Source organism: Schistocerca piceifrons, chromosome 4 (genome assembly GCF_021461385.2).
Source record: "Schistocerca piceifrons isolate TAMUIC-IGC-003096 chromosome 4, iqSchPice1.1, whole genome shotgun sequence".
Taxonomy (NCBI): domain Eukaryota; kingdom Metazoa; phylum Arthropoda; class Insecta; order Orthoptera; family Acrididae; genus Schistocerca; species Schistocerca piceifrons.
In genome coordinates this window covers 51,379,722-51,668,079 of record NC_060141.1, presented here as the reverse complement: position 1 = coordinate 51,668,079, position 288,358 = coordinate 51,379,722, and the positions used below count along the sequence as shown (strand labels likewise).

Below are 288,358 nucleotides of genomic sequence, written 5' to 3'. Positions count from 1 at the left end.
AGCTCCACCACGTTCAATAATGCTTTTCGTGCAGCCACAGGACTTCGTTTTACGGCTCAAACTGTGCGCAATAGGCTGCATGATGCGCAACTTCACTCCCGACGTCCATGGCGAGGTCGATCTTTGCAACCACGACACCATGCAGCGCGGTACAGATGGACCCAACAACAAGCCGAATGGACCGTTCAGGATTGGCATCACATTCTCTTCACCAATGAGTGTTGCATATGCCTTCAACCAGACAATCGTCGCAGACGTGTTTGGAGGCAACCCGGTCAGGCTGAACGCCTTAGACATACTGTCCAGCGAGTGCAGAAGGTAGAAGTTCCCTGCTGTTTTGGGGTGACATTATGTAGCTCTGACGTTCGCCGCTGGTGGGCATGGAAGGCGCCGTAACGGCTGTACGATACGGGAATGCCATCCTCCGACCGATAGTGCAACCTTATCGGCAGCATATTGGCGAGGCATTCATCTTCATGGACAACAATTCGGGGCCCCATCGTCCACATCTTATGAATGACTTTCTACAGGACAACGACATCGCTCGACTAGAGTGGCCAGCATGTTCTCTCAACATGAACCCCATCGAACATGCCTGGGACAGATTGAAAAGGGCTGTTTATGGATGAGGTGACTCACCAACCACTCTGAGGGTTCTTTCTACGTCGAATCGCCGTTGAGATGTGGGACAATCTGGATCAACAGTGCCTTGATGAGCTTGTGGATAGTATGCCACGACGAATACAGGCATGCATCAGTGCAAGAGGACATGATACTGGGTATTAGAGGTACAGATGAGGACAACAATCTGGACCATCAATTCTGAAGGTCTCGTTGTATGGTGGTACAACATGCAATGTGTGGTTTTCATGAGCAATAAAAAGGGTGGAAATGATGTTTATGTTGACCTCTCTTCTGTACAGGTTCCGGACCTCTCGGAACCGAGGTGATGCAAAACTTTATTTGATGTGTGTACTTGAGATGCACTGCATAGCCGCCCCCCAAACCCCCTCCACTTGAGTACAATGCACAGAACGGTCGTAGAACCATGTGAAACTGCTAGAAACATCCTTTTTCGGATATTGTTCAACTCGCATCTCACATTGGCTGGAATACATGTTATGTCGCCTAAACGTTAACTCTTCCTGCGAATTTCTGCACTTTGGCGTTTTATAGAAGGTTCATATTGATAACACCAAGTCTTGCCATCTATGACAATGTTTACCAGAAAGGAACTGTCCACGTGCATTTCACACCAGTCACTGCAGGCATTCGCACCTCACTGGTTTTGTTAGGGAGTCAAGATGTGCCGGACAAACGGTGCACACACTTTTCTCTTTTTCCAAACATTCGTTCTGCAGAATGTCTTGAACTCTTGGCTTAGAGATATTGTTCCATTGGTACCCGCGACACACTGATTTGCACGTCCACTATTTGACACTGCCTGCTCACAACTGACTGGTCGAAACTCAAATCTACGGCTTACAGTTGTTAGTCCAAGCTGCCACCGTAGTTACTGTGCTGACGCCAGTAATACAAAAGAAATCAAATCATTTTCGGGAATTTATGTACGGCAGTCTACCTTTCTACAAGATTACGTTAACACAATGATTCTGTCTAACCCTTCCATTATCGGACATTTGAAACACTACCTACTGGAACTGGAACACATTAGATATTCGAGATGTGGAAATATACATAAACTCTGTGAAAGTAGATGAACTTCGTACATAATAAACAGCCCCAAATGCCGTTAGGATTCCGCGATAAATTAATTACAGAAGAGTGACAACAAATCCAATCTCAAGACCAACTTTGCAGATTGTTACGTAATTCATAAAAAAACAGACCGAATGCATAGAGAGTAGAAGATCGAAAAATTTACTCACTACGATAGACTAGAATTCCTTTGTTTCAGAATCTAATGTGACGCAGTATTTCAGTTAAATTTTTGTTGCACGCATCATAGTTTTGAGAAAACTTCAATTTTGCATGTAATTTTTGGGAGTTATTTGAAATCACACTAAACACACTTCCATGAGTAGATATCTGTGAATCACATGGAATATACACCTCCAGTTTCCAGTTTTGTTTAGACGCTAAACAAGATTAACTTTTATTGGAGGACACAATACACACAGTCCATAGTCACGTTGTTGGTTTTATAGGGGACTGCTTATTAAATTATGTGGTGACCTTCGTAGGCCGTTTTGATTACACTACGTATCAGACTGAATGTGCTGTTGCTCACAAAACAGGGTGCCCAAAGATAATACATGCACTGTAGTGCGAGCAAAAGGGTATATTTTGACTGATACTGAAAAAATTAATACATCCACATTAACACATTAATAGCCTCATGACTGCTCGTCAGAGGATAAGATTAATGCGAGTCAATGACAAGGACAAGCAAATTTCTTCACTATTTTGTACTTCAGGGGAAAAGTAGCTACACTTATTTTTAAATGTCACCCACGTTATCCTCTTACTGCAACGCCAGTTCGAATGAATGCTGGTTACTGGCAAAGATGGCTCTCAGTCTAAGAGGGATATTATTTAAAATTGTAATATATTTATTTATATTTGAGTCTATCCTTCAGCCAACAAAAATAGAGGCCATGCTGAGCTTGTTCGCTGTCTCTGTTGATTTAGTCGTCTATGGGATGTTCAGTTCTAATCTTCTTGTCTTCTTGCTTCTATGAGCGAGTGGGAAAAATAATTACCTGGCCGTGCGGCATGACAGCGTCTCAGAGCAAACAAAGAAAAAGTGTCTCTGAGACCGTAGAATAGAAGGAAACAAAAGACTCGGGTCACCGCGTTGCTGCACTCCGGCGCTGGGCAGTGTGCATTCTTCTGGATGTAGTGAAAAATATTGTTAGTTCTGTCTAAGACCTTCTCACTTCCTTCTATTCACTACACTCGGTAAATACAATACATAATGAACAAACACACAAAATGTCAGACTGAAGTTGTTTTGTACGACGTTAACCCAACGTATTTCCGTCGGTCTGTATCCAGTTTAAAAGCTTCTTTTACAATGTCATACTATTTGCTAGTTGTGGCGCACAGGTTACAGTGTCGGCAATTAACGTAATGGCCGAGCATTAGAGGCCGAGTCCTCTAGTTATCTTAAACACTTATGCTTCCGGTCTGAAATTACTGGTGCTAAGTAATCTTTATTGTTATCTAAGTAATCATTACCTTTATCTAATATGTCCTGGAGACGCATAGTATTCTCCTGAGTTTAGTACGTAACGAGCGCACTAATTAATTTTGAAATGAATTTGAATATATACAGGGTGACAATTATTGAACTAACAAGGGGAGGCCGCCAATTGTGAAATTCAGATTCGATTCATACTGCGCATAATAAAAGCTCATGGCCAGAGGTGTAATGTGGCAAAGCACCAAGATGCACTTCTCAGCCGTTGTCGAGAAAATCGACAGTTAAAAGAAACCGCTGCGGTGAAATACTCTCTACGATTCATGACTTTCTATAGCGTCGTGGCGCAGCGGTAAGCGCTCGGGTTCGTAATCCGAAGGTCGCCGGATCGAATCTCGCGCCATGCAATCTTTTTTATTATTAGTTTTTTGTAATTCAAATATATATATATATATATATAATTAATGAATTACTTATGCATGTTGGTGAAGGCGGATCGCTCTCCACTTGTACCGCCTCCATTTTTCCGTTTGTTTAACAGGGTGTACCAAAGCTCTCACGTCCGCACTGATTTTCGACGATGTTATAAGTTGCGCTAGGGACCGCATCTACCTTCTTTCGAAGTTAGCAGGCAACTACGCTGTTATGCGGCGGCTCGTTTCGGCCCATTCAACATCTGTCCTTCAAGTGTAACGAGCGAGTAACGGAGTTTATATTTCATACCTGCCACAGCAAATTTGTGTTCGTGGGGTCTCTGTTCTAATTCGAACGTTTGACTTACGCTATACGTATTCGTTTCGCAATATCGTTTCTACGTCTTCCGTTAACTATACGTGGTTAACATTATGAGGACAATTAATAACATTTGTGAAATACAACTTTGTTTGCGGAAAACATAATGATGTTCGAAGTCGCCAGTTTTTCCACGACAAACGACTTTCAACAACTTATTATATGCATAATTGTTGCAACAGATTGCCGGGAATTATATATATATATATATATATATATATATATATATATATATATATATATATGTGTGTGTGTGTGTGTGTGTGTGTGTGTGTGTGTGTGTGTGTGTGTGTGTACACACATTTGAATCACAAAAAACAAATACTAAAAAAAAGAGTGCATGGCGCGAGATTCGAGCCGGCGACCTTCGGATTACGAACCCGAGCGCTTACCGTTGCGCCACGACGCTGTAGAAAAGTGTCAATCGTAGAGAGTATTTCACCGCAGCGGTTTCTTTTAACTGTCGATTTTCTCGACAACGGCTGAGAAGTGCATCTCGCTGCTTTGCCACATTACACCTCTGGTCATGAGCTTTTATTATGCGCAGTATGAACCGAATCTGAATTTCACAATTGGCGGCCTCCCCTTGTAAGTTAAAAAAAAAAATTAAAAAAAAAGCATAAATTAGTCACTAACTACGGCGTACAAACACTTTATTCAACATGTAAACGCCACTGCAGATATTCGGATTTAGATTATGACATGTTCCACATGCCTACCATCATTGGCGATGATGTGGTGCAGAAGAATAGCGAAATTCTGCGTGACCCGCTGAAGTGTCGGAACATCGAAGCTGTCGATGACGTCTTGAATGGTTGTTTTCAGCTCAGCATTAGTTTTAGTGTTGTTGATGTACAGCTTCTCTTTAATATAGCTCCACAAAAAGAAGTCGCATGTGTTCAGATCCGGAGAATATGGTGGCCAATCGAGGCCCATGACAGTGGCCTCTGGGTAGCCTGGCGGGAGGATGTGGTCCCAAAGTGCTTCTCCAGGAAATCAGACACCCTCCGGCTTCGATGGGATCGAGCTCCGTTCTTGCCTGAATCACATCTTGTCAAAATCAGGGTCACTTTGGATAATGGGGATGAAACCATCTTCCAAAACCTTCACGTACCGTTTGGTAGTCACCGTGCTATAAAGGAATATCGCACGTATTATTCCGCAACTGGACACTGCACTGCACACCGCACACTCACCCATTGAGGTTGAAGAGACTTGCCGATCGCGAAATGCGGGTTCTCAGTCCCCCAAATGAGCCAATTTCGATGACGTACGCTTCCAAATGAAAGAGGGTTTCGTTGCTAAACCAAACTATACAGCGCATACTAATTCCCATCAGCCCTGCGGTCAACCATGCAGTATGAACGCCCCAACGCAAACCATTCAGAAGTAATGACGATTTTATTGCATATAGTTCAATAATGATCACCCTGTAACTGCCAGCCGCAAAAGAAAACTTGAAGATTACATTCGCCTAATAGAGGACGCATTTTACTATGAAGTTTTAAAAGATATATCACTTGCCAGGTGCTGTTATAAACATGCGATTACTGCGAGAGTAGCGGTATTTTTACTTTGGTTTGGAATACTACTATTCAGTACGATGACAACACCCGTCTCATCCTGTGGTGGTTGGCATTGGATAAACTTACTATTTACTGTAGGCCTTAAACTGAATTATCTGAAACTTCAAACCTAACACGCCTAGCACGTCCATCGAGCAACAAAATTAAATAGTATTTTAAGTTAGTAAATTTTTCATAGTATAATCATTTTCCTTTCTTCAGTAACTCAATAATGAGGATATGCAAATTAATCACGCAGCTATCTATGCATTTTATTACCTGAGAATGCCGGCCGGAGTGGCCGTGCGGTTCTAGGCGCTACAGTCTGGAACCGAGCGACCGCAACGGTCGCAGGTTCGAATCCTGCCTCCGGCATGGATGTGTGTGATGTCCTTAGGTTAGTTAGGTTTAATTAGTTCTAAGTTCTAGGCGACTGATGACCTCAGAAGTTAAGTCGCATAGTGCTCAGAGCCATTTGAACCACTTGAACCTTAGAATGCATTCTGAATTCACAATAATAAATTAAGCTTTCTCCATAAAATATTTTCGAAGATATGCTTATCGACTATATATATATATATATATATATATATATATATATATATATATATATATATATATATATATATATATATATATAACTTATCGACTCAAAAAGTTTTAATGCTGAAATATGGCCTAACCAAAATGTATCACAAAAGTGGTTCCTAAAATGGCGGTTTTTTCTTTTATAATTTCTAGTAGCTAGCGAGAAGAACGAAAATGACTGCAGCGATATCTGAACTACGCGGGCAAGTAGCTCTGGAAACTAAGGGGCCGGAATACACACGAGCGACGGATCGCAGCGATGCTTCGATTGGGCGACCAATCGTTTCATGGATCACACGTGTGTGGACATACCGAATAACTCAGTCGCTTATCGCATGGACATCCTACCTGGCAATCTGATGGGCCGCATGCAGTTCGTGCACGCAATGTGGCTGCCGGCTGATTAGCAGCGATCTGTGTAAATATGGCTGCGACTTGTTTCTTTGCTTACCTGGGTGGTTGTACAGCTTTGTTCCGTTTCCATTTGTCCACGTTGAGGAAAAGACCTTTAAGTTAGAAATAGCAGTTATTCAGGCACCACAAACCGTTCTAAGAAGTGGAGGCTGAAGGTGCCATTTATAGTAATAAGTAATAGAAAATAGCAGAAATGGATTCACAATTGCCAATATGATCAGACTCCTGTTGTACAATGTACTGGTGACAATGAAACTTTATTCCGAACTGGGACTCGAACACATATTTCCCGTCTTACATGAGTGATCGCCTTAACCACTGTTTTTTCCTACTTGACAGCACCACTTTTATACTACCATAAAAGAATGAACTATCCCTCTTCAGGCATTGTCGATAATTATTCCCAAAAACTCTCCCATGGCCATAGCATCCATGGTGCAGTACTTTTTTATATTTTATTTTAATTACATGATTATAATAGTAAACGTGTACAAATAAAAATACTATAAAACATGGCATCAGAAAAAATATAATTAAAAAGATAAACAAAAATATCATTCAAAAGATGAACAAAAATAACATTTGTGTATTATTATACTTGTTTTACATCAACTACAAGAATCTCTCTTCAACAATTGGAGCAACTGGATATTTATTGTACATCGCCATTGGCGTTTTCTATCTCCAACAATGCCGTCTAAAAATATTTACAGCAGGATCATTCTGCTTTGCAATTGTTCATGACTCAGCCAACTCTTCTCTCTCTCGCTGTTTACAGCTCAAGACTTCTGTCTTCAATGTGATGCTGTGTAGAATGTAAAACTGGGCCTGGCAATCCCCACTAGAGGAGGGTGGATTAACGAAAACATTGTGTAAATAATTTGCAAAGAGCGTAAGGTTCCTCGATGTGCGTTCGAGGACATTGTGAGCGTTTTGCAGGTACCACTAGAAATCAAGCTCCACATTCTCCCCTTCGCTGAAGACTTAGTCGATTGTCATTCCCTTGAACCACGCAAGTGCATGGTATTTAGCGGGGTAGATAATAGTCATCCGGACAGAGGAGTACTCGAGATTCAATCACGTCAAGTGTGACGCTGAGGTAACAAGCTAAGATTAGATTAGATTAGATTCAGTTTTCGTTACATAGACACAAAAAAATGTGATTATTCTCGTGGGTGTGGAACATGTCCGAAAGTATAACATAAAAACATAAAACATTTGAATACAATACTTACTACCCTGATCATTTGTCAGAAGATTGTCGAAACAGGTGATACAACGCGGTAAACTGGAACAGCTAATATTTTCAGAATTAACACGCTGTCAGAATGAAACGCTGTTATGCACTATTAATAAGTGTATCATACACGAAATACCTAATCTTCACTGTTGTGACCAAGTGCTGTCAAAACTGAAATCTAACAGATTTTTACTTCAGCTGGCTTAACAGTCTCTGTTGAGATATTCATCTATGGAGTAGAAGGAGTTGCCCATCAAAAAGTCTTTCAGACTCTGCTTAAAACGTGCTTTATCTGAAATCAAGTTTTCAGTGGTTGCTGGTAATTTATTGAAAATGTGTGTTCCTGAATATTGGACATCTTTTTGGTCCAAGGTAAGTGATATTAGGTCTTTATGTAGATTGTTCTCATTCCTAGTATTGATATTATGTATTGAGGTATTGGCTGGAAAGAGAGATGTATTACTTGCAACAAATTCCATTAAAGAATAAATATACTGAGAAGCAGTGGTTAGAATGAAAAGTTCCTTGAACAGGTTTCTACATGATGTTCTTGAATTTTCGCCACAAATGATTCTTATCACACGCTTTTGCACCCTGAAAACTTTTGCTCTGTTTCATGAGTTGGCACAGAACATGATTCCATACGACATAATAGAATGAAAGTAAGCAAAGTATGCAAGTTTTTTTTATATTTATATGTCATACATCTGACATCATTGTCACGCCAAATACAGACTTGTTTAGGCGCTTAAGCAATTCTATGGTATGCCCTTTCCAACTGAATTTATTATCGAGTTGTAATTCCAGAAATTTAACTTCTGTGTCAACCACCAAATCCCGGACGACGATACGTACATGAAGCGACGTTCATCGTTGTCCAGTAGGCTACACTTAGGGCACAGTGAGGAGTCCGTTCATCCAATAGCGTGGAAATGGTATCTTGTTGCACACTGGCAGCACCTCGCGCGCACGTTGGTTGGCAGTAAATGGTGGTGTATCGTTTTCCACACTGGTCTCCAGCTGACAGTTCGGTACTTGGTTTCTACCACGTTACGCGGAACTGCCCGCAGAAGGGCAGTGTCAAAATCGTTCGCCTTCGACGGGCTCATTGTCTAGATATTCGAATATTCGAGTCCACATAGCTGTATTCCAGAATATTGACCTTTGGGAGAGCTGTGTTGGTACGTAGCCACCAACACTGGCGGAATGTGAGAGATTGACATCGGGACCTGCAATAGACCACCTGTGAGGGAGGCGTGTTGACTGATCCATCGTTTCCGTATATTGTTCTTACAAAGGATAGCTGCCCATGCCTGGACTTTAACTAGTTCCAGCCCTCCATCACGCAGCAGCAGATTGAGTTTCACAACGTACTTTCAATTCGTGTCCTGTGGATAGGAAATAATCGAAGGCCGCCTGAGGTCTGTGACCCATAACTGCTGATAGGAGGTGGACCTGTGCCGTGTGGTTGAGTTTTGACGCCAAATAGAGGTCCAGGTATTCCACACATTGCGGCTGGTTCAAGTCCCACATCAGGTTCTGGCTGACCATCAAAAGTAATATCTGTAGTGAGGGTCGACAGTTTGCTGCGGCCATTCTGCGTGCATCCTTCGTAAACGTGGTTCACAGATATCTCCGTTCAGTAAGCGGCGACAGGTGGGTGACAGCGCCCAGCCCGAGGCTGCGCCCAGTATTCAATGCCCCCAACTTGTTGATGTTCAGAAAATTACCCACAGCCTGTCCACATCGCTCGATCCTATTTGGTACGCTGAGGCCTTCATCGGTGGAGTGAACCGTCAGTTGTAGGTCGTTGGCATATGCCCTATAGCGGAAGGTGGTGTCCCACAGGGTCATACCAGATAGCATGCGGTCGAGACACCCACGCTCTAGAGCGATGGCACAAACGTAGGTAGAAACGGGGCAACCTTGTCGTAGAGAACCGGTAACGGGTCTTGAGCCTACCATCTGTCTATTGACCTGGACCTGAAAACCAGCTTGCGCTAAAAGGCACCACTGGGTGCCTATCACTCTCAGTCGAAATTCCATACAGGTCATCATCTGTAGCAGGAGGTTTGGTGCACTCCATCGAAGGTCCGATAGAAATCGATGGAGACGATCGTCGCTCCCAGGCGTCACATTGGGGCAATCCCTATTAAGTCCCTGCAGTCCCTGGTGGCCGTTTGTATCTTGGCATCTCCCCCTTGCGACGTGTGTTCCAGGGCTAGGATCATCAGCAATGTCATCTTAATTCAGCCTCCCAGAAGCCTGGCGAAGAGGTTGTAGTTGGCGCAAAACGTTGTAAATGGCTCATTTGTCGCTGACCAATTGACCTGCCGCTGACTTGTGCACTAGTGTGAGAAATCCTTCGATTAAAGTAAGCGGTACAGTAGAATTCAGAGACATAAGTTCGTGGAACATTGTATCACAGCCGTGTGAAATCACGGAAGGTCCGGTAAAACTCGATTGGTAATCCATCGTGCCCTACAGGCTTATTGACCAAAGCATTGTACAAGGCGCTCCCACATCTTCGTATAGGTTCGTCCATTAATGCTGTCACTCTCGACTTGTCGATAGTGCGCAACACCTGCTGTAAAGCTTCTGCATTGCTGTCGTCATCTAAGGTTCTTTCCTAGTGAAAACGAGGAAAATGATCCTCTATGGCTTTCACTGTGGTTGCTTGGGTGATACAGGAGCGACCGTCTCGAGTAGTAAGGTGGGTAATTAACCGTCGGCGATGTGGGTGCATCACGATGTGGTGCGTGATGGGTAACTCTGAGACTGTTACGTCGCGTCGCCAAGAGAGGACTGCGGCGCCTTGATTCGGTGTAGTTGTTGTTGTCAGTCCGGCGATGGGGGTAAAGTGTCGACGTCCACGAACGCCGCGTAGTAACAGTCCAAGATCTGCCTGTGCCGCACGGCCATGTGCTTGCCAGACTGCATAGGTATCTTGCATATTGCCGGTTTGGCACAGAGGAGCCAACACGATAAAGTCTAGAGGTGTCCGGAGTGACGTTGTTCACGGTTTGGCCACGTTGCACCGACTTGGTGACAGCAGTCCGGGTCGTGGAGGTGAGTTACGTTCATGTTCCAGAAGCTGTTACAATGCCAGACTTGTTGGGGGAGGAGACGCATCGTGCAGATACAGGCATTATGATCAGAGAAGGCCAGAGGCCATCATTCGGCGGCCACCACACTCTGTGTAAGACATTGTGACACATATAAAGGATCCAGTCAGCTCGCCGAATGACTGGTAGAACGCATGTGTCCAGAGCTGTCGCTGTGTGCCTTTTCCCACGTGTCGCGCTAGTGACGATCGTACATCACCACACCCACTTCCAGGTAGGGAGTGTAGAGTGGGATTTGTTCTTTGAGATGAAGGACGCAATTAAAATCGCCGGTGAGGACGCTGTGTTCATACCGTCCTAGGAAAAGAGGGGCTATGTCCGAGGAGTAGAAGGTAGCCCGGTCACGACACTTGGCGGTGCTCGTCTTTGCATAAACATTAATGAATGAATTTTTTTCCTTCAGTTACCTAAAATAATTGTATTTGTTGTCATTATGTATTGTAGTGATCTCTTAGCAGCTATTATGTTATCCGTACATCCATACACAAAAAACTGCATAATACTCATGTGTACCACTTACAAATGGGTCAAATGCCTCTGGGCACTATGGGACTTAACATCTATGATCACCAGTCCCCTAGAACTTAGAAGTACTTAAACCTAACTAACCTAAGGACAGCACACAACACCCAGCCATCACGAGGCAGAGAAAATCCCTAACCCCGCCGGGAATCGAACCCGGGAACCCGGGCTACCACTTACACTGCTGAGTCAAACTATTATGACCACCTGCTTAATAGCCCTTTGATCTACACCTGCAAGGCAATAAGACAGCGATTCTGCGTGTCACGGATTTAACAAGTCTCTTGTGGGATTCCGAACGTATGTGGCACTAGGCGCCAACGCACAGGCCACGTAATTCCCGTAAATTACGTGCAGGTGGTTCGTGAGCTCGGTGCTGGCTTCCGATAGCATCCCAGGCGTGTTCCATATGGTTCACACCAGGAGAAATTGATGGCCAAGACAACTACCTAAGTTTACTATAATTTTTTTCGCGATTCTGATCTTCTGAAACGGACCGTTTTCCTGATGGTTGATGCCGTAGTTGTCTGAGAAGACATGAAGCACCAAGCAGTACAGATGTTCTCACTAATGGTCACGTAGTCCAGAATTGTCATGGTGACTTTGTATATCTCATCACCACAGGCCTCATGGAAGCCGAAGCTAATGCCCCCGCCTCCATGGCATACTACTGTCACCACCACCCTGTCCGTGAAGCGGTGCATGTTTTCCGAGCAGCTGTTCCACAAGGCGATGGAGTACACAGACACGACCATCGACCTGGAATAACAAAATACATATTTATTCAACGAGGTGACCACTTTCCGTTGACACACGGTATAATCTGGATAGCACGGCGCCCACTGCAATCGTAGTTAACGATCTCGTTGGGTAAACGTTAGAACACGTGAGGGTCGTCTGCTACGGAGTTCGATGTTCAACAATTTGCGCTGAATGCTGTGCGCCCAGACACTTGTGCTTGCAACAGCGTAGTACTGCTTCGTCAGATCTGTCACAGACCGCCGCCTATCCTGCGTTTCAGACTGGGTAAGCCTCCAACCTCCACAATGTGCGATGAGGCGCGGACGTCCATCTTGTCGCCTACTTGTGGTTTCACTGTCCTTCAACCACTTTCCATAGACGCTCACGGCAGTAGCAGCCATCTTCGCCGTTCCAGAGATGCTCGTTCTCGGGTGCCGGGCCACAACAATCTACCCTTTCTCAAAGTCGAGTATCCCAGTGGATTTTCCCAGTTGCATCACTTATTGTCGGTAGAATGATTCCCCATTCGCCTCTGCTCCTCCGCTTATGTATCTTGCTTACCGTGTTCAAATGTCTCTTAGCACTATTGGACTTAACATCCGAGGTCATCAGTCCCCTAGACTTAGAATTACCTAAACCTAAGGACATTACACACACCCATGCCCGAGGCAGGATTCGAACCTGCGATCGCGGCAGCCACGTGGTTCCAGACTGAAGCGCCTAGAACCGCTCGACCACAGAGGCCGGCTACTTACCGTGTCACATACCCGTAGCGTCGCCAGGCAGCATTCTTCCTTCGGATGGCAGTGGCCATAATGTTCTGGCTCATCAATGTAAGTATTAATAAGGTGCTGGCTGCACGGTGTGTAGCGGAAGAATAAATAAAAAAGTACACACAGACTGAAATTTCTCGTTTTGAGAAGACAAAAGGAGCGACCTGTTTTACTTGCTAAAAACATTGTAAAGCCAAGATCCCATAAATATTTCTATATTTATAACAGACAGTTTCGACAGACTTTGCTGACATCTTCAGCTGTTAAAAAAACTTTTTGTTATGAGACGTGTTCATTTTAAGTTGGACCTCACTCAATGAAACCAACTTGCTTTTGGGAAAAAAAAGTGTTGCGTTATTTACTGAACGCCCCCCATATCTTCGCCGTTAGTGAAATCTGTGTTTGAACTACAACGTTGTTTGAGTTGGAGCAAAAAATCTGTCAAACGGGTGACTTACCATCAGATTTGCCGAGGAACTTTATCGTCACATTACTATAGAAGACACGTGCGGATAAAAGTGAAAACTACTCTGATAAGTCTCGCATGACCATAAAAATAAGTATGAAAACGAAAGACATACTGGAGGAGGATCATTTAGAGTTCAGGAGGGTTAGAGGTACCAGAGGAGCAAATCTTACACAGCACTTGGTAATGTAAAAGCGCACTGAAGAAAAATCAAAATACCTTCCCAGCAGTCGTGGACGTAGAGATAACCTTCGACAGTGTAATAATTCCTAGAAATTTGAAGCTAAAGAGCTAAAACGGAGAATCTGGAACACCTACAAGTGGAACTGATAGAAATAGAAAGTAGGGAGATATCAACGAGTGTTGAGAATGGTGAAATGCAGAGTTGTGGCTTATCACCGCTATCACTCAGCTTTTATACAGATGAGACAATAAAGAGAATGAAAGAAAATTTCGGAACAAGAATAAAAGTTCAAAGTAAATGGGCATCATTGCTAAGGTTCGCAGACGATACATTACGATCTGAGGTAATGTAAGAGGACCTGTAGAAACAATTTCGGAAGTATCTACGAATGCATCCTCTCGCGGTGATATCCATTAATAAAATATTATCGGGTTTCAAGCTGCTTCAGATGGTTAACTGCCCAAGAGCTTTCGGCAGAGGTCTCCTCTGCAAGTCAACCACTTGACAATAACAGAGGAGATCTCTGCCGCCGGCCGCGGTGGTCTCGCGGTTCTAGACGCTCAGTCCGGAACAGCGCGACCGCTACGGTCGCAGGTTCGAATCCTGCCTCGGGCATGGATGTGTGTGATGTCCTTAGGTTAGTTAGGTTTACGTAGTTCTAAGTTCTAGGGGATTGATGACCACAGATAGTGCTCAGAGCCATTTGAGCCATTTTTGATCTCTGCCTAAAGCTCGTGGGCAGTTAACCGCTTGACGCAGCCTGAAACCCAAGAATATTTCATTAACTGATTTGGGAATATAGTTGAAAGATAAATATAGCAGAGGCAAAAACGAAGAAGCGCAGTACAAAGGAGAGCAGCTAGTTGCTCAGCATCAGAGCTGGGAACGACATGGTAACGGAAAACGAGAATAATTTCTCCTTTCTAGCAAGAAGGCTTAAGCATGATAGCCAAACCAATAAAGTCACCAGATGTAGAGAGGCAAAAGCGAAGAAAGCTTTCTCCAATGTAAGAACTCTGCTGATGAAGAACTGAAGAATGATTTCCTGAAAATATATGTCTGGAACACAGTAATATGGGCAAACGAAAGGTGGGCCTGCAGATATGAAAGAAGTAGTAATTGAGAGAATTGAAATGTGATGCTATCGAATAATGTTAAAAATTAAGTGGAGAAATACAGTGTGAAATAAAGAGGTACGAAAAAGAACATGTATGGACAGAAGAAGCGATAAGTCAGTGGGATATTTACTGTGGCAGCCACTAAAAGTTAACGCTGGTGATGGAAGCAGAAGTGAAGCGAGTGGAATATGAAAAGCAGATTATAAAGAAGATCGGTGCAAAACTTAGGAACAGATTAAAAGTTGAACACAAGAAAGTGAAAGATGGAGGACGCCATCAAACCAGTGGAAAGACTGACGGGTGAAATCTCAAAAAAAGGGTGTAAGTTTATTGGCTTAGGACAGATTGTAATTTAACTTTTAATATTTTCTACATCTCTAGAAAAAGCATGAAAAAAGTACATTGTCAGAATAGAAATTAGAACACCTTTTCAGAGGTTTCCAGTTCACCCTAGATTTATTGTTGAAACTATTTGCATGTAGTACATCAAATGTTTACATTTACAGATCAACAGCACAAGCGGTTCTGACATACCGGATATCGACCCATGCTGAAACGCCCGTGTAGCCTCCACAGGTGGCAATGTAGACCCTGACTCTGGCATGCAGTCGATTGTATAGATGGCGATTGCTGTCCAGGCATACTTTGTGCCACGTCTACTCGACCTTTTCACGTATTTCTGTAAGAGTTGTTGAGTGACAAGTCGCCACTTCTTGTCCCATCATACCCCACACGTGCTCTATTGGAGACAAGTCTGCAGATTTTGCTGGCCAGGGAAGTTGCACACGACCTGCAGAGTACGTAGTGTTTCTAGGGAAGTGTGTGGGTGTGCACTACCCTGTTGTAACAACACATCACCTTCCTGTTGCAAGACCATCGTCAGTTATTATGCTCTGCAAATAGCAAAACTCATCTACTACTTTAAGTTTCTCATTGACTAATCTAATTCCCTCAGCATCATCTTATTTAATTCGACTACATTCGATATCCTCGTTTTGCTTTTCTTGATGTTCATTTATATCCTCCTTTCAAGACTCCGTCCATTCCGTTCAGTTGCTCTTCCAGGTCCTTTGCAGTCACTGACAGAAATACAATGTCGTCGGCAGACATCAAAGATTTTCTTTCTTTCTTCTCCATCAATTTTAGCCGGCAGCGGTGGCCGTGCGGATCTAGGCGCTGCATTCCGGAACCGCGGGACTGCTACGGTCGCAGGTTCGAATCCTGCCTCGGGCATGGATGTGTGTGATGTCCTTAGGTTAGTTAGGTTTCAGTAGTTCTAAGTTCTAGGGGACTGATGACCCAAGATGTTAAGTCCCATAGTGCTCAGAGCCATTTGAACCATTTTTTTCCATCAATTTTAATTCCTACTCCACATGTGTTTTGTTTTTCCTTTACTGCTTGCTCAGTAGACAGGTTGAATAACATTGGAGATAGGCTACAACCCTGTCTCACTCCCATCTCAACCAATGCTTCCTCTTCGTGCCCCTCGACATTTCTAACTGCCATCTTGTTTCTGTACAAATTATAAATAGCCTTTCGCTCCCTGTATTTGACCCCTGCCACCTTCAGAGTTTGAAAGAAAGTGTTCCAGTCAACATTGTCAAAAGCTTTCTCTAAGACCACAAGTGCTAGAAATGTAGGTTTTCCTTTCCTTAATCTATCTTCTAAGGTAAGTCTTAGGGTCAGTATTGCCTCACGTGTTCGAGCATTTCTACGGAATCCTAACTGATCTTCCCCGAGGTCGGGTTCTACCAGTTTTCCCATTCGTCTGTAAAGAATTCGTATTGATATTTTGCAGCCGTGACTTATTAAACTGATAGTTTGGTAATTTTCACAACTGTTGTAACCTCCCCACAGGAACATTTAAAAAAATTGTAATGAACCAATGTGTAAACTCCCCACGGAAATAATAATAAAAAATGAATTTTTAAATATTGTAACCTCTGAACAAAATTTGGTTCCCATTCATTTTCTCTGTGCAAAAATGCATTCACATTTAATGTACCCACAAAATTCTTTTCTCATTTAATGTTAAGTTCGAAACAGAAAAATTCCTAAGCACCAAAAAAAATTAAAAAAATTCAGTAACCTGGTAAATTTTATGACGACAGCAGCGCTGCGTCTCGGCCCTGTATTCTGAATAAAAAAAGCAAAAATTCTTACCTCAATAAAAACTGCGAATATATCTGCTCTTACATAAAAAAATTTCGGCACAGCTCCATGCAATGCTGGCCTATGCTTTGTGATTCATGAAAGGAAAGATAATCAATTGAATAAAATCTTTAAATTGAAATGAATGCTTTAAAAAATTATATTATAAAAATTATTACTGGGGCATTTTTTAAAAGAAATTGAATGACAGTTGACATACATTATTAGATATGCGCAAGGCTGCTTCTTTACCTTCTACAATAATACTCATCCTCCAGAGTCCCGACCAGAACAGACTGCCGACACGCGCCGACCACCGCCGACTCACGCAGACTACTGTCGACTACTGCCGACTAGCGACAAACAACTAACTACATACTGCTCTCTGGTCAGAGACTCTCCTAAGTCTTGCCTGTTGCAGGCAGCGCATACATCGCATACCTCTTACACTGTCAACACTTGCTTTCTTTGGGATTGGAATTATTGTATTCTTCACGAAGTCTGAGAGCTTTCTGCTGTCTCATACATCTTGCTCACCAGATGGTTGAGTCTTGTCAGGGCAGGCTCTCCCAAGGCTATCTAATGGAATGTTGTCTACTCCCGGGGCCTTGTTTCCACTTAGGTCTTTCAGTGCTCTGTCAAACTCTTCACGCAGTATCATATCTCCCATTTCATCTTCATCTAGGTCCTCTTCCATTTCCACGATATCGCCGTCAAGTACATCGCCCCTGTATAGACCCTCTATATACTCCTTCCACCTTCCTGCTTTCCCTTCTTTGCTTAGAACTGGGTTTCCATCTGAGCTCTTCATATTCATACAGTGGTTCTCTTTTCTCCAAAGGTCTCGTTAATTTTCCTGTAGCCAGTACCTATCTTACCCCTAGTGAGATATGCCTCTACATCCTTACATTTGTCCTCTAGCCATCCCTGTTTAGCCATTTTGCACTTCCTGTCGATCTCATTTTTGAGACGTTTGTATTCCATTTTGCTTGCGTCATTTACTGCATTTTTTATTTTCTCCTTTCACCAATTAAATTCAATATCTCTTCTGTTACCCAAGGATTTCTACTAGCCCTCGCCTTTTTACCTACTTGATCCTCTGATGCCTTCACTATTTCATCTCACAAAGCTACCCATTCTTCTTCTACTGTATTTCTTTCCCCCACTCTTGTCAATCTTTCCCAAATGCTCTACCTGAAACTCTCTACAACATCTGGTTTAGTCAGTTTATCAAGGTCCCATCTCCTTAAAATCCCACCTTTTTGCAGTTTCTTCAGTTTTAATCTACAGTTCATAACCAATAGATTGCGGTCAGAGTCCACATCTGCCCCTGCTAATGTGTTTCAGTTTAAAACCTGGTTCCTAAATCTCTGTCTTACCATTGTATAATCTATCTGAGACCTTCCAATATCTCCAGGCTTCTTCCATGTATACAACCTTCTTTTATGATTCCTGAACCAAGTGTTAGCTATGATTAAGTCACGTTCTGTGCAAAATTCTACCAAGTGGCTTCCACTTTCATTCATTACTCCCATTCCATATTCACGTGCTACGTTTCCTTCTCTTCCTTTTCCTACTATCGAGTTCCAGTCACCCATGACTATTAAATTTTCGTATCCCTTCACTATCTGAATAATTTCTTTTATCTCATCATACATTCCATCAATCTCTTCATAATCTCCGGAGCTAGCTGGCATATAAACTTATACTACTGTGATAGGCGTGGGTTTCAGTTTCTATCTTGGCCACAATAATGCGTTCACTATGCTGTTTGCAGTAGCTTTCCCGCACTCCTATTTTTTTTTATTCATTATTAAACCTACTCCTGCATTACCCCTATTTGATTTTGTATTCGTAACCCTGTATTCACCTGACCAGAAGTCTTGTTCCTCCTGCCACCGAACTTCACTAATTCCCACTATATCAACCTTGACCTGTCCATCTCCCTTTCTAAAGTTTCTAACCTACCTGCCCTATTAAGGGATCTAACAATCCACGCTTAGACCTGTAGTTCGCCAGTTTTCTTTTCCCGATAACGACGTCCTCCTGAGTACCCCCCCCCCCCTCCTCCCCCCCTCCCGGAGATCCGAATGTGGGACTATTTTACCTCCGGAATATTTTACCCAAGAGGACGCCATCATCATTTAAGAATACAGTAAAGCTGCATGTCCTTGGGAAAAATTACAGCTGTAGTTTCCCCTTTCTTCCAGCCGTTCGCAGTACCAGCACAGCAAGACCGTTTTGGTTAGTGTTACAAGGCCAGATCAGTCAATCATCCAGACTGTTGCCCCTGCAACTACTGAAAAGGCTGCTACCCTTCTTCAGGAACCACACGTGTGTCTGGCCTCTCAACAGATACCCCTCCGTTGTGGTTGCATCTACTGTACGGCTGTCTGTATCGCTGAGGCACGCAAGCCTCCCCACCAACGGCAAGGTCCATGGTTCGTGGGAGGGAAAACGTCATGGTTCACCGCCTAAGACTACTGATAAAAATTTCTTTATTACACACTGTGTTCCGGTCCATAGCCATCATCAGGTATCAAATTATTTGCAACAGCTTAGAATGCGATTCAAAATCAGTGGCATCAAATAATATAAAATTCCATTGTTCAGATTAGAACAGAACGAGAGCGCCTCCTCTTGTAATATTGTAAGCTGACTGTTATCCCATTAGTGGCTGAATTTCTTATTTGTTAATTTCTTTACATATGTTGCTTTTACTTTGTTATATTGAAAAGAACCATTTAAAGTGAAAAAGCAGTTTTTCTAGCTTTAATATACTATACCATACCATGTATATAATGCTAAGCACTACTAATGGTAAGATCTACTAGTATATTTTTGCATTGAGTGAAACAAATTAAACGTAAGTGCAAATTACATGTCAAAAACAAAAACAACAAATTACTTGACGTGGTAATCAGGGAGACACTCAACATATAGACCTACATTACAGTTCTTGTGCTCGGTACATGCTGTCTTACAGTTCATTCCAACAAATCGTCTTCTTTAGAGTTCATGTATCGCAGTTAGGTGGTTCATTCGATCAAACCAGAGTTCATCTGCTACAGCACTGGAGTATGGAGTTCGTCTAGGTCCCTTCAATGACGTCACTTACCTTTTCGAAAACTTACATTTTTGCGGCAAGTGCCCAAGTATTATGTAGAGTGACATCCAATAAACAATAGAAAAGAGTCCAATACTACTTTCTGTAACGGATATTTATCCTCTATTGATGCACAACCAGATGCATTCGATCCGTTCCACCCATGTAGGGTGAGGGTAGCAAGTCGAGGACCGTCAACGTGTTTACCTGACTGCTGAGAACCTATTTTAGTATTAGTTACTGGTTTCACATCTGGTGCAGAAACAACAGAGTTGTTACGTCACTTACACAGAAAGAGACCACTTTCTTTTTGTATGGTAAAATGAATAGTACCTCTTTCATTTTTCTGTATTTCTGTATTTCCTTTTTGTAAAGAGGCGATTTGCGGGGATACGGTTTACTTTCACAGTTCCAGTGCCCCCATAATATTGTTCTCTAAGATAAATTAGAACAGTAATAGCATAATTTAATACCATGTAAAAGTTATTAAAGAGCTCTCATTAGTGCTTAGTGTGACTTTCATGTAATGCTAAAAATTAGCAAGTATCTCTGTGACATAAATAATGTTGCATGAATTTTAATAAATTACCTGTGGTTGTTGGTTTATTAATAAACTATTTACAGCTTTTGAACCCGAATAAAAATTATTTTAATAGTCCCACTTATTTTAAATCCAAGCTGTGATGAGATTCAGGCTGTAGAAGTCTTTTTTAAATTCATTTGCCAGTTGTTCCCAATAGTCCACAGCTTTTCACAACTACTAGTATTACAGGAGTGAAAGATGTTCAGCAATCCCTGAACAAACATAACTAGATAATAGAAATCCATTGTTGTTTAGACAAACAGTGAATCTACATTCCTGTTACGAGTAAGTACCATTAATGCAACGCTGGGCGCTAATGCGTTGACTGTTAATATAAAATGAAGCAGAGCAATGTGTGATACGTTTTTGCTACTGACAATTGTAACGTATATTACTACTTAACAACAGTGACAAAACGTGGATTTTATATTATTTGACGCCATTGATTTTATATCACCTTTTATGATGTCATAAGTATTTTATGATACCTCATGATAGTCTGTGGACTGAAACTAGAGGTATAAGAGAGAATTTTTTATCAGCAGCTCTTGGCGGTGAGTCATGGCATCGTTTATCTTTTTTCTTTTTTTAATACTTAAAATAGGTACCTAAAATTATTTTCTCCCATTTCTTAACAGTACTGCATGAAAGTAGTTGTAGTTGCTTGTCTATTAGTGTCACAATGCAAGCGTTTTCGAAATGCCAATAACTTTTTAAATACAAATTCCCTATAGAACATGTTTTAGCTATAACTTACCTTTTCATATTCAATGATGTGGTATGCATCGAAATAGATCAGAAACTTGTAAGGGAATTAGCACATAAAAATCTGTAATACAGCCTCAGTTACAGGGGAATAAGCAGCCTGCTAGCTTGTTGATGTACAGAATATCTAATAATAAATCAGTACTTAAATATACAGCTGTAAAACCGGCAGTATGTTTACAATGTGTAGCCGATATCTTTTTAGGCCAGTACGTCAATATTTTATATCAATATATGGATACTTTCCTTCGATATACCGTGGACTGATAATGATATTTTTTAAAGTAGCGATTTTGAAAAATATCAGCAGTCCCAGTGTATACGAGATCAAGTAGCTTCAGCTACGTTTCCATGCGCTCTGCCGATGCGGGCTGTTCCTGCCTCGTATCGTGAGCAGTCGTATCGCGCGTTGTATAGCATCGCTTATCGCCTCAACGTGAACTGCGTCTAATGGTTAACATTTTCAGTAGCTGACAACCTCCTCAAAGGAAACGATTTGTACCGGTCTAAAGCTTCCAATTTTGTTCTGATTGGTCCATTATTGACGAGATGTTTTGTTCACCCAATAGCTAATATTACACTGTCATTGATGATATCAATATACATAAAAAGAGCTTTTATAACTGCAGTGCGTCAGAAACCCTCTCTTATGGTGTTTTCATCACAACACATGTCTATCATTACAACAGAAATTATTTCCAAGTATTGTACTGTAGACCATGTACTCCCTATTCCTGTACGCAAATTCAGTGATTCTGTAACAAATTATGAAGTTCGTCGGAAAAGTCCATTTCCACCTTAAAGAGATTTGTTATTTTTCTTTCGTCAAATCGTACTTGTACATTTTTCTGCAACGTCACAAGATCCGTCCTCTACGAAGAAAATCACACGGACTGGATAGCGGGCGAGTTTATTATTTGTCATTACATCTTTCCATTTGGTTTTACCAAGGTTAATAGTAATGACTGGGAACCGCTGTAGAATTACTTCCTGCTGCGCCGTACCTCTCAGTCGTTCATTAACGCGCAGTGATACCGCGCAAAAGAGATGGAACAAGAGATACTTGTAGATGAGTATCTGTGCGCTCTTCCCCAGAATAAAATACTACAGGAAATCTTGGCACTTAAGAGTGACGCACAAAAACTTATCTAACGACTGCCACATAAAATTCAGAAGGAGCTTTTGCAGCAGTGAATTGTCACAATTTATTTCAAGCTTCATACTTAAAAAACGCGGCTGTTAGTTCCGCTTTAATAAAAAGTTCCCAATGTTAGCCCCACATCCGTTTTCGTAATAAGCTGGACGTAGGCCTTCTTTTGCCTGCACCGCGGATTTCTGTAAGTACAGTATACTGAAATAACTCGGTTGTTATCTGCGTCGTCTGTGAAATACAAGAGTACGACTTGTATTTTAGAACTTAGCGTTGAAAATTCATCTCAGATGCTGTGAATGTTAATAAACGAATACTGTGGTAACGGGAGACGTTAAAGTTAATAAAAAAGAAAGTTTCAGTTTATGACAATTCCAGTTTCATTTCTAAGACCCTGATACCAAAAAGGCCACGCGAAATCGGCAAACTACTAAGATATCCGATGCTTCATTGAACTGTTCAGCATCTCCAAACTAGAGCCATTCCTAATTCCTGAAGTAGCGCACTCTTCAGTCGATCTAATTGTGGCTCCGTTCAAACATTTCCAGTCCCCTCATCAAGGAAAGACTCACAGTGGCAAGGGTAACGAACCAGGCAGTCAGACTGCACCTGCTGGTGTGTCTTATCTAGTATTGGGCGGTATTGCTGTAGCACGTGGAAGTGTTAAGAAACTCTAACACTGTAACGCTTATTTATGCGTTTTCAGTAAAAAATATGATCTCAGAAGGATATTTTGTGGGTGAAACATTATTTAAACTAAAGCGAATGCTCTAAGGTTCGGCCCTTAGGTAGAGGTAATCAACCTTGTTTACCTACAGCCCACTTTTGTATCTCTGTTAGTACTACAAGTATCTAACTGGTTCCACAGTATCCCTGATCTATAAAATAGGGAACTTACCTCACTACACAAAATTTATAAAGCAGAATTGCAGCAAGTTAAACCATATAATTATAATTACCTACCAAATTCTGTGTCAAAATTTTTATGAAAACCCAATGAAATTATTTTTAAAGCCCCTACCGCCTGCCACGCACCATGAAAACTGGAACGCCCACTACTGCGTGTGGGAATCGTATTGAGCCTGCTAGGAGGAGACAAGTGCAACATCGAAACGAAACCATGTGAGTTGTACACAAAATACCTCTCGCCACGCACCGTAAAATGGCTTATGGATTACAGACGTAGAAGCAGACGTAGACCTAGACCTAGGGCAGTGCACAGTATAAAATGTTCTTTGCCTCACATAGCTGCGACGTCGTTAACCTCAAATAAACAATTAGCAAAGACTGGCAACAAAACAGTAATGAACAAATCCTGACAGACTAACATTAAATTCTTGATTTCAAAAGATAATGTTCAGATATACCACTCAAGAACGCTATTTACGTGAAATAAAATAATAATTACCATCCGAACAACCTACGGCTTATAGAGCGTGCAGGCTGAATTATTGAATATATTATGGTTAAGTGAAACGTAAAGGTAAACGATAAAGAAAGAGGTCACTTGTGATTTTATACGACGCTGAAGCACTGAGGAGGAAAAACCTTTTGGCGTTTGTCAGAACAAAATAGTAAGGGACACATAACGTGTATCTCGCCTACCTAAACTACCTAAACTAGGACGCAAGGACGCCCATAATGGGGGGCATGTGCGCCCCCCCCCTCCCCCCTCAATTCTCCTCCTAGCTCTCAGGCAAATTAAAAAATGTACTGTAGTCTGGGGTTTTTCTTCCAAGAAAACGATTTAAAAGTCGGTATTTCACAGGTTTTTAAGAGCGTCGGAACTGGAACATTGTTATGGCATAAGTCGCCATTCGTCTTCCAAAATATTAAAAATAATCTTTAGCCCAAGGTCCCCCCCCCCCCTCACTCCCCCTCCTACAAACGGTTGTATGGGCTTCCTTGCTGGCGAGGAAGTACTGAGTGGATCTGGGAACCTGACTCATTCCAAGAACCCGAAGATTGGCAGTAGTGTTTCGTAGCCGATTGCCCGTCATTAGCGAATACCGAGGGGATGCCATTTTACAGGTAGAAGCGATAGAGCAGTGGCACAATACGTACAATGAATTAGTAATGAAACCTTTTATTTATTTATTCTAACAATTATGGCTTCGGTGCGAAGTCGCAGCGATTTGTTCCACCGCTCTCAGAAACATATCACGTCACGGTCGAGTCACCAGCTGCAACACAATTCATCTGTAGCTTAAGAACCATCGAGAAAACGCTTTCGTTGAAAAGAAGAAAACTTCGGTTCCGTGAAAACTGCAAAGTCAAGATAACAACGAGACAATGAGCCGCGCGCCGATGCGCACTCCTCGATGTTTAATTCGAAAACATCTTGCTGCTGTCCCTAACCTCACACCATCGTTTGCAAAATCTTATTGCACGACTTGAGCTTTTACCCCTAAAAAAATGATTGTAGACCAAATATTCAATGACCATGACAACATTCAATCGCACTTCCTGTGAGATGGTCCTTAAAAACTGACAGATCGCATTTTCCTCATAACCACTGTGTCGAAAACCAGTCCCATGTGTAGCGCTAGGCGAAGAAAATAATATATTCGATAATAGTATGATTCAAATAATCAGCTGCGTGCCCTTGTCACTCCACGTGACACTGAAAGGTGCCGTAAAGCATATTGAGAAAAAATTCCCACATTTCAGTGAAGAGGATAGGGGATCTTTCACTACAAATTCCAGGTCAGTTGATGGAGTTGTTACAGAATTTCCTTCCATTATTGCACCGCCGTGTAATCTGACGCTAATGAGTACAGTTTAAACTCATACTGCCAGGACGTCCAGGATTTCAGGATGGCGGTTCGAAAGTTGTGAACAGTTATTTTTTTAGAGGAAAGCACGCAAAGAGTAAAGATCGAACCAAAATCTGAGTTGAAAACCTTGAGAACACACTGAGAACTGCTAACACTTCGATCGAACCAGATACTGATACATTATTTTCCGAAATTCAAAGTTAAGTGTCATATTAATTCTATGATTCGTGGTTATTTAGATACAAAATTAAATCTCTTATTTAAAACGTCAAATTAATTCCATCTTTTTTTAGAATAAAGAATCATAAATTAATAAATTCTTCAATGTATTAACTACGTACCATCGACAGCCCCCCCCCCCCCCCCCCCACGCTCTCGCATGTATTCTTTGCTCAGCGGTTACTGTTCATGTTAAGTATATTACGTGCGGCCCAAAAACACTCGTCTTCTCCCAGTGTGGCTAAAACGTTGGACACCCCTGCTCTACATCTACGTAAATCCTTCGTAAACTACTCTCCAGTGCGTGGTGGAGAGAACTTCGCACAAGTATTGGTGATTTTCTAACCTATTCCGTCCACGAATGGAACGGTGGAATTATTTCAGAAAAAAGTCATATTTCAGAGCCTGACTGTGTTGATGATAGACAAATGTTTATTAACTATGCGTTTCGATCGTCTGATCATCTTCATGTACCACAAACTTACAGAAGCCTATACGCCAATGTTCTTACAGTGGCGCCAAATGAAATAAAAAACATCGTGCATCACTGCTGTCAATAGTAACTATGCTCTTTTTCAGTCACAGGGGTTTACTTGTTGGGTGAGAGAGTCTCGATAAATGCGATCTAGAAAAGGGGCTAATCTAACAGAAATATCATCAGTGCCTGATGTCCCTTTCACTTGATGTGTTACCAACTGCTTTATATTGCCTGTGCTGTATATCAATCATTTCTTCGTGTGCACCGCGTTCAGACGCTGGTGAAATGGTAATCTCATGCCTAAACACATCTTTAAGTTTTTTTTTAAAAGCTTAGTGACTATGACCTTGATATGTTCGAAGAAACTTGCTGTTGTGTGATCATCGACAAAGGCTGTATAAAATGAATGTTAGCTTTAGACATGTGGATCTGATACATGGGTTCTATCACTTCGCCTAGTAACTGTTTAGATACCTTGCAGGCACAGTACTCTGCAGACCGGAATAACTAGTCAACTTGCGCGGCCTACACGTTAACCACGTCACAGTGGATTTCTTCTAGTATTTTTAAATGTGGAATTTAATATTTCGCATTTCTGTCTGTCGTCTTTAGGACAAAATTCAGACTGATCGACGACAGATTAAATCTAAAGTTTTGACTCGTCATTGCTTTTACATGCGACCAGAACTTTCTAGAACACGGTGAGCAGTGGCATGCAACTCGTACCACTCATTCGGCTGATGTATTTTCAGAAATGAACGAGCCTTCTTCTGATATTCATGGAGACCTTATATTACCGGCTGACTTTTACAATGAAAGTCCATTTGACGGGTACAGTTACTTCCATTACTACAAAGGTAAAAGTGATCGATTTAGTATATGCGCTATAGAGCCAGTAGACCCCCAAAAGACGTAAAATAATGTATGAGACAGATTGAGAATTACTGCAAGGTGGGTTCGGATACATATAGTGCCAGTGTCTGAAGACGGAACAGTCTGTCATGTGCAGTTAAGTGCAAAAAGTTTGTCATAACAGTAAAGAACGTAGTCCAAGCCAGTTGCATGTCAAGAGACACGTTGGCAAAATTGTTGCTGTTTCTGACTCGAAAAAATTGCAGTTCTAGTGATGTATATTAAAGCAACTATAAATGAACTGATAAATACAAGAGAAGAAGGATTTACGATGAAAATCAAAATGGACGTATTCTGTGTACAGCAATCATTTCTTCAAAAGGCAAGGCTACTCGCTCACCAGTAAATTCAGAGAGGATCAAAAGTGAGAACATTCCAGCCGCTGCCATGCAGTAACTTTTTTCAAAGATATAAAAGCTGTAGTGGTATAGTGGCCGCAGGTTTACATGAGGACCACCACCTCATTTCGAAATTGGCTCGGCGGCTGGATCGTACCTACTAAACCGTTGCAGCCACGTGTTACAGTCCAGTTCTTTACGGTATCAGACAGGCAGAATACAACGATAGGCTTCTAGTACTGCAAGCAAGTGAGCAACAGATCTAACAGCCTGATCTCTACCAAAGTTCGCTAACAGCATACCGGTATCAGGTCAAAGCACTGGTTGGGAGCGAAATTGACGTTACTCTTTGTAAAAAGAGTTGCAGTAACAAGAATTACCTCGTGAAAAATTTTAAGCAGCCTTGGTGCTATTGTACAATAAATTAACGATTCTGAAAACATAAATGACTGCAGTGCTAGTCTGGCGTCCTTAAAAGACAGTCGAACCACGGCGGTGAGGAGAAAGGGAATGAGACAGTATTTACTGCAAAAAATAAATACAGTACTACCGCCACTATAGACATTCCTTGCACTTTTGAGAACTCATAGTGATCTGCAAATTTCATATGACCTAATGTGTAGATGCTTTCTTTTTCCAATGGGTTTTGTTCAGGGCACCACTTCTGTACTAATATTTTGTGATGCAGGTTTAAAATCATTGCTAAGAAGATTCAGATCTATTGTTACGACAGATGGTTCTGATCTGCGCAGATTATGAATATACTCGTATTCCTATCAACCACACTCAGAGAGAAACCAAAAACAAAATGTAGAACTGAATGCTAAGCTCATAAAGTTTAACAATTAAAAATAGCTGCCAAAAGACCACTCACGTATTTTAACAGAAACACTGTTCATTTCAAGATATCCAGTTGCAAAACGAAAAAGTCAGTTTGCGCGTAATATGTATCTACGAGCAGACAATATTTGTTCACTTCAAGATATCCTGTTGCAAAACGAAAAAGTCAATTTGCGCGTAATATGTATCTACGAGTAGACAATATTTGCATGTACATATATAGGGTAAATTCGAACCCCACGGGCAAAATGTCGGCGGATGTTCAGAAATAAAACATTATCTGAGTATTTTTGTATAAAGAACCCATGGTCTCCAGTGACTTGTTACAGAATAATAGTATGATAGATTAGGTGCGTTACCACAGTTACCATTGTTACTGCGAACATTCCGTTACTACAGTGAAAAATCCACAAAACACAGAATAATGCAGCAAGTCTCAGGTAAGAAGGTACTGGTAATGTGGTTGTCGTTGTGGGAACAGCTCAGCATAGTGTCTTTGTGCTGCTCTCCCATACACGACGTGCATACCGGACAACTCTTGATCAGTTAACCTATCCATTCTGTTATGTATCTCTGTGAACGTACAATTAACATCACCAAGAAACAAAGCTGGTACAAAACTGAGCAGCACTGAACGCAAGACTGAGGGCGAAGAATGAAATGGCAACTGCTGTTGTCAGCTGTTGTTAAATGGAACTATTTTTGTTACAAACAAGACACACGCAGCATACAATCGTATTTTGGTTTACTGTGGAGATATTTTCAGTGTAATACACGTACAAAAACAGCATTAAGAAAGTTGATGAAATTGAATTACTTTCTGTGTACCACAGTTAACCTACATCAAAATACTCACCCGTTCCAAAATTTTGTGTATGCAGTTAGAGTTCACCTCGTAATACTGCAACGCGTAATTGCCTTGAACGCAGAAGATAGTTCGTACAAGCAGTTAGCGTATATCACTAGGTATCTTCGTGCTCTGTTGTCTGGTTCGTCACCAGAGATACAAACATAAATCTGTTGTTTTTTTTTCCTTGACGGATGAGAGATTGTGAATATCAAAATCAATGTTCAAATGTAATCTCAACCATCTGCAAACTTGAACGTGGTGTTAAGCCTACTTTTCAACATTGATAACCAGGGATGAGAAAGATTCGTGAAAATTAAGAAAAACGTTCTTAAAGAAAGATGTCAGCTGAAGCCACATTTAAATATTAGATACTTACCCCATTTCTCTCACGGGATAGAGCACAGGCTCAAAACGCTGGACGACAAATAAGAACCAAATGAAACTCAAAAGGAGCATAAAACTTAAATAATAATCGGCGTCAGGGTTGTTGAAATGCAGTGGAAAGTAACTGAAGGTTTTGAAATTTCCAGTCATAAATTCAGTAACACTACAGCCTAAACAGAGTCACAAAACTCGCTCATTTTCTAAAAACTATGTTACAAATCAATGTAAACGGTACTATTCGCAACATTCTGTATCGTATACAGTGTATAAGAGCAGCGCTCCAAGCGGACAAAAAGCTACAATTCCGAATACGATACCGAATATCGCGAAGAGTATCGCTTATAATGATTTGTAACATAGTTTTTAGAATAGGAGCGTATGTAGTGGCAAAAGAATCGACGCTGACTAAAAGAATGACACCACATTTGTCTTTCTTTAGTTTCGTAAAGTCGCTGGGACGTGTTAAACGGAACATGATAGGACAGCTTATTTGTGATTCTCTTGTAACATACAAATATCTACTGAAGAAAGCTTTTTTCTTCTAAGAAACATAACATGGCTAGTAAGCAGCAGCAGACATGACCATTTGAAGAAAGGCGTCGTAGATCCAAATAACGTGAAGTTTTCCTCATTGCACTTCCAGTGAAATCTGTGAAAATAGAACGAAGAAACTTACGTGGAATGGAATACCTACATCATTTAACATACCAAATAAACCACCACAGCTATAGCTGTAGGAAAAACCACACTGACGTGATAACAAAAACCGTTAAAAGCAATAACATTTTCCCTCTCCGCCTCCCTACCCCTCTCTCCACCACAGAAGAAACCAGCACGATTATTGTTGCTACGTAGATACAAAATGGAAGAGTCTAAAACACAATCATTTTTTAAGCAAAAGTAATTAGATTTACAAAAATCACAGTATATTAAAAAGTGGAGTCAAACGTAAGAATTTTGCAAATCGTTATACTCCAGACGAAATTGTTACGTGCCGAGGAAATTGGCTGTTATAATAAGAATAGACAAAAACAAAAATACGATATATGCGTTTCATACATGAATGTGTGTTTATGTTCTCTTGCTTTCAGCAGAGTAAGCTGCTGTTATGCTTATATTCGAAAGTACTTCTTCATGAAGAAATTGTTCCTTGTGACACTGAATCAGTGACATTCGGCTGTTTTTACTATTATTTCACGATCATTTATGTCTCTTGATAATTTGCTAATGATTGTAATGCAAAAATATAATAGCTATTACTTTCATTAACTAGAAAAATAACCAAAAAACAAGCATTAATTTGACGGCTGGCTTTCTCAACGCGAGGGGTCTTAGCTGTCAGTAACAGTTTTCACTGCGAAGTATGTCGCGACTGTGTGTTAAACCAGCGGTAGTCAACCTGAACGCTACAGCCCACTAACTGGGACTTCAAGCTTTCATGGTGGGCGATAGATGGTACATTTCCGTTGAGTTTTTGTTAAAAATTTTATGCAAAGTACTTGGTAACTAATTATTATTATATGCTTTAACTTGCTGTAACTCTGTTCATAAACATGTAAAAAGTTACTTCCCTACTTTATAAGTCACCTTTACTACGTGGGCAGTTAGAAATTTTCACTGCTAACAGAGATGCAAAAGTGGGCGGCATGTAAGGTCGACTACACTTGTGTTAGACTGTGGTAACCCTGAAACTGAGGGGTTTCCCTATATTAGTGCTACATTTCCCGATGAAGTATCAGTCATACCTGAAGTAATTAAAGGTAATGAAAGATTTGCCATCAGTACCTGGGGCTGTACCTTCACTGAACAGACAGACCACTTCATTATTGAGTATCATTTTTCATTAAAGATTGCGAAACAACGATGATGTATTATAAAATAAAAAGAAATGTGTTAGAAGCCAATGATCAACAGCTTTCCAAGTTAGAATCAATTTTCGCGATAGATCTGTGCAAACGGTGAACATTCTCGAACCATCTACTTCGATAGAGCAAAATGTGCTAGTGGGTTATAAAGTTGTTTCTCGCTCTGCAAGTAAAACAGATACAAAAAAGGGACACATTTTTCAAAAAGGAAAATAGTCCATTTTAAGATTTCCTATCGCAGGACAAACACGTCTGTTTGTGCATAAAATTCATAATTGTGCACTCGTCGGATTTTCAAGCTTTTATGGCTACAGTCTTTGATAAACGCAGCAAATAAGAACCGAATAGAATCTTATTTTCGGTTCGCTGCACAGTTGCAAATACAATGATAGTGAGTGTATCGTGAACCACTTTGCAAAAAAGTACTGAACTGTAGTATCAGTGCTACAGTACTAACACTTTACGTGTATCTTTTTGTTTTGTTTCAGTTATTTACTGCAGGAACAGTCTTTTAATAGCATCAGACTCCGAAAGGCTGCTACACTATGCCGATCATTAACGTTAAATGGTATGTGATTTGTAATAACGTCAGGTAATATGCGTCGAGTGTGCAGATCCTTTCATTCACAACTTGTAAATCAGAACGACGTTGTAACTTTTTATCTCTATGTTGCCAGCACAGTCTTAAGTAAATATATTGAAAAATCCGCCTCGCAACTGAGGCGGATTTTTCAATATATTAGCCTATCACAGTTGCTGACGGGGCTGCAATGTGCTGAAAATTCTTACACACTTTCAAGCACTTTTCAAAAGAGTGTACAGCATGTTGCAACATATATTTACAATTTACTTTCTCGGCACTTGAAGGCTGTTAATGGTGAACGGAACGACTTTGAAATTAAATAAGGCCTTTTCTCTTGCTAAACAACTTCTTTTCCCCACCAAAAATATTTTAGATTCACGTCATTATATTATGGAGATGTAGCTTGCTGAAATTAACTGTCTAACGTACTATATATTTTTAGATCTTCTTGTTGTAACTCGCTAAAAGTACTGGAAAAGTACGAAAAACTAGTCTCCTTGATCTGAGTTTTTCATGTTCTTCCCGAACTATTCCAGTCGAATTCGGAGACGGCTTCTCCGAATAGGTCGCGGCTGACATCTTCCCTTTTATTAGCCCAGGATTAAAATTTATAAAATGAATCAAAGTCTTCAGCTACATTTTTATTATTATTTCCACGCTAATCTTTTTCTCTAATTTCACAGTTCGGTAGCCTATTCACTCACTGCCTCAACCATAAAATAAATGAAATTAAATCATATAAGAAACGGATTACGCTCAAATTTTCGTTTGTTATTTTCGCTTCGCCTTTTCTCACTTCTGCTCCCTTCATGTGAAATCTTAGCTTCTTTATAATATTCGTCATTAAATTACACAGGTAGCAGTCATCGAATTTAGTCATTTGATTATGTCAAAAGATCACGAAGGTAATTATAACTGTATGTAAAAATTTTGTCTGGACTCTGGATTAACTTGTATCAGCAAACTCAAGTTTCTTGTGCTCTGCAATTGAAAGCGTCTTCGTTTTTATTCCAAGTAATTATTTATTATATTGAATTTCTCATCTTATAGTGATCTTAATAACAACGAAACTAGCGCTGTAAAATATTGTAAGTAATTCTATATTGACTATAGATGTGAGAAGTAGACAGACATGGGCTAAAAAAGACACTAACCTGAAACTGTGGACGAAGTTGCTGTACGTGTACCTCTGCAGAACAGCATCGTACGGAAGTGAAACGCGGATCATCGCAAACCCGTACAAGAAGAAACTGGAATCATTTGAAATGTGGTGCAATCGAAAAATGTAAAAAATTAAGTGAACAGGTAAAGAATGAAGTAAAAAAGTTCTAAAAAGTATAGTTGAGGAAAGATGTCAATTGGAGAACCTTACTAGGAGACAGGGCATATATGTAGTATTTGCTAAGGCACCCAAGAATTATTAACACGACGCTGAACTTTGTAGTAGTGGTAAAAACAAAGAAGGCTGGTGACTTGAAAAAAACGTAGTTGCGATCAAGTTGAAATATGATAAGATTATTGGGTTTGGTGTAATGGTTGCATTCCTCCGCCACGTTACTTAGCAAACGCAAATTCAGTTGTCTACAATAAAATGTCAGCGTGTACTGAGAATCCATTTTCCTACGTCCTGCACTGCTGATGTGATGAAGGTGTTTCTTCATCGGTACTTCTAGTTCAGTAACACTTTATCCAATACTGTCGCCCTAATTTCTGTGAAATCTGATATATGCTGGTCTTCAGTTTGTAGAAAAATGAGTTTCAGCTTTGTACCGTGCTGTTAGCATGTATTGCTTGGTAGTCATCGAATTTCAGCAACTGCGCTGTGTGAGCTACATCTACATCTACATGATTACTCTGCAGTTCACAGTTGCGTACGAGGCAGACGGTTAATAGAACCATCTTCTAGCTATTTCCCTACCGTTCCATACTCTAACAGCACACGGGAAAACGAACACCTAAATGTCTAAAATGCGTATTTGAACCATCAGCTGTTTTTATTTTCAACCCAAATTCTACCGGTTTCGGTCTTGAACAGTCTTCACGTATGAAGGGTTAAAATGGCTTAAGCCACCATATTGCATTAGTCATTACTTAAAATGTGTAGGGCATGCCATGAATTTAAATATATGAGACATGACTTTAAAAGTAAACATCCGAATGGTAAATGTACACAGAGCAGCCCGCTCTTTATACACATAGAGTCGGATGTTATCTATTTTCAAACCCCTCAGTGTCCGGAACTTCTGCAGAGCGACGTGTGCACAGTCATTATTCTTGTAATACAGCTTTAAAAGCAGAGCGCGATCCTGCATTGAGGCAGTCAGGGCGAACGTCACAGACGCGAAAGGAGGAAAAGCTGTGTACCTGTCGTGTTTATACTAACTGCAGTGTACTTCAGTGTGTCGTGAACATAACAGGTGTTTTCATCTACGTATTGTGACACATACACCGCCATGTACTGATCAACTTTCACACTAGTTTTTTTCTTCTGCCATAGGTTTTCCCCCTTCTCCGATAACATTCCGTTGCAATTTGACGTCATTCTGACCAGTGGTGTTATTTCTACAGCGTTTTGAAAGTTTAATTATAATCACCTTGTATTTTGCTGGCTTAATTTCCAGTAAGTTTTCAGGAGAACTCAAAAAAATAATCGATAAACACTAGAGTCTCTGACCTAAGGTCGTAAGGCTTCCTTTTAGCTCACTTCTTTAATTCTCTATACCATTTCCTCGCAGCATTTCAGAGCGCCTTGCTCTACTCTGTTAGTTCCTTATATAATTACTAACGAAAAAATTTTGTTGTCTGTAATTTAGTTTTTGTCTTATTAATTTTTACACTCTTTAAATTACGTAGTATCTCGTTCTATCGTTCAGTAGCTTTGCAGATATTACCACAATCCGATATTTAATCTTATTTGTATCCAAACGGTGAATTTTCTGACATGGTTTCATTATCAAAACTTGGTCTACTAAGTCCTCTCTATGACCCCTTGAGCCCTGTAAGAGAAATGATGAAACACGCGCTATATACCGTGATGTGCTGTCTATTCCTCCACAGAAAGACCTGACACTTGTGGAAATTACTAAGCAGGTTGAGCATTGCGTTTTTGCAATAGCGCGGCGCCTTATTATTACCGTATCGCACACTGTGATTGAGTTCATTATTAAATTACCGCAAACTCGGAACCATTATGATCCTTTTGAACGTGTAATGGTATCCAGTTTCAAATTCCGCGATCAGCTTATTATTTATCAAACTACTAAACTCCGCCCGACCAAGCCATGAAGGTTCACGGTATTATTTAGGTCCTTGTCAATTAGTCATGTAATACTGAGGTTTTTCAGTTTTCCCTATTGATCATTATTATTACAAGGTTTTCGCTAATTTAATTGTTGTATTTTACTTCATATGCATGTGAACCTTACAGTATTTTCATTGAAGCATAACGAGATTGCGAAACCAATTACACTACTGATGCTCATATCACTGAACCCTTATTCGATAGGGGGCTGATGACCATAGATGTTAAGTCCCATAGTGCTCAGAGCCATTTGAACCTTATTCGATTTTAATTTTATTATCACATCGTACCGGAACCTAGTAGCCTATTACTTCTAGAAATTTCAAAACCTCACTTCTGACGAATGTGTCTAGACCATTTGTCGAAATATTATGCAGAAATAAGTAATCAATCCAGGCGAACACCTGTAACATTGTCTTAATCGAACACGCCTGGAAAACTATCATCAGTTTCTAGTTATCAGTTTCTTGTTATCACTATAGGTGAAAATAGTATGAATAATAAAGATTGCATTCAAAAATGAATATTGGCTCTGCCTGCCTTATAACGATGGGAAACGCAAATATATAGCAAGCACCAGTTCCTAACACAAACAAAAAGAGCATATTCAATAGCTGTTTTAAATGAGCTTGCTAAAAGGATCCATTTGAACTGAGATCTGCAGCCGCGGAAGACGAATGTGGTTTCACTCTGTCTTTCTCATCGCGAGAAAGAAAATCTAATTTACACATTCTCTAATGTCAATAGCTAGATAGTGCACTATTCCAAACTTCACCGGATTTCATGTACTAAATATGAGACATATATGTGGATGAGAAACACAACAGTTATAAAGTATCTACCGTGACTGTCTCTTGAGGTCGAACTTCATTAAGTCTTCGTTTTTTCCAGGTAATTAATTCAGATATTACAAGCGACGAATTTGATAATGATTGTTTCAAAGATCAGATTCCTTTGTGCCATTTTTAGTATAACTTCTTTTATTATTTTCGGTGAGTTTTACGTCATCATTATAAAAAGTGGGTGACCATTCGTCAGGTCTTACTGTACTTCTGTCTTACCCCGAACTCTTACTACTGCCATCACTATGGAAAGCCCCTTGCAGTAAAAATACTAGTCCAAATCATGGTCTTATTATAGTGACATTTTCTTGAAATTTACAACTTTTTTCTGTTTTTCTGTATTTGTATTTTTCGATTCTATTTACAATTAAATGTAAACCGAAATTAAGAGTTTTGAACACTTTTATTAATTCTTTATACAATTCCATCAATATGGACACATGTGTCCATTCAATTTACCCATTTTGTATAAATCGATAAAAAATTACAATTTACTTTTTTATAAATTACACAAGAAGTATGTAATTCATTTAGAAACGCCAAATCCAATAACATTATTCCCTAATATTGGTAAATTATGAAGTTTCATACATAACAATTTTATAGTTTAGCAAAGTTTTTCCTTTCAGACATATTTCCACAGAAATGAACTTTATTATATAGTAATGAACAACTATTAGTTCGTCAAGTTTAAAAAGCTGATTGAAACATTACTTAACAAAAATTAGAGTTTCTTTAAAAGAAAGGCACTCGCAGATTGCTGCTTTAATTTGGGCGAATTCAGTTAGTTCAGATTTGTCCGTGAAAGCCAAATGTCTCGATTTCATTCATGGTTGGCACAGTATTTAAATCTGTCACAATACTCCACAGTAAAATCACTTTCAATAGGACCTTAAAATAGACGGTAGTCTGGAAACACATTGGCATCTGTAGACTCATTATCCAGTAGGAGCCACAGATGACAAAAATGTTTCCAACGAGCTCTTTATCTCATATTGCCCAAGAACGTGATTATTTTATTGTGAGTGACGTTGTATATTACGAAGCTTCAAAACCATCTGAACTGAATGTTGTCGGAGACAGAAAAAACTGCAGAAACAATAAATGATTAGGAAGTGTGGTGCAAGCCATGATTCCACAACCACAATTTAATTCAAAAGAACGAAACAATAACTTAAGATACGTGTCTAAAGACGCATCCACGTAGAGTCCGCGTGAGAACTTCAACATAAGGCTTAACATCCATTCCATGAGTTTGATGTTATTTCATCGGAGGGGTCCCGCTACGAACGTCGGTAGAAGGCTAGAAGAAACGTACCTAAGACATCTGCCGCTAGATGGCAGCACTGCTCAGTCAGCAAGTTCTGAAGCAGGAGACTGCTTTACCGGCCAAAGCACAAGCAAGTGGGCAGATAATTAGATGGTTGCATTGTAGAGAACTGAAAGTGCAAACTGCAAAACGCCGATAAATGTCCTGCCGCAGCTATCCAACGGAAAACGGGATGAGTCCTATTATGTGCCTTGGCATAAATAACATAGTTAAAAAGTAGCAGTTTACAATTATTCTTCCGGTGATTTAATTCGAGGCTACGATACTCATTCTTCGCAATGGATAAAGCGAAGCGATTTCATCCTCGTAGTCTCTACAGTAACGCTATGCCGACACTGAAGAATAGTCGTAGATCCCACTCTGTGAACCGTCCCCTGGAATTTTCGAAATGGTTTATAGCGAAGTATTTGGCAGCTTTCTTCAAGTGGCTACCCGTTGCTATTTTCCATAATTGCCGCTACACTTTGAAGACAGGATGACAGGTCTGCATCCAAAAATAGCTTCTCCTTCGTTGTCCTCTGTTAGTCTGATGTAGATCAAATACATTTTACCAGTATCATAATATATACCGTGTGAGTGTTCTGTAACTTGTGTGTGTTTATAGTAAATTAGCCTTACATCTAATTCTGTAGGATAGCCTCTGATATCACAATTATGTTTCCACTTTGTTATGTTTCAGTATCCTCACACGTCGAGCTATGGGAATTAATGGACGATTATGATTAAGAATCGATTAAGTCACCGTATCGTTATTTAAATGGACCGATTATGATATCGATTAATTGTATCCTAACAATAGATTCTTTCATTTATTGTTATATCTTTATTTTTGTTTCTATAAAACATTCCGATAAAATTATGTGTTTATGATAGAAAGGTTAGTTCTACAAAAAATAAAGAAAACTTCGAAAATGGACACAACAAAAAGGTTTGATTTTGGATGGAACTCGGATTGGAACATAGGCGGGCCGTGGACATAGGAAGAAAGACATTGCCACAGATTGGTGAGGGGATAAGAAAGGGGGAATGATTGCTTGTTTACGTCCAGTGCTGACAACTCCCGGGTTCATGCGTCTCGTACCGATCAGCAGCTGTGGTATAAATTACAACAGTAACAAAGTTTGGTTAAAGCACACCATAGAGGCGTTCATGTTCAAGCACGCTTGTTACATTTTCTTTTATTTCTGAATTAACACACACAATACAAGACTTCGCGACACTGCTTAAGAGTCACTATCATTAATAGATGAATTAAACAGGACACAGTCGACACGAAATGTCTCGACTTCTGCCGACGCAACACTATGAGTATTAGAGGACATTTGGACTTCTTTCGATGCACAGCAAGTCAACACTCCACAGGTTTTTAAACCAAGAATGAAAAATTCAAATAATGAATCTTAATACTTGTTTTGTAAATAAAACATCATTTTATTTACAGAAAAGTATTTCTATGCTTGATGCGCAGGATGGCCACGCAAACACACTTGTTAACGAATCTTAAGAATGGGATTAATCTCAAGAATGGAAGACTTCACCAGTCAAATGGAAGTAAAAACTAATCAATTAGGTAAAATTAAGCTACGTGAAATAAACGTCGGTACATGCAAAACCATATCTAGAGTAATCACGATTAATCGTTTTATTGCAATTAATCTTCAATTCCTACTATGGAGTGCTATATCTGGCAGACATGGTCTAACAACAGTAAAGTGCGAATCAACAAATACCCTTAACTCGCGAGGTGCCTTCTCTGTAACGTATACCATGTGGTGGGGTCTGTGGGACACCTATGTTTAAACCGAGATTTAAGGCAAAAATCGTTTGAAATTTTTAATTTACGCTATATAACATTTATTTTTACAGTCATTTAAGTGTTGTTTAAATGCTTCCAGTTTATTTTATTGTACTAAACAAAGCCTGCAGCATTTTACTATTTATCACACAAAAGCACATAATTTTGTGGGGGTCTTTCAAACAGTACACATAAATGGACTGTTAGAGCATTGAATTTTACATTTTGAAAAATTGTTCAATCTCTGTAGCAAATAAATTTCCAAATAAAACTAAATTCCAGGGTTTAAATTTGCGCATAAAAATTCCACCCGATAGGCACAAAAAGAAATCTGTTAAATTGACATTCATTGCTGGGAAGTACATTTTTCTTACCACCATTCACAACACATTCGATTTTAACAGACACTTTAAGTATTTCATTGAAGAAACGGACAGATCCCCATCACAACTTTTCTGAAGTTCTTCCTCTGAATGACACTCCTGTTCGATAGCAGAACTGTTGTCACTGGCTAGTGTAAAATCGTCGTCTTTTTCGTTTATTTCTTGATCTACATCAGTGACAGCTTCCGGTATAAACCGACTCGGGGTAAGTTAAATCTGACACATTCCTGGGTACACATTTTGAGCTATTTGAGCTATAAGGTACCGAACTATAGAAAACAGGAACGTAGTTAACGAGGCGCGCTCTAGGAGATTCCAACACCTATCAATAACACGTGTCAACAATACACACAGAAGGCGATAATGCAACCGACAACAAAACAACGTAGGCTTAGCAATTTAAGGAGGGTCGGGGGGTATAGAAGCATTCCACCACAACTGGCCTTGGAGAGCGAGTTCGAAAATTTTCCTGCGGTCTGAGAGACCACCTCGTGAGTTAATGGTTAATACGTGCGGCTATCGAGACATTATTGCGCCCGGGACTACGTGGCGTTTCCAACCATTTTATAGTTGCCGCAGGTATTGTGACGCTTCCGAACTATCAGTTTTGCACCGTGGTGTTTCCGACCAGAGCCATCTCCGGTGTTGGTTCAAAAATGATTCAAATGGCTCTGAGCACTATGAGACTTAACATCTCAGGTCATCAGCCCCCTAGAACTTACAACTACTTAAACCTAACTAACCTAAGGACATCACACACATCCATGCCCGAGGCAGGATTCGAACCTGCGACTGTAGCAGCCGCGCGGTTCCGGACTGAAGCGTCTAGAACCGCTCGGCTACCGCGGCCGGCTCTCCGGTATTGCGGCTTCTTTTGACAGTAAAAATAGTCGGTCAGAAGTACTACATTGACGTCACGGGTCGACAAGTCGACGGCAGGGAAGCCTACGACGCAGGCGTCTGGCGGTACAGTACAGCAAAATAGAGTGCGACTCTGTTTTCGGAAATGATTGGGTTTAGTGTGGAGTGGAATTTCAATAATTGTTCGCATACTGAGCGAAGTTCATAAATATACTCGATTGTGTTACGGTATTTACTACGAATAAATGCCAGGGTAAAACTGACTTCGACTTCAAAGAAAACAAATACGGCCCACGTGCGATCCTTATTTACAAAAGTCACAATTATAATGGTAAATGGAGCTGCGTTCTTTAATTGTGAAAGGAAATGAGTTAATGTGGCGCTATTCGGCTTGTAATGGAGATGGTAGCGTAATGGGACTAAAGCATGATAAATGTATTTTGATCCATTGGCGCTTTCGAAATCTCGTATGAATGTACTCGAATTTAACATTATTACCAGGACTTACTTAAAAGTAATGCCTCTGAATTTTTATGTGGAAATAAGTAATTCTTGTCCGATGTCCTACTAGACAAATAGAAGGCTGTTAAGGTTTGCAATGACTTCAGCATGTTTGCAAGTACAAGTAATGACCAAGATTAGGATTTTTTGATGAACACCTTTTTTATGGTAAATTAAAGCTCTACAGAACGATACCACAGTGCAAAATTCCGAAAAGACGCATTTTTCATGTCCCTTTTACTTCGTTTGGGATTTTTATTCCATTTTTCCTCCAACTAATTACCATACCTCTGTAAGTAAACGCGGGATTGAAAGCACACTTGCAACAATGGAAAATAATTGTGTATACTACAAATCCTCTTTCTCTATTCTGCAGATGCAGATAGCCTGCAACAATACAAGTACACTGAGTGTACTTCATTCTGCTCTTTTAATTTCACCAGGATCAATAGCCTGCTGTTCGTGGATATAACTTTTGTAACTAAACGGTTACATTACTAGATTTTACCACGCCGAAGGTGTCCAGTGCTCGATTTTTCTCTCCTGGCTCAGGAATTCCAATAAGATTCCTTAGAAACTAATGGAACCGATAGCCGTGTACTATTTGCGATCCTACAATTTAGTTAGACGAAAAACAACGGTATAGCATCAGACAGCACATTTCCGGCTCTTTGCATCAAGAGATCAAGACTCTTGAAAGTAACAAATCACCGCAACCTGTATAAGGAAATGCATTTGAACAGCGCTCTTAAATGGGTCAAAATTGGACGGAATTCAACAATGATTTATGTGCAACTCTTAAACAAGCAGAAACTCCACTCAGTATAGTGAGTCATCAATTCTTCAAGGAATTCCATCAAAAATATACAAAGATTTCAATGTCCGATGAGAGTATTGTAAGAAAAAGCTACATGGAGCCTGTTTACAAAGAAATAATACAAAGAATGAAGGAGGAAGTGCCTGTCTCCGATGTGGGAATTATTCTGGATGAAAACATACACTCTCTCGAACGATATGTTTTGAGCATTTTAGTTTTTCTCTTCGCAGAGGAAAAAGTCAAGCCTATGTTAAAAATGTGTGAGCTGTAGAAAGCCAATGCCAGTACAGTAATGCAATTAGGCATTGACTTATGTCAAAAACTGCGTCCTAGTGGTATCAGTTTCATAAGAATCTTTTGGTGGTTATGAACCAGTCTCAATACATGATTTCAGCTGTTAACCAATTAAAACTTTTGTGCCCTAAGATGAAGCATGTGACACGTTCGGTCTATGCCCAAATTTGAAGCGATAAGGAAAGAAAACGACCCCGAAAATCGATTCATATGTGCTCTTAATAATATTCTTATGAAAGCTCCGAGTCATATTCTTGTCTACAGCGAAATCACTGGCTCACTACTTGCAAAATCACCCGGTCATTGGGATCTTGGACTGAATGTACTGCTATGGTATGTTATAATTTTGACAAGATTAAAAAGTTTGTCCTTTCTTTGGATCCAGCCCACCAAGTGCAATTTCCAAGAGGCAGTAGTAAGTTCTGCTAAAGGAGAAAACACATAATTTGCACCCAGAACTATCTTTTGTCTATAGATACAGGAACACGACTGCAGCAACTGAACGGTTAGGCGAACAAAATCTTGAAAAGGTAAAATAATAGGATATTTTTACTTCCATGACGGAGCAGTTAAATGGCTTTACCAAAGACAAACTTGAAACTATTCTATTAGAAGAATCAGAACACTGACGACTTTGCCACATTGTAGAATTGCCATTTCGAGTAAATAAAAAGTTTGCCCCTCGGGTGTCAGTGGATGTTAAAAGCAGTGATAGCATCTACGAAGAGATTTTATCTTCTAATACCAACCGAATTTTTGTTAAAAATGTGGACATGCTCAATGTCTTGAAGTACAACAGCTTCATTCGTTTTTCTTCTTCTGATAGGTGATGAACTGATGTACTTGTTTGTATCTCAGTAAACTAAAATAAAAGAAAGAGAATTTGTTGAAGAAGTTGAGTAAATCAGAACTTTCTTGTCTCTTTTCCCTTCCTTTTTTCATCTGAAAAATCTAAAAATCCTAACCCTGGTAATAAACCTGAAATCCACCACCTGCAAAATGACAAGGAAAGCATTCCATTGCAGCAGATATTGAAAAATGAGAAATCGAAAAACCGTTAAATGTTGCTGTCTTACTTACGGTATTTCCTCTTTTGATACTAATTTACTACCACATGTAGTTCGATATGTAACTGAGGTTTGTCACAGGTAATATAAGTGGTCACAGCCTGACAAAAGCTTTCGACGGTGATATTTCCTAATCCAGTTACACAAAGTGTTGTGTTCATCTGTTTTCTCTTCTTTATTATTTTTTTTATATTTTTCTTTTTTTTAAAATTTGAATACATATGGCAATTAAAATTGTAAAATTCCTGATAAGAGATCGGAAGGAACATGAAACGAAAGAGATCCAGAAAACATATAATTTCCTAATGTAATACCCTCTGCATTGCCTGATTTAATATGATTACATTCCACTACCACTGACATTCATCTCACAGCTGCATTTCAAAACACTGTCCATTCCATTCAGCTGCTCCGCCAAGTCCTTTGCTGTCTGACAGAATTACGGTGTCATAGGCAAACCTAAAAGTTTTCATTTCTTCTCCCTGAGAGTTAATTCCTTCTCCAGTTTTTCTTTGGTTTCCTTTACTGTTTGCTAACTGTGCAAATTGAAGAACTTCGGGGATAGGCCACAAGCCTGTCTCACTCCTTCTAAACTACTACTTATCTTTCATGCCCCTCGACCCTCATAACTGCCGCCTGGTTTCTGTACAAGCTGTAAGTAGCCTTTCGCTCCCTGTACTTTAGACTGCTTCCATTAGAATTTCAAAGCGTGTATTCCAGTCAACATTGTCAAAGGCTTTTTCTAAGTCAACAAATGCTATAAATTTAGGTTTCCCTTTCCTTAACATGTCTCCTAAGATAAGTCGTAGGTTCAGTGTTGCCTCGCGTGTTCCTACATTTCTTCGGAATCCAAACTGATCTTGCCCGAGGTCGACTTCTACGAGTTTTTTCATTCTTCTACAAATGATTCATGTTAGAATTTTGTCCAAGAGGATGCCATCAGCGTTTAACGATTCAGTAGAGCCTCTTGCTCCCGGGAAAAATTACGGCTGTAGTTTCCTATTGCTTTCAGACTTCTAGATATCATATCCCAAGGGATGTTCGCTTCCGTTTTGCTAGTCCAGAACTTCCTGCTAATATAAGGGGCAGTCAAATGAAAATCAAACACGCGCTACAACGGGGCCATGGAATGGTTCCATTCAAAAGTAAAGACACACACGTTAAGACATTTTACCCCACTGAGAGACGGGACGATCAGGTCCTGCTTCGTAGAATGTGGTGGGCCGCTGACGGATCCGCAACTGCACATACTCTTGCGCTTCCTCGACCGATTGAAACCAACGTCCACGCATGCTTTTCTTCAGGTCGTCAAAGATGTGGCAATCACACGGTGAAAGATGCGGGCCTTACGGAAGATGTTGCAGTGTTTCCCGACCAGCCGCTGAAGCGTAGCCTCCGTCCGATTGGCGGTGTGGGGACGGACGTTTTCGTGCAACAGACTGATTCCGTGCGACAGCATTCTTGACCGTTTTGACTTTATGGCACGTAACATTTTCTGCAAAGTGTCTGCACAGCGCTGGACACTGATACCACAGACGAAAAACGAAAAATTTTTTTAAAAACTTTTTTTTCCTTTGATAGCTGATCTTTATAGATTTTTATGAGCTGAATCCAAATCTAGCCTTAGTTTTTTGTGTCACCCATAGTTTTCGAGCAATATGCTTTTTATCCTATGCTATACGGTAAATGGGGAAATTAATGAAATGCTTTGTTACAAAAAAAAAAAAAAAAAAAAAGGTTCAAATGGCTATGAGCACTATGGAACTTACCATCTGAGGTCATCAGTCCCCTACAACTTAGAACTACTTAAACCTAACCAACCTAAGGACATCACACACATCCATGCCCGAGGCAGGATTCGAACCTTCGACCATAGCGGTCGCGCGGTTTCAGACTGAAGCGCCTAGAACCCCTCGGCCACACCGGCCGGCTTGGTACAACATAAGCATGCTTAGTGTCTACAGTAAGCTACTTAAAACAATGACATGTGTTAATAGAGGTTTCACTTGTCAGCTGGAATTGGTTTGTATTTTGTTTCTCTTTTTTCTTTGAAGCTTCTTGTGTAGCTTTTTCTACGATGAGTCGCTTGCTGAACTTCTCGGTGAAGTGACCAACACTAATCCCCCATCATGTTGGTGTTTCAGCGGCCTTGGTAGCGTTTTTCCATCACTTTAATGTCCTGGTGAAAACGCTCTCCTTGCTCCCTACTAACATCTCCCATATTGTCCGGGAAGTCATCAAGGTGACTGTTCAAAAACTGAACTTTCAGGTTCATTAAACATCCTAAAGTTTTAAACTTCTTTAACATTGTAGCTATAATAGAAACATATTCTTGGTCTTTTTCATTTCCTAAGAACTTTGTAACGACTTGCTTGAATGATACTCTTGCTTCTTTCACATTTAAGGTCATTGTGGATTCGAAGTTAACATCAAACATCAATTTTCTAATTTCAGGTCCGACAAAGACGCCTTCTTTTAGTTTAGCTTCTGAAAGGTGTGGAAATTTTTGACAGAGATACTTAAAACATGGTCCATCTTTAGGCAAAGCCTTTACAAACTGTTTCATTAGGCCTAACTTTACGTGTAGAGGTGGTAGGAGTACGTTTTTTGAATCTACAAGGTTTCTGCACAGAATGTTCTTCTCACCAGGTTTAAAGACCCCTTCACAGGTCAGTTCTTTCTGTACCAGTGTTGATCCCTAGCCCTACTGTCCCATTCACACAAGAAACATGGAAATTTGGTAAAGCCACCACCTTGCTGACCAAGGAGCATGCATGTTACTTTTAGATCGCCACATATCATCCAACCATGAGCAAAATAGCCTAGTTTATTTTATACTATTTCTAGGTTTTTATAGCTTTATTTCATATGTACAGAATGCCCAACAGATATAGATGCATACACGTGTAATAAAACAGCCTTTACACTAGTTTTGGATGAATCAATAAACAGTCTCCAGTCTTCCTTTTTGTATTCAATACCAAACTCGTTCATCAGACCGGGAATGTCTGAGCAGTATAGTAAATTACCTTCTTGCTGAAAAAGCTTGGAAAATTGCTGCTCTCTCTTTCTATACCTGTATATGCTAGTTCCAACTGACAATAAGTTCTGTTCTTTTAATCTAGAGGCAAGCAATTCAGCTTTTTCTTTCGTTAAGTCCAAATCCCTAACAAAATCTTTAAGATCGGTCTGAGTAAACAATTTGGGCTATAGACTTTCTGTATTACAATGGAACTCATCATCTGTTTCATCTAAATCAGACTGTACATCAGAAAATACTTCTGTTGGAATAGAATTTAAATTATCTGGTGGTTCAGGAACCGGCAAATCGACACAATGCCCTACTGGTCGGATGGCGGACGAAAGTTTAGGGTTGCTTATCACCTTCTTGTTTTTCGAATTATGACCAGTAATATCAACATTGCAAAAGTAGCAATCATTGGAATGATTTCTTGGCTCCCTCCATATCATAGGAGCGGCATATCTAAAGACTTTTTTCTCTTTTTTGGACCATTTTCTCAGATCTTCAACACACACATAACATGACTTATGCGGCGCCCAAGATTTATCTTGATCACTAACTTTAGATCAAAAGTATGATAGATAAACCTTTTTCACAAAGTCTGTAATGTTTCTTTGGTGTTTTTTAATAACAAATTCAACAAAAATATAACAAAAACCGTCTGCAGAGTTCTTACAACCACAGTTAGACATTGTGCTGAGCACATGTACAGGAAATGGGAAAGTGAGGCTAGGTTGACAGTAAACAAAACACCATCAGCTAACACAAAAATAGAATCGACCTTTTTTTTCCAGCAAATGTTTTTCAGCAGTGTTACCAAAGTCATCTACATTCTCTACACCTCCTTTTTAAATTATTTTAACTATATAAAAGCTGTTAAATTCTTTAAAAATCGCTTAATGTAATAAATTTAACTGTAAAATGTGAAGAAATGGTAGGTGATACAGAGTTTTTTAAGTATCATGTTTGAATTTACCACCCCAAAAAACATAAGAATAAGGTATTTGCAGCAAAAAAGTTTCTCCATCCTTGGCGTATGCAGTAGTTCCATGCACGGGGAAATCGACCAGCAGAGAGCCTCTGAAGTTGAAGAATAAGGTTCCTCGTAAATCAGTGTATCTGTCACTGAAAACCGCATCAAAATCCCTACAGTAGTTCCTGGGATTAGCCCGTACAGATAGACACTGTGCCGGGGACTGTAATTTATATCTGTGTAGAAGGATTAGGGAAGAGAGCAGTAGTAGGTCTGCTACCAGCCTTCGCCCTTCCCCTCCCCACACGTCAGCAGCTCGTGGTCTAGTGGCTAGCGTTGCTGCCTCAGGATGACAGGGTCCCGGGTTCTTTTCCCGGCCGGGTTGGGGCTTTCCTCTGCCGGGGGATTGGGGATTTGTGTTGACCCCATCATTTCATGATCATCATCATTCGTGACAGTGGCTGGATTGGACTGTGTAAAAATTGGACTTTGTAAAAATTGGGACTTTGTACGGCGCTGATGGTTCAAATGGCTCTGAGCACTATGGGACTTAACATCTGAGGTTATCAGTCCCCTAGAACTTAGAACTACTTAAATCTAACTAACCTAAGGACATCACACACATACATGCCCGAGGCAGGATCTGAACCTACGACTGTAGCGGTCGCGCGGTTCCTGGCTGAAGCGCCCAGAACCGCTCGGCCACACCGGCCGGGCACGGGCGCTGATGACCGTGCAGTTGAGCGCCCCACAAACCAAACATCATCATCACCTCCCACACACTGTCCTTCCCCCCCCACCCCCACCCTCCACCCCGTGCGGTAAATAAAATTAACGTTGAAGAATAAACAATTACTTCGTCGTGCCAGATAGTACTACAACTCGCCATATGTTACGGTTACAGATTCAGAGTTGCTGCTGTGACCTGAGAAGATACAAGATTTACCTTTGGATCAATGACTGTTCAGACTCTTACGACCACGGCTTCACTTCGTAGGCTCTCTGGCAATCCGATTGGCTGTTAGTTTTTTTTTTTTTTTTTTTTTTTTTTTTTTTTTTTTTTTTTTTTGTTCAACAGAGCTCGGTCGTACAAGCATCTGATCTGCGTTGTTGGTTCTGTCATAGTTTTGTGATGTTCTAACAACGACTGATTGCTATAGCAAAGAGGAGCGATGTTTTTGGACACCATAATAATGTTGAAGAAACGTTTGATGAGCATAAGGGCAAAATCCCCCCCCCCCCCATGAACCATGGACCTTGCCGTTGGTGGGGAGGCTTGCGTGCCTTAGCGATACAGATAGCCGTACCGTAGGTGCAACCACAACGGAGGGGTATCTGTTGAGAGGCCAGACAAACGTGTGGTTCCTGAAGAGCGGCAGCAGCCTTTTCAGTAGTTGCAGGGGCAACAGTCTGGATGATTGACTGATCTGGCCTTGTAACAATAACCAAAACGGCCTTGCTGTTCTGGTACTGCGAACGGCTGAAAGCAAGGGGAAACTACAGCCGTAATTTTTCCCGAGGACATGCAGCTTTACTGTATGAGTAAATGAGGAGGTATTGAATAGGATTGGTGAGAAGAGAAGTTTGTGGCACAACTTGACTAGAAGAAGGGATCGGTTGGTAGGACATGTTTTGAGGCATCAAGGGATCACAAATTTAGCATTGGAGGGCAGCGTGGAGGGTAAAAATAGTAGTGGGAGACCAAGAGACGAATACACTAAGCAGATTCAGAAGGATGTAGGTTGCAGTAGGTACTGGGAGATGAAGAAGCTTGCACAGGATAGAGTAGCATGGAGAGCTGCATCAAACCAGTCTCAGGACTGAAGACCACAACAACAACAACAACAACAACAACGAGGGCAAAATAACACGCGTTCATGAAATTGTACAGTCGACAGCATTGAGTATTGTAGAGCCTTTTTAATCCGTTTTGGACAATCAGCTCGGGCCTCCTTACAAATTTTCATCGTGTCCTAAAGATATCGAACAGTTTCTCTACTACAGCTGTTTGAAATTTTGTTGCCTCGCATCCATGATTTATATACGAAATTGGAATTTTCCTCGCAGACGGGTACTAGTAGCTAAAATACAGCCACGTGTCTCCCCGAATATCCCTCTTGATTCCGTGAATCAGTGAGGTGTGCGGTTACGAGCTCGGTGATCTCATTGATTGCTGGTGAGTGTATTTCCATTGTCGTGTTTCCGGGAGTATGCGGTTTCACGATGATTGGCGGTGTATTCGCTGCGAAGGAGGAGACTGTTTTGAAGCTAACTGTGCAGAAAAAGATCTAAATGAGACGTTATAATTTTATTTACAATATTTCGAGAACTTGTGGATACCACCCCGTACTTTCACTCTCAGTAGGATAAAAGTCATTTTGAATGCTGCACGGCCACGCCATTGTATCCAGTCTTTATTTTCCATTGTGTTATTCAATACTAACTGTTACCGGCCGTGCGTTGCTTTGAAATAGAAAAGAAAGAAAAGAGAAAGCACACGTTTCTAGCATGTACGGGAATCGGATATACATCCTAATACCCTTTCTCTCGTCTCTGTTTATCTCCTCCTCCCCCTCTCTTTGTCCATCTCGTCCACCTTCCCCTTTTCTCTGTCCAAAACCTCCTCACCCCTCTCTCTGTTAATCTTCTTCTCCCATCTCTCGCTCCATCTCCTCCTGCCCCTCTCTATGTCTATCTCGTACTTTCCGCTTTCTTCGTCTACATCTACATACACTATGTGATCGAAAGTATCCGCACAACCCCAAAAACATACGTTTTTCATATTAGGTGCACTGAGCTGCCACCTACTGCCAGGTACTTGCGAGCTAACATCCCAAAGACGTTCGGGCTCACATGCGGTTCCCCTTCGTCGATGTGTCTTGGCTAAAACTCGTCTAGGGGTTGAACCGCACGCGTCGCATTACACGCCGTAAATTAGAGACTTGTGACCCTTTGGTTAAATTATCTGGCTGATGGCATGAATATAATATATAATAACAGTAATAATAATATCGGGAACTAAATTTACGACCCATAAATGATGTAGGCAACACAGTTGCTATTTTGTTAGAATAATTTTTATTCAGAAAGCAAACTAATAGCGAAAGTGGTTGTATTTACCGTTACATTCGAGCGCATATCCATTTGACACAGTTCGATTATTCACAGTCTCATTGCGAGTTACAAGTCCATCTCGTTAACTACGCGAAATGTTAGATTTCACACCAAGCACACGGCTGCTCACCGTTAGTCCCGCGATACGATACAACGCGAAATTTTCGAAGTCGTTTCACTTCCTAGCTAAAGACCGACCATCCGCTTACGCGTCTCCACCAGCACTGGCCCTTTTGGTGCCTCCAGCCGAACTGCACTCTTTGGTGTCTAGACCAGAGGTGTCCACTTTGGTGTCTCCAGCCGAACTGTCCCTCTGCCGGTCGCCGGCCGCGTTTTCCCGCGCGCCGAACATCGTCGCCCAACTGCCTATGACAGTTCCCTTTCCTGAAGCCGTCCATCTGATTGGCTACAGCTTATTCCACATTATTTTACATTTTAACATATTTAAATAATCAAAGCTTGACCAGTTTCACGTTCTAAATAAAGTAACAATAATATCCATTTCATAATAAACGCTAAATTCTTTTACATAAAACCAATACAATTTCCTTCTTAACTTTGAGTGTCATGGCCAGTAGCCATGCACCAATGTGCTTTCTGAGAAATAAACAACAAAAGTAACTACTATGCACTAGACTTTACAACAAATATTCTATTACCTAGTAATTCAGTAAGGTGTCATGTTGTCATCGTTCAGTCTATTTTGTGTGGAGGAAATGATGATCTGATGCTTAACTGAAAATACTGATAATTTAAATTTACTATATCTTTTAAATAAATAAAGTTACAGTGTTGATATTTACAATGTTTGTCATTTTAATGATACTCTTCTATATGAAATATCGATCGTTAAGTTCGACCGAAGTGTTCAGATTTTAGCATTCAGGTCTTTGTTATAAAACTTGTTAATTTCTCTTTAACAGTAAATCCTAAATTATTATAGATATGATCAATATTCAAGTTTTATTGGAATCACCATGAAAATTTATGGAGGATGGCAGATTAAAATTACTGTAGCTCCATTCCCTGCACTACTACAAAATGAAATAGTTTTCATAAATGTTTCTCTTTGTGGCCGATCTTAGGTCCGCCATATTTAACACTGCTATGTCTCCTCGGCCACAAAAGGCTTCTACTGGGTTTCCCTATGACGTAAGTTCTCGTCTGTCTCACTCGCACACTACAGCGCTTAGGCCTCAATAGACAATAGACGCCTGTGAGTTTCCCCATCTCGTTGTGAATCTGAGCCCTTTCTGGCATCCGGTCCTGGACGACAGGGTTCGTTGCACAATTCCTGAACGATTATTCTTTCGGCCATATATTTAAACGAGAGCGCAATGCTCGTTAACTCACATACTCCATATCAGCGACCTCTGTAGTCATTAGACATCGTGAGAGAGCAGAATAGGGCGCTTCGCGGAACTCACAGACTTCGAACGTGGTCAGGTGATTGGGTGTCACATGTATCATACGTCTGTACGCGACATTTCTACACCCTAAACATCCCTTGATCCACTGTTTCCTATATGAAAGTGAAGTGGAAACGTGAAGGGACACGTACAGCACAAAAGCTTACAGGTGGAACTCGTCTGTTGGCTGACAGAGATCGCCGACAGTTGAAGAGAGTCGTAATGTGTAATAGGCAGACATCTATACAGACCATCACACAGGAATTACAGACTGCATCAGCTCCACTGCAAGTACTATGACAGTTAGGCGGGAGGTGAGAAAACTTGAATTTCATGGTAGAGCGGCTGCTCATAAGCTACACATCACGCCGGTAAATGCCTAACGACGCCCTGCTTGGTGCAAGGAGCGTAAATATTGGAAGATTGAGCAGTGGAATAACGTTGTGTGGAGTGACGAATCACGCTACACAATACGGCGATCCGATGGCAGGGTGTGGGTATGGCGACTGCCCGGTGAACGTCATCTGCCAACGTGTGTAGTGCCAACAGAAAAATTCGGAGGCGGTTGTGTTATGGTGCGGTCGTGTTTTTCATGGAGGGGCTTGCAGTCCTTGTTGTTTTTCGTGACACTATCACAACACAGGCCTACATTGATGTTTTAAGCACCTTCTTGCTTCCCAGTGTTGAAGAGCAATTCGGGAATGGCAATTGCATCTTTCAACACGATTCAGCACCTGTTCATAATGCACAGCCTGTGACGGAGTGGTTACACGACAATAACATCCCTTAATCGACTGGTCTGCACGGAGTGCTGACCTGAGTCCTATAGAACACCTGTGGGATGTTTTGGAACGCCGACTTCGTGTCAGGCCCCACCGACCGACATTGATACCTCTCCTCAGTGCAGCATTCCGTGAAGAATGGGCTGCCATTCCCCAAGAAACCTTCCAGCACCTGATTGAACGTATGCCTGCGAGAGTGGAAGTGGTCGTCAAAGCTAGGGGTGGGCCAACACCGTATTGAATTCCAGCATTACCGAAGGAGGGCGCCACTAACGTGTAAGTCATTTTCAGCAAGGTGCCCGGATATTTTTGATCACATAGCGTATGTAATCCGCAAGCCATGTTACGGTGCATGGGGGAGTTTGCCCTGTACCACTATTAGTCTTTCCTTTTACCGTTCCACTCCCATACAGAGTGAGGGAAAAGCGTCTGTTTATATGCCTCAGTAGGAGCCCTAATTTCTCATATCTTATCATCATGCTCCCTACACGGAAATGCCGGTTCTCTAAATTTTCTCAATACTGTTCCTCGAAAAGCACGCCGCCTTCCCTCCGGGGATTCTCATTTGAGTTCCCGCAGCTTCTCCATAATACCTGCGTGTTGTACGAACCTACCGGTAACAAACCTAGCAGCCCGCCTCTAAATTGCTTCGATGTCGTCCTTCAGTCCGACCTGGCACGGATCCCAAGCACTCGAGCAGTTCACGTATACGGTCAAAAAGTTTTATGTCATCAGACTACCGGTTTCGGTCTATAACGAACATCTTCAAATCTGTTTTATAAAAACGTGTCCTAATATACTGGACCCGCAGTCGCATCGTCAAAAGTTAAACATAAAATCAGCGCCAGCATTTTACGATGCCGCTATAGCTCCAGTATATTGGGACATGTTTTTATTAAACAGATCTGAACATTGTCACTATAGACCGAAACCGGTAGTCTGATGACATATAAACATTTGTGACCATAGACGTGAAGTAAAGGAAATTTATTCCATTTTCGGGTCACTGTTCAATTCGCGACCATGTCGCAGCTTGTGAAACTCGAGCAGTTTTCAGAAATAGGTGGCACCTGCGTCCTATATGCAGTCTCCTTTGCAAATCAACCACGCTTTCCTAAAATTCTCCCAGTAAACCGAAGTCGACCGTTCGCCTTCCCTGCCACAGTCTTCACATGCTCATACCATTTCACATCGCTTTGCGACATTACGCTATTTATTTAAATGACGTGACAATGTCAAGCAAGGGATTACTAATGCTGCGTCCGAAAATTACGCATAGAAGCCACGGAACTACAGGAGGCTTTGTTGCACGCAATGCGCGGGCACTTAACCCCTGTACTGTTACCTTCGGAACAACTTCGGGAAGGATTACGGAAAGTTCAATCGGAAGTTGCCCGCATCCCTGGAGCTACTGACGACATTAACAGACGAACACTTATCTCTGTACTACAAAATGGCCACTGTTACCAGTACACGGACGGGTACCCTGCTGAGAATTCATATCATAATACCATTCACATGTAAGGACTGTAAATTTGAATGTTACATCTTGCATACGTATCCAGTGAACTGAAAAATTTTGCAGAATTATTACAAATGATTGAAGCAATTTCACAGCTCTACAATAACTTCATTATTTGAGATATTTTCACAATGCTTTGCACACACATATAAAAACTCAAAAAGTTTTTTTAGGCATTCACAAATGTTCGATATGTGCCCCTTTAGTGATTCGGCAGACATCAAGCCGATAATCAAGTTCCTCCCACACTCGGCGCAGCATGTCCCCATCAATGAGTTCGAAAGCATCGTTGATGCGAGCTCGCAGTTCTGGCACGTTTCTTGGTAGAAGAGGTTTAAACACTGAATCTTTCACATAACCCCACAGAAAGAAATCGCATGGGGTTAAGTCAGGAGAGCGTGGAGGCCATGACATGAATTGCTGATCATGATCTCCACCACGACCGATCCATCGGTTTTCCAATCTCCTGTTTAAGAAATGCCGAACATCATGATGGATGTGCGGTGGAGCACCATCCTGTTGAAAGATGAAGTCGGTGCTGTCGGTCTCCAGTTGTGGCATGAGCCAATTTTGCAGCATGTCCAGATACACGTGTCCTGTAACGTTTTTTTCGCAGAAGGAAAAGGGGCCGTAAACTTTAAACCGTGAGATTGCACAAAACACGTTAACTTTTGGTGAATTGCGAATTTGTTGCACGAATGCGTGAGGATTCTCTACCGCCCAGATTCGCACATTGTGTCTGTTCACTTCACCATTAAGAAAGAATGTTGCTTCATCACTGAAAACAAGTTTCGCACTGAACGCATCCTCTTCCATGAGCTGTTGCAACCGCGCCGAAAATTCAAAGGGTTTGACTTTGTCATCGGGTGTCAGGGCTTGTAGCAATTGTAAACGGTAAGGCTTCTGCTTTAGCCTTTTCCGTAATAGTTTCCAAACCGTCGGCTGTGGTACGTTTAGCTCCATGCTTGCTTTATTCGTCGACTTCCGCGGGCTACGCGTGAAACTTGCCCGCACGCGTTCAACCGTTTCTTCGCTCACTGCAGGCCGACCCGTTGATTTCCCCTTATAGAGGCATCCAGAAGCTTTAAACTGAGCATTCCATCGCCCATTGGAGTTAGCAGTTGGTGGATCTTTGTTGAACTTCGTCCTGAAGTGTCGTTGGACTGTTATGACCGACTGATGTGAGTGCATTTCAAGCACGACATACGCTTTCTCGGCTCCTGTCGCCATTTTGTCTCACTGCGCTCTCGAGCGCTCTGGCGGCAGAAACCTGAAGTGCGGCTTCAGCTGAACAAAAGTTTATGAGTTTTTCTACGTATCTGTAGTGTGTCGTGACCATATGTCAATGAATGGAGCTACAGTGAATTTATGAAATCGCTTCAATCGTTTGTAATAGCCCTGTATTTTTATCTTTGTCGTAGGATTAGTGCACTATCGGCTCAAAAGGAAGGTAGCCAAAATCGCACCCCTTCCAACCTTTAGCCTAAGGGTCCAGACAAAATTACTGAACAGTTGTGAGGCACTGCAGCAGAACATTGAGTAGTGTTTGTGAACAAAGGTTGGACTGAGGATAGAAGTGAATGAACACAGTGTAAATAGTGAATCAATCGCATTTTGTGGTGTTTGTGAAGTGAATTGTAGTTGGCCGGCTGGAGTGGCTGTGCGGTTCTAGGCCCTACAGTCTGGAGCCGAGCGACCGCAATGGTCGCAGGTTCGATACCTGCCCCGGGCATGGATGTGTGTGATGTCCTTAGGTTAGTTAGGTTTAATTTGTTCTAAGTTCTAGGCGACTGATGACCTCAGAAGTAAAGTCACATAGTGCTCAGAGCCATTTGAACCATTTGAGTTGTAGTTGTTTCGACTTTTTGGTTGAATTCGTGGACGAATAATTTTCATTCGAGGGAGGAATTGTAGAGGACAAGGGGTTATTTTTAGGAAATATGGTGCGAAATTGTGATTTAGGGTATTTCAGTGTGCGATGCACTAGCCTCACGGCAGACGGCGAATGAAGGCTGGCCAGCGCGTTATACAGGTGACACAGATTTGCAATGAGCGTCGGTATGTGTGTACCTGTGTGGCAGCTATCAACAGCCAGAATGCAGCATTAGCAGAATTACGCAGGCGCGGGCTGCGTGTGGCGCAGTTACGTTAGCCAACTCATCGAGAACGTTCTAATAAACACGCCGCCGCGTAACCGGCGGGCTCTGCAGCGGTCTGCACTATTTAAGGGCATCAGAGGTGAGCGTCGGCATCGGTTCGACCGATTGGGCGTTCGGTCGCTGTTACGTCGTCGTCATCAGTGACACTGTCCCCGAGGACTGGTCGGTGGAGGGCGTTGCCCGCTGCTGCACCGGCGACTCCCGGCATCGTCACGAGCCGCAGCGTCTGCAGCAGGCGAGCTAGGCTGGGCCTCGTGCTGCTAACCCCCTACCGCCTGCGCAGCCGCTGACCGAGCACGGCGTCGCATTCCCCGGGCTGTGCGCATCAGCACATCTCCACCACGACACGAGCGATGGGGCTGAGCTACCGGAAAATGTATTGGAAGAACCAACAATAAAGAGGAAGATTGCTAAAAACAGCCACCTTCTACCCAGCCACGCCCTACAACCCCGACCACGTCACCCGCTCCAGTCATCCTATTACATAACGTACAACATTCTCCCAAACTATTTGGAATCATTTTTGTAATGTTGTACAGAGTTTTTTGAGCAACTGATGTAATTTATTTGTTTGTTTACAGATCAGTGCCAATTTTTTTGTTGAATTTTCGAATGTTCAAAGAATATATTCGACATATTTCTATTTTTTTTGTAGCACAATTTACGCATTTCGTATTACCACTAGAATTTTATTTACAAGCTTTGCCCCATTGTAGTCTGCGGCGCATTACTTTGAACTTTGGCCACAGGCTTATCTACAAAGACAATTTGCTTGACATTTTTAACAAATTTCGTCTAAAAGTTGGTGCTGATATAATCTCGCAGCAAGCGACGATGGCCTGGGCACTCTCAAACTCTTGACAGTTACTCGTTTGAATATTCATAAGTTAATGATGGTGTGGGCATTATGTGGCATAGAACCGTAATAACACATTTTTAGTCAGAATGAAGATTTATCAGAGCGAATATAGAAATGGATGTCGAACATGGCATGAGAGTAAAATTCTTCAGGGTATCAGACTGCATCGTCATAATTTAAAATGCGCCAACGTTTCGGCCAGCGTTGCAGCTAGCCTTCATCAGGGCCTTACGTTAACTGCTAAATGAACACACTTGGTTCCTTAAATAGCTGCACGAGAAAACCGTGTCGTTACTTGATTGGCTGTAAAAGGAGGAGGAGGAGGAGGGGTGAAAGGTATGCTTTATTGGTGTTTCCTTTATTATCTGTCATTGGCTGAAATAGCTGTTTTCTATTGGTCTTTATATTAATCCACCCCATTGGAGGAGACGGACGAATAGCGAACAGGTGATGGCTGTGACGTCACACTGTTTCCATGCTGTCCAGAAGCCGGCTGCGGCGTGCCATTGCTTTGTGCCATAGCAGGGCTACGGAGCGGCGGCAGAGCCGTGGCGGCCCATGCAGACACGCGGAGAGCCGCAGTAGTGGTTGCGAGCACACAAAGCAATGGCACGCCGCAGCCGGCTTCTGGGCAGCATGGAAACAGTGTGACGTCACAGCCATCACCTGTTCGCTATTCGTCCGTCTCCTCCAATGGGGTGGATTAATATAAAGACCAATAGAAAACAGCTATTTCAGCCAATGACAGATAATAAAGGAAACACCAATAAAGCATACCTTTCACCCCTCCTCCTCCTCCTTTTACAGCCAATCAAGTAACGACACGGTTTTCTCGTGCAGCTATTTAAGGAACCAAGTGTGTTCATTTAGCAGTTAACATAAGGCCCTGATGAAGGCTAGCTGCAACGCTGGCCGAAACGTTGGCGCATTTTAAATTATGACGATGCGGTCTGATACCCTGAAGAATTTTATTGAAGAAGACAACGGCCGCGGAAGCCTACGCTTACATGGCGTGAGAGATCAAAGACTGGAGACAAAACCAAAGAGCATAATCAAAGAATTGTCGCTTCAAGTCAGAGACCCCACAACTGTCTAGCTCATTTAGTACTGTTTCAGCTATCCTATTTTTTTTCTTTTACCATTTTTAAGTTAGGCTATAGTGTCCCATGGCAGTATGTTTGACAACGTATTTCTGTAAAATTTTCATGTCAGATTCAATGTTAGGCCCATTTAGATACTCCAGTGCGTTCATTCTCTTCATCAAATGTTGCAGTTTTTCGTCAAGAACTTCCACCACCAAGCACAACGAAGTGTGCACGTTTACTATGTGGCATAATCATTTAGGGTGAGTTGTGAAATTTTGTTTTATTCAAATGTCTAACCTTTATGTGCTTGTAATACAGTGCATTTCCATTGTGTCCCCCCTACCCTCCACCCTTACACCCTTCATCTCCTTTCCCAAGGTGGCTTCCACCAACCCCCCTTCCATCCCAGATGATGACCTCTCTCCCTCCATTTATCCCTCCTATTAAACTTTAATCCTCACCTCCCTCTCCCTCCCACTGTCCTTTTCCTGGGCTCCCTCTTCCCACTTCCATCCTGTTCCTCCCTGCCTATCCTCTCTTTGACTCCCTTCTCTCCCCGAGTCCTTTTGCTTTCCCCTCCACTGCCTTTCCCACTCCTTCTTGTGTCTGCCCTGCCCCCTTTCTCTAGGTCCTCTTCCTCCATCAGCTCCCCTATTTTCCCCTTTTTCTTTTCCTCTCTTTCCCCCTTTTTTCCTCCTCATTGATCCAGGTCCTCCCCCCGCCCCCAACTGTTGCTGTGTCGTCTCTATAGTTCTGTTTTCAGTCAATGTTCAGTGTTGCGCATCCTCTGTCAGTGTTATGAACAGCCACCATACTGTCGCTAGTTATGTTTTTTATCTTTTGCAAACAGACACCAGACTGTCGCCATGTTTTTTTAATTGTGTGCATCTACTTACTGTGTGTCTTCATCTGCATCTTCAATGCCATGTTTTTATATTTTAAATTCAGCAACATTCTGCCATTTTACTGTTATTAACAAAGTCACCATTTTAATGCCTTTTTTATATTGTTTGTTATTTTACCATTATGTTGTTTCACTCTGCTCTCGGCTGTAGAGCAGTGTATTAAGCTGCTGTCAGCCCCTCCCCTCTGAGGGGGGGAGGGGAAATCGAAAATCAATAAAGAAAAAAGAAACGCTCGTCCACTTCCTTTTGAAGCCAATTACTGACGCCGTGGAGGCCATGTTCCTACTAAAACCATCTACCCCTACCATCCCACTCTCCCTCCGCCAGCTGTCCTACTCCTCCGTCAATCCCGCCGCCTCTATCTCTCCTTCCTGCCCACTCGTGACAGGGATACACTCCAATGCTACTGGCCAACACAGCGACACTTATGCAACCTTATGGCAGCAAATAAACACCGAGACTGGCGCCAGACCTGTACACGACTCAATGCCACCCTCCATATCAACTCCTCCAAATACTGGTCCACCTTCCATCGCATTACTAGTTCCCATTCTGCACCCCACTACCCCCTTCTCCATAACGACCGCCCCCTTCCTGACAACCTCAGTAAGGCCAACCATTTCACTTCCCATCTTTCCTAGGTCTTCTCCATCTCCCATGATCCCCACTTTCATTATTCTCTTTTCCCCACGATCATGGAATGAGCCGATACCTTGGTTGCTCCACTTGCTCCTAGCCTCCAGTACTTGGGGCAGTTGCCCCCCTCCGACATCAGCACTCTAATCTCAGCACAAGACATTAAACTTATTCTCCAGTCAAAATGGAATACAGCCCTGGTCATGACTGTGACACCTACCATCAACTTAGAGAAAGCCCCTTCTCCTTTTCGGTTTTCTTTACCAATCTCTATAATGTCATCCTCTCTACCAGCTTCTACCCCAACCTGTGGAAGACTTCCCACATCCTCTTATTCCTCAAACCCAACAAACCCCCATATGTTGCCTCTTCCTGTCGTCCCATCTGCCTCACCTCCATCTTCAGTACGGTCTTACAATCCATCTTCTCCCATGGTATCCATCAGCACCTTAATCAATGCTACCTCCTTCCCCTTACCCAGTGTGGCTTCCAACCCTCCTTCTCTGCTGAAGACCAACTCCTTAACCTCATCCACCTTCTCTCCCTCCGGCTTAACTCCCGTCACTCCGCCATTTTTGTTTCCCTCGACCTCCAAAATGCCTATGACCACATATGGCATCCCAGCCTCCTCTTTAAAGTCCCAGCCTACACCCTGCCAATCAATTTTGTCCATGTGGTCGCTTCCTTCCTCTCACGCCACCCTTCCTGTGTCACCCTCCTCGACATCAAATCTAGTGTCTATTACCCCACTATTGGTGTCCCCCAGGGCGCTGTCCTCTCACCTCTCCTCTATCTTGTGTACACCACCAATATGCCCAAACCACCCCTACCTGTCCACCTCCTCCAACATGCTGATGGCACCGCCTTCCTGGCTCTCTGTCCTACACTCTAACGGTCCCAACACACCCTCCAAACCCACACTGACCAGTTCACCACTTGGTGTAACCAGTAGTTACTTCATCTCAATCCTTCTCAAACCCAGGCAATCATCATAGGCCATACGACCCACACTTTCTGTCTCCACACTTTCTATTTCACCATTTATGGTCATCTCATCCAGCTCACCCCGCACCCTGACATTCCCTGGCTCACCATCGACTGTCACCTCGCCTAGACACCTCACCCGCTGACCATCCAACAGAAAGCCTATACCTGCCTCCACCTCCTGAAAATCCTGTCTGGCCGGACATGGGGATTGCATCCTTCCACCATCTTCCACACCTATAGATCCCTCATCCATAGAATCCTCTGTTATGCCAGCATTGCCCGGATCTCGGCCCCTCCCCCCACTTTTACAAGGCCCTCCAAATCCTCGAATGCCACATGCTCACCTTGCCTTCTTTATCTGTCTTCCTTCCCCCACACAACTCATGTATGACCTCATCCCATTCCTCCACCTCTTCCTTTCACTCCTCCATCTACAAATCATTTACACTATCCACAGGCTTGATCCGCCCAGCCCCTGGTTTCCTCCTTCCTCTCCATTGCCCGCACATTGCTGCGCCTCTATCGCTGTATCCCTCCCTCTCTCCTCCTCCACACCCTCCATCTCCTTCCTCACAGCAATTTCCAGCACCTCCATATCCTGGATGTTCATCTTCACTGTGACATCTACCTTTCCTTCCATCTGTAACCTGGCCTTTTCCCCCCTCCTGAGGGCCCCTTTTTTCCTCTCTACTTCTTCTCCCAGAGCGGATTTTCCTCCTTCCCTCCCTGAGTCCCTGCACCCCCTTCTCAGCTCTTTTCCTCTCCCATCCCTTTCTTTACCAGCCCTCCTTCGGCGTGTTCCCCACCTCATCCCCCTTTTTCTCCCCTCCTCCTCGCCTCCTTTTCCCCTTTCCTTTGTCTCTGCCCCCCTGGCAGATCCTCCCAGGTTTTTATTCGGTATGAGTGTGCTGCATTAGTGTTGTGTTTCAGTGCCGCTCTACAGTTTCATATAATGATGTGGTTTTAATTGTGTACTCGATGTGTTTATCGTCCATGACTGTTCCGTGCTATGCTGTCCGTCACATGGCTGTTTTAATCATTCTAAAACTTTTTATTCTCTGGCCTTACTTTGCCTGGTGCCTTCTAATCTAGTGTGTGTTTTTTGTGTAACATACTTATTTAGATTTTTGTCTCTGATTTACAGTCACCACTTTGTATGCTTTCTTTTGTTCTGTTCCACATTTTTTGTTTCTATATTCCGCCATGTTTTCTTCTTTATCTTGTTTCAAATGTCTTCCTGTCTATTTATGTCTCTTTGCTGAAGAGCACGCTTATGCTGCTGCCAGCCCAGCCCTGGTGGGGAATGGAAATTATAATAAAGGAAAAGAAATCGCTTGTCCACACACCCATGACCAGGACACACCAACCTCCACCGGTAATTACATTGAGACATCTGACACATGCTTACTGCGAAGAAACGCTGTGCCTGGCGACAGACATACACACAACTCAACGTCACACTCCCGATAAACTCTTCCAAGTATTAGTGTGCTTTCCACTGCCTTACTGGGAATCACTGTACCCCACAGTACCCTCTCCTCCTTGGTGACCATCCCTTTCCTGACAACCACTTTGCCTCACACCTATCTGATGTCTTTTCCACTCCAGATGATCACCAATTTGATTATTTCCTCTTCCCCGATGTCATCGAATGTACAGATACCTCCACTGCTCCACTTGATTCTAGCTTCCATTTCTTGGGCCACATGCTACCATCAGGACTTAACACTCCCATCACTACACAGGACATCAGCCTCACACTCCGCACTAAACACAACACTGCTCTGGCCACAACCACGTTCCCTACTGCCATGCCAAACACTGCCCTCCCTCCCTCCTTGCAATCCTTGCCACCCTCTACAACATAATCCTTACTACTGGCCCCGACCTCTGGAAAACCTCCCATACCCTGATGTTCTCCAGACCCAACTAGCCTCCATCTGATGCCTCTTCCTATCGCCCTATATGTCTCAACTTGGTGTTCAGCAAACTCTTGGAATCCATGATTACCCGGCACATCCATCACTACCTCCATCGACACCACCTACTCCCCAACACCCAATATAGCTTCCGACCTTCCTTCTCTGCCAATTACCAACTCCTATGCCTCACTCAACTCTTCTACCTCCAGCTTAACTCCCGTTGCTCTGCTATTTTTGTCTACCTAGACCTTGAAAACGCCTACAACCATGTATTGCATCCCAGTCTCCTGTTTAAACTCCAAACCTATGCCCTTCCTATCAGCTATGACTGTCTGATTGCCTCCTTCCTCTCCTGCCACCCCTCCTACGTCACAATCCATACCGCCAATTCCCACACCTTCTACCCCTCTGCAGGTGTGCCTCAGGGCTCTGTGCTCTACCCTCTCCTCTATCTCCTGTACATGGCAGATATGCCCCAACACCCCTCCCCCCCCCCCAACAGTCCACCCCCTGCAGTATGCTGATGACGCCGCCTTCCTTGCTCTTGCTTGTACCCTTCAACGGTCCCAACACCTTCTCCAGAATCATCTTGATCTTTTTGCCACATGGTGTAACCAATGGCTCTTCAAAATCAATCCTTCCAAGACCTAGGCAATCATCGTAGGTGGTACCAGTCGCTCCTTCTGGTTCCTTGATTTTTCCCTTACCATCTGAGCTACTCCTTTCCGCCTCTCCCCCATCCTCATCTACCTTGCACACACCATTGCCTGTCACCTCACCTGGATCCGATATCTCTGCTCTATCCAATCCAAAGCCCACAACTATGTCCATATCCTTAAACTCCTTTCTGGACAGACATGGGGTTGAACCCCTCTACCATCCTCCACATCTACAAATTCTTAATCCGTCCTATCCTCTGTTATGCCAGTTCCGCCTGGATATGTGCCCCCCCCCCCCCACCCCAAATTCTATAAATCACTCCAGATCCTCGAGCACCATGCACTCAACCCCTCCTACCGTAAAAGCCTCCCATCCCTCAAATGGATCCTCTATGACCTGATTCCTTTCCCCCATCTGCTCCTTTTCCTCGAACATCTGCACATCCTCTACAACTCCCACTGAGTTGATCCCCCTCATCCCCTGGTTGCTCCTCTCCTCTCCGCCCTTTGCTGCTCCTTCACTGTTGTGTCCCCCCTGCCCTCCACCTTTACACACTTCATCTCCTTTCCCAATGTGGCTTCCACCAATGCCCCCTCCCAGATGATGCCCTCTATCCCCCCTTTTATCCCTCCTACCACCTATGATCCTCACCTGCCCCTCCCTTCCTCTGTCCTTTTCCCAGGCTCCCTCTCCCTCCCTTCTGTTTTTTCTCCACTGACCCACTCCTTATCTCCATTCTCTCCCCCCGAGTCCTTTTCCTTTCCACTACACTATCTTCCCCACTCCTTTTTCGCGTCTGCCTGCTCCCCTCTTTTTCTGTGCCCTCTCCCTCCATTTGTTTCCCACTTCCCCCTCTCATCAGCCTGGACCCTTCCCCCCCCCCCCCCCATCCCATATGCTTTCAAACTATATAGTGCAGTGTCTTCCATGAGTGTTCAGTGGTGTACATCCCCTTTTTAAAGTGTTGCAAACAGAAACCAGACTGTCGCAATGTTTTTTAATTGTGCATGTCTATTTCCTCAGTGTTTGTAAGCAGCATCAGTGACCACTTTGTTTTTTATGTGTTCTTCAAAACTTTTTCGCCATGTACCAGTTTTAAACAGTCACCATCTTATCGCCTTGTTATTGTTATATCTTCTCCTGATGTTTTTTAACTTTATCTGTAGGCTGCAGAGCGGCGTATTACACTGCTGCCAGCCCGATCCCCCACTGGGGGGGGGGGGGGGAGGAATCGAAATACAATATAGAAAAAAAAGAACGCTTGTCCATGACTGTCACGTACTGCCGCCTCCGAGATTGTCCCCTTCTCCTTCCTGACTATCCTCGCTAATCTGTACAACAACATCCTCTCTACCGACTTTCTCTCCCCTCCTTCTCGCCTCCTTTTCCCTTCTCCCTTGTCCCCCACTCCTGGCAGATCCACGTTTTTATTCATCATTTAGTGTTGTGTTCGATGCCATTATACAGTGTCATCAGGTGATGTGGTTTTAATTGTGTGCTCGACATGTATATAGTCCATGATTGTTCGCGTGATTTTTTATGCTGTGGCAGACCTTTTAACTTGTGTTTGACTCCAGTGATTTTATGTGCGCAACAAATTGCCAGCTGTGGGTCTTTTAACTTTATGACGACATTTTAACTGTCCCCCTGTGCATGTCCCCATATTAGTGTATATTTTAACTCACATCATCTCCATTTACTGTTTTTCTTCTGTCCTTTTATTCCCCCATTTTTTTGTAAGCGTTCCCCTTTCATGTATTTTGAAAACCCGTTTGACTGAAGAGCGGTGGACTGTGCTGTGCTGTGCCCCATATGGGCAGGGGAATGAAATAACAATAAAGAAAAAAAAAACGCTTGTCCAGTCATGATAATTACGGGGAAGACATAATTTTATTAAAATGGAACATGTAACAGTTGCAGAAAAGGTAGATATGGTGTTTATTTACGGATATTGTGATCAAAATGGACAACAAACTTGTGCTATACATGTTGATCCTTATCCTGACAGACAGCATCCAAGTGTCCGGACCTTCCGTCACATAGTTAATGCATTTAAAGAAACCGGAAGTGTTCAGCCAAAGACGAAGAAGCAACCAAGTACTGCAACAAATGAAGAGGCCCAAATAAGTGTTTTAGCTGCAGCTGAGGCTAATCCGCACATCAGTAGCAGAGAAATTGAGCGGGAATCGGGAATTTCAAAAAACGTCCTTTTTGAGAACTCTACATCATCATACATTTCACCCTTACCAATTTCTATGCACCAGGAATTGCTTGGCGATGATTTTTGCCACTGGGCACAAAATAAATTACGAGACGATAACAGGTTTTTTTCAAGAGTTCTATTTAGTGACGAAGCGTCATTCACAAACAGAGGTAATGTAAACCGGCATAATATGAACTATTGGGCAACGGAAAATCCACGATGGCTGCGACAAGTGGAGCATCAGCGACAGTGGATGGTTAATGTATGCTATGAAATTATGGGGGACAGCTAATTGGCCTTTATTTTAGCGATGGCATTATAAATGATGAAATGAATGTCGATTTCTTAATTAATGCTTTACCGATTCCACTACAAGATGTTTCACTTCATGACTGAATGGCGATATACTTTCAACATGATGGATGTCCGGCACAAAGCAAGCGTGCAGTTGATGCGGTATTAAATAGAATATTGACAGGTGCATGGGTCGTAGAAGCACCATGGGCTGTACGTTCACCGGACTTACATTTCCGAACTTCTTTCTTTGGGAAAACTGAAGTGTATTTGCTATCGTGATCCACCGACAACGCCTCAAAACATGCGTCAGCACATTGTCAATGCATTTGCGACAATTACTGAAGGCGATCTACTCGCTGTTGAGAGGAATTTCGTTATGCGTATTGCCAAATGCATTGAAGCTGAAGGACATCATTTATTACATTAATGAGGTTATTACGGTTGCTCACGCAGTAAGAGCATGCCTTGCGTATAAGGTCACAAAAGTAAATGTATCACAGTGGAACAACAGAAATAAAGTCTAAACGTAGCTACTTTCTGTGTTCTAATTTAAAGAACCACATTGTCACCAACTGTGCATCTAAATGGGTAAATGGCATATTGTAAGGAGTGGTTCATGGTGTGGGTTCCTGTAGTCATGTCCTAGTTCATGAACCACGGGCAACGTATGAGTGGCCAAGTAAGTGGTCCCGACAGTCGGGATACCAGTTACTTTGGAATAAGGCTGGGCATCTCGGACATATTCTGAGTCGTGGTCACCTTTGTGCTCATACGGCAAAGACTACCAAATCCACCGGTTAGTCCCTCAGCCGCTAGGGGTAAAACCCAATGGGACTCGGGGCAAGTAAGGCTAGCAACCTGCTTCCCTGGTACTTTAAATATGATGCTGGCAACAATCAGAGCAAAATGCCTCGGACCTTTGGAGGTGACGGAGTCCCACCTCTAACTGACAAACCAGGGACTCCTAAGATACGACTTGGCAAACAAATGGTAATGAGATGGGGAGCTATTAATATCAATGGGGGCTACTCTTGGAAGAAGGTAGAGCTGGCAGAGGCTGCAAGTAAGATGGGGCTGGACGTTTTAGCTGTTAGTGACATTCGGGTAAGGGGTGAGAAAGAAGAAGAAGTGGGAGAATACAAGGACTACTTGTCAGGAGTCAAAGCAGTAATAGCACAATGGGGTGTAGGGCTTTACATCAGGAAAGAAATGGAACCCAGCGTAGTTGCAATAAGGTATGTAAACGAACGACTGATGTGGATAGATTTGACAGTGTCTAGCAAGAAAATTAGGATTGTGTCAGTATATTGGCATTGTGAAGGGACTGATCAAGATAAGATGGATAGTTTTTATCAGGCACTCAGTGATGTAGTTGTTAGAGTAAAGGACAAGGACAGTGTTCTGCTCATGGGTGATTTTAACGCCAGGATTGGAAATCGAACAGAAGGGTATGAAAAGGTTATGGGTAAATTTGGAAAGGATATGGAGGCCAACAGGAACGGGCAGCAACTTTTGGATTTCTGTGCCAGTATGGGCTTAGTAATCACAAACTCCTTTTTTAAACATAAGAACATTCACCGGTATACTTGGGAAAGCAGGGGAACCAGATCTGTCATTGACTATATAATAACAGATCAGGAATTCAGGAAGGCTGTGAGGGACACACGTGTATTCAGGGGATTCTTTGATGACACTGATCATTATTTAATCTGCAGTGAAATTGGGATTGCGAGGCCGAAAGTGCAGGAGGTCAGGTCCATATGTAGGAGGATAAGAGTGGAGAAACTTCAGGACAAGGAAATCAGGCACAAGTACATAACAGCGATCTCAGAAAGGTACCAGTTAGTTGAATGTAGCCAATTACAGTCATTGGAAAAGGAATGCACAAGGTACAGGGACACAGTACTAGAAGTGGCTAAAGAATGTCTTGGAACAGTAGTGTGTAAAAGTAGGAGGAAGCAAACAGCTTGGTGGAATGACACAGTCAAGGCAGCCTGTAAAAGGAAAAAGAAGGCGTATAAAAAATGGCTACATACTAGAACTCAGGTAGACAGAGAAAGTTATGTTGAAGAAAGAAACAAAGCCAAACAGATAATTGCAGCATCCAAGAAGAAATCTTGGGGAGACTTTGGAAACAGGTTGGAGACATTGGGTCAAGCTGCTGGAAAACCATTCTGGAGTGTAATTAGCAGTCTTCGAAAGGGAGGTAAGAAGGAAATGACAAGTATTTTGGACAGGTCAGGAAAACTGCTGGTGAATCCTGTGGATGCCTTGGGCAGATGGAGGGAATATTTTGAAGAGTTGCTCAATGTAGGTGAAAATACGATCAGTAATGTTTCAGATTTCGAGGTAGAATGGGATAGCAATGATGATGGAAATAGGATCACGTTTGAGGAAGTGGAGAAAATGATCAATAGATTGCAGTGCAATAAAGCAGCTGGGGTGGATGAAATTAAGTCGGAACTCATCAAGTACAGTGGAATGTCAGATCTTAAATGGCTACACAGGATAATTGAAATGGCCTGGGAATCGGGACAGGTTCCATCAGACTGGACAAAAGCAGTAATCACACCAATCTTTAAACATGGAAACAGAAAAGATTGTAACAACTACAGAGGTATCTCTTTAATCAGCGTTGTGGGTAAAATCTTCTCAGGTATTGTTGAAAGGAAAGTGCGAGTACTAGTTGAGGAGCAATTGGATGAAAATCAGTGTGGGTTTAGGCCTCTTAGAGGTTGTCAGGACCAGATCTTTAGCTTACGACAAGTAATGGAGAAGTGTTATGAGTGGAACAGGGAATTGTATCTATGCTTTATAGATCTAGAAAAGGCATATGACCGGGTTCCTAGGAGGAAGTTATTGTCTGTTCTACGAGATTATGGAATAGGAGGCAAACCTTTGCAAGCAATTAAAGGTCTTTACATGGATAGTCAGGCAGCAGTCAGAGTTGACGGTAAACTGAGTTCATGGTTCAGAGTAGTTTCAGGGGTAAGACAAGGCTGCAACCTGTCTCCACTGTTGTTGATATTATTTATGGATCATATGTTGAAAACAATAGACTGGCTGGGTGAGATTAAGATATGTGAACACAAAATAAGCAGTCTTGCATATGCGGATGACTTAGTTGTGATGGCAGATTCGATTGAAAGTTTGCAGAGTAATATTTCAGAGCTAGATCAGAAATGTAAGGACTATGGTATGAATATTAGCATCTCCAAAACGAAAGTAATGTCAGTGGGAAAGAAATATAAACGGATTGAGTGCCAAATAGGAGGAACAAAGTTAGAACAGGTGGACGGTGTCAAGTACTTAGGATGCATATTCTCACAGGATGGCAACATAGTGAAAGAACTTTTGTCCACGGCTAATGCAGTGAGCGCTCAGCTACGATCTACTCTCTTCTGCAAGAAGGAAGTCAGTACCAAGACTAAGTTATCTGTAGACCGTTCAATCTTTCGACCAACTTTGCTGTATGGGAGCGAAAGCTGGGTGGATTCAGGTTACCTTATCAATAAGGTTGAGGTTACGGATATGAAAGTAGCTAGGATGATTGCAGGTACTAGTAGATGGGAACAATGGCAGGAGGGTGTCCACAATGAGGAAATCAAAGAAAAACTGGGAATGAGCTCTATAGATGTAGCAGTCAGGGCGAACAGGCTTAGATGGTGGGGTCATGTTACACGCATGGGAGAAGCAAGGTTACCCAAGAGACTCATGGGTTCAGCAGTAGAGGGTAGGAGGAGTCGGGGCAGACCAAGGAGAAGGTACCTGGATTCGGTTAAGAATGATTTTGAAGTAATAGGTTTAACATCAGAAGAGGCACCAATGTTAGCACTGAATAGGGGATCATGGAGGAATTTTATAAGGGGGGCTATGCTCCAGACTGAACGCTGAAAGGCATAATCAGTCTTAAATGATGATGTAAGTGTTGGAATATTACAGCGCCATCCATCACAAAGCGAAACAAATGTTCCAAATCAAACATTCATATTTATTTACGTGCTATACGAATATGTAATAAAAATGGGGGTACCTATTTAAAAAATGCAGTTCCTTTCTATTTGACCTGTGGCAGCGCCATCTAGTGGGCCATCCATAGCACCAACTGTTTTTCCCCGTCACTCCCGAACAGATTTGTTGTTCTTATATTTCATTTGATGCTAATTTCGTGAGATATTTGGCCCGGTCACTATCAATGGACCACTCTATGTATATGATATATTTTACAGAAAGTTTCGTAATAGCAGAACTTTCCAGTGTGTAATGTGTGTTTACTTTCAGACATAGGCTGGAAGTTACGATATGATTTGTGGCTCGGGAAACATCCCAGTAGTTGCAACAAGAATTGCAGCAAATTCATTATGTACAATAAATAACATCGGATTCTGAGCTAATAATTGTGTTAAATGACTAAGAAAGAACTAGGATCTCTTAGAAAAGAAAAAGTCCAAAGAAAGTGGAAGAGAGCGGACGCAAACGTGCTATCTTTGATCTCCACAGCTCAAACACCGCGACGTTATTTATTACCTACACTACTATTTCGACTCAACAATCACTCCTTCAGCACACAATGAGTAAAGACTATATCTACAAATATGATTATTTCATATTTAACACATAAATTGGACCAAGAAGACGCGGATTTGATAGATCATCGTCGTGCCTTTGCATTGAAACGTATACGTTCGCAGCACAACAACAATCAACTAGAAAAATTCTTCGCCTACTCTTATGTAGTTTCCTGTCATTTTATTACAACAAATCGTAGTTGAAACGAAGCGTTTTCAAGGAATCCTCAGTCTGCTGACGCTTTGAAACAGCTTACATTCGTACGACTTATTCTAAGAGCAAGAAAACCCACCAAGTATGATGTTTAACGCCATAGAATATGGAAGCTCCTATGTTTTGTTTGTGACGTAAAACGATGTCATATCTCACTGGCAACGTTCCTCTCCACAAGGCAAAAATCAAATAAGGCGAGATTGTTTATTTCTCGCTCCGCAGCGTAATGGAACTCCCCCGTGGCACACAAGAAAGACAGACTTTCAGACTGCGACGTGCTCGTACGTCACACCACGTGACACTGCACGTCTTACGTGTGCCATGTTTCGCATGAGTTTCATAATTCTTGACTGCTCGCTCAAATGCATGAGTTTTCGATAGCACAAGACAAAGTTAAGACCTTTTTTGGATGTTGTTATTGTTGTGGTCTTCAGTCTGAAGACTCGTTTGATGCGGCTCTAACCTGTGCTACACTATCCTTTGCAACCCTTTGCATCTCCGAGTAACTACTGCAACCTACATCCTTCTCAGACTGCTTACTGTATTCATTTCTGACTCCCTCTACGATTGTTACCCCACACGCTTCCTTCCATTTCTAAATTGGTGATCACTTGATGTCTCAGAATGTGTCCTACCAACCGATTCCTTCTTCTAGTCAAGCTGTGCCATAGATTTCTTCTCTCCCCAATTCTGTTCAGTACCTACTCATTAGTTACGTGATCTATCAACCTAATCTTCAGCATTCTTCTGTAGCACCACATTTCAAAAGCTTCTTCACCAAATGTCTCTTCAATTTTCCTGTAGGCAGTATCTGTCTTTATCCGAGTGATATATGTTTCTACGTCCTTACATTCGTTCACTAGCCATTTCTGCTTAGCCATTTTTAAACGTTTCTATTCCCTACCTCCTGCTTCATTTACTGCACTTTTATGTTTTCTCATTTCATCAATTAAATTCAGTGTCTCCTGTGTTGGCCACGGATTTCTACTAGCTATTGTTTTTTTACATACTTGATCCTCTGTCGCCTTCACTATTTCGTCTCTCAAAACTGCCCATCCTTGTACTAATGTTTTCCTTTCCCCTGTCCTTCTTCCCTAATGCTCCCTCTGAAATTCTCAACAACGTCTGGTTCTTTCAAAAAAGATTCAAATGGCTCTGACCACCATGGGACTTAACATCTGAGGTCATCAGTCCCCTAGAACTTAGAACTACTTACACCTGACTGACCTAAGGACATCACACACATCCATGCCCGAGGCAGGATTCGAACCTGCGACCGTAGCAGTCGTGCGGTTCCAGACAGTAGCACGTAGAACCGCTCGGCCACTGGATCTTTCAGTTTATCCAGGTCCCATCTCCTTAAATTCCTACCTTTTTGCAGTTTCTTCGGTTTTTATCTACAGTTCATAACCAATAATTTGTGGCCAGAGTCCACATCTCCCTCTGGAAACGTCTTGCAATTTGAAATCTGTTTCCGAAATCTGTCTTACCATTATTATAATCAATCTGAAACCTTCATCTACAGGTCTCTTCCATGGATACAACCTTCTTTCATGGTTCTTAAACCAAATGTTGGCGTTGATTAAATTTTGTTCTGTGCGAAATTGTACCAGGCGGCTTCCTCTTTCATTCCGTTTCCCCAGTCCATATTCACCTACTATTTTTCCTTTTCTTCCTTTTCCTACTATCGCATTCCAGTACCACATGACATTACGTTTACGTCTATCTTAACTACCTGCATAATTTTTTTAACTCATCATACATTTCTCCAATTTCTTCATCATCTGTGCAGCTAGTTCGCAGATAAACATGTGCTGCTGTGGTGGGTATGGGCTTCGTGTCTATCTTGGTTACAATAATGTTTTCGCTGTGCTGTTCATAATAGCTTAAGTGCATTCCTATTTTCTTATTCATTATTAAGCCCACTCCTGCGTTACGCGTATTTGAATTTGTATTTGTTGCCCTATACTCACTTGACCACAAGTCCTGTTCCTCCTGTCACCAAACTTCACTAATTCCCACTATATCTAATCTATCCATTTCTCTTTTGAAATTTTCTAACGTACGTGCCCGATTAAGCGATCTGACATTCCATGCTCCGATCCGTAGAACGCCAGTTTAGTTTGTCTTGACAACGACATCCTACTGAATAGTCCCCGCCTAGCGGCTCGAATGGGGGAGTATTTTAGCTTCGGAATATTTTATCCAAGAGGACGCCATCATCATTTAACCATACATTAAAGCTGAATGTCCTTGGGAAAAATTACGGCTGTAGTTTCCCCTTGCTTTCAGTTGTTCGCAGTACAAGCAAAACAAGGCCATTTTGGTTGTTACAATGCCAGATCAGTTGATCAGACTGTTGCCCCTGCAACTACTGAAAAGGCTGCTGTCCCTCTTCAGGAACCACACATTTGTCTGGTCTCTCAATAGATACCGCTCCATTGTGGTTGCACGTACAGTACGGCTATCTGTGTAGCTGAGGCATGCAAGCTTCCCCACGAACGGCAAGGTCCACGGATCATAGGGGGTGGGGTCCTTAGTGGGTACATTTTCAATTATTCTGGGTGATCAAAAAGTCAGTATAAATTTGAAAACTTAATAAACCACTAAATAATGAAGATAGAGAGGTAAAAGTTGACACACATGCTTGGAATGACATGGGGTTTTATGCTTGGAATGACATGGGGTTTTATTAGAACAAAAAAAAGAAGAAAGACCCCATATTGCTAGACGCGTAAAAGATCTCTTGGGTGCGTCGTTTGGTGATGATCGTGTGCTCAGCCGCCACTTTCGTCATGCTTGGCCTCCCAGGTCCCCAGACCTGCCCGGGTTCCCGGGTTCGATTCCCGGCGGGGTCAGGGATTTTCTCTGCCTCGTGATGGCTGGGTGTTGTGTGCTGTCCTTAGGTTAGTTAGGCTTAAGTAGTTCTAAGTTCTAGGGGACTGATGACCATAGATGTTAAGTCCCATAGTGCTCAAAGCCATTTGAACCATTTTTTCCCCAGACCTCAGTGCGTCCGATTATTGGCTTTGGGGTTACCTGAAGTCGCAAGTGTATTGTGATCGACTAACATCTCTAGGGGTGCTGAAAGACAACATCCGACGCAAAGCCTCACCATAACTACGGACATGCTTTACAGTGCTGTTCACAACGTTATTCGTCGACTACAGCTATTGTTGAGGAATGATGATGGACATATTGAGCATTTCCTGTAAAGAACATCATCTTTACTTTGTCTTACTTTGTTATGCTAATTATTGCTATTCTGATCAGATGAAGCGCCATCTGTCGGACATTTTTTGAACTTTTGTATTTTTTGGTTCTAATAAAACCCCATGTCATTCCAAGCATGTGCGTCAATTTGTACCTCTCTATCTACATTATTCCGTGATTTATTCAGTTTTCAAATTTATACTGACTTTTTGATCACTCGGTATATTGATTTCCCATGGGCCCTGCATGGAGCCGAGCGTTCGCGAAGTGTGGCGGATAAGGCAACTAGTTTGACGTCACAAGTTCGTTGCGAGGCCTGTTTTTTTCCCGTGGGCTCCGAATTTCGCGCTGTGATGTCGCCAGCTCCTCGCTCGCGCGCGTTTTCGCGTCCCGTGAGAAGACGGCTTTATCACCAGTTAACGAGAGATAACTTTCACCTGCCATTTTCGAGCTTGGCCCAGCGACAGAGATCGCAGAGGGGAGCCACGCTGCTGACAAGTGCTCGGGACGGAAGGATGCGAGATCCGCGGTTGCGATACGGGCCAGCACCGCGACAGCCGTGTGTGCGCGGCTTTCTCCCGCGGGCCACGGAAGGATGCGCGGCGCTGCTTTCACCGCCAGCTTCCTCCACTTCCGCCGCCGCCGCGGTGTTCTCGGGAGCACGGCGCAGCGCCACAGAGTGGCAGGTTCTGCTGTCTGGCCGCGAAACAAATGCGTTTACCGTTCTGAGCGTGGCGAGGAAGATGTTTTGTGTGTTGTAGCACACGCTCCGGTGGCTTAGGCGCGTGTAACCGGAGGAGCACCCGTTACTTCCCATCTCCTTCTACAGCGCAATTCATTAAGCGGAAATACGAGCTTCTTTTAAAAAGTAGAAGTCTACAGTCACTCACCGACGTATTTTATGACAGGCTGTGCAGTTTTACAGACCATCCGTGCAGCCTCCCTGCTTCGATGTGGATTTTTTTTTCCTGATCGCAAATCCATTTTTTTTACCTCTGTTCAGCTCAATACGATCTTCCAGTCCCTCTATTTGCGCACTGATACTAGCACGCTACACATCTTATATTTAAGACAAACTACATGAAATTCTTCAGATCTAGCCGTGAAATGAGGCAACCAAAACACACAAGCACGAATCCGCTTTTGAACTTGGAGCGGGCGCCTGAGCTAGTTCCTGTGAATACCTGTCTGCAGGAGCTAAAGCGGTATCTACGTAAGGGATCTTTCAAACGTAAAGCAACATGCTTCACTAGTAGTTTCACAATGAATCTATGAAAAATTCAGTTATTTCTAATGAGAGTGTTAATTCGCAACAATTATAGCAGTTTTACAGCGTTTTTGCAACGCAAATACGCAGGCTCTCCCAACTGGCGCTATCACTTGCACATTGTACTCCACACACAACCATTATTATATTTTACTGAGTCTACTTTGTCACTTTGACCACTCAGTCGCCGGCCGAGGTGGCCGAGCGGTTCTAGGCGCTTGAGTCTGGAATCGCGCGACCGCTACGATCGCAGGTCCGAATCCCGCCGCGGGCATGGATGTGTGTAATGTCCTTAGGTTAGTTAAGTTTAAGTAGTTCTAAGTTCTAGAGGACTGATGACCTCAGATGTTAAGTCCCATAGTGCTCAGAGTCATTTGAACCAGTTTTTGAACCACTCAAATGGTTCAAATGGCTCTGAGCACTATGGGACTTAACATCTGAGTTCATCAGTCCCCTAGAAATTAGAACTACTTAAACCTAACTAACCCAAGGACATCACACACATCCATGCCCGAGGCAGGATTCGAACCTGCGACCGTAGCGGTCGCGCGGTTCCAGACTGAAGCGCCGAGAACCGCTTGGCCACACCGACCGGCTGAACCACTCAGTCAAGTCACCTATTTCCCTTCTGACTGCTCGATAAAAGTTCTTGAATCTCACTGCTCTTTTCATACCTACGAAACACTGTTTCACGAATTAAATTCTGCCCGATTTGGTCTGTTACGAGACCTAGTGATGAAGGATTCGTGTTTTATGTTCACAAAAACGACACATATTGCAAGCAGAAGAGTTCTGGATAAGTAAATTGAGTTATCTAAATGGTGATCTCAGCGCAAATATTTATTTCTGTATATTTATGCTGCGTTCGTCGAATAACATCGTGACTGTCATGAACAGATGTCACCGCCACTTCTTATTTGACAGGCCTTGCTAGACAAATGACAATGAACGTTTGGTTGCTGGAAAACCTGATAGTACGGGAGAGCACGAGCAAAACCTTTTTACTCATAACAGTACGGCCAAAACCATATAAAATTGATAGATTCGATTACCCTAAGCCAAAGATACTAATTTCAGATGTTTTTCACGTCACGCCTGAACTGACTACATTTTCAGTAATGCCAAATTTACCGAATTGTGTCATAGCAATACGCCTGATTTTTTTGAAATGTAGGTGAATGATTGAAAATACGAGAAATACGTTTTTCAGTCGCCTGTAGTGCGGCACGAACCTCATGAACCATTTCAAAAAATAAAAAATGAAAGCAAAGACAAAATTGTAGCAAAAGCCTGAGAATTTGTTGTACCTGTAGATTTGCGTCAGTTACCGCACATGAATAATTTTTCCGAAGAAAGCATAAGTATCTTCCCTCTTGAGATTGTTATGAAATTGTTAAAAATTGTTGCCTGTCGACAACAAAGCGTTACATCAAAAAACTGTTGCTCATATACAAAAAAAATTATATCAGACAAATTTAGTACAGCGCCTTACTAATCAGATAAATTTTCGATACTCAAAAACGATTACAAGATCGTATTAACGCGTATGAAAGTCTGTGTTGCAAGTCAATCAATAAGCTGCTTATCTTAAATTCTGATATTGGTAATAAAGACATCGAAACCATCGCGCTAAAGGATTTTTTTTAATTGCACAAAATGAATGTCGGATAAAGTTGGAAAAATTCGTTTTATTTAAAGAGAAAAAAAAGTGAAAGTCTTTAATCGCTGCCGCATTCAACAGCATTATCACCATCATCAAAATCACTCACCCTCTTACTACCAATTTCTTCAATGTGTACTCCAGCGAAAGAAATATTATTATTTTAAATCACTCATTTCTATATAAAGATCTTACAGTGAAATTCACGATATCTATACCTTTTATGTATGTTGATTCTCCGTCTAAAATAACGTCGCTCATTTCTGGTAGTTCGCTACCGGAGAGTCACGAAAAGTCATAACGTCCCTCGTTGTCATATTACCCGAAATCTGTGAGGCTTAAATCTGTAAAATTTTTTGTGTGAGCGTTGCTCCATACTTGCGAAATATATTTTAATGCTAATCCAGTTCTGTTTTACACGGTGGTAGATTGCAGGCCTAAAAATTAGGGAAATCCAGACCTAGAGCTGTGAAAGAATATTCACTTTTCTTTTTATATGTTTATGTAAAAATATTTAATCTAACCGAATCGAAAGCATTATTTTTTTCGTTGTGTAATCTGCACGTGAATTCTTCTAAGACGTTCAATACATTCCCTGTGTCTGAAACATATCTGCCTAACTCTGTGAAAGCGTCTTGGTGGCGTGTAGAATACTTCAGCATTATCAATAGCCTTTCCTTTATCCTGCAATGGAACATGGGGTTGGAATCGCATCCAGTGATAGCATGTAAAGCAGGTAAGGACTTTGCTAGAGCAGTCCATTTGTTTCATTCACACACGAAACATTAATATAACGGCCGGTAATTACCAACGCCAACATTAAACCAAATCGTTACGGAGCTTTTTAAAAATACCATATCCCCAAGCACGATAGAGTAAAGTGGGGCAAGATTGTGTACTTAAGGTTGAATTAGCGATATACTGAACGAAACTTCAAAAATGACAACCATATTTTAACTGACATTTCATCTAACATTTGCATATCATATAACAGAGTCGGGAAGTCACATGTACAATTTAAACTGGATTTTGCAGTTAGTAAAAAAAAAAGTAATGCAAATGCGTAGTCCTACCCGACTGTGGAGTAAGAATGCGTTGTTAGTGAGGTAAATCTGCGCATTATTATTAAATGAGAGAAACATATGTGTCACTCAGTTCTTCCTCTGTATTTAATTTATTGCATACGTAAACATAATACGACTTCTTTCTCAGCATACAAGAGTTACTGCTGGTACAATATTTGATTTAATGAACAATTCTGATGCCTGCGAACAAAAACAGACAAAAATATTCCAGTCGGAGGAAAAGCTGTTTAACGGAGATCACAAATGAAGTGTTGAGAAGCTTCATAACAAGAATAGTATTCATGCAAGCACTCCTCACACGTTAGACATTGAATCTAGTCATCTATTGGTGGATTATTATACTTCTCACTAGAGCCTGGACAGTGAAAAGTTTGTGGATTTTCCGCCGGAGTATTTAAGTTTTGCTTCGGTTTCTTTTTGTTTGCTTGATCTGAATCAAATACTCGTAACTTCCTCTCTGGTTTCTTTATTCCTTGTTCTGTTGATTGGGAAGTCAGTTGCTTTTTGAATGGGGTCCCAGGGACTATTTCCAACTTCTTCCCCTTCTTCTGTCTTTTTTGGCAATCTTTTCTTCTTGGTAAAAGAATTTTTTTTTGGAGGGCTTCGGGTGTGGGCATAGGTACTTGGTCCTGGTTGCGGTTCATTAGCAGACGTCTGTGAACTTTGGCTGTGGACAGATCCAGTTTCAACTGTGGATGCATCATTAAATGTGTCACTTTGGTCTGTAGCGCTCGAAGGCAAGTAATCTTCCTTGGTGAACATATGGCGATCGATCGGATAACTGCCTCATATCTCGAACTCCTTTGTTGCCTTCGTAATTGTGACTGTCCTTTGATAAACGTTTCCGGACATTTCAACAATAAATTCTTGCGTAATTACGTATCCAGGATGGTTAATGAGCCACTAGTGTCATTCTTGTCAATAAAAGTTCTTCGACGGCTTGAAAAAGCAGCGATCCAGTGGCTGCAGTATGTGGCTAGTGCATTAAGGAATGATAAGCACATGAATGTTATGGTCCATACTATAAAGGAGGACCTTGATTGTCCAAAATTAACAAGACTTCATTTTCGTCTGTAATCTGTGTATGTTCCTCAAAATGTTGTAGCCGTGTGTGATACATATCTGCGCTGATGTATCCAGTGTCCGAACACATCATTAGTGACCCAGGAGGAACACCATTCTTCAAACTCTCGTTCATCCTTTTCAGAGTAAATACTATTACTGGACGAATGTAACACCCCCACCTCCCATACAACATCCTACCGTTATTACCTGATCTCTTACTCCGGATGCAATGGTGCCTATGTGCTTCTTGTCGCATGTTGCAATCACTTTCGAAACATTATTAGGAACAGTTGTAATCCTCGATTCATCCACGTTAAATATGGCATGAAGTTCAAATGTGTACATCTCCATTACCGTCGAAATATTGTCAAAGAAGATGCTCATTTGCTGTTTGTCGAACCCCATCACAGATCCAAGGCAAATTTTCTGTGGCATCCAAAGGCCAAGGTTTCGTCTCTGCATCAAATTACAAGGCCAATCCTTTCCAGTTCTTAGTTTATTTGTGAAATTTTGTTTTTATATTATTCCTCTCTGAGTGGTCATGATCTAACCTTCTGAATTAATTCAGTATCATATCATAATATCTGTAGAAACATGTGCATGCTCGACGAGTTCCAGTTCCTGCTCATCATTAAAAGTTCTTCCGAATCTTCCCAGTTTGTTTACCCCTATAACCCTGAAAACTGTAGGGGTAGAAGTATTAATTTTGATCTTTAAGTAGGCAACATTCCCAGTATAAAAAACCTAGAGATAAAAGACTCTTCAAAGGGCCTTGCACTTCTTTAAGGCGATTTCTGAAGGCAGCTTCACTAACTAAAAACTCCCTTGCTTCTAGTCAATTAGTCTTCCCATTTTCAAACCCTCTTTTGTAGCTTCCAGCATTTATGGAGGGCATGGCTACCGTTCGGTTTTCCTTTTGTAGACGCTAAAATACAAAATAAATTGACTCTTTTAAGACTATTGTCGTTGTATAGTACCCACCTGTAATGCTCATAAACATATCTAGCTTCATACCAATGACAGAGCTGATAATTATTACTGGTGGGGTAAGATTACGCAACGCGCAGTTTCACCCCACTTGGGGCGCATAAACTTGTCCCGTACTGCGAGACTGCAGCTTTCATCTGCACATAGAAACGCTTTGTAGCTAAGTCGATGTGTTAATACATCACAAGACTGACAATACATCGTAGTACACAATGGAATACAGTTAAAATTCGTAATCCCATTATTACCAGAGTTGTAGCTTACTTCTGAAACACAAAATTTTATATGAAAATAACGTAGAACAGTTCTTAACGCAATGAGCAACCGCTAACACCAGGACAACAACCAAACTACGGCAACAAAAGGTCAACCACAAAGGCTATTTCGCGCCCTCAAGAGTAGCTAATTGCTAAATTATTAAAACTGAGATATAAGCGTTGCGTAGTCTTAACCGCCGCTCAGACATACCCAACTCTACTCTAGTTAAAATGTCAGTGTTGAATACTGAATAGATGCTCGACCTTGTTAACAAATTTATCAAACATAGTAAATAATCTTAATACCTGTCTCCTATGTTCTTGACAAGTTAGTTCTTAATAAACTGTTTAACAGTCCCATATTCAACCCATTGTTCATCGCACGTGTCGTGATTAATGTGGATAATTTGAGTCCTATTATTAATTACAAATCTGACTGGAGCTTCTCTAAGTTTTACATTTTTCAATTCTTTTGCGAAATCCGAAGGTCTGACTTCATGCGTTCGTGGGACGTGACCCGAGGGACATGAGATCAACAAGTAAATAGCAGTCTTCAACTCAGGACGCTAACAATCGCTGGAATGTTCTTTTCGTTTTTGAAGTATGGGTGGCATCTAAAATGTCCGAAATAAAACATTTTCGTAATAAAATGACAGAATCAATATACATTTTTAATACCAGGCGTATTGTTACAACACCATCAGCCGACTTTTTGTTTTCTTTAACGTACCAAAACTGGAACCCCGTGGAGCTGTGAAGTTTTTGACCTTTACTGCCCACCTAGACTGGTTCAGGGTCATCTACTCGAACGATTGTATACGGTGTTAGCCGTAAAACGATGAGACATGATGTTGGTCCATCAACTAGAGTTACGGCAATGACTATACGCTCACTTCGTCGATTTGGTTATCCGAAAGCGGACGTGGCACGTGGAGTTCATGACAAACGAATTAAAACTCAGCACAGCAAAGACAACACAGAAAGATAGTACACACGACATTGCGTGCCGGGCTGAGGTTGGTAGAAATCCGAAACTAACGAACGGAAACATTGAGATCCTGGTATGGGAACCATCAAACAATAGCTTCCCGAACATTGGCATCAGTTCTGAAGTGACGACCGGTCAGGTGGTTCTAAAACATTTCGAACAGATGAAAATCACTTGGTGAAAGATTCAGGGTGTATGGGGGAGAGGGGATGTTCCAACGCAGTCCATTGCAAAGGAGGGACCAAATCACAAGTAGACGAGATCATATGCGGTCGGGGGCACCGTTGTGTTACTACACAACTCCTTACGACAGCAGTCACGACAATTTCCTCCGAATCTTCTTCAATAGTTCCAGCGCGACACAATAACTGGCTCCATTCACTGTCTTTACAGGTTTGAGGAAATAAACCGGGAGAACATTCTGCGTATGCCAGACGACTGTAATTTTCGCGAACACCTTTGTTTTGAATCTCTGAACGGGGAGTGGACTGGGGGCACGCGGGGTATTTCCAGTAAGCTGATGCTTTCTCCGTATCAGGTGTCACATGGTGCACCCACATTTCACCTCTATGATGATAGAGTGTATGAATGAACCAGCTTCCGACGCTTACTGCTTTAAGTTCAAATGGTTCAAATGGCTCTGAGCACTATGGGACTTAACAGCTGTGGTCATCAGTCCCCTAGAACTTAGAACTACTTAAACCTAACTAACTTAAGGACATCACACACATCCATGCCCGAGGCAGGATTCGAACCTGCGACCGTAGCAGTCGCACGGTTCCGGACTGCGCGCCTAGAACCGCGAGACCACCGCGGCCGGCTACTGCTTTAAGTGCTGGAGAAACGAACTCCATTTGTTCCACTTCATTATGGTCTGAGAATTACCGCGGCACCCAGCATTAATACATCGTCCAGTAGTGTAGTGTGTTGTGCACTACATTGACAGTAGAGATGTTCAGTTCGAATGTACAATACTTCACATAGATACACTATAAACAAAAAACAAAAATAAAAAAAGGACTCATCACTAAGGAATTATCGGATTGGGACGGAAATCAGTAGATGTAATGTACAGGTACAGACAAACCAATGATTACAGTCTCAGAAAAATTGGATGATTTAATCGAGAGAAAGAGTTTCACAAATTGAGCAAGTCGATAATAGGTGGTCCACCTCTGGCCCTTATGCAAGCAGCTATTCGGCTTGGGACTGACTGATAGAGTTGTTGGATGTCCTGCTGAGGTATATCGTGTCAAATTCCAATTGGCGCATTAAATTTTCAAAATCCCTAGCTGGTTTGAGGATCCTGCCCATGATGATGCGGCCCGCCGATGTGGCCGAGCGGTTCTAGGCGCTTCAGTCTGGAACCGCGCGACCGCTACGGTCGCAGGTTCGAATCCTGCCTCGGGCATGGATGTGTGTGATGTCCTTAGGTTTAATTAGTTCTCAGTTCTAGGGGACTGATGACCTCAGATGTTAAGTCCCATATTGCTCAGAGCCATTTGAACCATTTGAACCTGCCCATGATGCTCCAAACACTGTAAACTGGTGAAAGTTGCGGTGGCCTTGTTGGCCAAGATAGTGTTTGGCAAGTACGATGACGAGCAGTAGACACTCTCACCTTGTGCAAGTGGGCACTATCTTACTCAAATGTAAACTCAGGATGGCTTGCCATGAAGGACAACAAAAGGGGATGCAGAATATCATCGACGTATCACTGTGCTGTACAGGTGCCGTGAATGACAATCAAAATGGCACTGCTATGAAATGAAATGACAATCCAGACCATCACTCCTGGTCGTCCCACAGTATGGTGGGCGACAGTCAGGTTGGCATCCCACTGCGGTCTGGGCGTCTCCAGGTACGTCTTCACTGGTCATCGGGACTCAGTTGGAAGCTGGACTCATCACTGAAGACAATTCTACTCCAGTCACTGAGCTTCCAGGCCGAATGTGCCCAACACCACTGCAAACAGTGTGCACAGGTCAATGGTAGTCGGCGCAAGGGGTGCCGGAGCTCAGTCCCCTTTCTGTAAGCGACCAGTCACTGAAGCACCAGTTGCACGTCGGATCGATGATGCACCAAGCATATCGTAACCGCTTGACATCTACGCCCGCCAACCCGAGAACAAGTAATGCACTCCGTGCATCGTTCTGTATCATTCTATGTCGTTAGTCGTAGGCTAGTTACAGTCCCCTGCATAGACTGGTGTTAAGACCACAGCACTGACGGCTGCATGTGGTGTGGTCCCGTGACCATCATGCATGGACTGCAGGTGCATGGCGTCGAATTGTGTTTTGTGATGAACCGCGATTCTGCGCTGCCCCGAATGATCATCGTCGGTGAGTGTGATGACGGTCTGAAAGGAAGTCCCATTCTACCAAAGTTTTGGAGTGGCAAGAGGTATTACACCTGATGTCGTGGTGTGAGCGGAGCCATTGGGTATGACTTCAGGTCATATCTGGTTGTGATCGAGGGAACTCAGTTGGTACAATGGTACATCACAGGCATCTTGCGTCCTCACGTGTTATCTTTCATACGACAGGATCGTGGTGCCATTTTTCAACAGGTCGATTCTTGTACAGAAATGGCAGGTATCTCTATGACGCGTCTGCGTGATTTTGAGGTACTCTGTAGCCAGCAAAATCCGCAGATCTTTTGTCGATGGAACATGTGTTGGTCCAGTTTATATGTCAACACTATCCCCGTGTCAGTACCCAAGATATCAAGCAAGACTTACAACAGTTACGTGGTGTGTGGTGTCAAATTCCAATTGGCGCATTAAATTTTCAAAATCCCTAGCTGATTCGAGGACCCTGCCCATGATGCAGCCTGCCGATGTGGCCGAGCGGTTCTAGGCGCTTCAGTCTGGAACCGCGCGACCACTACGGTCGCAGGTTCGAATCCTGCCTCGGGCATGGATGTGTGTGATGTCCTTAGGTTTAATTAGTTCTCAGTTCTAGGGGACCGATGACCTAAGATGTGAAGTCCCATAGTGCTCAGAGCCATTTGAACCATTTGAACCTGCCCATGATGCTCCAAGCATTGTAAACTGGTGAAAGTTGCGGCGGCCTTGTTGGCTTACCTCAGGACAGGTAATCCTAATCGGATCAGTGGATGTATCCAGGCCAGAGGGTGGTGCAAAGACAGACTGATGAGTGGGATCATACTGCCAAATTCTTTGTAAATTTGACTCGTTTTTTTTTTAATCAGTGGCCTAACATCACAGGCTCTCTCAGCCTCTTGAAGTTCATTTCATTTCCTCCTCCCCTTCTGGATCCCTCACAATTTTTTTTTTGGTCACGCAGTGTAATTTCTGGAACCAAAACAACTCCAGTTATCGTGATCTTACACTCGCTTTGTAAATTTGCACTAGTTGAGAATGAACTGCAACTTAGGACATCTTCTCTAAACGTCAAAATTTCATAATACTTTACACTTCAATCGCCGACTATGCAAAAGTATTCACTTTATATTTTGAAACTGTACCGTGTGAGGTGGACTCGCATTCGGGAGGACGATGGTTCGAATCCGTATCCACCCATCCAAATTGTGTTTGCCTTGATTTTCCTAGAACGCTTCAGGCAAATGCAGGGATGGTTCCTTTAGAAGAAAATGGTCGATTTCCTTCCCAATCCTTACCACAGTCCGGGTTTGTGCTCCGTCTCTAATGACCTCAATGTCGACTGGACGTTAAACACCTGGCGTGCGCCTGTAGCAATATTACGGTGCTTGCGGGAAATGGGAACGTGCTGCGCCGGCTGGTGTGGCCGAGCGGTTCTAGGCGCTTCAGTCTGGAACCGAGCGATCGCTACGGTCGCAGGTTCGAATCCTGCCTCGGTCATGGATGTGTGTGTGGTGTCCTTAGGTTAGTTAAGTAGTTCTAAGTTCCATAGTGCTCAGAGCCATTTGAACGTGCTGCGGGCGTAACATTATGTCACGCCAGTTACGGTGCTTTTTCGTGGTTTCGAATGTATATTTAAGGTTTCCGCAAAAGCCTGTCAGTTCTGCAGGCTCCGCAGTTTCTGCTGTGACCACTAGATGGTAGCAGCGTTATCACTGGAAAAATTGGTCGTTTTTAAAACATTTGTTATCTCTCTTGTTTCGTAGGATTTAGCTGACTTCCGAGCTCTCTGTTCTGTGCTTTTTGTGTGGTTTCATGTTGGTTTTGTGTTCAAAATGAGCAGTGAAGCGGAGAAACGTTTGGAAAAAAATAATTTACAATTTCCGTGACGTGTCTAGAGACGATGAAAAATAACTATCTGATGACTGTTTAGATTATACGTCATCTGAAAATATTAGTAATTATAGGCTTTTTTGAAGATGAGTTGTTGCATGTGTTTATCATATTATTTTCACAGAATGTGTTGTTATGAACGATTCTCCTACAGGTAGATCATGAAAGGAATCTGAACATATGACTCCAATGAGTGACATGTTAGAGAATGTATCTCTCCACGTTTCAAATTTTACACAGTGCATTCCAGTGTGAACGCTAAATCTTGGTTTGATCTGGTGTTTTATATGTTGCTCTAGATTTAAATTTTGTATGAAAGAACTCTAAACAGAAAGTTCACATGCTTGCTTATGTATTTAAATACTAGAGCTCATTTTCAATTTTTTGTGTGCTAATTACTATTAAATTCAAGTTTCATCTGTGTATCCAGATTTAACACTAGCGGTACCGAAATATTTGTATACGAAGAAAAAAGTCTGAAACGTCCCCTTAAAAAATTATGAATGACAGTGCTGGAGAAACTCTTACCTTATTTGATTTTCAAACAGCTGAGCAAAACTCAACGTACTCAAACAGTTTCCTCTTTACTTCTTCTGGTCATCACTAAACTGACACACAATAATTTTAGCGCAGCGCAGTCTGTCTTTCAATAATCTCTACAATAGAATCGCCATGACTAACAATAACCTATACCATTCATGAATCACTTACCTCACAAAAATCTTCGTTACTCGAACTACTGCAATACATCGAGCGCAAATACTGTTAGTGCCTTCAAATGAAGGCATTAACTACTGATAGGCATAGTTAGCAAATGAAAGATTTTGATAGAGAACAAACAATGTATTTACCTTAATAATGTTCAGAAGTCATCATATATACAGGGTGAGTCACCTAACGTTACCGCTGGATATATTTCGTAAACCACATCAAATATTGACGAATCGATTCCACAGACCGAACGTGAGGAGAGGGGCTAGTGTAATTGTTTAATACAAACCATACAAAAATGCACGGAAGTATGTTTTTTAAAACAAACCTACGTTTTTTTAAATGGAACCACGTTAGTTTTGTTAGCACATCTGAACATATAAACAAATACGTAATCAGTGCCGTTTGTTGCATTGTAAAATGTTAATTACATCCGGAGATATTGTAACCTAAAGTTGACGCTTGAAACCTCCGACGTTCAGTTGCGTGTTGTAACAAACACGGGCCACAGTCGGCGAGCAGCATCTGCAGGGACATGTTTACGATGACGACCGTGTTTACGAGTGTGGCTGTAGTGCACTGTTGTGGTTTGGTCTAGCTGTCACCGTGTCCGCATGTAGCGCTTGCTGCTATTGTTATTCTGCATTCGTCTCCGCACGCAGACCAACTGTAGTACACCGTGTTACGTCTGTGATAGTGTCGTGTTGTAGGAACCGTGACCATGGTGTATTCGAACTCTGAAAAGGCGGAGATGATACTCATCTATGGCGAGTGTCGACGAAATGCAGCTGAAGCCTGCAGGGTGTATGTAGAACGGTACCCGGACAGAGAGCATCCAACGTGCCACACATTGCAAAACATCTACCGCCAACTGTATGCAACAGGTATGGTCGTAGCACGCAAACGGGTCCGTAACAGGCCCGTCAGGGGAGAAGCGGGTGCAGTTGGTGTGTTAGCTGCTGTTGCCATGAACCCACACATGAGTACCCGGGACATTGCGAGAGCCGATGGATTGAGTCAAAGTAGTGTCATGCACATACTGCATTGTCACCGCTTTCACCCGTTTCATGTGTCGCTACATTAGCAATTACATGGTGATGACTTTAATCATCGAGTGCAATTCTGTCAATGGGCATTAACAGAGAATGCGTTGCAGTTCTATCTGTTTACCGATGAAGCGGGTTACACAATCCACGGGGCAGTGAATCTACGGAACATGCATTATGGTCCGTGGACAATCCTCGCTGGCTCAAGACAGGTAGAGCGACAGCGACCGTGGACTGTAAATGTATGTTGCGGAATCATTGGCGACCACCTCATTGGTCCTCACTTCATTGCAGGGGCCCAAACAGCTGCAACAAATATCGCTTTTCTACAGAATGATCTGCCAACGTTCCTCGAAAATGTCCCACTGGAAACGCGTCGACGTATGTGGTATCAGCATGTTGGTGCACCTGCACATTCCGCAATTAACACTAGGCTGACCCTTGACAGGATGTTCGACGGACGTTTCATAGGACGTGGAGGACGCATAAATTGGCCAGCCCGTTCTCCTGATCTTACACCTCTGGACTTCTTTCTGTGGGGTACGTTAAAGGAGAATGTGTACCGTGATGTGCCTACAACCCCAGAGGATATGAAACAACGTATTGTGGCAGCCTGCGGCGACATTACACCTGATGTACTGCGGCGTGTACGACATTCATTACGCCACAGATTGCAATTGTGTGCAGCAAATGATGGCCAACACATTGAACATCTATTGGCCTGACATGTCGGGACACACTCTATTCCACTCCGTAACTGAAAACGGAAAGCACGTGTGTACGTGTACCTCACCCCTCATGGTAATGTACATGTGCGTCAGTGAAAAAGACCAATAAAAAGGTGTTAGCATGTGGACGTAATGTGCTGTTCCAGTCTCTTCTGTACCTAAGGTCCATCACCGTTCCCTTTGGATCCCTACGTAATTCGGTGCTCTCCGATATACACAATCGAACAGCGGAGGAGTGGTACTCAAGCGTCAATTTTAGGTTACAATATCTCCGGATGTAATTAACATTTTATAATGCAACAAACGGCACTGATTACGTATTTGTTTATATGTTCAGATGTGCTAACAAAACTAACGTGGTTCCATTTAAAAAAACGTAGGTTTGTGTTAAAAAACATACATCCGTGCATTTTTTTATGGTTTGTATTAACCAATTACACTAGCCCCTCTCCTCACGTTCGGTCTGTGAAATCGAGAGTATTTGATGTGGTTTACGAAATATATCCAGCGGTAATGTTAGGCGACTCACCCTGTATATATATGTCAGTTCATGACATCCATCTTTATAAATTTCCTTTTTCTGGCGGACACACGTCCAGATAGTCCGCTTATAGTGACCTCTCGAAACTCTGGCATCTCTCTCTCCACATCCACCAATGCTGGCGGCTCACCTCCAACTGCACAACGCTACGCGCTATTCACATCAAACTGCACAACACTACACAAGCGAATATTCCAACAATGAGTCCAACCAGCCACAGACTGCACACAGCACAGCCAGTGATTTTCATACAAAGCGCTACGTGGCGTTACCAACATAAAAACCTAAACAGCCTACTTACTTCAATAAACCTAAAAACGTTTTGCGATACCAACTACATCTTTCTACACAAGAATTGTGGCTTATAGAAAACCACATATTTTAGCTAGTTCACAGGTAATGGCAGCTATCTACGAGACCAGAACTGTTAAGTGTTTACCCGAAATTAATTTGTGGAACTGTATTAAAAGAGCAACACACACACCTACCTCCATCTACGACGTCATTTGAAAGCTTCGACAGTTTCTTTTGTCTAGAAATAGAATTTAGGTCGTACGGGGTATACAGCCTTGAGAGCTCTTTTTACGTTACGCGTTGAACGATCCTCTAGGGTAACAACATGTGGATCTGAGTCGAGACTTACAGTTCCGCTTTCGTTGACTGCGCAGCGACACAGACAGGAACGAATTAGGGTCCTTATGAGACGGCGTAAATAGTGAAAATGCATGGCACCCGCCGAAAACTTGGCTGCGCATTGTGTTTGCGGCCACTTCCGTTCCGGTGTCGCGCGTGACGTGACAGCGGAGGCCATAAGTAGCCCTCGCCTGCGACGCCCGCGACAGTCTGCTGTCGGCGTGACGCGAGAGTGGCTCCTAACGTGGCAGCTTCAGCAACTACAGGTAATGTGGCCCCCAGAGTGTTAATTTTCGCATTGGTTTTTTTTTTTTCATAGAACTGTTGCACCGTTCTCTTGTAACGCTCGCCGAGGAGCTGCATCCCAGCCATATTGAAAACCGATTTAGTGGGATACCGAGAAAGTACTTTCAGTGCACTTTTAAAGTGCGGTTTTATACTGTCTGCGCTGTTCATAGTTTACATGTGTGGAGCCGCACATACCAGCAGCATACTCCAGTAGCTGCAACACCGTAGTTTTATAAAAAGTGAGTCCTAGGTAATGAGGTAGAGAAGACATGCAGTTAAGAAAGGGCAAAGTTCCCTCAGTCTTCCGAATGCTTTTGCTCTAATCTGGAAAACGTATTGGAGCCACATCTAGTCTCCTGTCCTACTTGACGCCAAGACAAGTAGAGGACCATTCGGCTGGTTACTTTTGTAAGTTTGTACTCTCTGTTTTCGAGGCTTTGTAGGAGAATCGCCATTTCCTTGTCCACTCAGCTAGGTTATCGGCAGCCTGTTACTGTCCTCGGCGCACCATGTCAGCCTTCATGCTGCGCGTGGACACAGCAGCATCGTCAGCACATAAGGCAAATTGCACCCTTTCGGTCTGAGGCAGGTGCGCCATGTCGTGTGTGTACGACAGCGGGCCGAGTACAGACCCCTGTGGAACGCCTGCGTTGACGAGACGACTAGTCGTAACGTCGCCATCGGCCCTTATGTGGAAACTTCTTCCTTGTGGGAAGACGTGTGGTACGAGGTCTCATTGTACAAGTAACTTGTATAAAAGGCCCTCGAGCAACAGGAATGAAAAGCTCGTGAAATACCAAGGAAGGTATCGGTGAAATACTCCCGACTTTCCATGATTGGGGTATTGTCTTCTATTAGGCGTAGGAGCAGTGATCTGGTGATGTCGGAAACCGAATTGGTCGTCTGAAACCGAATTGGTCGTCTGAGAGTAGCCCTTCCACGTCCTTGTGCCCCTGGAGACGTGTCAGATATATTCAGTTTTAACAGCACAGGAACGAGGCTTAACGGTAGGGAACTCTTTGGAAATCGTTAATCATTGTCAGGATTCGGCATTGTGAGCATCTCAGCGTGCTTCCACGCTGTGAGAAATTCTCCTGAACTGATTACTTACTCAGTTACTGCCAGACAGTCCGATGTTGCACACGTTCTGTGTCTTAGTAGGAGGTTAGTAAGTCAGAACCTCCTGAACTTTGTGTGCATGGAAGTTTAGTTGGTTCTTGACTTCTTGCAGTGCTATTGGTTCTGTGGTAACGTCTTCTGCTGGTTCAGGTAGGAATATTGATAGTCGCTAAACGACGATGTCGACAGTCTGCGGATCTATTGTGTCGGTCATCGGTGAAAAATTAATGGCGAAGGCGTCAGCCCGGGCGTTCGCTTTCGCATCAAGTTCACATATAGTGTCGTTGTCCTTTATATGGGGTGTGATTTCGCGTTTCTTTTCAATCAACAGTCACCTCGCTTTTCATGTCGTCGCATCTTCAAACAACAAGTTGGCAATTTTGTTTGTCCATGATTGAATTCTGGAGTCTTCCGAAGTAGCTTTTATGTCCATCCTCATCCCTACTTAGCAATTCCCTGATGTCCGGATTGCCGCTGAGCTGCCACTCTCCGAAGACGTTACTCTTCTCTTTGATGGCTTCAGCAGGTGGAGGACAGACGCTGCCCACGACTTGCGCTCTTCGTCAGCTGGTGCTTGAGTGGCGTCAAACAGCAGCAGCAGTATTGAGGCCACGAATGTGTTTCCAGCCAACGCTCTCGAATACTTCTTGTAATCTCATTGAATTTTGATTTCTGGAAAAATTTTTACTAGCCAAGATCTCATATAGGAAAATACAAGGCATCGTAGAAATGTTGTGACAAAAGTCGAAGCATTGTAGAAGCTGTCTTGAAGAACAAATCGAGGACAGGAACCCATGTCCAGAAACGTCATCCAGCAACGCTATGGGGCGTCGAATTTACAGGCACTGGCGCCTGCGACTAGGCAACACCTTCCGCAGCAAACGTGACTTTGTATACTGACGGACTGTAGGAATAACATCCTGCAATGTTATTCGTTATTCAGTGTTCGCAATTGATTGTCACAGTCGCCAGTGAAGAACTTAGAGCAAGCTGCTGTGTAGGCAGGCCTCTGTGAATGTGATGATTTGTTGCCTCAGCAGATAACGGTTTCGAACACCAGTTTCCATCTGCAGTTTATTTTTCTCCTGCCTACAGAAAAACATTGGTGATTTTAGAGTGTTCCAGGAGAAAAATTAACTACAGGTAGATACCCGTGTCCAAAACCACCATCCACTGAGGCAACAGAGCATCGCATTCATAGTTGTCAAGGCCCAGCAACTAGCTTCAACTTCTCGATCGACGATCATGGCAATCGGTCGTGATTACTGAATAACAAACAACATTGTGAGACGTCCCTTCAACAGCCCCTCAGTGTACTAAGTCACGTTTGCTGTCGAAGCGCCTATACTTAATGCAAGCGCCTATACTTAATGTTCTGTAGCGTCGTTGGATGGAATTTCTGGAGATGGGTTCCTGTCCTTGATTCTTCAAGACACCCTCTACAAACCCTCGATGTTTCTGGCAACATTTCTGGTACACTCTGCAAGTAACTAGTTTCGATTGTTTCCGGTCATCTTCAGGTCTGAAAGATATCGATATGGAGGGTTACAAGACGGAAACTGCATTCAGCAAAAACGGCATTTACAAAATGTCAGGTAACTATAACTTCTAGTTACGTATTTGTCTTTGTATAACAGTCACATACTAGTATGTATCAGATTGTCCATTTCTGTGTGGTATTTTTTGAAAGGTGGTATATTGCGACCGTAGTTAGGTACAAACATAGGCGTGTTACAGAATGCTGAGATAGCAACTAGCGACATTTATTTAACCTTTTCATCTTTTCTTCTCATTCTGCACTTATCATATTTGCTCAGTTGTCACCTGGTATCGTTTCCGTGTCTTCTCAGACTGTTAGGATATCTTTTCCCTATTTCTTTAAAGTTGTTCGTCTGACGTGGTAATCTCTGTGAATTCATTCTTTGTAGATGTACGGTACATTCCGTTTGTTTTATTTTTATTCAGTTTTTGTTTGAAACTCCAGATTTTCAACTCCTTTCGCATGCATTCATTTCTGATTTTAGCTACTCTTTTACATCCCTTCACTGCTCTAAGATACATTGCTTCCGTTCCTTGTATTTGATTTCCTTCACTTTTATTGAGTACGTACTATTCACTTCTATATAATGTGGCCGGAAATGCGACTGTTTTATAAAATTTCAGTCCTGTTTTTTTCCGTGTTTTATGCTTTAATGTACTATGAAAAGTGAACATTCTGTTATTGATTAAAAGGTGCTATAGTCGGGATGGTTGACATCCTGTAGTACTAATCATGATGATGATGTTTGGTTTGTGGGGCGCCCAACTTTGTGCTCATCAGCACCCGTACAAAATCCCAAACTTTACACAGTCCAATCTAGTCACTTTCACGGATGATTATGAAATGATGAGGACAACACAAACACCGAGTCCCCGGGCAGGGAAAATCCTCAACCCGGTCGGGAATCGAACCCGGTACCCCGTGATCCAGCGGTAGCAATTCTAGCCACTAGACCACCAACTGCGGACTACAGTACTAATGAAACGTGTGTAGTTTTATTGTGTAATGATGCGATCACACAGCCGGGAGGTAATTGCTAAAAAATAACAATAGCACTGTGCTATTGCTTAATTAATAGCATATTGTGCTGTTGATTTGTTACTTTTCGTCTCTTCGCGTCTACGAGTCCTTTAAGTGTTCGCTTCTTCGTGAACACTTTTGCGTTACCAGATGCTCGCTATGAGGCACAGTGTGTGGGAAATATCAGCGCTGTGTGAATGAGATAGAGTTTTGTTATTTTGTTCCCTGCACTGCCTTCTGTTAGCGATTAAGAAACGTTTGACAACCTATTCTACATTTTGTTGTTGAAAACTGTTAGTAATCTAGGTTCAAATGGCAAAGTCTGTCCACAGTGACCGAATGTTGTGGTATGGTGGTGTCATGCAACAAGAAAGTTAATTAGGGATATTGCAGAGGGACCAAATATTACGTGCTTTCTGAGCAGAAAATGAAATCTTCGTTGATTACGTTTTGTACTCACTTAACCAAGTGGTCGAACTGATGAGTGTATGGTGCCCTATATATGAAAGCATAGCGATATGTTGAGTATTTCTTTTATCTGCCTTCATAGAGTGAGAAATATTGTTTTTCAACAATACAATGAAATTGTCCACATTAAGAGGGCGCAAAAAATTCACTTGGTCCACATTGAGTGCTCCCTGCCGCCGTTGGATAAGCAGCTGCAGCAGCAAGTCGTATACCCCTAGCTCACTCATTTGTTACATAGTTTAATTCTTAATTTCTTTGCGTGTTTTTGGTACTTGCATTGTTTAATTCATAAATTTAGGGCGTATTATAGTATTTGAGAGTTGTAGCATCGCGTTTTAGTACCTGAATAGTCTAAAATCGCGTAGTCTCCTTCCGCCGCCGAGCAGTGTGTCAACAGTGCGCAAGTAGCAGCATTACTGCATTTACTAGGCAATCTTGTATTTTAATAACCGTTTAAATTTTGTGTCGATTTGTTTGCGCTCTCTGTAGATTACTTCAGACGTTCTTTGCACAACAGTTTTTAGCATGGATAGGGACTGCAACTGCTGTGTTCGGATGCAGGCTGAGTTGGCATCCCTTCGCTCCCAGCTTCAGGCAGTGTTGGCTTCGGTCACACAGCTTGAGGCTGTTGCCAGTGGGCATCACTGTGGGGGTCCGGATGGGGGTTTGTCGGGGACGGCCAGCTCGTCCCACGCATCCCCCGATCGGACTACGACTGTGGTTGCCCGGGATACTGCCCGCATTGAGGCTGATCCCTCACCTGTGGTAGAGTGGGAGGTCGTCTCAAGGTGTGGCAGGGGGCGAAAGACATTCCGGAGGGCTGAACTGAAGGCCTCTCCAGTTTGTCTGACGAACCGGTTTCAGGCTCTGTCTCAGGCTGATACCGATCTTCGGCCTGACATGGCTGCTTGTCCTGTTCCAGAGGTTGCCCCTCAGTCTGCAAGATCCGGGCGGTCGCAGAGGGTGGGCTTACTGGTAGTTGGGAGCTCCAACGTCAGGCGCGTAATGGGGCCCCTTAGGGATATGGCAGCAAGAGAGGGGAAGAAAACCAATGTGCACTCCGTGTGCATACCGGGGGGAGTCATTCCAGAAGTGGAAAGGGTCCTTCCGGATGCCATGAAGGGTATGGGGTGCACCCATCTGCAGGTGGTCGCTCATGTCGGCACCAATGATGTGTGTCGCTATGGATCCGAGGAAATCCTCTCTGGCTTCCGGCGGCTATCTGATTTGGTGAAGACTGCCAGTCTCGCTAGCAGCGGGATGAAAGCAGAGCTCACCATCTGCAGCATCGTCGACAGGACTGACTGCGGACCTTTGGTACAGAGCTTAGTGGAGGGTCTGAATCAGAGGCTGAGACGGTTCTGCGACCGTGTGGGCTGCAGATTCCTCGACTTGCGCCATAGGGTGGCGGGGTTTCGGGTTCCGCTGGATAGGTCAGGAGTCCACTACACGCAACAAGCGGCTACACGGGTAGCAGGGGTTGTGTGGCGTGGGCTGGGCGGTTTTTTAGGTTAGATGGCCTTGGGCAAGTACAGAAAGGGCAACAGCCTCAACGGGTGCGGGGCAAAGTCAGGACATGCGGGGACCAACCACCAATCGGTATTGTAATTGTAAACTGTCGAAGCTGCGTTGGCAAAGTACCGGAACTTAAAGCGCTGATAGAAAGCACCGAAGCTGAAATCGTTATAGGTACAGAAAGCTGGTTGAAGCCAGAGATAAATTCTGCCGAAATTTTTACAGAGGTACAGACGGTGTTTAGAAAGGATAGATCTGCATGCAACCGGTGGTGGAGTGTTCGTCGCTGTTAGTAGTAGTTTATCCTGTAGTGAAGTAGAAGTGGATAGTTCCTGTGAATTATTATGGGTGGAGGTTACACTCAACAACCGAGCTACGTTAATAATTGGCTCCTTTTGCCGACCTCCCGACTCAGCACCATTAGTGGCAGAACAACTGAGAGAAAATTTGGAATACATTTCACATAAATTTTCTCAGCATGTTATAGTCTTAGGTGGAGATTTCAATTTACCAGATATAGACTGGGGCACTCAGATGCTTAGGACGGGTGGCAGGGACAGAGCATCGAGTGACATTATACTGAGTGCACTATCCGAAAATTACCTCGAGCAATTAAACAAAGAACCGACTCGTGGTGATAACATCTTGGACCTACTGATAACAAACAGACCCCAACTTTTCGACTCTGTACGTGCAGAACAGGGAATCAGTGATCATAAGGCTGTTGCAGCATCCCTGAATATGGAAGTTAATAGGAATATAAAACAAGGGAGGAAGGTTTATCTGTTTAGCAAGATTAATAGAAGGCAGATTTCAGACTACCTAACAGATCAAAACGAAAATTTCTGTTCCGACACTGACAATGTTGAGTGTTTATGGAAAAAGTTCAAGGCAATCGTAAAATGCGTTTTAGACAGGTACGTGCCGAGTAAAACTGTGAGGGACGGGAAAAACCCACCGTGGTACAACAACAAAGTTAGGAAACTACTGCGAAAGCAAAGAGAGCTTCACTGCAAGTTTAAACACAGCCAAAACCTCTCAGACAAACAGAAGCTAAGCGATGTCAAAGTTAGCGTAAGGAGGGCTATGCGTGAAGCGTTCAGTGAATTCGAAAGTAAAATTCTATGTACCGACTTGACAGAAAATCCTAGGAAGTTATGGTCTTACGTTAAATCAGTAAGTGGCTCGAAACAGCATATCCAGACGCTCCGGGATGATGATGGCATTGAAACAGAGGATGACACGCGTAAAGCTGAAATACTAAACACCTTTTTCCAAAGCTGTTTCACAGAGGAAGACCGCACTGCAGTTCCTTCTCTAAATCCTCGCACAAACGAAAAAATGGCTGACATCGAAATAAGTGTCCAAGGAATAGAAAAGCAACTGGAATCACTCAACAGAGGAAAGTCCACTGGACCTGACGGGATACCAATTCGATTCTACACAGAGTACGCGAAAGAACTTGCCCCCCTTCTAACAGCCGTGTACCGCAAGTCTCTAGAGGAGCGGAAGGTTCCAAATGATTGGAAAAGAGCACAGGTAGCCCCAGTCTTCAAGAAGGGTCGTCGAGCAGATGCGCAAAACTATAGACCTGTATCTCTGACGTCGATCTGTTGTAGAATTTTAGAACATGTTTTTTGCTCGCGTATCATGTCATTTCTGGAAACCCAGAATCTACTATGTAGGAATCAACATGGATTCCGGAAACAGCGATCGTGTGAGACCCAACTCGCCTTATTTGTTCATGAGACCCAGAAAATATTAGATACAGGCTCCCAGGTAGATGCTATTTTTCTTGACTTCCGGAAGGCGTTCGATACAGTTCCGCACTGTCGCCTGATAAACAAAGCAAGAGCCTACGGAATATCAGACCAGCTGTGTGGCTGGATTGAAGAGTTTTTAGCAAACAGAACACAGCATGTTGTTATCAATGGAGAGACGTCTACAGACGTTAAAGTAACCTCTGGCGTGCCACAGGGGAGTGTTATGGGACCATTGCTTTTCACAATATATATAAATGACCTAGTAGATAGTGTCGGAAGTTCCATGCGGCTTTTCGCGGATGATGCTGTAGTATACAGAGAAGTTGCAGCATTAGAAAATTGTAGCGAAATGCAGGAAGATCTGCAGCGGATAGGCACTTGGTGCAGGGAGTGGCAACTGACCCTTAACATAGACAAATGTAATGAATTGCGAATACATAGAAAGAAGGATCCTTTATTGTATGATTATATGATAGCGGAACAAACACTGGTAGCAGTTACTTCTGTAAAATATCTGGGAGCATGCGTATGGAACGAATTGAAGTGGAATGATCATATAAAATTAATTATTGGTAAGGCGGGTACCAGGTTGAGATTCATTGGGAGAGTCCTTAGAAAATGTAGTCCATCAACAAAGGAGGTGGCTTACAAAACACTCGTTCGACCTATACTTGAGTATTGCTCATCAGTGTGGGATCCGTACCAGATCGGGTTGACGGAGGAGATATAGAGGATCCAAAGAAGAGCGGCCCGTTTCGTCACAGGGTTATTTGGTAACCGTGATAGCGTTACGGAGATGTTTAACAAACTCAAGTGGCAGACTCTGCAAGAGAGGCGCTCTGCATCGCGGTGTAGCTTGCTCGCCAGGTTTCGAGAGGGTGCGTTTCTGGATGAGGTATCGAATATATTGCTTCCCCCTACTTATACCTCCCGAGGAGACCACGAAAGCAAAATTAGAGAGATTAGAGCGCGCACGGAGGCTTTCAGACAGTCGTTCTTCCCGCGAACCATACGCGACTGGAACAGGAAAGGGAGGTAATGACAGTGGCACGTAAAGTGCCCTCCGCTACACACCGTTGGGTGGCTTGCGGAGTATAAATGTAGATGTAGATGTAGAGAGGGTAAGAAGTTTATAAGCAAACGTCCCATCGACATCAGAGTCATTACAGTTGGACTGGTCCGTAAAAAGCGTAATAATCTTTCATATTTTGTTATTAGGTTCCAGTGCGATGTGCCTTGTTATAGAGCATCACAACCCCATTCAATTTTGACCATGGCGTTACGTAAAGGCTAGTATGTAACCCCATACTAAATTTGACAACGACATGCAGAAGACGCTTTATAAAATGTAATATCCGACAGTGAACTTTTGATTCCGTAAATCGGAGAGGGCTCTATATTATAGCTGGTTCTTATCATCATTCCAGTAATGTCTTTCTCTTGTATTAAGCAATAACTTTGCTGTTATGACTGAAGTAAAGGCCATTTCAACCAGTTTACGAGCGAACATTGGAAAAGAAACTGCATAAATGCTGAGTCACAGGTAGCAAAAATATTTGGTAATCGTTTCTTAAACATAGTAGAATGTATAGGGACAAACAGTTCCAGGTAAAAATGACTGCAGCATGTTGAAAAAGCTACTCTCATAAACTTCAATATATAAGGACATCACCAACCTCTCCTTCTGAAATTAAGAAAATTAGACATTCGCTCAAAAATAAAGGCATTTTTCCGGAGAGACTGAAATATACCTTTGTGAAACCCCTATTTAAGTATGATGATAGGAGATATGTCAATAACTACCGACCTACTTCACTACTGACATTATTTTTTAAAATTTTTGAGAAGGTGATGTATTCTAGAAGTGTATCTCACCTTAGCAACAATAATATCCTCAGCAAATCACAGTTTGGGTTTTAGAAGGGCTGCTCTACTGAGAATGCCATTTACGTGTTAACTCGCCAGATTTACAAGCATTAAATAATAAAATATCACCGGTTGGCACTTTATGTGACCTATCAGCATTTGGCTGCGTAAATCACAGTGTTCTCTTAGATAAACTTAAGTTTTAAGGAATTTATGGTACCGCCAACCAGTGAATAATGTCGTATCGAATCAGAAAAAAGCAGAAAGTTGTAATTAATAATACAGCCAGTGTAGTCTGGAGACATTATTCTGACTGGAAAGAAATCACGTAGGGGGTTCCCCAGCACTCAATATTAGGTCCTCTGTTGTTCCTCATACATGTAAACGATTTTCCACCTAACATTCAACAAGCAGAATTAGTTCTCTTTGCAGATGAAACTAGTATTGTAATCAGTCCAAGCATATATACAGCAACAGAAGAAACAGTAAACAGTATCCTTAAAAGCACCATTGACTGGTTTGAAGCGAATAGTCTCACACTCAATTTTAAAAAGACACAACATATTTGAATTCATCATTTGTGTGCCCATAGTATCCGTAGTTGCTTCATAATTCTTGAGGGTATTATTGTAAGCGAGAAATCACCACTGATGATGCTTTACCTCAATAAAGTGAAACGCGTCTGGTGAAAAAAATCACTATTTTTATAGTTGCAACGACAGAAAAAAAATAACCTCAAGAACGACATTTTTAGTTCTACACATCTGTGGGTACTACTCCACAGATAAGTGTAACAATTGCTAAAGAAACAATAAACGAGGTGGAAACTTCAAAATTCTTAGGTGTCCATATTGATGAAAATTTAAACTTGAAGAAGGACATTTTAGAACTCCTACAACAACTTAGTTCAGCCATGTCTACACTTAGGATCGTTGCAGATCTTGGGGAAAGACTAATAAGTAAGTTGACATATTTTGCATATTTTCATTAAGTAATGTCATGGAATAATGGTCTGGTATAACTCATTTTTAAGAAAGAAAGTCTCCATTGCTCAAAAACGTGCAGTAAAAGTACGAGTAATATGTAGTGCTTACGCACGACCATGTTGCAGACATCTGTTTAAGGAGTTGGGCATTTTGACTACCACTTCACGGTATTTTAATTCCCTCGTGAAGTTTGTTGTAAATAACCCACTGAAGTTCAAAAGGAACAGTGATGTACACAATTACAATACCGGAAAGAAAAATGACATTCATAATTCCATATTAAGCTTGTCTTTGCTACAAAGCAGGGTGCGCAATGCTGCAACTAAGGTTTTTGATAACTTACCCAGTGATATACGAGGGCAGTTCAATAAGTAATGCAACACATTTTTTTTCTGAAACAGGGTTTTTTTATTCAGCATTGAAATACACCAGGTTATTCAATCTTTTAGCTACACAACACTATTTTTCAACGTAATCTCCATTCAATGCTACGGCCTTATGCCACCTTGAAATGAGGGCCTGTATGCCTGCACGGTACCATTCCACTGGTCGATGTCGGAGCCAACGCCTTACTGCATCAATAACTTCCTCATCATCCGCGTAGTGCCTTCCACGGATTGCGTCCTTCATTGGGCCAAACATATGGAAATCCGACGGTGCGAGATCGGGGCTGTAAGGTGCATGAGGAAGAGCAGTCCACTGAAGTTTTGTGAGCTCCTCTCAGGTGCGAAGACTTGTGTGAGGTCTTGCGTTGTCATGAAGAAGGAGAAGTTCGTTCAGATTTTTGTGCCTACGAACACGCTGAAGTCGTTTCTTCAATTTCTGAAGAGTAGCACAATACACTTCAGAGTTGATCGTTTGACCATGGGGAAGGACATCGAACAGAATAGCCCCTTCAGCGTCCCAGAAGACTGTAACCATGACTTTACCGGCTGAGGGTATGGCTTTAAACTTTTTCTTGGTAGGGGAGTGGGTGTGGCGCCACTCCATTGATTGCCGTTTTGTTTCAGGTTCGAAGTGATGAACCCATGTTTCATCGCCTGTAACAATCTTTGACAAGAAATTGTCACCCTCAGCCACATGACGAGCAAGCAATTCCGCACAGATGGTTCTCCTTTGCTCTTTATGGTGTTCGGTTAGACAACGAGGGACCCAGCGGGAACAAACCTTTGAATATCCCAACTGGTGAACAATTGTGACAGCACTACCAACAGAGATGTCAAGTTGAGCACTGAGTTGTTTGATGGTGATCCGTCGATCATCTCGAACGAGTGTGTTCGCACGCTCCGCCATTGCAGGAGTCACAGCTGTGCACGGCCGGCCCACACGCGGGAGATCAGACAGTCTTGCTTGACCTTGCGGCGATGATGACACACGCTTTGCCCAACGACTCACCGTGCTTTTGTCCACTGCCAGATCACCGTAGACATTCTGCAAGCGCCTATGAATATCTGAGATGCCCTAGTTTTCCGCCAAAAGAAACTCGATCACTGCCCGTTGTTTGCAACGCACATCCGTTACAGCTCCGTACAGCGCTGCCACCTGTCGGAAGTCAATGAAACTATACGAGACGAAGCGGGAATGTTTGAAAATATTCCACAAGAGATTTCCGGTTTTTTCAACCAAAATTGGCCGAGAAAAAAAAATGTGTTGCATTACTTATTGAACTGCCCTCGTAAAATGTACGATAGACAGAAAGGTAAAATTTGAAAACAAACGGAGGAAGTTTCTTGTTGACAACTCCTTCTAGTCAGTAGAAGAATTTCCGTTATTGTAATGTGTAAAACGTGATGGGTAGGAATTGCTAACTCATGCCTGTATATTTCAAAAAATAAAAAAATAAAAAAAGATATGGATGTTTAGCATGTAGCCATTAATATGCGATATGAATGTAAAATGACTCGTTCCACATCATTATGATTTATCATCCAAAATGATCAATGGAACAAACTTACTGAGTGACTGCCATTTGGAGTCGGGTACCTTGCGAAAAGCCAGTTATCAAAGCGTTACATAAAGCTGCATGTACTATGGATCAAACAGCGCAGAAACTAAACAGTAGGAGGCTTGCGGCGCGCAGCGTGGTCCGACGAGTGGTTTTTACCTCTTTTCCATATGACAGAAGGCGTCTAATGACCATACGGGCCGATGAGGCGCTTAAAGCGCAAAGTATCAAGGAGGTAGTTCATGCCTGAAGCGGTTCTGTTTTGGCGATGTTTTTCGTACGGTGATTTCGGTCCGCCCATTCAGGTTACCGTGACCGTGAACCAAGGATACTAACATCAACAATCTCATTAACCAAGAATTGCCGTTCGTTCAGTTCGTCATTATGAAACGCTGTGAGCACACCCAGGATGACATCAGCTGTGTTCATAGAGCATCTATAAGTTTCTATTTTGATGAGCGCTCTGGTACTCTATCACATCTCGGCTGTCGCGCTAAATTATCTTATCGTAATCCCATAGAATATGTCCGAGACTCTTTGGAACGGAGAGTGAACCGTAGCAATGAGCATCCCTGAAATATCATAGCTCTACGGGATTTATTTATTTATTTATTTATTTACACGTCAAGTTCCGTAGGACCAAATTGAGGAGCAAATCTCCAAGATAATGGAACCTGTCGGTACACGAAATTACAACGTAAAAATAATAACAGATAAAAATTAAATGTTTATGTACCTCAAAAAAGTCAAGCCGTAAGTTTAAGTAAGCGCAATCTAATACAACAAGTAACAGCTTAATGTTTCAAGGAACTCCTCGACGGAATAGGAGTGACCCATGAGGAAACTCTTCAGTTTCGATTTGAAAGCGCATGGATTACTGCTAAGATTTTTGTGGTAGCTTATTGAATTTGGATGCAGCAGTATACTGCACATCTTTCTGCACAAGGACTTTAGGTGGGCTCAGTTGCTGTCATGCTTTCGTATGAATCAGCTGCACAACGATTGGGAATCACGATATCCAGTTTTATGGCGCTGTACGATAAGCTCGTTGATTCGAAAAAAGAGCAAGGTGCCTGATGAAGGCAAAATGAGTTGCCGAAACTGGTTGCTTTGGAAATAAAATAAAATGTCTTACAGTCTATGACTGTTGGTAAAGTTTATTGAACTGAAAAATTTCTGCATAAGAGTTAAGGAAGTCCGATCCAATTGCACGTCTGATTTTTGCTGAGTATTAACTGAGTGAAAGCTGCTTATTCTTAGTAATAAGCTGATATTGTTAACAAGAAAAGACAGTAAAGAATATACGCTCCTGGAAATTGAAATAAGAACACCGTGAATTCATTGTCCCAGGAAGGGGAAACTTTGTTGACACATTCCTGGGGTCAGATACATCACATGATCACACTGACAGAACCACAGGCACATACACAGGCAACAGAGCATGCACAATGTCGGCACTAGTACAGTGTATATCCACCTTTCGCAGCAATGCAGGCTGCTATTCTCCCATGGAGACGATCGTAGAGATGCTGGATGTAGTCCTGTGGAACGGCTTGCCATGCCATTTCCACCTGGCGCCTCAGTTGGACCAGCGCTCGTGCTGGACGTGCAGACCGCGTGAGACGACGCTTCATCCAGTCCCAAACATGCTCAATGGGGGACAGATCCGGAGATCTTGCTGGCCAGGGTAGTTGACTTACACCTTCTAGAGCACGTTGGGTGGCACGGGATACATGCGGACGTGCATTGTCCTGTTGGAACAGCAAGTTCCCTTGCCGGTCTAGGAATGGTAGAACGATGGGTTCGATGACGGTTTGGATGTACCGTGCACTATTCAGTGTCCCCTCGACGATCACCAGTGGTGTACGGCCAGTGTAGGAGATCGCTCCCCACACCATGATGCCGGGTGTTGGCCCTGTGTGCCTCGGTCGTATGCAGTCCTGATTGTGGCGCTCACCTGCACGGCGCCAAACACGCATACGACCATCATTGGCACCAAGGCAGAAGCGACTCTCATCGCTGAAGACGACACGTCTCCATTCGTCCCTCCAATCACGCCTGCGCGACACCACTGGAGGCGGGCTGCACGATGTTGGGGTGTGAGCGGAAGACGGCCTAACGGTGTGCGGGACCGTAGCCCAGCTTCATGGAGACGGTTGCGAATGGTCCTCGCCGATACCCCAGGAGCAACAGTGTCCCTAATTTGCTGGGAAGTGGCGGTGCGGTCCCCTACGGCACTGCGTAGGATCCTACGGTCTTGGCTTGCATCCGTGCGTCGCTGCGGTCCGGTCCCAGGTCGACGGGCACGTGCACCTTCCGCCGACCACTGGCGACAACATCGATGTACTGTGGAGACCTCACGCCCCACGTGTTGAGCAATTCGGCGGTACGTCCACCCGGCCTCCCGCATGCCCACTATACGCCCTCGCTCAATGTCCGTCAACTGCACATACGGTTCACGTCCACGCTGTCGCGGCATGCTACCAGTGTTAAAGACTGCGATGGAGCTCCGTATGCCACGGCAAACTGGCTGACACTGACGGCGGCGGTGCACAAATGCTGCGCAGCTAGCGCCATTCGACGGCCAACACCGCGGTTCCTGGTGTGTCCGCTGTGCCGTGCGTGTGATCATTGCTTGTACAGCCCTCTCGCAGTGTCCGGAGCAAGTATGGTGGGTCTGACACACCGGTGTCAATGTGTTCTTTTTTCCATTTCCAGGAGTGTATATATAACAGGGTGTGTCAAAAAATGTATACACACTTTCTTTGAAGCGTCATAGAAAATTTATTTCCCGTTCTACAATGTTAAATTTCTGGAAATGGAAAGCTTAAAGCCCAATTGGAAAAATAAATGCACTTTGCAAATGTGATTAATGTTAAAATTGGTGGCCTTCAGCGTCAATACATTTCTGAGTACGAGTCACCACTGATTCCATACATTGTACCAAAGTGTCCAATGAGATTTCTGCACACACCACCTGAATCTCATTCCAAAGTGTGTCCAGGTTACGTGGTTTACGTTTGTACACATCATCTTTTACTGTGCCCCATAAGAAGAAATCCAGTGGCGTGAGGTCTGGAGAGCGTGCAGGAAACTCGATTGGTCCCCTGCATCTTATCCACTGGCCTGGCACATTATGATCCAAGTATGCTCGTACGTCCCTATGATAGTGCGGCGGGGCGCCATCTTGTTGGAAATAAAACTCATCATTACCGTATAATGCACGAATGGCAGGGAATATGGAGTCAGCAACCATTGTTAGGTACGTTTCTCCAGTAACGGTACCTTGAAAGTGGAAAGGCCCAATGAGTCCCCTTGCAGACAAACCACACCACACATTAATAACAGGCAAATTCACAGCCTTTTCAACTGTAATGTGAGGATTATCTTCACCCCAGTACACACAATTGTGCCTATTGCCAGTTCCATTGAGTTTGAATTGGGCTTCATCCGACCAAATTATGCTACCCATAAATCCCGGTTCACATCTCACCATCTCCTGAACCCATTCACAAAATTCTAACCTTCGATCTGGATCGTCGTCACTTAGCTGATATTGTTAACAAGAAAAGACAGTAAAGAATATATATATATAACAGGGTGTGTCTTGGAATGTACACACGATACTTACCTTTCTTTTGAATGCGTAGCACACTACTAGCACTTACATTACTCTCACGTGCCGCTTGCCTTGAAGATTTTTGAGGCGAACGCTGAAACAGTTCCAAGACCGCAGTTGTAGAATCATCACTTACAGCTGTACGAGGTCGCCCTGATCGACCTTTATGCACATCACACACTGTTCCATGAATTTCGAATTTGTCCCGTAGACGTATAATTGTTAACCTTGAAGGTGGTTCTGTACCATACTCACTTCTCCACTGTCTTCGAACAGCAGCTACATTCTCAAACTTCCAGTACCACTTAATTATCTGCTTCCGCGCTTCAAAGCTCGAACGCACATCCGCCATGTTGCAGTTACTTCCATGCCGCTGCTGCCACCTGTTGCAGAAACATAACATTACTTTCTCACAGATATTTAATCTTGTAGAACGGGAAATAAATTGTCGATGACAGTTCAAAGTGTGAATAAATAAATAAATAAATAAATAAATATAAATATATATATATATATATATATATATAGTGTCTCAAAAAAATTTATATATATATATATATATATATATATATACAGAGGCAAAATACCCAGACTAGTGAACAGGGGTCGACAAGCGTTCGCGAATTACCAACACTTATTGCCCGAACCGCCCGTTTCTGAGCCAAAAATATCCTTTTAGAATGGGAAGAGGTACCCCAAAATATAATACCATACGACATAAGCCAATGAAAATTAGCGAAGTAGACTAATTTTCGTGTTGAACGATCACTTACCTCAGATACATTGAGGTGAAAAAAGTCACGTTTACAGACGGCAGTAGTCTCGAGTACACAGAGTGTGAAAGGGCAGTGCATTGACGGAGATGTTGTTTCTACTTAGCTGGATAACGTGAGAATGTGTCCAACGTGATTATGGTCGCGCGACGGGAACTAAGACTTTGACCGCGGAATGGTGGTTGGAGCTGGAAGCATGGAACATCCAGTTTCGGAAAACGTCAGGGAATTCAATGGTACGAGATCCACAGTGTCAAGAGTGTGCCGGGAATACCAAATTTTAGACCGACGGCCTTCACTTAACGACTGAGGAAGAGGCGTTAGCGAAGAGTTGTCAGTGCTAACAGACAAGGAACACTGCACGGAATAACCACAGAAATAAATTTGTTACGTACGACGCTGGGATAATACGGCAAAGTTGACGTTAATGGACTATTATATAAGCGCGTGGTATCTGTTCTTCCGGACATGTGCGGAAACCGTTATGACGCGGTGTTACGTGACATAAGCGAGATGTCTTCTGAGAGGGCCCGCAGCAGGGAAGGGGAGAGGTGCGGTAATTAGTTTCATGTTATAAGGGCGATCGGACTTCATTATCTTCATCATTATGTCACAGAGTCCGACGGTGATTGTATACAGGGTGGTCCATTCATCGTGACTGGGCCAAATACCTCACGAAATAAGCGTCAAACGAAAAAACTACGAAGAACGAAACTTGTCTAGCTTGAAGAGGGAAACCAGATGGCGCTGTGGTTGGCCCGCTAGATGACGCTGCCATAGAACAAACGGATATGAACTGCGTTTTTTTTAAATAGGAACCACCAGTTTTTATTACATATTCGTGTAGTACGTAAATAAATATGAATGTTTTAGTTGGACCACTTTTTCGTTTTGTGATAGATGGCGCTGTAATAGTCACAAACATATGGCACACAATTTTAGACGAACAGTTGGTAACAGGTAGGTTTTTTAAATTAAAATGCAGAACGTAGGTACGTTTGAACATTTTATTTCGGTTGTTCCAATGTGATACATGTACCTTTGTGAACTTATTATTTCTGAGAACGCATGCTGTTACAGCGTGATTACCTGTAAATACCACATTAATGCAATAAATGCTCAAAATGATTTCCGTCATCCTCAATGCATTTGGCAATAGGTGCAACTACATTCCTGTCAACAGCGAGTAGTTCGCCTTCCGTAATGTACGCACATGCATTGACAATGCGCTGAGGCATGTTGGACGTCAGATCCGGTGAACGTACGGGCCATGGTATGGTGCTTCGATGATCAATCCACCTGTCATGAAGTATGCTATTCAATACCGCTTCAACCGCACGCAAGCTATGTGCCGGACATCCATCATGTTGGAAGTACATCGCCATTCTGTCATGCAGTGAAACATCTTGTAGTAACATCGATAGAACATTACGTAGAAAATCAGTATACATTTCACCATTTAGATTTGCTATCGATAAAATGGGGGCCAATTATCTTTCCTCCCATAATGCTGCACCATACATTAACCCGCCAAGTCCGCTGATGTTCCTCTTGTCGCAGCCATCGCGGATTTTCCGTTGCCCAATAGTGCATATTATCCCGGTTTACGTTACCGCTGTTGGTGAATGACGCTTCATCGCTAAATAGAACGCGTGCAAAAAATTTGTCATCGTCCCGTAATTTCTCTTGTGACCAGTGGCAGAACTGTACACGACGATCAAAGTCGTCGCCATGCAATTCCTGGTACATAGAAATATGGTACGGGTGCAATCGATGTTGATGTAGCATTCTCAACACCGACGTTTTTGAGATTCCCGATTCTCGCGCAATTTGTCTGCTACTGACGTGCGGATTAGCCGCGACAGCAGCTAAAACACCTACTTGGGCATCATCATTTGTTGTAGGTCGTGGTTGACGTTTCACATGTGGCTGAACACTTCCGGTTTCCTTAAATAACATAGCTATCCGACGAACGGTCCGGACACTTGGATGATGTCGCCCGGGATACCGAGCAGCATACATAGCACACGCCCGTTGGGCATTTGGATCACAATAGCCATACATCAACACGATGACCTTTTTCGCAACTGGTAAACGGTCCATTTTAACACGGGTAGTGTATCACGAAGTAAATACCGTCCGCACTGGCGGAATGTTACGTGATACTACATACTTACACGTTTGTGACTATTACAGTGCCATCTATCACAAAGCGCAAAAAGTGGTCCAACTAAAACATTAATATTTCTCTACGTACTACACGAATATGTAACAAAAATGGGAGTTCCTATTTTTAAAAACGCAATTGATACCCGTTTGACCTATGGCAAAGCCATCTACCGGGCCAACCATAGCGCCATCTGGTTTCCCCCTTCAAGCTAGACGAGTTTCGCTCTTTGTAGTTTTTTCGTTTGATGCTTATTTCGTGAGATATTTGGCCCGCTCACTATCAATAGACCACCATGTATGGTTCACTTAACAGAGGACGTAACAGGCTGTGATGATACAAAAAGCAAATATGTACACATGTTGTTGTGGTCTTCAGTCTAGAAACAGGTTTGATGTAGCTCTCCATTTTAATCTATCCTGTGCAAGCTTCTTCATCTCCCAGTAGCTACTGCAACCTACATCCTTCTGAATATGTTTGGTGTATTCATCTCTTGGTCTCCCTCTACGTTTTTTAGCCTCCGCGCTGCCCTCCAATACTAAATTGGTGAGCCCTTGATGCCTCAGAATATGTCCTACCAATCGATCCCTTCTTCTAGTCAAGTTGTGCCACAAATTTCTCTTCAAACCAATTCTATTCAGTACTTTCTTATTAGCTATGTGATCGACCCACCTGATCTTCAGCATCCTTCTGTAGCACCACATTTCGAAAGCTTCTATTCTCATTTTGTCTAAACTATTTGTCGTCCACGTTTCACTTCCATAGATGGCTACACTCCATACAAATACTTCAGAAGAGACTTCCTGACATTTAAATCTATACTCGATGTTAAAAAATTTCTCTATTTCAGAAATGCTTTCCTTGCCATTGCCAGTCTACATTTTATATCCTCTCTACTTCGACCATCATTAGTTATTTTGCTCTCCAAATAGCAAAACTCATTTACTACTTTAAGCGTCTCATTTTCTAATCTAATACCTTCAGCATCACCCGATGTAATTCGACTACATTCCATTATCCTCGATCTGCTTTTGTTTATGTTCATCTTATATCCTCCTTTCAAGACACTGTCCATTCCGTTCAGCTGCTCTTCCAGGTCCTTTGCTGTCTCTGACAGAATTACAATGTCATCGGCGAACCTCAAAGTTTTTATTTCTTCTCCATGGATTTTAATTCCTACTCCGAATTTTTCTTTTGTTTCTTTTACTGCTTACTCAATATACAGATTGGGGATCGGCTACAACCCTGTCTCACTCCCTTCCCAACCACTGCTTCCCTTTCATGTCCTTCGACTCTTATAACTGCCATCTGGTTTCTATACAAATTGTAAATTGCCTTTCGCTCCCTGTATTTTACCCGTTTCGGAAAACGTCAGGGAATTCAATGGTACGAGATCCACAGTGTCAAGAGTGTGCCGGGAATACCAAATTTTAGACCGACGGCCTTCACTTAACGACTGAGGAAGAGGCGTTAGCGAAGAGTTGTCAGTGCTAACAGACAAGGAACACTGCACGGAATAACCACAGAAATAAATTTGTTACGTACGACGCTGGGATAATACGGCAAAGTTGACGTTAATGGACTATTATATAAGCGCGTGGTATCTGTTCTTCCGGACATGTGCGGAAACCGTTATGACGCGGTGTTACGTGACATAAGCGAGATGTCTTCTGAGAGGGCCCGCAGCAGGGAAGGGGAGAGGTGCGGTAATTAGTTTCATGTTATAAGGGCGATCGGACTTCATTATCTTCATCATTATGTCACAGAGTCCGACGGTGATTGTATACAGGGTGGTCCATTCATCGTGACTGGGCCAAATACCTCACGAAATAAGCGTCAAACGAAAAAACTACGAAGAACGAAACTTGTCTAGCTTGAAGAGGGAAACCAGATGGCGCTGTGGTTGGCCCGCTAGATGACGCTGCCATAGAACAAACGGATATGAACTGCGTTTTTTTTAAATAGGAACCACCAGTTTTTATTACATATTCGTGTAGTACGTAAATAAATATGAATGTTTTAGTTGGACCACTTTTTCGTTTTGTGATAGATGGCGCTGTAATAGTCACAAACATATGGCACACAATTTTAGACGAACAGTTGGTAACAGGTAGGTTTTTTAAATTAAAATGCAGAACGTAGGTACGTTTGAACATTTTATTTCGGTTGTTCCAATGTGATACATGTACCTTTGTGAACTTATTATTTCTGAGAACGCATGCTGTTACAGCGTGATTACCTGTAAATACCACATTAATGCAATAAATGCTCAAAATGATTTCCGTCATCCTCAATGCATTTGGCAATAGGTGCAACTACATTCCTGTCAACAGCGAGTAGTTCGCCTTCCGTAATGTACGCACATGCATTGACAATGCGCTGAGGCATGTTGGACGTCAGATCCGGTGAACGTACGGGCCATGGTATGGTGCTTCGATGATCAATCCACCTGTCATGAAGTATGCTATTCAATACCGCTTCAACCGCACGCAAGCTATGTGCCGGACATCCATCATGTTGGAAGTACATCGCCATTCTGTCATGCAGTGAAACATCTTGTAGTAACATCGATAGAACATTACGTAGAAAATCAGTATACATTTCACCATTTAGATTTGCTATCGATAAAATGGGGGCCAATTATCTTTCCTCCCATAATGCTGCACCATACATTAACCCGCCAAGTCCGCTGATGTTCCTCTTGTCGCAGCCATCGCGGATTTTCCGTTGCCCAATAGTGCATATTATCCCGGTTTACGTTACCGCTGTTGGTGAATGACGCTTCATCGCTAAATAGAACGCGTGCAAAAAATTTGTCATCGTCCCGTAATTTCTCTTGTGACCAGTGGCAGAACTGTACACGACGATCAAAGTCGTCGCCATGCAATTCCTGGTACATAGAAATATGGTACGGGTGCAATCGATGTTGATGTAGCATTCTCAACACCGACGTTTTTGAGATTCCCGATTCTCGCGCAATTTGTCTGCTACTGACGTGCGGATTAGCCGCGACAGCAGCTAAAACACCTACTTGGGCATCATCATTTGTTGTAGGTCGTGGTTGACGTTTCACATGTGGCTGAACACTTCCGGTTTCCTTAAATAACATAGCTATCCGACGAACGGTCCGGACACTTGGATGATGTCGCCCGGGATACCGAGCAGCATACATAGCACACGCCCGTTGGGCATTTGGATCACAATAGCCATACATCAACACGATGACCTTTTTCGCAACTGGTAAACGGTCCATTTTAACACGGGTAGTGTATCACGAAGTAAATACCGTCCGCACTGGCGGAATGTTACGTGATACTACATACTTACACGTTTGTGACTATTACAGTGCCATCTATCACAAAGCGCAAAAAGTGGTCCAACTAAAACATTAATATTTCTCTACGTACTACACGAATATGTAACAAAAATGGGAGTTCCTATTTTTAAAAACGCAATTGATACCCGTTTGACCTATGGCAAAGCCATCTACCGGGCCAACCATAGCGCCATCTGGTTTCCCCCTTCAAGCTAGACGAGTTTCGCTCTTTGTAGTTTTTTCGTTTGATGCTTATTTCGTGAGATATTTGGCCCGCTCACTATCAATAGACCACCATGTATGGTTCACTTAACAGAGGACGTAACAGGCTGTGATGATACAAAAAGCAAATATGTACACATGTTGTTGTGGTCTTCAGTCTAGAAACAGGTTTGATGTAGCTCTCCATTTTAATCTATCCTGTGCAAGCTTCTTCATCTCCCAGTAGCTACTGCAACCTACATCCTTCTGAATATGTTTGGTGTATTCATCTCTTGGTCTCCCTCTACGTTTTTTAGCCTCCGCGCTGCCCTCCAATACTAAATTGGTGAGCCCTTGATGCCTCAGAATATGTCCTACCAATCGATCCCTTCTTCTAGTCAAGTTGTGCCACAAATTTCTCTTCAAACCAATTCTATTCAGTACTTTCTTATTAGCTATGTGATCGACCCACCTGATCTTCAGCATCCTTCTGTAGCACCACATTTCGAAAGCTTCTATTCTCATTTTGTCTAAACTATTTGTCGTCCACGTTTCACTTCCATAGATGGCTACACTCCATACAAATACTTCAGAAGAGACTTCCTGACATTTAAATCTATACTCGATGTTAAAAAATTTCTCTATTTCAGAAATGCTTTCCTTGCCATTGCCAGTCTACATTTTATATCCTCTCTACTTCGACCATCATTAGTTATTTTGCTCTCCAAATAGCAAAACTCATTTACTACTTTAAGCGTCTCATTTTCTAATCTAATACCTTCAGCATCACCCGATGTAATTCGACTACATTCCATTATCCTCGATCTGCTTTTGTTTATGTTCATCTTATATCCTCCTTTCAAGACACTGTCCATTCCGTTCAGCTGCTCTTCCAGGTCCTTTGCTGTCTCTGACAGAATTACAATGTCATCGGCGAACCTCAAAGTTTTTATTTCTTCTCCATGGATTTTAATTCCTACTCCGAATTTTTCTTTTGTTTCTTTTACTGCTTACTCAATATACAGATTGGGGATCGGCTACAACCCTGTCTCACTCCCTTCCCAACCACTGCTTCCCTTTCATGTCCTTCGACTCTTATAACTGCCATCTGGTTTCTATACAAATTGTAAATTGCCTTTCGCTCCCTGTATTTTACCCCTGCCACCTTCAGAATTTGAAAGAGAGTGTTCCAGTCAACATTGTCAAAAGCTTTCTCTAAGTTTACAAGTTCTAGAAACATAGGTTTGCCTTTCCTTAATCTTTCTTCTAAGATAAGTAGTAAGGTCAGTATTGCCTCACATGTTCCAACATTTCTACGGAATCCAAACTGATATTCCCCGAGGTTGGCTTCTACCAGTTTTTCCATTCGTCTGTAAAGAATTCGTGTTAGGATTTTGCAGCTGTGATTTATTAAACTGATAGTTCAGTAATTTTCACATCTGTCAACCCCTGCTTTCTTTGGGATTGGAATTATTGTATTCTTCTTGAAGTCTGAGGGAATTTCGCCTGTCTCATACATCTTGCTCAACAGATGGTAAAGCTTGGTCAGGACTGGCCCGCCCAAGACTGTCAGTAGTTCTAATGGAATGTTGTCTACTCCCGGGGCCTTGTTTCGACTCAGGTCTTTCAGTGCTCTGTCAAACTCTTCACGCAGTATCGTATCTCTCATTTCATCTTCGTCTATCTCCTCTTCCATTTCCGTAATATTGTCCTCAAGTACACTGCCCTTGTACAGGCCCTCTATATACTCCTTCCACCTGTCTGCTTTACCCTCTTTGCTTAGAACTGGGTTTCCATCTCAGCTCCTGATATTCATTCAAGTGGTTCTCTTTTCTCCAAAGGTCTCTTTAATTTTCCTGTAGGCAGTATCTATCTCACCCCTAGTGATACATGCCTCTACATCCTTACATTTGTCCTCTAGCCATGCCTGCTTAGCCATTTTGCGCTTCCTATCAATCTCTTGTTTGAGACGTTTGTATTCCTTTTTGCCTGCTTCATTTGCTGCATTTTTGTATTTTCTCCTTTCATCGATTAAATTCAGTATCTCGTAAGTTACCCAAGTATTACTATTGCCCCTCGTCTTTTTACCTACATGATCCTCTGCTGCCTTCACTATTCCATCTCTCGAGGCTACCCATTCTTCTTCTACTGTATTTCTTTCCCCCATTCTTGTCAATCGTTCCCTAATGCTCTCCCTGAAACTCTCTACAACCTCTGGTTCTGTCAGTTTATCCAGGTCCCATCTCCTTAACTTCCTACCTTTTTTCAGTTTCCTTAGCTTTAATCTACACTTCATAACCAATAGATTGTGGTCAGAGTCCACATCTGTCCCTGGAAATGCCTTACAATTTAAAACCTGGTTCCTAAATCTCTGTCTTATCATTAGATAATCTATCTGAAACCTGTCAGTGTCTCCAGGCTTCTTCCATGTATACAGTCTTCTTTTATGGTTCTTGAACCAAGTGTTAGCTATGATTAAGTTGTGCTCTGTGCAAAATTTTACCAGGCGGCTTCCTCTTTCATTCCTTACTCCCATTCCATATTCACCTACTACGTTTCCTTCTCTTCCTTTTCCTACTACCGAATTCCAGTCACCCATGACTATTAAATTTTCGTCTCCCTTCACTATCTGAATAATTTCTTTTATCTCATCCCACATTTCATGAATTTCTTCGTCATCAGCGGAGCTAGTCGGCATATAAACTTGTACTACTCTGGTAGGCAAGGGCATCGTACCTATCTTGGCCACAATAATGCGTTCACTATGCTGTTTGTAGTAACTTACCCGCATTCCTATTTTTTATTCATTATTAAACCTACTCCTGCATTACCCCTATTTGATTTTGTATTTATAACCCTGTATTCACCTGACCAGAAGTCTTGTTCCTCCTGCCACCGAACTTCACCAATTCCCACTGTATCTAACTTTAACCTATCCATTTCTAACCGACCTGCCCGATTAAGGAATCTGACGTTCCACGCTCCGACCCGTAGAACGCCAGTTTTCTTTCTCCTGATAACAACGTCCTCCTGAGTAGTCCCCGCCCGGAGATCCGAATGGGGGACTATTTTACCTCCGGAATGTTTTACCCAAGAGGACGCCATCATCATTTAACCATACAGCAAAGCTGCATGCCCTCGGGAAAAATTACGGCTGTAGTTTCCCCTTGCTTTCAGCTGTTCGCAGTACCAGCACAGCAAGGCCGTTTTGGTTAGTGTTACAAGACCAGATCAGTCAATCATCCAGACTGTTGCCCCTGAAACTACTGAAAGGGCTGCTGCCCCTCTTCAGGAACCACACGTTTGTCTGGCCTCTCAACAGATACCCCTCCGTTGTGGTTGCACCTACGGTACGTCTATCTGTATCGTTGAGGCACGCAAGCCTCCCCACCAACGGCGAGGTCCATGGTTCATGGGGGCGATGTACACATACACATACAAAATGATATGTGGCAAAATAAACATCAGTAACGTCTAATCATGAATATAAACAGCCAACCGTTTGCACAAATTAATGATAAGATACGTAAAAAAACCTTTTTTCTGTTCAATCGTTCATCGGGCTGTTGCAACACCTTTAGATCCTGAAAAACGTAGGATTGAAATGAATTCAATAACAACCATAGCAGTTAACAATGTTTATGAACCTTCGTCAGTGGATAGTATTTTCAAAGCAAAAACTAACAGCAGAGTCTCTACAGCATACAATAATGCTGATAACGACAGTGACGAAAGCAAAAAATTTACTCAGTTCCGTACTTATGGACCATTTACTACAGAGTTCGTCGTGTGCTAGAAAAAAAATAAGAATGAACAGTGCTTTTCCCGCTAATAACAGTTTGCTGAAAAGCTAATTTACAATTTGAAATGTTTGATTACACCTTTTTGTAATTCAGAGGTTTATACAGTAATCTGTGACACTTGTTCAGTTTATTACACATGACAGACTGAAACAGCCAGCAGCATCTGATATGAAGAGCATTTGTTTAGAAGAAAGGGCACCAACGTGCGTATTTGGTCCTTTCCGGATCATTCGCTTATTACAGGCCACAAACCGAAGTAGATGAAGTTACTGTCCTCCGTAAAGAAAAGAAAAGTTATAGACTTCTTGAAGAACTGGAAATTTTTAAGCTTATGTCCGTTAATGACGGTCTCATTCTCAATGAACAGCTATAACTGCGAAACGAAAATTTCTTTAACGGCTTCAAACCACTAGCAGCAACATTTTTAAATACTGTCGTTCTTTGGCTGAAGGTCTTTATACACAATTCTCAGATATAGTTTTCCTCCTCTTTTAATTGTTTTTACTGTACTCCATAGCTGTTAATCCTACTGTGTTAATTCTGTTCATTTTTGGCACTTTAATACTATCTGCAATGGACAGATGGCATGTATGAACTGCTGTTTCAATTTGCATCATTTCATTTATTACCTATCTTTATACTTCCGTTATTAAGCTTGGCCTCTTGTTATAGCTATTTTCATTTATAACATAACTGTCTTCGTTATATTTGCCGCTCTATACTGTTCGCGACTCATAGGTGGCAAGCACTGTGCAATTTCCACGTAGCTGTGAAATGAGTTGACAAACCTTTCACTCTGATGTCAATCCTAGCGGCTTGATATACTCGTGGTTTAAATGTTGGATTTACAAGATAAATTTTACTTATCTTACTTGAGTTCTCTATCTCATGTGGTTTTATTATCTCTCCATGCAATGTAAACCTATATAATACGTCTGTTGTTAATACTTAAGGTTTTTGAAATGTTCGTTATTCATCTACGTTAATTAAAAATTTTTGCGGGTAACTGAAACTCATTCTGATGAAGATACTATTAGTAGCTAGCGAAACAGCAATAAAATTTGTGTAACCGTATGGCTCCTTTTATCCCTCATTAAAACGTAAATATCGTAGCTGCACGTCAGCCATGTTCAAGATTGATCATTAAGATCATTAACTGTAATTCGCCTGACACATGCTGGTCTCTGAGCTCATCATGGTAATTAAAAGTTCGAAATTACATGAGTAAAGATCATAACCTGGCCAGTTTCAAGGAGAAATAGAATGTCAGATCTTGTGTGTTAGTGTAAATGTAGAGTACATTGTCTACGCGAGATATCGTCTGCTATTCATTAGACCCCATTTTTTTTCTTAATTTTTATACACGTAGCACTTAAACAGAAAAAGTTGGAGACGGTGGTAGCGTAACTGTTCCACCTTTATATTTACGGGGGAAGCCATATTTTAAACGCATGAGAAACAGATGGTTTTCGTGATTTTTTCGAAGCCTTCTATGGGCTGGCATAGATATTCAGATACCTCACTGAATGTCTCCCCAGCAGAGTTCAAGGCGTCGTAAAGGCAAAAGGTTGGCCCCTCCTACCCCTTACGTGTCCGGCAGGACTATTTTATCAGCCCAGACTACATTCTAAAATGTTAGCGAGTCTCACCGACTAGATACGGCTCTGACTGGCGAGACGTACGTAAGCATCCTGTCTGATCACCTGCGCGCATTCATGTCCATTGTGCATTCCGACGAACTTGGAAAATTCCAGCAGGACAATGCGACACCAAACACGTCCAGAATTGCTACAGAGTGGCTCCAGAGACACTTTTTAAACACTTCCGCTGGCCACCAAACTCCCCAGACATGAACATAATTGAGCATATCTGGGATGCTTTGCAACGTGCTGTTCAGAAGAGATCTCCACCCTCGTCGTACTCTTACGGATTTATGGAGGATTCATGGAGTCAGTTCCCTCCAGCACTACTTCAGACATTAGCCGAGTCCATGCCACGTCGTGTTGCGGCACTTTTGCATACTCGCGTGGGCCCTGTACGATATTAGGCAGCTGTGCCACTTTCTGTGGCTCTTCTATAGATCTTCGTAAATAAATATCTGACGCTACGTATCAGACTGATATAGAGTAGTTGTTGTTTCCACCCTGCTCTATGGCTGCGAAACTTGGACGCTGTATCGTCATGATCTTAAAGAAACTAGAACGCTTCAAACCAACTGAAGTTTAGACAGATTATGAACATCAAACGGGATGGCTTCATATCAAACGCAACTGCTCTTGACAAAGCAAAGTGTACAGCATTGAAGTGACCGTCGTTGGTCACCAGCTCAGGTGGACTGGTCATCTCCAGAAGATGAGTGCTCCTCTGGAGCGCTAAAAGGACCACTTGAAGAAGAACCTAAGGAGTGTAAACATCGATCCGAGTAATTAGGACGCCATAGGGGAAGATCGTAATCGCTGGTGCACTACTACTTCAGCTGCTGCTTTACAGTTTGGGCAGGATTGTCGTACACTGGAAAATGAGAGCCGTCAGATACACAAACTTCGTCAAGCTGATCCACCCTCTATTACTGTGTGTACCGAGCGAGACGGCGCAGTGGTTGCCTCACTGGACTCGTATTCAGGAGGACGACTATTCATATCCCCACCTGGCCATCCTTGTTTAGGTTTTCTGTGATTCCCCTGAATCGATCCAGGCATATTCCCGGATGGATCCTTTGAAAGGCCAAGGCCGAGTTCCTCCCCGCCTCCTTCCCCAATCCGACCTTGTGCTTCGTCTCCAATGACCTCGATGTTGATGGGATAGTAATCTTTCCTTTCCTTTTTTCCGTGTAGCCTATGTAGCCGCATGTATCATGCCAGGATTTGTTTACTAAGCCATCAAAGGCATGTCCATACCTGAACTGGGATGCAATAAAGGAAGTACAGGAGAAGAATGAAAACTCGGATACGAGTATCAGCCTACGAAAAATGGCTAGAGGCGGTGTTACACTACATTAGTTTGATATCTCTCCTGGGTACGGAATGGACAGTATCTTGAAAGGAGGATATAAGATGAAGATCAACAAAAGCAAAACTAGGATAATGGAATGTAGTCGAATTAAGTTCGGTGATGCTGAGGGAATTAGATTAGGAAATGAGACACTTAAAGCAGTAAAGGAGTTTTGCTATTTGGGGAGCTAAATAACTGAAAATCGTCGAAGTAGAGAGGATATAAAATGTAGACTGGCAATGACAAGGAAAGCGTTTCTGAAGAAGATAAATTTGTTAACATCGAGTGTAGATTTAAGTGTCAGGAAGTCGTTTCTGAAAGTATTTGTTTGTAGTGTAGCCATGTATGGAAGTGAAACGTGGACGATAAATAGTTTGGACAAGAAGAGAATAGAAGCTTTCGAAATGCGGTGCTACAGAAGAATGCTCAAGATTAGATGGGTAGACCACATAACTATTGAGGAGGTATTGAATAAAATTGCGGAGAAGAGGAGCTTGTGGCACAACTTGACTAGAAGAAGGGATCGGTTGGTAGGACATGTTCTGAGACATCGAGGGATCACCAATTTAGTATTGGAGGGCAGCGTGGAGGGTAAAAATCGTACGGGGAGACCAAGAGATGAATGCACTAAGCAGATTCAGAAGGATGTAGGCTGCAGTAGGTACTCGGAGATGAAGAAGCTTGCACAGGATAGAGTAGCATGGAGAGCTGCATCAAACCAGTCTCAGGACTGAAGACCACAACAACAACAACTCTCCTGGGTGACCAATTTTTCGTCCATTGTTCTTCTTTTTTGAGGTCCGGCATTGTGTCCATTTCAGGTCATGGTGCAAGTATAATACATTTCCACTCATTGTCAGAGATTTGCCACTGAGTGAGGTGGTTGAGAGATAAGACTGGCTCTCGTAAATAGTGGGACTTAAATCTCCTTTCGGCTATCCAAATTTGTGGTTTAATGGTTTATGTAAGTCACTTAATGTCTGAATGACATACTTCCTAAAGGTGACCACCGATAGTTGACTGCGGTCTCAGACAAGAATGGCAGCGTGCGACAAGGGTTTGCTTAAAATCAGCAGTTACAGTGATGCATCACTTCTAAAACTAATGATACGGTACTGCATCTGCTTTCGTCTAGACGAACATTAGTACTGCCTTTATATAGCCTCCAATTCCTTTTTCCATAGATACAAATCAGGAGAGACAATACATAACACTAGTATTGTCTTTATATAGCATCCATCTCTTTCTGCCATAGGTACAAATCAGAAGAGACAATACATCTTATCTACTAAAAAATTATATTTACCAATAACTGATACCAGTGAAAAGGAATTTTTCCATGCTAGGGTACACAGGTACGTAAATTCGGTTGAAAGAGTAATGATCTCTTGGGCTCTCATATGTTAGTGTTAACTAGAAAGTGTCACACCCTTTGCTAATGTCTTACATATTTTCATAGATTTTGTGGCGGACATTATCCTTCTTTGCGAAAAACGGCAAGTAAAATCTTCATTAGACCACCACTGACACTGGCACACAGCTTTGTGAACATACTTTCCAGTATTGATAAGACACTGATGGACATTTAAATGAGAGAGACCTCTCCCGTAGCTTTCTCTGTCACTAGCGCTTTGATGACAGTGCCACGGGAAACGCTGATAGGGTAACCGGAGCGCTCTCTCTTTAACGAAACACTCATTTCTGATTCAACTGATCTTCAGTGCACTTCGAGAAACTTCAAATCATTACCAGTTCCTAACCCCTGTTCTCTTGAAGCTGAACTAATACTTTAAAATGAGGGCAACCATGGCCGAAATTCTGCATGCTGAATAGAAAGTCTCGGGCTCTCACTGTTAAAGTCCTTAACTGAAAGGTCAGGACCTGTTTCGGATTCTTAAAATACATCATCAGATGATTTTGCGTTTTAAATCATTGTAGTATGTAGGAAAAACAGTTCGACCCAAGACCTATCGTTCATCGTCAGAGCAACAAAAATAAGTAACTCACCGTAAAGTTGAAATGATTGGGCTCGAAAAGCAACTTTAACCGTAGAACGTTCAGAAAGCTAACACGTAACACAGCCTGAGGGGAAGATACTTTTTCATACTAACGCTCTGTTGTAGGGAAGCAGCCTACTCACACTGTATAAAATTCACATTAGTCTTTCCATTGTGTGCCAGCCGCTGTAACTATCTCTGACGTCATCAAAGTTGCGCAATATTTTAAAAATCATGTAAATAACCTGAAACGTTTCTAGCATGTCAGGAGTAATACTAAATCAATATGTGTTGAATGTCAGTTCAGTAACTTCAACCATTTTCGAAATTTGGATGTTTTTCTGTAAAAATCATTGGCGCAACAGAAAAGAGCTAGAGACTTAAAAATTTATGTTTAGATTCCTTTTTCATAATAATTTAGTAGGAACAGTATTCTGGATCTCACAAATTAAAATTTTTGTTGAAATTCATAATTTTCTGGTTTTTGTCTTAAAAATTAAGGAAGCAAGATAAAGTAGGCGAATAAATAAGGCTAGGATGTTTAAATTTAAGTAGAAGGGAGATCCGCTATAATCATAAAGATGTGAGAAGTTTCAATTGAATAACTACAAAACTATAGCAATAGCGTATCTCCAAAGGGCAAGTTCAGAGCTCGTCTACTGCGTGTAGTGTAATTAAATTAATTCTCTCGCCCAAAATATTTTACTTAGCCACGTCAGACTTTTATTATGATTACTTACCTGTGTGCTGAATACACATTTAAATTGAGAGCTTCATCGGCCATCAGCAAAGGAAGCGATGATTTATTCTATAACTTAATGTGGTGCATTACTAGCCCAGCGGCTAGTCGGGAGATCAGATTTGATCAGGCGTTCCATTAGCCGTCCGCACCGCGGCTTTATATATAAGAACGCTGTGCAAGGAAGGAAGGCCCCAGTTCTCTCCAGAAGCTGAATAGCGCACCACCTGTGCCGGGAGTCGCGTCTCGTCGGTATCATTGCTATAAACAGCCTCGGATGCCGTATTAAGTTACTCGGGATACGCGTAACCATGAAATCATTTTCGAGTGAAGTGTTAATTCTGGGATGACTTTAATGATCTATCTTCAGTTTGCGTATGTCGTAGTTTAATGTGCCGCCGCGGGACAAACATTCTACCATTATTTAGCGTGGCGTTTGATGAACATTATCGTCAAATTATGGCGAGCATTCACTTAAACATTTAATTTGGACAGTTATAGTTGCATCAGCGCATTAGACTCTGAACTGCTCTGGTAGTTGAAATGTGTGGATTCCTTTTTTTTTGATCTGTGACTTTCAGAATATAGCAAACGTTTTTACAGGATCGTTTTTGATTATGAATCCCAGACAATCTCCTAATTCCTCAGAGCTATAAGCTGTCGCTATAAGTGTATTTCTCAGATGAAGTGGGCACTAGGAATTCTAATTACAGGCTTCACGTTTTGCTAATCACTTTCTGGTTGCCAATATTGTAGTTAGAGAGCCAGTGTCGAGAACGGCAAAAGACAGCATAAATAATAGGAACATTTATATAAACAATTAATTCCACCCGCCGCCCCACATATGGGTAAACGGCAGGGAAATACATCTTTTCTACATTACAAACCAAATATTATTAACAAGTATAAATTTCCAGCCGCCGCCCCACACTGTCTGTAACGACTTCGATATCGAAGAGATTCTGAAATCCCTCTACTTCTAATTTTTTTTTTTAAGTATGGCTGTAATTTCACGGATATCTGTACGTTTAACAACGATTTCTCGCCATCGTCTCTTACGAAGCTTTCTCTTCAGTCGGAATTTGACATAATGATAAACACATCTACGTTCCAGTGAGCAGTGGCGCAGTGTATCTTGACAATATTATTAATTGCTCATTAACGTGAGTGGACCTCATCATGTACCCAGCGATAAACTGTGTTTGTAATAAAAATTTGCAACATCGCTAGTTAATAAAACGAAACGTAGCGATTATTAATAAACTAGTCCAAAATTTTATCGCCGATGGATGATTGATTCCGAACTCAATGTTAATTGCGCATATTGTTTACATTTTGCAAATGTTCTCTTTCATTTCTGTTTGTGCCATTTTCCAATCGATAAGGAATTACGGTTAAAGGCTAAAATTAATAATTTTACCGTAACACGAACCTTTGTCTGTGACAAAAGGTTCCAAATCCGACAGTGATTGGTGCTGTCAGTGAGCGCAGATCCCTCTTAATCGTTTCCTGAGGAGACACAGCAAAGGGAAATTCGTACAGTGGACATTTGAAGTCGGGTTCCTCGAAGTGTGGAGGCAATAATGCAGATCTCGAACTGGAAAACCCTGAGGAAATCTATCTGGAAGAAGAGGCAAACTATAACTTGTGCGATGAGTTCGACCTTACAGTCGGGCAGCTAAAACCCAGGAAAACCACAGTAGTTGTTGATACGCCAGAATAACTCATCAAGTTTGCTGGAGAACGGCTACGTGAAGAACTTTTCCGTCTCATACAGATTATATACGAAACCGAGCTACCCCCAACAGACTTTAAAAAATGTATCACAATGCCAGTACCAAAGAAATCATCTGCAAATGGGTGTGAAGAGTACAGGACCTTCTGTTTGGCAACATACGCCGCAGTGATCACAGACGACCAGTTTGTATTTTGAAGAGGTGTAGGCGCACGAGAAGTGATACTCGGATTACGATTAATTCCTAAGAAGAGACTAAAGAAGGGTCAAGACACATATTGCCTTCACTGACTTAGAAAAACAATTTGATGTGCTGTACTGACGACAGTTTTTAAGATGCTGAGAGAGATTGGGATCAAGTATAAGGAGAAGAGTAATGCAGAGACTGTATACAGAAGAGGTGGCTTGATAACGTGTGGAGAACATCAAGAAGTTGCTGTCAAGCAGGTTGTACGCTAGGGTTGCTCTTTCTCTCCTGTATTGTTCAATGAATACATTCAGAGAGCAGTATATGAAGCTAGGGAGAAACAGAGAGCTAAAGAAGGAATTAAAATTTTGGCAATAAAATAGACAAGCTGTAATTTGCTGACATGTTCAGTGAAGATGCAGAACAATTAGAAGCGTTGCTGGCGCAGATGGAAACCACCCTCAGCTCTTCCCTATAACATGAAAATTAATGTAGGTAAAACAAAAATGATAGTGGTGAGTAGGCAATTGGCCAATGCTCACTGAAGGCAAGATTCTCATTCAAATCAGCAAAAAATAGGCAAAGGTTGGATTTTTTCTGAGACAATGAAACGACATACATAGGATCTGTTTGGAGGTTATGATTAATCATACTTTGAACTTTATTTTATATCCTTAATACAAGAAAAAAAAAACAAAAGGGTGCCCGTAATTATGGTTTGATCAAGGGCCTGTGAGTCTGAAGTACCCAGACTCTGTGCTACGTAGCCCCTCAGGAGTTACTTGAAATCAAAAACAGATAACATCAGTCGATACTGTATGAAATTTATGGGAGGTTATACCTGGTCACATTGTGGTGCTAACTTGAATTTTGAGTTCGATTGTTGAGTTCTTCTAACTCTTTATGACTCTGCAAAAAATAGTAAATATTAACAAATTTCATATATTATAGGTAGGTGTTTACTTCCCTGGGGTCAAAGGTAGAAGTTAATAGGTTGAACCACTTCCATTTTATGCTGCAGGCAGTCTGGAAACATAATTTTTCGCGAAAAACTTGTTATAGTTTAGGTACAACTTTTGTTAGTTCAATTTGCATAAAAGCTTCGTATTGTTATATACTTTTGATGTCGCTGAACGCAAATCTGAAGTTATATTTTCAAAATTCAAACTAGCGGATCCAAAATGGAGGAATAAAAAAAATTAGTTTGTGCAGTTTCCAACAAAATTGAGATACAAGGGTTTTCGCGATTGCTAAACACTAATTTGATGCTAGATTTTCAAAATTCAAAATGGTTAATCCAATATTGCGGCACAAAAATTACGCTTTAACCAATTTTGATCAAAATTTGAGTAAAAAACGTGTTTTCGTTAGTTACATTTAGTCTGCAGTTCTAGGACCCTATGTCAGCACTTTTTCTAGCTCTGCTGTTCCTGGGGAGCAAGTCCGTCGTTCTTCTTGGCGAGAAAAGTCGATCTGTCTGAGCTGGATGTCTGCGTTCGGTACCCTGCACATGTTTTTCGTCACCTTTTTGGGTTTGTCGTTAGTACAGCAATGATCTTAGTTTTCTTGTACATAGTTCGCAGATGAATGATTCTAAAATATTCACACTCAAATATCCCTTGCATGGGCTAGATTCACGAGTTAATAAAATACCCAGAAACAGAAAATAAAAGTTAAATAAATAAATACCAAAGGCTCTATTCTAACTCTGTAATTTATGTAGACGACATGGAATTATGCTGAACAATGTTTATTCAAGGAAGGACATCTCAAATAAACGCTAAGTGGTCCTACGGTATTCAGTCAAAATACGTATAGAAAATACCCTTATCGAATACAGTAAAGTTACAATGAGAGCGTTAGAGAATGGTAGTAAAATCCCCAAACTATGTACTCATCAAAGATACGAGAAGACTAAGTCCATTTCATAATAACAAAACACGAAATATTCTACAGCTCAAGACAGTTCAGAGTTCAGCATGATGATTTACAAATTAACACACGCGAGATGATGAGTAGAAACTTATATTCTGTCTATCCCCAGTTCCAGGAAAAGTTAGAATCCTATTCTGGACCACATTCAAAGCTCTCGAAATATAAAGTCCCTTCAAAACTGAGAGTACTGTAGCGGCTCGTTCCTTGACACAACTAAATATCACACGTTACCTCAGGCAGGTCTGTCTTCCGTCGGATTTCCGTATAAAGTCTCCTCAAAAGTCTCATAGTGGCTGTTCACCATCCAGAGTCTATCATAAACTCGATCAAATATCATCCAGTACCACAAGCAATTCTGCTTTCTCCCAGTACGAACATCCCAGTGTACCATACCGCTCCCTTGAGCTCTTCATTCGAAAAGTTCCAGTCTTCACTTTACTTCTGTAGTGTTCTGCTAATGTCTGCTTTTTCCATTGGCCGAAGCCCATCTCTACCAAAAATGCATTGTTCTTAAGTTCTACAGACACGATTTGACTCAACATGACTGCTTTCCAGACCAAACTAATGTATTAAAACAATATTTAAACAAAGAAATGCAATAAATATTCGGATCACTCACCGTAATTACAATTAAATGGTTGTTCATAAGTAAGCAAACTAGTCTTCTTGTCCATGTTTGCTCATGTTAAATGAGAACGAATTGTCGCTAAATATTTTTTTTTAAACATTTATTTGTGCTTTCTTGACAGAAGCGTCTTTTGGTTCTCTTTTCAATTGTGATGTCCGCTAACAACTGCGACTGACAACTTTTACATTAGCACAGTTTTTAATAGCATTTGCAATCATTTACATAAAGTTAGTAGCAAAACAGTGAACTGTTCATTAAACAACTACACACGTATGTTGAGATATGAGGTATTCATGCTGCATTCATGTACTGTGTAATTGTGGAGGATACAATATTCTGACAAAACTTTGGGTAGTAAAAAAGGTATAAAAGACACCATAAGCCAGTAAATAAAATAGATACAGACGAGTGGCTTTGTAGGATGATAGCTGTCATGCAATGCTATCATCTCAGATACTGTTTTTTCAAATCTCATGAATCAATTAAAAGTTGTTAATTCAAAGGTTCATTGTGAAAATATTTAGTCGCTGTGAAATATTTACTTCTGCTGCAGTTTTAAAGATATTGAAAATATTACTGTGTTATTAGATGCGCCTCATTTTTCTGAGATAGCAAATTTATTCCGCTTTGCTTTACTACTGGACTGTAAATTATTGTACACTACTGGCCATTAAAATTGCTACACCACGAAGATGACGTGCTACAGACGCGAAATTTAACCGACAGGAAGAAGATGCTGTGATATGCAAATGATTGGCTTTTCAGAGCATTCACACAAGGTTGGCGCCGGTCGCGACACCTACAACGTGCTGAAACGAGGGAAGTTTCCAACCGATTTCTCATACACAAACAGCAGTTGACCGGCGTTGCCTGGTGAAACGTTGTTGTGATGCCTCGTGTAAGGAGGAGAAATGCGTACCATCACGTTTCCGACTTTGATAAAGGTTGGATTGTAGCCTATCGCGATTGAGATTTATCTTATCCCGACATTGCTGCTCGCGTTGGTCGAGATCCAATGACTGTTAGCAAAATATGGAATCGGTGGGTTCAGGAGGGTAATACGAAACGCCGTGCTGGATCCCAACGGCCTCGTATCACTATCAGTCGAGATGACAAGCATCTTATCCGATTTGCTGTAACGGACCGTGCAGCCACGTGTCGATCCCTGAGTCAACATATGGGGACGTTTGCAAGACAACAACCATCTACACGAACAGTTCGACGACGTTTGCAGCAGCATGGACTATCAGCTCGGAGGCCGTGGCTGCGGTTACCCTTGACGCTGCATCACAGACAGGAGCGCCTGTGATGGTGTACTCAGCGACGAACCTGGGTGCACGAATGGCAAAACGTCATTTTTTCGGATGAATCCAGGTTCTGTTTACAGCATCATGACGGTCGCATCCGTGTTTGGCGTCATTGCGGTGAACGCACACTGGAAGCGTATATTCGTCATCGCCACACTGGCGTATCACCCGGCGTAATGGTATGGGGTGCCAATGGTTACACGTCTCGGTCACGTCTTGTTCGCATTGACGACACTTTGAACAGTGGACGTTACATTTCAGATGTGTTACGACCCGAAGCTCTACCGTTCATTCGATCCCTGCGAAACCCTGCAATTCAGCAGGATAATGCACGACCGCATGTTGCATGTCCTGTACGGGCCTATCTGGGTACAGAAAATGTTCGACTGCTGCCCTGGCCAGCGCATTCTCCAGATCTCTCACCAATTGAAAATGCCTGGTCAATAGTGGCCGAACAACTGGCTCGTCACAATACGCCAGTCACTACTCTTGATGAACAGTGGTATCGTGTTGAAGGTGCATGGGCAGTTGTACCTGTACACACCATCCAAGCTCTGTTTGACTCAATGCCCAGGCGAATCAAGGCCGTTATTATGGCCAGAGGTGGTTGTTCTGGGTACTGACTTCTCAGGATCTATGCACCCAAACTGCGTGAAAATGTAATGACATGTTAGTTCTAGTATAATATATTGTCCAATGAATACCCGTTTATCATCTTCATTTCTTCTTGGTGTAGCAATTTTAATGACCAGTAGTGTATATTCTCGAAGAGCTGTGAGAAGCCATATTTCAGCTTCTCTGACACTCCACCGTTTTAGATGCATCTCCTGCACAAAGACCATGCTAACAACAGCCGTCCAAGTTCTCGTTTCCAGCGACGCTGCTCACCTTTGTACCTAGACTCGTTCGTACAAGTCACCTAGCTGGTCCTTCCTCGGCGCACTCTGTCCGGGGACCTCTATCGTTCAGCCATACAACAAATTCGTCTTACCTCGTAGCCGATTAGCTCGCCTACGTGCGTGTAATGTTACACGTCTCCCAAAATGACAGCAGCCGATTTCGGAAGGCTGCAGGCATATGTTAATGGTTTGATGAACACTCAGGCACCCTATCGAATCTTGATTGGCCCGCTATATCACCTGGCTTTAATCCCACAGAAAATGTCCAGAACATTTTGCAACTATAGCTGAAACGTAGCAATCCACAGCCCAACGCCTAGGTAGTTCTATGGGATTTAATTGACAGCAATGGGGTTCAGCTGAATGTGGCACACCTGAAGAAATTTTTGGATTCTCCTCTTCGCCGAACTGAGGTCAATTTGAATGGCAGAGGCAGTGTTGCATAGCATTATCGTGTTATCTCGTGGAGGTCGCGAGTTACGCCCTCATAAGGCAAGTCATTATGATCCCCAGCCACCCTGACGTTGAACGCCGCCTAGTGGTGTTGCGGGCACGTGATCTGGTAACAAAAGTATACAAGCGGAGCAGACATGGATGGGTGACCACCCAACAAATATATGGTAAGAGCAGATTCTCATTACGCAGAACCTGTAACGAGTATCAGCTTGAAACGTCCCCTTAGAATAATTTATGAATTACTGCGCTGATAAATCCCTTACGTTATTTGATTGTCAAACAGCTGAGCAGAATTGAACGTACTCAGACATTTCACTCTTTATGTATTCTGATCATCACTAAACTGACACACAATATTTCTTTTAGCGCAACGCAATCTGACTCAATAACCCCTACAAAATAATGGCCCTTACTAACAATAACCTGTACGTTTCATGAATCACTTACCTCTCAAAGAACTTCGTTACTCAAACTACTGCAATACAGCGAGCGCTAATACTGCCAGCTGAATAAAAGATTCTAACTACTGAAGGTACATAGTTAGCAAATGAAAGATTTTAATACAGAACAAATAATGTATTTACCTTAATAGTGTTCAAAAGTCATCATACATATGTGAGTTAATGATATCCAATACTACAAATTTACTCTTTCTGATGGACACACGTCTAGATCGTCCGCCCCCAAAATTCTGCCATCTCTCTCCCCACATCCACCACTGCTGGCGGCTCACCTCCAACTGCACAACGCTACGTGCTGTTCACATCCAACTGCCCAACACTCCAATAGCGAGTATTTCAACAATGCCAACCAGCCACAGACTGGACACAGCACAGTCAGTGATTTTCATACAGAGCGCTACATGGCGTTACCAACATAAAAACCTAAACAGCCTACTTATATAGCTCCCATGCTCCCCACAAAAAATTTTACAAATTGTTTTGGGCAGTGCCCCATACAGATTTGAAAAAACTTTTCATAATTACAATAACAAAGATATCAAATGCACACACTTATTGATACACTGTTGGTCAAAAGCAAGAATTGTTCTCATAAAGACAGTCCTGATCATTTATCACAGTAGTATTTACAGTTGCCTGCCAGTGTGACCGAGCGGTTCTAGGCGCTTCAGCCTGAAACCGCGCGACCCCTACGGTCGCAGGTTCGAATCCTGCCCCGGGGCCGGCCGAAGTGGCCGTGCGGTTAAAGGCGCCGCAGTCTGGAACCGCAAGACCGCTACGGTCGCAGGTTCGAATCCTGCCTCGGGCATGGATGTGTGTGATGTCCTTAGGTTAGTTAGGTTTAAGTAGTTCTAAGTTCTAGGGGACTGATGATCTCAGATGTTAAGTCCCATAGTGCCCAGAGCAATTTGAGCCATTTTAATTACAGTTTTTTTTCACTAAGTCTGATTAGTAAAAGAAAATGCGCACAGAAGTAGTGGATTTCCATTCAGTCTTGAAGAAGTAGCGTTGTCCTTCCAACGGAAAGACAGTGCTAACTCTTGATATGTAGACAGGTAATAGGCCACAACAGAGCAAACCCGCAGCAGAGTCAGTCGAAGTTGAAGAATATTGGTAGGACCCACTGTAGTCCTGGTAGAAATTATGGTATTGGTGGGCCATCAAAGGTGCAGACCTACTGCAGTCCTTGTAGAAAAAATGGTATTGTTGGGTCACCAAATGTGCAGACCCACTCCAGTCCTTGTAGAGACGTACAGCAGCCATCTGTTGCGACTGTGCAGGTGCACAATCACCATCGAAGAGTCCTACGGACAATATAGCAAAGTCCATCAGCCACCACTTGTGCACTCTCACAGTTTTTGGAATTGTCGTTAGAACCAGAAATGCTGTTAACCAGTCCCTTACTGAATTATTAACACACATGCAAACACTAACAGTCCCAACTTCTCACATATTGTACATATACTATGACCAACAGAAATGTGTGCACTGAAATGAATACTTACAAGTTACTTAATTTGATGAACTGGTGTCCATTACAATTTTATAACATGAGAATACAATTACAAAGGTACAGAAAAATCATTAAAAAACATAATAATACAGATAACATTTGTAGTAATACAGGCTTTACAACAGAATAGAAATAAACATGTACATCAGTGTTACAGGAATTATGACATAAGTAAATAAATAAAATAATGAGAGTAGTTTTCGAAACATTATTTCACACATGAGCATTAAAACAGGACAGAATAAATAATGTCTAAACATCTTTGCAAAGTAAATAACACATTGTTAGAAAAATTCTACAACATAACTCTTATCAGATAAGCACATAAAGACAGGAAGAACACAAATACACAAGGGTACACAAACACATGGCGGAATAACACAAAAGGAAAGGGCAGGTTTTGTTTTACTGCAGTATTTTGCAAACAAAACTTTCTTTACTTCTTGGAGATCTCCCTTCGTTCATCATTATTCCCAAAAAGTCCTGTCTATACCTGCTCTCTGTATTCTATTCATATTCTCTTCCAAAATAATTATTCTTCATTGTACACTACCCTTTTTTTAAAAAAAAACTTTTTCCTATAACATCTCAATGCATTTCTTCCAATTCATCGCAACACATTCTCTTATATAGCTCATTCTCTTAAGCTAACTTATATCTACTGAGCTCAGACGCATAAACTAAGGGACGAGGCAATGCAGCAGCACAAAACAATTAACACAAACAGTAATGGTAAAAAAATGCAAATTGGCGGAGCAAGCAGCAGTATATCTAAATTAGCAAAGCAAATGCAACATTGCAACTAATATGAGGTGATGTGCAGCAACAAGAAAAATAAATCAGTAGTAAAACTGGCTTAAGAGAGTAATACAAAGTGAAGTTCAGTAGCACTATGCCTGGTAAACAGTAGCAGCAAATGCAATAACTTATACCTAAATGTGACATAGCTCAAGCAGAAAAAAAGTACACTAAAGACAACAATGCAGATAAGGGAAATGTCTATTCACATCTTTATGTCATTAAAGTGGGTTGGAATCTGAGCTAACTATTTGTAGTATCGTTCCCAGAACCGATCGCGGTCCTCTGCTTTGGAGCCGAGTGGGAGGCTTAAACCAGAGGCTCACACAATTCTGCGCAGATCCGGGGTGCAAATTTTTCGACCTCCGCTATCGGGTGGAGAAATGTAGGGTCCCCCTGAATAGGTTGATAGGTTGAATAGTTGATCGTCGGTAAAGCAGAGAGATTCATTGGTAGAATCGTAAGGAAATGCAATCCTAAAACAAAGGAAGTAGGTTACAGTACACTTGTTCGCCCACTGCTTGAATACTGCTCAGCAGTGTGGGATCCGTACCAGATAGGGTTGATAGAAGAGATAGCGAAGATCCAACGGAGAGCAGCGCGCTTCGTTACAGGATAATTTAGTAATCGCGAAAGCATTACAGAGATGATAGATAAACTCCAGTGGAAGACTCTGCAGGAGAGACGCTCAGTAGCTCGGCACGGGCTTTTGTTGAAGTTTCGAGAACACACCTTCACTGAGGAGTCAAGCAGCATATTGCTCTCTCCTATGTATATCTTGCAAAGAGACCATGAGGATAAAATGAGAGAGATGAGAGCCCACACAGAGGCATACCGACAATCCTTCTTTCCACGAACAATACGAGACTGAAATAGAAGGGAGAACCTTTAGAGGTACTCAAGGTACCCTCCGCCACACACCATCAGGTGGCTTGCGGAGTATGGATGTAGATGTAGATGTAGATGAAAAGAAAATTACGTATGCAGTTACTGTTATTAGTCCCTTCATATTGTTCTTTCCTTTCCAAGTGCTCCTTTTTTGAAGAATGTGGATTATAAATTATTATTTAATAGATCTGTTGACCGAAAGTGTTCACATTAGCAAATGCATTTAATTTTATTTTATACAACTAATGCTACAACACAGCTGGAAACCAGATATCAAATGGAATAAGCAACTATGTACAAAGCAAAGCATAAAAACACCATTCAATAGCCATGTGGCATTTCATAAGTCAGTAGAAATTCTCTCAACTCTCGTAGAAAGACACTTGTCATAATCAGGTGTGCAGATGTAAGAATATTTCCCATCAATTCATAAGCATTTCAGTAAGTAGCACAAAGTACGTGCTCCACAGTATAATCATATGTTTCCAAGTAATAGCGTGTCATAGTTGCGATGCTTTCTACAATGGAATGTCAATACCGAGGTTACGGCCATTTTTTCTCCACCTAATGGCTTTTTCTCCATGCGATTCGCGCAGCTGGGCGCCCATAACACATTGCGTCAAGGTCACTTAGCTTCCTTACCGAAATATTTAAGACAGCAGTTTGCGCTACAGTGACAGTCTCATATAAAAAAATTTCGCCGATCGAAAAATTGCGTTAAAATTGTGTAGAAACTAAATCCTATAAATATAACAGGGTCCAAAAAATTTTAGCCGGCATTGTGATACATTTACTCATGTACACACATTTCATGACTCTTAAAGTACGATTCTTGGTTTCCAACATCCTTTTTCACAAATCAGAGTACCCAACCACTACTCATTATTCCTTACTTCATTACATATATACATATTCGTCGACACTTCTTCAATATTTCATCATAATAAATATGTAGCATAATCAGATTCCTCATATAGCATCAGCTTATTGATCATAAACATACCTCAACAGCATAATACACATCGTCGTCGTAATAATAGCATCATAACACCTCAGTCAAATCTCAAAAACGTCGTAACCTTCTGCAATAATTTCAAAACCTAAAAAAAATTCTCTGCTGATTTCAATAGTGTCATCTTCCTCAAGCGTACTTCAGAAATCGTGATCCCATACCAAATACATCATTCAAAGCTCTCATAGTATCACAATGGTTCTGAAAAAATATGAACAGTTCACAAAGTAGAGACAAAATACAATTTCATGAGTGTGAAGTAATCCAACTGTGTAATTACGTAAACATCTGTCACGGACATAGTGAAAAAGAAAAAATGTTTGTCTCTCTCAGTTAAATGATCAGGTAGCTGTGTAATTTATGTGTTAGAGAAATATGGTACTGATGTGTAAAGTTGTATAAGCAAATACCATGTTAGATAGGGCTCCTTGTGCTTGCCACACACATGGTACCCAAAGTAAGCGTGTACCCCCCTGAGGATTAATGTAATTATACCCTCTGGTGTTACAGATTACAGCAATGGACTGAAATGTGTCGCAGAAAACCTTTGTATCTTTGCAGTTCAAAAATCTTTAAAAATAAATGTTTTAAGTACAAAATTATTCATTCAAATACGTGTACTGCAGCACTAAACTGTGCGCCTTGTTGTAAGATAATCTTTGTCATTACTTAAGCGTAAAAAAATGTGCTAAGTGTCGTAATTATCGTAGGCCATAAGCAAAGTTCTGTAGAAGTCAATGTACTTACCTCGTAATAAACAAAAGCGAAATGCTATGCGTATAGACATCGTAGTTATTACGTACAGTATCGTGATCAAGAAAGTACTATACTGTAACGTATTGTTGTGCTACGAGAAAGGCTGCCTCATTGTAGCTATACAACAAAAGTTACTACTAAAACATGTTTTACTTTCCAGAAGAATTCAGAAAAACTGTGCAGATATAAAACAGACACAGCGCAAAAGCAATAATATAAATTGTGTCACTCATTAGTAGCGTTGTGATATAATCGTGTAGCTGTCAAATAAACTAACCACTGTGTTATCTAGTATCTCTCAGGAAGTACTTTAAACCCAGAGTGTATTTTCAACTAAACGAAAATGTTGCATTAAAATCTCATTAGCAGTAGCGGTAAATGTTCTAAGTATGTCGTTACGTAATCGTGCAACTAACAAGCAAGAATATACACACATAAATAACATTGTGTCGTCTGTTCACTATAACAATGCATTCGTAATTACTGTCTAAATATGTTCCCTAGGTTCTAGACTGGATAGTTAACTTCAAAACATAGTTGCATGTTAACAGTTTCTAAGTGTGACAAAGGCGTTCTAGTAACGTGAAGTGAAAAATTTGATAGCAAAGACTAAGTTAAAAAGCAGATTATCTCTCAAGAAGCGGTTTTACGTGTGAAATGTGGTGCAATCCTTTACTCTTCCTAGTATGTGGAGTTTCAACTTCAACGCAATTATCATGTGCGATACGTCGGATTCTGTAAGGTCCTTTGTAAATCAGAAAGAATTTGTGACTCAAGTGTTTCTTCTTATATGACAATGAATGAGCTTTAATGAGATCTTTCTGACCAATATATAGTTTCTTTGCATTTGCTTTATCGTGTACTTTTCTCCTTTTGTCTGCAGCAGAATTTATGCTTTTAATAGCCAAATAAATTATGTCTTTGTGTCGAAATTTACCTGTATTCGGAAAAGGTACAAGCTCTCTGTTTCTGTTCGGTGGTTCTTCATTCTTCAGTACAAGAATAGGTGGTAAAGCAGTGGAGTTATGAGGCGTTTCATTCAGCACGTTTTGAAATAAGTGTAAATGTCTGTCCCAATGCTGATGCTTTCTGTGACAATGAAGTCTGTAAAGCTTATTGATTTCTTTCGTAATCCGTTCAGACAGGTTACAATGTGGTGAGTACAATGAAATAAAAACAGGTTTGATTTTATGATTGCGAAGCATGCGTGACCAAACAGCAGAACTGAATTGCGCTCCGTTATCTGAAATGACTTTACTAACGTGTCCAACTACACGTAAGAAATTTTTAACAAAGGCGTTGGATACAGACCGTCCAGTGGCTTTACGTAACGGTGTGAAAGAAACAAATTTTGAAGTAAGTTCAACAGCAACTAGAACGTACGAAAATCCATTCGATGTTCTGATAAGGGGTCCCAAGAGCTCAACAGCAGCAAATTCTTTTAATTTAGAAGGAATGATAGGAAACAACGGACCACGATGTGAGATGGTAGATGGTTTAGCTTTTTGACAAAGTCTACAAATAGACAAGACTCTTCGAATTCTCTTTTCCATATTGTTAAAATAACAAGTCGTCCGAAGAACATGATAACATTTTCGTGGACCAAAATGTGCGTAGCTGAAATGAATCTACCAAATGAGTTTATTAACAAAATCGTCAGGAATGCAAAGTACCCATAGCTTGTCATCAACAGTGCAGCGTTTGAACAGTATGTTGTTTCTAACCAGATAATAATGCCGAATCTGTGTGTGTGTCTTTTCATGCCATTTACTTTTGATGTCTTCCCAAATCGGAACTTTATCTTGTTCATGAGCAAAGTCCTTTAAAGATGTGGTGATGAAGTTTTCAAAGGCGACTTTCTGAATGTAAGGAATACTGAAATTTTTCTCGAGGTTGCCTTCTGTGTTACTTTTCTCAAGCCCAGCCGGTGCGCGAGACAGTGCGTCCCCAACAATATTCTCCTTGCCGGGAATGTAGACTATTGTGAAGTGGAATTCTTGCAGAAACAATGCCCAACGTTTTAACCTGTCATAATTTAATTTTGAAGTCATAAGAAACTGTAATACACGATGATCACTGTATACTTTTTAGTGCTTACAAGAAAGAAAGGAACGGAATTCGTTAAATGCCCAAACGATAGCTTAAGCTTCTAATTCAGTAACGGAATAATTTTTTTCAGATTTTGTTAGCACTCGGCTAGCAAAAGCAATGGTATTCTGAACAGTAGTGTCATTTTCTATGGCTTCTTGAAATAAACGGGTACCAAGACCGACTTTAGAAGAATCCGTGCTAAGGCAGAAATCTTGTGACAGATCTGGATGAGCTAGTATTGGCGCGGTAAGCAGCGATTCTTTCAAAGAATTGAATTCCAACTGTGTTTGTTCGTCCCAGTTCCAAACAGTATTTTTTTCCAGTGAGGGAACAAAGTTTTGGTGTAACTAGAATCTGCATATTCAGAAAACGATGGTAAAGACTTACGAGACCTAGAAAACTGCGGACTTGTTTTTCTTTCTTTTTTTTGTGTGTGTGTGGATGGAACTGGAATGGCTCTGATTGCTTCTAACTTTTCAGGATCCGGCTAAATGCCTTCAGAAGAAATAATACGTCCCAAAAACCTCACCTTTGACCTACCGAATTCAGACTTTCCCAAGTTAACTGTAATTCCAGATTCTGCAATAATAAAACTGTTGAGGATGCGATTATGTTGTTCCCATGAGGCTTCTGCTATTAAAATATCGTCCACATATAAGGTGATGTGACGTTTTAATAACTCAGGCAATATGGAATTTAGCCCGCGAATGAATGCTGCCGAAGAAATGTTCAAAACAAAAGGAGGTTTCCGAAATTGATATCAAACGCCGAAACAAAGAAAAGCTGTGTATTTTCTACATTCTGGATGAAGTTCGATCTGATAAAAGCTGGATCTGAGATCAATAGAAGACAACACTTTTACACCATTAGAATTTTGAAGTAGTTCTTCCAACGTTTGCGGCCTGTCTGTTTCAGGAATGATGATAGTATTGATTTGTCTCGAATCTAAGACAAGCCTGATCGATCCATTTTTCTTCTCAACAACATGTAATGGATTGTTGTATGAGCTTACTGCAGGCTCAATAATGCCCTCATCAAGCATAGATTGTATTTCGGTTCTAACACGGTCCCTATAATGTGCCGGAATTACGTATGGTCTAACACAAAATTTAGTACGCTCACGAACAAGAAATTGGTATTGATTGACTGTTGCTGTTTTGTGAGTAAAAACTGTGGAATGTGCTTGTAAAATCTCAAAAAGTCCTGCTTATCAGTGTCATTACAGTTCTCAATTGTTTGAATTTTATTCTCGTTAACTCATTAGCATCAAATACGGTGTCGATATCATCCCTGTCAGTACCTGCAGAGTGATTGTTAGTGTCTAGTTCCGTCAAAAATTCCGAACTGTTGTCTACCAGAAGGTAAAGCCGATTAATTTCCTCGTCATGGTTTGAGGGCCAATCTGCAAATTTCAAAGCTATTGTCTTACCTTCTGTCTTTAACCTTATTTTAGCATCGTGAAAGTTTAAGATTGCTTTGTATTCATTCACAAAGACTACTCCCAATATAATTTCCGTCGACAATAATGGAACAATAAGAAAGTTCATAGAGAAGCTGTGGCTTTGACAAAAGAATTCTAAGTTGGTTTATTGGCATACATCTACACTTTTTCCAAAAATTACACCTTGTAATTTAATCTTATGTAAAGGAAGTGTGGGGCAGTCGTTCGATTTGTTGCATTTGCTAAAAGCTGTCTCATTAATTACTGAAATGGGACTGGCAGAGTCAAGTACTGCCGTAAATTTTACGTCATTTACTGTGATATGAATTACAGGATAAACAATGTTGTTATGTTTTACGTCGTGTTCCTGGAGTAATATGTCCCTAATGTCTTCCATTTTTACGTAATTAGTAGCCACGGCAGCTACGTCGTCAGCTTCATAAGTACGTTTTGTGGCTGGCAGCGGTGTGAGTCATTGCCTACTGGCTCTTTGTTGGCGCGCGTCGTTATTGGGATTTGGAGGTCTAACTTCTACAAATCCACCTTGTCGAGAGGGCCCTGCCCTGTTTGAATCCCGCCAGTTCTGATGACACTCAGGTCTGTCGTTATGTCGGTAGTTTCCACAGTTTCTTTTTTGTCAGTCATGTGCTGGAGAATTTCTCCCAGAATCGTAACTGCTCGGTGGACTGTTGCGTCTCTAGTTATTCTGTCTCCCTTGATAATAATTATTTTGGTTCCCTTATTGTCTGTTTCTCTGATTGTCTCTGTGATTGTCATTGCCGTGGAGAGGTGATCTTTCCCTGTAATTATTAATACTCCGCCAACGGTTGTCATACGGGTGGTGTCTGTTTTGGTCACGATTTGCGTTGTAAGAATAGCCTTGTTGTGTCCAGTTATTATGTCTTTCATCGCGGAATTGTGAAAGATGTGACCTGTAATTGTTGTGTTCCTGTTTTCGCGTCCCTTGATTGTCAGTGTCAATTTCCAATTCTTGTAACAGTCCCTGAAAAGCTTCAGTGTCGTCTTTGCAACGTCCTGCCAAAATAATATGTCGTAAATGTTCAGGTAATTTGATTAAGCAAGTGCGGATGAGTTCTGAGGGGCTGTATGGGTTTGACAGGTACTCATTCTTGTGCAACATGTTTTCAAAGTATTTCACAAGACTAGAAAATTCAGATTGTTCGAAATGTTTCATCATTATGATGCTATGTTTTACTCGGTTTTGTGTAGCTTGAGACCAATATGCTGAGAGGAAGGCATGATAAAATTCTACTTCACTGTGACAATAGTGAATGGCCGTTCGCATTCTTACAGCTGGTTTGTTCTCTAAGTAGCCACACATAAATTCTAATCTGTGCTCCAATGACTAGTTGGGAGGAAGACAATGAGAGAATTGATGGAGCCACGCTTGTGGATGAATGTCGTTGCCAGAATTCTTAAATGTTTTGAATTTACGTGTAGTAATGAACAGCTTATAGTCAAAATCGTCGTGTCGGCGAATAGCATATCGGTCATTGTTACGTCGTGTCGGCGATTCCATCTCAAAATTCGGTGCGCCTTGCCAATTTCTTTCATAATTTCCGAAATGCCCTGTGTTATTATTTTGTGGCTTTTCCGTATTTCTAAGTTCCTCTTCCTGTGTTGGAGCGCGAGTCTCCTCTGAAATATGTAATTCTTGTATTACTTGTGCCAACTGATCTTTTACTTCCCGGATTTCTCTTTTGTGTTGCGTTCATACTCTTCTATGTCATTAAAGACTACCGGCCTTGTGTCATTCAGATTATCAAATGGCTCTGAGCACTATGCGACTTAAATTCTGAGGTCATCAGTCGCCCAGAACTTAGAACTAATTAAACCTAACTAACCTTAGGACATCACACACATCCATGCCCGAGGCATGATTCGAACCTGCGACCATAGCGGTCGCTCGGTTCCAGATTGTAGCGCCTAGAACCGCACGGCCACTCCGGCCGGCCTTCAGATTATCATCTACCTTCGTAGATAAATTATTTAGCTGATCCGAAAGTTCTAACACTTTCTCTGATAATGAACTAATTTCCTTCGTGTGTCTTTCTGAACCAATTTTCAGAGGATCTACTGTGTCCTTTAAGTTTTCCTGAGTTTTTGCAAGTTGCGTAACCGAATCGGTAGATGCAACTGAGTCAATTTTAGCCCGCAAGGTCTCGTGATTTTCATGAACAATAGTTTGCAGTTCTTTTATGACTGCATCGTGATTTGTAATGCATTTTCATGCCGCGAGAAAATAGGTTGAAAATGCTCACAAATTTGTGTTTTTACGTCATTACAGACTTTTTGACATTTCGATTCTATGTTATGTAACTCAGTAGTTAAATCTTCACGTGTTTGTTGAAGCGTTTCTTTAATTTGTCTCTGATTTTGTTCCATTTGTTGCTGTGACTGTTTTTGATTTTGTTTCATTGCGTCTAACTGTTGCTGTGTTTGTCTCTGGTGTTGTTCCATTGTGTCTAACTTTTGAAGCTTTTCTGACATGTGTTTCTGATTTTGTTCAAGCGTTGTGTCTAACTTTTGAAGCCTTTGCCCCATTTGTTACATTAACTGAAGTAACAATGCACTGATTTCTGAAACATGATCCTCAGTGCTATTCGGCAGTGCATTTGAACCGGCAATATTCGCATTTTGAAAAGTAGAAAATCTGTCATGACCTATTTGAGAAAACAGTGAGGACGCAAAATCTGAATCTACAGTATTTGCAAGATTGTGTTCTGTCATTTCGGATTCCTGAGGCGAGCTGTTGCCGACCAATCGATCGATAATGCTTCCCTTTTCACTAATTGTTTCACTGTCTACACCATTATTTGCTGCCCGCTCCATTTCCCTATGCACAGTTACCAAATTACTACTTTGAATGTCTGTTAATCCATTACACGGTTGTACTGATAAGCTACGCTCGTCGTCACTATCATTTCTCAATTTACTTTGGAGCCTAGTGTTACGTTTTCACACGCCATAATTATCACGTATTTCACACGATAACAAGACAAGCACAATTTGAAGAGTAAAAATAAGAAAACACATTAGCATAGCACTGAAAATAATATCTCGTTAATTGTAAGCGCAGCTGCGAAATATTTGGTGCAAATCAACATGCATGCCACAACTGTTTGACTGTACAACAATGAAAAACTACAACTACAAAGGAAATTCTCTACATAATTACGCACTAGCAATAAACAATGGAAACACTAATTACATAAACTACAAGAAAAAATCAGAAGATTCCAGTGAGGTATCCTCGGCTAAGGGTCGACATATGAAACGTACCCTTAGAAAAAATTGTGAATTACTGTGCTGATAAACCTCTTACGTTATTTGATTTTCAAACAGCCGAGCAGTACTGAACGTATTCAGACATTTCGCTCTTTACGTATTCTGATCATCACTAAACTGACACACGATAATTATTTTAGCGCAACCCAATCTGTCTTTCAATAACCCCTACAAAATAATGGCCCTTACTAACAATAATCTATACCTTTCATGAATCACTTACCTCATAAAAATCTTCGTTACTTAAACTACTGCAATACAGCGTGCGCCAATACTGCCAGATGAATAAAAGATTCAAACTACTGAAGGTACTAACTACTGATAGGCATAGTTAGCAAATGAAAGATTTTGATAGAGAACAAACAATGTATTTACCTTAATAATGTTCAAAAGTCATCATATATATGTGAGTTCGTGATATCCAATATTACAAATTTACTCTTTCTGATGGGCACACGTCCAGATCGTCCGCTGTCAAAATTCTGCCATCTCTCTCGCCACATCCACCACTGCTGGCGGCTCACCTCCAACTGCGCAACGCTACGCGCTGTTCACGTCCAACTGCCCAACACTACAATAGCGAGTATTTCAACAATGCCAACCAGCCACAGAGTGGACACAGCACAGTCAGTGATTTTTATACAGAGCGCTACGTGGCGTTACCAATATAAAAACCTAAACAGGCTACTTACAAGCTGTTACTGTTTTGAGCATCTACGGAAAGAGGTAGAATGACAGTGCAACTACCACTAGGGGCTAAATAGTTGGACGTCCACAACTCTTCAAGGACATAGGTCTCGGAGGCTTTTCTGCCGTGCTAAAGTAGGATATGTGGCATCTCTGTCGAAAGAGCACAATGCTGGTGCACGCACAAGTGTTTCGGAGCTCACCCTTCATTGTACACGGCGCTCTGGAACAGACCATCCCTATGTGTTCACATGTTGACCCAACGACATGGTCAGTTACGACTGCATCGGTCACGAGACCATCGGGATTCGACAGTCGATCAATTGAATCGTATTTTTGCTACAGTAGGTCGATGATAGTCTCCACAAACGCCGTCATCGAGGTGGACGGTGGTTTGAAACGTGCAGCGCGTCAAGGACACAGGTTGGTGGGAGCAATATTATGCTATGGGAGACATTTTCCAGAGCTTACATGAGACCTGTGGCAATAATCGATGACACGCTGACCATTCCGAGCCACCTGCACCCCTTTAAACTTGATGTCTTTCCCGACGGCGATGTCATATTTCAGCGTATAGCTCCGTGTCTCGGAGCCAGAACCGTCCTATAGTTGTTTGAGGAGTATTATACTGAACTCACGTTGATGTCTCGACGGCCTAATTCACCTGATGTAAATTCTATGGAACCCATCTGGGTCGCTACCGGGACCATCACCGTGTAGGCAAATCAGCGGCCCGTTATTTACGCGGTTTAAATGACATGTGCGTAGACATGTATTGCCAGATACCTTTACAAACCCACCAAGAAACTATCGGATCCTAATATGTGGAATCAGTGATGTATTTCGTTCGAAAGATGGACAAGCAAGCTATTAATCAGGTGGGCATAATACTTCGGCTCATCAGTGCATGGCTGGTGTACTTAGTTTTGTAAACAGGTTTAAGGGACTGTTAAAAAAAGAACAACGGTGGGTTTATTCTTCCGCCCTTGCCTAGCATACGTAGTCCTACGTGAGCAACGAACGAGATTTTCAAACCTTTCATCTAACTTCATTTTCCAGATGGATGCATTGTGGACGTTGTCAATGGTGCTCGCAGCATGCACTTTTCTGTGGAGGCCGGCACAGCAACAAGGAATTTTCGTGACATCTGGAGGCCTAAACCAACAGGTCAGTATATCAGTCCTCGGACTTTTTAAGTTTTCTGTGTAAAAATGTTTAAACTACATTCTGAAATGTCTAGAGTGGAATGGTGCTGTGGTAAATAAACTGCACCCGCATTCGGGAGGAGCGGTGTTCTGCTCTCCGTTTTGCAATGAAGTGGTTAAAGTAAACCACTTAAGGGGAATGCCACGGTGGTTGCTTTGAAAAGGTCGCCGCTGATTTCCTGCCCCGTTCACTCGCATTTCCATCTTGTACTCTGTTTCTAGTGACTTGATCATTTCAAACTGGGCCCCCTTCCACTGTGGCATTCGCTGTGTTCCACGGTGCATTATACACTGAAGAACCAAAGAAACTGGTACACCTGCCTACTATAGCGTAGGGCTTCCGTGAACACGCAGAGATACCGCAACACGACGAGGCGTGTACCCGACTAATGTCTGAAGTAGTGCTGGAGGGAATTGACACCATGAATCCTGCAGGACTGTCCATAAACCCGTAAGAGTCCGAGGGTATAGAGATCTCTTCCAAACAGCACATTGCAAGGCATCCCAGATATGCCTTGGCCAGTGGAAGTGTTTAAACTCAGAAGAACCCTTAAGCAACTCTGTAGCAATTCTGGACGTGTGGGGTGTCGCGTTGGCCCGCTGGAATTGCCCAAGTCCGTGGGAATGCGCAATGGACATGAATGGATGCAGGTGTTCAGACAGGATGCTTTGGTACGTGTCACCTGTCAGAGTCGTATCTAGACGTATCAGGGGTCCCATATCACATCAACTGCACACGCTCCACCCCATTACAGAGCCTCCACCTGCTTGAACAGTATCGGGACAACAGAAAGCATTTTGTGCTCTACTTTTTCCGCAGTGCGGGTCAGTAATAATTGTTCAGCGTGCCTTTCGTATTGGGATTGGTGTGGGTCCTCCTACAGTACATAGCATTAGACGATGGCATGAACAATTCCGAGAAACAAGTTATTCGTATAAAATCAAATCGCCGGGCCGTCCTCTAGTGTCTGACACAGCCGTCGAACACATCCGCCATAGTTTCACAAGGAGTCCGCAGAAATCCGTTCGCCATGCAGGTCGACAGCTCAACGTGTCCCGGATGTCTGTCTGGTGGATGTTGCGCCGACACTTACACACGAAACCATACACAGTTCAGCTACTGCAAGCTCTTCGTGAAGGTGACAAACAAAAACGTGTGGAGTACTGTGATTTTGTTCTTGGCAAGATGGAAGATGAGGGTTTTCTCCCACGATTAGTGTTCAGTGACGAAGCAACATTCTATTCAAATGCAAAGGTGAACCTTCATAATGAGAGAATATGAGGTACGGAACAATCACATGAAGTTGTACGACATAAGAGGGACTCTCCAAAATTTAATGTGTTTCGTGTAGTTTCCTGGGAAAAGGCGTATGGTCCATTTTTCTTTGCCGAGAACACTGTTACAGGAAGCACATATCTCCATGTGCTTAAGAAATTTTTTTCCCCCACAGTTGGAGACTGATTCGAACGACTTCATTTACCAACAGGATGGGGCACCGCCACACTGGCATCTGAAAGTTTGGGAATTTTTAAATCAAAGTATTACTGATCGATGGATCGGTCGTACTGGACCCAAGATTTAACCTTACATTACTGGCCTCCAGGATCACCAGACCTGACTATATGTATTTCTTGTGGGGGGTTTATAAAAGACTCTGTTTATGTGTCTCCGTTAGCAACAACAGTGGATGAACTGAGACATCGCATAACAGCACCTGTGGAAGCTGTAACTCAAGACATGCTCGCAGCGGCGTGGGAACAATTTGAATACCGCATTGACATATGCCATGCATCTCAAGGGGGACATATTGAACACCTATGAAAAGATTGATTGGCGACTCCATGGAGTGTTCTGTGCACCACGACCAAATAGTGGATAGAATTGGAAGGAGAATCAGCATTGGTCGTATTTTTTTTTTTTTGTTTTATTATCCGCAAAATCGATTTTCGGTCATTTAGTGACCATCCCCAGTGCTGTACTACACAATTAAAATTGGTAGGCACTGGTATCAACAAGCTTAGAGCGATCACATACACTTATGTTGATACCAGTCCCTAACAAATTTAATTGTATATTACAGCACTGAGGATGGTCACTTAGTGACCGAAAATCGATTTTGCGGATAATAAAACAAAAAAAACAAAAATACGACCAATGCTGATTCTCCTTCCAACCTATGAAAAGGTATGAAAAAAAGGAAAGTTTTTAGATTCCCATTCATCAAAAACCAAAATTCATTGTGTAAACTTATTAGTTTCAGAAATATAGACGTGCCAAATCGGATGATACTTTTTGATATACCCTTGTTTAGTGGTTGCTAAAGCCACAGTATTTCCCATCGCTCTCAGAAATGTTCAATCTGTGCTTTAGTAAACTCACAGACAACATATAGAAGTAAATGTGTGAGATTTTTAAAGTAAATAAAGGGTGTACCCCCCCTCTTCCCCCCCCCCTCCCAGATATCAGTAGGGGGCAAGTGCCCCTCCCCTGCCCCTCCTTTGCGGGCGCCAGTGCCCAGAAAACACCTGGTACCAAATCTGGATTGTAGGGAGTGCGGTCCATCACCTCCCATTTGAATCGACAAAGAAGTTGTTGAGGCTGTAGCATGTGGTGCGGCATCGTCACGCAGCGCAAAGGCACCATGCTTCTTTGTTTTGCAACGACTCAGCCTATTCACTTATATTAGCTAATGGCCCAACGGCGTTAGGTCCTGTGATTTTCTTAAATGACAGACTGCAGAGATCTAACCAGAAAATGATTCAACTAACCGGCACATACTTTTCCTCCAGAGGGAGTAGGAATGCACAACAAATATTTCTCTTGATATTGCGATTATGTTCAAAAGTATTCAACACATATATCTAGTACCTGAACATAAACACTTTCTAAGACAATGAAATAGACTAAAACTGTTTACTAGACTGGAATTCGAAACTGGAATCTTCAATGCTAGATATTACAAGGTTCCTGCTGCATTGCCGCAATGCTTTGATAATTATGTTTCTACATCCATATCTATTCTCTGCATACCAGTGTGAAGTGCATGCACATGGCACATCCCATTGTAACAGCTGTTAGCATTTTTCCCTTTCCATTCACGTAAGGAGCGCGGAAAGAATTATCAAGTACCTCTGTGTGTGCTGTGATCGATATAATCTGGTCCCCACGAAATCTACAGGAGCAATACGTGGGGTGTTGTAGTATATTCCTCGAATCGTCATTAAGCCGGTTCTCAAAACTTTGTAAGTAGGCTTTCTCGGGTTAGATTACGTCTATCTTCAGGAATCTGTCAGTTCAGTTTCTCCTGCACCTCTGTAACACTCGCACATCTCAAGCATACCTCTGACCATTTGTACTGCCCTTCTCTACCTACGTTCAATATACCCCATTATTCCTACTTGGTAAGGATTCCATACACTTGAGGGATATTGTAGGATGAGTCCCCCAAGTGATTTATAAGCAATCTACTTGCAAGATCGAAGTCTGTCACATGCCTTGCCCACGACTTAGCCACTGTGCTCATTCCGTTTCACATCCCTACAAAATCTTACATCTACATCTATATCTACATCTACATTCATACTCCTCAAGCCACCTGACGGTGTGTGGCGGAGGGTGAGTACCTCTATCTGTTCTACCTTCTATTCCAGTCTCGTATTGTTCGTGGAAAGAAAGATTGTCGGTATGCCTCTGTGTGGGCTCTAATCTCTCTGATGTTATCCTCATGGTCTCTTCGCGAGATATACGTAGGAGGGAACAATATACTGCTTGACTCCTCGGTGAAGGAAACTTCAACAAAAGCCCGTGCCGAGATACTGAGCGTCTCTCCTGCAGGTCTTCCACTGGAGTTTATCTATCATCTCCGTAACGCTTGCGCGATTACCGAATGATCCTGTAACGAAGCGCAGTGCTCTCCGTTGGATCTTCCCTATCTCTTCTATCAACCCTGTCTCGTACGGATTCCACACTGCTGAGCAGTATTCAAGCAGTGGGCGAACAAGCCTAAGGTAACCTACTTCCTTTGTTTTCGGATTGCATTTCCTTAGGATTCTTCCAATGAATCTCAGTCTGGCATCTGCTTTACCGACGATCAACTTTATGTGATCATTCCATTTTAAATCACTCCTAATGCCTACTCCCAGATAATTTATGGAGTTAACTGCTTCCAGTTGCTCACTTGCTATATTGTAGATAAATTATAAAGGATCTTTCTTTCTATGTATTCGCAGCACATTACACTTGTCTACATTGAGACAGCATCATCCGCAAAAAGCCTCAGTGAACTTCCGATGTTATCCACGAGGTCATTTATGCATATATATATATATATATATATATATATATATATATATATATATATATATATATATATATATATATACACTCCTGGAAATGGAAAAAAGAACACATTGACACCGGTGTGTCAGACCCACCATACTTGCTCCGGACACTGCGAGAGGGCTGTACAAGCAATGATCACACGCGCGGCACAGCGGACACACCAGGAACCGCGGTGTTGGCCGTCGAATGGCGCTAGCTGCGCAGCATTTGTGCACCGCCGCCGTCAGTGTCAGCCAGTTTGCCGTTGCATACGGAGCTCCATCGCAGTCTTTAACACTGGTAGCATACCGCGACAGCGTGGGCGTGAACCGTATGTGCAGTTGACGGACTTTGAGCGAGGGCGTATAGTGGGCATGCGGGAGGCCGGGTGGACGTACCGCCGAATTGCTCAACACGTGGGGCGTGAGGTCTCCACAGTACATCGATGTTGTCGCCAGTGGTCGGCGGAAGGTGCACGTGCCCGTCGACCTGGGACCGGACCGCAGCGACGCACGGATGCACGCCAAGACCGTAGGATCCTAAGCAGTGCCGTAGGGGACCGCACCGCCACTTCCCAGCAAATTAGGGACACTGTTGCTCCTGGGGTATCGGCGAGGACCATTCGCAACCGTCTCCATGAAGCTGGGCTACGGTCCCGCACACCGTTAGGCCGTCTTCCGCTCAGGCCCCAACATCGTGCAGCCCGCCTCCAGTGGTGTCGCGACAGGCGTGAATGGAGGGACGAATGGAGACGTGTCGTCTTCAGTGATGAGAGTCGCTTCTGCCTTGGTGCCAATGATGGTCGTATGCGTGTTTGGCGCCGTGCAGGTGAGCGCCACAATCAGGACTGCATACAACCAAGGCACACAGGGCCAACACCCGGCATCATGGTGTGGGGAGCGATCTCCTACACTGGCCGTACACCACTGGTGATCGTCGAGGGGACTCTGAATAGTGCACGGTACATCCAAACCGTCATCGAACCCATCGTTCTACCATTCCTAGACCGGCAAGGGAACTTGCTGTTCCAACAGGACAATTCACGTCCGCATGTATCCCATGCCACCCAACGTGCTCTAGAAGGTGTAAGTCAACTACCCTGGCCAGCAAGATCTCCGGATCTGTCCCCCACTGAGCATGTTTGGGACTGGATGAAGCGTCGTCTCACGCGGTCTGCACGTCCAGCACGAACGCTGGTCCAACTGAGGCGCCAGGTGGAAATGGCATGGCAAGCCGTTTCACAGGACTACATCCAGCATCTCTACGATCGTCTCCATGGGAGAATAGCAGCCTGCATTGCTGCGAAAGGTGGATAAAAAAAGGCTCTGAGCACTATGGGACTCAACTGCTGTGGTCATAAGTCCCCTAGAACTTAGAACTACTTAAACCTAACTAACCTAAGGACAGCACACAACACCCAGCCATCACGAGGTAGAGAAAATCCCTGACCCCGCCGGGAATCGAACCCGGGAACCCGGGAAAGGTGGATATACACTGTACTAGTGCCGACATTGTGCATGCTCTGTTGCCTGTGTCTATGTGCCGGTGGTTCTGTCAGTGTGATCATGTGATGTATCTGACCCCAAGAATGTGTCAATAAAGTTTCCCCTTCCTGGGACAATGAATTCACGGTGTTCTTATTTCAATTTCCAGGAGTGTATATATATATATCTCCAAGTATTTATATGAGTTAACCAATTCCAACTTCTCCTTGTCGATAATGTATTGTTTCATCACTCATCACCTACTTTTCGATGGGTTGAGTGCATTAAGTACTATCTATTGAGATGCCAAGAACATTCTGCTATACCCTTTGTCAAAAGGTATTACTGAATCACAGTAATGAAATCATGCCACAAGACTCGAATAAAACTTCAACTTTCATGAATGCTTCAGCTCTGGACGACATTCCGTAAGAGCAAATTCCTGATCAAAATTCTTCCAATACTCGATCATAAAATTCAGGAGACTATTTGGCTTTCACTGTCAGGGAATTTGCGGCCGGCCACATCTGAAGACTCCACATTAACAACTGCCACGCAGGCACGCGCTCAGAAACTAAGCAACCATAAAACTCACTGTTGAGTCCACAGATGTTCAACCGAGCTTTGTTGCACCTCCGAGCGGTTGTGTCTGATCTCTTATCGATCGAGAGGCAGCAAGGGTTACCTCACACAGTGTGAGCACGACTGAAGACTCGTCCTCACAGCTGTATTCCTGTCAATAGAGCTGGTGCAATTTAATTTAGTCAACGTGAGAAACTCGTTCTCATCCTGGGCGCTAAGCGATTCCGAAAGAGCGCCCACCGCATTTGATTGTCGCCTGCTAATTGTGCTGTTATCTCTGTGTTTTACAGCACAAAGACGCAGTCTTCGCTCTCCATGGATGCAGAGAAAGTTCTTCAAACTGTGCTTCAGAGGGCTGCGGAAGCCGCTTGCTATTCCACGCAATGGATAGTAAAGAAGCAGAAGGAAAACATACCTACAACTACAGTACCTTCTGAGGCTTCACTATTTCAGAAATAACGTGGAAGAGGTTGATTGGTTGGTTGATTTGGGGGAGGGGACCAAACAGCGAGGTCATCTGTCCCATCGGGTTAGGGAAGGACGGGGAAGGAAGTCTGTCGTGCCTTTCCAAAGGAACCATCCTGGCATCTGTCTGAAGCGATTTATCACGGAAAACTTAAATCAGGATGGCCAAACGCGGGTTTGAACTGTCGGCCTCCTGAATGCGAGTTCAGTGTGCTAACCACTGCGACACCCCTCTCGGTGGTGGAAAAGGGAGAAGCAAGTTTTGTTTACAGACTGCAAACGATAACTGTTCACAACGCACGGCAGTGGTGTAGGTGAAGTCGAGACGAACAAATTGATATAGGACACCTGCAATCTTATGAAGCTGGTACAGTGTCAAAGTGGCTTACGAAAGCTACCAAACCGCATGCCCGCCGTGCGTGATTGTGGTTATTTTGAAAAAAAAAAAAAAAAAAAAAAAAAAAAAAAAAAAAAAAAAAAAAAAAAAAAACCTTGTTCTTGCTCTTAAAAAATGTAAAATTGTCAATGTGTAAGTTTTATCTCAAAATATTGTGGATTTAACAGCATAAATTAACAACTAAATCGTTTTGTTCTATTGCCCCCTTACTACGAAACTGCTGGGCTTGTAAAATTAAATTTTTGTCGAATTTTAAACGTGAATTAGTTTTTGGATAAATCTTATACAAGTAGTTTTTCTTTCGTTCCCTCACGGAAAAGTCTAAGTTAATAATGTTGGTGAAGTAGCCGTGGGAGCCGGTGACTTAAAGAGAACGAGAGGATACTGGAAATCTCGCGTGGCGCGCATGCGCTGTGGCTTACGTCACCTTTGTAGGCCACTTCGAGGTCGCTTCCCGGCTTGATAGTATCCTACACAAAATTGTTCGTCTCGATTTCGCCCACAGCACTGTGGTTCATTGTAAACAAATATGGTTTACACTCTGTATAGGCAATGGCGAATGTAAAATATTTTTCTTGGGGTGGGAGTACAAGCTTTCATGACAATAGTTTTCCATGTCACAGCAGAGCGCTTAGTATCTGTCTATGATGGGATACCTATATTTTAGTCAGGCTGGTCTTCACAAGGACTTGTAATAAATTTAAATCAACTGAACTGTCCGATTCGAAATTTACTGGTTTAATTACAGCAAAGCAAGTTAAATAAATATTTTATATAGATATTACACTTTGAAAATTACTGCACTGTCAAAAATACTGCATGTTCAGTCTTTTCTTAAATTTTCGACAGGACTTCTAGCACTTCTACTGCTGTAAATTTGATGTCTCTATTGATGTGTATCAAAAAGCCAAGCCATTCATTCGGTTTTCTGCCATGTTCCTACGAAGATGGGTTTTTATGCGTTGCAGCGCAGAAAATGATCTTTCTGCTGTGCTAGTAGTGATGTACAGAATCGGTAAGAGCTGAAGGAGGACTGCGATATTTGGAACAAAAGACTAACTTTTATGAGCTTCTGCCGGAGAGGTTGGCTTGTGATCTTGTATTTTCCACAGCTGATTCCAGATCGTCGGTTCTCCTTCCAAAACTGAGAAACATGGAAAATCATTTTTGTATAACGAACTAAATCTCGGGTGAACAGCCTGGTATGAGTGTGCATAGGACACAATGTTTCGGCAACCGACCACGTTGCCATCATCAGGTGCGCTGATGTACTGACCGGCGGTTGGCCGGCGCCATGTATATATAGGACAATCCCCCTCCCGCTCCTCCCTCAGGCGCTTCCTATGAGTCGGTGCGGTCCAGGTACAGCGTCCGTTCTCCCGCCGTCTGGGCGCCGCGTCCTAGGTCTTTTCGTTCAGGAGGGTCTGCCGGCACCGCTCTCGTTATTCTTCCCTCCTTCCCCGAAGTCGGTACACTCTGGGAAATACCCTTTTTCTTCTTAATCCGGGTGATCGCGGGTTCCCACGACTTGCTAATGATGTAACCACTGTCACGATTTAGTTGTGGCTCCCTTACTCTGAGCTCTAGGGCTTCTTTGATGACACAGTCCCAGTATGTGGAAGTCTGTGCCAGGACCTTGGTTTGGTCGTAATCCATGCTGCGGAGTTCAGACAGGCAATGCTCAGCGATTGCCGACTTACTGGGCTGTTGCAGTCTAGTGTGTCGTTGATGTTCTCGGCATTGGTCCTCAATGGTACGAATGGTTTGTCTGCCCTATGTATACACTACCGCATTGGCAAGGTATCTGATAAACCCCTGATTTACGTAGACCAAGGTTGTCCTTGTCACTACCAAGAAGGCTCTTGGTTTTACTTGGAGGACGGCAGATGGTTTTCACTTGGTGTTTACGTAAAATGCGTCCAAATTTTCCGGATAAGGCCCCACAAAACGGAATAATAGCCAAGGCCGCCGGTGCTGCAGGTGTGGGATGTAGAGCCTTCCGAATTTGCCCTTCCTTGTAACCGATCCTCCGAAACACAGTCTTCAGATGGTCCAAATCTTGTTGTAGACTGCCCCTGCCGGAGATGGTGAGCTCTGTGTACAAGAGTTTTGAGCACGCCATTCTTTTGTGCCGGGTGGTGGCAGCTATCTGCATGTAGGTACAAATCGGTGTGCGTCTTCTTCCTATACACGCTGTGGCCCAAAGTGCCGTCAGCTCGTCTTCTAATCAAAACATCAATGAAAGGGGGCATCCCATCCGTTTCGATCTCCATGGTGAACTTAATATTCGCGTGTCTGGAGTTGAGATGTATGAGGAAGTCTGCCAGTTTATTTCTTCCATGTGGCCAGATAACGAGGGTATCATCCATATTTCAGCGCTATTCAACACTTCTCCAGTGGACCCATCAGAAAATGTAGTGTAGTATTAGCTTCAGGAATCCAGATTGCTGCCCTTAACTATTGCTCGTGTGACTTAGCTTTCTACTCTTCTGCAGGCCAATTGTTCTAGGAAATTTTATCTCAGTGCGAAATTTCTCAGCAAGTTCTTCTGCTGCCTTAGAGACAGGATGGAAGAGTACAATACTGTACTGACGAAGTTCTTTCAAGCTGCCGCACGCTGCTTCCACGAGTTGCATTGCAGTTGTCGAGCAAGTGGCAATGTTATCCAAAGTACTTTGGCAAGTACACCTAAACTTACAATAAATTTTGATGACTGCACAGTATGAAGTAAGGAAAATGCAGTCGTTGCAATACTGCTGCCACTGCGAATGTTTCACGGTTTCTGCAGTGCAGTAGTGAGGCTAGGAACGATGTCTACTGTATTTCTTCTCCTATCTAAGTATCGTCGTTGAACAGATTTCCTGATGAAGTTCGCTACTGAACGAATTATACCCATAGCATTTTGTATGTTGCTTAGAGTACAGGCTTAGTACAAAAGGGAACCTTTGAGTAGTACAGTTAATATAAATTGCTAATGCATATTCCTGTGATAGAACTGTTTCAACTCCTTTAAATTTACAACTCATATTCGCTCCTCCATCGTAGGATTGTCCTCGGCAATAAGCTTCGTCAATGCTATTTGCTTTAATATCCTGGAGTATGATGTTTGCTAAGTTTTCACCCATCAGGTCAGTAGCAGCAATGAATTTTAGAAATCCTTCTCTTACAACTCGACTCTCAACATCAAAGAAACATATGCAAAGCGATAATTGTTCCGTTACCTCATGTGCCATTATGGTGAAAAATTTGGATTCCTTTATGGAATCAACCATTTTTCCATTAATAATATCAGCACAGCAATCTATTAAATAATTTTGTGTTGTCTTACTAATATGACGCATTTTTTGAGACCGACTGCATGTGTTGTATTAATATTTCATCACCTACATCCATTCAATATTTCAGCAAATCACGAAGGTTTCGCGCAGAAGTAAATTCCAATGATTCACTGTCCGTCTCCTAAATGCCTTCACCAAGCAAATGATCCATCATTTCTATGCACCGCAAGGGCATATTTTGGGCTCCACATAACATTATTGTCTTTATAATTGGGATTAGCATTTTTCTATTTTCTCTTTCTAACATCATCCATTCTTGTTAAAACATCCGTTGACTCCCCTTAAGTGACATGCAGAAAATTCTGTCAGGCAACAATATTTCCCTTTCTCCCTGTGACAGTGTATGATTGCATTTGCTTTCTTGCACATTTTCATTGGTTCATTCACTAGTCTTCCTAATGTTACATCGTTGTTGCCTCCCTCCGCTCTACCGAAGAGAACGCAAGCTTAACAAAATCCGCCACTTAATGTGTGGCTGTAGCCTACCCAAACAATTTCTGCTAGTCATTTTCCCTGGAACGATCGCCTTTTATTACCTTATGCAATTTGCGGTAAGCAGCATTTGGTAGGAGGTACCCAAATGCACTTTAACCATTGAAATATTTCCTCGTCCGTCAGATGTCGACTGTTGTTCAGCACATGACCGACATCATGTTCATCCACAGTAATCTCTTCGTCACATAAACCACTCACATTACTTACAGTGGAATTACTAGTGGAAGCTGAATCCACAATCGCTGGAAATGATGCCCCTTCTCTAACATTAATTTCGCTCAAAAACAGTGAAGTGTCTTTTGTCGTTTAGACTCGCTCATATCGTCTCCTGTTTTTACACGGCGGTAAGCAACCACAAAAATGTATGCTTACGAACAATTGCTGAAGTTATCACGCTCGTCACGTTCATTCCACAAGTAAAAGATTGCTAACCTCTCTTGTTTAAATTATACCAAATAGCAATAGCAACGCCTGAGATACAACCATCTACGGGCCGTAGTTGAAAAAATGTACGTGCAAAATGAGTGGGTCACGAATACACTGTTCTAAGAAGCGGTATTTCATGCTTTATACTAATCCCGTCTGGAGGGGGGGGGGCGTGTCCCTGTTCCATCCCCCCCCCCCTTTTCCCTAAATCCGCTACTGTATGTAGGTTATATTGACGAATGGGTTGTCAGGGAACTGACGTGCATAATTTCCACTTGAATTCAAAAGAGTTAAGGGGAACATCTACATCTACATCCATACTCCGCAAGCCACCTGACGGTGTGTGGCGGAGGGTACCTTGAGTACCTCTATCGGGTCTCCCCTCTACTCCAGTCTCGTATTTTTCTTGGAAAGAAGGATTGTCGGTATGCCTCTGTATAGGCTCTAATCTCTCTGATTTTATCCTCATGCTCTATTCGCGAGATATACGTAGGAGGGAGGAATATACTGCTTGACTCCTCGGTGAATGTATGTTCTCAAAACTTCTTCAAAAGCCCGTACCGAGTTACTGAGCGTCTGTCTTGCAGAATCTTCCACTAGAGTTTATCTATCATCTCCGTAATGCTTTCGCGATTACTAAATCATCCTGTAACGAAGCGCGCTGCTCTCCGTTGGATCTTCTCCATTTCTTCTATCAACCTTATCTGGTACGGATCCCACACCGGTGAGCAGTATTCAAGCAGTGGGCGAAAAGTGTACTGTAACCTACTTCTATTGTTTTCGGACTGCATTTCCTTAGGATTCTTCCAATAAATCTCAGTCTGGCATCTGCTTCAACGACGATTAATTAAACGACTGTGGGGAAATGTATCAAACGCCTTGGGGAAGTCAAAAAACACGGCATCTACCTGGGAACCCGTGACTATGGCTGGGTCTCGTGGACGAATAGCGCGAGCTGGGTTTCACACGATCGTCTTTTTTGAAATCCATGCTGATTCCTACAGAGTAGATTTCTAGTCTGCAGAAAAGTCATTATACTCGAACATAATATGTGTTGCAAAATGGTACAACTGATCGACGTTAGAGATATAGATCTATAGTTCTGCACATCTGTTCGACATCCCTTCTTGAAAACGGGGATGACCTGTACTGTTTTCCAATCTTTTGGAACGCTACGCTCTTCTAGAGACCTACGGTACACCGCAGCAAGAAGGGGGGCAAGCTCATTCGTGTACTCTGTGTAAAATCGAACTGGTATCCCATCAGGTCCAGCGGCCTTTCTTCTTTTGAGCGATTTTAATTGTTTTTCTATCCCTCTGTCGTCTATCAACGTCCGGTATGTTAAATCTGTGGTCTTATTGGGTGGGTTGACATTTTCGCTTTCGATGTAGGCAACAATTAAAATCATTCGCCATGTATTTGCTGTGTTGTGCGTTACAGTGTCAGGTGACCCCTCAGAAGGAAGTGAGTACCGGTGTCCCATTGTTTCCTAGTGAGCTATACAGATGGCAGTTGTCATTTGTAGACCCTCTGTTCAGCTAAGCACATGCAGTGCGACGTCTTAATGCAGTTCAAGTTGCAAGGGCGGTCTGTTCGATGCAGACAGTATGGACTTCCTGCCGTTGTTGCTGCAGATGCCAATGCCTCTCCATGGGTTCAAATGGTTCAAATGGCTCTGAGCACTATGGGACTCAACTGCTGAGGTCATAAGTCCCCTAGAACTTAGAACTACTTAAACCTATCTAACCTAAGGACAACACACACATCCATGCCCGAGGCAGGATTCGAACCTGCGACCGTAGCGGTCGCACGGTTCCAGACTGTAGCGCCAGAACCGCTCGGCCACCAGCGGCCGGCCCTCTCCATGGGACCATGTGTCATTTATAGGTTGTGGACACGCTACACGAAGACAGGTCAGTACACAAGGTGAGCTGGACAAGGTCACTGACGTAATACACCCCACGTGAAGGCCGACACCACCGCGTTGCGGCGTCGTACGTATACCACCAGAGCACTGCAAGACGATTCCTGTTCGTGTGCCCCACTTGGCACGACAACACCTTGCAGCTCGCCTTCAGTTCTGCCGTTCCCACGTCAATGAAAAACATCGTCACTGCCAAAACGTGTCATTCACAGCCGAGTCCAGATATCCCCCGACGCAAGGTCACGACCATGTTCGCGTGCGCAGATCCGTGGTGAGTGCCCCTTGCCACATGTTGGACAGGAAATCGGCAGATGTCCAAGGTTCTGTGCCTTTCAGGGAAGGCTTCAGTGTTGACAGCAATACAGATCTCGTCGTTGTCCATGGTCGCCTTACTTCCAGGCAGTGCACCCAACATATCGTGTTAGGTCATGCGGCAGCTGCTGCATACGGTGGTGGTCCTGAATTCCTTCTGACGTCAGGGGTCCATAAGGCTGGCGTCAGCAGGGATGTGCTGCGAAGTCTGGACATTGCAGTAATGGAATGGCCGGCGGTGAGTCCCGACCTAAACCCCATCGTGTATGTGTGGGGAAGGCTTGACAGATGATTTTATGGTCGTCCTGTTCCACCACAGTCTTTCGAAGAACTCTCATGGGCTTCTACTGTAGAACGGGAACGGATACCACAAGATGACCTCCGTAGAAATACACAGAGCATGCCACGTGCCAGCCAGTGATGAACGCTCATGGGGAGCATACGCGTTACTGAAGCTCTCAAAGTCCGAAGAACAGCGCCCAGTATGACGGAATGAATGATTGTTTCCACATTGCTATCGACATCTGTCGGAGATTTCAGTTCTTTTTATGTAAACGATCGAGGATGTAACAGTGTCTTGTGTACTTAATTTGTGAAAGGTAAATGTATAATTGGTAACAAAGTCATTCCTCAATTGTTGCTCAATGGAGTGTGGCAGACGCCCAAAGTCATAGGTCTCCTAATTCTTTTGAGCAGTGTATTATCAGTTTCGTCATCAGTGACATTGTCCGCTACATTACATATTGTACCCCTTTCTTGTTTTATGATATTTCTCTCTGGCTGCTTGTACTCAATATTTTTTTTATTTGGGTGATCCTTTCGTTATGCGACTATTTCTTTTTCGGCATTCTAGTGAAAACTATTGACTTCGAACGTCTGCAACTGTCGAATTATTGGTCGTGGTGACATAAGCCGTTAAGGCATCGTTTGCTGACTCGCTATCTGTTAAGTTACAAGTCACGCGAGATTTAAGTTTGTGCATAGCCGTCAGCTGTCGAACTGCACGTCCCTTATCGTGTGGTGGCATTTCACAACAAAGCCCTTACCACGACGCTGTCGTCTGCCGTGCCGCATGGTCTGTGCAGGTATGGGTCAGTTTATTTTATACTATAGCGTACCTATTACCTACCACCACTACCTCACATGAACGCACCTACTTATAATGATCTCAGATCTAAGTTCATTTTACCTTGCAGTATGCTTTTAGTTTTCTTTGTGTTTTGATTTTGGCTTAAAATGCACTTGACATCCGCCAAGGTTTAGAAGATGTAGTTCTTTTACTTATTTCGTTTATGCATTTATTTTACCTGGCAAGATTTACAGTATGTGTGGTGAACATGAGGGGACTTTGAAAAACTAAGTTACTCATGTTGCCCTATGCTAAGACCATTGTGCAACAAGTGCAGCACATTGTGGGGAGAGAGTATATGTTTCAGGTTTCCTGCAGACACACTTCTGTTGTGGTACGGATAACATGTGCGTGACAGTGTGCGACTGAAATGGCACGGCTACTGGAAGTGCACTCCAAAGTTGAACTACGCCGGACAGTGCGATTCTTGTCGACAAAACGTCTGAGTTGCAGGCGGATCCACCGCGAAATTCTGGCAGATATGGACCAAATGTAGTGTCACTTCCAGCCATAGCGAAAACCGTGAAATTCTGGAGTTGTGTGCACCAAATGCAACGGCGCGTCCAGTCATAGTGAAATGGAGCCGACGGTTTCACCGAGGCTGCCCAGACGTTTGTGATGACGATTGAGTACGAAGGCCATCGACTACAGATGACAGGGTGCAGGCAGTCGAGGAACTGAGTCACAGTAATCGTACATTTTCCAGTGACTAGGACATTCTTACAGCGGTTTTTGAATAGTTCTTCAACCAAGGAGCAGATTTGTTTCGTCGAGGAATTGAACGATTTGTACAACGTCCCGACAGTTGTTTACTTGGCGACTATGTTGAAAAATAGTACCATGTACCTGTGTCGCATTGAAGAGCAGCACAACATTCAATAAAATTTATTTGGCCTTCCGTAATAAAGTGTAACTTACTTTTTCAAGCCCCCTTGTAGAGTTAAATTTACCATTAATGTCTTAATTCTTCTGTGGTGATGGAGTAATACTGATTCGCTTGCTAATAGCTTGTGTAGAAATTTCACAGTGATATTATCCGAAACTAATTATTTTACTTTTGTGCAGCAGTCATCACATGGAAGTGCAGTGACCTTTGTTCGACCTGGAGCAGCCAGAAGACGAAGACCGGAAAACGTTTCAGGACTACAGAATGTCAGCCGGACGAATAACCCTGAAAGAGAGAAGCGCTGTGAGTCAGACCTCCCTACTGAAGTTTTATGCACGAACCATTTATTTCATAAGCCCACACCCTATTGTCAGAGGAGGTACACAAGTTCGCAATGCAGGTATTCTGGAAACTGTTATCTTAACACCTGGTGATTGTAATCAACCTGGTGATTGTAATCGAACTGCAGCTACTCATAGAGGTCCAGAATGGGCTGCAATTATCGTACGGCAGCGAAACTTGGTAGATATGCTAATACGAGGGACGCTCCAAAAGAAATGAACACTATATTTTTAAAATCCATCTTTTATTCTACATGTCTGAAAGTTTTGCAGTGTGTAGATACTTCCTGTAGGAACAATATTTTCATTTCTCTAAATAATTTCCATCCCCCTCAACTGCCTTCGACATCTTGAAACCAGCGCATGTATACCAGCACAGTAAAATTCTGGACCAACCTGTTGGAGCCACTGTTTGGCAGCGTGCACAAGGGAGTCACCATCTTCAAACATTGTTCCATGAAGAGAGTCTTTCAGTTTCCTAAAGGGATGATAGTCACATGGAGCCAGGTCAGGACTCCATGGTTTTTTGACTGACATGTGGCCGTGCATTGTTGTGCAACAGCCAAAACATCCTGCTTTTGCCGATGTAGTCGAACACGACTCAGTCGAGCTTGAAGTTTCTTCAGTGTCGTCACATATGCTTCAGAATTTATGGTGGCTCCACTTGGCATTATGTCCACAAGCAAGAGTCCTTTGGAATCGAAAAACACTGTAGCCATAACTTTTCCAGCAGAAGGTGTGGTTTCGATTTTTTTTTTCTTGGGTGAATTTGCATGATGCCACTCCATTGATTGCCTCTTCGTCTCTGGTGAAAAATGATGGAGCCATGTTTCATCACCTGTTACAATTCTTCCAATAAATTCATCTCCACCATTCTCATGCTGTTCCAAAAGTTCACTGCATACCATTTTTCTTGTTTGTTTGTGAGCCACTGTCAACATCCTAGGAACCCACCTGGCACAAACCTTTTTTAACGCCAACACTTTCAGTATTCCGCCAACACATCCTTCCCCTATCCCCATGTAGGGTGACAATTCGTTCACTGTGATGCGTCTGTCAGTAGTCACTAATTCGTTAACTCTCTGCACATTGTCTGGAGTGTGTGCAGTACGAGGCCTGCCGCTGCGAGGAGAATCCTGAATATTGCCGTGCCCACTTTCATGTAACCTGCTTGCCCACCGACTAACTGTACTGAAATCGACAGCAGCATCTCCATACACCTTTTTCAACCTCTTGTGGATGTTTCCCACTGTCTCGTTTTCACAGCACAGGAATTCTATGACAGCACGTTGCTTCTGACGAACGTCAAGTGTAGCAGCCATCTTGAAAACATGCTGTCACGGCGCCACTTACGGGAACAGGTTGAACTAAGTTTGAAAACAAGTGGGAAGGATATATCTACACACAGTAAAACTTTCACACATGCAGAATGAGAACTGTATTTTTACAAAAATAGTGTGCATTTCTTTTAGAGTGACCCTCGTACACTAATGCAGAACAGTTTTACACTGGAAAAAAGCTAGTTCAAATTTTGGCCACCAGGCGCTAATCTGGTGCTGTACAGCATCTTGCAGACGTCTCCAGTGCTCATATTGAACAGACTGTGTAAGCTCACTCACTCAGCCTACAGGTCATAAGGAGCCCATCGGTGCCATCCAGCCGCCGTGTCATCCTGAGATGAGGATGTGGATAGGAGTGGCGTGTGGTCAGGATACCACTCTCTCGGCCGTTATGATGGTTGTTGTTGACCGGAGCCATTGCTCCTCAATTGACGTATCGAGGCTGAGTACACACCGAAAAATGGCACCGGCACGTGGTGGCTGGATGGTCACCCATCCAAGAGCTTTGGTGATCTGACAGGAACCGGTGTATCCATTGCAGCAAGGCCATTGCCAGACTGTGTAAGTGGTGGTTAATAACGAAATTAATATTATGCCTTTCTCACTTGTTTGACTTTTTCTGCCCACCTCCTATACATAATCTATTACATATGTAAACATTTCTAGACACCTTTCTTGTGTTCACCATGTCAGATCTACACCTGCTGGCCAAAATTTGAACAAATTTATTTCAGGTGTAAATCAGTTCCGCATTAATTCATTGGAATATCTTACCAAGTTCCACTGCCATACAATAATTACAACCCATGCTGGATCTCTGCGAGTAGCTGCATTTTAATTATAACCACCCAGTATTATGTACAGTCTTGCTTTGCTTTGTTGAACAGTGGTCGAATAAATTATTTTCGAGAGAAATGAAATTAAAATTATTATCCAGGTACCCTGATTTACATTTGAGAAACAAAGTTTAAATCACCATCTGACTGTTGCAGTTCCGTTTTCTGTCTTTTCCATAAATTAAATCTGGGGGGTATGCTGGAATTATTTGGTCAAAGACGACAAGACTGAGGCCTGCGTCTTGATGGTACTTGAAAGTAAGGATGTTACTTGATGCCCGAATAAACAGCTCCAGGCCAGGTGGTGAGGAAGCATAGCACGCAATTGGGTTACCTCCTGTATTTGCTTCAAACCCCTCTGGTGAACGGGGCTAACGCACCATCTGTGCTGAACAGGCGAGGTGAAGGGAGTTTTGCCCAACCAGTCATAAATTTTGTAGGTTTCTTATGAAAACACAGACAGACTGCTGTGAGAGGGTCAATGTGAACGTGGCTTTCCGAACGCCTGGTGATTTCAGTGGTCAACAGGCTAAGAGACTGTGGTGCTCTGATGTGTCTTTGGGTGTGTCAGGCAAGACTCCTAGGCTCATTTCTAGCCAGGTGAGGCTTGGAAATTCTCATGGTCTGCCTAACATGGTCCATATTATGAACCATGGCTAAACGCTCTGCACAGGTGTCATGATTGGCTCATCTGAAACTGTGCAAACTTTCAGAATGAATCTTTAGTCCTTCAGTTGAATGTGTGCTGTAATGAAATGGCTTGGAAGATTAAAACTCTTGAGTTCTGTCAATCTCTCTCTGCTAACTGTCAAATTTTACACAAGTTTTCCTGGATAGGTTACTTGACAACTTCTTTTGGAAATTTGTGGTAAGAGCCTACGGGACCAAACTGCTGAGGTCATCAATCCCTAAACTTACACACTACTTAATCTAACTCAAACTAACTTGTGATAAGGACAACACACACACCCATGCCCGAGGGGGGACTCGAACCTCTGACAGGAGGAGCTGCACAGAATATGACAACGCACCTTAGACCGTGTGGCTACCCCACACGGCAGACCACTTCTTTCTTTGTGGAGTGCTGCTCTAGTAAGGTATGCAGGAAGCTTGTGCATGGTTTGGAAAATGGAAGAGAGAGATTTACCAAACTGACATTTTGAAGGTGCGCAGTCAGTCTTGTCTCAATATCTCAGTAAGAGGAGGCAAAGGTCTAGTTTCACGATTCTGATCTATATTTTGACTGTTTGCTTGTTGCATTTCTGAAGATCAAATACTGGACCAGTCTAAAGTATGCCTACTTAAGTGTCGAAAACTGCCTGAAACCCATACTCAGGCTGCCTGGAACACCAGACTGACAGTAATTTTAATTTGGCTTTGACTTGTTTCCCAACGTCCACTGTAGCAAGCCAGCGCACTGCCTGTTAAACAAAAGCATATTTCAGTACTTATTTCTAATGATAGTAATGCAATAGTATTCAATAATGTACTCCTTAGTCCTTATCTTTAGTACTTATGCAGTGAACATAGCAAGTTTATCTTCTGTCCCACTTACTTTATCTGCAGCAACTATTGGTAGCATGTTAAGTGATACATGTAGTTTTCGTGACTCACTCCTATGCTAATTTGAAAACTTCTAGTTTCAGTTTAGAACTTCATTTGTACGATTACATTTATTTGGTGTTTTGCCTATCAAAGCATACTGACATCTACCATCATCATTGGGATTTCACTCCATCGAAACATCAACTTTTGTGAGTCATTAAAGAGAAGAAGTGTGTTTGGGGGTGGGGGGGGGGCGGAGGGGCAGGGGGTGTGTGCAGGGAGGGGGGGGGGGGGAGATGGAAGTGAGCAGATGCTTAGAGGAATTATGAGAGAAAGCAATAGGCTATTCTAAAAGTAAATACCTAAGCCACCAGTCCCACTTTACAGAGAGCTACAGTACTGGTGTAGCCTGTGAGTAGAGTTGCCTTATCTATAACTACAAACATGCTCCATACATGGGCCAATCAACGTCATTGGAATATTTTTAATAGGCCCATTCAATTATTAAATTGTTATAAGTGTGGGGATATTGCATGGGGACAAGTGAGTATTCTGTATGGGAATGGAAATGATGAAATAAAGCATAATCTCTCACATGCCTTTTTTTATTGAGGATACTGTCTTTGTAGTGTATTGACCCTCAGCAATGTTAGTAGTGTAAGCACATAACTACATTGTTGACATTGTTATCTGCTCACTGTTATCAGGAACAGGAAAGTGGCTGCATAATGCAGACTATGGTGTGTTTGTCAAACGCAGTTGTTGGTATATGGATTCTATATAGCAATGGCCGAGTGTGTTTCAGAGAAAATATGCTAGTCATAGAGGCCTCTGCACGGATGTCTTCCAGAATTAATCGCTATACTCAACTGAATGAGAACATGACTTCTATGCTACATTGGCTATCATCCACTTTAATGAAAATTGCCAGTAATCTGTTTGTTCATCTTGTGTGGAGCTATCATCCAGGAAACTATAGTAGGGCCTTACACAAGAGACAGGAAGTTCTTAATCCATACAGAGTGATTTTTTCCACCTTGTACAAAATCTAGGGATTGATCTATGAGAGGATATGGAACAAAAAAGGTCTAATGTCTGTAAATACATGGCTTCCATGCTAGAGACTATTTATTCAATCATACTTTGTTACAGAGAGTGCGGTCTAATACATGCTGTACCATGCAGCCTCAGTTACAGTATGCATGGTTTCCTCCTAGAGGGTAGTACTGTTCCTCATACGTCATGCCCTAGTGCAAAGAACTTCCTCACTCCCATGTCAGAGAGGTTCCCAATCCCACAGAGCCTCCCGCTGGGAGCAAGGAAAACTGTAGTGAATTATGACAGGTAATGTCAATGTGCACAAGTGCAGGTGACCAGCCACCTCATGGTGCTGTGAATGCAGGACTTGGCTGAGCTGTTTCTCAAATGAAATATGAGTGTGGTCCAAATGCTGTATAGCTGGTATTGGGCCAAGTGTGTAGGAGGATGGTTACAGCTACCATACCATAACTCCACGGCCTCAGTGGGTGCCATGTGTGTGGAGAGGAAGTTGCTTCATCCTCCATGGTACTATTCAATGCTTCTGTAGCAGAACCTTGTTGATAGGATCTCATCAGTCATTCTGGTCTGCCAGTAAAGTGAACAGAGCAGCCTGCGATGAGGTGTGGTTACCCTGTTTTATCCACATTTGTTTCAGGCGGGCAGTGGAAATGGTCATTGATGTACCACATAGCAGAACTTTGAAGGTCTGTGGTCCTCAGCTGATGACTCTGTGTGGCCCTGAGTACAGAGGCTGCAAGGTGGCTCGTACGGCCAACATGATGTAATTGCTCTGTCACAGATCCTTGTGCAGAAAGACCATCATTGTTGAATGTGGTGTTTGCAGTGGGGTGTGAAATATGTGAAAATGCTGGTGTACCCGATGAAAATGATGAATGTTAGCCATATTGTGCCTCTGCCAGTGATGCCTGCAGGTTGACTTTGTATGCCATACTTACACCAAGTAGAACCCACAGAAGAACTTTGGTCCAGTACTCATGTGGCACATCAGGGCTGCTTTCATACTCTTGTGCCACCTCTCCGCAAGCCCAATACTTTTTGAGTCATAGGTGTCCATGCGCATATGTGATATTACGCAGGGGCAGTACTGGGCTTGAAAGTGGCAATAACCTTTTGTGTCCTGAATCATGTGACACATAGGTGGATGACTGCATGAACAGTAGACATAGCTGTAACATCAGGTAGAGGTGCTGCTTTGACCCTCTGTGTGGTTCTGTTAATCACCAAAAGAATGTAGTGATAGCTGTCTGATTCTGGTAGAGAGACAGTGATGTGAAGATGCACATGGTTAAAGTGTGCTTTTGGGATTGTAAAGTGGCCAAGTTGGCTCAGAGTGTGGCAACTGATTTTACTTCATTAGCAGGGAATGCATGCCTGATCCCACTGACAGCAATCGTATTTCACCTTTCCCCCCACAAATCTTTCTGTAGAATTGGAAGGAGAATCAGCATTGGTCGTATTTTTTTTGTTTTATTATCCGCAAAATCGATTTTCGGTCACTTAGTGACCATCCTCAGTGCTGTAATACACAATTAAAATTGGTAGGCACTGGTATCAACAAGCTTAGAGCAATTTTGCGGATAATAAAACAAAAAAAATATGACCAATGCTGATTCTCCTTCCAATTCTATCCACTATTTGGTGGTGGTGCACAGAACACTCCATGGAGTCGCCAATCAATAAAATCTGTCTGTGTTAGGCGTACTGTGGCTTTAATCTGGTGTGGTTTAAGTTATATAGCTGGTTGAATGTCTCTGTATGCATCGCTGGAGGCAGCAATGGACACAGTCTGACAGTCTGTCTTTCGACACTTCACATAGCAATGTTTCAGTAGTTGAGGAGAGTGGATGATGCATGATGCGGAGGCCAACATCTGGTTGTTGTGCAGCTCTCTGATGCTCAGGCCATTCAACTGTTCCCTCACCATGTGCACGAATTCATATTGTACAGATGTGGCACTGACCCATGAAGGACAATCTGCAGTGATTTCTGTGCCAAATAGAAGTCTGATGACTGTGGTATACTGCAAGATAAGGGCCAAATACTGGGATCACCATGGGTTGACATCTGATGCTGGATTTCTTATGGTATCAACTATCAGCTTGTTATCTGTATACATGATAACTTATTGGCCCTCAGTGTCTTCATGGAAATACCAGACAGTGGAATAGACTTTTAGAATCTTCTATTTGAACACAGATTACTTGGCTTGGCAGGTCCTGGTCAAACACAGACCACTTTGCTTGGGAGAGTGACAGTTTCTTGGAGAAAAACCAAAGTGGCTGAAGATCACCATCGAATACATGTTGCAGAACTGCCCCGATAGTGGAATTGCTCACTTCAGTCATGAGAGTCTACTGGGTGTCAAGATAGGGGTATGCCAAGGTGACAGCATGTGCTAAGCAGCAATTGACATGTTGAAATGCATCCACTGTCTCTGTAGTCAATGTAATTTACTTCTTGCCCTGTTTTTTGGTGCCCACCAGAGAATTGAGTGACTGTAGCTCAACTGTACAAGCCAGGTTGTGATGGTAGAAATCTCTAGCAAGTGCCACTGGTTGTGGTATGTTTTAAGAAGGGGAAGAGTGTGCCCTGTAGAGATACACTCCTCTGTCAGCTAGATGCTGGAAGCAAGGAGTTCGTGACCTGGTGATGTGACCTCCAGTTGAAGGAACTGTGATTTTGATTCTTTAGTAACTACACCACCACAATGGAGGATGCCAAAAATAGTTCTAGATGCCTTGAACGTTTTTCATAATTTTTGGAGAAAATGAGATGTCATCCATATATGTATAACTAAAGGGAAAATAGAAATGAAGGCCATCAGTAAACTACTGTCTACTCTGAGCAGCATTCTTAAGATAGTAAGGCATGTAGAGATAGTCAAAAGGCAGAACAGTGTAGATACTGCTGTTTTCTGTATACCATTTGGATGCAGCAGTATTTTTTACTTATGCTTGTGTGCAGTCAGTGATACTAAACACTGTACATCAGCAAGTAAGTTGGTGAAGTCCCTGATATTAAGTGTGGGACAACTATTGTGTACAGTCCTAGATTTCAGTAACCAACAGTCATTGCATAGTCTCACAGAACCATCTTTTTTGGGCACCCGTTAATGTAAGGGCTGTCAGTAAGTCTAGGGGCCACAAGTGCTGAGGTTTCTGGTGAACTGGTGGACCATTATTGGTCATGATACAAAGCATTGTCTTTGTCCAAATTGCACATGCTGCATTGATGACACAGTTTACAGATGATGTGTACAATGCTGTGCTGGCCTGGGGAAGACTGCTGTGAAGCAGAGCAGTGACATCTGGTGTGAGGAGAGCATGCCGTGTGAGTCACGGCTGCCCACAGGGGGCGGGGTTTAGGTTGGAGGAATGACTGCTGTCCCTGTTTATTGACACTCAGTGCCTGAAAGTGTTTTTCAACCAGTTGCAGTTCTGTAGTTACGTCATTGAGAGAGTGTGAAAGTCTCTGTAACAGGGGGGCTTTCACTGCACTTTACTTATTCTAATATGGTAAGGCCAGGATAACATCAGTAATAAGTTCAGCCCACGCTGCTAAAGGGCAGATTACATGCACATGCTTGTTGATATCACTGGAAATTTTGAAAGTCTCAACAATACATTTTGCAGTCACAAACCATAAGGCTGGCTGAGTGGCATCAAATGGCAGTAGTTTTAAATGTGAGCCTGATGGTTGCAAGAAGAAAATCGGATGAATAGTCACATGATTATGTGACATAACTTCTGGATCCACATAGCACACAGCCGATTGTGGTTGCCTAGATCCAGTGCATGGCCAGATGAAGCAGAAGACATGAACACAGTATCGTACATAGTTTATTACCCTTGCTGAACTGAGCCAGCGCCAGATGCAGTATTGTTCTTCAAAGTCTAATTATAACTTCAGAGCAGGCAGAAATTGTTGAAGTGTGGCATTGTTAGTTTTACCCACAGAAATATCACACTTGAACACTGCTATCAGATTTAATCACATGATTAGCACATTGCACATCTTGCACTGCAGTTCTTGAGCTGTTGTCCACAGAAGTTGGTGTGGAGGATGAACTGATGTGGGCAGCCACACTGTTGCAAAATCATAACCCATGCTGGATTTTTGTGAATGCCAAATGAATGTGCGTTCTTTGGTAGATGTGTTGTCACCAATGTGGCAATAATATTGGACTACAGGCTGATAGGACACCACCAATAATACATGGTGCATTATGCAGTACACACTTTATTACACGAACTATTGGTTACACTTCCATACACAAGCATCATCTGCTAACACTGCCCTCCACTATTTGTCAAAGACCTTCCTCACTGCCTCATCAGAGAGGTTCCCAACATGATTGAGGCTGATATACCTAGAGATTCAATCATAGCATTTAGAGACAAATAATGGGAAGAATGCTGGGGATAAATTTATGAAGAAACAGTGTTAATGGAAATTTTAACTCTTTCTAACAGATATTTCTACAGCACTTTGAGACTTGTTTTCCTATAAAACGCAATTAAACAAAAGCAAGGAAAAGGATGGATAACCCTTGGGATTAAAGTATCTTGCACTAGGAAGAGAATGTTGTATATAACTCAGGAAACAACCAGTAGTCAAGATTTGGAACCCTGTTACCACCAGTATTGCAGAGTCCTCCATTCTCCCATAACAAATGTGAAATTTGTGTACTATGTTGGAGAAATGAAACAGTCTAAGAATAAGGCAAAAACTACTTGAAACATTATCAAACAAGAAACAAACAAAACTAGTCATTCAAATGAAATTGAGCAGAAATGGTGACATCTTCAAATTGTTAGCCATCTAATTCAGTGCTTACTGTCACGTAGTGGATGTAAACACTGCATCCAGTAAAAAAACAACCAAATACAAATGTGATAGATTTATTTGTGCAGACCACCATCTGACATTAGTTTCAAACATATGATCCATAAGGAGATTATGGAATTCGTGGGGTCACTAAAGAGTACTTCTGCTGCCTGTGATGGTGTTTGTAGTAAAATATTAAAACATTGTGTTGACCTGATAGGATTACCCTTAAGCTATTGTTGTAATCACCAATAACCTGTGGCATATTTCCTGATAGACTTAAATATATTGTAGTAACACACATCTGCAAAGCTGGAGATAAGCAAACCACCTCTAATTATAGACCTGTATCATTTCTTCCAGGCTTTAAAAAGTGTTTTGCAACATAACCTATGATAGCATACTGATTCATTTAGCTGACCAAAATTTGTTAACTGTCTCTCAGTTTGGATTTCATAAGGGATTCTCCACATTTAATGCAGTACAAGATCTCATAAATTAAGTGCTAACAGATGTAAACAAGAAAAATTGTCCTCTTGGTATATTCTGTGATACTACCAAAGTCATTGATTGTGTGGATCACAAAATACTACTAAGCAAACTAAAGTGTTGTTGCATTAATGTTATTCCTCTTGTATGGATGAAATCTTACCTCTGTAACAAAAATCAGATTACCTTGATCCACAGCTTTCAAAATATCACGTAAGAAAGCATTAGTTGAGTTGTGTGCTGCAAATGTTTTCAGAATATATGCTGGTTGGCATGGAGAAGTTCATTCTGTTTGTGATACCTTTTTATTTTTAACTCAGAATGTGTTCTAGGATTCTACAACAGGTGGGTATTAATGAAATTAGATAGTTATTTTGTGGATCAGTAGAATAGAGTAGAGTAGAGTTTTATTCATCCTGGTAATCATATAGTGCACAAATAGTACATTCTCATGTAGACCAAGTCAATCTACAACAAAATATACTATGAAATCAGCATTAATTTCGTTATTTCTACATGAAATGATCACTGAGTTACAATATACAGTGCAAATACAGGGCTATTACAAATGATTGAAGCGATTTCATAAATTCACTGTAGCTCCATTCATTGACATATGGTCACGACACACTACAGATACGTAGAAAAATTCATAAAGTTTTGTTCGGCTGAAGCCGCACTTTAGGTTTCTGCCGCCAGAGCGCTCGAGAGCGCAGTGAGACAAAATGGCAACAGGAGCCGAGAAAGCGTATGTCGTGCTTGAAATGCACTCACATCAGTCAGTCATAACAGTGCAACGACACTTCAGGACGAAGTTCAACAAAGATCCATCAACTGCTAACTCCATTCGGCGATGGTATGCTCAGTTTAAAGCTTCTGGATGCCTCTGTAAGGGGAAATCAACGGGTCGGCCTGCAGTGAGTGAAGAAACTGTTGAACGCGTGCGGGCAAGTTTCACGCGTAGCCCGCGGAAGTCGACGAATAAAGCAAGCAGGGAGCTAAACGTACCACAGCCGATGGTTTGTAAAATCTTATGGAAAAGGCTAAAGCAGAAGCCTTACCATTTACAATTGCTACAAGCCCTGACACCCGATGACAAAGTCAAATGCTTTGAATTTTCGGCGCGGTTGCAACAGCTCATGGAAGAGGATGCGTTCAGTGTGAAACTTGTTTTCAGTGATGAAGCAACATTTTTTCTTAATGGTGAAGTGAACAGACACAATGTGCGAATCTGGGCGGTAGAGAATCCTCACGCATTCGTGCAGCAAATTCGCAATTCACCAAAAGTTAACGTGTTTTGTGCAGTCTCACGGTTTAAAGTTTACGGCCCCTTTTTCTTCTGCGAGAAAAACGTTACAGGACACGTGTATCTGGACATGCTGGAAAATTGGCTCATGCCACAACTGGAGACCGACAGCGCTGACTTCATCTTTCAACAGGATGGTGCTCCACCGTACTTCCATCATGATGTTCGGCATTTCTTAAACAGGAGACTGGAAAACCGATGGATCGGTCGTGGTGGAGATCATGATCAGCAATTCATGCCATGGCCTCCACGCTCTCCCGACTTAACCCCATGTGATTTCTTTCTGTGGGGTTATGTGAAAGATTCAGTGTTTAAACCTCCTCTATCAAGAAACGTGCCAGAACTGCGAGCTCGCATCAACGATGCTTTCGAACTCATTGATGGGGACATGCTGCACCGAGTGTGGGAGGAACTTGATTATTGGCTTGATGTCTGCCGAATCACTAAAGGGGCACATATTGAACATTTGTGAATGCCTAAAAAAACTTTTTGAGTTTTTGTATGTGTGTGCAAAGCATTGTGAAAATATCTCAAATAATAAAGTTATTGTAGAGCTGTGAAATCGCTTCAATCATTTGTAATAACCCTGTATTGTACAAAAATAAAGAGTAGATATTTCAAAGCAGAAAGAGGATGTACCATACTTGCAGAGTAATATTTGTATTATAGTAACATTTACATGGTAAATCATTAAAGGTCTAGTAATATTTATATGATACATCACAAAGGCAAAGACACAAATTGTTAGTGAAGTTCCTGAAGGAACTCATGGAGGCTATAGAAGTAGTGACGACTCAAATGGGCAATAACAATTGACTTGAAATTTTCACATCCTTTATTGATTTAATTTGTTGGGGGAAGTTTATTATAAGTAACTTTCCCATAGTATAGGGTTCCTTTTTTATTGAGGGTGGTGTTGCTGGGATGTAAATGAAAGTTTCTTTTTTGCCTAGTGTTGTAGGAATGGATATTTTTATTTTTCTGGAAGAGAGAATGATTTCCCATTGAATATTTTTTTCACAAACACTGTTATCTCATACACATATATACATAGAAGTGAAAGGATTTCTGGCTTTTTAAAGAGTGGTCTACAAGTTTTGTTCCATTTTACACCTTCCATTATTCTTATAATTCTTTTTTGTAGCCTAAACAGCATGTGACTAAGAGAAGAGTTACCCTAGAAAATAATTCCATATTTCAGTTATGATTATATATAGGCATAATACACAATTTTCAGAGAATCTTTGTTGCAGCATCCCTCTAACATTCTCATTAAGTAGCATGATGCTTGATTCTTACAGACTTTTTCAATATATGTCCCCCCTTTTAGATTATCTTGGAGCCATACTCCCAAGAACTTAATGTTATCTACATTCTGAAGGCCTTTGTCAGTTATCTGAATCTGAGCGGTTTTCTCACATTTTTTGACATTATAGAAATTTAGTGCCACTGTCTTACTTGCATTTATTACCAATTTGTTGTGACTGAACCGGTTTTCAATATTATTCAGTGTCTCTGTTGTAGACTTCTGAAGCGTTTCCATTTGTTTCCCACTCACTAGCACACTTGCATCATCAGCAAACTGGATGATGTTCTTGCAGAATTTGTTTAGGTCATTCACATATAACAGAAATAGAAGAGCTCCAGGAACTGAACCTTTTGGCACTCCATATTTAATGGTTTCATAGTTTGAATAGTGTTATATGAGTCTGACAAAATTTTGATGTTGCAACCACTTGTTTTCGACTGCTTAGGTATGACTTTATCCAGTTGTTAGATGTTCTTCTGATCCCCATGTTGTCAAGCTTAGGCAATAGTTTTGTGTGCTCTATGACATAAAAAGCCTTAGAGAGATCTAATCATATTCCAGTGGCATTTTTGCCATTATCTAGTTTCTAAAGTACTTCAGTTAATAGTTCAAAAATTGCTGTTTCAGTTGATCGGCTTTTATTGAAACCATGTTGTGCTGTGGATAGTATTTTGTGCTCTTCGAGAAAATCTACTACTCTTCCTTGAAAATTTTTTTCTATGATTTTTGAGAATATAGATAGTAGAGCAATGGGCCTGTAGTTAGGCACTTCATCCTTTTTATCTTTTTAGAACAGTAGTTTGAGCTTAGCAGTTTTTTATGCATGATGGGAAAATTTTGGATTGAAAAGAACTATTATAAAGGTGAGCTAATGGTCCAGTAATGAGATCTACATTTTTTAATAAGGCTGTCTGGGATGCCATGTATTCCAATGGAATGATTCACTTTTAAAGTTCTGATAACTGACAGGACTTCTTTCTGGGAAAGAGGAACAATGAAGTAGGATTTATGTTTGTATTTACAAATGATACTGGGCAGTTTGTATTGCAAGGTTTGATTTCAGCGATTAGTTGCTCAGTTGTTTTGCTAAAATAACCATTGAACACATTTTCTGTTTCTTTAGCACTGTTAATTTCTTTGCCATTACAATTCAGTTTAATATTGGAATTTTGAGGAGGAACATTGTCAGTTTGTAGTTTCACTATATTCCACACAGCTTTCATTTTGTTATTGAAGTTATTTATATAGCAGTCATTTGCCATTACCTTAGCTTCTTTGATCACTTGTTTAAGTATCATTTCATAATTCTTGAAATTTGCAAGGAATTCATGGGATACTATGGAAGACTTGGAGATCTCATATAATCTTTGTTTCTCAGCACATGACATTTTTATACCTGTTGTCAACCAGCAATTTTTTCTGCTAAGCCTACTACACTTGATTTTCTGATTTTTAACTGGAAATGCTCTGTTAAAATAGTGTGTAAATATATAAATAAATATGTTGAACTTCTCATCTGTGTTTTCGTATCTGTACATTTCAGTCCATCTTTCCTTCTGTTATAAATTCCTGAAGTATTCAATGTTTTGATGGCTGAAGGTTCCTCCTATTTTTATTGAATCTGTTTGTTTTATTAAGTTTGGCACTGAAGATATTTCAAGAAGCTGTGCATAGTGGTCACTGAAACCTGTGTTGAAGTTTCTAGGTGCATATTCATGGCTTTCCTTGTGTATCAGTACCATATCAATAGTGGTGCTGGATACACTTGTAACTCTGGTAGGGGAATTTATAATTGGGAGCAGGTTGTATGTTGCACAAATAGCCATAAGATCATCTCTGTCTTTGGAACGTCAATGTTAAAGTCTCCACATATTATAAAATGTTTTGTTTAGGTCCCTGATACTGTCAAGACTACCTTCAAGTTGGTTAAAGAATATTTTTATGTTTGAGTTTGGACTTCTGTACAGGCTAATGATGATTGTTTTTATTGAGGTTAGTTCTACAGAAGAAATTTCAAAATTACCTTCTTTTCCTAACTTTTCAAGGGATTTTAGTCAGCAATAGCTGATACTACATGTTCCTCCATGTGTAGATATTTTTCTACAGAAACAAGATGTTATAACATAACCCTGAATACTTGTGATTGCTAACATCTCATCAGTTAGTCAGTGTTCACTAAAACACATTACAGACACTTCTTTTAATTGATCTGACAGTAATACTTTTAGCTCATTAACCTTATTTCGCAATGACTGCACATTTTGATGGACAATTATAAACTTGGGGTTTCTGCTTGGCATATCTGATTCATCACTTACCGTTATTTGTCTCTGCCTTTGTTTTGTTTTAATCTGAAGACCACTTCTGGGATGAACTATGGAGGTGCTGTCTTCATCTGTGGCCAGTTAAAATCCTCACTTCTTGATGGTGGTTGTCTTGCTCTAGCAGGTTGTGTCCTTGCGGCTATTTTTACAGTTGTGTCTGATGTAGTTGTTTCTGTAACTGAATATGTTGTCACTGTTGCTGTTTCTGTTCTCTGGTCCTCACTGTGTTGTTTTATCTGATACCACTGTTCTTATAATTTCTTTCTCAACACTTCCCACTATAATCATTTCTTTTTGTTCTAGCACTGCTGTAGCAGGATTTATTTGTAGGGAAGGTATTTTGCACATCTCCTTTGCAGTTGGCCGTGAAATTTTGTCACATTTCTGACTGTCGTAAAAACACTTTTCACTGAGGATTTGATTTTCTGGCTGAGTTGTAATTTGTCCCATTTATTTAGATGTGAGGGAATAAGGTATAGTTGTAGGTAAACAACTAGAATTCTCTCAGATACGGATTTATTAACACTTCGCTTCTACACAGATACAAGTCCGGAGGCTAACTGCTATTAGTGTCCAACATCCTGCCCAAAGCCCTCTCCTCAAAGATAGCACACTTACGCACTGAACAAATATCGATATTCATGGCGCTCTACGCCACATAGCCCCCCCCCCCCCCACCCGCCCCACACACACAGTATGGAGTATGTCCCTGTGAATGGGGGCAGGGGGGGGGGGGGGCTGAGAAGTTAGGAAGGTAACGTACAGTTCTTCTGCGTCAGGCAGAAGCGGTCGACTGGTAGGGGACCGGGGGCTGAAACCCGGTACGTCGACGGCGAAGTCAGGAAGCGACGTTGGCGGCTGAAGACGACGTCCCGTCCTGGAGTGGAGGTGTAGCACTTCGTCAGCAGGCAGGCGGAGGATCACCTTGCCAGAAGGCCTAACAAAGGCACATAAATTGCCACACGCAGCACTTCTGCTCAATTTAAATCGGCGCACCACATGAGATTCTGCACTTCCTCCCTCAACTTTGTCACACACGAGTACCACATACACTGTATCACCATCTACGACAACAGATAATTTATGTATGTCATGAGGGTGTATATGTGTTGTGAATTCTTGGGTGGCACCTGTACGAGCAATGGTAGGGAGGCAGGGAGGTGTGGGAAAGCCATGGCGGTGGGAAGCATCTGCTAAGAGGGGGTGGCAGGTGCACTGGACTGCACAGGCGACAACCTCAGGCGATCAACTGACAGACGAGGGAGTGTGACCGAAGGCAGCAAGGAGCCAGTGTGGATTGAACGGCGTGACAAAGAGCTGTCACATGAAGAAGGTAACACAATAGTAGAATCCAAGTGGTTGGCAGTTCGACTGCAAGGGCTGTGAGGAGTGAAACCCCAAAAAGATTGGCCACTCGAATTAGATGAACGCGGAGATGGAGCAGTGCTCGGCAGAGAAACACGCTGTGGAGAATCAATACTCGAATGCATCGTATGGGAAGATGGATGGCCACTAGAAGCAGGAGTGGGAGAAATAGGGGCAGAATCAGGGAGATTAACCTGAAACTCAATGAAAGCTGGTTTCACTCGGTTGAGTGAGACTGTGGTTACAGAGTCTTTTATGAGGATATCCATGTTATTCTCAGAGCATTTGACGACCTTGTAAGGACCTGTGTAAGGCGACTGAAGCATACTCACAAGAGTCTAACGTTCGCGGTACGTACACGCACGGAGGTGTATGAGCAGCCGGAGGTGGCGGCTGAATTTTGCTTCAGTGCAAGCACACCCGCTCGAGAAGTGAAGGGAGTTCAGAGGGCTGTGGAAGTGGGGTGGGAGTGAGTAATTCTCCAGGCAAAACCGGAGGTTGGCCATACACAAACTCGGCTATGGAACCCTTGAGGTCTTCCTTGAAAGTTGCACGAAGGCCAAGAAGCACGAAGGGCAGTGCCTCTGTCCATAGTGAGTCATGGCAACGCAAGGCAGACTTTAAGGTGCAATGCCATTGCTTGACAAGCCCATTGCTTTGGGGGTGGTATGCAGAAGTATGAATTTTCACAATACCACACATTTTACATAAGTCAGAGAAAACTGAAGACTCGAATTGTCGCCCCTGGTCAGTGGTGAGGTAAACAGGTGAGCCAAATCTAGAGATCCACAAATCAAAGAATGCTCAACTTACTGTCTCAGAGGTAATGTTCGGAATAGGCACAGCCTCAGCCCACCGGGTCATCCTGTCAATAGCTGTAAACAACTAACGGAAACCCTCGGAGGGGGGCAAAGGGCCTATGAGGTCGACATGAACATGGTGAAACCGGCCTGGCGGTTGGGCAAAACAGCCAAGGGGTGGGGAAGTGTGCCTGGAAACTTTGTTCTGTTGACACAACATGCATGCCCTAGCCCAAGACTGACAGTCACAGCGCATGTCTTTCCAGACAAACCGTTCAGCTACCAGACGGGTGGAAGCTTTGACACCGGGGTGTGCTAATGTGTGTAATTTGTCAAAGACCTGGCGTTGAAGGGGCTTTGGAATGAATGGCCGCAACATACCAGTCGATTCATCACACCACACTAAGTCGGATATGCCAGGGAAAGTAGAGCGTACCGGTTGGAGGGAGGAGCTGTGGTCCGAAATTAACTGCACGGTATCGGGGTCTGCCGATTGCAGCCGAAGTAGGTCCGTTAAGTCAATTAAGGTTGTGACAGCACCAACAAGCGAGAGAAAATCAGCAACCACATTGTCCGCTCCTCGGATGTAGCGAATGTCATTTGTAAATTGCAAGATGTAATCGATGTGACGAAAGCGTCGTGGGGGCGGATCAGCCGCAGGATTTTTTATGGCAGGAACCAACGGCTTGTGATCAGTGAGCACATAGAAATCTCGTCCCTCAACATCAGTTCTGAAGTGTCTTATGGCCTCGTAAACTGCAAGTAATTCTCTGTCGAATGCTGAGTATTTCTTCTGCGCGTTGTTTAGCTTTTTGAGAAAAACTGCAGGGGGGTCATAACATCGTTGAATGTCTGACTCAGTACTGCGCCGATAGCATTGTCACTAGCGTCAGTAGTGATAAACATTCTGGCGTCCGCCCGTGGGTGAGCAATAGTGGCACCGGAGGCCAACAGCTGTTTGAGTTCGTTAACTGCCTTGTCCATGTCTGGTGTCCATGGGACCTGGCGGGTGCCAGAAGTTTGTGGGTCAGCGAGAGCATCTGTGAGAGGAGCCTGCAGCGCAGAAGCGGCTGGCAAATGTTTACGGTAATAATTAACTGTTCTGATGAACCTGCGTAATTCCCTATAGGTCTGGGGGCGTAGCATCTCGAGAACAGGCTTGATCTTGTCCTGCGGTGGTGTCAGACCGTCCAATGACACAACATAACTTAGGAAAGTAACGGATGACTGGTGCAATTGAGTCTTTTTATTGTTCAGTTCAATACCAGCGGCTGCTAAAATATCTGTCACGACTTGAACACGCTCCTCAATCTGTTCCAAAGTAGAAGCAAAAGCCAATATGTCGTCCATGTATACAAAACAAAAGTCTAGATGGGATAAAGTTTGATTGATGAAACGCTGCCACGATTGGGGGGCGTTTTTCAACCCAAACGGCATAAATTTGTATTGAAACAGCCCAAAAGGAGTGGTTATGGCAGTCTTTTCAATATCCTCCAGAGCCATAGGAATCTGATGAAATGCGTGCTTACAGTCCAAAACAGAGAAGTACTTTGCACTTGCGAGCGCATGATTGAAGTTTGCAGTGTGTGGGACCGGATATTAATCAATGATGGTACAGGCATTTAAACGCCTATAGTCTCTGACCATACGCCAAGTACCATCTTTCTTTTGGTCAAACAGGATAGGACTAGCCCAGCAACCGGAAGAAAGTTCAATTATTCCCTTTTGTAATAGATCATCTAATTGTTCTTTTGCAATTTTCATAAATTCCGGCTTGAGGCAGTGTGGGCGTTGTGATATGGGCGGCCCATCGGTTAGACGTAACCAATGAACTGTACCATTAGTGACTACTGCAATACGTGGCGCGGCACGACAGTCAGATGTCCGTGAAGCGGAGCAGGCAGTGGCGGACGGTCAAAGCTGTGGCGCTGAGGGCACAGAAGTACAGGTGTGCCAATCGCTCGTAGGCTGCGTAAAGGCCACACGTGTGTTAACATGGGCGAGGTTGGTACACTGGTTCTTGGTAGCGGGCCATGCCGCTATGAGCGCTGTAGGCACGAGTGGGCGTGGCCGGACAGCAGATGGCTGTAGTTCATTGCCACGAGCTTGGGAAGTTAATTGTCCATTCGGAACGCAAGGAGCATGAGCACTCGGGCATACACTGTCATTACAAAAGGGGGTGCTGACACAGTTTACAGACCTCACAACATTGTCATTAATGTGCGCGGGCACGGGAACACCAGATTGGCACGGAGTGACCTTGTCTGTAGCTGACGAGTTGTCTCCTTGTAGTGCCGCGAGGCGTTGTTGTGTGGAGGCCAACTCGTGGCGTATGTTGCGGAGATGCAGCAGCATTTCCATATGTTCCATCAGCAACTTCGAAGACTTGGCGCACTCCACTAGCCACTTGTTTGTCCAAGATTGCAGCTCCAAGGATAGGTTTAAACACTTCTTAGCACAGCACACATGTTTGGTGTTATCCGAACTGTCACTCGGCGGAGCGAAAGGAATATGTTTGTTAAGGGGGGGAGTAAAACACAGTATTTTGCACAAAATCTAGTGACAACTGATAGTTCTTGAGGAAATCAATTCCGAGAATAGGTTCTTCAATTGTTGCCACTAAAAACGTCCACTCCAGCTTGCACTCGGGCGAAAGTTTCACTGTATACAAAGTAGAACCTGAACGCTGTAGGGTAGACAAGTTCACTGCACAAAGTACTGTTTTGTGTGGTTGCACTTTATTGGTTGCTAGGCGAACTGGCAGCAAAGAGACGTCTGCGCCAGTGTCTACCAGAAAACGTACACCTGATTGTAAATCGCGAACATAGACTCGACCACACTTACTGTTGTTGTCCGAAACGGAGTGCAACGTTGGATGGTGCCCATTGTTTACATCGCAGGAGGTGGCACCGTAGCCTACCTGCAGTTGGAGTTTGGGTAAGAACACGGTGACTGGTATTTGCGAGCTTGCTCCCTGAATCTTGTGTGGAAGAAACAGTAAGGTTGGGCGGGCCTGTGCTCCTGTGGGTAGTTGCTATGTGATGGAGTATGTGACCCAGAGTCTTCCATAGAGGCCGATGCACTGTCGTTGCGGGGAGTTGAAGGTGCAGGCAGGGTGGCTAATTTAACATTGTTATTAGCAGCACCAGACAAGGGCATGGTGTCAGAAAGCATCTTAGTGTGGTCACGTCCAGAATGCAGTGCACGGAGCTCATGTTGCCTGGTGGAGTATGCTCTGTCAGCGGCACGTAAACGTTCATTTACTGGCCTATCTTCATATGCAGAGATTGCAGTCTGGACAGGCAAAGGCAGCTTTCAGTCCAGACTTCTGCGAGCGTGTCATCAGGCATAACTTGCTCATCGACGAGAAGATGGCTGCACCGCCACAACTGGGACGGAGACCTGTCGCCGAGACGCTCTTCGTAGATAAGCTGTCGCACATTTTCTCTCCTGATTTTCGAGACGCGCTCCAGTACCGTCTGTTTCGCCACAGCATACATCCCTGCTAGGGGGGGGGGGGTGCTTTGACCAGATCGTAAATCGTAAATTAAATCGACGCGGTCGTGAAGGTGGTTCATGAGGCAGGCAAAGCGTGTGTCATTGTCCAAAGCACAGACATTGAATGTTTGCTCAACCAGGTTAAACCAGAACTCCGGGTGAGCGGGTTTGAAGTCTGGTAGTTTCGGCAGATTCGGCACTGCAGTCACTGCGGAAGTGCGCCTATTACTTTGGAGGGAAGTAGAGCATGCAGAAGATAGCAAGACGGAATTATTGGCGTCCCGTAATGCGGGAATCACGAAATTCACTTGACGCCGGCGGGGGGAGGGGGGGGGGGGGGCGGCTGATGAGAAGCGGTGGACGCTCGAACGGTGTGAGGATCGTAGTCAAAATGTGCATTCTCATTGACGTGGTAGCTCGGAGAGAAGCCACAAGTACTTAAGTACGATGGTGAATGTCCGTTATGCACACTGTATTCACTCAACCGTGAGTGGTGGGGCTGGTTGTAGATGTCTGAGTAATTACTGTCCAGCACAGAATTGTTGACTTGATTAGAAGCAACACAAGGATCCCACACACGACCCATAGGATGAACACTCAGTGTGATATTTGCTGTTTGGCGAGCATTGAGCACCTGTTGACTAGCCGGCGTGGAAGGATACACACGTGGCGGGAACTGATTCAAGTTTGAATTTACTACTGGATTTTCCAAAGTAGCAAAACATCGCTCGACGCCACAAACTGTATTGAATTGTGCGTTCGACACAGGAGTAGGAATGTTCTGAACAATGCGCTGTGGAGAACACGTGGGAAGGTCTAGGCTAACAAAGCCAGAGTCCATGACTGTTTGCGGTTGGAAGAAACTGGCTGCACTCGATGAATTCCACTGCATGTTCTGGCTGAAGGATCCCGAAGAGTCTTGCGGCTGTCCACTACAACGGCAGGAGTGCTGGAGAGTTGTTGCTGAAATCCGGGTGGGGGTGAGTGCTGAAAGTCCATTGTATGGAGCTGAACAAAGGCCCTTGCGATCGCAAAGAAACCCAACATGGTAGGCACGTAAGTAACCTTCGGGCGGTAACTCGGACACGTATTACACAAAAAACAGGGTCACCAGTGATTGAATAAGGTATAGTTGTAGGTAAACAACTAGAATTCTCTCAGAAACAGATTTATTAGCACTCCGCTTCTACACAGGTACAAGTCCGGAGGTTAACTGCCATTAGCGTCCAACATCCTGCCCAAAGCCCTCTCCTCAAAGATAGCACACTTATGCACTGAACTAATATCGATATTTATGGCACTCTATGCCACACATGCATTCTGTGTGTTGTGAAATACTTTCTTTCTAAATCATCAACAGGGAGAAAAAAAGCATTTATAGTGGTCTTGCAGATCTTTCTGTAACTCCTGTTTACTTTTTGAATCTCTTTATTTACACAAGAATATTCTATAAGGTCATGCCTGTGAGGTATACCAATCACAATTGCTTTTTGATCACTTAATGTACATAGTGCATCTCTTAAGATTCTGTTTGCTATTTTTTAGTTCATTTTTATACACGTCATTTGAGGCACCGAAAATTACAATATATGATTCTGCAACACATATCTACTGATTTTATAGTCTTTTAGAACTTCTTGCAAACCTGTTCCAGGTTTCACAATGCTTGAAACATTTAAATCTTGCTGATAATGAAGAATTGTGCAAGTCCTCTTCTGTGGCTGTCAATGAGCAAAACTGTACTAATATTGGTATTTTTTGTGTCACTTTGGTTACATTCTCACGAGAGATGGATTTTAGTGACATATTGCTCATTTTACTTTTTGTTCCTGGAGATTCAGATTGATGCACTTTGCCCGTGGTGATAAACTCATGAGTTTGTTTCACATCCATAGTAAGATGTTGAAATCAGTTTCTTAAATTCCTTTGAAATATGTTTGGATTTTGCATGCGTATTTGGTTCACTGTATGTCTGAAACTGTCAGAGTTCTTCATGTGGTGGTTCGGATAGGCTTTTAACTATGCTTTCCATCAGCAGAAAATGTTCTCGCTTTCAGCTCTTTCTGCAATGTTTCTAGACTTTAAGTTCATGATCTGCATGGCACATTTCAGTTGTGGTTAAACACCCATTACACTTTGTTCCATAAACACACAATATGTTTTCAGGGTCCACTTTCATGAAGCAATGCGAATGATACCACCTACGCAACACTGAACACATTCTAACACCACTTGATGTGACATTGTCACATAATATACACTTTATAGAAGCTAAATACAATTTATGGAGCCACTTACTGTGACATCTACATGTGCCATCTTGTGTACTGCCATACAAGGTGTGGCTAGAAAAAAACCGGACTAGTACTGGTGAAACAATAAAACAAATGCAATAAGGCTGAAAGTCACGTGGCCTGTCACGTGACTCTCACTCCGCCTACTGCTCGAGTTTCATCTGCCTCGTGCACTCAGTCTGCCCGTGGCGTCTGTTTTAAGTAGTTGACGTTTTGTCTGTGCGTCGGAAAATGTTGAGTGTACAGAAAGAACAGCGTGTTAACATCAAATTTTGTTTCAAACTAGGAAAATCTGCAAGTGAAACGTTTGTAATGTTACAACAAATGTACGGTGATGATTGTTTATCGCGAACACAAGTGTTTGAGTGGTTTAAACGATTTAAAGATGGCCGCGAAGACACCAGTGATGACACTCACACTGGCAGACCATTGTCACCAAAAACTGGTGCAAACATTGAAAAAATCGGTAAACTTGTTCCTTGTCAACTCCTGTTAACTCAGACACTGCTCTGATTGTTAAACGGCGATCTTGTTGAACAAGTTTACGATTTTTTCAACGTTTGCATCAGTTTTTGCTGACAATGGTCTGTCTTCGCAGCCATCTTTAAATCGTTTAAACCACTCAAACACTTGTGTTCGTGATAAACAATCATCGCCGTACACTTGTTGTAACATTACAAACGTTTCACTTGCATATTTTCCTAGTTTGAAACAAAATTTGATGTTAACACGCTGTTCTTTCTGTACACTCAACATTTTCCGACGCACAGACAAAACGTCAACTACTTAAAACAGACGCCACGGGCAGAATGAGTGCACAAGGCAGATGAAACTCGAGCAGTAGGCGGAGCGAGAGTCACGTGACAGGCCACGTGACTTTCAGCCTTATTGCATTCGTTTTATTGTTTCACCAGTACTAGTCCGGTTTTTTTCTAGCCACACCTTGTATTTCTTGAAGGTAGCTGGTGACCTGTGCTTTCTTCCATTCGTTGCCCAAAGTTTTTGTTCAAAGGATCTGCAGTGTATTAACGGCTGTAATGGGAGCTATCTTAGCTGAACATTCTGTATAGAATAATAGTGCAGACTGATTTATGTGTCTCCTTCTAATAATAAATTTGTTCTTGAGAACATATGGAACTGACTGATGGTTAATACTTTGCATCAGACCATTGATACATTTACAAATTTAGTACAATATGACTAAGATGGTTATTCTTGAAGCCAGAATAATACTGATTCAAAATGCATATTGTTACAGTTTTGCCGCTATTCTCAGTGCTCCAATTCCAGAACCAGGAATGTGTATCATCAACAGGAAATATTGGAACATGCCTGACAGTATCAGAATGTGAACAGCGAGGTGGAATTATCAATGGCACTTGTGCTGGGGGCTACGGTGTCTGTTGTGAATGTAAGTTTCACCATAAGCCCCATTTATGAAAGTCACTAAAAAGTGTTGTCCAAATCTTTACAGGAACACAAATTGTGTCTGTAGGAGCACATCAGTTTCAATATGTGTTGATTTCTTTAGGGTGTGAAATGACATAGATGGTATTCACTAATGAAGAAGATTTTTCAGACTTTTGAAATTTATGCAAGAGGACTGGATCCAATTACTTGTTAAGCAATTTAAGGAAAATACACTTTTCAGTTTCTCTGGAGTGTTGTATACAGGGTGTTTCCCTAAGACCATGCAAAAATTTAACCAGGCATAGATGATGCTCCTCTGAACAATATGAGATTGGAACCCTAGGGTCAGAGAAGCCAACTTAAGAAGAAAATAGGAATACTTTTTTATTTACATTAGTTACAGTTAACTGCAAATACCTTCATTGACACAATGAAGGTACTGTTTGTACTATATCTTACAAAATGTGCTGAAACTGATGGCCATCAATCTCAATGCAAGCATGACATCAGTGAGCAAGATTTTGATGCACCCTTACAAATATCTGTGGCATGTTTCGAATCACATCACGGGCAGCTACAATTCTGGCAACTAATTCCATCTCTGTATCCACTGAGGTCTCATACACAAGTGACTTTAGATATCCCCATCACAAATAATCAAGGGGATTCAGGTCAGGTGACCTTGCAGGCCTTGGGATAGGACCTCCTCTTCCAATCCAGTGACCAGTAAATACAGCATTGAGATGGCTGTGGACATCCACATTGAAGTGAGGTGGTGCATGGTCATGTTATATCCACATCCAACAACTCAGACAGAACTCTTTGCATGAACCTAAATACAGGCAGGCATTCAGATGGCCAGGCAGTAGATATGGCCCACATCAACACTGAAGTGAGATGGTGCATGGTCATGTTATATTCACACCCTCTCTTAAACAGCCAAAGGTACATTCCCCAACTCGGACTGAACTCTTTGTATGAGCCTAAGTACAGGTAGCCATTCAGATTGCCTGGCAGGAGATATGGGCCATTGAGATTGTCACCTAAATGCCAACACAGATACTCAAAGCAAAAAGTATTTAATGTGACTACTATGGTGTGAGGATATTCCTCATACCACACAGGACTATTCATGCTGCTCAAAATATCATCATAATCAAATGAGACCACAGCAGTATACAGCATCCATGGACTCAATGTGGGTGATATGGGTGAAATACTCGTCACATGCTAGTAGTATATGCAGCACCCATTTCATGTGCAATATGACAAGTGCTTATAGTGGTGTCTGCTGCAACACATTCCAGCATCTCCTCTTCAAAATCAGATGCGAGAGTGGTCATCATCATGTTGCCATGTCCCTCGTTTCTTCTTCCCAGTTATCCAGTCTCCCGCATTCATCAATCAAGAGAAATAAACACTCATCATGATGGATGTTGTCTGTTAGGAAATCATTCCCTGTACAGCCTTTCAAGCAGTGTGAGCATTGCAACATACTTCCCTGTCAGTAAGTTCTGAAAAACTGTACCGGGCATAGCACTTTCCATCATGGAACAGTGTAAACATAATATAACAGACCCACCTTATGGATAAGTAAAGTAAACAAAACATGCATTGTGACTTCCCAGTAATTAGGCTCATCCTCCTTGTTTCTTTGCAGGAAATAAAGAATTTGTATGCAAATAAACATCACAGTATGTTTAAACTTGTAGGAATTTAAGTTGTAAATAAGCTGGAAAACAGTTATGCTAGACAAAGCAATGGACAAGTTTACTTTCATATCTCTTTAAACTGGCTTCTCTGACCTCAGGTTCCCAGTCTAAAATTGTACAGTGGAGCATTCTCTATGTCCTGTTACATTTTTGCATGTTTTTACACAAACAACCAGTATAAGTACATAGGATGTTTAATGAGATTCTCTAAAATAAAAGAGAAATTCATGTTATAAGCAGTAATGCTAATACTCAACATGTCAGAGAATTTTTATTTCACATAATACCTTTCATAATTTTTGGCTTAATTTCAGTTGCAGCCATTTTGTATTTATGTAGAATTTTATAAGCAGAATTTTGTGTCTTGCTGGGCAAGAATTCTAAACTCACCACTGTCAACAAGAAGCATTGTAAACAAATGAAGTTATTGTAATTAGGACTTAATGAAGACTTTGTTTCAGGGAAATAATTTATGTTCTTCATGCAGGTGTTAATTCTACTTTGACATAATAGATGCTGAAGGCTTTAGGATTGCATAAGATGACATTATCATGGTCATATATCTTAACTACAGTTCGTGCCCCACAGTCAATTTCCATTTCTCAATTAGCTTCTTTTTTCCACATTTTGATCCTTTCTTCCAGTTAACATTCATGTCATTATAGTACTAGGATATTTAGTAATGAACGACAGAGTGACACAAAGCTTTCTATCCCTTTCAACATTGGGAGGTGTTTACTTTAAGTTTTTATATTGTTTTGGCTATAAATTGATTGCATTCATAGTACTGGAAATATAATTGCTAACAATATCTTACCATTGTAGGTCTAATACTGCTCTCAAATAATAACTCTCTGTTTTGTAGTTTATGCTACTTGTGGACAAACTGTGAGAGAAAACAACACATATTTCATTAGTGCCAACTATCCCCAACCTTATGATGGAACAGGAGCATGCCGGTTGCTTGTCAACAAGCTGCGTTCTGATGTCTGTCAGTACAGGTAAATTGAAACCATCTTTATTATTTATGATGAAACCAAAACAGTGTGCTTTGCTGACATTATGTTGCTTCTAATAGAATGTTTAAAGAAAAATTCATAAATGGTAACATTACCTAATTTTATGTGCACTGTTAACTTGGTTCATTTCATTTCTTGTATAAAGCCTTATCCAGCTTAACAAATCTTCCAATAACAGGCAGACATATGTAAATGCCTGTGTCTGTATATGTGCGGATGGATATATATATGTGTGTGTGTGTGTGTGTGTGTGTGTGTGTGTGTGTGTGTGTGTGTGTGTGTGTGAGTGTATACCTGTCCTTTTTTCCCCCTGAGGTAAGTCTTTCTGTTCCCGGGATTGGAATGACTCCTTACCCTCTCCCTTAAAATCCACATCCTTTTGTCTTTCCCTCACCTTCCCTCTTTCCTGATGAAGGAACCTTTGGTTGCGAAAGCTTGAAATTTGTGTGTTTTTTATTATCTCTATCAACATACCATCACTTTTGTTTGGTAAGTTACAGCATCTTTGTTTTCAGATATTTTTTTTTCCAATGTGGAATGTTTCCCTCTATTATATTCATATTACTTATTTAATTTGACCTGACCATCAGATCCTCTCTTACATTAGACCATGGCTTCACACATACAGTACCTTTATTACATCACAGTTAACCTAAGAGATAACCATTTTAATCTAACAAATAGCATTAAAATGATTTCAGTGTGTATACTGACAATGTGAGTGAATAATACTGACTAGAAACTAGAAAAGTTGATTCTGGCAGTACTCATCCAATTATTGATGCTTCTGCCACTATAAAGTAATAATAATAATATAATAACATAATAATAATAATAATGGCAGATATAAAAAGAATTTATAGATGTAGAAAATAGATATTTCCTGAAATAGAGAGTTTTGGGGAAAGAAAAGGAGATTACACCAGCTAAGAATGCTTGAAAATGAGTAAGATCGCATTGAAAAAATAGATGTGCAAGGGTAATGGATGCATGCAGGGACGATGGTTATCATTACTGTTGCTTTAGTAGATATGTCACTCTCTTTTGAATCTGTAGATGTTATTCTGTTCTCTAACTTGATGCAACCAAGCGGCTCTAGGTGCTTCAGTCTGGAACCATGTGACTGCTACAGTCACAGCTTTGAATCCTGCCTCGGACATGGATGTGTGTGATGTCCTTAGGTTAGTTAGATTTAAGTAGTTCTAAGTTCTAGGGGACTGAGGTCCTCAAATGTTGAGTCCCATAGTGCTCAGAGCCATTTGAACCATTTGAAGTTGATGCATGAGGTTATTCCAGAGTCAGGTTCCTGCTACTGAGAAGGACTCTGGTGGACTGGGACTGAATGGATTTTTTTTTTTATGGGAACAGGTGTTTCTGCCATGTTGTTCAAACAAAATAATTGAAGTCACAGAGAGATACAGGGGACAGTGCACATTGATAAGACAGTAGAGAAGACAGATAGTATGGAAATCTCAGTGCTTGTATGCACACAGCCAGGATAGGTGTGCATGTGATGATAAAATATGAGTTGAAGATGAACATTGCAGGTACAACAAACACAGGAATTCATAACCAGTTGCAGGCGTCAAGAGCTTTCCCAAGAAAGGCCTTGCAGAATAGCTCTGCTGTAATAAATAATTGGAAGTGTATGTGTTTGTACAAGTTTCGTTTTCAGGCCAAATGGAAGTGCTTTTTATGTTTTTTGTAGGACATGAAAATATGCTGATACCTTCTTGCACATTGCAGTTAGATGCTCAGTCCATTTTAGATTCTCATCTGTTACTACTCATAGACTCTACTGAAGATGAGAAGTAGGTATTTGTCCCATTGGGTGTTAAAGATGGTAGGAATTCCCTATATTTTGGATTAATGAAACCAGAATGATGAACCAGTACTGTTTGGGTTTCGGATTGGTTGAGCTGTAATATTACATCCTGTGCTCATTTAGATAGTGTATACAGGGTGGTATTGAGATTCTTGATGGTTGTCTCCCGGTTTATTGGTTTTGCACTTCGATACAGATAGAGACCATCAGCATACATGTGATGTTTGTAGCAGAACAAAACTGACAATGAAAATAGTATAGGACCTAATACTGAACCCTGGGGGGTGTCTGATGCTACCTGTCCCCATTGTGATTTTATGGTGTTAGACAAGACACACTGTTGGCAAGACATCAGGTATGAGTGAAACCACTGCACAGTACTTGGTGAGAAAGGTAGGCTGTTAAGTTTGGCAAGTAAAAGGTCGAAGTTGACAGTGTCAAAGGCTTTGCCAAAGTCTAAGAAGCGCATGATACTGTCTCTTGTGCATCGATGGAAAGCTTCAGGTCACCAGTTTCATATAATAGGTATTCATCTAGTAGGTTGTTCGTTGTTAGCTGGTCTGCATTATATATATTTTAAGGCACTGGACAGCACAAGAAGAATGCAAATAGGTCAGCAATTGGAGGAAGTTCTGGAAATGTTGTTTATGCTAGCAGCTTAGCTAGTCTTTGTTTCCAGGCCTCAAGAAAAACTTGTGGTTAAGGAGTGAAAAATGAAATGTCGTGTGGCTAGGTCTTCCCATCGGGTTGGCCGGTCGCCTGTGCAAGCCTTTTTAGTTGATGCCACTGGCGGCTTGCATGTCAAGGTTAAGGAGTAATTGATGATATCTGTTATTGGGGACATTAGTGAGACAGTAATGAGCTTCATCATTTGGACTATGATGTCATTGCATCCAGTAGATACTGATCTGATATGCATGATTGCTTGTTGATGGTATTGCAAATAAGATGCTTTAGATAGAATTTCTTGTGGCTGTAGTTGTTTACCTCTCTGAAGTAATCAACAAGTGTCTATTTTGCTTGTGGTTCAGTTGTGGTTGTAGGTAATATGAAGTACTGGTCCATTTTTCTGACTGAGACAAAGGGATTAGCTGTAACTTTCACTTTGTCTATACCAAGACTATGTAGGTTTTTCTATAGGAAACTGCTCATTTTTTGTTATAGATTAATGTATGGGCATGCCTAAGTTTTGTATTTCGCACAGCTTGACTGATGATGTTTTGCTTCTGCTTATAAACAGAACCAGTTTCAGGCATGGTGTGCACTTTGTATGCCTAATATGTAGTGTTTCTGAGATTCATCAGCTGTGTCAATTCTTCAGTTAGCCATTTTGTGGGTTTGCTTCTTACTTTTGTGGTCTTTAGGGAAGCATACCTGTTATATAGTCCTGCAAGTTTATTAGTAAATCAATGGAGTTTCTTGTTTCTGTCTTAGAATAGCATAGATGATGTCCCCCAAAGAACTTCTTGCACCTCAGCTGCAAATTCGGATAAGTTGATGCCTTTGAAGTCTCAGTATGTTGTCAGTTTAGGTCTCTTTCTAGGACATTCTAGCGAGTATGTCATGACAATTATGACACGGGCAGACATGTCAGTTGTCGGTATCTAAGAAGTTCAAATTACTCTGTTTGGGGATTTTGTTGCAAATATGTCTATGAAAGTGTGACTACTCTTCATGTGATGGGTAGGAGCAAGCTCAAGAAGTGACACTTTCGAAGAAGAAAAAAGCATCCACTGAAATTTCACACTGGAAGAACTATTATATAAAAAAATTTATGTTAGTGTCACCAACTATAATTATATGCTCATATGTCAACTTGAGACATGAAAGACCCATTCTGAAGCAGGCAAACCTGCCTACTTTAGAAAGTTTGCAGAGGACACACACAATCCACTTTCTTTCATGGGTTGTGATTTCCATGAGCACATATTCCACTTGTTTACCTTCATTATTGTTGTATGGGTGTAGCACAGTAGGTATGTCCCTACTCCATCCCCTTGCCTGTTACATCTGTCATATCTTAGAAAGATGCAGCCATCTAGACTTACTGAGCTCATCGGGAACACTTGGTCTGAGCCATGTCTTCGACAGAAGTCTTACATGGATGTCTGTGTCTTGAAATATATGACAGAACTTGTTGAGATGAGCTGGCAGAGATTGGACATATGTGTATGCTATGTGGAGCTTGGCACATTCAGATGCAGAACTTACGAGGTTACCACTGCTGGACATTAGGAACTCTGGGTCAGGTGCTGGTGAGGGAATGGAGAATAGTGAAGCGTACTGAGGTAGCTGAGTGCAGGTTCCTGGAAGTGAAAACTGTGGTACCTTCAGGGCACTGTGAGGCTTTGTGGCCAAGGCCAGTGAGTTTTGCAGCAGCCATTAAATAGTCAGTGACAGGAAAAGACTTTCTAAACAGAGCTAGAATAATCTGTAAGAAACGGTATTGAAAAACAAGGCAAATGGAATAAAAACAGAGTGTACTATTAATGGCACTAATATTGAGTAACAATAATAATACGATGATAAATTGCCAAATGAAAGTGAAAGTAACAATAAGTGAGTACAGTAATTAATAAAGTATATAAGAAACAATAGAAACAGGAATTAATAGTGAAGTAAAACAAAACATTTTAAACTGGTTAAGTTATGATCAGCTATAATCTACAATAATGGTACACACACACAAGCTTGCAGCAGCAAGAGTTGAAATGTTCTTAACTCCAAAATAACAGGGTTTAAAGTTCATTTGCATTGCAAACTGATCTGTTTCCATTTTCAGTCTCCAGCACTATCCTGCCCTTGTTTTGCCAATGTTTTGTACCCTAAATCTTGAAATCACATTGTTCAGAATGGTCAGTCCTTTTGTATTGGTAGACCCAACATCACAAATTTCTTCTTTGCTCTGAAGATTTCTGATCTTTTCCTGTAGGACATGACCTTCACTATTATTGGTCTAGGTTTTGTAGATCCTGGTATCATATGTCCCACTCTATGACTTCAGTCTGTGTCATTCATTGTCACTTTCAGGCCTACCTTCTTGCAGGCAAGATTTATCACTGATTTGTCTGTATTCTCTCCTATGTGTTATCCTCTGGAATTCCAAACAGTTTGAGGTTATTGCATCTCTGATATTGTTCAAGTTGATTAGGCTTCTTGACCATTTCTGTTCAAACATTCTTGCCCTATCCTCAGTTTTTTTTCAGTGATTTGCTCACAGCTTCCACAGTTTGCTGTATTTAGTATGACACTAATGAAATTACAGCTTCAGTGATGGTCTGGACAACAAGCCCAAGCCTGTCCTGCACATATAGAATGATACTACCCTAAGCATTGAAGAGTGCAGAAACATCAGAAATGCCAAGAAATGCAGCCACAACTCCCAGTATCATCTCGACCTCAGCATTTTAGGTAGCCTGGTTATCAGTGGTGCTGCACATTGTTCAGTCATTTTCTATTTTGAGAACAGATTGATGCAGTGTATAAAAATGAATTGCTTATATGACAATAGGCACTCTTGACATGAATTTTGAACTTGTACAACAACATAAATGCTTAATAACACCTCCAACACTACAAAATTTCAGGTAAACTTGTGAGCCAAGCTAGTGCATGTCACTCACTTTCTGCCATCTCACTATCATATTATATTATTAATGTACTTGGAGGAATCATTCCTATATTCAAAAACAGTATTGACACTCTTTCACTGGAAATTCCAATGAGTAGGCACAAAACATGACAGCCATTTTCATACTGTTTCACTGTCCTTTGAGGAAACACTGAAAAGGAGCTACGAAAACCCTGACGTTTGGTGAAAATGTTCACACATTTTTATTAATGGAAGTGCCTGTAAGCACAACCAGATTCAACTGGTGACCATAACAGTGAATTATGGAGAAGCAGTGTAAAATTTTTCCTTAAGAAGAGCCTGCACCCTTTGTGACGAGACACTCACGATTTTTGCATCATCGTACATTTATGCAACTAGTTTGTGTGGACAGTTCTTGAAATTACAATTTATCTGTTCTGTGATGTACATCATCAAAGACTGTGCACAATGGTTTTCTGGTTCTATGACGGCACAAAACCTTTCAGCTGGTCTTCCTATAATGATGTACCTACATACAATAACCATCTGGGAAAAACAGGTTACATCACAGGTTTCACCATCTGTTGCAACCAGAAACTCTAAACCCTTAATTTCCTTTCTAATTTCCTCTTGCTAAACTAGAAGCACACATTACATGAGTTCATTCTGGATGGTTTTAGAGGTGGTTTTGAAAATAGTTGCTTTCCTAAATGTGATTTTAATACTGAATCTACTTCTGCACCAACATTAACCCAGGCATTAAAAATGCCAGGATTGGAACATGATTCAGTCTGTTCATGTTGGTTGAGGGCAAGTTCCAATGCATGACAGATACAAATAGTTAGTAACTAGATTTAGTATGTATCTATTATCAGTAACATTTAGATTGTGTAGTGGCATAGGCCTTCTGTACTTACTGTCTAATTCAACAGTTGTATTTACTTTCTGACAATCTCTTTATTATGTCTATCTGCAACTCATCGTCTTTGCTATATGGTGAGTAGCAACTATTCTTTTGATTGTTGTATTTATGTTGCGTACAATTACTAGATTCAAAATGTCATTCACATGGTCCAAGGAAAGTTCGTGTTTCTTAATTTTGTCATAGAGGATGAATGTCACAGAATCCATGTTTAGTCCATGAAAGCTCTCCTTCAAATACTAAACAAGGAACATGAAACAAAGTGTTTTCCAAATCACAACCACACAGGCATTCGGGCTTACTTTATGGATCAGAGTTATATTTTCTACTGAACTGATGACTTTTCATTTTGTCTGGAAAATCATTAAACTAGGAGTTGGTCTACCTACCTTCTTGGTTTCTAATTTTCTTTTTTTTTTTTTTTCAAATTTGCTTAAAATGATGGATTGAGAGGACAAAAAACTATGTGATTCATTATTTCATGTATTCACTTTTCTCATAATTCTCTGTAGGACACACTAAAATAACAAGTACAATGGCCAGGAAATAATTACTTTGCTCACAGCTACACATGATCTGGTAAGGAACCCCACTTTGAAGATCTGACAGCTCTGGTTCTCTTCGGAAGGAGGATGGTGGGCAAGCCACTGAGTGCTACTTCTTTGTCGGGCCCAAGGTACTGGCTGTGTTTCTCCGTTCTGGCACTATTTGCTCATTTGTTGTGGTAAAGGAGGGCTTTATTTTATATCTCCTAATTAAGAATTTATTTGGAAGGGATTAAAGGGGACACTTCCAACATTCACCTTACATGTTGCCATCATTGTTTGCCACTTGATTGCATGAAGTACAGTCACCATACTGTTGCACACTGCAGTTGCAAGCTTCTCGATCAGTCACTCCAGGATATGACCTACCAGTGACTTGATGCTATTTTGCAGGTTGCATCCACATGTTTAGTCATTCTCATGGCATGATTAGGAGGTTTTGTCTTGTTTGCATGCCAGTGGCAAATGCTGCTCAGCTTATTCTTGGCTACTGACTCCTCTCTCAGGTGGCTGGAGTGGTGTTTATACACCAAAGACCCATATACAAATATGTTGTTGCCAAGAATTTTCAGTGCACAGCACATCACTCACTCCCCCTCCCCTGTGCTGCCACCCTGTGACACCCAGGTCCACGTCTGCAAGCCCAGTCCAACTCAAGTTGGCACTGGAACACTTTCATCCTATTCAGTTGATTTTGGCATTTTTAGCCCAGGCGTTTCAAAAGAAGAAAATGGCATACTACTTCTCAACCTGTATAAAAAAAACTCAAAAAGCAAGCATTGTTGAACAAAAGTATTCCTGTGTGTAGTACAAACCTACGCAGGATTGGCCTCTGGAATAATGTCCTTATTGTATTTACACTGTGTTATGCTGGTGTCATATTTTGTTCTGGTTTACTATAGCACATATCAGTCAACAGATTGAATTCTGTAGTTTCATCTTACATAAAGACCACATCTGTACTATTTTGGAATTTGTTATCCACTTCAGAATCATCACACATTGTCATAAATGGTGTTTAGCTATCCCCTCTATTTATTTAAACCCGTCTCAATTGGCTACTCATGATGATGAAGTTGAGCAGTTCATCTTTTCTTTCATAGTGCAAGACAAATCTTTCTTACTTTGTTCACTCTAAATTAAACTTTGTGTTTCAAGCAAAGTTTGTCATTTATACACATGAAAATTAATTATTACCAGCTGAGTCAAGATTATGTTACCACCCTAGCAGTAGATATATTCTTGATCATTGAATCTGTATGTAAACGAAACTTTTTAACAATACCAAATGAAGCCCATGCATCCATTTTGTAGAGAATGGATAATATTATTTGTTGAATTCTATCCTTCAGGTCACTGATGTTGTTGATTTTCCTGTTGTACATATGCTCCTTGATTAATCCCCAGAACCAAAACTACTGGATGTCAACTCCAGTGATTGTGGAGGTCAGTGTAGTTGTCCAGATAGCAGGAAATTTTTGGTTAAGATATGCACAAAAAGTGTGTGCATAATGTGGTGGAATGCTGTTTTGTTGGAAGAAATTCTTGCGTTAGATTTGTAGTGGAATTTCATCAATGGTATACTCCTGCAACATGTCTGTATTCACTGTAGATTTATCAATGAAGTAGGGCCCTATTCTACAGTGGTAGTCACAGCGCACCAGATATTCACCTATGGAGAGCCACACACATGTTGTGAGGATTTTCAATGCTTCAAAAAATTTTGTGATGTTGATTAACAAATCCACTTGTATGAAATGTAGCCTCATTGCTGAATGCCAGTAACTTGCTGTTGTCATTCTAAATTTTCATTAGTTCAGCTCATATCTGATATAATTCAACTCTAACACTCTTGGCTCTATTGTTAAGGCTTTTGAATGTGGTATGGCCACATCACAAAATCATATTCCAAAATATGCCACACAGTTCATTGGGGAATCCCAGTTTTAAAATTACAGTGTCAATAACATAATCTTAAATCACTCAGTATTTTGTAAGAAATGCTGTAAGAATTCCACATCCTTCTTGCTTTCAAACAAATCCCCATTGCTGCTTGCCTTCTGAATTATATTTTGATGCAAATCGCTTGTAGTTACTTACAGTCAAAACTATTAAATGAGAATCTATTCAGAACCACAATTAAAGTATGGAAAGTCACTCCATGTGTTTTGATGCATTTCTCAAATGTTATCAGCTTAATAATAATCTTATGATTTCATTTAACTCATCTGTGTATCCATTAAACAGGGACACAGATGCAAGGAATATGATTAACCCATAGCTCTCCACATCAGATTCACACTGGCATGACAAAAGTCAAGGAACAATGATATGTACATATACAGATGGTGGCAGCACCATGTATAAAAGGGCAGTGTATTGGTGGAGCTGTCATTTGTACTCAGGTGGTTTATGTGAAAAGGTTCCTGATGTGGTTATGGTGACACGAAGGGAATGGTAGTTGAAGCTAAAGGAATGGGACATTCCAGTTCAAAATTATTAGGGAACTCAGTATTCCAAGATAGACAGCATCAAGAGTGTGCCAATAATACCAGTTTTCAGGCATTACCTCTAATAGTGGATAATACAATGGCTGTCGGTCTTTACTTAAAATGAGAGGAGCAGCATTTGCATTAAGTTGTCAGTGCCAACAGACCAGCAACACTGCATGAAATAACCATATGTGGGACACACAACAAACGTGTCCATTAGGACAGAGTGACAAAATTGGGCATTAATGGGCTATGGCAGGAAATGCCTGATGCAAGTGCATTTGTTAACAGCACAACACCACCTGCAGTGCCTCTTCTGGACTTACGACCATATCAGTTGAACTCTAGACAACTGGAAAACCATGACCTCATCAGTTGAGTCTCAATTTTTGTTGGTAAGAGTTGATGGCAGGGTTCAAGTGCAGTGTGGCACAGACCCAATGAAGCAATGGACCCAAGTTGTCAACAAGACACTGTGCGAGCTGATGGTGGTTGCATCATGGTGCGGCCTGTGTTGACATGGCATGGACTGGGTCCTGAGGTCCAGCTGAACTGATCATTGACCATTTGCAGCCTTTCATGGACTTCATACTCTCAAACAACAATAGAGTTTTTAAGGACGTCTGTGCAAGAAGTTGAAGCCCATTCTGGACAATTTGAGTGAATAATTTGGCCATCCAGATTGTGTGACATGAATCCCCTCAAATATTTATGGGACATAATGAAGCGGTCAGTTTATGCACAAAATCCTGTATCGACAATACTTTCACAATTGTGGATGGCTGTAGAGGCAGATGGCTCATTATACACAAGTCTGTTCAAAAAATTCTGGAACATTCATAGTTTCACACCAATGGTGTGTTGGCACAAAATGTGTTTGGCATCCGTGAACATGTCTTTGTTTAATGTGTAACTGCCAGAAGTTTCATTGTTGTATGTCTGTTGGTTATGGTTGAGTGCTATATTGAGTAGAATACTGTGTTGCAAAGTTTGTGAATTGGAGATGTCAGAGTTAGAGGAGCAATGCATCTGCATTATATTTTACATGAAACTCAAGAAAATCTTTACAGAGACACACCAGATTATGCAGGAAGCCATGGTGATGAGTGATGAAACCATACTCAGTTTTATGAATGGTTCACATGGTTTAAAAATGGCTGGACAGAAGTTAAAGATTACTCTCGTTCAGGACTCACTTCAACATCTACCGATATTGCTCATGTCAGGAATGTCAATGAAATTGTGTGTGCCAGTTGAAGATGGTCTGTCCAAGTATTGCAGAAGAATGTAACATTTCAGTTGGCTCATATCATGAAATCCTTACATAGCATCTTGGAATGCATTTTGTTGCCGCCACGTTCGTCCCACAGCTCATGAATCAAGACCACCTCACAGACTGCGAAGTGCTTTTGGATTGCACAAATGAGAACAAGATGTTCCTTAAGAGAATCATAATTTGTAATGAGACATGAATCTATGACTACAATGTTGAGACCAAGGTTCTGTCTTCACAATGGGTCAGGAAACGCTTGTCAGGTCATGTCAAATGTCAAAGCCATGCTGATAGTTTTCTTTGACTTTTAAGGGTTAGTTCATCATGAATTCATGCACAGGGACAAACTGTTAATCAATTTTACTATCAGGACATGTTGCAGTGACTGTGAGAAAATGTGAGAAGAAGATGACCTGAAATGTGGTGAGATAATTCATGGCTCTTGCCTCATGATAATGCACCAACACATTCATCTGTGTTGGTGCATGACTATTGAACAAACAACGAAATCACTGTTCTGCTTCATCCTCCATACTTTCCAGCCCTGGTACCTGTGGACTTTCCTTTATGTCCAAAGTTAAAAACCTTGAAGGAAGGATGAAGATTTGCAATGATAGATGAGATAAAAGAAAATTTGCAGACAGTGCTTTGTGCAACCCAACAAGAGGCATACCAAGACTGTTTCCAGAAGTGGAAACATGATTGGGAGCAGTATATCAGTTGTGGAGAAGAGTATTTCAAAAGAGACCATGCATAATAAGTAAAAGGTAAGTGTAGAAAAATGTTGTGGACAAAGTTCTGGAATTTTTTGAACAGACTTTGTACGTGATAGATCCAAATGCTATGAAAGATGCAATTGCAGTTCACTTATAGCTTTCAAGTACTACTTTAAAGAATTTCTAATCTTTTATGTTGTAGTGTGATCCCCACTTCAACATGTACTACACACTGAAGGATTAACACACAACAGATCTAGGTGGAAGCTTCAGTCCTTACCTGTGATGTGCTTAGTATCCATACTTTAATTCCATGGTCCTCAACTCCCATTACTTTTTTATGGGTGCTTCCTCAGAACCACACCACTAGAAGCAGCCACAAAAAATTGAAAACTTACAGTTTTGTATGATAGTGACACATGATCATTGACTGCAGTAATAATAATAATAATTATTATTATTATTATTATAATATTTATTCAACATTGAATAATCTAATACAATCCCTAGAAATAATACAGTTTCAGGACATCATACAGATTATTCTTCTGAATATGTCAGTTTATAAATTACAAACTAAAGATTTGTTTGTATTAATCAATTTTACATTTTGATGTATTTTACATTTGGTAGTATACAATCACAATATTACAAATATTGTTTTTATCAAAATTATATTAGTTGCAGGTTACTTAAAACTATGAGCTTGACATACTTATGAAGCACTTTTCATACAGATATAATACTCGTCTAGGGAATAAAAAGGGTATTCAATTAGAATTCTTTTTAGCTGATCTTTTAATTTGTTAGTAGGAAGGGTTGTGAGACTTTTTGGTAGGGCATTGGCTGGCTTCAGCCCAGCATGAAGTGCATTTTTTTCATATAAAGCTGTTCTGTGGCTATTTACAGGGTATCTGAACTTTTGCCTTGTATCATACTGGTGCAGGTCACAGTTGAAATTCGGATTTATTGTTTTCACAAGCAATATAACTTTCAATATGTATACCCCTATAATGGTAAGCACACCTAATTTTGGGAACAGATTCCGACATGATTCTCGAGGTTTGGCACCACAAATAATTCTGATAACTTTTTTCTGTAGTGTTAATAATGTACTTAGGTTGGCTTGAGTTGTTGCACCCCATATTTCTACATCATAGTTTAAGTTTGATGAGAATAGGGCATGATAAGCAGTTTTTAGTACACACATGTCCTTACAATATTTGCTAATCATATTTATACCAAACACATTCTTCGACAGCTTACATGCTAAGGAATCAATATGCCTATCCCATTTGAGGCTGTCCTGGATTGTAATTCCCAAGAACTTTGTCCATTTTTCCTTTTTTACAATGTCATTTCCTATGGATAATTTCATGTCAAATTCTATTTGTTTCCTTGTGTTAAATTCCATCATTGCAGTCTTTGAAGCACTTACATTTAGATGGCTTTCATTAAAATACTTGACTATTTCATTAGTTACACTGTTGCACTGTACCTCCAGACTCTCATAGTCTTTGTGTTTACACATTATTGATGTGTCATCTGCATACAATATTTTTGTACAGTTAGGAGAACAATACTGTATATCATTAACATAAATCAAGAAAAAAAGGGCCCCAAGACAGAACCTTGAGGCAATCCATATTTGATATCAGTAATTTTAGATTTGTAAGACCCACTGTTTGTTTTAAGCAAGACAAATTGTTTTCTATTGCTCATATACGATTTTATTAGCTCATAGCCAGTTCCTCTGATACCCAGGTTGCACAGCTTGTCAAGTAATATGGTGATGTTGACACAATCAAAAGCTTTTTCTAGATCAAGGAACACTCCAGTTACATACTCCTTGTTCTCTATGGCCGTTATTATTTTGTCTATTAATTGTGCTGATGCTACAGTGCAGTGTGCAACTATTTTGTCATCACATCAGTACTTTATACTGACGTGTACTACTTGATCTCTCGTGAGTCATACTACCTAAACCCATTGTGTGTGTGTTGGATCACTGGACTCACCACGCTTCAAACCAGTACACCCCCAGGACCACAGTAATCTGAAACCATTCTGTTGTCTTTGAGCTGCCTTCAGTGGTCTTCCATAACAGCCATCACAGGCTGCCTTGTTTGTTTTGTGCCGCGAGGGATTAGCCGAGCGGTATGGGGCGCTGCAGTCATGGACTGTGCGGCTAGTCCCGGCGGAGGTTCGAGTCCTCCCTCGGCCGTGGGTGTGTATGTTTGTCCTTAGGATAATTTAGGTTGAGTAGTGTGTAAGCTTAGGGACTGATAACCTTAGCAGTTAAGTCCCATAAGATTTCACACACATTTTTTTTTTTTTTGTTTTTTTTTTTTTTTGTTTTGCACTTGTCTATACTTTCCACACATGATCAATTTTTTACCCTGCAGCATTATAGTACTGAGAACATTAAGGATACCACATTTACTATTAAACAAGCATATTACTTAATGGATTACCTTACAAAGTCTCAACATCATAAAAATTAAATCCATGTATATTATTGCTTCTTACACGCACAATAAAATCACAGGCAGCTGCTTTCTTCCTTCTACATCACTATACAATGCTCCCTACAATGTCACTTTCTTACATTTTTTCTTTTGTATTTATTTGTTCTGGTAACTGTGCAATAAATGTTATTAGTTTCCTTCTCAGTTTTCAGGAGACCAGCTTCATGGAAATACTGCTTTTATTTTGTCAAAATAGCTCTCTAATTAATAGAAAATCTGAATCAATATTACAGCTTAAAAAAAGGGAAGTTTATGGTTTAATGTCATGTTGACATTGAGATCATTAGAGATGGAGCACACATTCAGAATGTTTGAAGGTTGGGGCAGGAAATTGGCTGTGCACTTTCAAAAGAACCATCCCAACATTTATTTGAAGCAGTTTGGGGTACTCAGCAGCCAGAGACTGTGGGTGTGTGTGCGTGTGTGTGTGTGTGTGTGTGTGTGTGTGTGTGTGTGTGTGTGTGTGTGCTGTCCAATTCTGATGAAGGTCTTTCTGGCCTTGCTTGATATTCTTTTTGTTGTGGCTATCTGCAACTCAGCATCTCTGCTATATATTATAAATCATTATTCCGTCCTGGGTTTTTCATTGTTTGAATACTTGGAAAGACATATTTAGGTACTTTACTTTTCTTGAATCAGAGTATACATTATGCCCTACCTTTATTTCCAACAAATTTTGCTGTTACTACATGTTGTGTGATGTGTATCTTTCACAAACAGCATATGGCACCATATATTACGAGAATTACACATTTTGGGGCAAAGCATATGAATTGTACATTTACTTACACTATTACAGTGTATGAACAGTCACAGAAGAGACTGCATTATAGTCTTTTAAGTGGCAACGAAAATTCAGCAGCTTGTGAATAGCTGAAAGATATGTTGACACTATCATCATTGCATGTGTTTCCCGAACATTACATCAATGTGAATACTCTGGTACTGCAGACATTGTAATATTATTTGCCCCTTCTCCAACATGAATATAACATCCACTTTTATTGTACACATGGTCCAGCATTACTTCCCCTATGATCCAACACTAATTAATCACTAGATCTAAAACTTTGATTTGTGCTGTATTGCTATGTTACAGTGCTAGAAAATATCTAATCCAGCCACTGAAATTGATATTGCACACTGCCAACAGTCAGCATTCATCCTTGCAATTGCTCCCATGTGATGTTATGAGATATTGAATAAGAAAAGTTGTAGAATTAATAGGTAAAATGTGCAAGTGTCAATCAGTAGCACATAAGCAAACACTTTAGCCTCCCACAAAAATACCATAGCCTAGCTCCACTTTGACCAACTAAGTTACATCTGTTTGCATGATGAAACTTACTTCAACCAGTTGTTAGTACTGTAATCACACATTTTGCAAAAGTGACATGTCTAGTCTAATTAATTCATTCACTTTTTAAAACCACACCTGCTTAAAATCAGTTATTTCTTCTCCTCACTGTTTCTACTTCAGGCCAAAAGGCTTCTTGTAAGTCTTCCTGATTTCTTGAGGCTTCTTGCATGTCTTCCAGGTTTCCTGAGGTCCGAGTAGCAATAAAATATTCACTGTTTAGCTAGAACATGCTGCAGTTACAGATTGGCATTTTTTGTGTCAGCAGTGGGAACTTCTAATACTCTTACCCCTTCTTCCATTAATTTCACTTCATTGTTTAGTTTTTAACCAGTAATATACCTTACACTTACGCTTGCAAGTGCTTCAGACCACCAAAACCAGTTCACAGCATCTTTAACTAGAAATTACATTGATTCTGGGGAGACTTATATTCAGTCTTTAATGTGTGTAAGGCCCTTATCTTTAACTAAAAGTCAATTTGGGTAGTTAAGTAGTATGACCCCCCCCCCATGAACCATGGACTTTACCGTTCATGGAGAGGCTTGCGTGCCTCAGCAATACAGATAGCCATACCGCAGGTGCAACCACAACGGAAGGGTATCTGTTGAGAGGCCAGACAAACGTGTCGTTCCTGAAGAGGAGCAGCAGCTTTTTCAGTAGTTGCAAGGGCAACAGTCTGGATGATTGACTGTTCTGGCCTTGTAACACTAACCAAAACTGCCTTGTTGTGCTGGTACTGCGAACAGCTGAAAGCAAGGGGAAGCTACAGCCGTAATTTTTCCCGAGGGCATGCAGCTTTACTGTATGGTAAAATGATGATGGCATCCTCTTGGGTAAAATATTCTGGAGGTAAAATAGTCCCCCACTTGGATCTCTGGGCGGGGACCACTCAAGAGGACATCATTACCAGGAGAAAGAAAACTGGCATTCTATGGGTCAGAGCGTGGAATGTCAGATCCCTTATTTGGACAGGTAGGTTAGAAAATTTAAAAAGGGAAATGGATAGGTTAAAGTTAGATATAGCAGGAATTAGTGAAGTTCAGTGGCAGGAGGAACAAGACTTCTGGTTAGGTGAATACAGGGTTATAAATACAAAAACAAATAGGGGTAATGCAGGAGTAGGTTTAATAATGAATAAAAAAACAAGAGTGTGGGTAAGCTACTACAAACAGCATCGTGAATGCATTATTGTGTCCAAGATAGACATGAAGCCCACACCTACTACAGCAGTACAGCTCTGCAGATGACGAAGAAATTGATGAAATATATGATGAGACAAAAGAAATTATTCAGATAGTGAAGGGAGACAAAAATTTAATAGTCATGCATGATTGGAATTCGATAGTAGGAAAAGGAAGAGAAGAAAACATAGTAGGTGAAAATGGATTGGGGGTAAGAAATGAAAGAGGACGCCGCCCGGTAGAATTTTGCACAGAGCATAACTTAATCATAGCTAACACTTGGTTCAAGAGTTATGAAACAAGGTTGTATATGTGGAAGAAGCCTGGAGATACTCGAAGGTATCAGATAGATTATATAATGGTAAGACAGAGATTTAGGAACCAGGTTTTAAATTGTAAGACATTTCCAGGGGCAGATGTGGACTCTGACCACAATCTATTGTTCATGAACAGTAGATTAAAACTGAAGAAACTGCAAAAAAGTGAGAATTTAAGGAGATGGGACCTGGATAAACTGACTAAACCAGAGGTTGTACAGACTTTCAGGGAGTGCATAAGGGAACAATTGACAGGAACGGGGGAAAGAAATACTGTAGAAGAAGAATGGGTAGCTTTGAGGGATCAAGTAGTGAAGGCAGCAGAGGATCAAGTAAGTAAAAAGACATGGACTAGTAGAAATCCTTAGGTAACAGAAGAAATATTGAATTTAATTGATGAAAGGAGAAAATATAAAAATGCAGTAAATGAAGCAGGCAAAAAGGAATGCAAACATCTCAAAAATGAGATTGACAGGAAATGCAAAATGGCTAAGGAGAGATGGCTACAGGACAAATGTAAGGATGTAGAGGCTTATCTCACTAGGGGTAAAATAGATACTGCCTACAGGAAAATTAAAGAGACCTTTGGAGAAAAGAGAACCTCTTGTACAAATACCAAGAGCTCAGATGGAAACCCAGTTCTAAGTAAAGAAGGGAAAGCAGAAAGGTGGAAGGAGTATTAGAGGGTCTATACAAGGGCGATGTACTTGAGTACAATTTTATGGAAATGGAAGAGTATGTAGATGAAGATGAACTGGGAGATTTGATACTGTGTGAAGAGTTTGACAGAGCACTGAAAGACCTAAGTCAAAACAAACTCTGGGAGTAGACAACATTCCATTAGAACTACTGACAGCCTTGGGAGACCCAGTCCTGACAAAACTGTACCATTTGGTGAGCAAGATGTATGAGACAGGCGAAATAGCTTCAGACTTCAAGAAGAATATAATAATTCCAATCCCAAAGAAAGCAGGTGTTGTCAGATGTGAAAATTACCGAACTATCAGTTTAATAAGTCACACCTGCAAAATACTAATGCGAATTCTTTACAGATGGATGGAAAAACTGGTAGAAGCCAACCTTGGGGAAGATCAGTTTGGATTCCTTAGAAATATTGGATCTCATGAGGCAATACTGACCCTCTGACTTATCTTAGAAAATAGATTAAGGAAAGGCAAACCTACGTTTCTATCATTTGTAGACTTAGAGAAAGCTTTTGACAATGTTGACTTTGATACTCTCTTTCAAATTCTGAAGGTGTCAGAGGTAAAATACAGGGAGTGAAAGGCTATTTACAATTTGTATAGAAATGAGACGGCAGTTATAAGAGTTCATGAGCATGAAAGGGAAGCAGTGGTTTGGGAAGAGAGTGAGGCAAGGTTGTAGCCTCTCCCTGATGTTATTCAATCTGTATATTGAGCAAGCAGTAAAGGAAGCAAAAGAAAAATTCAAAGTAGGAATTAAAATCCACGGAGAAGAAATAAAAACTTCGAGGTTTGCCGATGACATTGTAATTCTGTCAGAGACAGAAAAGGACTTGGAAGAGCTGTTGAATGGAATGGACAGTGTGTTGAAAGGAGGGTATAAGATGAATATCAACAAAATCAAAATGAGGATAATGGAATGTAGTCGAATTAAGTCGGGTGATGCTGAGGGAATTAGATTAGGAAATGAGACGCTTAAAGTAGTAAAGGAGTTTTGCTATTTGGGGATCAAAATAACTGATGATGGTCGAAGTAGAGAGAATATAAAATGTAGACTGGCAATGGCAAGTAAAGTATTTCTGAAGAAGAGAAATTTGTTAACATCAAGTATAGATTTAAGTGTCAGGAAGTCATGTCTGAAAGTATTTGTATGGAGTGTAGCCATGTATGGAAGTGAAACATGAACAATAAATAGTTTGGACAAGAAGAGAATAGAAGCTTTTGAAATGTGGTGCTACAGAAGAATGTTAAAATTAGATGGGTAGATCACATAACTAATGAGGAGGTATTGAATAGAATAGGGGAGAAGAGGAGTTTGTGGCACAACTTGACTAGAAGAAGGGGTCGGTTGATAGGACATGTTCTGAGGCATAAAGGGATCACAAATTTAGCATTGGAGGGCAGCGTGGAGGGTAAAAATCATAGAGGGAGACCGAGAGATGAATACACTAAGCAGATTCAGAAGGATGTAGGTTGCAGTAGGTACTGGGAGATGAAGAAGCTTGCACAGGATAGAGTAGCATGGAGAGCTGCATCAAACCAGTCTCTGGACTGAAGACAACAACAACAACAACAACAACAAGTAGTATGAGAGCCTGTTCTCTACAGGCTCAGGATCAATGTGTTACACTACAGGGTGTTTCAAAATGGATATAAAGATTTTAAGACTTTGAATCATTTATTAGTTCAATTTACAATTATAAATAATACATCAAATGAAAGAGCAACTTAAACAATTTTTCCTACCAGTGTTCAGCATCAGCCCCATTCATCACATGTCACACATTGAGTCGATAGATTAGTTCTTCGCGAACTTTCATCAGTGTGTCTGGACTCATTGTTATGACAATGCAGTTTCTAAGCTTGACTAGGTAAGGTGGTAAAGGAGACATATATATATATGATCCTTTATGGTCCTCAAAGGTAAAAACTGCTTGGTGTCAGATTGTGTGTCAATGTGGAGGCCATCAGAAACCAGCTCTTGTCATTTACCCCCTTGGGACCAATCCAGCAGTTGAGTGCAATGTTGTTTAACATGTAGGAGGCCAGTACATAACGATAGCAAGTGATAGACAACATAGTGTCACAGAGTACATAACACGTTTTATTTTATAGAAACTCAATAGATAGAAGAATAAATAATGTAGCACACTTGAGGCACAGAGCAAACTGAACTGCTCTCCCGTCTACCATCTGAGATAAGACTGTGAGTCATTTTCTCTGGCCAGTGATGCTACTGTTCCCACAGAGCCAACCCCCCACCCCACCCCTCACTCCCCTGTTGTGTGGGCATGATGTGGAAGCCATGACTACTGTGAGAGGGGGGGTTGCAGAAATGTGAGTCTGATGCGGGGTGTACAGATGATATTCATGGAAATAGGCAGGTGCATGCATGGCCCACACAGGTTGGTATGAGAGGGGGAAGTAGGGAAGATGTCTGTCCTGGTATATGTGCACTGGGTAGATCCAGGGGCTCTGGTGAGACCGTGCACTGTGCAGTCATTGTGAGCCCCTGTGACTACCAGTTCCTTGTCTGTAATCATGAAGCTAAGATCCTCGAGGCAGAAGCAGCAGATGTTGAATAGCATCTGGAAAGGAGAGGAGGCAGTCGCAGGGGGAGGTGGGTTAGGAGTAGGTGGTGAAGCCACCATGAAGATAAAGTTTGCATCAGGGGACTTTTCGATGAGATACCAGGTAGGTTTCAGTCAGCTGATGGAGACTATGACTGGCTTGCCATTAAGCAAAATGTCATAGGAGTTAGGGGCAAGCTGGAGAGCTCTATGTGGGCCCAAGAATGGGGACTGAAGTGTGGCATGGACCGTATTGTCACTCAGCATGACATAGGTCTTTGGAGAAGAAAGGTTGGCAGTGTGAAGCTGGACCCTGTCAATGAAGCTGACAAGTGAGGTTGGGGTAGGGGGTGGTTGGAAGAGATGAAATCACTGGGTAGGGATAGCGTTTCATTGTATAAAATCTCAGCTAGTGAGGCATTGGGGTCTTATATATGCACCATGTGGATACCTAGCAGCATCCATAGGAGTGCATCAGACCAGTCACCCTTGTGCACATAGGAGCAGCCTTTAGAGTGCAATGCCACCTCTTGACAAGCAAATTAGCTTAAGGGTATAAGCCGGTGGTTCTGTAATGGGTAATGTTGCATAGTTTATGGAGTTTGACAAACAACAAGGTTTTGAATTGCCTACATTGGTAAGTGGTTATGGAGGTAGGACAGCCAAAATGCATGAACTAGGTAGACACAAGAGCTCTGGAAACTGTTTCAGCAGTGATATTTTGGATGGGGCTAGCCTCTACCCAATGTTTTATCCATTCAACAATGGAGAGGGGGCAGCAGTAGTTGCTGGGTGGGTAAGAGGCCACCAGGCACACATGAATGTATTAAAAGTATGCCTTCAGCATCTGGAATGTGCCTAGTGGGGACTGAGTGTACCGGTTGGTTTTACATCACTGGCACAGTTCAGAGGCCCTTGTCCACAACTTGCAGTCTCGCTCAACATGGGGCGAAATGTACCAATCAGTTATAAGGTGAGTAGCAGGTAGACTCTGTAGTGGGCAAGGTTGTGAAACAAGTTGAAAATAATTCTGTGGGACTGTTGTGGGATGAGCAGGCATGTACATCCCTGGACTGTGTCACAGAGGACAGGGCAGGTTGAACTGGGGATAAACTTTGGCTCAGTGATAAGGATGGAGGAGGAATAATTTAAGAGGTCCTGTAGCTGAGGGTTGTTCTGCTGAGCCTGCGCGTGCTTGTTGAAGTTCGTCATGGATAAGATGGCACCAATGAATGACATGAGGTCAGTTACTATGTTGTCTGTGCCTTTCTCTTGATGGACATCTATGGTGAATTGCGTGATGTATTCATGGTGATGGTAATGGCAGAGGCACTTGTTCTTTGGTGGGCAACAGATGGTGTTGGCTAGGGGCCAGTGGTCCATATAAATGACCGGGGAGCATCCTTCAGTATCTTCTCTGAAATATTGTATGGCCCCGTAAATGGCCAGATCATTACAGAGAGAGAGAGAGAGAGAGAGAGAGAGAGAGGGAGGGGGGAGGGGAGGTACTATTAGTAACTCCTTAATTATGCTGTTCCACAAACTTGGTGTGTGCACCATGATACTTGTCTTATCATATTTCACTTCATGATTATGTTGCAATAGTCTATGTCTGTCCATAGTAAGAGATGACACAGTCACATGATTGCAGTATGCACACAATGTTGGAGACCTATATCATCTTTAACATTACAAAGAAGTATTTATCTTTGTTGATGAGGGTGAAATATACTTGATACCATGTTTAAAAATCTGACTACCTGCACTGTCCCTTGGTCAGCTTATGGGAGAGTAAGCACAAGGGTTGACTGAAGCTGTTGACCTCTTACTGAAGCTCCTATCACTAAACTGCTAGCATCAGCAGTGATGGACAGGGGAGCTTCTGGAATTAGATGAGGTAAGGTGGCTGCCTGAAACAGGCCATCCTTGATCACTTGGAAGGCATGCTGCATGTCCATGATCCATGTAAGCTTCCTGTGGCTGGTTGTATTTCTGCCTTTGAGGGCCTGTATTAAGGGTTCCTGCTGGGCAGCGGCATGCAGCAAGTGACAGCGATGTAAATTGACCATTCCAAGGAAATGACAGAGTTCATGGATGGTGGCATACGTTAGAAATAAGCTCAGTGCACACTGGAGATGGGCAGATGCCAGAAGCATTAACAGTGTGGCCAAAGAAGGTGACTTGTTCCTGATGGAGATGACATTTGTCAGTGTTAATCACTATACAGTTGACATTGAGACCATCAAGAACATGTTCAAGGTGGGTGGATTGTGAGTCCATGAATGGTGAAAAACTGAGGATGTCATCCAAATATGTGTACCAAGAAGGAAATTTAAAAACCAGGCTGTCTATAAAGCATTGCCAGGTTTGTGTTGCATTTTTTAGTCCATAAGGAATAAAAAGGAACTCAAACCATCCAAAATGTGTGGTTATGGTAGTTGTGAATGTCATCTTTGTTCATCAGTATCTGCAGATATGCCTTCTTACAATAAGTTACACTGAACACTTTACTGCCAGCTAGATAGTGTGTGAAGTCTTGTATATTAGGGATCAGGCAAATGCCCACTATTGTGCAAGCATTCTAGCCATGATAGTTCCCACAAAGTCTGGTCAAGTTGTCCTTTTATGGACAAGGCAGGTGGATGAGGCCCAGCTGCTATCTGATGATTGAACAATGTCAGCCTGTAACAGTTTGTCTATCATTACCTTCACTGTGCAGAGGTGGTCTGGGGCCCTGACTAACCAGTGGGCTGCATGTAGTGTTTATTTGGCGCAAAGTGCTGTTGCTGATGGCTGACAATATAAAAAGATCATGCAAGGTGGAGCCACTGGTTGAGCATTTGTCAGAGTGGCCACATGGAGGTCAGTGTCCTAGGCATCCGAAATGATGTTCGATCTCAGCTGTAGCCTGGATTTGAGTTGCCTGAGCAAGGCAGTAGTCTTCATATACATGGTGTAGTCAGCGAACTGCAGAAGTTTGGATACAGTATGGCAGGCAGTACTGCATACAGGTGCTGGCTCAGCCTACAAGGCATTATTGTCGGATAGCAGCTGCAGAATTGGCTGCCTGACAAAGGTAGTGTGTGTGTGCACGTTTGGTACAGTCAACAAGCTGTGGTGGTTCAGTCGTGGCATAGCAGGCAGTGCTGGATGCAGGTGCTGGCTCAACATGGGCAGGAGAATACTGCGCTGGCATTTATGAGGCCATTCTACGTAGGCACAAGTGTAGAATGGGAGTTGGCATTACCACACAGGCGTGGATGTGGCACTGCAGGCAGCATCTGTTATAGGTGTGGGGGTGGGGAAGGTGAGTGGCAGTAGCACTAGTATGGCACAGATGACATCAGGGGTGAAAGAGCAGGCATGGAATAAGGAGCAGGTGATGCACTGACCTCAGTAAACAATGAGACAAGGGTGGTTGCTTCAGGTGGGCTGAGGTGTCAGGTGACAGGTGCAGGTCCGTAAGTGTAGGCAGTGAGTGGGAACGGAGTTGCTTGAAGGTGGAGAGAGCATCTGCAACTTCTGTTTGTGCTCTTTGGATGCAGCTGTGTAGGGACAAGTTGTCCTTGTGGAGGCGAATAATGATCTCTCGCATATCTGTACACTAGAATGAGATTTTCACTCTGCAGCGGAGTGTGCGCTGTAATGAAACTTCCTGGCAGATTAAAACTGTGTGCCCGACCGAGACTCGAACTCGGGACCTTTGCCTTTCGTGGGCAAGTGCTCTACCGACTGAGCTACCGAAGCACGACTCACACCCGGTCCTCACAGCTTTACTTCTGCCAGTATCTTGTCTCCTACCTACAGTGCACACTCTGCTGCAGAGTGAAAATCTCATTCTGGAAACATCCCCCAGGCTGTGGCTAAGCCATGTCTCCGCAGTATCCTTTCTTTCAGGAGTGCTAGTTCTGCAAGGTTCGCAGGAGAGCTTCTGTAAAGTTTGGAAGGTAGGAGACAAGATACTGGCAGAAGTAAAGCTGTGAGGCCAGGCGTCAGTCGTGCTTCGGTAGCTCAGTTGGTAGAGCACTTGCCCGCGAAAGGCAAAGGTCCCGAGTTCGAGTCTTGGTCAGGCACACAGTTTTAATCTGCCAGGAAGTTTCATTACAGCGCACTCTCCACTGCAGAGTGAAAATCTCATTCTGGAAACATCCCCCAGGCTGTGGCTAAGCCATGTCTCCGCAGTATTCTTTCTTTCAGGAGTGCTAGTTCTGCAAGGTTCACAGGAGAGCTTCTGTAAAGTTTGGAAGGTAGGATATGAGATACTGGCAGAAGTAAAGCTGTGAGGACTGGGCGTGAGTCATGCTTCGATAGCTCAGTTGGTAGAGCACTTGCCCGCGAAAGGCAAAGGTCCCGAGTTCGAGTCTCGGTCGGGCACACAGTTTTAATCTGCCAGGAAGTTTCATGTCTGAACACTGTTGACAGACATGTAATAAGCAATGAGTTTAGTCCACATCCTGTTGTACACACCACTGTGTGAGCATGGCTGAGGGTGAAGGAGTGTTGATATCATCATGTTGGGGTGGTGAGGGGGCCGGGGCACATGTACTGTCAGCAGTATGGTCAGGAGGCATGTGGGTGAGTTCGTTTGCATGCAGAAAGGGCACAAGGTGAAAGGCCCATAGAAAATCAGCACGCAGAACTAGCTCCATAACACCAGCAATGATGAATGACCACAAGAAGGGTATAACGAAGCTGAAGTCTAGAGTCCATGTCTGGATACCCATAACGGTGACAGGAGAGCCATTAGCAGCTGTCAAGCGAATATGCAAGTCTTCAGACATAGGCAAGACAGGCTTATGAGGTGCTGTGCTGATCTGCATTGTTGACCAGAAAACATAGATCATTGAAGAGGTCAAAGACATATGGACGGTTGCTGGGAGCGACATTGGAAGCTGGCAGCAAGTGGCAAATTTGTGTGTGTCGAAGCAGCTTACGTGTGATTCACAGTTCAAGGGCACCTCTTGCAGGCTGTGAGGCATGTTTTGGTAGTCACAAGGTTTGTGACAGAAGCGTGTAGTGTCAGCAAAGCAGGCATGGTACTGACAGAGGTGAGAGTATGTGTACACAGTTGCCGATGTACCAGGAGTGAGAGCTGGAGCTGAGTTCGTTTTGTAAACAGAGAGGGCAGAAACACACAGTGACTGTCAGTTGTGTCAGGAGGTTAGGCATGTGGCAGTGCATTGTGTGTATCAATGGTATTGTTGGGGGCTTTGTTGATACTGTGCCAATGACAAGAAGCAGAGAAAATGCAGTTGGTCAGTTACAGGTGGGCATCAAATGACTGGTTACTAGTGACGATTAAAGTCATCTGCAACTCTAAAGGGAGAATGACAATCCCATTCATCTACAGCATCTCACTGTGTATGATGCCTGGGTCTGTTTTGCTGTGAAGGCACTGCCACAATTTGGAGGAGATCCTATCCTGTAAATGTTTGTTGTAAATTACCTGGTGTAGGTGCTCTTTGGGAGTCCAGAAGAGGTGCTGTAAGGGCATTGTTTTTGTGGTCCCATACTTGTCCGTAGATGGCATTGCCAGAATGATGTTGTAATAACCTCAGCATGGATGCCAAGGGGACTAAGTAGAGTGACATACTTCATGTCACCCTTACGATGGTGCTGGAGGCGTACATGATTTCAGTGGGGCAAGCCACAGGTATGGGTTGTCCATGTGGAATGTCAGTAATGTGAACCATGAAGCAGTCAACTGTTTGGTTCAGTAATGTGGTTGGAGTATGGCCACAAAGCACAGAGAGAACTGTGGGTGAGCGGTGGGCAGTAATGCCACTGGTTGCAGGGACTGGAGGATGGGTGACCCAACGCACCCCATAGATGAGGTGGTGTGCATTTCAGTCACACAGGTGTCCACTACATACGATAACCAACTGCAACGTGGTCAGCATGGATCAGTAGTCCAGGTCATGAAAATGTTGACAGAATGTAGGGGTAGATGCACGCTAGAGGAGTCCATAACAAAGTCAATAAGCAGACTGTCAGTTGCATTGAATTGTAGTGCCCCTGTGATTTGTGATGAAGTTGCACTGTGAGAAATGTCACTGTCACCTTTAATCACTTGGGCAGCATATGGTGCAATGTTCATGTCAGTCAACAGCAAGGAGCGCAAGAGGTCAATGATATTTGTGGTCAGTGTAACACAGTGGGGGTGTGATGGCCATATTGTTGCGACAAAAATGTTCACTATTTTAGCAGTCGTTTGAAATTTCGTGTCACCAGTGTGGGAGGCCAGTACATAGTGATAGAGAGTGATGAATGACACAGTGGTGTGGAGCACATAACATGCTTTGCTTTATAGAAAGTCAATACAAGAATACATGACATAACAGACTAGAGTCACAGAGTGAACTGAACTGCTCCTGTCAATCCATAGTTCTAGTGCATCAAGATATGAAAAACCAGTTACAGTTGCTTCACCAAAAAAGAAAGACCCATAATCTTTCCACTGGGATATGTCACACAAAACATTCAATTTAGTGGAGTCTCATTGCAACTGTGCCATTTCATGGGGATTTGCTGACCCCCAGATGTGCATAGTATATAGGTTCATATTTACAGTTAGGTTAAATGGCGATTCATCACTGAAGATGACACTATCCAAAATGTCTTCACCATCATGGAGCAACATATCATTTGCAAAGTTTGTGGAAACAGTACCTAAAGGCCTTAAACATTGTAACATCAACAAACAATACACACAGACATCACTGAAACTACTAACTGATGACTAGATTTCCAAACTGATTTCTTGGTGCTGTGTTAAACACTTGTCACTCTTGGTTGTTCCATACTCTTATCTTTGTGAACATGTATGGAAACAAAACTCACAGGTAAACATACATAATTGCTTAAGTTACTGTTACATTTGATGTAGTATTTATAATTGTAGGTTGAATGTAACAAATGCTACAAAGCATTAAAACTGGTACGTATATTCATTTTGAATAACCCTTACTGTGACTTATTATGGGTTGTGAGTTCTGACTGAATTTCTCAAATCACTTTTCTTATGATATTTAAATTGATACATATTAATAATACTTTCTGTTGACATGGTATAAAACACAGTTAATTTGGAAAATTGTGCAATGTCCAGATGGTTACGTGTGTTCTATAACAATTACAAGCACAAAATTATCCAGTATGCTTCTAAGGGTTGATACTAAAGAATCTAATGATTTCCATGTTTAAAAATTTTATTCATTTTCTTAAAAGTGTGATAACTTCTTCAGACTAACTGGATGTATATGAGTGTGCAGCTAACATACAACCACTTATAGTCATAATGCTACAGTTACATAGCAATCAGACATCAGATCATTGTAATCCATTTTCAACTCTTGTGATCTTCCAAACAAGCAAAACACTTGAAACTTTCTTTGTGCTGGACTGGGGGTCAAACTCGTGAAGGATATGGGAAAATGCTTCAGCAAATGGAGCTCTGCAGGCGTTACTAAAAATCTGCCCTCACTGTTGTTCTTCTGCCAGTACCTTACATCCTATATTCCAAACTTCATGGAATGTCTCCTACATACCTTACAGGACCAGCACTCTTGGAAGAAAGGGCATTCCAGAGAAATGGTTTAACCTCAGCTCAGTGGATTATTATCACAATGAATTTTCACTCTGCAGCAAAGTAGGTTCTAATTTGAAACTTACTGGCAGATTAAACCTGTGTGCCAAACCAGCACTCAAAACATGAACTTTTGCTTTCCATGGTCAAAATGCTCTACTGAGTGAACTACCCATGCACACTCCACTACAAAGTGGAAATTCATTCTGGAAATGGTTCTCTAAGCTTTAGCTAAGCCATTTCCCTGGAATATTTGTTCTTCAAAGTGTGCTTGTCCCTCAAGGTCTGGAGAAGAACTTTTGAGAAGCTTTGAAAGTACAAGAGAGATACTCCCAGAAGTGAATTTGTTAGGTTGGTAAATAGGTTGTTCCTGGACAGCTCAGTCAGCAGAGCATTTTGCCCATGATGCAAATTTTCAGGTTTGAATACCTGTCCAACGCACAGTTTTAGCGTACCAGTAAGTTTCCAATCAATCAATCAGTGCACACTACACTGCAGAGCGAAAATTCTTTTTGGAAACATATACTGTATTCACTTGATCCTATACCTCTAAAATGTTTAGATGATAGTAATACATTGAGGATTCATTCATGTCATTGTGAAACAATGGAAAGTCTGGGGTGGAATGACAACAATATGGAGAAGATAGATTGCTACTCGCCATGAAGAGGAAGCTTTGAGTCACAGAGAGACAAGACTGCCAAAATATTAAAGTTTTTGGACAAAATCCTTCTTCTGCAATAGAAAACAGAGTGCATGAGACAGTGGCCATGTGTGTGAGTTGTGCTGTAAGAATGTGTGTGTTCTTCTACAGAAGAAGGACTTTGTCCAAAATGTTTAATATTTTAACAGTCTTTTTTATTCTACCCTTTGACTCAATGCCTCCTCTATATGGCGAGTAGCAATCTATCCCCTTTATATTGTTATAATATTATGAAAGTTCTATGTTGTTATTCCCTCCTGTCACTCTGTGATATACGAGGGTTGTTTTTTAAGTAAGGGCCGTTCGCGCGTATAGTCCCGCAGTTCGCGCGGATGCCGCAACAAGCCACTGCGCCACTTGCTGGCATCCTTCCCGTTCACACTGATGCAAGTTGCAGCTCTGTAGCTGATGTGTATGCATCACTGTGCTACTTTATAATGTTTACGATTATTGAATCGCCCGCCGCGTGTGAGATACGGTCAGTGATACGTTTTTTGACCGCGAGAAGCTTATCAGCTGCAGAAATTCATCGTCAGTTACAAGAAGTTTATGGCTTGAATGCAATGACTGAAGGTAAAGTGCGTCAATGGGTTAGAGAGTTTAAAAATGGCCGTCAAAACGTCCATGACGAAGAATGCTCAGGCCGGCCCTCTGTGATCACTGATGATTTGGTGGCTGCAGTCGAAACAAAGATTCACAATTTCCACTCTTTCTTTGGAATTTCCACAAGTTTCAAGATCAGTTTTGTACAAAATTGTGTCTGAAAACCTAAACTTTAAGAAACTGTGTTCTCGGTGGGTACCCAGACTCCTCACAGAGGACCACAAAGGGAAGAGATTTGCCACTTCATTGGACTTTTTGATTTGTTACGAGGAAGAAGGGGATGACATGTTGAGTCAAATTGTCACTGGAGATGAAACATGGGTATCCCATATCACTCCCGAAAGCAAGCGACAATCGATGGAATAGCGACACACAACCTCACCCATCAAGGTCAAAGCCAAACAGACGCTGTCAAAGCGCAAGATTATGGCAACAGTGTTCTGGGACCGGCGTGGTGTTTTGCTAGTGGACTTTATGCCACGAGGAACGACAATCAACTCAGATTCCTACTGTGCAACTCTAAAGGAGCTCCGCAGAGCAATTAAAAAAAAAAAGGCACGGCATGCTGACAAAAGGAGTTTTGCTCCTGCATGATAACACTAGGCCTCACACCTCTCAAAAGGCTCGGGATTTGATTGATTCTTTTGGCTGGGAAGTTTTGGACCATGCAACATACAGCCCCGACCTTGCTCCTAGTGATTTTCACCTTTTCTGGTACCTGAAACACCATCTTGGCGGGCAGCGCTTCAATGACGATGATGAAGTGAAAGCGGTCGTGAACTCTTGGCTGTCGGAGCAGGCGGCCGAATTCTTTGAAGAGGGAATTAAAAACTTTGTTGTACGGTATGACAAGTGCTTAAATAAACAGGGCAACTATGAAGAAAAATAGGTAAAAGTGTGTACAATCAGAAAATAAAAGTTTTTTACAAAAGTATTTGTATCATTTTTTATATTTAAAAACAAAGATGATGTGACTTACCATATGAAAGTGCTGGCAGGTCGATATAAACACAAACAGACACATACATACACACAAAATTCAAGCTTTCACAACAAACTGTTGCCTCATCAGGATAGAGGGAAGGAGAGGGAAAGACGAAAGGAAGTGGGTTTTAAGGGAGAGGGTAAGGAGTCATTCCAATCCCGGGAGCGGAAAGACTTACCTTAGGGGGAAAAAAGGACGGGTATACACTCGCGCACACACACACACATATCCATCCACACATATACAGACACAAGCAGACATATTTAAAGACAAAGAGTTTTGTATCTTTTTTTAAAAATAAAAACGGCCCTTATTGAAAAAACAACCCTCGTATAAGTGGTCTCACTGTTTTCATGTAAAAGGTAATGTCTGCCAAACTTATAAAGCATAAGGATTTACCTCCAATTTCTAGTGTGCCCCTTATACTTTTTGGTAATAGCCCAGTTATTTAGCTCTACGTGATGAGTAGTATATGACCTCTTATGAACAGTGTCCACTGGCTTGTGTGAAACTCGCCACCTTATGAGGTAGCTTTATTTGCACTTGCTTTGTTACAGTGTTAACCAAGGATTAAATATGGCAAAAGAGGACCTTCAAAAAACTCATGTTTGTTTAGTCAGTAGCAGTTCCTGCCTCAGTCCTGTTTAACAGAAAAGGAAAAGAGTGAAATGCTTCATATACTCCAAACAATGTCTGTAATATCAATGTTTAAAATTATCAGACAGATTAAGCTTGTTAATCTTACAAATGTAATTACTTAAGTTGCCAGAATAATAGAGTCTTCCTCCAATGCACTAGACTATTTAATAATCAATAAATAATGTGAAGACAGTATTCATTTCAGTAAGCTGAAATTCCACTAATCTGACCATTATTGCCAGAAAATTGACAACATATATGTGGATCTAGCAATTGGAATAATTATTGAGAAGAAATTAGTCCCAAACACTGAAATCATCATCTCTATATATTTACAAAGTGTCTGGGCTGTACATTTTCGAAAAAATATATACAAGTGGAAAGCAAAGTTTTGAATCACAGCTACTAAATCTTATAAACTGGTCTACATTGACACAATAGCACAGTCACTGAACATAACCCATGCCTGTGGGAAACACATTAACATATACCATAAAACATGTGCAAACATGAAGGGTAAGCAATAAATATAATGTATGAAGGTCTCAAAAAATGTACAAATGAAGTGGTTGAACGAGTTACATATCTTATGAATTATGCTATCAAGGAAGGTATTTATTTTGTTTTATTTATTTATTTATTCATCCGTAAACAAATTTCTTTGTGTGGATGTCATCATTATACATACATATGTACATTATTTTGTCACATAAGATAATGAAATACAAGCTATATATAATAAATTCATAATATATATATATAAAAACAAAGATGAGGTGACTTACCGAACGAAAGCGCTGGCAGGTCAATAGACACACAAACAAACACAAACATACACACAAAATTCAAGCTTTCACAACAAACTGTTGCCTCATCAGGAAAGAGGGAAGGAGAAAGGGGGGGGGGGGGGGGGGGGGAAGAGTCGTTCATGGAGATTCCTTCTAACTCAGCACATGCTCAATATGTCCACCATTTTGTTTCCTAACTTCCTTCAAATGAACACTGAAGTTAGTGATTACCCTATGGCACATGTCTTTCCTGATGAGGCAACAGTTTGTTGCGAAAGCTTGAATTTTGTGTGTATGTTTGTGTTTGTTTGTGTGTCTATCGACCTGCCAGCGTTTTCGTTCGGTAAGTCACCTCATCTTTGTTTTTATATATAATTTTTCCCATGTGGAATGTTTCCACGTTGCGTGCAGGGGAGCACGCGGGGCGATTGCCTGGCCTCTTTAGGCCTTCTTCTCGGTCTTCTTTGGCAGCAGGACGGCTTACAGAAGACAATATTACAAATAATACAGGGCCGTCAGTCTTGAGATACTGTACCGGCCAATTACAATATTTGTTACGCTAATGAATTATTTGTGCCAGAACTCTTCATTTCTATTCAAACAGTAAATAACAATCACGTAAGTACATATATTCGACATACATCGTTTCCTCCTTCATTGCTTGTATGTCATTTACATGGGTGTGGAATCTGCTGGTATCTGGAAAAATATGTTGAAATTTTGAAAACATGTTCGTGATAGTAATTTATTCCATAAAACACATTTAACATACGGAAGGAGGCAGAAGAGTATCGTCTGCACAGTCAGGAAAAACAGGAGGGAACACATCCAGCGTACCAGATCTCTCAATAGGTGCCCTCGTCACCTCCGACATGAGAACTTCACAGGTTTTATGTCCACTCTATAGGCCACGGCTGATAACAGAAAGTCCTCTTCGACAAAAGTATCACTGGAAGATGAGTGGAAGCGCTACAGGTCTGTTGTTGTACATGGTTTATACTTAAGAGGTGTCAGAAGAGTTGGATATATATATATATATATATATATATATATATATATATATATATTTTACACACACAATTTATCATTGAATTACATAAGCAGAAGAACCTGCTTTAATCAAAAGAAATAGATCACAAGACTCCTCTAATACTTGTATGGGTAAATTACAAACTAGAATGTCCACTTTATAATTGATTAACCTGATTATTTATTTATACCAATTTTATGCTGCATGAATTCTCTAATTGAGTAAAAACTATTTTTTAATAAATATTCTTTAAGGAATGCTTTAAATTTACAGAGTTCCTTTATGTTTTTGATTTCTTTTGGCAATTTATGGTATATCTTGACACCTTGGTAAAACGTAGTAGTTTGGGTTTTAGTTTTCTTCATTCTGTCTAGGTACAAGCAATTACTGTTTCTGGTTTGGTGATCATATATGCAGCTGTTTGCTAAATTTTGATCAATATTTTTGTGAATAAAAACTGTAGTTTGCAAGATATATTCACTTGGGATTGTCAGAACACCCCATTTTTTAAATTCAGGGTGGCACACGAAATGTGTTACCATTTTGTTTTTGAATATAAACTTTATTGCCAATACAGTCTGGAAGGAACATATACTACAATGAAGAGCCGTCCATGGAGATTCCTTCTAACTCAGCACATGCTCAATATGTCCACCATTTTGTTTCCTAACTTCCTTCAAATGAACACTGAAGTTAGTGATTACCCTATGGCACATGTCTTCCGTAATTTCACTGCAAGCTTGAAGAATAAGTCTTCTGAGCTCCATTAAATCATGTGGATGTTTCAGGAAAATTTTTTCCTTTAGGTACCCCCAAAGAAAAAAGTCACACAGATTGAGGTCTGGACTATTGGAGGGCCATTGAAGTGACCTGGAAACCTGAGTGAAATGATCCGCATGTCGAAATGCTCATGTAAAAACTCCAACACTGTGATTGCAGTATGTGGCCTTGCTCCATCTTGCATGAACCAGTGCATGTTGAAGGGCAAGGCAGTAGCAAGAAGCTGTGGAATGAAGCTATTGCAAAGCATTCTCAAATAACGCTCACTGTTCACAGTTTCTTCAATGAAAAAGGGTCCAATATGTCCATGACTGGAAATTGCTGCGCATGATATAATCCTTGGAGCATAATGTTGTCGTTCATGAAGCACTTGTGGGTTTTCAGTGGCCCAGAAGCGTACATTTTGTTTGTTAACCACACCATCTAAATGAAAATGCGCCTCGTCTGAAAACCAAACGTTCTTGAGAGTTTCTTCCCTATCCTCCGCCCACTGAGCAAACAGTAATCTCTGCTGCTTGTGTTCTTCAGTGAGCTTCTGTGCACAGGTCATCTTGTATGGGTACATATGGAGGTCACTTTTAAGAATGCATTGAACGGAGTGTCTGGATGTTCCCAGTTGCACTGCTGCGTTTCTACACAATTTCCCGGGACTTCTCTGTACAGTAACTTGTACCGCTTCATTATTCTCCAGCAAACAAACAGGCTTAGGCCAAGGTCACTTTGCTTTCAATACTGTTCCTTCCTGTACAAATTTATCATACAACCTGTGGATGGTCTTCTTGCAAGGGACCCATCGTCTGTTAAACTGTTGTCGAAAATGCCTCTTAGTCACAACAAGGCTTTTCGCTTCATGAAAAAGTAACACAATTGCCGACCGTTGCTGTGTCGTCAGTCTTCCATTGTCAGCCATTGCTGCTTACTAGTCTCCTAGCAGCAGTATCATGAATTACACGTCATTTTGTAACTCATTTGTTTTTCCAAGCTCTGCTGGTACTGCTGTAGAGATCCCAGCGGTATATCTAATGTGTGTCGTAAATTGTGAAAGAAACAATTGGTAACACATTTCATGCTCCACCCTGTACCTCACTGCATTCCAGCACACTGGAAAGGAATATAGGTCAACAAATAAAAAAGGATCAAAGGAGGAAGCATCAAACATAGTTGGAGGTTTTATTTTTTCACATCTTTAATAGGGACAATGTTGTCTCCTTAGTTGAGGTCACTAACATAGACCTGCATTGTATTGCTGACTCAAGAGATAGCGCATTTTAATCCTGGTGGTGGAAGAAATTTTTGTGGCCACGATTTGGCTGGAAAAGGGTGAAGAGGTAGTGGCAGGAAATCCTTAATTAATATACTTTGTGTCAGTGCTCTGGATTAAATTTAAGATCACTCTGTCTCATTAAGTAATGGCATGTGACACTGTTGATGGTGACCCATACATAGGATGGGTGTTTGGTATTGTTTGAAAGGAGCAGCCTACATGCTGGCACCAGTTTTCACCTTCTCCCTCCTCTCCTCATCGTACAAAACATCACAGCACACGCTCATTAGGGACACCTATGCTCAACAGATACACTTAAGGCGCAACTCTCACAGATTTCAATGCAAGGAGGAAGAAAACCTTCTGATTAGATGGTTGAACCTACCCCCCAGATTCTCCTAGCCAACAATACTGTACATCAGTTCCTTTCCATTGAAGAGAGGGTATCTTAATGTAAGCTGATTGCTAGGTTCTTCAGATGCAGATAATAATGAAACTGGAATAAAATAGTGTTCATTGTCTCTCACAAAGGTCATGATCATTAAATACATTATATGTGTTAGTGAGTACTTGCATCATTATCTAATTTATACTCATAATCACATATCTGTGTCAATTTGTGTGAATTCAGTTTTTTCTGTGCTTCCATATCTCTCTATCTCTCTCACTCTCTCTCTCTCTCTCTCTCCTCTCCTCCTCCTCCCCCTTCAACAGGGAAAAGTGGGTATAGGTTCACTGAGTAGTGTGTGTATTTACTTTTTTTTTTTTTTGTAAATCTTAAATACAAATGACTTTGCTTTCTTTTCAGGCTTGATTTTGATGAGTTCAGAATAGCTGGTCCTGAGCCTGTAAACAACACCTGCATTTATGACCAGTTTCTTGTTACTGGAGGGAGTCCTATAAATGAGATATGTGGAATCAACAAAGGCAACCACAGTAAGCTCAAAAAATACACTGGACAGTAATCTGGTGTTCTTACTTTCATCTCAATTAGCAGACTTGTCATTATTTTTTTTCTAAATATTCATTAAACTCTAATATTTTAAATGTGGACTATGCAGTCACATATTGTATCTCAAATCCACATTGGTGATGAGCATTTGTCTCTCAAAGGTGGTAAAATATAGGATGTGATGAGAGGATTAAAATTAGGTAATCAAGGATGCAGTGTTACTAGGTAGCAAGCAGAGCAGAGAAAGAAATATAAGAAGTTATGTAATATAACTAGATAATTAAATAAGAGGCATAATAACTTTGAGATCAAATCAGAGCTCTGTAATTAAATAATACATCAGTAAAAACATATTGGCTGTGGACCCTGTTACTCTTGTTTGGCTGTGGACCCTGTTGCAAGTAAAATACCGGAAGGATTGCTTTGTTGAGCATTGTATTATGTATGTGATAACCCATCAAATGGTTACAGTCAGAACAAGCATATATTGTATATATGTTATGAAAATGCAGTTGAGTAACTGCTTGTTATGGGTGTTGTATAGGGCAACTGTTGAACACCCTCTCTATCAAAGTAGATTGGAACAGTATGGGCAACATGTCATCTTGTGTTAACTCATTAAAAGATAATGTCATGGTGACCTTGAAGATAACAGCACATTCACTGGCTTTAACATTCAGAAATGTAATACCTGCTGTCCAAATAACTGGTTACATTAACCTGAGATGATCATATCCAGTGGAACCTCACACCAACCCCCCAGTATGATGATGAAGAATGCAATATGGTGAATTTCATTCTTGCTGGAGCTTCCACACACAGATATTTCAATTTTAATGCTGTATGCAGAATGAGGATGCACCTAAAATGACAACTTATTGACACTCCTGAGTTCAGCATTGTTACTGGTCAAGCCACTTTCTGTGCCTCTTTCTGCTGCTGTTTCAAGAGAGGCCACAAGTTCACCATGCTGACAGTCCATGGCAACCCAGATGTCATTGCACTGTCTGTGCAAAGCCTTGTTTCATTGACTCAAGGTACATTATGTGGCTGTACAATCTTGCATCTACTTTGTGCAGTTTCACTGAAATATTGATGATTTATAGATCCTAGCATGTAGTACATTTCATGATAGTTCCACTTTTGTTGTGTGAGGCATTCATGGCACTGCAATTTTAATGGTCATCAGTGTATAAGTAGGGTAGAGCTGATGTTCTCGTGTAATATCACAAAAGCCATCTATTCCTTTTCTCAGAAAAGTACCAGGATAGGCTTTTTTTAAAAAAATAGAAAATTGCACTTACCTAGTAACAGTCCTAGCTCCTATATATATAGTCCCCTTGGCTGTTTATACACAGTTGCTACTGTTTCTGGAGGTCTTGGAAGCAAGCAGGGAAATTTTCAACTGCAGTGTTTGTAAGCTCATTTGTCACAGGCCACTGGATGTTGCAATATCTTGATGAAGCTTTCCTTTCAGTCACCTTATCACTCGTAGAAACAAGAAAAAATGGCAAAGCGAGAGGTCAGGAGAATATGGTGGATGAGAGATGGTAGTAACAGAATGTCTGGCTAGATACTCAACAGTGGATACATCAGTATGGGGTCTTGCACTGTCATGCAGTAAGAACCAATCCTGAGAATGCCACAAGTCAGGGCAGCGACATCAAATTGCTTGTTGCAAATGTTTGAAGACTTCGATGTAAAGAGTTTGGTTCACTGTTTGAGCTGTAACAACATACTTATGGTGAACTAATCATTTACTAACAAAGAATGTGATCAACATTGTCTTGAAGGTTGTCATTTGACTTTTTTTAAGGCTGGTGATCCAGGACTCTGCCATTCAGCGTTTTGACGTTTCGTGTAAGGGTCCTATTGGTAGCACCAGCTTTCACCCCCAGCAATAATCATTGACAGAAATGTGGTATTACATCTGGTTCCATCCAGTAGTTCAGCAGAAATTCTTCATTTTACCTCTTTGTGTTTGTCTGTTTGTGTGCGAGAGACGAGTTTTGCTTTATGTTTCTGTTTCCCTAAATCTTCGCTTAAAACATTATGACACACATCACTATTCAAACTAAGTTCTTCTGACATTACACACACAGTTACATGACAGTCTTCTTGCAATAACTGCCTTACATGCTCCATATTTTAATCAGTATGTGCTGTAGATGGTCGACCAGAACTGGGGTCCTCCTGTACCGAATGCCTATGTTTACAAAATCTTTTACCTCACTCGAAAACATGATTTGCTGAAAGTGCCTTGCCTGTATATGCTTGGTTAATCATTGTCCACGTTCCACTGGGGGTTTTCCTGAGCTTAATGCAGAACTTAATGTTCACTCCTTGCTCACTATCAGTATCCATTGTGTCACGGAAACTAATACAACATTTGTTCCTTTCTAGTATTGCAAACTCAGAAATAAAAAAAGTCTGTCGTGGAACTTTTCTGACAAAGGGAGTGTTACAAAAAACATTAGCTATTGTATCAAACAGAAATGATTTATAATAGCTCATTTTCATTGCTAATACATTACTTGATTCGCCCTGCTACATTATATGTTCTTCTTCTTGCCACGGATCTGAAATAAGACAATTATGGCAAACAATTTTGCAAAAAGCTAACTTTGCTCATAATGTAACAGAATTGATCAAAACAAAAAAGGTATGAGTATTAACACAATTGAAAAGGACATATTTAAAATTTTCACCTTAGATGAATGCCTAACTAAGTGGATATTTTAATGCTTTACTACCCTACTAGATCTAAAAACAAATGAGACAATACCCTTGTAATACTTCAGTTGCTGGTAGAAACTAAACATGTCTAAAGATTTATAAAGAAATAGCAACAACTATGATCTTTAATGCTGCATTTGAATAAATGATTAATGGTGTGCTTCCTGGTGTTCAACTGAGTTGTTGTTTCAATTTTATGCACATTTTTGAAGACCAATGCAGTCATTTTCATCCAGTGTTGTGAGATATACTGTTATGAGTACTCTTTGCCTGGACTCCAACCAGACTGAACAATTGTTGGTATTGTGCCAATATTTATAGCTGAATTAAACTCCTGATCCTCATTATGCTCATTGACATTCTTTTAATTTTCAGAATTCACACTGACATGCCACGAAATGCACATTCTAATAATATTTCCCAACTCTGGTGGATGCGATAGCCAGTTATATCTTAATAAATTGAGTGACAGACTCCAAAACTAGATCAAATAGAAACCTCAATCCCTGTTTATTAGGTTTTCTAAAATATTTGCTTTGATAACTCCTTAATTACAGTGTCCCAGAAACTTGGTGTTTGCACCATGGTACTGGTTGCAGCGTATTTCATTAAAACTTGCCACATAATGTCTTTTAAGGGTCTTATAACATGAGCAGCTGTGCCACCACGAATATATTGGCTCCTAAGCTCCACAATGAAGGCATTCCTCTAAGACCCATAGGTAGTAGTTTTGGCATATAGATGGCACAATGCCTGAAATGTATTCTCAGTGAATATGGGGTGCGTACACCACCTCAGTCAACTGGATATGGACATTATGATCAGTTTTGATCTAGTTACAAGAGTCCCACTATCTGAATCCTTGGAACTAATTGCAGAAAAATTCGACAATTGTTTCACTGAACATTTAAGCATGTTCTGACATCAACTTATTTCCTCATTAAGAGAAAATATTAAGAACTAACTGTTGGTGTGGAAACGTTTAGTCTGTTATTGCTTGTCATGGTGAACCTGAATATGGAATACTTTGAAGCAAAGGCACTAGAATCTGTCAAGTGCAAAGCAGCACAATTGTATCGAGATGTGGAGACACATTTGTATTCATCCTAATATGAAATTCACGATTGAGTTTGAAAAAGATGACTCGATATCTTTCCTTGACTTTTTACTGGGTCACAGTTAAGGCATAAAGAAAACCATGCACAATGACCTTTTATCTTCAAACCTCCATCCATCACCATCTGTCTCAAAGTTCAGTGTTATAGACTCTGGCCCATAGAGCTCTAACCACTTTCAGACAAGGAGAGCCATGCTGAAGAATTACAACACCTGTGAATAGTGTTCTGAAGGAATGGGTACTCAGATTGTAAAATTGAGTAGGTGATGGAGCCAAAATTAAAAACACCCAACAAACAGGTTCAGACTGAGACAGAGGAAGAGAAGCCAAGATTTGTTTATCTATCTTATGCTGGGAATACAAGGAATTTGTGGCACAACCTGATTGAAAGAAGGTATCAGTTGATAGGACACATTCTGTGACATGAAGGACTCACAAATTTAGTATAGTAGACAAGTTGGAGTGGTAAAAATTGTAGAGGAAGACCAAGAGATGAATACAGTAAACAGATACAGAAAGGTGTAGGTTGCAGTAGTTATTCGGAGATGAAGAAGCTGGCACAAGGTAGAGTAGCATAGAGAGTTGCTTCAAACCAGTCTTTTGACTGAAGACCACAACAACAACAACTACAACAACATCTTATGCTGGCCCAATATCCAGAAAGATTGGTAGACTCCACAGAAAAATGGTATCAAGTGTACTTCACCCACATCAGTAAAGGTAAAGACTTCGTTGTAATGTTAAAGATGAAATAGGTCTCCAAAAATTGGGTGTGTACTGCATCCCATGTGATTGTACCATCTCTTACAAGAGACATACTATTGGAACAGGTGAGGAGAGATACAAGGAGTATCAGTGATGCAACAAATTAAAACGGCCAAGAAAATCAGCTGCCACCAGGGACTGCCTCAAACATAATCATGAAATGAAATATAATGAGACTAGTATCGTGGTGCACATACCAAATTTGTTCTGACTATTCTTTTACTGTTTGCATTTAAATGACAAAAATAGCTACTGAAGACTATTTATGCAGTTGATTGATTAATTGGTTACTGGCATTTGATTAGAAAAATAGTCACGTTACAAAGTAGTTTTAATGGAATCAGACGGTTTGTTTGTAAACATCTTTTTTGCTACCAGACATGATTTTCCTTTATTCATATTTTACATGATGAGTTTTGGGAAATGATTCCATTTTAAAGTGAATTGCCTCTTTGTACTATGCCATTTTTATGTCATTTTTTCAATGTGTGGAGTTCTGCCTTGTTTTGTTGACTTTACTGCAATATATGAGGAATTTACAATTTTTAGTTAGTTATTGATTTTCATATGCAGTTATTGGTGAAACTTAGAAGAACTTGTACTTACAGTTTTCTTATGGTCCATTTGTGCAGAGTCTCACACAAGTTAAACATCACACACAACTTCCTGTGCACATTATACATTGAGAATAATTTACATAAACAAACAGTTAAAAAGATGTTTTTGGATCTAGTTGGCAGAAATAATGTTACGGCTCTTTCACAGAGTATGATACACTTTTGGACAGAATATATTTATCTTATCAATATTCATTATAATTTGTTTACATCGATTTTAGAATGGTGCCTATTTCTGCGTGTTACTATTTTTTATTTAAGTATGTTCTCAAGGCAACTGCAGAGATTCACCAATTCACTTTCCAGCTTTTCATTTAATATTTTCTCTTCATATTTCCTTGTAATGTGAATATACCTTGTGAGATCAAAAATTTCCGGAAACCTGGCTGAAAATGACTTATAAGTTTGTGGTGCCCTCCGTTGGTAATGTTGGAATTCAATATGGTGTTGGCTCACCCTTGGCCTTGATGACAGCCTCCACTCTTGCACACATATGTTCAATCAGGTGCTGGAAGGTTTCTTGGGGAATGGCAGCCAATTCTTCATGGAGTGCTACACTGAGGTGAGGTATCAATCTTAGTCAGTTAGGCCTGACATGAAGCTGGCATTCCAAAACAACCCAAATGTGTCCTGTAGGTATCAGGTCAGGCCTCTGTGCAGGTCAGTCCATTACAGGGATGTTGTTGTTGTGTAACCACTCTGCCACAGGCTGTGCATTATGAACGGGTGCTCGATCATGCTGAAAGATACAATCATCATCCCTGAATTGCTCTTCATCAGTGGGAAGCAAGAAGTTACTTAAAACATCAATGTAGGACTGTGCTGTGATAGTGCTATGCAAAACAACAAGGGGTGCAAGCCCCCTGTATGAAAAACATGACCACACCATAACACCACTGCCTCTGAATTTTACTGTTGGCACTACAGACCCTGGCAGATGATGTTCATGAGGCATTCGCCATACCCACACCCTGCCATCAGATTGACACATTGTGTACCATGATTTATCACTCCATACAATGTTTTTCCATTGTTCAATTGTCCAATGTTTCGATGCTTACACCAAGTGAGGTGTCGTTTGGCATTTACCAGCGTTATGTGTGGCTTATGAACAGTTTTCTCACCTCCCTCGTAACTGTGATACTACCTGCAGTGGATCATGATGCAGTTTGGAATTTCTGTGTCATGGTCTGTATAGATATCTGCCTATTACATATTATGACCCTCTTCAACTGTTGACGGTCTGTCAGTCAACAGACGAGGTCGACCTGTATGCTTTTGTACTGTACGTGTCCCTTGCTATTTCCACTTCACTATCACATTGGAAACAGTGGACCCAGTGATATTTAGGAGTGTGGAAATCTTGAGTACAGACGTATGACACAAGTGACACCAAATCACCTGACCACGTTCAAAGTCCATGAGTTCCACTGAGCACCACATTCTGCTCTCTCACGATGTCTAATGACTACTGAAGTTTCTGATATGGAGTACCTGGCAATAGGTGGCATCACAATGCACCTAATATGAAAAACATATGTTTTTGGGGGTGTCCAGATACTTTTGATCACATAGTGTATCTCTAGTTTTTCTAACAATTCCATTTTACACCCTTTAACTAGTCAGTGCTATATCTTGACATTTTGATCTAATTTTCCAAATGAATGTCCTGTATTTGGTATGAGTATAGCTATTGCCAATGTTGTGCATTTGTTGTGTGTGTCGGCTTTAATGTGCTCTGTGTACCCAGTGTTGAAACTTCAGCCTGTTTGTCCTAGGTAGAACATGGAGCATTTCTGGCATGTTACTTTGTATTGGTCATGATTACACTTTATCCCATGTATTAGTATTTTTTGTAGTTTATTTGATGTAGAAAATTCAACTTTTTACCTTGTAAGTTGTAATTTTTTAATATATTTGCAATCTTCTGTGATATATTGCCAGTGCATAGGGTGCTAGATATGCATTTGTTTTGTCTTTTTCTTCTGTAGTGCACTTTGTGTTTGGGTCTTTCTTTGCATTTTCTAGGACTGTGTCAACCATGGAAGCAATATAATCATTAGCAGCTGCAACTTGTTTCACTATGCTTATTTCTTGTTGCATTTTTTCTTGGTTCAAAGGCACACATATTGCCCTGATCTGTATGCTGCCTGCTTATGAATGATCAGGTGATATGAAGTTACAGGTATTGTGGTCTCAGTCATTGTACACTCCTGGAAATTGAAATAAGAACACCGTGAATTCATTGTCCCAGGAAGGGGAAACTTTATTGACACATTCCTGGGGTCAGATACATCACATGATCACACTGACAGAACCACAGGCACATAGACACAGGCAACAGAGCATGCACAATGTCGGCACTAGTACAGTGTATATCCACCTTTCTCAGCAATGCAGGCTGCTATTCTCCCATGGAGACGATCGTAGAGATGCTGGATGTAGTCCTGTGGAACGGCTTGCCATGCCATTTCCACCTGGCGCCTCAGTTGGACCAGCGTTCATGCTGGACGTGCAGACCGCGTGAGACGACGCTTCATCCAGTCCCAAACATGCTCAATGGGGGACAGATCCAGAGATCTTGCTGGCCAGGGTAGTTGACTTACACCTTCTAGAGCATGTTGGGTGGCATGGGATACATGCGGACATGCATTGTCCTGTTGGAACAGCAAGTTCCCTTGCCGGTCTAGGAATGGTAGAACGATGGGTTCGATGACGGTTTGGATGTACCGTGCACTATTCAGTGTCCCCTCGACGATCACCAGTGGTGTACGGCCAGTGTAGGAGATCGCTCCCCACACCATGATGCCGGGTGTTGGCCCTGTATGCCTCGGTCGTATGCAGTCCTGATTGTGGCGCTCACCTGCACGGCGCCAAACACACATACGACCATCATTGGCACCAAGGCAGAAGCGACTCTCATCGCTGAAGACGACACGTTTCCATTCGTCCCTCCATTCACGCCTGTCGCGACACCACTGGAGGCGAGCTGCACGATGTTGGGGCGTGAGCGGAAGACGGCCTATTGGTGTGCGGGACTGTAGCCCAGCTTCATGGAGACGGTTGCGAATGGTCCTCGCCGATACCCCAGGAGCAACAGTGTCCCTAATTCGCCGGGAAGTGGCGGTGCGGTCCCCTACGGCACTGCGTAGGATCCTACGGTCTTGGCGTGCATCCGTGCGTCGCTGCGGTCCGGTCCCAGGTCGACGGGCACGTGCACCTTCTGCCGACCACTGGCGACAACATCGATGTACTGTGGAGACCTCACGCCCCACGTGTTGAGCAATTCGGCGGTACGTCCACCCGGCCTCCCGCATGCCCACTATACGCCCTCGCTCAAAGTCCGTCAACTGCACATACGGTTCACGTCCACGCTGTCGCGGCATGCTACCAGTGTTAAAGACTGCGATGGAGCTCCGTATGCCACGGCAAACTGGCTGACACTGACGGCGGCGGTGCACAAATGCTGCGCAGCTAGCGCCATTCGACGGCCAACACTGCGGTTCCTGGTGTGTCCGCTGTGCCATGCGTGTGATCATTGCTTGTACAGCCCTCTCGCAGTGACCGGAGCAAGTATGGTGGGTCTGACACACCGGTGTCAATGTGTTCTTTTTTCCATTTCCAGTAGTGTATTTATCCCATAAATTTTAAATGTGCACTTGTTGTTGTTTCTCAAAATATGTAGGACCAGATAATTGATGCTTTTGTTTTATTTGTGTTCCACTGTAAATGTAATTCTCTCATGTAGATGACTGAAGCAATTCAGAATGTCTGTTATGTCTTCGGCATCCCCATTCAGTAACAGTAGTTTGTCATCTAAATATCTCCTACAAAAGTCAGTTTTCTTTAGGCAGAGTTCTTGGCTGCTAAATGACTTTTGTTCCAAGCAATTTATGCATAGATCAGCTGCGGTGCCTGATATACATGATCCCACTAACAGGAAATCTTGTTGCTTATATATGTTACCATAAAGGCAAAGTAGTTGCAACTTAAAGTTAGCTTGATGATAAATTCAATAATATCTGTCTAAGTTTCTTACATTGCAATAGGTTATTTGGGATTACTGTTAAGCATCTTGTATGAGTATGTTTAAGTAAAGATTGGTAATGTCAAGTGGTAAGAGTTGAGCATCTTGGGGGAGTGTTTTGCCTTTTAGTTCTTCAGATAGTGTTATGCTACCTTTTATAGAATATATTGTTTCATATGTACAATTTTCACCAGTGTGTTACTCATTTTTTTGTATGCTGGCCTATTTGTAGAGTTCATCATGGGATGTATTGGATTACCTTCTATACAGGATGGCAGCCAGTCAAGGAATATTTTAGGGAATTCGTTTAAAAAATTTATTTCAAAGGCCCATTGGAATCTTTACAAGTTTTCTCCCAGAGTAATTCACGCTGTGTCTACGTGACACAAGTCACTTGCCTTTCAAAACTGAGGTGGTTCTGTCCAGTTAAAGCTGCTGACAGGAGACACCCTGAGCCCTCTGCTCAAACTGCTAGTGAATTCATGCCATTGGTTTTAGCCAATACTGTGTACAGGATAACGATCACATTTGTGGATACTGGAGCATCCTGCAGTGCAGAACCCACTTGCTTCTCTCTCTTGTAATACAGACCTCGAGCAGAACAGACGTCTTTTTGGAAGGCACAGCCTCTGGCTCTGCTTTCATGACTGACCACCAACGTAAGTTAACATGAACCAATTCCCCTTCTGTTACCCATTTCATTTAATTGTTCAACTTTCTAGACTGGCATAAACCTGCAAACTTCTGACCCTAGGCACACCTTTTGTACTCTGTATATCGAAATACATCCTCTTTATTGTACTTAATTCCCTGTTTTGTCATTTAATAGCTGCCCTAGATGCCCACTATCAAATCCCGACTGCTCAACCTCCTGCACTCTGCCGTCACAAGGCATATGTAATAACTGCCTCTCCCCCTTCCCTGCCATTTTATACATTAACATTGGTGTCAGAAGTTTCTCTCCCCATCCCCAAACCACGTACTCTTTTACAACTGGTGTCAGAAGTGGGATGTAACAATTATATTCCCCCTTCCGAGCATGTACTCTTTTACACTTCTTTGTGCATCTTTGGCTGTACTTTTAGCATGGTGCCTTTGGATTCATGCTTGGTATTTCTTTTAAGTTTCTATCAATAGAAAAGGTGTGCTCTGCAGTTTTTCCTTAATTTTGCTTTGAAATTGTTTTGTTGAACCTTTTTTAATGTGTTGAATACTATTAGCAGCACATGAATTCTTTGATGATGGGTATGACGCAATAGCTCATAATTAATGAAGTATTCTGAAATTATCATTCTCTGTATATTACGTAAAGTTAATTCAAAGTTGAATCACCACCAAGTTACAGCTATAAGTTTACATAAAGAGTGAATATTGCCTTTGTTAGGTGTAGGTGATGAATTTTGTGTTCATTTTTGAAGGTGCTCATAAATGTAATTACATGTGTTAAGAATCCCGTACTGATTGCAAATTTTTCTTCTCCATTGGTACAGATATGTACAATTAATATTCCATTATTCTTCCAATGTTGGATTTTATAATTCAGGTGAGAACACATCCAACTTTCATCTGCTCTAAAGTTCTTCTTGCCACATAGTGCCACATAACTAAATTTTTATATGGAGCACTCGATAATGAATATACAACCATTTCTTTCATATGAAGACTACCACAAACTATCCACTACTATGGCCAGTGACTGACTGTACTATCAGTAATCTGGTGCACGTACTTGCTAGCAAAACCCTTCCACATTCTCTGTGATTCTTCATTTCAGAGGAACACAAATATTGATCCTAAGCAGGGTGCAATTCTTCATAATCTTTTATAATTTTAAATTCTTTGACACATTCCTACACAATTATACTGTTACAAATTTAAGTGAAAGAAAACATAATCAGAACAACTTTACAATCACAGAATGTGTCTGAAAATTACGTAAACAAGTTACAGATAAATTTTATAAAAATACCTAAGACAAGATAAATGCAAATAGGTGTTATGTGTGAGTGTTTTTAGTGTTGATAGGTTATAACTCAATCAAAATAATGATGTTGGAAAAACTAATAAATGGGAATGGACGTTTTTATTTGAAAAACACAGTCACCATAGGTCAGAAATACTGAAAGAATGTGTGTTGTAAGGAATATCTGTGTGGGCTCTGGAAAACAAAAGAACACCAAATGATGTAGTGGGCATCAAGAACTGAACTCAGCTATAAATAGCAGCACAATACTAGCAGTAGTTCACAGTGTGTTTGGAGTGCAGGAAGCGAGTATACATAATAGCACAACTCACAGCAGCTAAAGAGGAGGGTAGGTTGCTTGTGAAAATATTCTGCATACAATGGAAATGACAACTTTACTGAACACATAGAGGCACACCATTAATGGGAAGTGCTGCTTGTTTTTATAAAATGTACTCAGTAGAAAGAGCCAACTGGTCAACGTATAATACTTGTATTAATATCTGTATTAAGAAAATAAGTGAACATAAATAGAAAAGTATTCTCTCATTTTTTCCCTAAGCTCATTGTGCTGAAGCAAAAACATTGTAAATGAGGTGAAATACTATGGCAGTCCTGTCTCATAGAACTAGCCTTCTTTAACTAACAACCATAATTAGACCATAATAACAAATTCCTCATGAGTGTTATAGAGGCTGTAATATTTTTAATGTAGCTCAAGAGTTCCAATATTTTTGCTTTCTTCTTTCACTGGGTTATGCATTCCCATTTGAATGTACCAATACTGTTCTGTCTCAAAAACGGTCCTGACATTCTGTGGTATGTTACATGATGCTTTCTCTGTTGTGTTCTCATGGAAGTGTTACTAACACTGATTTTCTGGACTATAGACTCTGTTGGATTCTATTTATATTTCAGTGTATGTTGATGCCAATGAGGGCCAAATTAGTCCAATTGCCCTAACGTTTGTAACCAGTGGCCCCACATTTTCAAGAAGGTGGAAAGTGAGAGTCAGCCAAATAGCCTGCTCATCACCGCTTAGAGGTAAGTTTCATGTAAAATGGTTAGAGTGTATTAATCAGTATCAGAATACTGCATGCCATTGCAAATGTCACAGTATTATGAAACACATGTTTCCAACTCATTTATTTTCATATTTGTTATGAATATGCTATCTAGCATGCTTTAATAAAACAACAAGGTAATATATTGTTGTATGGCCTGAGTGCATATGCTGTATTGATTTTTTAATTTAATTTAAAATTATCTTGAAAAGATCAAACGTTTTTTAGTGCCTTCTTCAGGAATGAAGAATGATGGTATCCAGTCATTTGGATATACAAGAACAGAGATAAATTGATTTGTGTAAAAAGTGAACTAACACTAGGTATGAAAATCTCATAAACAAGAGAGAGGGACATGTGAAGGAGACAGTAAAGGGAGAGGGCACCATGATCATAAAATATCAAGAAAAAATTATCAAATGTAGCAGAAAATGAATGGATCAAATACAGGAAATAGGTTCATCTTAGATTTCCAGGATGAATTAAATAATACTCATTTTGCTCTCTGGAGAACCTGAGTGCTAAATTTAAATTCCCTAATTAGCACACCAATCACTTTTTTTGTTGCAGAATTAAAGTCATGTTTTTATTAGTGGAAATATTAAATATCAATTAAGGAATAAACATGTTAGGATTTGCGTAAGTTACTTATAGTCATTTATTCTGTTCTTAGCTCCTTACTAATGACATAGTAAAATGTAGAAGAAGAATGAAATCTTTTCTATCCTGACTGACAACTCAGAATTTTAAACTGTAGCTGTTCTTGCCTCTCTTATCTTTAATCTGTTGGTATGATAAACTATTGAATCTGGAAAAAAAAACAATGCTAAGTAATTAATTTATGTTGTTGTAGCTGAATCTGGATGTCTTCAGTATTTTACTGGAGTAACAGGACAAGTTAAATCATTCAATTATGATCCAGAAGTTGGCCTACAGTTATCTAATCAGGACTACAGCATGTGCATTCGACCTGAGAGAAATTTCTGTGGTATACAATATGCAACATGTCCAGATACAGGTATGAAATAAATTTGTTTTATTTATTTATCATATGGCTTTATGATACATTGGGGAGGCAGGGGGGAATTTACCTAGAGTGTGGAGCATAATATATACAACACAAAATCTTACTAAAAAATCTAGAAAGTTTATATAATCTATCAACTTTGTGGAGTCGCTATCAGGAAATCTTTTGATCTGCCTTCATATGATCTTTCAGTACATTCTTCTGCAATGTGTCTGAAGATCTGTGGTTTTCTGCAGTCTCTAAGTGGAGATGGTTGCTTAACCCATTTGTGCAACAAATATGAGCATCTGCCATACTGGGTTTTAATAATTCTGTTTAGCATTAACCATTTTTAATGTGGCAAATCAAATTCAGAAGTTTTTGGGTGATACTCAGCTTCTTATTATTTTGTTGTCCAGTCCACTCTTGAGTCCATGCATTAGTAAGATTGAACTCATTTTCCGCAGTGGCTATTGCTTTTATTGTTGGTGATGATCTAGAGCAGAGTTTGCTATGGTTTACATCATTAATATCTTGATGGACTGGTAGAGTTTTACTATCCATGATCTTTTTGTACACATTTGTCAGAGCATTATTTTATGTGTCACAGTTGAGGGTATGGAATGTGGCTTAGCAGCTTGTTCTGTAGGTGCTGATTTGGTAACACCAGTAATCAATCTCATTGTATTATTTTGTTGGATATCTTTCTTCTGTACGAAAGGGGCAGTTAAGCCAAACTGGAGCATGATATTTAGTGGTTGAGAAGATAAGATATGGAACAGATGAATGTCGGGGGGATGCCAGTGATCCCCAGATTGTATCACAAAGCTTTTGAATGATGCTTCTTATTTTCAATTTTTCAGGTGTTTTAGTTAGATGCTCCCTGAAAGATAAAGTTCTGTTAGGGATCATCCACAGATACTATGGTGTTTTATCAGGAGTAAGAATAGTATTTTCGAACTATATGTTGAGTTTCTTCTGGTGATTTTATTATTCAGGTGGAAGCAGCTATTAGGTGATTTGCCAGGTTGTAATACAGTAATAATCTTTGAGCATTTAAATTCTTGTGGTCTATTACCAGTTTGAATAAAGTCTGTGAAAAAATAAGTCATCCAAACTGTTGTATATTTGCCTCAGTTTATTAGGAGTTTGAGGTGAATATTGTTAAACACTGGAGCTTTACTTGACTTGACATGTTTTAGTGCTTGTCAGATTTCTTTGCAAGTGAAGGGAAGGGATTATTTGGTTTTTGTGGCTTTAGGTTTTAGAGTTCTGAGTTCTCATTTCACTTTGATTGTGTGCACTTTGTCTTTTTTGCTTTAGATGCTGCTACCAGATGTGAAGCAGTGGCATTCATTTTAATTATTATCTTGTTCAGATAACTTACAGGGATGCAGCCAGATGCCATTGTTGACAATCGTCAATATTTTGACAGGTTCACACTGGCATTTTCAAGGCAAAACTGCAACAAGCAAGTGCTGCACAAAACCTTGCTTTACAGAGAAATTCTGGAAAGATAACACACTGTAAATACTAGCACCATCACACAACCAATGATACTGACATCAGAAGTTGTTGATAGTGAACATTAATGACTAGCAGGTGAGGTAACATTAACTCTTTCTCTCTGTCTTTTGACAGGGGAGAGAGCAGAATTCCATGTAGATTTTAAACAGAAACCTCCAACTCTGTTTATAAGATAGCATGCTAATTTAATTTCACCTGCTTCCTTAACAACACTATCACAATAGCTGCAAATGCATGTCAGAATCTCCATGCTGTTACATTCCATACAATGATCAGTACCAAGACAATGTTCCACAATAGCATTTTGTGTGACATAATGCTCAGTACACCAGTCCTCCACAGTTCTGACAGCCTGACCAATTTATGACATGCCAAACCTGAAAGGAATATGGTAGACACCTGTCTTATGCAAACAAAAATCATCCAATATAGAATCTAAAGGAACTTAATCTTAGACAGTGGTAAAAAATCACATTTAACATGATATTTCCACAAAATGCCATCAGTCCTGCATAAGCCAAAAGTGCCATAGTCTTTTGTGCATCCTTGGTATTATCATCACTCACTTCATGCATGTTTGTGGATGTGGGACAGCAGCTAGTCAAATATTTAACAAAGAAATTCGAAGAAAGGGCAGTGCAAGTTGAGAATTTATTTTATTTTATTTTCACTACCAGTTTCAACAATCAATATGCCATCCTCAGGCCTAAATGCATGTCTCAGAATTATCAATATTGGGATCCTGGGGCCATTTGTTTCTGGATGCCGTGAATTCTGACCTCAAGTGCTTCATTCGAAGGCTTGACTGCAACTTTGCTGCAGATGAGTTGCAGTCAGGTCTTTGGAAGAAGCACATTGAATTGCCAAAACCAGTAGCAATAATAAAATAACTTCTCAATTTGTGTGGTTGTTTGGCAGATTTCTTTGTTAAATTGTGCATGATTGGTTGACAGTGAGATATATGTCTGACCTGCTTTTTGCTACAATCATTCTGGTGAAAGGTGACCTCAAGGGGGGCTGGCACAGCTGACAAACTCTCAGAGTTTGAGATGATGTAGCCCCTGTGAATCAAGGTATGAAGTAATCCTTCACATCGAGCTGGATGGTACAACTATCAGCCTGTAGATACAGGTCAGTGTCAGTAGGCTTTCTACACTGAATCACCAAAGAAACTGATGTAGGCATGTGTATTCAAATACAGGCAGAATATGGCCCTGTGGTTGGGAGCGCCTATGCAAGACAACAAATGTCTGCACAGCTGTTAGATTGGTTACTACAGCTACAATGTCAGGTTATCAAGATTTAAATGAATTTGAATGTGGAGTTATAGTAGGTGCACAAGCTATGGGACACGGCATTGCCGAGGTAGTGACGAATTAGGGATTTTCCTGTACGACAATTTCACGTGTGTACCATGAACATCAGGAATCTGGTAAAACATCAATTCTCCAAAATTGCTGCAGCCAGAAAAAGATCCTGCAAGAATGGCACCAATGACAACTGAAGAGAATCATTCAGCATGACAGAAGTGCAACCCATTCCACAAATTGCTGCAGATTTCAATGCTGGGCTATCAGCAAGTGTCAGTGCCCAAACCATTCAACGAAACATCATTGATATGGGTTTTTGGAGCTGAACGCCCTCTCATGTACCCTTGATGACTGCATGAAACAAAGCTTTACACCTTGCCTGGGCCTGTCAACACCAACATTGGACTGTTGGTAACTGTAAACATGTCACCTGGTCGGATGAGTCTCATTTGAGACTGCATCAAGCAGATGGACATGTACAGGTATGGAGACAATCTCATGAATCCATGGACCTTGCATGTCAGCAGGGGACTGTTCAAGCTGGTGGAGGCTCTGTAATGGTGTGGGGAATGAGCAATTGGAGTGATAAGGGACCCTTGATATGTCTAGATGCGACTTTGACAGGTGATATGCCTAATCACCTGCATCCATTCATGTCCATAGTGCACTCTGATGGACTTGGGCAATTCCAGCAGGGCTATTCAACACCTCACATGTCCAGAATTGCTGCAGAGTGGTTCCAGGAACACTCTTCTTAGTTTAAACACTTCTGCTGGCCATCACACTCCCCACACATGTATGCATTGATCATACCTGGAATGGCATGCAATGTGAAGTGCTCCACTCCGTCATACTCTTGCAGATTTATGGACAGCCCTACAGGATTCATGGTGTTAGTTCCATCCAGCACTATTTCAGACATTAGTTGAGTCAATGCCACATTATGTTGTGGCACTTCTGCATGCTCATGGGTGCCCTACATGATATATTAGGCAGGTGTACCAGTTTCTTTGGCTCTTCAGTGTATAAACAGCATGTTCCAATGTACCATCAAACTTCCTCCAGACAAACACATCAAGGAAGGGAAGGCAGCCATCCCATTTCACCTCCATCATGAAACAAATATTCAAGTGGGTTGAATTCAGGTGTTTCAAAAAGTCATTCAAATTATTACTGCCATGAGACCAAACAATAAAACCATCATCTACATATCTAAAAAAATATGCTGGTTTCAAAGGTGCTGACTCCAATGTCTGTTCTTGAAGTCTTCTATAAACAAATTGGCAATAATAGGTGACAATGGGCTTCCCATCATATCTCCATCTCACTGCTCAAGTACTGGTTATTTGATAAAAAGTACATGGAATTCAACACATGTTGAAATAGGTTCATTTATTCAAAACCAAACCTAGCCTCAGTTAACTGTAACAAGTCAGACAGGGGAATGGGAGTGAAGAGAGCAGCCACATCAGAACTTGACCGAGTCATTCAAATGCATTCTCTCTAATTGATACAAGAAATCTGCTGAGTACTTAAGGTGACACTCATATTGACTTGCAAGTGGGCTCAAAAGAGCAGCAAGATACATTACTACATGATACATCAGATCATGAGTATTATTCACAACTGGCCTAGGAGGAATGCCTTCCCTATGGATCTTTGGAAGGGCAGCACAGTAAGAATTAAGACTCTTGATAGATTCATGTGATAAGGAACTTTTCTTCAGGGGGTTATTATTTGTTTTGCCAACACCCTTTGATAGGTCAGCACCAATCCTGCAATGTGCTGAATCAGAGAGTAAACACTGCATATCTAGGAACTTAATCCTGCTTATCCAAAGCAACTGTAGCATTGCTCTTGTCCACAAGTAAAATAGTATCCAGATCAACTCTAAGTTAATGTAAAGCAGTCTTCTCAGTTGTTGTTACTCTTGGGTGGATGTGCTCCAGTCAACATCAACATGTCTCCTGCAACAACAGGAGGTAGTATAATGTAACATATCACTTTTGTCAAAGTAATGTCTTGCACAATGTATTTAGGACTTATGAATGTTGATCATCAACTGCTGAAGAAATTAATGTAGTTTTGAAAATGGGACACATGTTGAACATGGTGTTTCTTCATATGTGCATCTTAACTGAATAGCAGTGAGATGGTGTAGCTACTCAATTGGATGAAAAAAATGGTGGCTCATGTTTGACCACACTTGTTGTTCTTAATGTTTTCTCCATTCAGTGGACCACTGCCTCAGAGTTGCACCAGCCTCTGTGGAAGAAGATGGCTATGACAATGCAGGAAACAATCACAGAACAAAAGAAATTTGTGTTAGTAGGGTCTGATTGTTACCAATGTGTTTGAGGTACACTTGTCAAGCACAGAAAGAATTGTTTGAAGTTGTTTCCAGAGTAACAATTTGTTTTAGTATATACAGTTTACAAAGGAAGGAAGTTGCTCATTTAGTAATGTGGACAGAAGTAGTCTACTGTTGAGTTTTCAGCAATCAGCAGTACGGCAAAAGGGAATAGAGATCAGCAATATAGATATACACAGTGTAGCTGGATGCTGAATGGGAGAGAGAGAGACAGAGAGACAGAGAGAGAGAGAGAGAGAGAGAGAGAGAGAGAGAGAGAGAGAGAGATTCTCAAGTCGAGACACAATCTGTTCTCCAGCACTAATGTATTGCATTACTCAGCAAAACTGTCAAATGGATACCCAGGAAATAGCCCATTTGTGGGGACCATCTCAGGATGGCGAATCTGTACTAATTTAGCAAGATATGTGAAAGAAATTAGTCATTTTTGTCATACTAAGTTTCAGTACATAAAGGTGTTTTTCTTGACTATGAGATTACCTGTAAAGATTACTTAGTGCAGCAGTCATTAATGCTGCTACATTTGAGAAGTGTTTATGAAGAATTGAGCTGTTGAGGAGAAAACTTGAAGTTCCTCAGTGGTACCGAAAGAAAAGAAGAAATTTAGCTTCTGAGAAATCGCTATTAAATTACTTGGCAACAATTACTACTCAGAATAAAATATGAGTCTACAATATAGAAGACTGACAATTCTAGTATCAGGTGGCTGTTTTTAAGTCATCAGTTCCATATCGTCACACACCACCTGACTGCAGTTATGTTGGCGATGTATCTAGTACCAGCGTTGGCACCGGGCACCACCACAGCAACTTCCTGCCACTGTGACGATCCAACTTTGCACCAACAACTCAGCACACTGAGCACCACTAAAACTCATGGGCAAGCTGTATTTGAAAAAAAATAATGCCTTTGTGAATGGTGTTGTGCATTGTGATGAATTAGAAGTGAGTGTCTGGCTAAAAAGTTTGTGTTATTGGGTTCTGGAATACTGGGCCAACAGACAACTCGTTAGCTCTTTTCACAGTGACTATTCAACATCCCCTTCCCCCCTATTTTTTAATATCTATGAGAAATAGAAGAATGGATGGTAGTATACAAGAGTGGTTCTAGGTGTGGAACATAAAGTTTAGGTAACAAATAGCAGGAGATTTAAGAAGAGTTCTTGACACTAAGCTAGATATTGCAAAGACTGAATTATGGACAGAGCTCAGTACTAAGTCTGACACTTCGATTGTGGATTTAAATGCAAAAATAGATACCATAAATGCTAGCCTCAAATAGCATATCTAGTAATCTTGTAAAGAGAAACAAGAGATAAGCACAAAAATAACCAACTTGAAAATAGTTTTATCCACTGTACAGGAAGATTTACATGTTGAGAAAAACAACAATGTGACCTTGTAAGGAATGAGGTTTTGGAACAGTTTAATGTGCTAGATTATAGCATAAAAAAATAGAATTGACTGAACATAGGTTGACAACACTAAATTAGCAGATATCAGACACACAGTTATAATTATACATGTTAGAGCAGGGTAAATATTCAGATATAACAGCTTCACCAGGCTTCACTTCTTCAACTTGGGAGGAGTGGGTAAATGAATCAATTACTTGAAAGGTACAAGAAATGATTCATTGATCAGTGCTCACTGTCCACAGTTGATTCATAAAAAAATCAGACTGGGGTAGTATGAAAGCTTGTGAGGAACTTAATAAAACAAAAAGGAATTAAGTAAATGGAAATTTAATGAAAGTAATTGGCTTTCATCAGAAATACTGGAAGAATTAAATTTTATTGGAGGAACAAACTTATCCAAACAGTTTCCTAATTTTAAGCTGGAAGGCGAAATTTATCCCACATACTTCTAGAGTATTTTCAAGATTTTTACTGAAATCCTGGGACGATGAAGAAAGAATTGATTTAGTTTTTAAATTCCCTTCCTAGAGTGATTCTAAAAAGAAATTTAAAAATGATTCTTGAGGATGTTGGTAAACCACGTGGATTACTCTCTGATGGCAGTTCACAGTTCCTACCCAAGAAAAATGGGCACTGGAATTCCTTGACTTGAAGTATTAAACAATAGTTGGGATATGTACAAGAAGTATACTGAATGGCATTTGACTAGGTGAAAATATCTAGACAAACCACTGGAAGAAAGTCATTTTGTCAGAGTGTTAGAAGGTTGCCTTTTCATGTCAGAAAAGAATTTCAGTATAGGGGCTGGACACCAGTAAATGATCTGTTAACTTCTGTGGAAGGATTAGATACATTAAATAAGGAACAGGTAGAGTACTTACAGAATGATAATAGAATATCAGGAAGAAAATCGTTATCTGTCCAAGTTTCCACACATGAATGGAAGTAAACTTTGAAAAGTAAGGAAGCATAGTGACTGTAATCAAATAACCACAGAGGTAATTAGTGAAATAATGTTATATCATCCAGTCTGAATAATCAGGCACTCATACCCACTAATAACAATGTGTATGCTCTGGGGAATCAGTCATTAGTGATTCATCCCTCAGAAAATAGTGGATGTTCTGGAACAGGGGGCAGCTCCAGGATTTAAGCAGAAACTGGTGGCTCTAAAATTCTCAGTTTCAACATGTGATTGGTTACTATGCAAAAAAAAAAAAAAATGAAAGGAAGAAATAACTTGCATGATCATCTGTGGAAAAATCTATGAAGTTAAAGTGGAAATACATTTAGACTCAGGCAGAGAAACATCATTTATACCCAGGAATTAACTTTAATTCTTTCAAGGAAATATCTGTGCTGTGTACTTCCTGTGATGGGAGTATTATAGTGGTCATTATGGTGAATAAAGGAAGGGTGATTAAAGAGGAAATGTGGTTGTTCATAAACTTCAATGACTGTGTTTGCAATCAAATGTTACTAGTAGTATGAGGCTTGAATTTTAACATATTTGTGGGATTAGATTGACTTTTGAACTGCAGAGGATCTTCAGATACCAAGAATAATATGGTAACATAGGAATTCCCAAATAAAACTTTTAAAATGTTATTCTGAAATGATACACTTGCTTTTAAATCTAAATTATGAACAGTAGTCCATATTCATATAGTGGCAACAGTGAAGGCTATAGCAGTGGATGACCAGTTAATGGGAGAAATAGAGGTAATAAAGAATATTTGTGAGAAAGCACACAAATTAGGAATAATAACTCAAGACCAAAAGTGAGATTTACAGAACATGTTATTACAATATAAAGGTGTTCACTCAGAGAAACCAGAAGTAACTGTTGATTAAGTCTGTAGTCATAAAATAAAAACCAAGAAGACTTTTCTTTTCGTGAACCAACCAGTGTTCCAATGAGTTTATGTACTGCCATCCATGATGAAATCAATAAAATGATTGACAGTGGTATCACTGAGCCATGTTACAGTGTTTACAACAACTCATTATTACTAGTAAAGAAACAGAAGGAGTGCACATAGTTTTAGGTGCAAGAACTTAAATGTATCGCAATGGAAAGGGATCAACCAATTATTGAAGAAGAGTTACTGTCTCGTTTTGAACAGATAAAATTTTTCAGTTTGATTAATTTAACAACTGGGTACTGACAAGTACTCTTGCACAAAGATTCAAGACCTTATTCAACCTTTCTTTTTGAGGGAAAATCTTATCAATTTAAGTTGTTGCCATTTGGCCTAAATATATCAGTAGCAATATTTACCTGTGCCCTGGACAGAGCTTTAGGGATGTAGCACTCACTATAAAGCTAACAAAATCACATTCTGGGATAGATGAGTTAAAAGTATTGGGGTATATGTTGAGAGTGACAGGTATAAAACCAGATTATGAACTTATTTGGCTTATCAGAGAGAGTCCTTAAGCAACTGCATTCGTTTTTAAGCCCAGCAGGATTTTATAGGCATTTCATAAAAGGACAAGTTATGAATAATTTGCATTTACTAGGGTTGATGAAATAGTGGGCCAAATGGTTCTGGAACAATGGTGCAATGGAAGCATTAAATAAGGCAAAGCAAGCTGTAGTGAATGATCAAATTTTAGGTCATCCATAAGGGCATCGGCCTTTTAAAAGTGGCTCAGGTGCATCAGGATATGATTTGGGAGCAGGGGATTGGGGCTACAGAAAGGGTGAACACATAACTGTAGTATTTGATAGTTGAAGCCCTAACAAGCATGAGCTGAGTTACACAGCCACAGATAAGGAATTGTTGGCAGTACTATGAGATTAAATAAATCTCAGATGCTTATATGTGGATTAAATATTATAGTATAAATGGGTCACTAAGCTTTATCTTTTGCAGTCGAAAGCAGACTGTCTCATAGGGGATTAATATGTTGGGTCATTTTCCTACAAGGGTTTCATATAGAAATACAGCATGTCAATGGTTCTCAGAATGTGGTCGCTGACATCCAGATTACCATTATGGATGAGTTTAATGACTAGAAGAGAAGGTCCTGGAGTGATATTTACAGTCAGTGTCTTGTTGATTAACTACACTAATAATGATTGTGCATCTTGGCAAGAAGAGTTAGGGAAGAAATACAGACAGATTAAGATCTAGGCAACTTGTGTACTTCTTGTTCACAAAAAAAATCTATCAAATAAAATAAAAGCTTGGTGGATAATACAACAAGGTACTTTGTTTTGGAAAGGGAATGTGTGTGTGTGTTTGTGTGTGTGTGTGTGTGTGTGTGTGTGTGTGTGTGTGTGTGCGTGTGTGTGTGCGTGTGAAGAATCTTGGAAGTTATGTACCTCACAATCAGCAAGATAGGATTTGCTATGGTTCATACATAAAGGGTATGGACACTATGGGATACAGAAATGCATGAAACTCATCATCATGTTCTGCTACTTTAAAAACCTAGTTCAGATGGCTAATTGAGTTTTACAGATTTGTGACTTGCATCAGAAAGTTAAAGATTTCAGTTGAGTAAAATACAGGTGGTATCTGGTTATACCTATGGCACTGCATGATTTAACAGCTGTAGATTTTTTTGACATTTACCAAAAGGAACAGGAGGGGTTTACTATGTATTTGTGTTACTAGAGTGTTGGTCAAAATATTTCAAACTGTATCCTATAAAGGTAACCAATAACCATTCAGTAATTAACTGTTCACATGAATATTTTGAGGATGTTGGTAAACCACGTGGATTACTCTCTGATGGCAGGTCACAGTTCCTAAGTACAGTAGAACATCAATTACCTAAATGTTGGTCAAGTGAACAACCACTTAACTAGCTTGTCTGTGCCACTCTCCCCCTGCTATGCTCCCCCCCCCCCCCCCTGCCCTTCATATCAGATCAGTTCCAAGTTGCCAACTATACTAGTCCCATTTGTGCTCTGTTACTATCATTTGTGTCACCCTTTGCTGCGTAATGTAAACATGTGATATAAAATGCCTAAAGATAAACATGCTGTCCTTTCTATGAGAGGTGAAGAAGAAATTAATAAAAGCTTGGACAGAGGTGAATCTGAAAGCAAGTTATCCAATGGGTACAAGGCTGGCAAGTTGATAATCATGGGGAAAAAGATGAGCACCACAAATTTTATATCAAAGCTTGATTCCTCTGATGTATTAACAAATCATAAAACTATGAAGCTTGCGATGAGTGTTGATCTAAATGACACTATTTACATACCGTTTTTACAAGAAGGTTCACAATGGAAACCTATGTCTGGTTCCATTCTATGTGGAAAGACAATTTAATTTAATGAAAATCTTGGTGGGCCATCGAATTTTAGAAGAAGCATGGGGTGGTTAAACCTCTTTAAGTCAAGACACAGTATTCATGAACTTCAAATACAGGGAGGAAAACTGTTGATTCTTTCAAAACCAAACTAAGGCGTGTATTGAGGTAAGAAGATTATGCCCCCAAAAACATTTACATTACTGATGAAACTGGGCTCAATTGGAAATTTTTGCCAAAAAGAACTCTTGCTTCATGTTGTGAATTAGCAGAACCTGGTCCTAAAATAAATAAGGACTGCATTACTGCTTCATCTTGTGCTAATGAAACTGGTAGCCACTGACTGCCAATGCTCATCATTGGTAAAAGTAAGAACCGCATTGTTTCAAACACATTAATATGCCCATACATGCCACAAAAGAGAACTTGAATGGATACTATGATTTTTATGGAATGGTTTATGGGCGTTTTTGGACCCTACGTAAAAGCTCTTCAGTTAAAGAATGGCAAAATGGAGAAAACATTGCTGCTCCTTGACAGTGCACCAGTTCATCCATCATGTGATATCTTCTCCTTATTACAGCTCATAGATCAAGGCATGGGACTTTCAAATGGTACTCCAGAAAAGAATTCATAAAAAGTTATTGTTAGAGAGAAAAAAGGAATGAGAAGAAAGTCTGTTAAGAAATTTTAAAAATATTGATTTGAAAGATGCATTCTACATGCTTAGAGCAGCATCATGTAGTATAAAGGGACAAATATGAAAAAAGCCTGGAATAAAATTTTTGTTCGATGGAATGTTATCAGTCAAATTGAAAATGACGAACAGAATGATTTGTCTGAAATACTCAACATGCTAAAGCAACTCTGTTGCCTTGAAGATGCATTCTACATGCTTAGAACAGCATCGTGTAGTATAAAGGAACAAATTTGAAAAAAACCTGGAATAAAATTTTTGTTTTGATGGAAAGTTCTCAAAGTTAAATTGAAAATAACAAACAGAATGATATATCAGTAATACTCAACATGCTAAAACAACTCTGTTGCCTTGAATGTGATGAAGAAAACATTCAAGAATAGATTAATGTTGATGACACAGATCCCAAGGTACAAAGTCATGTAGGATAGTAAACCTCAACACTGATGAAGCTGACATTGCCAGCATGTCACACTAGTGTTTCAGAAAATGAAGATAAAAATGTACCAGCTGCTTCTGAAGCATTTACATGCTTAGATACTGCCTTACAAGGTCTGAAGCTCAAGAGGAGAGTGACCAGTACCAGAAAAATAAGAATTTTTTGAAGTATCAATTCTATACATATGTACTGCACATGCAAAATGCATATGTATTACATATTTTTTGTTTACCATGCTATAATGCATACTTTTCTAGTGTACTTCCTTTTGCAATGATAAGAGATTCTTTTATTATAAATATTTGTGCTATTTGTAGTCTTCTGGGCCTGCTGGATAATGAACGTCTTTCAAGGATATAATAAATTTTGTACAGTCAGTTATGCTGCTATGGGTATTATCTTTTTATTTGAACTATAGGCCTATTTCAGCAGCACAGCCATTATCAGGTTATGTTTTCAAGTCCTGTCTTCAATGCAAAATCATCAATTCTGTTGCTGTATATTTCTTTATTGACTATATAGTTTCATTGTTATTTTTGTAGTTGTGTGTTCTGATAGGTTCTGACATTTCATTAATAATGATCAGAAATAAACTTAATTTACAGATGAAAGTTTGTGACAGCAATTATGTCAGGTGCTCAGCGATATTGTATGGCTGATGACTAAAAATACACTTTGATTATCGACATAAACTGGTTTTCTGAACATCCATGTCCCCCAGTTAGTTTGGGTAATTAAGTAATTCATTGAATGGGAAGAAATAAAACAACTGCTGTTGCTAAATATCATCTGCTGTCCATCCCATCAACACACAGGATGAAAGAGATTAGAAAGTTATGTCAGATATTCTGTTCAAGCTAACATACTACTTGGGCACAGGTGACACCAGAGTTTCAAAGCATCTTAAATGAATTTCCACACTTATTGACAGAATTATCCCCAATAGAAATAGAACTTAATTGGTGAACCATTGTTAAGGTTTTTTAATTGGCCATTAGAGAAAAGAGGAGACAAGAAAGAGGGAACTCAGAATATCGAATACCATCTAAGAAAACATGCAAGGAACAGATTGTGCCAGTATGATAAAAATGTGGCAGTGTCAGACTTTAAATTATATGCCTTATTGCTAGGGATAGGCTGTCACCTAGGCTTAAATCTGAAACACAAAACAAGCAAATTCTTCAATTGATATGAAGACCCTTACAAAATAGTGCGAATAGCACACCTAAAAGAAGTATTTCTTGCAGACCTATGAAAAGAAAAGAAAAAGGCCTCTACGTTGTCAACATTTTAAAGAAGTATATCACATAAAAATGAGATTGTAGGTTAGATGAAGACAGCCCATTGTGTTCCAAGGTATTTCGTCATACACTACACAAGTTGTGAGTATATTTAAGTTCAGTGCAAATAGTGGACCGAGTGGCATTATCCCCAAATGGTTTACAAATTGTTATGAAGATTACTAGATGTTAGTCATTTCAAATTTAATGGGGAGAAAGATGAGGACAGAATCTCAGACTAAAAACATTAGCTGACATGCTAACATGTAAATGATTAAAATATGAGAATAAAGTACTAATAACCATAGCACACAGTGTGTGACGAAGCAAGCTGGGATATTTTTAATTCCCCTCCTGTTTTGCCATCTGCTTCCTTAAAATTCGTTATTTCAATTTTAACTAATTACCATTAGCATACATGAGTATAATCTGTATTTTCATAAAAGAGAAATATTGGCCCTCAGTTTTAAAGTAAATAATACCAGATCTAATTTTGTGCTGCTTATACATGTTCAACAGTAAACTATTGTAGCAATATGTGGATGGTTCACCTGAAAACTATTAATGAGGCTTATGGAAAGTTAAACAATAGTGCACTGGCCATATTAAATGTGTATTATTAGGGGGTTGTGTAAACAGTGAAAGTAAAAGACTGTGCAGCACAACTGTGCGTATGTCAGCTATATTATTTTACAGTAGTCAGTGTCTAAATTACAAACCCCATTTTTCAGCCAGTATAGCAATGCAGTACATCAATACCGAGAGCAACAAATGAAGAAATAAAGCAGGCGGAACCACTACAAGTACATAGAAGTAGTAAACAAGAACAATGAATAGAGTGAATAGGTTCACAGAGGAGTGCAAGGGAATTTACTAGAAGCATGAGTTCAGGACTCTGAAACATAATTTAAACAACAGGAATGAGCCAATTTCTTAAGTTAAAGATAGTAAGGAGGATGGCATACTAGATTAGGGTAATGTACCCATGTATAAATTAGAGGAATGATTGGATGTATGGGTGAACCAAAAACACTGCTTGAATACTGCTCAACAGTGTGGGATCCGTACCAGATAAGATTGATAGAAGAGATAGCGAAGATCCAACGGAGAGCAGTGCACTTCATTACTGGATCATTTAGTAATCGCGAAAGTTAATAGGAATATAAAAAAAGGGAGGAAGGTTTATCTGTTTAGCAAGAGTAATAGAAGGCAGATTTCAGACTACCTAACAGATCAAAACGAAAATTTCTGTTCCGACACTGACAATGTTGAGTGTTTATGGAAAAAGTTCAAGGCAATCGTGAAATGCGTTTTAGACAGGTACGTGCTGAGTAAAACTGTGAGGGACGGGAAAAACCCACCGTGGTACAACAACAAAGTTAGGAAACTACTGCGAAAGCAGAGAGAGCTCCACTCCAAGTTTAAACGCAGCCAAAACCTCTCAGACAAACAGAAGCTAAACAATGTCAAAGTTAGCATAAGGAGGGCTATGCGTGAGGCGTTCAGTGAATTCGAAAGTAAAATTCTATGCACCGACTTGACAGAAAATCCTAGGAAGTTCTGGTCTTACGTTAAATCAGTAAGTGGCTCGAAACAGCATATCCAGACACTACGGGATGATGATGGCATTGAAACAGAGGATGACACGTGTAAAGCTGAAATACTAAACACTTTTTTCCAAAGCTGTTTCACAGAGGAAGACCGCACTGCAGTTCCTTCTCTAAATCCTCGCACAAACGAAAAAATGGCTGACATCGAAATAAGTGTCCAAGGAATAGAAAAGCAACTGGAATCACTCAATAGAGGAAAGTCCACTGGACCTGACGGGATACAAATTCGATTCTACACAGAGTACGCGAAAGAACTTGCCCCCCTTCTAACAGCCGTGTACCGCAAGTCTCTAGAGGAACAGAGGGTTCCAAATGATTGGAAAAGAGCACAGATAGTCCCAGTCTTCAAGAAGGGTCGTCGAGCAGATGCGCAAAACTATAGACCTATATCTCTGACATCGATCTGTTGTAGAATTTTAGAACATGTTTTTTGCTTGAGTATCATGTCGTTTTTGGAAACCCAGAATCTACTATGTAGGAATCAACATGGATTCCGGAAACAGCGATCGTGTGAGACCCAACTCGCTTTATTTGTTCATGAGACCCAGAAAATATTAGATACAGGCTCCCAGGTAGATGCTATTTTTCTTGACTTCCGGAAGGCGTTCAATACAGTTCCACACTGTCGCCTGATAAACAAAGTAAGAGCCTACGGAATATCAGACCAGCTGTGTGGCTGGACTGAAGAGTTTCTAGCAAACAGAACACAGCATGTTGTTATCAATGGAGAGACGTGATAAAGTAACCTCTGGCGTGCCACAGGGGAGTGTTATGGGACCATTGCTTTTCACAATATATATAAATGACCTAGTAGATAGTGTCGGAAGTTCCATGCGGCTTTTCGCGGATGATGCTCTAGTATACAGAGAAGTTGGAGCATTAGAAAATTGTAGCGAAATGCAGGAAGATTTGCAGCGGATAGGCACTTGGTGCAGGGAGTGGCAACTGACCCTTAACATAGACAAATGTAATGTATTGCGAATACATAGGAAGAAGGATCCTTTATTGTATGATTATATGATAGCGGAACAAACACTGGTAGCAGTTACTTCTGTAAAATATCTGGGAGTATGCGTGCGGAACGATTTGAAGTGGAATGATCATATAAAATTAATTGTTGGTAAGGCGGGTACCAGGTTGAGATTCATTGGGAGAGTGCTTAGAAAATGTAGTCCATCAACAAAGGAGGTGGCTTACAAAACACTCGTTCGACCTATACTTGAGTATTGCTCATCAGTGTGGGATCCGTACCAGATTGGTCTGACGGAGGAGATAGAGAAGATCCAAAGAAGAGCGGCGCGTTTCGTCACAGGGTTATTTGGTAACCGTGATAGCGTTACGGAGATGTTTAATAAACTCAAGTGGCAGACTCTGCAAGAGAGGCGCTCTGCATCGCGGTGTAGCTTGCTCGCCAGGTTTCGAGAGGGTGCGTTTCTGGATGAGGTATCAAATATATTGCTTCCCCCTACTTATACCTCCCGAGGAGATCACGAATGTAAAATTAGAGAGATTAGAGCGCGCACGGAGGCTTTCAGACAGTCGTTCTTCCCGCGAGCCATACGCGACTGGAACAGGAAAGGGAGGTAATGACAGTGGCACATAAAGTGCCCTCCGCCACACACCGTTGGGTGGCTTGTGGAGTATAAATGTAGATGTAGATGTAGATATGATAGATAAACTCCAGTGGAAGACTCTGCAGGAGAGATGCTCAGTAGCTCGGTACGGGCTTTTGTTAAAGTTTCGAGAACATACCTTCACCAAAGAGTCAAGCAGTATATTGCTCCCTCCTACGTTATATCTCGCGAAGAGACCATGAGGATAAAATCAGAGAGATTAGAGCCCACACAGAAGCATACCAACAATCCTTCTTTCCACGAACAATACGAGACTGGAATAGAAGGGAGAACCGATAAGAGGTACTCAGGGTACCCTCCGCCACACACCGTCAGGTGGCTTGCGGAGTATGGATGTAGATGTAGAAAGTATGAATCAACACTACAAGGAGAGTATAAAGAACCACCTCTGTCAGTAGTTTAGGTAACGATGTAGGAGTTGGCTTTCTGTGGAAGGTAGTGTATGCTGAATTCCTACAGAGTTAGGATGCTGACAGCTCATTTGACTGATTCCCAAGTTGTGAGAGATAAATGTATTTTACTGCTTTTAGTAGTTCACTGTTAATTACAGGTACTACGTAAATGATATAAAGAAATGTGTCTGAGCTTTGTGTGTGTGACAAATAATAGCAGACGAGAAATCTAGTTAGTTGGGCAGTTTGTGGGTGTTACTGTTTAGAGCTATGTAACTCGTCAGGTTCAGTATCAGAAAGGGATTGTTGTCAGTGGATGGCATAAGTGTGTTCAAAATATATGATTGCTGGTGCTAATTGGGGACAAATAAAGAGAAATATACCTTCATTCATTTGTAAAGTTTTATATGAGTTTGAGGTCGAGTAGCATATAGTATATTTGAAAAGAATTTTAGTATTGGTGATATTATGTTTGTTTTTGTTTTTGGGAAACATCATGGTTGTGTTAATGTATACTTTTGTAGTGGTACTTAGCCTAAGAAAGATTAAGTAAGAGGACCATACGTGTTACCTCTCTTACACTGAAAGGGAATTAACATCAAGATGCTAATAGCTAATTATATCTTCAAATAGAAATAGAAATAGATTCAAAAGTTTATAACAAAAGGGAAAGCTTATACATTCTCTTAAAATTGGTAGTATGTTATATAAACTGAAAAAGAAGTCTGATTAAATTAAGCTTGTGGTACTGAGCATATAAATAGAAAGAAACAGTAGAGATTATAGATATGAAGACATTAATTAATACTCCTCAAACCTGTTATGTGTAATGCATTACCTAAGAATTTTCTAACAAGATTTGTAAGTATTATGGTTATGTAGTTTTGTAGATTTTGTAACAGAGATGGCATCATTCATCTCAGGCAGGGCATATATAGTGTGACACACCACTTTGTTAAAGTTATGTGTTGCACAGTGTATTTAGGACCAACAAATGATGATCATGAATTGCTGAAGAAATTAAGTTAGTTTTGAAGGTGGGACATGAATGTTGAGTGTGGGATTTCTCTGTAGGTGTATCTTAACCGGATGGCAATGGAGATGGTGTTGCTACTGGGCAGGGCAACACTATTGGTGGCTCATGTTTGGCCACACTTGTTGTTAATACCTTAATATTTTCTCTGTGCTGTGGACCCCTGCCTTGGAGCTACACCAACTTCCATGGAAGAAGATGACTGTGACAATGCATGAAAAAGTCATGGAACAAATGAAATTTGAGTTTGAAGGGGCTGCTATGAACTGTGACACTGATTGTTGACAATTTATTTGATATACACTTGTCGAGCAGACAGAGAATTGTTTGAAGCTGCTTCCAGAGTAAAAAGTTGTTATAATATTTGTGGTTTATGAAAGAAGAAAGTTCTCTCATTTAGTAGTGTGGAGACAAGTAGCCTACTGTTGAGTTTTCAGCACTCAGCTGCAAACCAAAAAGGAGAAGTCAATGATACAACGTGTACACAGTATAGCTGGATGCCAAATTGGAAAGAGAGATAGAGTTTTTCAATTCAAGATACAGGTAACAAGAAAAAAGCATTTTTACAGGAACAGCCTACCCTCCAGCTAATGTATTGCATTATTCAGCAAAACCACCATGGAGGTACCCAGGAAACATTTCAGTAGTTTAAAACCAGCCTATTTAACAGAAGTAATAAAATGAATCCCTGGCAAATGCTTGGGAGTTGGTGGAAAATTTAAACATTTCCCTAGTACATATAAAGCTGTGTTGTCAAAAGCTTTCTCTGCAAGACTTATCACAGAACATCATGATGTAGATGCCAAGAAAGCTTTTAAACTTTGCCAAATGCCAGGCAGTTACAGAATGAAATTCCCATTCAGACTGCAATATGAACTACTGTCCAACAGATCTCAAGAAAAAGCCATAATTTTTGTACAAATCATTAAATAAAGCTGAAACAATTGCTTGGAAGCAAAATTCAACCGTCAATGAGTGTGATGGATCCTTTCATGATGTTGCTTGATGTGACTTGAGAATTAGTATGATGCATAACTTTGGCAAACATTGGAACAATATTTTCATTGAAACATCTCAACAAAAATTACAATCCATATTGCAGTTTCACTCTAGAGCTGCAGAGTTATCCAGCCTCCACAAGCAACAATAAATTATAAATTTCCTCCAATTAGGGGTTTAGAGCTGCAGTTGTTTTGATCCAGTAGGAGTACATTCAAAAGATGTAGTGTTTACTGTTTGATTCAGCATATCAGAAGATTGGTGCTGATCCTACAAAGAGTACAAAAAGAAAGACTAACAGCCTCCTGGAGAAAAGTTCCTTGTCATGGGAGAATATCAGGAGTCTTAATTTTTAGTATGCTGTCCTCCAAGGTTATATAACTTTCTGAAGGTCCACAAAGACGGGATTACTCAGAGGCCGATTGTGAGTAACGTTGGCACTCCAACATATTGCATACCAAAACCTCTTGCTACACTATTGAGCCCACTAGTAGATTAGTATGAGTATCATGTTAAGAATTCAGCAGATTTCTTACTTTGATTATAGGGAATATGTTGAATGACTCTTATTCTCTGATTAAGTTCTGATGTGGTCTCTCTCTTCCCTCCTGTACCCCCTGTCTGATTCGTTACAGTTAATTGAGTTTAGGTTTTGTTTTTAATAAATGAACCTATTTTGACATTGTATATGAAGATGGTATCTGTTCTTTCGGACATGTCTGAAAGGACAGATACGATTGGTGATCTTGTAGCTCTCGTAGAATGAAACTACAATGACATCCAGATCATTAGCTGCTTACAGACATTGATAAATATCTATGGGCACAGTTGAAAATGTGTGCACTGATGGGGACTTGAACGTGGGATCTCCTGCTTATATGGCAGACACTGTATCTGACTGAGCCATCGAGGACACAGAGGATAGTGTGACTGCAGGGACTTGTCTCTGGCATGCTCCCCGTGTGACCCACATTTCCAACTTGCTGTTCACACACTACATTTGTAGTGCCCCTGCCCACTATACTCATTACTCATGGCAGTCAATCTACAGATTCCTGTAAGAGCTCTAGCAATGTGAGTGCATCCGTACTGAAGATCATTGGTTGGTAAGCCTTATCTATATGAAGATGGTATCTGTTCTTTCAGACATGTCCAAAAGAACAAATCTTCATGTAGATAAGGATTAATGGCCAGTGACCTCCTTCGGTATGGATGCACTCACATTGCTTGAACTCTTACAGGAATCGCTAGATTGACTGCCGTGAGTAATGAGTGTAGTGGGCAGGGGTACTACAAATGTAGTGTGTGGACAGTAAGTAGGAAAAGTGGGTCTCACACAGGGAGTGTGCCAGAGATAAGTCTCTGCTATCGCACTATCCTCTGTGTCCTCGATGGCTCAGTTGGATAGAGCGTCTGCCATGTAAGCAGGAGATCTCGAGTTTGAGACCCAGTTGGGGCACACATTTTCAACTGTCCCCTGTTTATATTTATCAATGCCTGTAAGCAGCTAATGGTCTGGGTTTCATTGTAATTTCAGCTTTTGAAATTTGTTGAATTCCATGTACTTTTTATTAAATCTCCAGTTTAATAAGCAGACAGATGGAGTTGAAATGGGAAGCCCGTTATCACCTGTTATTGCCAATTTGTCTATAGAAGACTTTGAGTAACATGTATTGGAGTAACTAGCTTTTAAACATGGATGTTTTCTAGCATCTGTAGATGATATTTTTGCTGTTTGGCCTCATGGCAATGAGAGAATTTGAATAAATTTTTAGAACACATGAATTCAACCCACCTGAATATTTGTTTCATGATGGTGTAGACAAGGTGACTATCCTGATGTGCTGATCAGGACAAAGGTTGATTGTAAGTTGGGACATGCCATTTACAGGAAGCCTAATCACATTGACTTGTTTCTACAGGCTGATAGTAGTCATCATCTGGCTCAATGTGAAGAGGACAAAGGTTGATTGTGACTTGGGACATGCCATTTACAGGAAGCTTAATCACAACTTGTTTCTACATGCTGATAGTAGTCATCATCTGGCTCAATGTGAAGAGGTACTTCATACCTTGGTTCACAGGGCCCATGTTGTCTTGGACCCGGTAAGTTTGTCAGCTGAGTCAGCCCATATTGAGGTTATCTTCTTTTTCAAAATGGTTGTAGTGAAAGACAGATCAAACACGCATTGCACTAGCAGCCAACCATGCACATGATGATAATACCAAGATGGCACTGAAGTCTGTGGCATGTTTGCCTTATGCAGGGAGCATTTCCAACAGGATTGCTGGTATTTTGCAGAAATATGATTGGATATGTGTTTTTCAAACACTAACTAAGAGAGAGTCCTTTTAAGTTCCATCAAGGATGGTCTCAGTTTGCATAAGGCAGGAGTCTACCATATTCCTCGCAGTTGTGGCATATTGTATTTTGATCAAACTATCAGGAATGTGGAGGACAGATGTACTGAGCACAAATGTCACACTCTTACAACAGCTGAGGAAATCTACTATTTCAGAACATTGTCAGTCACCAGTCATCCTATTGAATATAACAACATGCACATTGTGACATGTACTTCCAGCTCTTGGGATACTGTTGTGAAGGAAGCAATTGGTGTTAAGTTAGCAAGTAACCTTATAAATGGAGATAGAGGTTTTCGTTTAAATTCTCATGCAGACCTGCTCTCTCCCTTGTCATAAAAATGAGGAACAGATTTAATACTATCTCATCCACTGTTATTAAGTTTCACTTCTGACGTTTATCATCCTTTGTCATGTGATGGCACTAGTGTGTGTGTGTGTGTGTGTGTGTGTGTGTGTGTGTGTGTGTGTGTGTGTGTGCATGTGCGTAGCACTCACTTGCTGTAGTTTTGCCTTAAAAATGACAGAGGTGCATCTGTCAAAATGTCAGCAGCTGTTTACAATGTCACCCAACTCCGTATACATAGTTTATTTGGGTATTGTGTACACTGGGAGAATCTTAGGTCTCAGACTGTTGTCTTATTCCTTTGTCTGAGTGTCCCACTTTGTGACTTTCACCTGCTTTATTTCCTTGTTGATTGTTTTAGATGTTGACGTACTGAGTTGCTATACTGGCTGAAACATGGGGGGGAGGAAGTTCAACACTGGCTACTTTAAATGATGTAGCCAACAGGTGCACATTTGCATTTCACAGTTCTTTCACAACCCCCCCCCCCCCCAATAATACACAGTTATATGGCCAGTGCACTATTGTTTAGCTTTTGATAAGCCTCATTAATAGTTTGCAGGCATATGTCAGCATACAGCTATGATAGTTTATTGTTGAATATTTATGAGCAGTAAAAACCTAACCATACAGTTCACAAATCTTGCAGAATATTACATTATGTATTGAACAGACACTGTCATTGTTTTAATACATAGCCTAATTGTGTTACACTTATTTCACTGTTAAGTTAATGCATTGTTGTCATTCTAACCAACACAGGTTCATCTGAAACTCAGCCCCAGACTGAATGACTTGTAACCAAAAGTCAGGCTCTTATATATCTTTGTATAACAGGTGCTGAAACTACACATTGTTCAAAGTTTAATTTACAGAAATTACAATTAAAACTTAACTCACTAAATTAACTGAATACATCAAAAAGTTCATTCCTTTTAACAGTTTCTTCTACTACAAAGGTTGGGCCGAGTTATCTGTTTAAATGATGAAATTAACAGATGCAGTTACACAAATAATACTTCTGACAAAACTGGTAATTACTTTCTAATTAATTAAGGGCTGGCTTTGTTAACACGTTTTCAATTAGAGAAAAATAAATACTTCAAGAATACTGTTAGTTGTTCTTCCAAATGTTTATAATTAATACAGAATTTATATTTGTTTATAAGTCAACAGTAGAATTTAAGTTATGAAACAATTATTGATTTCACTCTGTAATGAAAGATATTAACTTGGAATAATCAAAATAAACTAGAAACTCAATTACATACATAAAACTAAGCACAAAATTAGATCTGGTGTTATATTCTTTAAAACTGAGGGCCAACCTTTCTCTTTTATGAAAATGCAGATAATACTCACATATGTTAATGGTGTTAGTTAACCAGATACAAAAAAATGAATTTCAAAGAGGCAGATGGCAAAACAAGAGGGAAAGTAAAAATATCCCAACTTGCTTCGTCACAACTTCCTAGTTTCTTTAATAATGTCCATGCTTGTCTACTCAGGTTTTGAAAATTTAGACTATGAAATAAAGAAGAGTCTGACCAAACATTTTTAAAGTGTGAGTGTTAGTCAGTCTACTTTTATACTGACTTCCTCTTCAGTTCGAAAATACAAAAGCCAGGGTTTGATGATGTACTGTTAAGCTTTACCGGTATTAAAGAATGGCTAACTATGTAAACGAACACTTTGAAAAAGATAGGGATATGGAGTTTTAAGTCCACTTTTTGTATAAGTATGAGATAGAGTTGAGCACAAGCTTGGTATTGCGAAGACTGGGGAAGAAAATTAACCATGCCATAATGGCCAGATTGAGATTTAAACCCTGGTCCAAAGCTATGTCAGATGGTCACAGACACCACTGTATGTAAAAATTTGAGTATACGAGAAGAGAAAAGTTCTGGAGATTAAATTTACAGAGCAGGTGATGACATGGAGATCTCAACATGATTATATTAACAATGTCACACATGTCAAGTAGCATATCTGACCTCTCCAAATTTCTTTGGTGTAGACAGTGGCACACACAGAAAGTGTGACTTCTCAAGCATTGAACAGTGTTTTAGTCACACCATTTTTCTGGGAGAAAGATAGAGCATTAAAAAAACTGATAGAAGTGAGGTTAGAGTTCAACATATTGCCAACTTGAAGGTCTTTAGAGAGGGAGTATTAATTCAGGTGGGGAAGTATGGGAGAGATGTTGGCAAGAGGTCACATTGAAGTTACATTCTGCCATCTGAAGTGATTGAGGAAACTGTGGAAACTCATTCTGAAACCTATCAGAAATTAATGGGCTTTGAATGTGATACAATAGATGATTCATAGAAACAGATGAGGGCTACTGGCACAATGTCACAAGTGAAGGATGCCAGCACAGGTATCCGATCAAGGTTGCATTTCAACCATGCAGTGAATGATATCACAATTGTGTTACTTGAGAAATTGGTAAAACCTCTTCTGAATATCTTTCAGTGATTTATCAGAAATATTGACTGCATCACCACTGTAGTGAAATTTTGGTACAAACTGCATGTCAACTAGGAATATCTGACAGTGCTTCTTGTGAAGAGAAATATCTGGTGGTCGAATGCCAAAGTGACCTTCTAATGTCAGTATTTTGTAAACCTTATATGGTAGGCTATTCCAGCTTTAGTTCCTGCTGGCTAGCATATGTGGGCAGGGGTGGGAAGAAAGCTGACTCTTGGGTAGTGATGCAGCTGGACCATAGCATATGGAACCATAATTCACTAACCAAACATACATAGGAAAGGATGCAAAGTAGTACATGTATGTGCAGAATGTATGGAACTGGGCTGCCTGGAAGGTAGCCGACACTACCTGCACCTGAGCTGAGGATGCCCAGGGGCACCCTTGCAAGAGCCTGTCATATGGTTACAAGTTAGTATGTTTTTACTCTAGGTGTAATGTAAGGAAGGAAGGAAGGAGAAACTAGATACACATAAAGTGAAATGAGGTTTCAGGTCATAGACTTAAATGAGTGCTTCAGTAACAGACTTGGAAACATAAAGAATAGCAGTTCTGACAGCACACAGACCACTGCAACTCCCCCCCCCCCCCCCCCTCTCCCCCCACCCACAACAGCAAATATCTTCAAGTTTGCAAGTTTGTTAAACAGCCAGAGAGGGTACTAATAAGATTTAATAGAAATGACTTGAAGTAGCTCTGTCTGCTGGTTTCAGTATTGATTAAATCTCACTTGGAGTTACTGATGGCCTGCTTTAGTTGCAACCTCACATCCTCTCAATCAGATTTAGCAAAGAAGGGAAAAAATGCTGGTTCATGGAGCTATAAATTCCAATTCAGTCATATTATTCGGAGAGAATTTACAGCGTGAACAATGGAAACCAACTGCAGTTGATGAATATAGGAATATACTGAAACCCTCCAAGACCTCTTGATTATGTTCCATGAATGTTTGATGGATTTCATGTGGAGCGATCTGGGTGGCCAAATCAGTCACTTGAGTTGTCCAGAATATTCTTCAAACCAATCAAAAATAACAATATTATGAAAAGAAAAGTTGCTACTCACCATATAGCATAGATGCTGAGTTGCAGATAGGCACAACAAAAAGACTGTCACAATATCAGCTTTCAGTCATCAGGGCCTTTGTCGAAAACAGATGACAGACATGTACACAATAAAGACCTTGATGGCCGAAAGCCTATATTGTGACAGTCTTTATATTGTGTCTGTCTGTGACTCAGCATCTCCACTATATGATGAGTAGCAGCTTTCCTTTTCATAATATTGTTACATTCCATCCTGGATTTTCCATTGTTAAATTACAAATAATTGTGACCTGGTGATGTTGCGCATCGTCATCCCCAAAAATACCATCATTGTTTGGGAACTTGAAGTCTGTGAATGGCTGCAAATGGTCTCCAATTAGCTGAACATAGCCATTTCCAGTGAATGATTGGTTCAGTTGGACGACAAGACCCAGTTCATTCCATTGTAAACAGAGGCCACACCATCATGGAGCCACCACCGACCTGCACAGTGCCTTTTTCACAACTTTGTTTCATGGGTTCGTGGGATCCATGGCAAGCTTGAACTTTACTATCAGCTCTTACCAACTGAAATTGGACTCATCTGACCAGGCCACAGTTTTCCAGTCATCTAGGGCCCAACCTATATGATCACAAGCTCAGTAAAGGCATTGCAGCCAATGCTGCGCTGTTAGCAAAAGCACTCGCATCAGTCATTTGCTGCCATAGTCCATTAGTGCTGCACTGTCCTAACAGATAAGTTCATCATACATCCCACATTGATTTCTGTGGTTATGTGTTAGCACTGGCAACACAAACACTGCTGCCCTTGAAGCATCCCCAACTCTCTTGTGGTTCCCTTTTTAGGTACTCCACGTTGATGTCTGCTCATAGATACGTATCGTCGGTAGGTTTTCTGGCTTTACTTCCCGACGTGACAGCAACGACTCTCCGATGTGGTGCAGGCCTTGTGTTTTGCTATTACTGCGAGTCTTGTAAAAATCACTTTTATTTAGTAATTTGCCCGGCTAAAACTCTCCCCTTTTATGATTAAGACAGCCTGCGCCACCTTTTGGAGGGAGTGGGGATGTCAAAGAGCCACAAAATTTCATATTAAGCAGTCCGTAAAACACATAAACATTCACTTCAGTTAGCGTGTTACTTAATGCCTACACTTTCTGCTAGATGGTGCTGACTTACTCCTGAGTAGCTTTGGTTCCATAAAACCTTCACTGATTGGTACTGGGTAAATGAAATAAGTGCAACACTCTTGTATTTCACTTTCACTCTATATTCAAGGATTAAGATGGTGATGGATGATGGTCTATTTAAAAGGTTCCTAGCCTGGAGGAATCTAAATAGTCTGCAAATGCCGATATGCACGTGCTCTTCATCCAGATTCACAACTAATGGCACATGACACTTTCAAAAGTTCACACATTAATATCTGAATACCGGTACCTCTGAATTCACTTGTATCAGCAGATAATTTGAGTATAATACTCTGTTGCTACCAACAGTCAGAGATTGTACACTACATCACTTTTAATCTCCGTAATATTCTAACAGTTTATCATGAATCTTAACACAATGAAGCCCAATATAATTATTGTCTTGCTGACTGACACGGGTTCCCTACCCTTTAATGCAACAATCAAGGAAAAAAGGCGGCAATAATGATGATCAGGCCTTTTTATAGGTTTTGTTTTTCATCACAAGAGTTTAATGTCACTGCCTTCTCCATGATGGAGCTTCCATGGCTTTGCTGTACTTAGACTTTAAACTACTTGCTGATATTCTATAATTTTGATCTGCAATTACCGAACTCTGATTCTGCACTATTTTCCGCTCTAAAAATTCTATTCTTAATTTTAAATTATTCTTTCTATAGCTTTTATCACTGTAAACTGAGTTGAGGTGTTACACCCTCTGTCGTTAAGTGAAGGCCTATGACCACTGCATTGCACATGGCGAGAGGTAATACCTGAAATTCAGTATTCTCAGTACACTCTTGACATTGTGGCTCTTGGAATATTGAATTATCTACTAATTTATGAAATTGAATATCCCATGCATCTATCTCCATGTTCAAAGTCTGTTAATTCCCATTGTGTGGCAATAATCACATTGGAAAGCTTTGGACATGAATCACCTGAGTACAAATAACAGCTTTGCCAATGGACTGCCATTTTATGCCTTATTTATGTGATGTCTACATGTATGTAGATCATTGTACCATGATATTCATCATCTCAGTGTAAGAATTATAATACAAAGATCCCATATTACATTTATTTTCCTTGTTGCTTCCAGTAAACAATAGGACTCATGCTTTCACACTAACCGACAACACATTAAGTCCAACTGCAAATATACCAGCGCGTGTTGCTAGTGCAGGGCCTTATGCATGTACAACAGACTGGCTTAATATACCATGTGCAGTAAATGCTGGACGTAGATATCCAGCTCAATGTGTTGATCGTATCTGTGGAGGAACGTTCAGTGCAGAAGTTGGACAGCAGACAGCTTTTGTCTACAGTAAGTTAATTTGATTTGTTATCTGGTTTTATTAAGAAATATTACTCTGTTATTTCTTGTTATTAATTTAGTACTATTGAATACCCTAAAAATCTTTGAAAATAGTTATTACAATGATATTTTAGACATTTTTTGTTATTCTAAAGATTTTATTTTAAACAATTTGTTGCAACTGAGCAACATTTTTTGTTACAACTACTTTCATTTTGTAACAAGAGTTCTCTTGTTCATAAACACTGATGGCTAAAGTTTTAATCTCATATTTATTGCATAAGGATTAACCAACAATGTACGATATTAACTGAGACTTCAAACTAGTACGATAAGTGCATGTTACTTCCTTCATATGTAAATGGTGACTTAGATTTATGAATTAGCAGTGGCTTGAGTAAGACGTCTATTATGATACCTGTATTAAAAATGAAAGATCCATGGTATGTACAAGTGCATGCATATGAAAACACTCACACACAAACACACACACATACACACACACACATACACACACACACACACACACACACACACACACACACACACAGAGAGAGAGAGAGAGAGAGAGAGAGAGAGAGAGAGAGAGAGATGCTATTGGTTCATTATGTTCATTTGCTTATATTTGCAAACCTGTAGCAAGAGTGATTCTACCTGCTGATGTTATAAACAATTATGAAAAGGATAGACTGCTACTTACCATAAGGATGACATGTTGAATTGCAGACAGACACAAGGAAAAGACTGTTACATGGAACTTTTGGCCAAAGAGGCCTTTAGCCAGAAGTTCAATGTGAAACAATCTTTTTGTTGTGCCTGACAGCAATAGAACATGTCATCTTTATGGTCAGTAGCAATCTGTCCTTTCCATAATTGTTGACATTCCAACCTGGATTGTTTGATTTTCCTTATTTTATCAGTTTGATTAGTTAACAGCATCCTCGACATTAAGCAGCTGATGGTGAAAAAGATAACAATTTGTTGAGGAAAACTTAGGTTAAGGTGAGGATTAACACCAGGTATAAGAGTTGTCTGTTGTGAATAATATTTGTGTGTTGGGAGGTATTGATAAATGTGAGAACAACAGTCTCTATTAATTTGCTTAGTGCCACCATGACAATCATGGATATTTGGTATTATAGTTGACACATTTCTTCTAATTGTGTGCATGTGTAGTAAATGATTTGAAGATACTGGTCAATCAAAATTTAATTTACAAGTTTTTTGGCTTCCATGGCTAGTCTAATTTTATGTAAAATAATTTTGGGTCTTGGGCCACTACTAAAACAGCAGTAGTTATGATGACGCGACCCAATAACCAAAATTATTTTATCAGAAACTTAATATAATTTGCACATCAATGCAGTTATGTAGTCATCTACATCCACATCTCCATCTACATGGATACTCTGCAAATTACACTTAAGTGGAAGTTCCTGGCAGATTAAAACTGTGTGCTGGACTGAGACTCGAACTCGGGACCTTTGCTTTTCGCAGGCAAGTGCTCTACCAACTGAGCTACTCAAGCATGACTCACACCCCGTCCTCACAGCTTTACTTCTGCCAGTACCTTGTCTCCTACCTTCCAAACTTTACAGAAGCTCTCCTGCAAACCTAGCAGAACTAGCACTCCTGAAAGAAAGGATATTGCGGAGACATGGATTAGCCACAGCCTAGGGGATGTTTCCAGAATGAGATTTTCACTCTGCAGTGGAGTGTGCGCTGATATGAAACTTCCTGGCAGATTAAAACTATGTGCTGGACTGAGACTTGAACTTGGGACCCCTGCCTTTCGTGGGCAAGTGCTGTGAGGACAGGGCATTAGTCATGCTTGGGTAGCTCAGTTGGTAGAGCACTTGCCCATGAAAGGCAAAGGTCCCGAGTTCGAGTCTTGGTCCAGCACTTAGTTTTAATCTACCAGGAAGTTTCATATCAGTGCACACTCTGCTGCAGAGTGAAAATCTCATTCTACACTTAAGTTTCTGACAGAGGGTTCATTGAAATACCTTCACAATAATTCTCTATTATTCCAATCTTGAACAGCACGCAGGAAAAATGAACATGTATGTCTTTCCGTGTGAGCTCTGTTTTCCCTTATTTTATTACGATATTCATTTCTCCGCATGTTGATCAGCATCAACAAAATATTTTCACATTCAGAGGAGAAAGTCAGTCACTGAAATTTTGTGAGAAGATACTCTCACAACGAATAACACCTTTGTTTTAATGATGCCCATCCAAAATCCTGTATCATGTCAGTGACAATCTCTCCCCTATTTCTTGATAATCAAAATGTGCTGTTCTTCAAACTTTCTCAATGTGCTCCATTAATCCTGTCTGGTAAGGATCCCATAATGTGCAGCAGTACTCTAAAAGAGGATGGACAAGCATAGTGTAACTAGTCTCTTTAGTAGATCTGTTGCATCTTTTAAGCATTCTGCCTTCTCTTCAACATTTTCTATGTATTCCTTCCAATTTAATTTGTTTGTAGTTGTAATTTCAAGGTATTTAGTTGAATTTAGGGCCTTTAAATTTGACTGATTTATCATGTAACCAAAGTTTAACAGATTAATTTTAGCACTTATGTGGATGATTTCACACTTTTCATTATTTAGGGCCAATTGCTAATTTTCACACCATACAGATATCTTTTCTAAATTTTGTTTTGATCTTCTGATGACATTACTAGATGATAAACAACAATCATCTGAAAACAACCTAAGATGGCTGCTAAGATTGTCTCCCAAATCATTTATATAGATAAGGAACAGCAGAGGGCCTATAACACTACCTTGGGGAATGCCAGAAATCACTTCTGTTTTACTTGATGACTTCCTGTCAACTACAATGAACTGTGATCTCTCTGACAGCAAATCATGGATCCAGTCACACAACTGAGACAATATTCCATAAGCACACAATTTGATTACATGTCGCTTGTGAGGTACAGTTTCAAAAGCCTTCTGGAAATCTAGAAACATGGAATCAATTTGAAATCCCTCCTCAATAGGACTCAACACTTTATGTGAGTAAAGACCTTGTGCTTCACAAGAATGATGTTTTCTATATATGTGTTGACAGTGTGTCTGTAGATCGTTCTCTTCAAGCCTATTCATAATGTATGAAAACAATATATTTTCCAAAATCCTGCTGCATATCAGCTTATAATATGGGCCTATAATTTAGTAGGATACTTCTAATGTCTTTTTTGAACATTGGCGTGATCTGAGCAACTTTCCAGAAGATGGATACATATCTTTCTTAGTGTGAGCAGCTGTATAATATGATTGTTAAATATGGAACTGTTCCATCAGCCTACTCTGAAAGAACCTAATTGGTATACCGTCTGGACTGGAAGAGTTGCTTTTGTTAAGTGATTTAAGTTGCTTCACTGCTTTGAGGATATCTACTTCTAAGTCACTCATGTTGGAAGCTGTTCTTGGTTTGAACTCTGTAATATTTACTTTGTCTTATTTGGTGAAACAATTTCAGAAGGCTGTGTTTAGAAACTCTGCTTTAGCAGCACTATAGAAGGCATTGGTTGTGTCTTGCCACTAGCATACTTTACAAACAACCAGAATCTCTTTGGATTTTCTGCTAGGTTTTGAGGCAAAGTTTCATTGTGGAAACTATTATAAGCATCTCACATTGAAGTCCATACTGCAACAGTGTTTTGACCTCTTTTGTGTACTAAGGGGGATCAGCTCCACTGTTTGTTGGTTTATTTGGTACAAATCTCACAATTGCTGCTGATATTATTTCTTTAAATCCAAACAACATCTGGTTTACACTTACTGGCACATTGATAATTTGGAAGGAGTGGAAATTTCTCTCAAGAAGGTGTCAAGTGAATTTTTATCTGGTTTGTTTGAATACATATGTTTTTCATTTATTTTTGGAGGATTTGGAAGCTACAATATTTAGTCACACTGTGACAACCCTGTGTTTACTAATCCCTGTATCCATTTTGATGCTCATTATTAGCTCAGGATTATCTCTTGTTAAGAGTTTAAGTGTGTTTTCATAACTGTTTACAATTTGAGTGGGGTCTTGAACTAAGTGCTCAATGTAATTTTCAGAGAATGCATTTAGCACAATTTTGGATGATGTTTTATGAATACCTCTGGATTTCAACATGTATTTTTGCCAACATGTCATGGGTAAATTGAAGTCACCACCAACTATAATTGTTTGAGTCAAATACGTGTTTGAAATTATACTCATGCTTTCTTTGATCCTTTGAGCAATTGTATCATCTGAGCTGGGAGGTTAGTTTCCAAGAATGACCTCTGCCCAGACTAACTCACAGCAACTATCTACTTCGATTTCACTAGAAGATAAACTGCTTCTAACAGCAACAAACATGCCACCACCAACTGTGTTTAGTCTATCCTTTCTGAACACCATTAGATCTTATCTCTGGCTTTATCCAGCTTTCAGTGGCTATAACATTTTGAACATCAGTACTTTCTATTAGCACTTGGAACTCTGGTGCTTTCCCAACACAACTATGACAATTTACAACTGTTATACTGATGGTTCCTTGATCTATGTGCTTCCTGTGTTCAACCTGCACCATTTGGGGCTGAAGCCCATTTTGTGTTTCCTTGAGACCCGAGACCCACTAACCTAAAAAAAACACCCAGTCCACACCACACAGACCCTGCTTTCTGTGTAGCTGCCTCCTGCTTTTGGTGGACTGCTGACCTTTCTAGCAAAATCCAAAACCCAACCACACTATGGCGAAAGTTGAGCAATCTGCAGCCTACATCGTCGCAGAACCATCTGAGCCTCTGATTCAGATGCTCCATCCAGCTTTGTACTAGAGGTCCACAGTCGATCCTGTCTACTATGCTGCAAATGGTGAGCTCTGCTTTCATCTCACAACCAAGACTGATGGCGATTATCTGCAAAGCAATGGTTTGTGTGCACAGTCACATTTAAAATGACGTAACCTCATGAGCTTTCAAGCCTGTGTTATTTTTTTAGTTTTAGTCGAGTTTACACATCCTCACACACACACACACACACACACACACACACACACACACACACACACACACACACACACACACACTATAAGGTCTCCTCTTGATCATGTATTTTTTTTGTTGCTGTCTTTCTTTTGTTACTTAAACCTATTTTCCCATTCTTTGTTTTCTCCCTAAACTCTCTAATGCTAATCATTTTGGTCCTATATAATCACCAACTCTGGTGCTTTCCCAACACAACTATGACAATTTACAACTGTTATACTGATGGTTCCTTGATCTATGTTTTTCCTGTGTTCAACCTGCACCATTTGGGGCTGAAGCCCATTTTGTGTTTCCTTGAGACCTGAGATCCTCTGACCTAAAAAACCACCCAGTCCACACCACACAGCCCCTGCTTTCTGTGTAGCTGCCTCCTGCTTTTGGTGGACTGCTGACCTTTCTAGTGAAATCCAAAACCCAATCACACTATGGCGAAAGTTGAGCAATCTGCAGCCTGCAATCTGATCTTTTTGCGAGGCTCTTTTAGCACTTGATGATAATTTCCAGGCAGTCATCTATTAGAGTTCCTTTTAAAACTAAATAAATAGATTATACTCAGTTCAGTGGTATATATACTGAGACTGAAATGATACATGATAGACCAAAGTGCCCCCCCCCCCCCCTCCCCCAATTTGCCCCCTTCCCCTGGTGAATGAAAACCCAAAATTAATTACAGCATGCACAGACACATTCAGGCAGTCATTCTTCCTATGCTGTACAAATGGAAGAGGAAGGGACCCTAATAACTGGTCCAGTGGTAAATGCTCTTTTGCTATACAGCTGCGGTCATTTGCAAAGTATACATATTCAGATATTTGTATATATTGCCAAAATCAAACAATGGAAAACCCGAGATGTAATAACGACAGTATTATGAAAAGGATAGATTGTTACTCACAGTATAGAGGAGACATTGAGTCACAGACAAGTACAACAAAAAGACTGCTAAATACTGGGTGTTCCATTCGAATCCAATTTGGATCACAGATTTATTCAGTCTGCCTTTAACCCAGGCTTCACTTCTCAATAACATGAAGATTCGCTAGAAGTAATATGTGGTTTGGATTGCAGGTTAAACCCTAGGAGCCATTTCCCCAGTTGGATAACTGAGTAGGTTAGCAACCCTCAAGTTGCTGAAGTGGCATCCAATTGAAGGACTTGCACCAGGCCATCATTGTTATCACCACCATCACCACCACCACCACCACTACCACTGCACTATTAATGAAAGTTGCTTATGTTTGTGTGCCCTAGTGCATAAGACTGATAGCAGACTGAGAGGTAAAGCAACACTATTGTGTTAGTGGAAGTACGGTATAATTTCCCTTTAACATTCCCAGAATTAATGTTTTCCCACCATTTACAACATTTTTTATTGCTCCTGTCAAATTTCCTGTGTTCACAATGTCATGTATTGCAGGCTGGCCATGGAAGCTGCATCTACCAGTAGAATGGATCTCATGGGACTGCACTAGGTCCCCCCCCCCTTTTTTTGTGGCTTTTAGCCTGAGGGCCGTACAGACATACGTGCCTAGTCAGCCAGTGTCATTCAAGCAGTGAAACAGGCTTCATGAGTGTAAAAATGAAGTTTGTGAATGCAACAATGGAAAGAGCAAATTATTCAATTCCACAATGAGTGTTTATTTATGATTTGTATGTGCATACAGAGTTCACTTGTACTGTTTGGAGATTGTTTGAACAGAAGTTTGCAGTTGTTTGAGTTCTGAGTAATGATGCAGTTCACAAATTAGTGAATAAATTTCATGAAATGGGAAGAGTTTAAGACAAGAAGCATTAATGACAGCAAACAGTGCACACAGAAGCCCATCTCAATGACATTGCATACCACCAGGAAAATTCCCCTAAAAAGTCTCTTAGATGTCTTTCGCAGCAAACACAAATATCATGCATCTCTGTACAAAGAGGTGCTAATCTGCTTGGGCTAAGACACTATAAAGCATCAAAGCATCAGTAGTACAATAATTTCAACCTGGTTATCCTGTGCACTGGGTTAAGTTTTGTGAATTGGTTTTAAAACAAGTGCATGATGGTGAAATGGATCCTTACCTCACTATGTTTTCAGACAAGGCTTTGTTCCTTTTACACCGGTATGTTAATTCCCAAAACTGTCAACACTGGAATGCAGATAGACCTGTGCTTCATGAGGAACCCCTTCATGATCAGAAAATAGTGGTGTGGTGTGCAATTAGTGGTGACAGATTAACAGGCCAATTTTTTAAATGACACAGTTACAATTAAAAAATATGTGCAGAACATTTTATGACTGTTTTTTAATGAAGTGAGTGAAAGAGAATGAAGTTTCAAGTTTCTCCAATAGGATTTGGCAAGGGCTCATCCAGCCAATGTTTCTTTGCATGCAATTCACGATGTGTTCAATGAAAGAGTGATTACTGTAGTAACAATATCTGGCCCACTAGAAGTCCCTATTTAACTCCATGTAATTTTTATTTGTGGGATGCACTGAAGGACAAAGTGCACACAACAAATCCTCACACAATAGAGGAACTCAAGGATAATATCTGTGAATCAATTACTTCAGTATCTCAGAGAGAATTACATCATGTGATTAATAACTTCTTGAGTAAATGTCATAAATGCGTGGAAAATAATGACAGTCAGTTCCAGCATCTCTTTGCACAACATGGGCGAGTACAAAACTTATTTGCTTATGTTTTAAATGTAGTCATGTCATATTGCAACAGTAGCCAGGCAACATGGCATCTGATTGACAGGCAACAGAGTGCTCACTGCCCTACATCTACTGTGCCACACAGGCAGTCATCAGATAAATGGAACACTCAGTATTTGAGCTTTTGGCCAAAAGGCTTTCTTGTAAAGCAGAAAACGCACACACATGCACACAAGCATGACTCAAACACAGATGACAACTAGCTGTGGTTGTTGGCATTTTTTAGGAAAAATTGTTATTTGCATCTGTAGCAGCGAAGGCTTCTTCATAATACACTATTAGTTGTAATATAGCTGTACAATAAACACTGTTATTGTCATGTAGGTAGCAGAAATTTTCAATCCCTGAATGCAAATAATCAGACAATTTTCAGGCAGAGTGGCTAATGAGATACATTTTTAATTTTAGTACAATGAAATACAATAATTTATTTTACTACAATAATTTATTTTTAAAATGACTGGAATTTTCAGTTTCTTGCTTTGTGTTAGATAGGAGCTTGTTGGATTCTTTACATCATAGCATATACTCTTGTTGTGATTGTGCAAGTCACATAATAATGCCAAAATCCTTAAAAAGAACTCTGCAACAAGTGCAGCTATCTGCTTTGCACAATGTTGTTACTGTTCGCTTCTGCTGGATAAATAATTTATTTGTTTTAGGTGTATTGTCACAGAGAATAATTCAGTATGACAAAGTAGCATGAAAACATGCAAAATAAGCCAGCACTCTTTGTCTTAAGATCAATACAATGAGTATACTTCTAAGAACAAAACTGCTCATACCTCTCATACTGTGCTTTGTTTCCTCTTTTTCCCCGTAGTCAGTCCATCATCACTGCAGTGGAATGATTATTACATTTATTTAATTTATGTGCTATTGTCTTCGTTCAAACTGCCTTCTAAGAGCTAAAACTGGCCATATTATCAGAATGTTGATTTTGATATGTTTATGATCCAGTCCTGTATATGATGGTGTTTGTGAATTTTCCAGTAATTTTAGAATCCCCCAGCTGCATACAGTGTCTCTCCTGATGTTTAGCCTATATACCATGAAAATATCTTCCGTTTATCTTCATGTATCAGCACTAAATACCGAGAGCACTAGAAGTAGGAAATGGAAAATTATTCTTCTCTTTTGAGACAATATCTCCTAATATAAATTAAATTACTTTCTCTCATTAATTACGGGCAACTGGTATTTTGATGAGTGAAAATTTCTATCATGGATTTTTCTTTCATTAATTTAGTACAGGCCAGAAGCTGTTGCAAGTATTCAGTAAGCTGAAACATCACCTTAAGTTGCATTACTATTACTCAAAAGGATAATGCAAATTGGAGTTACTGCTTTTCTTTTACATAAAGTGAGAGATTATTTTTATATATAAGGAAATTTGAATTAGCCACATATTGGTGGCCTATTGCTACACTCTGAATGAACACCACTATTGATGCTAGTACTAGCAGTTACTGTTATCCTGAAAATCTGGAAGTATTTACATATTTGATGTGGAGGAGGATGCTAACATTACTTAAATGAATACAAGGTGAACATTTAACCCATAGGTTTGGAGTATTTTGTGAAATGCAGACCTTGACGCAGCAGTTCATATACAATGTGACTAGCTTCGATCACAGACATAACAAGAGCAATCCTTGTACATTATTAAAAGAAGGAATACAATAGATCATACATTAAAAGTATTCCTCTGTAGAGGTTAACATAAACTGTTTATTCCTTGCCTACATAATTAATGTCGTTTTGTTCACTAAAAATCCATTTTTTGTCATATATGAACAACAAACAGTGGGTCATCTTTATTTATGTTGTTTTTGTCTTTTGGTTACTTCCACATTTAATGTTCTTTAATATCAGGATGCTATGTGTGTTACGAGTGGTGTGCAGGTTAGTTAAATGTGGAGGCTTATCAATAGATAAAGGACTTTTATAAGTAGTAAATGAATGCTGGAGGAACTTTAAGATCTCAGACCCTTGGTAAATGGCTTAAGTATTCTCTCTCTTCAAGAAAAGGAAATGCAGTGACTGTAAAAACTATTGTGGCATCTGTCTCCTAAATGCTGCCAACAAACTATACTCGAAGACAATCAATAATCACATGAAGAATGAGATAGAAGCTGTTATTTCTGAGGAACAAAATGGATTTAGATCAAGTAGTTCAAGTACAGATAGTGTGTTTGTAATTAAGAGCATTATATAAAAACATCAGACACTAGAAACCAATATGTATGTTTATCAGCCATTTGAAGCCTTTGGATTGTGTGAGCCATGATAGCCTATGGAAGATTATGTCTGAATGTGGATATCTTTATCACTTTATACAGGTAGTGAAAGATATTTATAAAAGTACACACATTGTAACAAAACACAGGTAGGAGTCAATTAAAAGAAATAATTACTTACTCAACTGTAAGACAAGGGTGTGGACTATCACTGACCCTTTTTAATATCTACTTTGATTTCATTTGTAAATCGAAATGTAATGTATACAAAGGAATTAAGATAGCAAATGAGAAATACCTGAATGCATTTCTGTTTACAAATGATATAGTTATTATTGAAGAGAATGAAGATGACCTCCAAAGATCAGAACACCACCTGAACAAAAGTGTTAAAATACAACTTACATTTTTCTTGTAATAAAACAAAAATAATGTCATTCTGAGGAAAATATCCAGTGAGATCAAACATTGTTTTAGATAATTCTGCTGTAGAACAAGTCTCTGAGATCTCTTATTTAGGCTGTGCTATAAGTTACAATTTTGACCCTGATACTGAAAACAAAAGTCACAAATTCCAAACTGTCTGTAGTAGCATTAGCAGGACATTTGGTCATAAATTACAAAAAGAGTCCATCATGAAATTCTGTATTGTTCTTTGGGAATGCAAGCTGGGTTACTACAAGATAATAAAATTCAAACAGCAGAGATGAGGTTTCTAAGGAGGAGGACGGAATGCACAAGACGACACATGATTAGAAATGAAGATATTAGGACAAAGTTAAACAATGGAAAGCCCAGGATGGAATGTAACAATATCATGAAAAGGAAAGTTGCCACACACCATATAGTAAAGATACCGAGCCTCAGATAGGCACAACAGAAAGACTGTCACAAATAAATAAGGCTTTTGGCCAGTAAGGCCTTCATCAAAAATAGATGACACACACACACACACACACACACACGCACACACACACACACACACACACACACACACACACACACACAAATGCAACTCACACACACAACTGCAGTCTCAGGCAACTGAAAGAACAGAGTTAAATACTTTCAACGTGAATGAAAAGATTCAGAAGTATCATGAAAATTGGAGACAACACGTCATGAGAATGCCAGAAGATGCTTAACTACAAGCCAAATGGCGAAAAATGATACTGGAAGACTTGAAAAAGATGACAATGGTTTTATTTATGGGTTTGCAACAGGCAATAGCGTAATTCTTGAAAGGAAGATGACAATAACATTTCTGTGATTTGAATGAATGATATTTTGTTACCAGACACTCAAAAGCATTCCTACTTATAAAAAGACATTTATGGAAATGTAGCAGAGACTAATGACTGAAAATCAAGAATTACCATAAATAACAAGAGAAACAGAAGAGCATTAACTTATTGTTATTTATCAGAAGATATTGGGAACTCTTACCATCCAAAATTAAAATACGTTATTAGCTGATCCTTATACTGTATAAATAATCTGGTTATATAGATTCAGTGACCACAGCATGGCAAATAGAAGTGTCAGTTGTAAACTTACTTCTGTTAACAGATGTAAATGACTTATTCTGTGGTAAGTATGTAAGTTGTCATGCAAATAGTAAGCTAATAGAAACACATAATTGAAAACAATCTTTACATTAGCTTTTGTGCTCTTGCTCTTACTCTAGTAAAAGCACTTATATTTACACACGACCACACAGACACCCAAACAGCCATACCTGTGACCAGGGCAAAACTAACTGTTGATTATTGTTAGCACTTGCTCGGGTAGATGGATGTAGGGAGGGGGTAGGAAAGGAAAAACAGAGCAAGGAAGGGGCAGCAGGATAGTGTAGGGCAGATAACTCAATGGAATGAGTTCAGAGGGTAGGGCATATGAGAGGTAGAGAGAGGGAGGGAAGGGGGAAAGCAAGGGGAAGAAATGACAGGAAGATAGAGATGCAGAGGGAGACAGGGAGGGAAAGGAGAAAGGAGGATGAGGGATGGAACAGGGCAGGGGAGAGAGAGAGAGAGAGAGAGAGAGAGAGAGAGAGAGAGAGAGAGAGAGATGGTATGCATGCAGTTATGGTAATTTTGTATGCCCAATTATGCAAACCTGTATTTACAGGCTACCTTTTGCCACCATCTTGGAACAAACAATGAGTATGCTGAACCCATACTATCTCAAATGTTGATAACCTACATGTGGACTTGGAATACCTCCAAACTTTGTTACTGGAATATGGGTTTTCATCTCTGTAAAGCACCCACGTGATTTACCAACTGACCTGCCTACACTGTGAAGCTTTCTATGTGGGAATGACCAGCAACAAACTGTCCATTCGCATGAATGGACACAGGCAGACAGTGTTTGTTGGTAATGAGGATCACCCTGTGACTAAACATGCCTTGGTGCACGGCCAGCACATCTTGGCACAGTGTTACACCGTCCGGGTTATCTGGATACTTCCCACTAACACCAACCTGTCAGAACTCCGGAGATGGGAAGTTGCCCTTCAGTATATCCTCTCTTCTCGTTATCTGCCAGACCTCAATCTCCGCTAATTTCAATTTGCCGCCGCTCATACCTCACCTGTCTTTCAACAACATCTTCGCCTCTGTACTTCCGCCTCGACTGACATCTCTGCCCAAACTCTTTGCCTTTACAAATGTCTGCTTGTGCCTGTGTATGTGCGGATGGATATGTGTGTGTGTGCGAGTGTATACCTGTCCTTTTTTCCCCCTAAGGTAAGTCTTTCTGCTCCTGGGATTGGAATGACTCCTTACCCTCTCCCTTAAAACCCATATCCTTTCGTCTTTCCCTCTCCTTCCCTCTTTCCTGATGAAGCAACCGTTTGTTGCGAAAGCTTGAATTTTGTGTGTATGTTTGTGTTTGTTTGTGTGTCTATCGACCTGCCAGCACTTTCGTTCGGTAAGTCACATCATCTTTGTTTTTAGATATATGATATATTGTGTATCATAGACATAAAAATGACAGAGCAAGGAAGAGGATTAGGATATGTCCATCAATACAGTACCCTTCCTGCCACATATTAAAAATAATTGCATGAAAATGGGAGAAGTTACTCGAAAACATAAGGTAAAAGTGATCTTTCATCCTTTGTCAAAGATCTTGGCATTTTTGAAATTGATCAAAGATGATGAGTTGCACAAGGCAAATGTTTATTGGATTTCACGTGAGAGCAGGGCAAACAGCACCATTGGTGAGGAGTGCATTGTGGAATGCCAGTGGCAGACTCACTTTCAAAAAGGCAGGAAGTTCACTATCACTGGACATTTTATTTCTACTAATCCTTCAGTGAAATACAACGAAATAAAAATTGTGGCTCATAGGCATAACTTTTGGAACCTCATCACCAATGAATTAGTGGAAAACAATATCTGAGTCCCTTAGCAGCAGAAATGGGAGTTTCCAGTTAGATTCTGTATGGAATCTTTGTGCTCTGCATACCCAGTACTGTCCTGTGATTTTACCACATGGAAATGTTCAATCTGATGTTGATCAGGTTAGTTTTCACCTTGGAGGCCAGTCTCAGTAGTGAGCAGACTTGCAACAGAAGTGCTTGTACCTAAGCAACAAATTCACATGGACAACAGGTATACCAATTATGCACAGAGAGGTTTTTAAGTAGGTAGGCTCAGCATACTGTCACCAGAATACACCTAAAGATGGGCAGAAGAATCATGGCAACAGGTTACTGACATCCAGTAGTTTGCCCAAAATTTTATGGAAAATAACTGGGCTCATTTATAGCACAACCAAAGTATTTATCACACGTCTGTAATGTTGTTCCTGTGGTCTTCAGTATGAAGACTGGCTTTATGAAGCTCTCCATGTTGCTTTACACTGTGCAAGCCTCTTCATTTCTGAATTACTGCTGCAACCTCCACCCTTCTGGATCTGCTTACTGTATTCATCTCTTGGTCTCCCTCTAAAATTTTTACACCCTACACTTCCCTCCAACTTTAAATTGGTGATCCCTTGATATCTCAAAATGTGACCTACCAACCGATTGCTTATTCTAGTCAGGTTGTGCCACAAATGTCTTTTCTCTCCAATTCTATTCAGTACCTCCTTATTAGTTACGTGATCTACCCATCTAATCTCTAACATACTTCTGTAGCACCACATTTCAAAAGCTTCTATACTCTTGTTGTCTAAACTGTTTATGGAAATGATGTCCCATGCTTCTTGACAGAGCGTAGGGGCATGACGCAGGAGAACCGCACCGCCATACTAGGCAAGGTCTTAATGGAGGCAGTTTGCTGTTGCCTTCCTCCAGCCATAATGGGCATAAATGATGATGGTGAAGACCACACAACAACACTCAGTCGTCTCCACTGGGAATCAAACCTGAAACCCTATGCTCGGGAAGCAAGAATGCTAATGTGAGATCACAAGCAGCGGGCAAACTGTTTACAGTCCATGTTTTACTTCCATACTCTCCAGACAGACACCTTTGGAAAAGACTTTCTGGCATTTAAATCTGTATTTGATGTTAACAAATTTGTCTTCTTCTGAAATGCTTTTCTTGCCATTGGCAGTCTACATTTTATATACTTCCTGCTTCAGCCATCATCATTTATTTTGCTACCCAAATAGCGAAACTCATCTACTACTTTAAGTGTCTCATTTCAGAATCTAATTCACTCTGCATCACCTGACTTAATTTGACTACCTGACTTAATTTGACTGCATTCCATTATCCTTGTTCTGCTTTTCTTGATGTTCATCTTATAGCCACCTTTCAAGACACTGTCCATTCCATTCAACTGCTCTTCCAAGTCCTTTGCTGATTCTGACACAATTGCACTGTCATTGGTGAACCTCAAAGTTTTTATTTCTTATCCGTGTACTTTAATTCCTTCACCAAAGTTTTCTTTGGTTCCCTTTACTACTTGCTTAGTGAACAGATTGAATAACATTAAGGATAAGCTACAGTCCTGTCTCACTCTCTTCTCAATCACTGCTTCCCTTTCATGCTCCATGACTCACTGCTGCTGTGTGGTTGCTGTACAAGTTGTAAATAGCTGTTCGGTCTCTTTATTTTATTCCTGCTACCTTCAGAATTTGAAAGAGAGTATTACAGTTAACATTGTTAAATACTTTCTTAAAGTCTACAAATGCTATAAATGTAGGTTTGCCTTTCCTTAATCTGTCTTCTAAATAAGTCATACAGTTAGTATTGTTTCGCGTGTTCATAGATTTCTCCAGAATCTAAACTGATCTTCCCCAATGTCAGCTTCAACCAATTCTTCCATTCTTCTGTAAAGAATTCTTGTTAGTACTTTGCAACCATGACTTCCTGAACTGATAGTCTGATAACATTCACACCTGTGAGCACCTCTTTGGAATTGTAACTACAACATTATTCTTGAAGACCGAGGGTATTTCACCTATCTCATATATCTTACACACCAGATGGAAGAGTTTGATTATGGCTGACTGTCCCAAGGCTATCAGTAGTTCTGACAGAATATTGTCTACTCTGGGGCCTTGTTTCGACTTGGGTCTTTCAGCGCTCTGTCGAATTCTTCTCTCAGTATCATGTCTCCCATCTCCTCTTCATCTATGTCCTCTTCCATTAAATGATACTGTCTACTAGTTCATCTCCTTGTACAGACACCTACTTCCACCTTTCAGCTTTCCCTTCTTTGCTTGGGACTGGTTTTCCATCTGAGCTCTCAATACAGCTGCTTCTCTTTTCCCCAAAGGCCTCTTAAGTTTCCTGTAGGCATACTTATCTTTTCACTGATATAAGCTTCTATATCCTTATATTTGTTCTCTAGCCATTCCTGCTTAGCTATTTTGCATTTCCTGTCAATCTCATTTTTTAGAAATTTGTGCTCCCTTTCATCTGCTTCATTTGCTGCATTTTTACATTTTCTCCTTTTATCATTTAAATTCAGTATCTCCTGTGTTATCCAAGGATTTCTACAAGGCCTTTTTTTACCTATTTGATCCTCTGCTGCCTTCATCTCTTGAAGCTACACAGACATCTTCTACTGTATTTCTTTCCCCTGTTCTAGTCAGTCATTGCCCAATGCTCCCTCTGAAACTCTCAACAATCTCTGGCTGTTTCGACTTATCCATATTCCATCTCCTTAATTTCATACCTTTTTGCTGTTCCTTTAGTTTTAATCTACAGTTCATGACCCATAAATTGTCGTCGGAGTCCATATCTTTCCCTGTAAATGTCTTACAGTTTAAAATCTGCTTCCAAAATCTCTGTCTTACCATTATATAATCAGTCTGAAAGCTTCTAGTGGCTCCAGATCACTTCAATGTAAACAACCTCGTTTCATGATTCTTAAACCATTTGTAGCAATGATTAAATTATGCTCTGTGCAAAATTCTACAGGGTAGCTTCCTCATTCATTCCTTTCCCCCAGTCCATATTCACCAACAATTTTTCCTTCTCTTCCCTGCTATCAAATTCCAGTCCCCCATCACAATTAAATTTTCATCTCCCTTAACTATCTGATTAATTTCTTTTATCTCATCATACATTTCTTCAATCTCTTCATCATTTGTAGAGCTAGTTGGAACATAAACTTCTGCTACTGTGGTGGATGTCAGCTTTGTGTCTATCTTGGCTATGATAATGAATTCACTATGCTGTTCATAGTCTAGCTTGCTTGTATTCTATATTTGTATTCATTATTAAACCTATTCCTGCAATACCCCTATTTGATTTTGTGTTTATAACCCTGTATTCACCTGGCCAGAAGTCCTATTCCTCCTGCCACTAAACTGCACTAATTCTCAAGATATCCATCTTCAACCTATCCATTTTAAATTTTCTAACCTTCCTGGCCGATTAAGGGATCTGACATTTGACGCTCTGATTCGTAGAATGCCAGTTTTGTTTCCTCTGATAACAATATCCTCCTGAGTAGTCCCCACCTGGAGATCCAAATGGGGGACTATTTTACCTCCAGAATATTTTATTCAAGAGGATGCCATTATCATTTAACCATACTCTAGAACTGCATGCCCATGGGAAAAGTCTTGACTGTAGTTTCCCCTTGCTTACAACTGTTCACAGTATCAGCAACAGCAAGGCTGTTTTGGGCAATGTTACAAGGCCAGATCAGTCAATCATTCGGACTCTTATCCCTGCAACAACTGAAAAGGCTGCTGCCCCACTTCTTGAACCACACATTTGTCTGGCTCCTCAACAGATGCCCCTCTGAAGTGGTTGCATCTACAGTATAGCTAGTTGTATTGCTGAGGTATGTAAGCCACCCCACCAGCAGCAGGGGCCATGGTTCATGGGGGGGAATCTTTAATGACTATAATTCAGTAAGCATAAACTATCTTTAATGATAGTAATTTAATAATCATAAACATAAATACATTTACAAATGTTGCAAAATCTTACAGACTTACGAATAATTATGTATGTTAGCAAATACTAAACATTCAAGAATTAAATCTAATATATCTGCAGTGTATCCTACATTCCCGTACCATCCTTTCCTCAACATTTGTTAATCCCTGGCCTTAACCCATCTATCCCTTTCCCTGCTCCCATTCCAGCACTACACAGCCTTCTGTCTATTCTGCTAATGCACTCACAGTCTTTTTTCCCCTCCTCTATTCCTTTCCTCTTTGGCTTCACTTCCCCCCGATCCCTTCCCCCATACCTGTGTCTGACCTCCTGACTGCACTAAGCTGCCCTACCCTGTCTCCACCATGTCTCTGAATGTTTCCACAAAGCAGTCCCCCACCCCTACCCTATTATCCTTCCCCTTCCTAATCCCAGCCTCCTCTTTAGCCCCACCAACCAGATAGCTTCTCCCATCATGAGCAGTTGCCTGCAGTCCAGTGTCCATGGCCAAGGATGGTGATCACATGCGTGTGGGTTGTGCTTGCATGAATATGTGTGTGTGTGTGTGTGTGTGTGTGTGTGTGTGTGTGTGTGTGTGTGTGTGTGGGTGTGGGTGTGTGTGTTTGTGTGTAGTCTACTTTAGAAAAAGGCCTTTTTATTGTGCCTGTCTGCAACTCAACACCTCCTCTATATGGTTAGTAGCAATCTGTCCTCTTCATAATATTGTCATAATATATATGAAGATAGATTTGTACTCACCAAACAGATGAGGCACTAAGAAGTCAACAGGCACTTAGCAACAGTGGTAAATTGCTTAACTTTTAGATAACACACACACACACACAAACACACACACACACACACACACACACACACACACAGAGGTAGTGGCATTGGCTGGGGTGGGAGGTGGAGAAATAGAACAAATGTGGATACTGAAAGGGATAGGATTGGTTTAGGAAAGTTCGTGGTACTGCAGAGTTTGTAGATGTGCACAGAGGAGGTAACAGGCACCTAGGCAAGAAGGCAGATAGCAGGGTAGGGGACTGCTAGGAGCAACATAGAGGAAACAGCACAATAAGAACAGAATAAGAAAAAGTTGCAATAAATCACAAGGGGTGAGCAGAAAAGTATCAGCAGAAGGAAGGACAGGTTAGGAGGGTGGAATGAGATGGAGAAAGTGAATGGAGTCAGGTATTCAGCCACTAGTGAGTACTGAGGTGAGGGATTTGCATGAATAAAGGATGTATCCAGAGCAACTGGTTTTGCTTGGGATACAACCTCCTATGGTCATACTCCAACTGAACACTACTTCTCCCTATGCACCACTGATGCTATAACCCACAACCTTCTTCTTGGGAATCATGGCAAAATACATACGTCAAAAAAAGTTTTGCCCCACCCCAGTTCCCAGAACTCCTTAAAATAGACTTTGACTGTGGATACTGTATCACAGACACAGTCCCTTTGACTATTCAGAGATGTCTCTAAGCCCGCACCAAGATGTAAACAACCATGCATGAGCAGCATCTATTAGACCAAGGGTGTCTGACAGCCAATCAGTCCCAGTCATTCCACCAGGAAGAAGGTACATGGCTCATATTGTCTTTAGTTCAACCATACCCTAGATGGTCAATACCACAGTTTGGTTGCGTCTGCATTGTTACTTTGTGCCAGGATGGCTCTCAACAAGGGAAGTGTCCAGGCATCTTGGAGTGAACAAAAGCAATGTTGTTCAGACATGGAGGAGATACAGAGAGACAGGAATCATTGATGACATGCCTTGCTCAGGCCGCCCAAGGATTGCTACTTCAGTGGATAACTGCTACCTGTGGTTTATGGTTCGGAGCAACCCTGACAGCAATACCATGAATAATGCTTTTCATGCACCCACAGGACGTCGTGTTATGACTCAAACTGTGCTCAATAGGCTGCATGATGTGCAGCTTCACTCCCAACATCCATGCCGAGGTCCATCTTTGCAACCACGACACCATGCAGAGCGGCACCAATGGGCCCAACAACATGCCAAGTGGACCGCTCAGGATTGGCATCAAATTCTCTTCACCAATGAGTGTCGCATATGCCTTCAACCAGACAGTCACCAGGGAGGATAACAACATTGCTTGACTAGAGTGGCCAGCATATTCTCCAGACATGAACCCTATTGAACATGCCTGGGATATATTGAAAAGGGCTGTTTATGGACGATGTGACCCACCAACCACTCTGAGGGATCTAGGCCAAATCGCCATTGAGGAATTGGACAATCTGGACCAACAATGCCTCGATGAACTTGTGGAGAGTTTGCCACAATGAATACAGGCATGCATAAATGCAAGAGGACATGCTACTGGGTATAAGAGGTACTGGTGTATACAACAATCTGGACCATCACCTCTGGAGGTCTCACTGTATTGTGGTACAACATGCAACGTGTGGTTTTCATGAGCAATAAAAAGGGTGAAAATGATGTTTATGTTGACCTCTATTCCAATTTTCTGTACAGGTTCCAGAACTCTCGGAACCAAGGTGATGCAAAACTTATTTTGATATGTGTATATCCTCATACACAAAACTGTTTGTTTGAAGATATGGTTCAAATGGCTCTGAGCACTATGGGACTCAACTTCTGAGGTCATTAGTCCCCTAGAACTTAGAACTAGTTAAACCTAACTAACCTAAGGACATCACAAACATCCATGCCCGAGGCAGGATTCGAACCTGCGACCGTAGCGGTCTTGCGGTTCCAGACTGCAGCGCCTTTAACCGCACGGCCACTTCGGCCGGCTTTGAAGATATAACCAATGAAAAAAGCTGCAGCAGTGCCATGATGGGCTCTCAAAATGAAACTGTTCTGTATCAGTCTGTTTGAGTGCCATATCAGGAAGTCGTTTATAGTCATACAGAATCCTTCATCCCTCACGCTTTTTATGTTCAGAGATCCCAACCAGCTGAAAAATGCTCCTGTCTGAGCTCAAAGAAGGTGAATATGCTTCTCTTTGAAAGACTCTGAGAGGAAAGTGGGGACCAGCTGTCTCAATCCACATTCCACCTTCCACACCAAAATTTTGGCCTGTGAACATATTCACTTTTTTTTAAAACACAGAATGTTCTAAATCCTTTTACCCATTCTCTCTTTGTAGTGAAGCCTTCACACTCAACATCTCCCTCTCACTGCCACTGTCTGCATACAGGGTGATTCAGGAGGAATATCACATAATTTGTGGGGTGATTCAACATGTGAAAAGAAACTGAATGAGTGCTATGAACTTTTGTCTGATTTTTGATCATTATGAAACTGGAGTGGGTTGAAGACTATGAGGGGGTTAAAAAAAAATCCTGGAATGGAGTTTGTTCAATATGGATTTCTGCCACTAGGTATGTATCGCACAACTCATTGCCAGTTCAGTACCACCTGTGTTGTCAACCAGACTTGTTCTGTTTATCTGTAGTGACTATTCTGATAGCACTATTTTGTTCTTGTTTCATTTTTTATGATGGTAAGTTTAAGTGAACAATGTACATCTGTGAAATTTTGTTTTCTACTCTGTAAAAATGTTGCTGTAACTGTGTTAATGTTGAAAGCTGCTTACCAAAATAATGCTACAGGAAAAACTCGAGTGTACAAGTGGTTCACTCAATTTAAAAATGGCAACATGCTGATTGTAATGTTGTCATACCTCATTCTGGACATCCACCAACTGCCTGAATCTACAAAAATATTTACAAAAATTTGATAGCTTGTGCTCACAACTGTCAACAGACAATTGCTCAACTCTCAGAGATTAGTGGGTTATCTTAGAGATCAGCTCAGCAAACTTTAACAGAAGGTTTGGGAATGAGAAGGGTTGCTGCCAAGTTTACTCCACAGGTTCTGACTGGCAATCAAAAGGAACAGCAAGTTGAAACATGTCATGTTTAGAAACAACAGCTTGAAACTGATCCAGATTTTCTGAAGGTCATTACGTTACAACTCAGAAACAAAGCAACAGTCAAGTCAATGGAAGACATCTTCATCACCCCGTCAAAGAAAATGTCATCAAATTAAATCAAACATAAAAAAAAATGCTGATTTGCTTTTTTTTGGTGCCAAAAGCATAGTTCATTCAGAGTTTGTTCCCCCAGGTCAGACCATCAAACAAACCTTTTGTTTGTAAGTTTTAAGAGGATTGCACTACAGTGTTAATAAAAATAGACCCGTTTTGTGACAAACAGGAATCTGGTTCTTCCACCACCACAAAGCACCTGCATGCACAGCCAACTCTGTTAAGACAGTTTCTGGTTAAAACTGACATGGTTCTGCTACCCCACACACTTTGCTCACCTGACCTGGCTATGTGTGACTTTTTCTCATTTCCACACATGAAAAGGGTTCTCAGTGAACATCTGTTATGGTACAATTGATGCCCTGATGATACAGCCTGTGTTCCTGCCTAATCACATAACAATTGCAGCATATGTCCATTTCCTGATAGAAGACCTATCAGCACTTTTGGAAGACATGACATTATAGCAACAACATCAGTTATACCTGCAACATGATGGCTCACCGATTCACCATACTAGACAAGTATCCCAGTATCCGAGTAACACATTCCCTCAATGGTACATTGGCTATGAGGGACCCATTACTTGGCTTGCCAGATCACCTGACCTAATCCCATTTGACTTCTATTTTTGAGGCTCTGTAAGTGGAAAGTGAATGCTGCAGAGGTGGATATATGTGACGAACTTGTCACTCACATTACTGATGCTGTTGCCTGCACTAAAGCCTGCCAGGATGATATTCGATGTGCAACACAACACACCCTTCAACGCATTGACAAGTGTGTTGAGATGGGTGGGAGCTCTTTGGACACCTCTTGTAGGATGGATCAGTCACCTATCCCACTGTTATTCTGTCCACCATAAAATTTTGGTAAATAATACTCACACATGTCTTCATAATCATTCATAGATGTGTGTAGTCTTCAACCCACTCCAGTTCCATAATGATAAAAAATTGGACACATGTTCACAGGACTCTTTCAGCTTATTTTCGCATCTAGAATCACCTCATAAAGTGTGACATTCCTTCTGAATCATCCTGTATGTCTCTCTCCCACTACCTTAGCCCCTTTCACTCTCTCTGTCCTGTTGCGTGTGTCCCGTTCTTTTTCTCCCTCATTGCGATTGTCTCCCAAGTAGTGAAAGTTTAACTATAACTACCTGGTACCTTGACACATTTACAAACTTTGACATATGTAAACAACAGATAAGTATTTTCTTTACTCAATATAAGGTTAAAACAGTTCACTTTACAGTACTTTAAACAAAAATTCACAACATTTTTAGGATATACTTACAGTACCCAAAATAATTTGGTGTTTGGTTTGCAAGTAGAAGGAATTTTGTATGTCAAAAGCTTTTTTGTAAGGTGCTTATGCTGCAACATGGCACCATTGAATGATTTCCATGTTAAGTCAACTTCTATAGGTGTGAAGTGGCCATTATACAGAGTCAGTACATCATTAAATTTTATTTGTGAATAAATCCCAACTAAAAATATAGCTGGGTGACCTCAGAACCCTTGCAACAACCCCAGAACTATTTCCATGTGTTTACTACATCAGTTAAAACTACATTGCATCTCAGACTGAATGTTAACATCTGGCTCTGATAACAGACAATGAGATTGTAAAAGTTTCAAGGTTCCTGAGAACCAAATTTTCATGATTTTCTGAGAACAACATTTATAGAAGAAACCATCCCCACAACTAGTATTTCTGGTGCCCAAAAATCGTGCTTTTTTTTTGTTTTTTTTTGTTTTTTTTTTTTTTTTTTTTGTTTGGGTGTATCTTGATAGTGGGTAAAGATTTTCTAAAACGAGGAAATGAAGTGTCTAGATAAAAATCTAAAGGATGTACACTTTTCTAGATAAACGTCTAAAGATTTTACAGTTAAAAACTGAGCCACTTTCTGTGGTTAGTTACTTAGACAATTACGGCCCCTTGTGCAAAAATGGCTAAAAAACAGTTTTATGGTTATCTGAAAAGTACAGTAATTCTGAACATCAGGATCTTGGTAATGGGTAATGATATTAAAAGATTTAAAGTTCCCTGAGAACATCCTCTTAAGTACATATGGCAAAAATTTTGATGATTTGCCATTAATAAAAATTCAGAAGTGGCCATCCCCACAATATTGATACTTGTGTTAGATATTTCATAGTTTTCTCAGGAACTACCCATAAACAAATAATGCTTTACTAAAACATCGAAGGCCCAGCCTAGACCAAAGCTAATGAAAAAAAATTTGGACTGGAGGAAACGTGTACTGTTTAAATTTTGACTGTGTACTGTAGGATAGCTACAGTATGCTCATTCATCCAATGGGTATGTAAGTGATTGATTAGGCCAAGGGCTGTCCAAAATACTTGATACCTTATGTCTGTAATCAATAGAAACTAAGAAATTTTTACGCACCAATTTTTGGAACGTATTGGTACCATATAATATTATGCATGGACCACTTTTTGCAGAACCTTAACAGCTTCTTCCTTATAAATTTCATCTGGTAGTATTTGGCTCAGTGAGCCACAGTGCTGGATGTTCATCTCTACATGACAGATAGCTCCACAAGAAACTCTATTACCATCTAAACTGCTGATCACCATTTATACCTCCACATTGATTGTTGTCACTCATTACACCCCAAAAAGTTTCTTTTACAAATTGGATATCTCAGGATGCTACATTTTAAGTGACAGGTAGTGATTCTTGCAGTATGTTGAAGATCTTACTGAAATCCATACATAGCAAAAGTACCCTTACCTTGTCTGTAGACAGACATCCCATGCCTTGTATCCAAAAACAAACACTCTCTCTCTCTCTCTCTCTCTCTCTCTCTCTCTCTCTCTCTCTCTCTACCTTATTCAATTATGAGGAATATTCCCTTCGTCCTTCCTTACCAGTCAGGACTGCAGCAACTGAGCCACATTCACTAGTAGGGCTTTCACTACCTGTTGCCTTCCACTGAAATGAGGAATATCATCTGCACTGTTTTTATCATCCCTTTCAAAATGGTTACTGTCACTTTCATTTCACTATTACTTATTCCAGCAAACACTACTACTCTCATCACTCTGGGTGCAGGGTCTGTAGATTCCAGTGACTATGCATGTGCAAGTGAGTGCATGTGCATGTGTGCATGCAGGACTCAGTATAAAATAAAAGATTAAATGCTGCACACATCTTTTTCTCAAGAAATTGCATTAACATGTTTAATTAAGCTTTACTGGGATATGATGTACACAGAAATCTTGAGAACTTTACTGTGTTCTCTCTAGTTTTCTACATTGTCACTGCAAAGGGAAAAAGAAAACATTCACTCCATAGATTTGCAACATAACATTATTTATAAGCACAGATGAGTGTCATATAGTAACAGTCTGAAAGCTCTAATGTGATAATACCCTATTATTTTATACTATGTTTTGCTAAATGAATGACCTTGCAACATGTTTTTTTGATACTTACCAAGTTCATAACATGATTAGGAACCAATCATCATGAATGTTGTTCGTGTGTCAAACACATCATGTTTGACTCCATGGAAATGATTGTGTTTGGTGAGTAGTGATCTGTCTTCAAATATACATTCCATTCTGTGTGACTCAGTATAAATAAAAATAAAAAGTAAAATGATACACATATTTTTTTCTAAGAAATTAAATTAATATGCTTAATTAAGCTTTAGTGGATTGTAATGTACAAACAAATGTGGAGAAATGTTACTTTTAGTTTAAGAAAATTCAACATTCTTACTATTATTATTATTATTATTACTATATTATTATTATTATAGAATTGTGGGTGACTAAACCATTTTGTTTCATTACAAATATAATGTTTTGTATATCTTACTCAGCACTCAGTGTGGTAACATTATCATCTTTTACAGATAACTAAAACAATCTGTTATTTATCTATGGCATCTTTCACACAAAAATGATAATTTTAAGTATGTTGTTGTTTTGTTTTATTTTGCTATGATTTACCAATTTCTGCCAGCATTGCTTTTAATAGTCAAAATTTATGTATCATTTGTAGGTAGGACAAGACCGTTCCGGCTGGCTTTTCATACTGACAGCTCTGAAGCTCCAAATGACATTGGGAACAGAGGTTTCTGCCTCAACTACATTCAACAGCCTTGCTCTGCCTTAAATGGGTGATTTATTTTGTAGGCACCAGTAAGGGAAACTGTTATTATTGAAAATTCGTGTTAACTAATATGAGCTGTGATCAAACAGTTAAAGGAAATTTTGTTTTTCTTAAAGACTTTACTTATTCATCAACTTTGTTCCTTTCAAAGTAGCCCCCTCAGATATAATACACTTGTATCACTGCTTTTTCTGATCTTTGAATTACTTCTGGAACTCAATTTTTGTTGTGGTGCTCAGCTCCTTCATCAGTTCTGCTTTTATCTCATCAGGGGTGGCAAACTGATGTCCTTTCATGTTGCTCTTCAGCCTTAGAAATAGAAAGAAGTCACAGGGGCTTGAAGTCCGAGGGGGCCTTGTCCGGTGAATATGGTGGTTGATGCAGCATAAAGGTTTTGTTTTTTGGCAAAAAATCATAAACAAGCATTGACATGTGGGCGGGAGCATTATTGTGATGCAATTTCCACAAGTGGTTTTGCCATCATTCTGTTTATTTTCTTCAGACTGCTTCACACAAATGACACATAGTTTCCAGATAGTACTCCATATGTACTATCCCATTGTAATTGAAGATAACAGTGAGAAGAATCTTCTCACATGATCAGATTTGCCAAATTTTTTTGTGTCTTAGCCCTTCAGGCTGTTTCCTTTGGGACAATTGGGGCATGGTTTCAATGTCATATCCATTACCTGTTATAACTGTCTTTAGAAGTTCTTCATTCAGCAATTCCTGAGCAATGACTACACAGGGTCATTTTTGGTCGAAATTCAACACTTTTAGAACAAACTTTGCTACTACATGTTTAATGCCCAGACCTCCAAAAAATTGCATGGAATGAGAGAAAAGATATGAATAAATGATCGGCAACCTCTCTAATTGTGTTTTGGCAATTTTCCAGAGCCATTTTCTTTACTTCTTCCGCACTGTCATCAGTAACTGAAGAGCTAGAACATTCAGGGCAGTCATAATCTCCAACATCTTCTCAACCTCTTTGAAACATGTATACAACTCTTTAATTCTTGTCTTACTCACAGTAGGTTTACCAAAAGCCACAGTCAATATTTCGAAAGTGGTGCTGCACTTCATTCCATTCTTCAGCAAAATTTAATGCAGATTCTTTGATGTACCTTTTCCGAAAGCAAAGATTTGCCAAGCACT

The 288,358-nt window shown here is 41.1% G+C and overlaps 1 protein-coding gene and 1 non-coding gene across 2 annotated transcripts; both read left to right on the top strand.

The window, feature by feature from the left end:
- Positions 1–171,682: 171,682 nt before the first annotated feature.
- Positions 171,683–287,211, top strand: LOC124795587. Its single transcript, XM_047259658.1, has 8 exons — positions 171,683–171,719; positions 182,396–182,548; positions 185,125–185,260; positions 220,489–220,616; positions 232,776–232,901; positions 233,775–233,939; positions 261,444–261,668; positions 287,090–287,211. Exons 1-8 carry the CDS (start codon positions 171,683–171,685, stop codon positions 287,209–287,211), a joined length of 1,092 nt encoding a protein of 363 aa, XP_047115614.1.
- Trnas-cga lies at positions 209,604–209,678 on the top strand. The gene has a single exon. It is a non-coding gene; the product is annotated as a tRNA-Ser (tRNA).
- Positions 287,212–288,358: the final 1,147 nt, after the last annotated feature.

Bases quoted from the DNA above. Each gene is read 5' to 3' on its own strand.
- LOC124795587 (XM_047259658.1), top strand. From the start codon at position 171,683: ATGGGAAAATTTTGGATTGAAAAGAACTATTATAAAG. The intron at 182,549-185,124 runs GTAAGTTTCACC...TCTGTTTTGTAG, and splicing joins CTACGGTGTCTGTTGTGAAT to TTTATGCTACTTGTGGACAA. The intron at 233,940-261,443 runs GTATGAAATAAA...TGTTGCTTCCAG, and splicing joins TGCAACATGTCCAGATACAG to TAAACAATAGGACTCATGCT.